This window comes from Carassius gibelio, chromosome A7 (assembly GCF_023724105.1).
Source record: "Carassius gibelio isolate Cgi1373 ecotype wild population from Czech Republic chromosome A7, carGib1.2-hapl.c, whole genome shotgun sequence".
In the NCBI taxonomy this organism is placed as follows: domain Eukaryota; kingdom Metazoa; phylum Chordata; class Actinopteri; order Cypriniformes; family Cyprinidae; genus Carassius; species Carassius gibelio.
Window position 1 is genome coordinate 39,247,561 of NC_068377.1, and position 238,570 is coordinate 39,486,130.

General features: G+C 37.8%; 12 protein-coding genes and 1 long non-coding RNA gene across 22 annotated transcripts; 8 read left to right on the forward strand and 5 right to left on the reverse strand.

The window, feature by feature from the left end:
- Nucleotides 1–18,524: 18,524 nt before the first annotated feature.
- On the reverse strand, nucleotides 18,525–31,001 carry LOC128017787 (serine/threonine-protein kinase par-1). 2 transcript variants are annotated; one of them, XM_052603319.1, is made up of 11 exons: nucleotides 29,753–29,861; nucleotides 23,998–24,270; nucleotides 23,746–23,883; nucleotides 23,585–23,654; nucleotides 23,350–23,453; nucleotides 22,891–22,974; nucleotides 21,390–21,451; nucleotides 21,200–21,286; nucleotides 21,056–21,110; nucleotides 20,561–20,749; nucleotides 18,525–20,461 (listed from the first exon to the last, which is right to left on the reverse strand). In XM_052603319.1, exons 3-11 carry the CDS (start codon nucleotides 23,869–23,871, stop codon nucleotides 19,571–19,573), a joined length of 1,668 nt encoding a protein of 555 aa, XP_052459279.1. In that variant the 5' UTR covers nucleotides 23,872–23,883; nucleotides 23,998–24,270; nucleotides 29,753–29,861; the 3' UTR covers nucleotides 18,525–19,570. The 2 variants fall into 2 exon arrangements, with proteins under 2 accessions (XP_052459279.1, XP_052459278.1); XM_052603318.1 differs by lacking the exon at nucleotides 23,998–24,270 and having other exon boundaries at nucleotides 29,753–31,001.
- A 4,959-nt stretch (nucleotides 31,002–35,960) lies between these two features.
- LOC128017791 (uncharacterized) lies at nucleotides 35,961–39,056 on the reverse strand. Its single transcript, XM_052603326.1, has 3 exons — nucleotides 38,826–39,056; nucleotides 38,120–38,281; nucleotides 35,961–37,835 (listed from the first exon to the last, which is right to left on the reverse strand). The coding sequence occupies exons 2-3, from the start codon at nucleotides 38,182–38,184 to the stop codon at nucleotides 36,245–36,247; spliced, it is 1,656 nt and encodes a 551-aa protein (XP_052459286.1). The 5' UTR covers nucleotides 38,185–38,281; nucleotides 38,826–39,056; the 3' UTR covers nucleotides 35,961–36,244.
- Nucleotides 39,057–46,335: 7,279 nt separating this feature from the next.
- LOC128017793 (uncharacterized) lies at nucleotides 46,336–56,726 on the reverse strand. Its single transcript, XM_052603334.1, has 2 exons — nucleotides 56,551–56,726; nucleotides 46,336–48,819 (listed from the first exon to the last, which is right to left on the reverse strand). Exons 1-2 carry the CDS (start codon nucleotides 56,559–56,561, stop codon nucleotides 47,229–47,231), a joined length of 1,602 nt encoding a protein of 533 aa, XP_052459294.1. The 5' UTR covers nucleotides 56,562–56,726; the 3' UTR covers nucleotides 46,336–47,228.
- Nucleotides 56,727–58,107: 1,381 nt separating this feature from the next.
- LOC128017549 (uncharacterized) lies at nucleotides 58,108–68,638 on the reverse strand. The gene is made up of 4 exons (XM_052602952.1): nucleotides 68,297–68,638; nucleotides 67,965–68,156; nucleotides 67,262–67,394; nucleotides 58,108–59,863 (listed from the first exon to the last, which is right to left on the reverse strand). Exons 1-4 carry the CDS (start codon nucleotides 68,636–68,638, stop codon nucleotides 58,248–58,250), a joined length of 2,283 nt encoding a protein of 760 aa, XP_052458912.1. The 3' UTR covers nucleotides 58,108–58,247.
- A 1,479-nt stretch (nucleotides 68,639–70,117) lies between these two features.
- Nucleotides 70,118–72,369, forward strand: LOC128017550 (macrophage mannose receptor 1-like). The gene is made up of 3 exons (XM_052602953.1): nucleotides 70,118–70,184; nucleotides 70,734–71,096; nucleotides 71,993–72,369. The coding sequence occupies exons 1-3, from the start codon at nucleotides 70,118–70,120 to the stop codon at nucleotides 72,367–72,369; spliced, it is 807 nt and encodes a 268-aa protein (XP_052458913.1).
- A 3,669-nt stretch (nucleotides 72,370–76,038) lies between these two features.
- On the forward strand, nucleotides 76,039–99,897 carry LOC128017776 (uncharacterized). Its single transcript, XM_052603295.1, has 33 exons — nucleotides 76,039–76,195; nucleotides 77,950–77,991; nucleotides 78,247–78,294; nucleotides 78,446–78,505; nucleotides 78,627–79,487; nucleotides 80,534–80,614; nucleotides 80,760–80,822; nucleotides 82,148–82,207; nucleotides 82,366–82,401; nucleotides 82,796–82,852; nucleotides 82,938–82,988; nucleotides 83,774–83,839; nucleotides 83,955–84,011; nucleotides 84,090–84,137; nucleotides 88,647–88,676; nucleotides 88,757–88,837; nucleotides 88,908–88,955; nucleotides 90,011–90,073; nucleotides 90,150–90,344; nucleotides 92,732–92,791; nucleotides 92,870–92,920; nucleotides 92,999–93,055; nucleotides 93,151–93,195; nucleotides 93,286–93,324; nucleotides 93,398–93,448; nucleotides 93,851–93,892; nucleotides 94,406–94,444; nucleotides 94,524–94,715; nucleotides 95,140–95,226; nucleotides 95,347–95,386; nucleotides 95,462–95,516; nucleotides 97,401–97,734; nucleotides 98,333–99,897. Exons 1-33 carry the CDS (start codon nucleotides 76,193–76,195, stop codon nucleotides 98,744–98,746), a joined length of 3,456 nt encoding a protein of 1,151 aa, XP_052459255.1. The 5' UTR covers nucleotides 76,039–76,192; the 3' UTR covers nucleotides 98,747–99,897.
- Nucleotides 99,898–100,087: 190 nt separating this feature from the next.
- Nucleotides 100,088–133,678, forward strand: apold1b (apolipoprotein L domain containing 1b). Of its 9 annotated transcripts, none has more exons than XM_052603338.1 (14): nucleotides 100,088–100,295; nucleotides 123,105–123,166; nucleotides 124,536–124,597; nucleotides 124,950–124,994; nucleotides 125,118–125,189; nucleotides 125,617–125,676; nucleotides 126,549–126,599; nucleotides 126,696–126,737; nucleotides 127,754–127,819; nucleotides 128,026–128,091; nucleotides 128,200–128,239; nucleotides 128,326–128,377; nucleotides 129,503–129,917; nucleotides 130,797–133,678. In XM_052603338.1, the coding sequence occupies exons 3-14, from the start codon at nucleotides 124,562–124,564 to the stop codon at nucleotides 131,307–131,309; spliced, it is 1,458 nt and encodes a 485-aa protein (XP_052459298.1). In that variant the 5' UTR covers nucleotides 100,088–100,295; nucleotides 123,105–123,166; nucleotides 124,536–124,561; the 3' UTR covers nucleotides 131,310–133,678. The 9 variants fall into 9 exon arrangements, with proteins under 9 accessions (XP_052459298.1, XP_052459301.1, XP_052459304.1 ...); XM_052603341.1 differs by having other exon boundaries at nucleotides 124,539–124,597; XM_052603344.1 differs by having other exon boundaries at nucleotides 100,094–100,182; nucleotides 123,125–123,166; nucleotides 124,539–124,597.
- Nucleotides 103,364–122,724, forward strand: LOC128017779 (uncharacterized). Its single transcript, XM_052603299.1, has 37 exons — nucleotides 103,364–103,551; nucleotides 104,494–104,535; nucleotides 104,787–104,846; nucleotides 105,173–105,232; nucleotides 105,357–106,163; nucleotides 107,186–107,254; nucleotides 107,598–107,660; nucleotides 108,217–108,276; nucleotides 108,458–108,493; nucleotides 109,974–110,030; nucleotides 110,116–110,166; nucleotides 112,448–112,513; nucleotides 112,608–112,676; nucleotides 112,756–112,803; nucleotides 114,049–114,078; nucleotides 114,159–114,239; nucleotides 114,340–114,387; nucleotides 114,606–114,689; nucleotides 115,560–115,622; nucleotides 115,698–115,766; nucleotides 115,845–115,889; nucleotides 116,049–116,108; nucleotides 116,187–116,237; nucleotides 116,316–116,357; nucleotides 116,439–116,483; nucleotides 116,564–116,635; nucleotides 116,718–116,759; nucleotides 116,992–117,033; nucleotides 117,692–117,730; nucleotides 117,812–117,868; nucleotides 117,945–117,998; nucleotides 118,077–118,112; nucleotides 118,354–118,440; nucleotides 118,523–118,562; nucleotides 118,648–118,702; nucleotides 119,428–119,761; nucleotides 120,792–122,724. The coding sequence occupies exons 1-37, from the start codon at nucleotides 103,549–103,551 to the stop codon at nucleotides 121,203–121,205; spliced, it is 3,381 nt and encodes a 1,126-aa protein (XP_052459259.1). The 5' UTR covers nucleotides 103,364–103,548; the 3' UTR covers nucleotides 121,206–122,724.
- Nucleotides 133,679–139,114: 5,436 nt separating the features above from the next.
- On the forward strand, nucleotides 139,115–158,069 carry LOC128017551 (mucin-5AC-like). The gene is made up of 17 exons (XM_052602954.1): nucleotides 139,115–139,139; nucleotides 143,433–145,708; nucleotides 145,781–145,957; nucleotides 150,373–150,567; nucleotides 150,695–150,793; nucleotides 150,993–151,131; nucleotides 151,222–152,024; nucleotides 152,061–152,633; nucleotides 152,725–152,919; nucleotides 153,043–153,141; nucleotides 153,390–153,528; nucleotides 153,617–155,472; nucleotides 155,689–155,886; nucleotides 156,020–156,118; nucleotides 156,418–156,556; nucleotides 156,634–156,843; nucleotides 157,157–158,069. The coding sequence occupies exons 2-17, from the start codon at nucleotides 143,483–143,485 to the stop codon at nucleotides 157,201–157,203; spliced, it is 7,194 nt and encodes a 2,397-aa protein (XP_052458914.1). The 5' UTR covers nucleotides 139,115–139,139; nucleotides 143,433–143,482; the 3' UTR covers nucleotides 157,204–158,069.
- Nucleotides 158,070–170,785: 12,716 nt separating this feature from the next.
- Nucleotides 170,786–172,348, forward strand: LOC128017819 (fucolectin-5-like). Its single transcript, XM_052603396.1, has 5 exons — nucleotides 170,786–170,848; nucleotides 170,996–171,034; nucleotides 171,321–171,621; nucleotides 171,715–171,854; nucleotides 172,167–172,348. Exons 1-5 carry the CDS (start codon nucleotides 170,815–170,817, stop codon nucleotides 172,187–172,189), a joined length of 537 nt encoding a protein of 178 aa, XP_052459356.1. The 5' UTR covers nucleotides 170,786–170,814; the 3' UTR covers nucleotides 172,190–172,348.
- Nucleotides 172,349–193,039: 20,691 nt separating this feature from the next.
- Nucleotides 193,040–207,772, forward strand: LOC128017800 (uncharacterized). Its single transcript, XM_052603360.1, has 8 exons — nucleotides 193,040–193,063; nucleotides 193,203–193,464; nucleotides 197,566–197,711; nucleotides 202,356–202,635; nucleotides 202,733–202,872; nucleotides 203,197–203,288; nucleotides 203,357–203,450; nucleotides 207,096–207,772. Exons 1-8 carry the CDS (start codon nucleotides 193,048–193,050, stop codon nucleotides 207,122–207,124), a joined length of 1,059 nt encoding a protein of 352 aa, XP_052459320.1. The 5' UTR covers nucleotides 193,040–193,047; the 3' UTR covers nucleotides 207,125–207,772.
- Nucleotides 207,773–209,226: 1,454 nt separating this feature from the next.
- LOC128017844 (uncharacterized) lies at nucleotides 209,227–209,885 on the reverse strand. Its single transcript, XR_008184544.1, has 3 exons — nucleotides 209,759–209,885; nucleotides 209,368–209,456; nucleotides 209,227–209,281 (listed from the first exon to the last, which is right to left on the reverse strand). It is a non-coding gene; the product is annotated as an uncharacterized LOC128017844 (long non-coding RNA).
- Nucleotides 209,886–228,172: 18,287 nt separating this feature from the next.
- Nucleotides 228,173–230,483, forward strand: LOC128017552 (pentraxin fusion protein-like). The gene is made up of 5 exons (XM_052602955.1): nucleotides 228,173–228,288; nucleotides 229,500–229,639; nucleotides 229,975–230,066; nucleotides 230,137–230,230; nucleotides 230,336–230,483. Exons 1-5 carry the CDS (start codon nucleotides 228,173–228,175, stop codon nucleotides 230,362–230,364), a joined length of 471 nt encoding a protein of 156 aa, XP_052458915.1. The 3' UTR covers nucleotides 230,365–230,483.
- The last annotated feature ends 8,087 nt before the right edge of the window (nucleotides 230,484–238,570 follow it).

Below are 238,570 nucleotides of genomic sequence, written 5' to 3' on the forward strand. Positions count from 1 at the left end.
TGGATCAACATTATTGTCCAAAAATATAGTCTTTACACAATCCCTACCCCTAAACCTAACCATACCCATATTTTATTCCTAAAACCAGTGGGAAATGATAGCTGATTAACAAGGTCGTAGAAGCACCTAACTCTGATTGTATGCCAAAAACATATATCTACTGAAAAGTTATATCTCAATTCTGATTGGTTGATTGGAATGTTGTTCCAGGATCAACAAGGATGTTGATCCAGGAACATGTTGTACTTGGTGAAATCATGCTCACCTTCTGAGAGCTCAGGTGCATATTTTGATATTTTCAGTGCACAAAGGTCTCTCTTTCCCTCTCTCACACACAGACACACACACACTTCTGGACCCTTTGCAATGGCATAACGTGTCATCCCAAGTGAGTTGTCTCCACATTGGTAGAAAGGCACACTTTACCGTTTCTCCCAATCCACCCTGATACAGGATCCTCTGAATCCTCCTCGCCTTCAGTGCAAGCTTGAGAGGATGATGAGGATGACACAACAATATCAGGATCTGACTTTCCTGAGCCTATGGTGTCAGAGGGAGAAGACAATACATCCTGCAGCTCGCTGGAGGGGTCAAGCTGCACAATAATTTCTAAAACTTCGGTACAAGTTAAACCCTTTCTCATTTTGCTTGCTGCTCTTCTCACCATCAAATGACACGCAGGATGGTTTAAATCCACTTGTTTTTGTTTGGTCTGTACTTTTCACCATCAAAAGGCAGCAGGTGCATAAACGCACTTCTTTTTTTTTATATTGTTTACTCCATGTAGTTCTGAGAACTGATGTGCATGTTTAGATTTTTACATCAAGGTAAGTGCACAAAGGTCTCTCTCACACCATCTCTTTCTCTCTCTCTCTCTCTCTCTCACTCACAAACACACACACACTATAATTTGCTGTTATACTCCATATAACTCCATATGCAAGCCAGAAACTATGCTTTCCTTCTTTTTTTTTAATGCACAGGCCTATCTAAAGGGTTAATGGTCCCACTTATCAACTGTAATATATATATATATATATATATATATATATATATATATATATATATATATATATATATATATATATAATCATGCACAAGAATGCATGATTATGGTGTCATGGCTTTGCAATCAAAAAATGTTGTTATAATGGGTCAATGGGGCAAAGACAACAAATGAGGGAGAAAAATTAAAATCTAATGCTGCACAAAAACTAACAATGCATCAAAGCCAATGTTGTTACTAATCTTTGACATGGACAAGACTATGAAAAAAAGTAAAAAAAAAAATAAAAATCCAGTCCACAATCACTTTTTATATTGTAATAGAACGTAATGTGATTTTAGCTCCAAGATGGAGATTTAATAAACTAGGAAGCATTTACAGATCTAAGTGAGGTAGAACTAACAGCAGTAGAAAGTATTGTATGATGTTACTAAGAATATTATAGGCAAAAACAGGACAATGTAAAAAGAGGAAAGCAGCTACTTAGAGGACAGAACAATTTAGTAATATTACATAAATAGGAATAAAGCATTCAGAAAAATAAAAAAGACTAATTTATTTAAAGATTTTATTAAATATATGAAAGCACAAAAATTAAAAATTTATGTCAATAATGATGATAAGCTCTGGACATTTTTACCCGATATTGATTGATCCAAGAGCCAATCACACAGCAGAAAGATGCCACAACAGCCAATCAGCATGCAAGTACATGTCACAGTACAAAGTGAATTTCCTACCCCACTTTGCTAAGCTAACTCAACATGATGACGGAGAAAAAAAAAGAAAAATGAGTGGAAGCGGCGACTAAAGTGAAACTAACCTATAGTTATTATTCAAAGATGATGAAATTGTGAACAAAAAAGGTAGCACGAATTCAGGTATATGGAAGTGGTTTAGCTATCTGAAAAGTGACGATCTATAAAATATGTCGTCAGTTTGTGAAAACCAAGACTGCTGACACAACCAACCTATTCCATCACCTTAAGAAGTATCACCTGAATGATCACACCGAGAGCATGCAAATGTGGGTCAATGCTACTCCGTCAACAAGCAGTGCTAGCAGTGGGGCTGTACTGAAGCAAAAATGTATCGTGTCATCCCTCGTGGCTATTATGCCCTATGAAAAGAGTTCCAGAAGAAGCAAGGACATAACCAGGGCCATTTTTTACTTTCTAGCAAAGGAAATGATGCCCCTAAGCACAGTGGAACAAGACTGGTTTAGGAAATTAGTTAAAGTGATTGACTCCTGGTACGAACACCATGGCAGAAAATACTATTCCAAAACTGCACTGCCTCAGCTATATGAAGAGTGCCGCAAAAAGCTGAAAAATAAACTAAGGAACGTGAGGTTTCTTGCCACTACCACAGACCTATGATTGTGCTGTACATCTGAGCCATTTAAGAGCCTCACCATTTATAACATTGACGAATATTGGGCTGTACAAATCAAGATGCTTGCAAACTGCAGATTTTCCAGATGACCGTACTGTGGAAATACTTTCTGCATTACTGGAGGATGCACTCACAACTTGCGGCTTTTGCGAGGACTGCCAGGTGTGCATTACAACAGACAATGGCACAAACATTGTCAAGGCTGTCTCACTTAAATACTGGATTCGTCTGCAGTGTTTTGGATCTACGCTACATCAAAGATGACAAAGCTGTGAAATCTTTTTTGGAATTCTTGACCATACCATCCCCCCTGAATAAATAAATATATTTATTTATTTTTTTCACAGGGGGGATGGTATGGTCAAGTATTTCTGTAAGTCCTGTAGCTTACTTTACACAGTGACTTCAAAAATTGTCTAATTTTTAAATACATTTTAAAAGTTAGAATAATTTCTTAAATCAATTATTATGGTGCCTGAAATGGGAGATGTTTTGTCATAGTAAAACAATACTGCTAAATGCATTTTTGTTCTGGCACCTTGACTGATTTAGACCTGTCAATATGATGCTAAAATCACCAGTAGGTGGGAGCAAGTCCCTGCTTTAATAAATGATTCAATAAAATTATTGTTTAACTCATCTTAAATGCTGAAGAATCTTTTCTAAGGATCTTGACCAAGTGTCTTTATTTTAATAGTATATTTTTTTTTATTAGTATTATTTGATTAGCTGATGTTTTGGTGATTTTTAGCAAATGTCTAAACTCAAGTTCACAGGTCTAGAGAAATCAAATTAGCTACAGATATTATCCAAAAACTGACCACACACAAACATTACAATACTAGCTGTCTTCATTTTCAACACTATGAAAAATTATTACATGTAGAAAAAAATTGTCTGCTTCAAATACTGTGTTGCACGGAACAAGCTTTAATTATAATAAATAAATAAACCTTCAACTATGGACAATTGTACATTAACAACAAACAAGATTCAATAATGTATCCATACACTGCAGATCGCTTAACGGTGTTTTTAAAGAGGTTCAGTCATTTATACAGTATAAAGTTTTACCTTTCTGCTGTTCTTGAGCTTGTTTGAAAGAGTTCCTTTGGGTCTGAGCTGAAATTCAGGAAATGGCAAAATTACCTAAGATGCTTATATTTATTCGTTTCAAAAGGGGCGGGAGTGAGAAAGAGCCTTGTTTTTTGAAATGCACCACAAACACTTATGTAAGTATATATATATACACACACACACACACACACACACACACACACACATATATATATATATATATATATATATATATATATATATATATATATATATATAAATTCAGTTCATCTGTTTGATCTACAGAAATGTATTGTAGTGGTAATATCCAAATGCATGTGCTTTTTTCCTGTTTACACTTTTATAGAACAGATCCGATCTGTGTCACATATGAGCAAAAAATCTGAATTGGGTTACATTTGACTATCAGTGTAAACAAGGCCTTATTCATATTTTTTTGAATTACAGAATGGCACACCTGCACAAAAACTACTATTTTGAAAATGAGTAAAGGCTCAGCTATTCAAATTGAGATTGTGAGGTCAGTCCACCAGTTGGGCAAAGTCCAGGAAAAGGTCAGTGAGAGTGATATTGAACCTCTTTGGGATGGCACCACAAGACCTTGTTCCCTTGCGTCGCAAGCTTATGGATGGCACATAAGATTGAACTAGTCAGTTTGGGTTTGTTGGTGCCGTACAAGTGGTCATCTTGTAGGCAAGCATCAGTACCTTGAATTTCATGCGAGCGGCTACTGGTAGCCAGTGTAAACCAATGAAGAGAGGAGTAACATGAGCTTTGTTTGGCTCATTGAAGACAACCTTCGCTGCTGCATTCTTGATCAGTTGTAGAGGCTTGATGGTACATGCAGGAAGGCCCGCCAGGAGAGCATTTCAATAGTCAAGTCTGGAGAGAACAAGAGCTTGGACAATAAATTGGGTGGCTTGCTCTGACAGGAAGGGTCTAATCTTCCTAATGTTGTATAAGGCAAACCTGCAAGACCGGGTCGTTGTAGCAATGTGGTCTGTGAAGCTTAACTGATGATCCATCACAACTCCTAGGTTTCTTGCTGTCCTGGAAGGAGTTATGGTTGACGAACTCAGCTGTATAGAGAAGTTGTGATGAAGCAATAGGTTAGCTGGAATCACCAGGAGTTCTGTCTTCGTTAAGGTTAAGATGAAGTTGATGGTCATTTATCCAGCTAGAAATGTCACTCAGACAGGCTGAAATGAGAGCAGCTACCATCGGGTCATCTGGTTGGAATGAGAAGTAGAGTTGAGTGTCATCAGCATAGCAGTGATTGGAAAAGCCATGCTTCTGAATGACAGATCCTAATGATGCCATGTAGATGGAAGTGAAGAGTTGTCCAAGTACTGTGCCTTGAGGAACCCCAGTAGCAAAGAGTTGTGACTTAGAAACTTCACCCCTCCAAGACACCCTGAAGGAATTATCTGAGAGATAGGACTTAAACCATAGGAGTGCGGTTCCAGAGATGCCTATCTTTCTGAGCATTAACAGTGTCGAAAGCAGCAGACAGGTCCAGTAAGCTGCTCTTGCCAGTCCGGGGCTTCAGTAACCGAGAGCAGAGCAGTCTCAGTTGAGTGGCTACGTTTGAAGCCAGATTGGTTGCTGTCCAGGAGGTTGATCTGTACAAGGAACATAGAGAGCTGGTTGAATACAACTCGCTTAAGAGTCTTTGCAATGAAAGAAGGGATGATACTGGTCTGTAGTTTTCTAAAAGTGCTATATTTAGAGATGTTTTCTTAACCTTCTGGAGTCAATTACTGTGTATACATGTTTGGAGCCACTTATTTTATTCACTTATTATCTTCTCCTGATATTTTCCTGATATCAAAAAAACTTCCAGTTATCACCACTCAGCCACACAATTATTTGTTATATTTAACAAATTATATCTAATGTCCCCTCACCTAACCAAAGGACCAACTATCAGGGTCTATGGACCCTTCCCCGAAATACAACTAACACCTCAAAAGGGTAGAAGAAGAGCCCTCTGATTCCATGGCAACCAAAGACAAACCATCTGATAACACTGGTTATATTGCTCAAAGGAAAGTAGGTAGAGAAACTCTTTCTCAAGTCTCTCTTCTACAGACACATACGGCCCATAAAAAAAATTATCTAATTATTTCATAGGAAAACCTTTCCTTGAATGAATACACATATAATTCAGGTCATGTTGTATGTTGTTCCAGTCCTTGTATATTGCATTGTATTGTAGCTTTTATATTGTATACTGTTTTATGCATGTTTATGCAATCTTACCAATAGGTAATCTTACCATGTTTAGTATCTATGAATTTGTCTTCTGATCTAAATGAGATTCTATATTATATGTTGGTACATAGGCAATGTATTCATGTTCTAAGAATCCTTAGTAATTTTGCATCAACACCAAATCAAATTACATATGCAAGATACCATGCTCTAAGACAAAGAGTTGTAAACTTTCTCTCCAAAAGTGGAAGTCACGATTCGATCTGTGACAACCCAGAGGTGTGAGCTCAAAATGAAATAAAGCTCTCACATCAGTGACCCATCTCTGTCATTCTGCAGTTCTGTTATATTCTGAGAAGATAAGAATGTGAGCTATAACACTTCTGCAACCCTTAAGTCTACACGAGGCTTCAGCATTATCTTTACATACAAAAACAATCCTTGGATCTCAGCTGACGTCTCTGTTAGCGCTTCAACATCTCCATCTGGGAGAAAACTCTCCCGACCACCACAGAGTCAGAATATACAGTATTAGGCTATTGTAAGAAAGTTGTTTTCTGTGGCCCCAAAAATATCCTTTCCTAGAGTTTTTATGAAATTACACTGCTTGTTCACTGGAAGAACAGGTTAGTGGATGGCAATTTAATTCTGCTACAGTTACAACTGGCAGCTCATTTATTGTACTGGTATAATAATTAATTGTAATAATTTATATAAATTTAAGTCTGAGAATTTGGTATCAGACAAAATGACTGGGGACTAAGATTGATCATACCTCTACGTTTCTTTTGGAGCTTGAAGGTTTGGTTCCCACTGGTCTTCCATTTCATAGGCAAACAGACATAATTTCTCCATGACAATATCTTAAACGGGTCATATGATGCAATTTTTATGATTATTATTTTGTGTAACAGAATATGTTTTTGTCATGCTTAAATGTTAAAAAACACATTCTTTTTCATATAATGTACATTATTGTAGTTCCTCTATGAACCGCCTCTTTCAAACAGTAATTTTCTAAGGGGCCCCTTCTTCCGGCAAGCGCAGTCTGCTCTGATTTTCCAGCTCACCCAGTGCATTCTGATTGGCCGAAAACCTAAAGCACGTATTTGAAATGTAACAACCTTTCCATAATCGCATGCTTCAGCATTCATCATGAATGTAAAGACAGTAAATAATGTCCTTAGTTTCACCATCAGTTCAAGCCTGAAAGAGGAACAGAGTTTTGTGACACAGTAATGACGCTTGTATGTGTTTGTAGTACACAAGCTACAAACAGTTAATACAGCTGACTCCACTGTGTGATCATCTCTCTCTCTCTCTCTCTTTCTCTCTCTTGTACACACACTATGCGCAAAATAGCAACTAATAACAAAACATACTTACAGTAACTGACTCAGAAGCGCCAGATCGTTGTAGCAAAGTCAGAATTACCTCCTCTCTTCAGTTCACGAAATGGTCGTCCATAAAATGCGTTGCTGTTCTGATGTTGCTGTTAAGATTCCTAAAAGCATCTACTTTTGGAAGGCCAAAGTAAAGTGCATTTGCTGTTGCCTAAATACACACAGAATCTCCCTCATGTGGCTGCTTCAGCACTAACTGTGGTTAATGAAACCACACTTTCTTTCTTTGCCAGAACATTTGGGTGGCATTATGCAAATATTCCACATAATGTTGTAGAGATGTGGGGGACTGTTTAAACAAACCATGTTTGGGGTAATAAAGAATATCTCTTTGGATCTGAGACATTAGTCTTCGCAACTTTACCGATCTTGTAACACTCCGAAGAGAAAGTAAAAAATTAAATCTCATCATATGACCCCTTTTAATCGGTTGTTTTTCATCAACTAGCTTGTCATATGTGTTACTGCATGTTAGGGCTGGGGGATATGGCATCTTGTTCCAATGATATAAAGTGTGAATAGTTCAGCGAAGTGAGAATTTAACTTTTACTACATTGGTTACATAGAAAAAGGCCAATCGGGGTGAGCAAATATATCCATGGACAAATGGTTGAATAATAGAGTGTGGTGTGCTTGGTCCAATTGCACTTCTTCTTATAAGAGCTCAAGCTCATTCTCACACATTGACAGGCAGTTTTTGTGTGCGTGTGATCTGAGATGGAGTGGAACTCTGACAAGTAGGCCTACACTTTTGACTTACAGGACATGGCACGGAGTCAAATCACGGCGCAACTTCAGCTATCTCTCGTGGTGGAAATAGTTTGTGCAGGTGAAGCCTTGTTTGTACTTTTGTCTGCCTCTACACCACAAACCAACTGACTCTGAGCACTCCTGCATAAAAGTTTGCAGCTTTTTTGACACTTGCTTGACACGTTTCACACTTGCTCGCCTTTGTGAAATGACTCGGAGTAATTATTCTCAGAATCATCAGAAAGCAGCGGTAAGAGGAAGTAGTTTGTCAGACAATAATTTAGTGAGAAGTTTATGAATACATGGATTTCTTCATAAACTTATAAGGTTGTGGGTCATTTTGTTGGGCACATGTGAAAGCACACTACATAAACCCACACAAAAGCATCAAATTGTGTATAACCCAGTAAATTTGAGATTATTACTTGTTACATTAGAACAAAACTTACTGTAAGATATCATTACATATGTATAACACTGAATTAAACAATATTGATTAAACAACTCTGATTATTGATTACAGAACTGATATAAACACTGATGAGTGGTAAAATCACAAAATAACCCTTTTTGTCAGCTTTTGTTTTTGTTGTTTATAAAAAAGAAACCTGTAATAGTGTTAAATGATTTTTAAATTCACTATATTGAATACAGTACTATTAATTAAAAGTATAATTAAAAAATACATTACATATTAATATATTCTTTTAAACAAGCTTCACTCCGTTCAATAATTACCTGGCGCTAGGGTGCTAAATATCCCAGAAATGGCCGTTTTTTTATCCCTGCATTTTTAGAGCATCTAAACTAGGTCTTTTGGCAGCCATTTCTGACAGTCAGTGACCCCCTTTTTTTCTTTTTCTTCTTTTTTGTTTTAGTTTTATACAGTTGTAACGAAGAGGCTGAGGCAGAATGTGAATCCATTTGCAGGAGTTTATTAAGGGAAGATCTTACAATCAGAGTCGTGTAACCAGGCAAAGTGTCAGTACCGTAATGGCAGTCTGATCTTTCAACATACACAGGGGTAATCCAGTAGGCAGAGACGAGTAGGCAGGCAGACAGGTCAAACACAAACATCAGTTCAATCGAGCAGTAAATCCAATGGGGCAATCCAAGAGACGTGAACGAGGAAACAGGCAGAATCGTAAACAAACAGGCAGTCAGAATACTCACAAGGAAAACACTCGGCAAGGCAGGTAAACTGGCAATACTTCGCAGTGAAGTAACATGCTGACTCATGTTAAATAGTCCCAAACAGGAAATGACTGTAGAAGCAGAGGGAGTGGTGAACAGTCAATACTCCACTGAGAGCTCCCTCTGCTGGCATGGCGTTACATAATCCCCCTCCCTGTGAGGGCCTCCTGGCACTCAGGGTGGACGTCCCCATGGTCGTGGCACTGGTCGATCGGGTCTGGTTCGATGGAAGTCCTCCATGAGAGACGGATCCAGAATGTCGCTGGCGGCTACCCATGACCTCTCCTCAGGTCCATAGCCCTCCCAGTCCACAAAATATTGGAGATGACCCCCTCTCCTTCTCGAGTCCAGTTAATTCCTTGACCTTGTAGGCCAGTGCTCCATCAATGTCCAGTGGCAGCGGTGGCTCTTGAGCCTCATGATTTGGGTCAGCATCCGTGTGGACCGGTTTCAGCAGTTAGACATGGACGGAGGGAGAGATACGGTAATTAGCAGGAAGCTCTAATTGGTACGTTACTTCATTGATTCTTCGTAGAATTTTGAAATGGCCAACGTACCTTGAGCTGAGCTTCCTGCTTGGTAGCCGCAACTTGAGATCCCATATAGAGAGCCAGACCCATTGTCCTGGTTGGTAGGGAGGATGTGGCTGACATCGCTTGTTAGCCTGTGTGTTCCTGTACTCTGACAGCTCGTTGGAGGCGGAAGTGGGCACTGTCCCACACCCTCTCGCTCCGACGAATCCAGTCATCCACATCGGGGACTGATGATGGTTCGCCAGACCACAGGAACATAGGGGGTTGGTATCCGAGGACACACTGGAAAGGGGTCAGACCTGTTGATGAATGAGTCAGTGAGTTCTGTGCATACTCTGCCCATGGGAGGAATTCTGACCATCGATGCCGTTTTCTGCTGCAATAGGACCTTTCCACCTGACCATTGGCTTGTGGATGATAACCAGAGGTGAGACTGTTCCAGACCTTGTGGAACATAATGGAGGTTAGGGGGCAGTTGGTAGGAGCTGGATCTTGGATCTGTTCCCGTTGGATCTCCTCCATGATATCCCAAGTAATGAGGTTGTATGCACTTCGTAGGTCTAGTTTGGTGTAAATCCTCGCTTCACGGAGCTGTTCCAGAGCTGAAGGGACCAATGGCAAAGGATAGCAGAATTTTATTGTGACATAGTTTAATCCTCGATAATCAATACAGGGCCTGAGTCCTCCATCCTTTTTCTCCACAAAGAAGAACCCTGCTGCAGCTGAAGAAGTGGAAGGTCGGATGAGCCCTGAACTCAGGGCCTCCTCAATATAATCCTCAATGGCTTGGGATTCTGTTCGAGATAAGGGATAAACACGACTCTTGGGAGGCATGGCATTGGGGAGTAAATCAATACTACAGTCCCAGGGACGATGAGGTGGTAGTTGTGTTGCCTTAGTTTTGCTAAAGACCTCTTCTAGGTCATCATAACAGGGGGGGAATGTTGACAGTCTTGGTACTCGAGGGACTTTCAACACTAGTGATACAGCAACGCTGGGGAACTGACGAGAAACAGTGACTTTCACAAAAGGCTGACCACTTGGTCAACTCACCCAGAGACTGTCTCATCAAATTATCAATCTTGATTGCAAGCGTGATGAAGTCAGTAAGTGATGAATTTTCTCCTTTACATACCAGCTCTGCCTGAAGTAACATACAGACAGGTATGGTGACCTCAGAATTTATGCTCTGCATTTAACCCATCCAAAGTGTGTACACACACACAGCAGTGAACACACACCCAGAGCAGTGGGCAGCCATTTATGCTGCGGCGACCGGGGAGCAGTTGGGGGTTCAGTGCCTTGCTCAAGGGCACCTAAGTCGTGGAATTGACGGCCCAAGACTCAAACCCACAACCTTAGGATTAGAAGACACTCTCTAACCACTAGGTCACAGCTTCCCCAATTTAGTGATTAGTGGCAACCCCCAGATTAGTGGCATTAGTCAAATATGAAATGAACAGTAATTATTCAAATTAAATTGTAAAAATCAATAACTAGACACATTTTTATAAATTAATAATTACAAACACATTTTTTAATTTAATATGCAGCTATGACACAAAAAAATGCATTTCTTAAAGCTCTATTATACATTGTAATGTTCTTGTAGTTAAAAATAAATTATTTAAAACATTCTAGTAATGTTTCATGTAGACAACAATCTGTAAGATTAAGCTCTCATTCCAACTCTATTTTCTTTTTAATTTTCTGACTCGTTAAAGGGTTAATTAATCCAAAAATCAAAATTATGTCATTAATAACTCACCCTTATGTCGTTCCAAACCCGTAAGACTTCCGTTCATCTTCGGAACACAGTTTAATATAGTTTAGATTCAGTCCAAAAACTCTGTCCCTCCATTGAAACTGTGTGTACGGTATAATGTCCATTAGAGCTGTAGTCAAGTCCAGCTATGTCGAGTCCAAGTCAAGTCCAAGTCCAGGACTAGTCGAGTCAAGACTGAGTCCAAAGAGGTTCGAGTCCAAGTCAAGTCCAAAAGTATCGAGTCCAAGTCAAGACCGAGTCCAAATGAGAGAAAAAAGGGTCCTCTTCAAGACCACATACTTAACTACTGATAATGTATGTGATGCGAGAGACAGCATATCTCCTATTCTAAGAAAATAATTTTACATTATTATTTGTAATGATCAAAAAGCACGTGTAAAGTAACAACTCTGTAGGACAGGGGTCTCCAAACTAGATCCTGGATGGCCAATGTCCTGAAAAGTTTAGCTCCAACTGGCCTTAACACACCTATCTGGAATATTCTAGTGTGTCTAGTAAGAGCTTGATTAGATAGTTCAAGTGTGTATAATTAGGGTTGAAGCTAACAGGGGCGTTACACAAGATCCCGGGTCCTATGCATAGGCAGTCCTGATGGGCCCCCAGGCCCCCACCCATGAAAATATCCAGGTAAACTAAAATATATTTCAGCTTCATACTTTTCAAGGGCCCTCTCTTCCTTTGGGGCCCTGGTAATGAGTACTGGTTTTACCCCCAGTCCGACCCTGGGAGCTAAACTATAAAGGACACTGGCCCTCTAGAACAAAGTTTGGAGCTGTAAGGTCAAATTATTTTTATGTACTTTATTTTCATTTTATTTACTTAATACGTGAATTTTAGGATTACAATATTGCGTGGAGCTGCTACTTTGTATGACCAGTTTCTATGTTGCATGTAAAAAATAAAATATGTAATGTAATAATTAGGGCTGTGCCTGAAGCCCAATACCTTATTAAAAAATGAATAACGGAGAACTAATAATTCTGCCTGAATACTCGGCTGAAGCTGACACAGTCTGTTGTTTGCTAGATAACAGGTGAGCCAGAGGATCAGTGCCAGAAGTGAATGAATGTAAACTTTATGAGTGAAAAGAGCGCAAATCAAACACCGCATTGTTGTCGCCTCTCTGTGCGTCTCTCAGAAATCAGAGCATTGCAAGAGTAATTTTACCTATAATAATACATCATACAGGTTATAGTATTTGTATATATTTAAAAGGCAAATATTTAAAGCTTAGGCTACGATATGATATGAATGAATGGAATAAACACAGCACGCTCACCAATCAAACAGCCGCGCTGCGCATCTCAGTCTCTCAAAAACCAGATCAGTTCTCTCTCAAGAGTAGGCTAGTCAGCTTAGATACGGATACATTGTCTACTTGTCTACATGTCTACATGTTTGCATCTTTATTTTTTGCTGGTTTGCGCGGCACACACACATCTGTTTAGTGAAGTTCACTTAACATTAAGACTCGCTTAAAGGTGCCATCTGTAATGTTTGGCAAAAAAAATCAAGTCATACTCCACATTCCATACCAGATGGGGGCAGTATGCCTCAATAAAGTGAATTGGTCTACTCTAGAGTAACAAACGAGAAACGGCATAGTCTCTATGCTCTGCCCCTACTTTCACAACAACACTACAGCCATAGCCGAAGCCTAACTGTGCGTTCACACCGCCGGCGTCGAGAGCGTCAAAAATCGCTCTTGCCGCTCTGCTCACGATGCTGCAGAAAGATTTGTGAGCGCTCAGATGCTCTAACGTAGATCGAATGCTTATTTTGTATATAAAGCGGCTGCAAAGCAAACAAGCTTGTTGATCTCGTGCAGACTAACCACAAGGAGTTATAACCTCATTAAATATTGTTGTGGACGAAATATTAGGATCCTTTACTTAAAATGAACAATCTCAGACACCTTGGTCCATGTATCACTTTTAATTTATTTTTTTATGTCCCTGTACGCAAACAGGGACACATCATAGATTAATACAAACGCTAAACAGCAATAATCAACCTGTCCTTTATTCTGCTTGAGAACTAATGTGCCAACTCTCAAGCATTCACCGTGAGACACACGCAATTGACTCTTTTCACACGCTTTCACGCCACACATCAATTTTTTCACGCACAGAAAAACCACGAAGCAAAGAGGACACGGAGACCAACAGACTAGACAGAGCAGGTTAGTTATGATATATAGGGCTGTGCAAAAAATCGAATGCGATTTTAATAACTAATAAAAGTTGTATTTTGTTACACACATTGCACATGAACGTCAGAACCTGGGGCTTCACAAACGACCTGCGTTTGGTTCTACGACGACGCAGCCCTGCTTCTTCACTCCTCAACTTGGTAGAAGAACACATTGTAAAATGTATTGTGAAAAAAAAACGATGAGAAAAAAAGATGGGAATAGTAAATACAATTTTATTGGACATAAAGAATGAATGAAACGTTAACAGTTGTGGTGTGCGTAACTAGGCAACCAGGTTGTCGTTCACGTTGCAAGACGTCATCGAAGTATGTCACAGAGCGTGCATACTCTTTTGCTACACACTCAAAAGTATGTACTTTTTCCTCACAAAAAAAAAGTACATACTTTTACGTCGTAGTATAAGTAGGCGAATTGGGACTCAGCGTACAACTTTATTCAGCTTTGTATTCTCTTCCGGGTCTGTTGCCAATCACCAAAAGAATCAGTTCGGTTCGGTTCAGATGGTCTGTGTGTCGGTCTGCTTCACACTGAATCACACATGCGCAGTATCAACAGCTCCTCGATTCTCGAATTGGACGCGTCCGGCAGAAACGGTTCTTGACTCGAGAAAGAGTCATTATCTGGCTCGGCTCAGTGTTCATCTTCAGTTCTCTCTTCACAGCAGTTCAGTCAGAGTACTGTTTGAGTGCATGAATTACTCCGGGATATTGGTTACTTTGAACTCAGAGGGAGTGTCAGCCACATTAAAAAGGTTAACAGCTCAAGTAATTTGTGGATTAATGCATATTGGAGACACAAACTGTTTCAAACGACAGTTCGATTTGGTGAACTGGTACAACCGATTCACTAAGAAGAACTGGTTAAATCGAATGATTCGCGAATCAGACATCACTACACTGCAGTGTTGTGAACGTGCTCACAACAGACCCGAAAGAGAAGACAATGCTGAATAAAGTCATATTTTTTTGTTATTTTTGGACCAAAATGTATTTTCGATGCTTCAACAAATTGTAACTGACCCTCTGATGTCACATGGACTACTTTGACGATGTTTTTATTAACTTTCTGGACTATGGACATTCAATTTCAATGGAGGGACTGAGAGCTCTTGGACTAAATCTAAAATATCTTATCTTTAATTTTTTTTGGGTGAACTTTAATAGGTTAATAAAACGTTTTTTTTTTGTTTTGTTTTTTTGCATGGTTTTAGCATGGATAACAATCAATAAACTAGACATGATGTAGACCATGTTTATCTTACTTGAATAAATGACAAATATTATTTACCTAGCAAAGTAAACAATGACAAACACAGACAGTCGTTTAGTTGTTAAATGTGACTAGGAGTATGGAGTATTAACAACTGCAGTTGCATGTCTGCAAGTATTGTATTGCAGCGAGGTGGACTTGTAAAAAAAAACAAAAAAAACAAAATCAGATATAAGCATATATCCTGTTTACATGAAACGTTTCCTGTGTTTAAAGATCGATTACAGATAAAATTGTTTCAGTCTCACCTGCAAAAATATTGCACGCAATGATTTGCACACAAAACTGTTTGGCTGGTTCTATGCAGCTTCTGGAAGTGAAATCCCAGTCTCATGTATTAGATTTAGTCCAAAATCTAACATATATCTTATGTATTTAACATAATCATTGTGAACTAAATTAGTTTGTGTATTACACTTACTATTTTAAGTTATAATAAATTATGATTCTTCAGGATTGGAACTTGGTTCTATAAATGTATTATTTTCTACATGTACTACTTCTTTGGGTAACACTTTAGAATACTGTTTCTTACTTACTACATAACTTGTAAAGAATTATTGAAGAACTAACAGGTGATTATTCATTAACACTTAACTCACTCCTGTTAACTACTAAGGAAAATGTGTTAATTAATCAGTATGTAATATAATGTTATGATTATGTTAAGTAACAGTTAGCTAATCAATAACTAATGTATTCTGTCATGCCTCCTGAAGAACTACTATTGATTATCTACTAGTTAGGGTTCAAGGTACAGAAGAACTAAGTATACTAATTTTTCATAAGAGTAGCAATGGATGGTGTTTACTTATTGAATGCAATAATAAATATACTTGCTAATAATACTTACAAGAATACTTACTGGCCGCTGTTATTCACCTACTTAAAAAAGCACTCATGCTTTTGCATCCTGCTCCTGTCTTCGTTACAGAATGAATCAACTTTTTGAATGAATCGGTTGCATAAATTATTCAGTGATTCACTCATTATTACAGCCAAATGCTTTGTTTCTTAATGAATCAGCCATTTGAATGAATTGCTTGAATCTCAATGACTCACTTGTTAACATACACTTGCTGTCACCTACTGGCAGTTTTAATTTCACAATTCAACCTTTTGTTCATGTTTAAAATTATTTCAAATTTCACATTTAATTTTAACGTAAAATGGAAGAAATTGTTGAAATTGAATACAATCTTGCTACACAAGCTGTGTATGAATATATATATATTGTGGCGGGGTGAAGTAGGACATGTCTCGAGGATGAAGATAAGTTCCCCGAAGGTGGATTTTATTAAGGAAAACTGTGGTGAAATGTCGTTGTCGTGAGACGGCTTGGTCCTCGGTGCTCTGCTTCCTTGTTATGGGTGCGCTGGTGCAGTGTGGGTCTGTGCTCTGCCGTGGGCGTTGGGGCTGGCGGTCACACGCTGCTCTCTGCAGGCACAACAAAAGAAAGGGTTAGCCGAATCTTGCGAAGAAATCTCTCACCTCTGTGTCCGCTCTCTCCCCTACCTCCCGGTGTGGGTGGCCTCCGCCAGCTATATGGCCTCGACCAGTTCGTCCATGTTGGCCGGGTTCCGCATACCGGCTGCCTGACGTAGCGGGTGGGGAAGGGCGCGCAGGAGGCGGTCAACCACAACGCGCTCCGCTACCTGGTGCAAGGTGGGACCCCCAGCAAGCAACCAGTGTTTGGCCAGACGGGAGAGGCTTGTAGCTTGAGCCCGGGCCGGCTGCCACTGGTCAAGTAAGTGAAGGTATGACTGAAGAAGAGATCACTTGAAGGAGGTAAGTGGGGATTGGATCAAGTGCGCAAGTAGCAGGATGATTTTACAGTAACAGTTTGGAAACTTCATTCATCTAACTCCTTTTGCCTGAATTACTGCAGCAATGTGGCGTGGCATGGAATCAATCAGTCTGTGGCACTGCTCAGGTGTTATGAGAGAACAGGTTGCTCTGATAGTGGCCTTCAGCTCTTCTGCATTCTTGGGTCTGGCATATTGCATCTTCCTCTTCCCAATACCCCATAGATTTTCTAATTTAAGGTCAGGCAAGTTTGCTGGCCAATTAACAACAGGGATACCATGGTCCTTAAACCAGGTACTGGTAGCTTTGGCACTGTGTGCAGGTGCCAAGTACTGTTGGAAAATTAAATGTGCATCTCCATAAAGTTGGTCAGCTGCAGGCAGCATGACGTGCTCTAAAACTTGCTGATATACGGCTGCGTTGAACTTGGACCCTCAGAAAACACAGTGGACCAACACCAGCAGATGACGTGGCACCTCAAACCATCACTGACTGTGAAAACTTTACACTGGACCTCAAGCAATGTGGATTGAGTGCCTCTTCTCTCTTCCTCCAGACTCTGGGACCCTGATTTCCAAAGGAAATGCAAAATTTACTTTCATCAGAGAACATAACTTTGGACTACTCAGCAGCAGTCCAGTTCTTTTTGTCTGAGAGATGCTTCTGACACTGTCGGTTATTCAAGAGTGGCTTGACACAATGAATGCGACAGCTAAAACCCATGGCATGCATAAGTCTGTGTGTAGTGGTTCTTGAAGCACTGACTCCAGCAGCAGCCCCCTCTTTGTGAATATCCCCCACATTTTTTAATGGGTTTTGTTTCACAATCCTCTCCAGGGTGTGGTTATCCCTATTGCTTGTACACTTTTTTATACCACATCTTTTCCTTTACCTTACTATTAATGTGCTTGGACACAGAGCTCTGTGAACAGCCAGCCTTTTTTGCAATGACCTTTTGTGTCTATGGTCATCTTTTGGACAATTATCAAGTCAGCAGTCTTCCCCATGATTGTGTAGCCTACAGAACTAGACTGAGAGAACATTTAAAGGCTTGTGCATGTGTTTCGAGTTCATTAGCTGATTAGAGTGTGGCACCAGGTGTATTCAATATTGAACCTTTTCACAATATTTGAATTTTCTGAGATACTGAATTTGGGATTTTCCTTGGTTGTCATTTATAATAATCATAATTAAAAGAAATAAACATTTGAAATATATCAATCTGTGTGTAATGAATGAATATACAATTTTTTTTTTTTTTTTTTATGGAATTAGTTAAACAAATCAACTTTTTGATGATATTCTAATTATATGACCAGCACCTGTACACAACCACTTATTAAACTTATCCCTCACCTTGAACTACATCTCCTTGCAACACGGTAGCCTGATTAGCCTCAGTAATTGTGTGAGTTGAGCTGCATGGTGTAATATTGGCATTGACAAATGTATCCAGTGATTCTCTCAATGACTTCTTAAATTCTTCTTTCTTTTTAATTATTTTCCTTTTCTCACCACCGACTCATATTTACAAAATTGCGTCGTGTTCTCATGCAAGGCACAGCACCTGACATTTTTTTTTCCTCAAAGAGTGAGCAGCTAGCTAGAGTAAACACTAATTGGCACGAGTACGCAGAATTGTGGTGCGGAATATTGAAATTAAAATTATTATTTTAAGATTTTATTTTTACATTTGCCCTTGATTATGCATATTTGATCGACAGCTAGCATTTTTTTTAATCAATGTTGGGTGGAAAAACAGTTCTAAAAATTTGACAACATAAAATGCAGACCAGGAGCGAGGCCCTCTAGAAGCGCGAGGCACAGCCCTTGCTTCAAAATACCAAAAGAATAAATAGGAGCAAGAAACAAAAAATAGAGAGTAGGCAATTTATTGAAAACTGCATATAAACTCAAACAGGCTGTTCATCAGAGATTCAGACTTGTAATCCAAAGGTTGTGAATTTGAGTCTCAGGTCGGCACGGATTATGGTGATCATGATTTCTTTAAAATAACATGTTCCTGAATCAACTTCCTTGTTTATCCTGGAAAAATATTATCAATTTTTCAGGAAATATCTGTTTTAGGCTTACAATCAGGGTTAGGTGCTTCTTCACCCTTGTTAATCAGATATCATTTCCCACTGATTTGGGGAATAAATTATGGGCAGGTTTAGGTTTAGGGATTGTGTCAAATTTATATTTTTGGACAGTAAAAAATGTTTGTGACAAGTAGGGCAGGGACAAGAGCCTTGGGAACGGGTTGAGGCCGTTGGAGTAATTGGAAATCAGCAACACCTGCGCCACTCACCGGTCTCGAGTATTAAATAGAAAATATTTCATTCAACGTTTAAGTGAATAAAATAGCAGAACGCCTTACTGGAGTTCCACAATTATTGATTGTTTTGTGTTTATTTGATTAATAAAGTTTCGTTTAATGTCCACCAATTCCCGCCTCCTCCTTCCCCTGACTACGAACGTAGGAATTATAGGTGGGGGGAGTGATTGGACAGCACTCTCTCTACCTTGAATTCCACGAACGAGGTGCCTTTGAGCAAGGCACCGAACCCCTAACTGCTCCCTGGGCACATCAGCATAAATGACAGCCCACTGCTCCGGGTGTGTGTGTTCACAGTGTGTGCTCAGTGCTGTGTGTATCCACTTTGGATGGGTTGAATGCAGAGCACAAATTCCAAGTATGGGCTATATGTCACTTCATTTTCACTTTTTAGTTTCTGTTGTGTGTGCGCATCACTGGACCTAGAAATAAATGGAATATATTATGAAATAGATAGTCCATATTATGTTAATCATATGAACTAGATGCATTATTTATTGCATTGTAATATTGTACTACAACAGCTTCTACTACTACATAAAAAATAAACAAAAATCATGTATTTATGATTAAATAACAAATTCTCAATTTTCTGTGTTTGCTGTCTCAGAGTTTGGGTTCAATGCGTCTCGTAGCGTATCCAGAATCGTCTGAAGCTCCTCTGTAGTCTCTTTTATTTTTGTCACAAATTTCATGGTCTCAGACTTCAGCTCTTCTGCTTGATAAGTGTTTGAAGGCAGCAGGTTTGTTGTGTCGCTGTTATTCGGTGTCCGGTCATTTAACACAGTGGTTTGGTTGCTGGTGGATTCTTGTCGACTCAGTTGTAAAGCACAATCTCTGCGGATATTGTGGATTTCTCTGGAGTCAAGAAAAATGAAGAAGACGTCAACAGCTATGAAAAGTGCAGATAAAACCCCTGTAACTGCTTCAGCCGCACGAACTGCTCTTGCAGCCTGAGCTGCAATCTTCCCCACATTTATGACTTGAGTTAAACGAAGAAGCTCCGGGATTCCTCCCAGGCCTCGTCCAAGTCGAGCTCCTACTCTCATCCCGGATTGTGGATTGGAAAGTGACCCACTGCTTGTTGAAAACTCATTTTGTAGCGTTTCCACTGCTGTTGAGATATTTTCTATGCAGCATATAATGGAGGTCATTTTCTCCTGGAACTCTGTTAAGATCATTTTTATCTTTTGTCTGTTTGTTTGCTGGTTAACCATGTTTGTAATGTTGCTGGCTCCAGCTGTTATTCCACCAGCGACTGCCGTACCAATTCCCACACCTGTCACTATCAGAGAGGCTCCGAGAGTGAATGGCGTGAGAATAAGTCCAATTATAGATGTGATTCCTCCAGCCAGACCTACTACTCCTCCTGTGAGACTGCTGACAGTTGTGTTGAAGTGGACCGTCTCCAAACCATCGGCCAGGTTTCTCATTACATCTAGAGACTTATAAAGCTCATCAATAGTTTGCATGATCTGAAAAGTTATCACATGGTTAATATCAATGCCCATGTCTTGAAAACTGACTTTCTCATTTCGTAAAAGTAAAATGTAAACATCAGTAAAATAACTTACCATTGTATGAAGGTGTTCGATAATAAAAGGCCTCTTCAGGATCTCATTGACAGATGGCCGTTGCTCTGGATCCTTCTGAAGTGTGTCTTTCACAAGCTGATGAAGATCCTCAGAAAAGGTGTTGGGAAGAGCTTCATAGCAGCAGGTGAGTATCTTTGTTACAATCTCAACTGGGTTTCTTGCTTTAAACTAAGAGGAATAACTATATGAGTTAACCAGTTGGTGGGATCTTAAAATAATGCATAAAAAACACCCATCCAAACACTTGAAAATATAATGTGGTGATGTATACATTATTGGCATTATACAGTATTTGTGTGTGTGTGTGTGTGTGTGTGTGTGTGTAAATATTGTACAATAATAAAACTTTAGATAAAAGCTAGATAACGTATGAATGATTTCAAATTGTACAGTCTTGGCCTTTCTGAAAGCTTTACCTTTCTGCAATATATTACAAACTCAATGCATTTAGTTATACAAAGGACTAAATCTCACCGCACTCTTCAGCTTGCACAGCTCATAGATGACACATCCCAACCTCCAAATTTCACTGAAATAGAAAGTGAATATTAGAAAGGGTTTTAAATACTTTGATTTGGAAAATCATAAAGCAAGAAAATGTTGCAGTTCTTGTATTACGTTTTCTCATCATACGGTCTGCCACTCAAATTCTCAGGTGCAACATATACAAGAGCTTCAGTGTCTGTTGTGTGTGCAGCAGTGGACCTAGAAATAAATGGTTCATATTATGTTCATCATATGAACTACATGCATTATTTATTGCTGAAGGGTGTGCAATGCATTGTTTTGAAGTACAGCTGCTCAATACCGTTCATAACTGTTTCCAAACTGTCCCAGACGAATGATACCACATGCAGTGAAAAATAAGCTCTGTCAAAAGAAAACATGTTTTATAAATGTGTGGCTACTGGGAACAAGTGGATTGCAATATGAGTAAGTAACATCAGCCACAGTCAAACTATTCATACAGTCTCCAACTTTTACAAAATTGTTTGATTGCATATACTTTTTTTCTAAGACACTTCAGGCTCTCATGTTTGTGTTTGAAACAGAAAAATACAAGTAATTTGCAAAGGAACAATTAAAGGGGGGGTGAAATGCTATTTCAAGCATACTGAGTTTTTTACACTGTTAAAGAGTTGGATTCCCATGCTAAACATGGACAAAGTTTCAAAAATTAAGTTGTACGTTTGAAGGAGTATTTTTGTTCCCGGTTTGTCACAAGTTTCGGAAAGTATGAGAGTATGGCTCTGTGTGACGTTAGATGGAGCGGAATTTCCTTATATGGGTCCTGAGGGCACTCCTGTATAGCAGACCACTACAGACAATCACTGATCAGAGCGAGAGCGTCGCGAAATGTCACAAAAGAAGTGTGTTTTTGCACAGATTACCAAAGGAAAAACAGCATTAAGGGACCAGTGGATGGAGTTTATTTTTACAGAGCATCAACGGAGTTGTGCAAGTGTTTGTTCCCTGCATTTCGAAGATGCTTGTTTTACAAACAAGGCCCAGTATGACGACGGATTTGCGTATCGTTTATTTCTTAAGGATGATGCAATCCCAACGAAAAAGGGTCACGATCATGTGTTGGAACCACAGGCGGTGATTAAAACTGCTTCAAATATCTCTGCCTCCTTGTTAGTGCGTCCGCCTCCCATCGGAGACCCGGGTTCGAGCCCCGCTCGGAGCGAGTCGTTGCTGATGCTGCTCTCGATCAGTTTCAGCCTCTGGATCTGATTCTGGATCATAAATAAACGGCTGAATCTGACTGTTAGCCATGGTTTGTTTTGGTTGGTTTTGTCCTCACGGTAATGTCACAGCTTCCAAACGCTCTCAATGCAAAAGCCTACTCGCGCTCGTGATTCTTTAGCTCCGCCCACACGTCACGCCTCCAGCCGGTCGTGTTTTTCCAGGAAAAATCGGTACAGACTATCTTTCTCTTATGAATATAATAAAACTAAAGACTTCTTGGAGTTATGAAGGATGCAGTACTACTCTATAGGTACTCAAGATTAACAGGATATTGAGTGAAAACGAGCATTACACCCCCCCTTTAAATGTTTAAATAAATTATGCCTCAACACTGATCACTGATAATAGCAAATCAGTACTTTTGTAGGCTTATCGGGGTAAGAAAATTGAACAATGGGATTTTTTATCCATTTACTATTCTTACACACACACACACACACACACACACTCACAAATCAGAGTTTATCAGCTCCATTTTACTGGTATTTTTATTTAATTTATTTTCCTGCACTGTCAAACATAGCTTTCAGACTCAATGGATTGCGTTACATTTATACCTTGGGCTGCAGGTTTTCATGGAGGATCTGTCGATCGTGCAGGTGCTTTAATGCCATACAGATCTTCACAGTCCAGTCCAGAATCTGTAAGTCAATAAAATATGAATTTACAAATCAGAAAGGTTTGCAACACTTTTTTAATGTTTAATTAATGTTTAATTAATGTTATTTTTTTTTATTTTTTTATGATTAGTTTGAATAGAATAAGCACCCAACATCCTATTAAATATTATCTGCATGAAGAGACTTATCACCAATGGTTTACTGATTTTATTGCAGTCGTAATTTCCTAACTGCTGCTTTTCTGACCTGGCATGATAACCATGTTTCGATATTCAGCGTGCTGTGAGATTAAGCCGTGGATAAGTAATGAGTTTTACATGCAGTTAATCACATCATTATAGTATTAAACAGTGATGTTTTAAATTTGACTATATTTAAATCTGAAACATACTGTACCTCATTCTCAGAAAATGTATCTGCTGCCTGTGATTTGTGTTTGATTTTCTGAACAAGATCTCCACCCTCACAGAGCTCCAGTACAAGATACAGACAGTCAGGACCTGAAAGCAGATTCACTCAGTACAGTATTTTATATCATTTTATATCAGTGATCAAACTACTGTACGTGAGAATAAATATAATCCTATAACTTTATATGTGTTAACAGAATTAATTTAGAGTTTCTTTCAACCTGTGATGACTTCCTTGTGATGGACGATGTGTGGATGATTGAGTTGTAAGAGAAAGTTTAAATCATTTTCCTAAAAATAGACATAGACGTATATCATAATTCCTCTCTTTGTAGTAAAGCTTAACATATATATCATTTCAAAGTTTACCTTTTCATCTTACCTGTCCTGTGTTGAACTTTTCAATGACAAACTGATCGCCACCTTCATTTTTCACCAGGATCATCTGCTCATCTTCACTCACTAATGTGTAGCCTGGATATTTTATAGCTGACTGTGAGTTGCCCATCTCTGAATATTTCTACATAGCAATATTTGAGAAGAGAAGGTTATTTCTGCATGTCTTTTTGTAAACATTCCCTAAATAGAGATCAAATTATGAAATTAATGACTGGGTTGAGTTTGAGGCCTTTACCTTCCTTAAACAAAAAGTTCTAGTAATGGTTCCCGTCCAAAAAGGGTCAAAAAAAAAAATATCCAAATGCTAAAATGTGTAGGGGCAAATCCAGTTGGAGTAAACAGCCTCAGGTTGACTTCATATGAACAGCATCAGTATCACAGATTCTGATGTGTGCAGACGAAATAGTTCCTCAAAGAAAAACCACAGCATGATCTCACCGTCTACCTGTCTCTTCCTTGTCTTTTATACCTGGAGTCATACTCTCTCTCTACCTGAAGAGACTGACCCCTACAGATTGGGAAGAGAATTACCAGGACGTGATCTGTTATGGCTCTAATGAATTAAAATAATAATAATAATAATAATAATAATAATAATAATTATGATATCAAAACAACCAAAGAGAGCATTTAGCAAGTCAAGCAGCTACAATCCTCAATCGTTCTTTTGTGTGATTGATTTTCAAAGTACTCTATATGATATCCATATTAAAACAAGAGGCAAATAACTTGCCCTGTTACTTTAAATCATTAAATTATTTGAAATGGACCCTTTTTTACATTTACGGTTACAGTTTCTCAGCAGTGAAAGTCATCATAGTTGGGTTAACTTGAAGAGCAGTGAATGGGAGAATACCAAAAAAAAAAAAAAGGGGGAAGAAGTGCATTCCCATTTGCTCTAATAGCAAAAGAAAACCTCCTCAATAGTGTTTTTGTGACTTTCAATAATAGGTAAATATTTAAAAAGACTGATAAAGGCAGACAGAGGAGAGAAATTATTTAATTTTGCCATCCCTGCAATAGATGCTGCATTAGAAACACCCTCCCATTAGCCTTTTTTTTTTTTTTTTTTGATGCAAAGGTGATATAATACAAAAGTATAATGTTATAAATGTACATACAATAAAATAAATTAATAAAATAAATAAAAATACAAATATGAAAAATACAAATATGTGATAAGGTTCAATGGTTTAAATGGTTTATTACATTTTTAACTCTAAAAAAAGTTTGCAATGATGCACAAGAAAAAAATATTGAAAGTCATGACATTTGCCAAGTGTGGTATCCCATACTCTGAATTGATGCTCTGCATTTAACCCATCCAAGTGCACACACACAGCAGTGAACACACACACACACACACACACACACTGTGAACACATAGCAGTGGGCATCATTTAACCTCTTAAGCACAAATTCTATTTTGGGGATTTCCGTTTTTCATTTTCCTATCTAATTTTGAATGCCTGCCTATACTAATGCTACAGTGTAAGCTCAGAAAGTTTGGTATAATTTCAAAGGAAACCCTTTGAAATTACATAAAACACTGTTGAAATTAATAAAAATGACAATATATGCTGTCTGTGTTATAATAAATAGGGAAAAAAACAAGGCGCTTTTTTATTTTATTTGTGTAAACTGAAGTTTGAAATGGTATAACTCAGGCATTGAAGGGGCTGGCAACTTCAGACCAATGTCTTGTGCTTGTTCCACTTGTCAGCTATTAGAGGAAAACAGAAATTTCTTTCTATCCTAATCTATGCAAAAGTTATTCTATTCCAACTGAAGGAAGGAATAATACCATTTTTGTATAAAATTTTTGTCTAAATAAGTATGAAGTCATCTTTTGCACACTTGCAGTATGGAATAATGTGATCTCTGTATATTATTTTACAGAAAACACTCAGAAGTTACATAAAAAGCTGCTGTTTGTGACAAATAGTATTATTTATGTTGTTTCACATATGATGAACCATCTCAATACAATGTGCTTTTTTTATGTGTGGGTTTTCTGAACAGTCTTTGAAAGAGAATAAGTCAAATTACACAATAGCAACATGCATAAAATTATAAAAATATCTGGTCTATCAAAATCTAAAATAGAATCCACAATCTCCAGCTTCATATCGTTTCATTTATGTCTATTCTGCATCGTGTAAAGATTGGGAGACCTCGCCTGTCTCTTTCATATTTCATATTTTGATTTTTTATCAGCGTGTATGTTGGTTTCGGTTCTGATTCAGCGCTAACATGCTCCCCGAAGCTTTTGCGCGAACTTCGGGGGGTGAACAAACTAATTTATGTTTATTCCCCCAGTACTGTACGGATTACTGTACATTCACTGAGATGCGGTCGAACACTGCACAGTTATGAAAATAAACATATTAGCTTATTGCTAGCGAAGCTTCCAAGCCTCAGAATAAAGAATCATATGTATAAAAGGCAAGTAGCACGCGTATAGGCTTACCAGATGCGCGTCCTGACCTCTCCACGGCGAAGTTGGCCACCCATAACTTGTTTTATGAATATTATGCATTATAAATCCGGAGATTCGGCCATTTGTAGTTTCGCCTCGCGTGGCCTTTGTTTAGAAGCAGCAAAAAACTCCGTTTCCCAGAGACCAGTGCGTCACACGAGCGGAAAGGAGTGGGCAGTCGCTGTCCAGTTCCAGCACCCCCGCGGAATACACATTCTTATGAAAACGTATTCGCAATCGTTAGATGGAAATTTATGGGGGGGGGGATATATTTCTTAGCTTAATTTGACTACTTTATGTATCATAAAACCCCAATTAATGGTATTCTTTGTAAAGAAAACACTCTAAGCTTTCAAATGAACCCATTTTTGGGCAAATACCATATAAGGAAGGATATGCAAATGAGACACAAACATCTGGCATGCTATTTTCGGACCCGGTACCGGGTCTGCAGAGTTTAAGTTAAGTTTAAAATGGTGGCAACGTTTTCTATGGTTTCCGGGTTGAACGTCATGTTTCCTGGAAACGGCGTGCACCGGGGTTGGAGATGCGTTTTCACTTGTTTGGTGGTTGTGTCTGAACTGCAGTCCAATCAGCAGCAACATGTATATAAAGCATGCGGTATTAAAGTGAACTCGCACAATGGCTTCAAGGAAAATAATGTACAAATGTGTTCGTTGCAGCTCGCTATACTTAACAACTGAGGATATTTGAAGACATTGTCGTAAGTTTTATTGTAAAAATATAGGATATCCACATAATGATGTAGTTGTTTATATTTTTAGCTTCATTGCAAGTGTATGACATTTGGTATAGAAATAAACAATGGTAATTAAGTTCTTTTCCTAAAAATGAGAAAGAAAATACAGGCTATTAAAACCGTATGAACTACAAATAAAGTCAGTAACATCGGCATATTTTGTAGCATTAAACGCATATTTATACCGACTTCATCAGGCTCCGAATATTCTTCACAAAGAACACAAAATGGCCTTCTCAGCTGACATAGTTGCAACTCAGCTGCCATAGTTGTGCAATGTTTTGTAGTGGCTGAACGCAGCCCAGCTGTTACTACAAAGAGCCGTTGTTAACTGAGAAGATGCACAAATCCACGTTCATTTCCAGCATTTATTTGTGCAATCTTGTGACTGGCTAAAACAAGGGAGATATCTGATTGGTTGCTGATCATTCCCCAAAAAATGCATTGAAGAATGCAGTGAAGTTCACAGACCGCAAGCAGTTTGTAAATCAAGGTATATTTGTGTGTCCATCAGAAATACATTTCTGAATCTTTTCCTGTGCATTTCTGAATCTTGAGTGCATTTGTAAATGTTGTTTGCATTTCTGAATTGTGTGTGTATTTATGAATTTTGTAAGCATTTGTGAATCTTCTGTGCTTTTTACTTATTATGTGAGCATTTGTGTATCATGTTTGTGTATTTATGAATCACGTGTGTGCATGTATGCCTCTTGTGTGTGCATATGTGAATGTAGTGTGCAGTGTTGGGCAGTAGCGTCGCTACAAGCAGCAAAGCTACTAGTTTAACTACATTTCTCAGTAGCTTGGTCGTAGCTTCACTGCTTTCTGAATCAAATAGCTTTTCAGTAGCGAAGCTCTTTTTTTACCAAGTAGTGCGGTAGCTTTCACACAAGCTACATTTTCGCAAGCATTTCTGAAGCTCAAACTCAAATCGGGAAATACAACTGCTAAGATCGCTGATCCTGGATCAGTAGTGACGCGACGGCGCTACTTCATTTTGTTCGTGTTTACGGTGGATAGCAACCAACCCTATTTATGATGCATTACCGCCACCTTCTGCTCCGGATGGTACCACTCCTTGGCCAGTCACGCAAACAATTATTTGATGAAATGATGGCATAGGATGAGGTCGGAGAACAGTTAATCCCGAGGAGTGAGTCGCCGTAGCCGTACCTCGACAAGTACATGACACTGACCGAGATAACAGAGAGAAAATATGTTTTCAGATGCTGCTTGTAAAAATTATCAGGGTCCAGCCTGGCCATTTTTTTTGAACTGTTTGGAAAGTCTTGCATTTTGTTCTGCAAAGGCCTAAAGTATATTAAGCATACCCATGCAACAGGTGCATAAACGTACTTGTGCGCACATTGTTAATTAAATGTATTTTGATTGTTTTTGTTGCCCAATTGATAAGGAACACAAAAAACTCTTAAACTAAACAATTACATCTGCCTATCTGATTGACTGACAGTTTTAAGCACTGAGATAGCATTGACTTGTAATAAAGCGTGTTCAACATAAAAATTTAATTTTAAAGGAGCTTAGATGTAGCAAGCTACTGTTGACGTAGCTTAGCTTGCTACATTTCCCAGGGGGGTAGCTTCAGTGTAGTGAAGCTTCATTTACTGTAGAGTAACTGGGAGCTTAGCTCACTACATTTTCCAAGTAGCTTGCCCAACACTGGTAGTGTGTGCATTTATCTTTTTTGACACTCGTTTAACTCCATAGGTCAGAGAGTGTTACTGCATTGAGGTTAACAAATTAGAAATGAGCTATGGAGTGAAATACTATATAAACATAAATTAAATCGTACATAAGTCCATTCAATAACATAAGCTACATTATGTGTCCTCTGGTGCTGTGCAAGAAAAATTATAAAATGATAAATATGAATTGTACATCTCCCTTTTCCCTCATTTAAGGAACACCACCCATCTTTAACTGGAGTAATTATGGACAAGTTGTGTTGAATCATTGTCTTTTGAAATCATGCCCTTTCAGCACAGAAAGCTTGAGTAGCCTATCAGATTTATATTGTTGTAAAATGACCAGCAGCCAGCGGACCAATCAAATATCCCTCTTGAAACGTGTCTGTAATATCTGGCAGACCTAGACAAAAACAGCTTCTGCTAACCAGAAGCAACAGACAAATAATATCTTAACCGATTAATGTTTCTTTACTAGCTACAACTTAGTAAAATCTGACCACACGAAAGATTTAGCAAGTGTCTAGACAGGCTACAGCGATCATTCTCACTCAACATTCATTGTTCGAATTGCCAGATGAAACTGACAGAGTTTAAAAACTGGCCTACTGTATGACATGAGAGTAAAAAAAAAATAATAATAATAATAATTCGGGTCTTTTAAAGCCACGCTTCTCCACAAAGAACTCGTCATTGTCGCGGGGCCTTTAGCTTCAATACAGCTAACATGACCTTTTTCTAACTTTAATTATATTAATATGAAATATCAAAATTGAAGACACAATGTAAATAAAAGTATCAGAGCACATACATCCGGTTTTATGCTTCACGCGTCCCCTTAATAAAATAAATACATTTATTACATCCATATGAATAATTAAATCAGGCGATAGATCAATCAATCACGGTGGCGACTTAGAAAAATATTATAATATTTAGAATCTGGGTCGTTTTTCCAAATACAGCTTTTGTTTTTGTTTTTTGTTTTAGTTTCGATTTCGTTTTGTACGTTAATACTGTTACATTATTAGCATCATACGTCTACCTTGTTGTAGTCCTGATCGAACCTCTTGTGTGGTGTTCTTGTGTCCTGTGTTGCGGTGAAACAGGTGAAGTTTGAGCACGCGCCCAAACAAGGAAACGTTTTGCCTTTACAGCTCGACGATAAAAACGAAAGTACACTTGATGTGTACATGACCGAGCCATCCTCTAGTTTTAAAGCACGTGTGTGCACCTGTGTGTCTAATCACATAACTTACTTTTCAATGTCCTGCCAAAGTCCGCTTATTATATAGGCTACTCGACATTACATTCTATTTTTCCTATTTCTTTAGTCGCTTTAGATTTGGGCAGCAAAACACTGACACATTGAGGTTTATTTAATTATATGTTTATTTATTTTTCTACAAAGCTTTCACTCCTCTGTCTAGCACTATAGCTACGGTGTCGCTTGCCCAGCTTTCTGCAGAAATCACGTGATTTTAGGCAGTGGTCTCTCATCCCGATGCGTCGGGCACGCTTATGGGAAACTCCTGTTTACTCTGATACTGAATCAGTGAATGGGGCCCAAACATTTGATCAACTGTGATGCTCTTCGCTGCTCAATGGTTCCTGATAGCTGTGCCCACTGTTCTCTACATGTTATGATGGCTCACTTTCATTTTGTAGACCACGAAATAGCAAAATACAGTTGAAACACAGGTATTCACAAAAACAAAATAAATAATAAAATGATAAACCACACAATTGAGCCTTTTAACCTTAAAAGAAGGATAAGTCAGAAGTATAAATTATTACATTAAGAATGCATTTCCTTGACTATGTTTTTCTAAATCTTATCAGATAGACAAGTCAAATCAAATCAAATAGAAATCAAACTGAATGTGAAGGTCTCACATTAGAAATCTACTGCTTGGTTTCACTTTCATCCTCTGGGTCTATTTGCATAAAAAATCATACAAAGATAATTCGGGTACTCAAACCCCTCCACCACGATAAGGTTACAGTTCAAGGAGAAGATCCCCATAAACACAGAAAATAAGTAATTATTTTCCCATTTTCCCACTAATGGGACCACGGATTATTTAATTTCCCACTCAGGAGTAAGGTCAGGAGTGCATGCACACTGATTTATTGGTTTATTAAAACCCAAAATTCCATGCATTATAAATTGAAGACGGTAAAATGGATGGTGTTTTTACTTATTGAATGAATCAGCCTTTTGAATGAATCATTTGCAAGTTTTCTTTGCTTACAAAATGTGTTCCCATTGCTACATATAACCCAGATTGCATGTCTGAGGGCAGATGGAGTATTCTGACAATTACGTTTTATACCTTTTCTGGACCTTGATAATCTATGGAACAGTCTCAAGGCTCCAGATTTTCATCGAAAATATCTGAAATTGAATCAGTCTGAAAAAAAAACATTTAACATTTAAGTCACATAGAGTATTCTTAACCTTTGACCTTATGCTTGAAACACCAAATTACAAATAATAATAGTAATGTAGTAATGGAAACTCTTCTCGATTTAAAAATGAAATAAATAAAATTAAACTTTTAATCTCACAGCTCTGACTTTTTTTTTTTCTGTGTTGGGTGGGGGAGGGGGGATCAGAATTGAGAGATATAAACTCAGATTTCTGACTTAGCGTATTTTCCGGACTATAAGTCACATTTTTTCTTCGTAGTTTGGCTGGTCCTGCGACTTATATACTCAGGTGCAACTTATTTATCAAAATTAATTTGACATGAACCGAGAGAAATGAACCAATAGAAAACATTACCGTCTCCAGCCACCAGAGGGAGGATTAAATGCGATTTATAGTCCAGTGTGACTTATATATGTTTTTTTCCTCATCATTACATATTTTTGGACTGATGCAACTTATACTCAGGTGCGACTTATAGTCCGAAAAAAAAACAACAACGATATTTTCTCAAGAATTGTATTGTCTTCAGCTATAAACTCACAATTGACAGTCATAAAGTCAAAATTATGCGACAAATTGTTTATCTATTTATTTATTGCTGAAAAGTTATAGTTGCATATGAAATTATTCATAACTAAAAAACTAAAATATCAAAGCATTTTTTTCCTATTCTGGGCAAAGACCATTCAATCCTTTAGATGGCGCCACAAAACACTTTACAGATAGTTAAATGATGCTCCTTTATTGAATTTTTCTTATAAACCACCTTTCTTGGAGCATCCTTCTATCATATTTCTCTTTTATGCCATATAATGATATTGATTGTAAAAAATAACTAAGAGAAATATGCGGTTCTAAATCCAACATCTGTTTTTTTATAAAACCTGTATTTATAAAATATTTTCGCAGTATTAGGGAAAATATAACAATTTTAACTATTACTTTCAGTTTGATTTTAAATAGTAATGGTTTCCTCCTACAGAAAGGAACTTGAATTTCAACTCACCTGATACTAATGGTGGTCACTTGACTAAATTTGTTCTTGCATTTACATTACATTTACATTGAATCATTTAGCAGACGCTTTTATCCAAAGCGACTAACAAATGAGAACAATAGAAGGAATCAGACCAACTAGAGAACAACAACAGTATACAAGTGCCATGACAAGTCTCAGTTAGTCTAGCAAATGAAATAGAATATCAACTTGAAGACTGGTAATGGTAATGCTGAATATGCCTTCACTTTTATGTTTTGAGGTCTGTAATTCGGAACTTGACAATCATGTTCACTTTCATTGTTGTTGTGTGGAGAAGAGATGCATGAGAATGGTTACTCCATCTCCTGCTGTTATTTATTTTTTTAAATGTCCCTGGATGTGCAAAAACCTGATCATTTGTTTTATAAAGTTGCCAAGACCTTCAGATAAAATAAAACTTAAGCTTCCTAAGCAGTATTTAGCAGCATTATTATTCTAACTAATAAATAATTGGGTTTATCAGGATTTTCTGACTGTAACTGTGAGTAATATTTGTTGTGCAACAACTTTGAATGTTTTCTTTCTATATTTGGAAGCTGAAAAAATGCTACTGGAGTTACAGGAAACACTTTACTGTCCTACAAGGAAACAAACTCATATTTGATGTTCTGATCTTTGCGCAAGTATTTGTTTTGTTATGTTCTCAATGTTTGTACGTAGGTACATATTCTATAACAGGAACAAAACCATTTTTGTTTAACAATCGAAATGAAACATACAGGCAACAATATGGACATAGTGACAAGATCTAAAAGATAAACATTATTCACAGACAAGAAAACTTAGTGAGTGAGTGAAGTGACATTCAGCCAAGTATGGTGACCCATACTTAGAATTTGTGCTCTGCATTTAACCCATCCGAAATGGGTTAAACACAGAGCAGTGAACACACACACACACACACACACACACACACACACACACACACACACACACACACACACACACACACACACACACACCCGGAGCAGTGGGCAGCCATTTATGCTGCGGCGCCCGGGGAGCAGTTGGGGGTTCGATGCCTTGCTCAAGGGCACCTAAGTCGTGGTTTTGAAGGTGGAGAGAGAACTGTACATGCACTCCCCCCACCCACAATTCCATCCGGCCCGAGACTAGAACTCACAACCCTTCGATTGGGAGTCCAACCCTCTAACCATTAGGCCATGACTTCCCCCCACGACTTAGATAATCTTTTATATCATCTTTTACCATTTATATATAAATTTTACATCTCTTAAAACTCAAACATAAATAATATTAAAAAAACATAAAGTAAATAAATATATCAACCTACAATGACAATTATAGTAAAAAACATATATATAAATATTTTGTATTTTAAGGGTATTATACATTACTAATATTTAGTCCTCATTAGCCTCAATGGCGGGGCAGCTAAGGGTTGTGTTGACATTCCCCAGGTGGAGAGAGTGGTGCCCCCAAAACACTGCCACTTGGAGGAATCATTCGCATCTCCTGTCCAAAGCCCGTAGGCTGTCAGCAACTGCTGTCGGCCAAGCCCGCTCTGCCCTGCATTCCATGGATATCCTGCAAGTTCACCAAGCCAAGGCCCTAAAACAAATGCACAAGCGTAGCACCAACCCGAGGTTGATGCAGGAGCTGTACAAGGCGACTCCCTCTGGGTGATGGAAATCATGACGCAGTCCCTCGGGAACGTGTTGTTCACTCCGGTGGTCCAGGAGTGCCATGTCTGGCTCAACCTGGTCAAAATGAGATACTGTACACTGACAAAGTGCACTTTCTTGATGCTCCCATCTCCCAGGCTTGCCTGTTTGGTGACACTGTCGAGGATTGGCCCAGCAGTTCATCAGCAGACTGAGGCCACACAGCACATCTTCCCCCGATGTGATCCTCCAGCTGCCACCGTTCCATCGAGGGCTGAGTCTCAGCCTGCTTGTCGCCGCGGGGGCCCCCCTTTGTCCTCCTCACCTGCTTCAGCCCACGCTGGGACATAATCAAGGCTGAACGGTGCCCCTTTTGTCACATGGAGCCGCTAAAGTAAAAGGAAGATGAAGCATGCCTGACACGGGCAACCCAGAGATTTGGGAGACTGCTCTTCAGGAGGTGGCGAGGACAGCGCTGCTCCTGTGTCCAAACAGAGTTTGGCCCACTGGATAGTAGATGCCCTCGCCTTGGCGTAACAATCCCATGGCAAGCTGTGCCCCCTTGGAGTGAGAGCTCACTCCACTCAGAATGTTGCCTCCTCCTGGGTGTTGTCACATGGCACCTGTGTCGAGCATTTTTCCCATGTGTTGAGTAACAGGAAATTAGTGAGTAGAACTAGTGTCATGCTTGCTGAACCATTCCTCATCAGACAGGGATGTGAGACTTTCTTCTCACAGTTGAGTTCCCTGGTTGGCACATCCTGGTCGAGTATCCTTCAGCACCCAGACTTGGCGGATCAGTCTGACGCCAGTCCCAGTACTGGGGATAACATTCCCAGAGTCCTGGTCATCCACTGTACTGGACTAGGTGTCCATGTGGCTTGATTCTCTGTTGGTAATCCAATGTGTTTTCTTTCATGGTAAGTTTTCCTATTTGGTAAACCCGTGTCTTCCCTTGACAGACCCAATCTGTCAGTCTCTTCGGGCAATTGTTCCATAACTACTTAAAGAGACCTATTCTGTATGTAAAAAAAAAAAACTGCAAAGCCCAAATCAATGGCAATGATTTTTTTTACATCTCTATGAATGAACACATATTCATCACCAAGGACAGCTGCCGCCTCTACATTCTGAATACTACGCTCTGTTATGAAAACAGCCACATTTTCAGGTAAAATGTTTTTAAACTGTTCCAACAATAACAATCCATGCAGTGAATCAAAATCATCTGCTTGTGAAACGGAGCACCAACGATCAAACTGAATCCTTAACTCTCTTGCAAACTTTGTGAAAGACTGCTGCCTAGCTTTTCGTAAAGTCTGAAACCGCTTCCCGTAAGTTTCCGGAACTAACTCGTATGCCTTCAGCACCACGCCTTTTACTCTACTATAAACTTGACTGTCGCGAACACTAAGCGTTGAGTAGGCTTTTTGAGCTTTACCACAAAACACACACTGTAAAAGTAATGTTCTCTCACAATCTTCCCATCCCATAAGATCAGCCAACCATTCAAACAGAGTAAAGAAAGTATCTAAATCGTCCGCATCAAGTTTGGCATGAGGTTAAGAGAACGAGAAACAACAAAAGCTTTTGGAGCTGGACTAACTATTGTGGCCTGCAAATTCCCTGAATGACATCCCGGACGAGCCCCCAATTTGTTACGGCCAGCTCGTAACCGCAACAAAGATGAGACAGCCACACAACTGAATTAATATAATAATTAATATTTATTACAAAATCTAGAGGTTTACACAAAACAAAATGCAGACAATGATCGATCCTATAGCGAGGCAACCCGAGGCCAGCCGGAGATGTCAACTCTCCCCTGCCTCCCTCATTGCCTGAAACCACGACATATATCTCCACCTCCTAATAGGAGTCAGGTGTCCTGCATCTCTGTGGCCACCTACAAAACAAGGAAAAAAAAAACAACAACAAATACCAAGAAAGATAAACACACCCATAACAATACCATTGTGGGTTCTAACAGTGGGTCCTCAGTGAGCTTCCCTGTGACTAAATATTCTCTGTATATATCTGTTGTTCATTTCTGATTAAACTTCTCATGACCTTTTTTTACAGTTTGCACACACTGAAAGAGTATGAGGAAATATAACAATTAAAGTAAATGAGACAATTAAAGGACAGAGTTGTTCACTCTTTTTTTTATTCTCATATGAATCTAACATAGTACACAACAATATAAACATTATACATATTATAGCAAAATCTGATGGTGCAGTTATATATATATATATATTTTCTATGCGACTTTAATGTGGCAAAATTAAAATAGCTGAAATCTGTTTAGTGTAATGAAAAGAATCTTCTGGGTTATCAATATTCTGTAGATACACCTGTGCACAGTCAGTCGACAGCACTGATTTATCATTGTAACAAGCATGCCTCTACTTCCATTGTTCAATGTACTGGATTCAGTCATTGCTGAGACAGGAACATTTTTGCCAGACCAGCTTTCAGATAACTCAGAGCATCTTTATTTGCTTCTTCAGTTACAGCTTTTCTCCTCATTTCCTCCAACTCTCTCACCCAGTCTTCTTTCCCAGCCTCCCTCACTCTGGGGATGAAGAAGTCCAGATGCTGAAGAGTGAAGGCAGAGTCTGGTTTCAATGCGATCTGAGACAGGTGCTTGATGGTCTGGTAAGCTTCGGACAGAAGAATTGACTTTTGGTGTTCAATCTCCTTCAAATCTTTGTCAATATGTTGCATCAAAAACAAAAACATTTTGGTTTGTTCTTGAGCCTTTTCATAGTCCATTTTTATAGAGTCAAATTCTATTGTAGTGCTTGAGGTTCTGATGATGTATTTCCTGTCTTCTTTGACGTGTTTGCTGTGATGACACCTCCCTGTGCACACAGTGCAGAAACCGTCTTTCATGACTTCACATTTGCTGGGATTAGAAACCCACCAGCAGTCAAACTCATGACAGTTTTCTTCACAGACGGTGCAGGTTGTCGCCTTTCTGTGTTTCCATGACCTGCTCTCGATGGGCACCTTCTCTTTGACAATCTTTTTTACTTTAATGGTGAAGTTTTGACACTCCTCAATCTTTTCCTTGTTTTGCTTCATTGCCTCCTGGATCTGATGTTTTTCAGCTATTTTCAGCTCCTTCTCTTGAACCCGCAGCGTTAAATTGCAGATGGATGCTTCAAACTGAATGCGCTCCATCAGTACATCTGAAGTTAACTCTAAACTTCTTCTGTTCCTTGCAGTCAGAGACTGAAGGAATTGCTTCATGCCTTCCACACTGTCTTCCCAGGCATCTCTTTGAGCGCGAACGTGACGCTCTTTAGTGCGACGTGCATCAGCCTGCCGGTTGTTGAATAAGAAATAAACAGGTTGCCCACTTTTGTCTCGTCTGCAGGGGATTCTAGCTTTATTAATGGCACCAATGACATTTGTGGGTGGCAGACCATCAGAGTGTGTGATTAAAAATACAATGTTGTTCACAATGTCTTTACCAAACAAAGACAGAATTGAACTGATAATGTAATGCTGTCTGTCTGAGAGACGATTCTTAGATGCTTGCGTCACAAAACACACAGCATCGACTTCACAAACTCCATCATTGTTCTGAAACAGAGTGGCTAAATTTTCAGCAACTTCCAGATCTTTGTCCAGTCCTCTAGTGTCTCCGTAGCCTGGAGTATCAATGATGGTCAGTGATATGGGACCCCTTATAGGAAAGACCTCATACATGGTGATTTCAGAGGTTTGTGATTCTGACTGATCTCCGGCTGCTTCTTCTGTTATTTCATACCATATTTTATCCTCAAACTTCACTCCCAGTAAGTAGTTGACCATGCTGTTTATGAGGGTGGTCTTGCCCACACCGGTCTCTCCCACCAGCAAAATGATTTTGTTTGGTTTACTGGTGTCTTTTTTCCCAAAAGTCCATTTTCTTACTTTTCCATTATCATCAAGAACTTTCCTGTCTGTATGTAGACGGAATCGTTTTGGAGGACCTTGATGAATCGAAACTAGTCTACGTGGTGGAAGGTCCGGCCTTCTGTAAAACGCAGATGGAGGACAATCAGAACGTTTGTGTAATAAGAACTTAAATTCCTATTAACCATTCTGTGGTTATGTAAAATCAAAAAAAAACTTTAATTCATACTTTTTATCATGAATATAATCTAATTCTGAAACAATGTTTTAGACTGGGAAGTATTTCTGATAGATAGTATAAAAAAGATCAACATGTAACTCCAGACAAACCAGCCTTAATACAGCAATCAAAGTTTTGTTTAAACACCCATATATTTCAATAATCCATAAAAAACATTCTCTTACTGCATATTTGAATGTGCAGTCACACTACTGCCGCTGCGTTGACAGAGGTTACGGGGAAATTCCATTTTTGCTGGGGTTAAAGGGACAGGCCACCAAAAATTAAAATGCTGTCTTCATGTAATATCTCTCATATCATTCCAAACCTGTATGACTTAATTTAATCTGTGGAACACATAAAATAAATAAATAAATAAATAAATACATACATACAAATGCAAATACAATGGAAACCTAACAAAATTGGGCCCCATTGACAATTATCACCAATATATATATATATATATATATATATATATATATATATATATATATATTAGATTGTCTTCCTTTGAGCATAATTCTGAAGATCTTTCTCAAATAATATATATATATATATATATATAGATGTGTGTGTGTGTGTGTGTGTGTGTGTGTGTGATACTCCATTTATTGGTTAAATCTTTCATTTAAGATCCATTGATCAAAATCAAAAGTTTCATAATAGAACATTTTATAATGTTGCTGATTTAGTCTGAATATACAGTAACTAGCATAGTAATATTTTGACCTTTTTTGAACAAAAACAATTCACAAACAAATATATCATGAAATCTACAACATTAGATAATTTACATAATAAATAATAAATAATGCACATGCTTGTTTAAAAAGTGTTCTTAAAGTATTTTTCAAACTTTTTTCGAGAGAGCATTTATTCAATACTTACACCATATCATTGTAGAGTTGTTGCAGCAATGCTCTTGAGTCATTTGTGAAATGTCTCAGGGAAGAGGAGAAGAAAAAGAAAATCGTTCCTGCTCTAAAACTGTGGAATTCCACACGCACGCACGTGCACATTGACGTACTGTATCTCTCGCAGGCTTCGATCAGGGGAAGGGCGTGGCCTTGAAATTAAAGGTGAATGACGCAGTGGAATGACAGCAGAGGGCAACCATACTTCATAAACTAGTATTATTGCTATATCCATCTATTGTTGATTAAACATGGCTATTGATCCAGTCGGCATCGGGATCTGAACTTTATGGTTAGAAATGCAAATAGAAAATAGTGTGCTTGCCCAACGATGCTATGAACTTTGGCTCTTTCTTTCTATGAATGCAAATAGACCCACTGGATTTTTTGCTTGAATCTTTTCATTTGAACACTGATTTGATCATTTAATCCATCTGATTGTAATGGTTAATCAGTGAAGCATTAGGCATTTCTACAGTCCCTCTGTCTTGTCCTTTAATTAGTTTACAGTAATTTAACTGATAATTATTCTGCTTCCACATGTAAACACAGAATCATGCACTAGGTTCCTCTATTACTTGTTGAAGCATCTTCATTATCTGTAGTATTTCTGTAGTTGTTCATGTCAAACATTGAGAGGATAAACAAGCCAATTCAAGGACAACTTTGTTCACTTTTTTTCTTTTATTTTCTTTTAATGTGTAAAACATTATACAACAATATAAAAATAATTATACCCATTATATGCAATAGTACAAAATGAGGTTTCAACATTTAATAGTGCAATGTCATGTTTTAAGAAAAATACATTTGTATGTGTACTTCATATTACAGAAAAGAAAATAGCTGAAATCTCTAGGATGTAGTTTTCCTTGCAGACAGTGCAGGTCTTGGTGATTTCAGTGGTTTGGGAATCTGATTGATCTCTTGCTGCTCATTCTGTGATTTCACACCATATTTCATCCTCAAACTTCACTCCCAGTATGTTGACCATGCTGTTGATGAGAGTCGTCAATTTTCTCACTTTTCCTTCTTCATCAAGAACTTTCTTCACTGTATGTATAGACAGTATCATTTTTGAGAACCTCTTTAAATCGGAGATAGCATGTGTGGGAGAAGTTTTGGCTTTCTGGAGAATTCAGAGTTTATTAGAATTATCAGAGTGTTTGTGTAACAAGAAATTAAGACTAAATAGTCAACAAGCATTTTTGATTATGTCAAATGTAAAGATTTAATGGTGCTGTATGTTGGATTGACACCAAGTGGTCCAAATTGAAAATATTGAAGAGAGTTTGACGCAGACTTGACACATACACAGGTTGCCAGATTGATGACACCAACAGAAACGATCACACTTCACAATGAATAATATGAAATATGCTTTGTTTTTTTCAAACTTTTTTGTTTATTTATTTATTAATTTATTTTTCTGAGAGAGCGTGATAGTACTTATGATACTTCAACCATTCGAGACCATAAAGATATGGAGCTCCCACAGCAAAGCTCTTGAGTCATTTCTGAAATGTCTCAAGGTAGAGGATAATAATAGAAATGTGTTTCCTGCTCTCTGTCTCTCTCTCTCTTTTTAAAGAAATACCAGTTTAGTCTGTCACATGATTGATAGAAATATGAGCAGGCTGGTTTTATTTAGACTCTCCATGAAACACAAGTTCAAGAATTAGGCTTGTTGATGTATGAATATATGAACATACACCACCAAACGTTTGTATTATATTATATCTGCACCTCGGAAACTGTGTACTTCCCCAAGTGGGTGCGCGGCCATCAATGTATCTCCCGCAGGCTTCAATTAGAGAAGGTCGTGACCTCAAAAGAACCCCAGCTTTATTTAAAACAGTTTGATTGCTGAAATACAAAATACAAAGAACAGTTTTGTTTTAGTTTTCTAATAAATTGCATTACATTTGTCTCAGATTATTCTTAATGTACATGATGACTTCCTAGGCTGGAAGATTGTGAATTGTGCATTTTTCATGCAGCATTTCACCGTCTTGTTTAATAAAGTCCAGCTATGAGTAATGCAATCACTTCGCAAAATGTTGCAAAACAAGTAATACTGGAACTAAAGTACACACTTTAGAAGAAAAAGCGAGGAAATTGTCTTGTGGATTCAGTAAAAGTGTGCAGCAATGTCGAGAGTGGGTCCTCATCAAAGATGAATAAATTGTACAATTAACAGTTAGTGGTACAATAGTGCCATTTAAATTGGACACAGGTGCCCAAGTCAAGGCACCGAACTCCCAGATACTCCCCGGGCACTGAATCTATGGCTGCCCACTGCTCTGGGTGTATGTTCATGGTGTGTTCACTTCTCACTGATGTGTACTTGGATGGGTCACTTTTTTTCTCAATGAACCTAGAGACACTTTTGAGGGGCTGGGATGCCTCCCAGGGGAACATTCCATTCACATTGACCATAAAGTGACACCATTCATTCATGCATATCAAAAGGTTACCTTTGCTTTAAGAGGAAAGCTTAAAGAAGAAAAACTTTGCATGGAAAAACTGGGAGTGACAGCAGAGCCCACAGATTGGGTAAGATCATTACATATAGTGGAAAAGAAAAACCATCCCCCACAATCTGTCTGGATCCAAGAAATCTAAATAAGGCCATGAAGAGAGAGCACTTTAAGTTACCCACTCGAGAGGGAATCATGTCACAATTTGGCAGGGGAAAATGGTTCAGCAAGTTGGATTCTACAGGATTCTGGCAGATGAAGCTGGATGAGGCACTTATATATCATTGCTCTTTTTGTTGTTTTTGATTGCTTCCACTGTTCTCATTTGTAAGTCGCTTTGGATAAAAGCATCTGCTAAATGAATATATGTAAATGTAAATGTAAAATTCATTTGTGGCGAAGTCGATGAAAGATTGTCCACCAAGAATAAGGAGAATGCTCATCAGGCTACAAAAATATGATGCAATTTTAATTTACACACCGGACAAGTATGTGTTCGCAGCGGACACACTGTCTCATGCTGTAGACATACAAGAGGAAACAGAAACCTGTGTTACAGAGATCAAAGCTTACGAGGACATGGTTGTATCCTCGCTCCCAATGTCTGCAGACAGGACTCACCAGATCAAACAGGAAACGGAGGAAGATGAAACAATGAAAGAACTGAAGGTGGCTATCCACGAAGGATGTCCGGAAGAAAAAAATAGACTGTCCTGTTAGAATTAGGGATTTCTAGTCCTGCAGATCAGAGTTTACGGTTGTAGAGATGTATAATCTTCAAAGGCTGTAAATTTGTCATTTTTTCTCATCTTTCTAAGGAAAGAAATGCAAAAAAAAATCCATGAAGGGCAATTCTGAGAAGAAAAGGGAAGTGATGTCTTGGCCCAGGATTAATCTAGACACTTCACAGTAGACAGCTACATGCAAGCTTTGTTTAACCTTCAGGCCCAGACAGCAGGCAGAACCTCTTCTTCCACATCTTGAAACAAGTAGGCCTTACTACAAGGTTGAAGCAGATTTATTTGACTGGGATGGGAAGAGTCACATTGGAGTAACTGGCTACTACTCTAATTATCCAGAGGTGGTCACACCGCAGTCTACTGTCATTGACTTTATGAAGTCCACGTTTGCTCGCCATGGTGTCCCCTGTGTAGTGTTTACAGACTTTGGACCTCAGTTTTCTAGTATTGAATTTAAGAAGTTTTCTGAGGGGTTTTTGCCATACATCCAGTCCAAATTACACTAGATCAAATGAACTATGATTTTAGTTTTTCTCTCTTTAGGTGAGAGATGTGTTGTTATGCATGGGTGCTTTAAAGTGTGTCCAGAGGCAAAAAGTTTTTAAAAATAAAGATATCGACACGGCTAAATAATTATTGTGTTCGGGACTGTCTGTAAAGTATAAGCAAAACAGAGTTAATATAATTTCTCAGTTTTTTTTTTTTTTTTTTTTTTTACCTTTTTCTATTTAGCAGATGCTGTGATTACCCAACTTCCAAGCAATGACTGAGTTGGAGTTAAAACCAACAATTAATAATTTCCTTAAAGTTCACTGTTGATAGATTTTTTGTTAAATACATAAACCATTGAAAGGGTTTTGTCAGGGATCTTGAAGGAGGACCCATTTGCAGTGTGAGTAATGGGGGTTTATTGACAAATCAGACTGATATATTTACATTTAATCATTTAGCAGACGCTTTTATCCAAAGCGACTTATAAATGAGAACAATAGAAGCAGTCAGGTCAACAAGAGAACAACAGTATACAAATGCCATTACAAGTCTCAGTTAGTCTAGTATAGAACGCATAGTCAGGTTTTTTTTGTTTTTTTTTTTTAATGAAAAGACAAGATACAAGATGATACAAAAGGGTAGTGAGGTGCATAAGTGAAACCACAACAGGAACACATTAAACAGAGACAGCTAGGGAAGGCCACTCAAGCCACTTAGACATCAACTGTCAGAATACTGTAGCAGCATAGAGCTGGGCTCAGAAACGTGTTAACCGAAAACTCTTAAGCACCTCAGATGCCAAGCAAGGGAAGCAGTTGGCAGGAGCAGGTCAGGACAAGAACTCTAACAACACAAGACAGAACAAAGCTCAGCGGGAACACAAATTAATCCAAGGCAGGCAAAATAATAAACAAAACAAAAGGTCTAAAAGGTCAAATAAATAGCAAATAACGATTACATTTAACCAACATAAATAACTTAAAATATGAACCAAAAAAAAAAAATGCAAACAACGAGATTCAGGACTAAGATAACTAAATGAAAAAATAAAATAAAAGCAAGAAGACAAAACATACCAAATCCAAAAACAAGGAGCAAGTCAAGAGCAGAGAATTACAAGAGAAAAGACTAGGGCAAGACTAGAGCACAAGATCAAACAGGCAAAAACAAAATGACAAGGAGAACGTCTTGGTTTCGTATGTAACCCTCATTCTTTGAAGACCTCACGGAGACGTCATATCAGTGACTGATGAATTGGAATCTCGCTTAGAGAGACCAATCTACCTTGAGTGTAAACTAAATGCAACTAAAAGCAAATGCACATTGTCATGCAATTATTGTATCCAGCTGCCGCTGATCACAACATGAGCATAAAAAAGCAGCAAGTCCAGTACATAGCAGATTTTTGCTGAGGAGCCAAGCTCATGACCCGGCCAATCAGTGGTGGTACAGCAGCCATCAGAGAATAGGGGAACTTGATGTGGTCTACAGTACAGACACTCTGGAGCAGTTTTAGCAAGCCAACACTAAACAGGGGCCTCTCAGTGCCTCTACCCGTTTGAGGTGAGAACAGAGGTGGATCCTGGCACCACACAAATGCTATAAAATCTAGTGAATGTTTTGGGGGTTGCTCAGCCCACAGCTCTACAAATATCTGGCAACAAGGTATCATAAGCCAGCACCCAGGAGGATGCAACATTTGTAGTAGAGTGAGCTCGTAATCAGAGCAGGCAGGGCCTACCCTGTGCCTGATAAGCCAGGGTGATGGCATCCACTATCCAGAGGTCCATTCTCTTCTTTGAGATGTCATTCTCCTTCTGCCAGCCTCCGTTACAGACAAAGAGTTGGTCTGAAGTCCTAAAGCTGTATTTCTGGTCTGCGTAGCTTCTCAAGGCTCCCCTGAAGGGAGTAGTGGGAACCTTGGTTACATAGCCCGGCCGTGTGCCTCAGGATTATTTGGGAGTCAGCCAACCCCAATTTTTAGGCATGAATCTTCGACAGAAAATGTGTTCAGGTCCCCTAACCTCTTTATGGAGGCCAGTGCAAACAGGAGCAGAGTTTTCATTGAAATAAACTTTAGCTGAACTGACTACACAGTCTCAAATGGGTCCTGTTGTAGTGTTTTAAGCACTAGAGACAAGTCTAGTGCTCAAACAGACGAGCATTAGTTCTGGGTAGCAGGTCTGAATGGGCCAATACAGTGCCACAAGCAGGACCTGCTCCTCATCCTCCCTGACCTTGCACAGCGTCTCTGCGAGAAGGCTTGCTGGGGAAAATACATACTTGCACAGGCCCCACTACCAGCTGTGTGCCAGTGTGTCCATTTATGTCTAAACATTTAGAAAAAGTTGTGTCTGCTCAATTGGGCTCCTTCCTGCAAAAAAAATGATCTTAATGAAGAATTTCAGTCAGGTTTCAGGCCCCACCATAGCATAGAAACTGCACTTGTTAAAATTACAAATGACTTGTTTTTTTGTGTCAGACCAAGCCTGAATCACATTCCAAGTTTTATTTGATCTTAGTGCTGCATTTGACACTATATATCATGACATACTCATAGATTAATTACAAAACTATACAGGTATTCATGGGCAGGCTTTAAAATGGTTTAGATCCTACTTGTCTGATCGCTACTACTTTGTTAATTTACATGGGGAGTCACAAGGAGCTGTCCTAGGTGCTCTGCAATTTTCAATATAAATGATGGCCCTTGGTAATTATATTAGAACATACAGGATTAGTTTCCACAGTTATGCTGATACTAATCAACTATATCTCAACAAGACCAGATGAAACTTATAAAAAATGTAAAAAAAAAATGATGACCAATATTTTTTTCCTATAAAATTTTGATAAGACAGAGATAGTACTGTACTTATTGGACCAAAAAAACAGTAAACAGAATGTCTTGGATTCCAATTTGCAACTAGGCAGATGTAATGTTACTTAATCTAAATAAAAAAAATCTGGTTGTTATATTAGACAGAAACTTGTCTTTTGAAAATCATATTTCCCATGTTTAAAAAGCAGCATTCATCTTAGAGACATTGGCAAGCTACAAAACATGTTACCTGTTCCTGATGAAAAAAAGCTAGTTCATGCATTCATGGCCTCTGGACTGGACTATTGTAATGCACTTCTAGGTGGTTGTCCTGCATCTTGAATAAACAAGCTACAGGTAGTTCAGAATGCCTTACCATAACAGTCAATAAAATATGATCATATTACCCTAATTTTACAGTCTCTGCACTTGCTAACTATTAAGTTCTGTATAAGTTACAAAATTTTATTACTTACCTAAAATTGTATATGACATATATAAACACTTATTATGTGTATATTTATGATTAAAGGGGTGGTTCACATAATTTACCTTTATTCCACACCACTCTGTGCCTTCTCTGAGAAATGCTCTGAACATTTCCTGCTTTTATGAAGCCCTTCCGTTAGAAATAGGCAATGGGCTCTGATTGGTTAGCTAGCCCATGTGTAGTGATTTGCTAAACTTCCTCTAAAATAAAGAATATGCTATTTTCACTTAGTGTAAATAGAATCCATTGCTACTTGCACTTAGTGTTTTGATAATATTGCATCTTTAAAAATGTTTCATTTAATGTGTTATTTATTTAGTTGTAGAGCTACAATTGTAATCTGTAAATAATACCATTTAATCACAATGCACTTTTTTATTTACTTTTATGTTTGATTAAAGTTCTATTTTGATTTGATTTGATTTTTTTTTTTTTTTTTTTTTTACTTCCATAATATTTGGGGAGGGGCAAAATTATCCTTCCTTGATTATGTTGACAATGGGCATGTTCTTGTTAGTGACTAATATGTTGTAGTTTTAATATGCATGTCTTCCACTGTGTACTACAGTTTATTGTTCAATAGGATCAACAAAAACTTTGAAATTACCTGAATATTGAGTCTGTGTCTAGTGCCCACTCACTTTTGCCCAGGCCTGACCAAAAATACCATTCTGCCCACACCACTGAGTCTGTCTGTCTGTCTGTCCTTCCTTTAATTAGTTTACAGTAATTTAAATTATAAATATTCAGCTTCAACCCCTTAACAGTACAGGACCATACATAGGTTGCTCCATCACTTTATAAAGCATCTTCATATTCTCTGTAGTATGTTACGTTCCCCACTTTATGATCTATGGGCCGGAAAGAAGCATAATAAAGAGTGGGGAGAGAGTGAGAGAACTCCTGTCTCCAGGTCCCAGGACAAACACAAATCGTCACACCAGTTTTAAATAAACCAACATACAATGTTCATTTTAAACCTATCAGTGGGATACAAACATAAGGCTTCAGGAGGGAGAAAAGCCAAAATAACAAACAAAAGGAACTCTAGCTGAGGGTTTGTAAATAATACCTTACCTAGCATTAAAAGAAAAATGAAACGAAAGACAGACACTTCCCTTAATCCCTCTCTAGTCAAACACAGGATAAAACATAGATTCTCAAAATAAAGGGCATCCTCCTCCCTGCAAAGATCTCACAATAAAAATAGAACAAAGTTGGCAAACATAATCTTGATGGTAAATCTGGCCACACGGGCCAACACAGCACAACTGCATACAACTAGGGGTTTACTGTGACAGTCCAACTACTGATTTTTCTTTTCTACTTTGATTGTTCACTGTACTGGATTTAATCATTTCCCATTCATGAAAAGTTTTGCCAGACCAGCTTTCAGATAACTCAGAGCGTTTTTATTGGCTTCATCATCTACAGCTTTTCTCCTCATTTCCTCCAACTCTCTCACCCAGTCTTCTTTCCCAGCCTCCCTCACTCTGGGGATGAAGAAGTCCAGATGCTGAAGAGTGAAGGCAGAGTCTGGTTTTAATGCGATCTGAGACAGATTTTTGATGGTCCTGTAAGCTTCGGACAGTAGATTTGACTTTTGGTCTTCAATATCCTTCAGATCTTTGTCAAGACGTTGCATTAAAAATGAATATATTTTGGACTCTTCTTGGGCTTTTTCATATTCCTTTTTTATGGAGTCAAACTCCATCATGACATTTGAAATTCTGAAGATGTATTTCTTGTTTTCTTTGACGTGTTTGCTGTGATGACACTTCCCTGTGCACACGGTGCAGTAGCCTTTTTTCATGACTTCACATTTGCTGGGATCAGAAACCCACCAGCAGTCAAACTCATGACAGTTTTCTAAACAGACGGTGCAGGTTGTCGCTTTCCTGTTCTTCCATGACCTGCTCTCGATGGGCACCTTCTCTTTTACAGTCTTTTTGACTTGAATCGTGAAGTTTTTACACTCCTCAATCTTTTCCTTGTTTTGCACCATTGCCTCCTGGATCTGACGTTTTTCATCTATTTTCAGCTCCTTCTCTTGAATTCGCAGCTGCAAGTTGCAGATGGATGCTTCAAACTGAATTCGTTCCATCAGTACATCTGAAGTTAACTTTAAACTTTTTCTGTTCATTTCATTCAGAGTCTGAAAGAATTGCTTCATGCCTTCCACACTGTCTTCCCAGGCGTCTCTTTGAGCACGAACATGACGATCTTTAGTGTGACGACCTTCAGTCTGTCTGTTGTTAAATAAGAAATGAACAGGTTGGCCACTTTTGTCTCGTCTGCAGGGGATTCTAGCTTTATTGATGCCAGAAAGGACATTATGGGGTGGCAGACCATCAGAGTGTGTGATTAAAAACACAATGTTGTTCACAATGTCTTTACCAAACAAAGACAGAATTGAACTGATAATGTAATGCTGTCTGTCTGAGAGACGATTCTTAGACGCTTGAATCACAAAACACACAGCATCAACTTCACAAACTCCATCATTTCTTTGGAAAAGTGCAGATAAATTCTCAGCAACTTCCAGATCTTTGTCCAGTCCTCTAGTGTCTCCGTAGCCTGGAGTATCAATGATGGTGAGAGATATGGGACTTTTAATAGAAAAGACTTCATACATGGTGATTTCAGAAGTTTGTGATTCTGATTGATCTCCGGCTTCTTCTTCTGTAATTTCATACCACTTTTCTTCCTTGAACGTCACTTCCAGTAAGTAGTTGACCATGGTGTTGATGAGAGTCGTCTTACCAGCACCAGTCTCTCCCACCAGAAGAACAATTTTGTTTGGTTTACTGTCATCTTTGTTTCCATAAGTCCATTTTCTGACTTTTCCATTTTCATCAAGATTTGTCCTTTCTGTATGTAGAAGGGATCGTTTTGGAGGACCTTCATGAATCAGAGTTGCTCTTCGTGGTGGAAGCTTCGGCTTTCTGTAAAAAGCAGATGGAGACAAATATTTCTCAAAATGTTTGTGTAGCAATAATTTAAGACTAAATTATTATTAGAAAACAGACATTTTGAGTGAGGTTATGGGTAGTGTAAACAATTAATTCATGCTTTTTAATGTAAACAATATATTCCCTGGAAACAATATCTTAAACAGACGAGGCCCCTCACATTATGCTGCCATTACAAGATGAGATTTCCATCAAGTTGTGTTTGCAAAATGGCTCATTTACCTTGTTTTCCCCCACTCAATGCATATTCTTTCATTCATGTAATTCCATTGAAAAAGTGAAACTTGTATATTATATTCATTCGTTACACACGGACTGATATATTTCAAATGTTTATTTATTTTAATTTTGATGATTATAACTTACAACTAAGGAAAATCCCAAATTCAGTATCTGAGAAAATTAGAATATTGTGAAAAGGTTCAATATTGAAGACACCTGGTGCCACACTCACACCTGCAAAGGCTTTTAAATGGTCTCTCAGGTGGCTTTAACACTGGCAGTTTAGTGCGGAATGGGGCATGTTTCATCGGACCCTGGTGCGCACTGGGGTACATTACATTTAATCATTTAGCAGACGCTTTTATCCAAAGCTTCTTACAAATGAGAACAATAGAAGCAGTCAGGTCAACAATAGAACAACAACAGTATACAAGTGCCATGACAAGTCTCAGTTAGTCTAGTATAGAACGCATAGCCAGGTTTTTTAGCCAGGAGTAACATTAGCTTTTTTTGGCTCATTGAAGACAACCCTCGCTGCTGCATTCTGGATCAATTGTAGAGGCTTGACAGTGCATGCCGGAAGGCCTGCCAGGAGAGCATTACAATAGTCCAGTCTGGAGAGAACAAGAGCTTGGACAAGAAGTTGGGAGGCTTGCTCTGACAGGAAGGGTCTAATCTTCCTAATGTTGTATAAGGCAAACCTGCAGGACCGGGTCGTTGTAGCAATGTGGTCTGTGAAGCTTAACTGATGATCCATCACAACTCCTAGGTTTCCGGCTGTCCTCGAAGGAGTAATGGTTGATGAGCCCAGCTGTATAGAGAAGTTGTGATGAATCAATGGGTTAGCTGGAATCACCAGGAGTTCTGTCTTCGTAAGGTTGAGGTGAAGGTGAGTCATTCATCCAGCTAGAAATGTCATTCAGACAGGCTGAAATGCGAGCAGCTACTGTTGGGTCATCTGGCTGGAATGAGAAGTAGAGGTGGGTGTCATCAGCGTAGCAGTGATAAGAAAAGCCATGCTTCTGAATGACAGATCCTAATGATGTCATGTAGATGGAGAAGAGAAGTGGTCCAAGTACTGAGCCTTGAGGAACCCCAGTAGCAAGGTGTTGTGATTTAGAAACATCACCCCTCCAAGACACCCTGAAGGATATGTCAGAGAGGTAGGACTTAACCCACAGGAGAGCAGTTCCAGAGATGCCCATCTTTCTGAGGGTGGACAGGAGAATCTGGTGATTAACAGTGTCAAAAGCAGCAGACAGGTCCAGTAAGATGAGTACTGAGGATTTTGAAGCTGCTCTTGCTAGTCGCAGGGCTTCAGTAACCGAGAGCAGAGCAGTCTCAGTTGAGTGGCCACTTTTGAAGCCAGATTATTTGCTGTCCAGGAGGTTGTTCTGTACAAAGAACATAGAAAGCTGGTTGAACACTGCCCGCTCAAGTGTCTTTGCAATGAATGGAAGAAGGGATACCGGTCTGGGGATCGGATCAAGTGAACAAGTACAAGGATGATTGGAAAGGAGAAGTCTGAAGACGTCCATCTCTGAGAGTGGGGAGAAGGAGGAGAAAGAGTGTGCGTCGGTCATTGTGAAGTTGTTCTCAGTCTGCGGTGGGGAGAATTGGTCACTGATGGTTCTTGTCTTATTTGTGAAGAAAACAGCAAAGTTGTCCGCTGTAAGAGTCGATGGAGGAGGTTAGCGGTGGATTAAGAAGAGAAGAGAAAGTCTTGAAGAGTTTCCGAAATTAACAGCTGTTAATTTTGTAGTGGTAGTAGGATGTTTTAGCCGTGAAGACATTTGCAGAGAAGGAAGAGAGGAGAGACTGATACACACTGAGGTTGGTAGAGTTTCTTGTTTTCTGCAATTTCTTCTCTGCAGCCCTGAGTTTAGAGCAATGTTCAAGGGAGAACCTCGGACAGCCAGGGGGCAGATGGGGTGGTGCATGCTGGTCTCGAACAACAGTGGGCAAAAGTTGTCCAAGCAAGATGTTAAAGTGGAGCAGAAGATAGGCGAGATGGAGGGAGTGAGCGTAGGTTCCATCGAAACCTGCGTTGGAGTGTGAGGCACTTCAGGAGTAAGTGATAGGTTAGCAGTAATGAGGAAGTGGTCTGAGGTGTGAAGTTGTGTAACTGAAGAGTCCACAGAGCAACCGCGCGTGTAGATGAGGTCCAGTTGGTTGCCTGATTTGTGAGTCGCTGTAGTAGACACTAGCTTGAGATCAAATGAGGCAAGCAGAGTTTTGAAGTCAGCAGCCTGGGGTTTATCTAAGTGGATGTTGAAGTCACCAAGCAGTACCATAGGAGTACCATCTTCAGGAAAGTTTGATAGCAGTACAGCCAACTCCTCCAAGAAGTTTCCCAATTGACCTGGGGGACGATAAATGACACAAAGTGGATTTTAACAGGGTGGGTTACAGTAATGGCATGTAATTCAAATGAACCAGTACCTGTAGGTGATGGCTGAAGATCAAATTTCCATTCTTTTGATATAAGGAGACCTGTACCTCCACCCCTCCCAGTGGTACTTGGAGTGTGGGAACAAGTGAAATTAGTGGAGAGGGCTGCGGGGGTGGCAGTATCTTCAGGTTTGATCCAAGTCTCAGTCAGTGCCATGAGGTTGAGACCGGAATGAGTAGCAATAGAAGAAATTAAGAACCAGTACCGAACCAGAGACTACCTGGAGAAGGTGGTCTGAGTTAAGTTGCTCCCGAGCTGTGGCGCGGTTCGCGTGAATGTCCAGGCAACACTGACTTGGGTGTGCACTTGTTCAGGAAGTAAAATATCCTGTGCATGAGTAACACTGTTGGTATCATTGTTTCCTCAACACACAAGAAAGCCAAGGTTGATTCCACACACTCCGACTAAGTATTGAGTGCTGTACATGCTCATACTGTTCATGTTCATACTTCTCAGTTGGCCAAGATTTCCAAAAATCCTTTCTTTGAATTGGTCTTAAGTAATATTCAGATTTTCTTTAGTTGTCAGTTATAATCATCAAAATTAAAAGAAATAAACATTTGAAATATATCAGTCTGTGAGTACTAAATGAGTATAATATACAAGTTTCACTTTTTGAATTTAATTAGTGAAATAAAATAACATTTTCATGATATTTTTTTGACTTTCTAATTATATGACCAGCACCTGTATATTAGGGCTGTAATGATTCACAAAATTCACAGTTCTGTGTGATACAGCAAATCATTTTTCCATCTTAAAAATGTATCTAAATTACGGCCTATGCTTCCAATGTCAAATGCAGAAATGTTAATCCATGCATTTATGACCTCAAGGTTAGATTATTGTAATGCTTTATTGGTTGGTTGTTCTCAGGGTTCTAAATTAACTTTTTTGATCACCAGCCAAAACTTTCTAAAGTTACCAGCCAATCAGAATTTCCACTAGCCATTTTTTTCCGGTAAAAATAACAAATTATGAGTGCCACTGAATGCATTTGATCATTTTATTAACATTGTTGGCATGAAAAACTTCCGTTTATAAACCGTAGCTACTCACGAATTCATAAACTGTTACCTTGGTTTAACAAATCGTGCCCACGAATTTCCAATCCGTGCGCTCAGTTTTTGTAAACCGTACCCTCGGTTTTTGAATCCGTACCCACAAATTCATAATCCGTGCGCACACTTTCGCAATCCGTTCCCACGGATCTGTAAAGCGTACTCACGGATTCATGCAGCAAGCTCCTGTTAACATACAGTTTTATTGACTATTATTATGTGGAATAGGCTTAATAATAATAAAGGAATAATCTTATAGTAGCAACTGATTATTATTGTACAATAAACCTGGCATTGTGACTAACTCTGGAGCAATTTTTTCCTCTGTTGTAAATTGTTTTGGATAAAAGATTCTTATGCATACCTCTATAATAATATATAATAATATAAAAGTTATTTTTATCATTTTAATTTGTAGGCTAAATAAATGAGTACAAGAAATTAATTCATGAATTGCTTTATTTTTAAATAAACTTTGACTGTTTTGTAAATGCTTGTCTACAATTCTTTCTTAACATGCATTAAGACTTATTTTTCTGATTTTATTATACTAAGCTCCATCCACCCCACCTGCCGGAGTTAGATGCATGTTTCACTGTTAATGTTATTAATAAATAATGAGGCCGAAAATAACATTGCATTCAGTTAGAGAGAAAAGGAATACCGGCATATTATTTGTTTTGTATTGCTTTTTACCCTTATTTTCTTTTTCTTTTTAGCGTTTTTTTTTTTTTTTTCATAAAATACAGGCGGCTGTGTCTTATCCTATTGGTGATTAATGTAATAATCACTATTAAAATAAACGCTAAAAAGAAGACTATTTGTGAATGCTGATCGTGAAACTATGAAAAATAATGTTTAATAAACAGAAATGAATCTGCCGGTGGGGGCGGAGCTACAAATGCGTGTCAGTTTACAAATACAAATACGAGGGAACGGATTGTGAAAGTGTGCGCACGGATTATGAATTCGTGGGTACAGATTCAAAAACCGAGGGTACGGTTTACAAAATCTGTGTCACTTTGTACAGCATTGGTCTGCTCACTGCCTCATTCACCATGGAAATGACGTCACTCTACTACCTCATCAGTCAGTTAAATAAAATAACTGCTCTTTAGCCCTTGTCATTTTAATCAGACAGAATAAGCTTTTTTTGCACTAAAAATCATAAAGCCGGTTCTGTAAAATGAAAATGAAATGGAGCAGCATTTACTACACAGAGCCGTAGTTTACTGACCAGCTATGCAAAAAAAAAAATCACAGATAATTGTATTGTGCGATTATGAAATCAAAGAAATCATTCATGATAATGAAAGCTGTTTGCATTACTCCAAACTCACTTCATAATGTCAGTCGAGTGTTTCAGATAAATTCTTCTGTGAGGTGATGTGGCTTCTTACACAGAATAAAGCACGGAACTTATTACATAATATTCTAAGCAGTGATAAAGGCATTGCATTATAAATGTTAGGGATGTGAATCTTTGATTCACGATTCATAGGTTTTCAATTCGATTCAAAAATGATTTTTCCCAATTCAGAATGATTCAATTTGATTAGATTCACAATTAGATTCAATTTGATTTATGATTTTATTCTGCATTCTTTATGTGCATTCATAGGATTATTTAAATGCTTCCTCTAAATTCTTTAAATACTTAGTAAGGAGGCAAATTGCACAGGAACCTTTATGGTTAGAGAACCATAGGTTACAAGAGAAAAAATACAAATAAAACTTTTGTCCTTTCTTGGATGATGGTTTAATGATGTTATGGCATGACATGCATATGTAGAAATTAATGTAAGCCAATATTTTAAAAAGCTTTAAAAGTAGTTATGTATATAGGCTTACATTTTGTCACACCATGGGCATAGCTATAATTTCAGAAGTGACAAATATAAAATACAATAATTTTATGCATATATGTATTATTATTATTATTATTATTATTATTATTATTATCTTGTTTTAGGGTCTGTGTCAGTGAGACGAACAGAGAGCGAGCACAATCCTGTAACAGTCACAGGTGGTAAATAGTGGAGCGCATGAGAAGGAGAAATGCGAGGCAAAACATTGTTCAAGGTCTCCATTAATTCCTGCTTGTACTACTTAAATGTGAATATATTTTGAAAGCATTCGATCACTATGATAAAATTGTCATTCATTTGATTCTTAGCATTTAAAAATTACTGTCCGAAATCCAAAATTCACATTAAAAAAACCATGTTTCAAGATTGATGGATTGTATCATCAGGATTTGTAGACGATGCATCGAGAAAATTTGTGAATCGTTACACCCCTGATAAATTCTTATAGTTTAATGAAAATTATAATAAATATAGCTGCAAGCAGCGATACAGGGGCCAAGCCCTGAAGGGCTGTAGCTGAGAACAGAGAAGGAAGAAGAAAAATGGCAGAAATGGAACATCAATATCAAAAATATCTCAACCCTCATGGGTGGCGCTGTTCCCAACTTTGGCATGGACCCACAGATCATGATGTTTATGAAGTGTACCAAGTTTTGTGTCGATTGATAACAGTTTGTCTGAGATACAGCCTCTGAACCAATTTCAGTTCGTCCACTGTTAACTTCAGAGCCTCAAAACTTCTTGGCCCGAAGATTATGTGAACAAATTTTGGGAAGAATTAGGCCCAAAAAAAACCTGAAAACTGTACTTTTCTAAATGGCTTCTATTTTAATGGGCCGAGACTTAATGTAAGGTATTGAATGTAATCTCCATAAAGAGAGTGATCAGGTAAGTTTTATTTTTGTAGAATTAGGGGTTCAAGAGTTATAACAATTTAAATGTTTAATTTTTGAACTGCTGGTGGTGCTATAGAGTTTGCTCTAGAGACCCCAAAGTAATTTAACATAATTTTGCTATGTTCCCTTCATAGGACTGTCATAGACTCCCATTGGTGAAGAAGAAGAAGAAATCCTACAGAAACAATATAGCCCTTTCGTGCTTGGCCCTAATAATTACTCCGATAAACCATATATTGTCATAATTGTGTGTTTATTAGTCACACTGAATCAATAAAAACAGTTAAATCTTCTGTTTATCCAGCTACTACAATTGGCATTTCCTGGGTTCCAAATTGGGGAAAATACATTACAGAGAATTACCAAATATCATTAAAATATGCAAACAGTCACTGTCAAAACGTCAATAAAAACCTTTGAAAAAAAAACATGCATCACTCAAAAAGTGCACAATAACTGTAGGTGATAGGAAAGAGCAAGGTAATTAAGTATTTCACACACACACACACACACACACACACACACACACACACACATACACACACGTTTGTTTGTGTGAAAAGTGTGTTCATCCCCTAGGCATAGTGGTTTTTATAATGTAGAAACTGTATATTCTATGGCCCTTCACCAACCCTACACCTAACCCTAACTCTCACAGGAAACTTTGTGCATTTTTACTTTCTCAAAAAAAAACTCATTCTGTATGATTTATAAGTGTTTTGAAAAATGGGGACATGGGTTATGTTCTCATAAGTCACCCTCTCCTTGTAATACCTGTGTCATACACATTTCATTATACAGAGTTGTGTCCTGAAATGTCAAAAAAAAAAAAAACAAGAGCACACACACACACAAAACGTCTCTAGTTTGAAATAAACCAAATGTGCTGTTTTTAACACACACAAATACACATTAAATTATTACTCACAGTCTTTGAATTTTTAAGAATGACACAATAATTAGCTGCATGAGAAAATAAGTTTATATTAATATCAACGCATTTTTCTATTTTGTGACCAAAGACCATTGAGTCCATCAGATGGCGCCATAAAACAATACAGTATGGAATGGAATGACGCTCATTCAGTTTCTTTCTGACTAGTTTTGGCTTTGTAAAGAGAAATCAACAGATCAGTATTGTTAATCAATTAACAATTGATTACCTATAAAATGTAAAACAGGCAAGCATGTGAATGTTAACTCACGTCTTACTCATGATGATCACTGGACTTAATGCGTTCCTCTCAGAAGAGCTTTTCCTTCACCTCCAACGTCTGCTAACAGCTGCTAACTGCAAGAAGTTTTTTTTTTAATGCTTAGTATATAAACTATTACATTTAATTATTAACAAACAAAAAAAATCAATTTCTTGTCAGAACGGTTTGAGACATTTAGCCTCTGCATCGAGTGTCTGGATGAAGTGTCAGCTTCGAGAGAAATACTGGTTAATTTAACAAGTCTGACTGGCTGAAGTCCCTCCCAATTATGTGTGCATTCTAGTATCTGAATAGATTATGAATAAAATGTTTGGGACAACATATGGTTGCGTGCTGGTAGAAATTATTACTGCTGTTAATGAATTGCGGTAACTAATATGAGTTCAAGCACTGACCATATATTTTGTATCATGCATTTAGATATTTTTGCATTTTTTTTTAGGTAATTTTTGTATTAGGTATGATAAAATAGCTGGTACTTAAAATAAAATGTTATCAGATGTATTTATATATGTTAATATTATCATACAACTCCATCTTCAACAGAGTTGTTACTGATGTAATCTCCAGAAAGACTGTTAGTATGTCACGGCTATTTTAGGTGTCTGTAAATAGTAAACACAAGTGATCACTTTCTGCTTTTATCACAAACCTTGTTTATAAGAAGCACTGCAATAGTTACATTATATCTGAATTTAGCATTTTATGATTGTTTTGTGTGCTTTTGTAATGAATTTCAAGTGAAAGATTAGGGTAGTTTGAACAATATGATGGTGAATAATTGTTGTGTCGTCTTCATGCTGGGGGAACATACAACTTCTTTTTTGTGTAAAAAGGAATGCATGTCACCGGATATACAAAAATCAGATCAAGGGTGAATGATTCATTTTATAAAGTTTGTCAAGAACTTCAGATGAAATAAACGTGTTAAGTAGCATGCTGCAGTTTAATATAGGCTACTAATGTTATTAAATCCGGGACTTTCTGACTCTTGGTTAATGGAACAAATAGTAAAAAGAAATATGCTACAACTTTGATTGTTTTCTCTTTAGTTGAAAGCTGAAAATGCAACTGGACAAGTGACATATCTTACATAACTTACAGTAAAAACTCTCTGTGCTTATGAGGAAACAAACTTCATATCTTTGATAACTGTTCTTTGAATCTTAAAGGTGCACAAGACTATTTTTTTCTACATTGAAAAAAAAACTAACAAACAAAAAAAATAATGTACAATGAAAGAAATACAAAGTAATCTGTTCAATAATTATGATTATGATCACATGAGATTCAGTAGTGTTCAGAAAGCAGCTTTATTCTTAAAAACTACAAATCTTCAAATAATGTAAAACACATTTTTGCAAATATTTATTTTAATTTTTAGTTAATAATTCAGTCTGGTGTTGTTGTTTGCACATATGTGTTAGTATTTAACATTTAGCAGTACAAAACATACATTCTTGTAAGTTTAGACGCTTGAATGTAGTTGTACTTTCTGACAACATCTACAATGTAAACTTTATTACATATTTAAAGCTACAGAAATGTCAAATATCTACAAGTCTGTTATTTCATGAAGATATTTGCAAAGTTGTTGTATTTTCCAGTTCAAGTAATTTATCAAAACTATTTCTTACAAATCTGAACAGTATAAAGAAAAACATAAGAAGTGTAATCACAAATGTTCATTGTCTACCAAGGAAAATTTTTGCTAGACCAGCTTTCAGATAACTCAGAGCGTCTTTATTGGCTTCATCATCTACAGCTTTTCTCCTCATTTCTTCAAGCTCCCTGACCCAGTCTTCTTTCTTAGCCTCCCTCACTCTGGGGATGAAGAAGTCCAGATGCTGAAGAGTGAAGGCAGAGTCTGGTTTCAATGCGATCTGAGACAGGTGCTTGATGGTCCTGTATGCATTGAACAGAAGAATTGACTTTTGGGTTTCAATATCCTGGAGATCTTTGTCAACATTGTTCATTACAATCAAAAACCTCTTGGTTTGCTCTTGGGCTTTTTCATATTTCCTTTTTATAGAGTCATATTGTACCATCGTGCTTGAGGTTCTGATGACGTATTTCTTGTTTTCTTTGACGTGTTTGCTGTGATGACACTTCCCTGTGCACACAGTGCAGAAACCGTCTTTCATGACTTCACATTTGCTGGGATTTGAACCCCACCAGCAGTCAAACTCATGACAGTTTTCTTCACAGACTGTGCAGGTTGTCGCTTTCCTGTTCTTCCATGACCTGCTCTCGATGGGCACCTTCTCTTTGACAGTCTTATCGATTTTAATGCTAAAGTTGTTGCACCCTTCGATATTTTCCTTGTTTTGTCTCAATGCCTTTTGAATCTGAAGTTTTTCCGCCTTTTTTGATTCTTTCTCTTGAACTCGCAGCTGTAAGTTGCAGATGGATGCTTCAAATCGAATTCGCTCAATCAGAACATTTGAAGTCAACTCTAAGCTTCTTCGGTTCTTTTCATCGAGAGACTGAAGGAATTGCTTCATGCCATCCACACTGTCTTCCCAGGCATCTCTTTGAGCGCGAACGTGACGTTCTTTAGTGTGACGGCCTTCAGCCTGCCGGTTGTTGAATAAGAAATTAACAGGTTGCCCACTTTTGTCTCGTCTGCAGGGGATTCTAGCTTTATTAATGGCACCAATGACATTTGTGGGTGGCAGACCATCAGAGTGTGTGATTAAAAACACAATGTTGTTCACAATGTCTTTACCAAACAAAGACAGAATTGAACTGATAATGTAATGCTGTCTGTCTGAGAGACGATTCTTAGACGCTTGAATCACAAAACACACAGCATCTACTTCACAAACTCCATCATTGCTTTGAAACAGAGTGGCTAAATTCTCAGCAACTTCCAGATCTTTGTCCAGTCCTCTAGTGTCTCCGTAGCCTGGAGTATCAATGATGGTGAGAGATATGGGACTCTCTTCAGGAAAGACCTCATACATGGTGATTTCAGAGGTTTGTGATTCTGATTGATCTCCAGATGCTTCTTCTGTAATTTCATACCACTTTTCTTCCTCAAACTTCACTCCCAGTAAGTAGTTGACCATGGTGTTGATGAGAGTCGTCTTGCCGACTCCGGTCTCTCCCACCAGAAGAACAATTTTGTTTGGTTTACTATCATCTTTTTTCCCAAAAGTCCATTTTCGGACTTTTCCGTCATCATCCAAAACTTTTTTATCTGTGTTTAGGCTAAATCGTTTTGGAGGACCCTGATCAATCAGAGTTGATCTGGATGGTTGAAGACTTGGCTGTCTGTAAGAAATAGAGGGAAATTTGTCTCAGAATAAATGTAAAGCAGGAATGTATGACAAGAAATGCTATTCAATAAACAGACATCACATAAGAATTTATTTATTCCCTGTCAGCTGTCTTTGGCAACATAATAAATATAAAGAAATGTTTTGCAGTGTAATGTCTGCTCACCAACAAATAGATAGTCAGGCTTTTCCAACCACTACTTCCTCGTTCCTAAGAAAGACTGTGGGCTCAGGCCCATCCTTGATCTCAGAGATCTGAACTGTGCCCTAATGAGACGCCTGTTCACTTTTAGAGAGATCCTTGTGCAAATATGCCCAGGGGAATTGATTTTATCAGTGGATCTGAAAGATGCTTACTTTCACATCCAGATAGTCCCAGACTGTTCTTGATATTTGGCTTACCAGTGGCTTAGCAGCTGTAGCCCCTTGGAAAGCCTGTATCAGGCGTTTCATTGGGACAGATCTCAGAAAGTAGTCATGGAAAATAGTCACAACAGATGCTTCCAACTCAGGTTGAGGAGTGCTGTACGACACCAGAATGGCATTCAGCTCCTAGTCCACCCTGGTCTAGCATTATGGCGATTTTTCTGGCCCTAAAAACCTTCCTCCAGCATTGAAGGGACACAACACCCTTGTCCATTCGAACAACAAGACAGTGGCAGCCTTTTCACATCATCAAGGCAGCTTAGATCACACTTGCTCTACAGGATGGTGAGACACCTCCTTCTATGGGCAAATGGCAATCTGTGTTCACTCTGCATTTCACGTGCTGAGCAGACTGAACCCTGGAGTGGCCATGCTGTCCAGGGGCAATGTATCTCTGGGAGAATGGAGATTACACCCCAATGATTAAGATGATTTGGGCAAACTTCGAGAGGCCTGAGTTGGACATTTTTGGCTCAGAAGACAACACTCATAAGATCACTCATATTTTTCAAATGAGTAGGATGCTCTGGATTGGCCTAGTGTCCACCTTCCCTCCAGTTGACCTGCTCCCTCAGGTCATAAGTTGAGTCAGGAAAAACAGGTGGCCTAAGCTGATTTAGCTACTGTTGGAAGCCCCTTGGCCTATTCCACAGAGCAAGGACCTTCTCTCTCAAACTAGAGGCATGATCTGGCATCTCTGTCTTATGACCACTGTTGCTTAAGTCTGCCCTCCTTTTGACTCTAGAGTGAGTGTGCAATCTATGAGCACTTTCAGTCTGCCTTCCTGAGTTTGAGCCCTAAAGACTTTAAAGTCGTCCTCAAACCAAAAGATTGCTACATGCCCAAGGTGCTCTCCATTCAGAGCTTAAGTCATCCTCTTTCTAGCCAATCCTAACTCAGAAGATGAGCAGGGTCCCAAATCACTCTGCCCCGTTTGGTCTCTCCAGTGTATGTTGAGAACTCTGGCTCATTTCGGCACCCAGAGCAGCTCTTTCTATGCTTCGGAGGCCACTCTCAAGGGCTGCCAGTCACAAAACAGAAATGCTGAATAGTGGTTGCTAAACAGCGGGGAAAATATTTATTTGGTCCCCTGCTGATTTTGTAAGTTTGCCAATTTACAAAGAAATTAAGGGTCTGTCTGTTTTATAGTAGGCTTATTTTAACAGATAAAGACAGACTATCAGCGAAAAAAACTCATTATATACAGGTTAGAAATTGATTTGTATTCTAGTGAGTCAAATAAGTATTTGATCCTTCTACCAACCAGCAAGAACTCTGGCCCCAACAGATTGGTTATGCCCATGTGGAACACAGATTAGTCCTGCCATCCGCTCCATGCAAGATCTCCCCTCATGAGGTAAGGATGATCATGATAAAGGTAAGAGATCAGCCCTGAACTACACAGGAGGAGCTTGTTAATGATATTAAGGCAGTTGGGACCACAGTCACCAAACAAAACATTGGTAACATACTACACCAGAATGGACTGAAATCCTGCAGTGCCCACAAGGTCCCCCTGCTCAAGAAGGCACATCTACAGGCAAAGTTTTCTAATGGACATCTAAGTCTTTCAGAGAAGGCTTGGGACAATGTGCTGTGGTCATATGAGAACAAAATGTAATTCTTTGGGATTAACTCGACTCTCGCCTTCCCTACTGTAAAGCATGGAGTTGGAAACATAATGCTTTGGGACTGTTTTTTTTCTGCTAAGGGTATAGGACGACTTCACCGCATTGAGGGGCAAATGTAGGAGGCTATGTACTGTAAAATTTTGGATGAGAACCTTTTCCCTAAGCCAGAAAACTGAAGATGGATCATGGATAGGTCTTTCGGGATGACAATGAACCAAAACAGACCGCAATGGAGTGGCTAAAGAAGAAGCACATTAAGATCATGGAGTTGCCTTGCCAGTTTCCAGACCTCAATCCAATTGAAAATCTGTGGAGGGAGCTGAAACCTTGAGTTGCCAAATGACAGCCAAGAAACCTTAAGGATTTAAAGAGGAGTGGACCAAAATCCCCCCTGAGATGTGTACAAACCTGGTGACCAACTACAAAAAAAAAAAAAAGAGTCTTACGAGAGAGACAGATTTTGAAAGGGAATGCTGATATTATAAAATTTTAACCCTGTGACTCATTTTAATATACTTTAATGCATTTATTTTTATTTTGGGACAGTGGGAAATAAATAATTTATACAGTTTAGATTATTTAATTTGACTAACAACAGTGGTAACCTTAGAATTCGCTTTTTATTTAATGAGTGATAATCAGTGGCACGAGAGTAGTATTACACCGCTTATTTGTCAAAGCATGTGTTTCTATTTATCGCAGTGAATAAAATAATATTCCTTCAGTTGATCTTTGTCAAGTTTGCCTTTAACAGAGCACCTGACAGTTTCTGTATCTGACACACAGCATTTTAGATCACATGTTATGTTTTATTTACCCTCCTGTTGAAAGCACATCAATTTCATCTTACCTGGAACTCATGATGATCGTTGGACTAAATGTTTTCACCTCACAGGGATTCACTCTGCAGGCTGCGTACAGCAAAACAATTCACTACTTTCTTCAGTAATACAATGTTTTGAAATTGGAAAATTACTTTATTATGTATTACAATATTGGAATGTTAAAGCTTTCACTTGAGTTATATTATTCCATCAAAAAAATGAGAGACACACAATTGTACTATTAAACATCAATATAAACAAATATTTTCTTACACGCCAGCCTCTGCATCAGACGTCTTGATCAAATGTCAGCATTAGTGGAAATACTGGTTCACTTAACAAGCCGAACTATCTGAAGTCCCTCCCAAACAAACTGTGCATCCATCCTTTTTTTTTTATGTTTGGCAACTGAACTTGTCATTGCATTAAAGCAAGAAATATAATACATGTATAATTTGAAATCTATATAGTGGCTGTAGTTTATATTTGTTATCAGATTTCTGTTTTTAAATAGTGGACTCTTGACAGACATGCTCACTCTGAACTGTCATTGAAGAGCTATGCTTTTTTTAAGTGTTTTTTTTTTTTTTTTTACAATGCGAGTATCCAGGTTTGGAGCAACACAAGGGTAAATAATAGTTAGTTGTCTTTATGATAGCAGTTATACATTCATCTGTGAACGTCATGATGATGCCAGATATTTTTAGTTGAATAGGACTTCATCGGAGTGTATGTCACCATATGTACAAAAAAATTAAATAAAAAAATCAGGTCAAGAACCTGTAACTTTCTGACTCTGAAATAACTAGTTGTGTAATAACCTTCTAGATGGAAGCTGAAAAATGCAACTGGACGGGTGACATTAAATCTCTGTGAGTTAAAGTAAACACTTAGTTGAATAGGACTTCCTTTGAGTGTATGTCACCAAATGTAAAAAAAATAAAATAAAATACAGAGAGAAATATCAGGTCAAGAATGAATGATAATTTTGCAAAGCTGTCAAGACCTTCAGGTGAAACGAGTTGTGTGCAGCATGCAGCATGTTTATTCTAAATAAAGACATCTTGTTGGGGGTACCGGTGACTTTCTGACTCTGAAATAACTACTTTCTAGATTGAAGATGAAAAAATTCAACTGGACGAGTGACATCAAACTGAGTTACAGTAAACACTGTGCTGCTTACAAGAAAACATTCTGACTCTCAATTCTTTTTCTTCTGTTTTTTTTTTTTTTTTTTTTTGCTGTCTGTCCATGTTACGTGTACGTTCCACTTTGACAAAGATCTCCTCCTGAAAGACCCTGAGGCTTTAGCACAAATAATGCCATTATATATTTATTTTAGCTGATATTCTTTTAAAATATGTGACCTGCCTGTTTTTTGCTAACGCCTGGAGGAACATGGATACTGGGTCCAGGAAGTAAACCTAGTTAGATATCTTTAGAGTAAACTAGTTACACAAGATTCTTTCAGAAAACCCCAATGTGTCATCAGTGAAGACATGCACTGGTTGTTAGAGTAGCCCAACTCAAATATTCAAGAGGAAATAAGTCTGTGTATATGATGTTTATGAATGTTTGCCTGCAGCGAAGTACGTACAACCATCTGAACTATGCTGGAAAAATGTTGCTCTTTTTTTTTTCTTTCTTTTTTTTATTTTGTTTGTTATAAAACAGACTACTGAAATACAGTCCATTTTACAAGAAAATGCTATTTCAGTCGTTCTAATTAATTTCATGTTTACTTCAATGTATTGCTTGTCATTTCTTTGTAATTTGCAATTTACTTGCAAACTTTGAGTAAAAAAAAAATATTCTACACCAAATATATAATTATTTTTATGCTAAATGTAATAGGAAATCTGATAATTACAAAATAAATACTTTCAAGTAATTTCTTGCTTCATAGCTCCATCTGCTGAACGTGAGATTGAAATGTTTCCCAAGCTATTAAATAGACTGTGGAGTTTATCTCATACAGTGTTCATTTAAAAACTCATTTAAAACTATACATTTAAATGATTGCCTAAACATTTAGAAATCACAAATGTTTGTAGATTTCGAATCATAGGACGACAGGTTTGGACAGTCGATGTGATTTAGAACTTCAAATACATATCGGTTTGCTTTTACAGGTGCAATTCTGCCAATGATGAATGAATAAATACTCATGATTGTTACTTAGATAGGAGTTTTAATGGGAATGAAAAGGTGTGATGTTGATAGAATCAGATGCATTAATAACTAAACTACTGCATTTGAATGGTTATATGATATGGACTGTCTTTTTTAGTCCCCAATCTGAATACTTTTGCTCTGAGCTAGTGAAGCTTAATGACTCAATTTACCCAAATCATCATCTCTGAATCATCTCTGTTAAACAGTTTTAGTAAGATAATTCTGTTTTCACATTGACTTTTATATTCCTTGCAGGCTTTAAAAATATAAAAAATTAACGTATAGTGTCCTGACACTATATATGCACTGCTGTTTTGTTTCTGTGTTTCTTCCACTCTTTTTGAGGTCCATGTTCATTCCTCAGCTGAAGGAATTGATCCGGATTCATGCAAATCATCGTGTTATTCTCAGGATGCAAATCTCTGAGTATGGGCACACTGAAACTCTGGACCCTTCATGCAAACGACAGATCGGAGCATGAAAATGAGCTCATCCAGATGGTGATTGTGATGTTCTCCGGTATTAGGCAACATATTAGACAGTTCTTATACAGACAGCCATCATCCCTCGCGGGCTTACTGCTAACATTCTGTTGTTTTTACAACGTAAGACGGCCTGAGTACCACTGTGCGTCAATGACATAAAACATCACTGTCGTTAACTTCATACTGCGTATCCTGAACACTTCAGTGATAACAAACATGCATGGAACCTGTGCTAGAACAAGCACATTCAGGTAACCTATCAAGTGTGCTTGCAATGAACAGCATCAAAGTGCAACAGTACTTCATAGTCACTGAAATACATTCTTATGCATTGTGCAAATGGTTTTGAAAAAAAAGAAAAGATGAAGAACAGTCATTCAGGAACCTTTAGACTAATCTATTGCTGGATTCAGTGTAAACATTCTTCACACAAGCTCATAGTCATTGACAGGGTTGCCAACTCTCAGGCATCTGGCGTGACACTCACGCTTTAAGCATCAATCTCACGCTGAAGTCCAATCGTGAGTGTCACGCCAGATGCCTGAGAGTTGGCAACCCTGCATTGAGGTATGATGGACGCTGGCGGTTAACTCGAAAAGTTTTACAGCAACACTGTCCTCATTAACAACACTTCTCTCATCCTCCTCATCCAGAAATGTGGGCGCATCTGTTGTAGGGTGACCCATATGCGTCCCAGCCAGGATTTTAATATTGCCTAAAATATCCAGGTTTTGGCTATTTGCACTGTGCAGGTTGATCATTGTGTAACAAGTCAATCGAACGAACAAACACGTGCGCATACTTGCATCGCTTTGATCGTTCCTTCTAGATCTCACCTTCTCACACGCAGACCCACGATTGGTCGATTATGTACAATACCTGCATGTCATTGGTCAAACTGCTCTGGATGTTTTAGGCATTATTAATACACATATGGGACGTGTCCCGTATGAACAGCGGATACGGTCACCCTCCTCTGTTGTCTTGGAGATTATCTTTTTAAAGAAGGATGAATTCCTTGTTATGGAATGTCCATCTCTGGTTGCTGTGACCATGGAGTCGTTGACCTTGATGTTGATGGCTTGATGTTGTATGGGGTAGTGAGTTTGTTGTGCTTGGGTTGTTGGTAGAGTACCTTTTCACCAGGGGTGAGTGTGATTGGCCTAGCACGACGGCATGCGTCTGAGTTGGATTTCATCTTTGCTTTTGCATTCGTGTCCCGCTCTCTGATGATGCGATCAGTGTCACCTCCTCAGGTTGTGGTGATTACAGGGATCTTTGTGTGGATCTTGCGCTGAAACAACAGTTCAGCAGGCGACGCTTCTGTGGTGCTGTATGGTGTGGCACGATACTCACGAAGAAAGGTGTTGAGTCTCTGTTTCCACAGGTGTTCTGCGTCTTTGCCACGTTGATTGCTTTTCCAAGTGTGCGCATGAAACGTTCTGCTGTTGCATTTGCTTGAGGCCAGACAGGTGTTAATTTCTGATGGTGAAAACCTAGATGGCCTGCAAACTTGGAAAACTGTTCACTGTTAAAAGGGGGCCCGTTGTCCATTTTTAGAACTCTGGGAATTCCACACATTGAGAACACTTTGTAGATTATTGGAAGGACTGTGTTGGCTGAAACCGATCTTACAATTTCAACAACTGGGTAGCGAGAGTATTCATCAAGATAACTAGTAGATATTCTCCAGTTGTAAACGCACCGTAGAAATCGAGGGATGCAGGGATAACAATTTCTGTAGCTCGCAGGATGATATCGTCAGTGTGGGACACAGTGAGCTCCCCAATAATATCTCTGTACTTTTTCAGTGTTTCAGCATGTTGTGTGTCGCCTGTGATTTTGTTCCAGGTGTTGTCTCTGATGTGGGTACTAACCTTTTGCAGGATTGGGTCTTTTAGCATTTTTGTCTTTTATCTCATGGAGAGTCATGTCATTGGGTGTAGCATGCTCAGACACAAAGTTGACATACTCCTCTGCCACTTTCATCGCTCTTGTGCTTTCACTCATCTGCATCGGGATGGGGTGACGGGAGATGTAATCGGCAGGGTTGTCTGCACCTTTTCTGTATTCTACCCTGAAGTTGTAGGGCTGTAGTCTTAGTCCCCATCTCTCAATCCTTGCAGGTGATTTTGAACGAGGGCTTTGTGGACCGTGACAAGTATGAACGGGTTGCCATACAGTTATAGGTCAAAGTGTTTACAACTCCACACAATGGCCAATGCTTCTTTTACCGTTAGTGAGTAATGTCTTTCTACATCACTGAGAGCACGGCTAGCCTATGCTGTGGTGTGCCTCTCTCCCTTTCCATCCTTTTGGTAGAGAACGGCGCCTAGACCGACTGGACTCGCATTTACCACAAGCTCTGTGTCTTTGGCTGGATCGAAGGATGATTATTATCCAAAGCGACTTACAATAGCTATATATGTCAGAGGTCGCACGCTTCTGGAGCAACTAGGGGTTAAGTGTCTTGCTCAGGGACACATTAGTGTCTCACAGTGGATTCGAACCCGGGTCTCTAACACCAAAGGCATGTGTCTTATCCACTGCGCCAACACCACCCTTCTGTAGTGCTCTGACGTGCAGTGGTGCAGAGATGGAAGCAAAGTCTTTGATAAAACGAGCGCTGTAGTTGACCATGCCCATCAGACTCCTGACTTCAGTCTGGTCTTGTGGATCTTTACTTTTGTTGAATTCACATTTCTTTTTATTGAGCGTGAGCCTTTCTTTCAGTCTCTGGAACACAACTTTGAGACTGTCATCATGGTCTTTCTGCGTTTTACCACTGACAATGATGTCATCACTCAGATTCTTTACTCCTTCGAGGCCTTGCAGCGTCAGGCAGATTGCATTCTGGAACACCTCTGCTGCTGAAGATATCCCTAAATTCAGGCGCTTGTAGCGTCTCAAACCAAGGTGGGTGGTAAAATCGTGATGTACCTGCTGTCAGGGTGGAGTTCTAGCTGATGGTAACCGGCAGTCAGGTCGAGTTTGGAGAAGACTGTAGCTCCATTCAACTCGTGGATTATATCATCCATGGTTGGAGTGATGTGGCATTCACGTTGAATGGCGGTGTTGGCCTGTCTCATGTTGACACAAATTCTAACCTTGTCCGGATCCTTGGGTGGCGTCAGGATGGGGGAGACCCATGGCGTAAGGCCTGCGACTGTCTCGATGACGTCATCATCCTCGAGCCGTTTCAGCTCCTCTTCGACCTTCTGTCGGTTTAGTGATAACAACCATGCATTTTGCATTTTTCTGTAACACTTTATAATAAACTGTATTTCTAAATCATAAAGAATAGAGATCATAAGTTAATAAAGCTAGAAACATGAGATCATGTGCTAGTTGATGTTTACTAATTAAACTCATTAAACATTACCTAATGATTAATATAAATACATGAAATAAGTGCTTCAAATTACTAATTAATCCAATTTGTCCACAATATTTTTAGATATTAAAAAAAAAAGAGTTGTAAGTGTAATGACGTCTGTTAGCATTCAAACGTACATTAACAAATAAGCTTTAAAACTTTGTACAATTTTGGGAATATGATTTTAAAAAGTGCATGATCATATTGAATTGAAAGTGTTCACATTAACTAATGATCTGTTAAGCATTATATAATATTTGTTATTGTTTTATTCGTTACAATCTGTCAAAATCATTTGAAGATTTTTATGAAGAGGGTAACAATTTAAATTAAGGTTCATTAGTTAATATGAACTAAGCATGAACAATACTTCTACAGCATTTATTAATCTTAGATAATGTTCATTTGAAGATTTCCATTATGAATTATTAATGCATTATTCAAATCAAAAGTTGTGCTTGCCAATGAATGACTGTATTTTCACTAACTGGCATGAACAAAGATAATAAACACAGTAATAAATGTATTGTTCATTGTTTGTTCATGTTAGTTCATAGATTCATGAACTAATGGGACCTTATTGTAAATTGTTTCCAAAAAGTGCTTGATTATATGAATTAAAAATGTATTGAAGTTTGTAAGCATTTCAATTCACATTAAATAATGATCTGATCATCATTAGGTAATGTGTAATAAGTACACTACTAAACATGGACAAGAACATCATCTCATATTTCTAGCTGTGTCATTATATATTTGCTAATGATATGAAAAAATGGTTTATGTGTGTTTTTAAAGTCATCTTCAGGTAATAAATAAACAAAGTATTTGAGTTTGCCGTGCTTATTGACAGTTTATGACATTGCAAAAATGATAAAATATATTTTCTTATTTTGTGATTTAGAAAAAAATCATAGTATGCTTAGTAGTATACAAACCAATCAAAAAATATATAATTAGGAGAATAGAGGCAACATATTAAATAATAAAATTTATTGGGTATTGTCTTGCAATGTATTTGATTCATTAGTGAATTAAAACTAAGAGACAAGACAAGAAATGTTTAGACAGACAAAAAAAATCCATTTATCATTTCTGTATATATATAAAAAATGTACTAGCAATTTTACTAGCAAGTGAAAAGTCAATCCCACACCATCGTTCCTCCATAGTTAGAAGTGTGAAAATAGTAGCCAAAATAAAAATACAAAATTCAAAAAAGAATGCACTAACAACCAGGCTTGTGCTTTAGAGTTTTATTCTGTGGTATTTGCAAAGAAAACTATAGGAAAATGTAAAAATGCTCTATTTTCATACTGGCCGTTTGCATGCGCTGTCATCTGAATAAGGATCAGCGATGTCCGAAGGGAAATCAGTCGTGCTGTCTTCTCATCTTCTGCTCCGCGGGACGCTCTCCATCAAAGGTAACCATCAGTTCACATTAATATCAGGAATGACACAAGTTCAGAGAATGTTGGGAGTAAATCTTTGCAAGAACACAGATCCTTTAATATTAATGCAGATAAACACACCACGTCTTTAACAATAAACTGTTTTAATACATTTTAACAATATATTCATCGTATTACTGCTTATATCTTTAAGGCTTTTACTTGTACATTAACATTTACACATTTGTGAAATTTGAAATCTAAATACAAATGAACATTCTTTTTCTTCTATTCCAATCAAACCTGTTATTGTGTAATCTTTTTTATTTCTATGTTTATATGCATCATGTTTTGTTGATTTCAGTGAACAAGTCTGTGAGCATCAGAGATGATCCAGAAAATCTCTCTTCTACTTTGTTTACTAGGTGAGAATGTGAATCTAACTAGTTCATGGTAGTTTTTGTTTATCCTCCCATTATATTTGTGCTGATTTAAGATCAGATGACCTTTGCATCAGGACTGACCATCACTAGAATCACAGATCAGAAACTAAAGCTTATTTTAATGCTGTGCTGTGGACAGGACTTTTCTCGAAGACTTTCTGCTACTTTACTCTGATCCAAGAGCGGAAGACCTGGAGCGAAGCACGATCGTACTGCAAGAGCTATCACACAGATCTGGCCACCATTCAGAGCGATGAAGACCGCTATAAGATACAGGAGATCGCAAACGCCATCAGCTTTTCACACAGGGCCTGGATGGGTCTGTATGATGGAGTACTGGCTTGGCGCTGGTCGTATCGAGATCTGAACATAGACTATATGAACTGGGCGTCAGGAGAAGACACGAGCTCCAGGACTCAGAGGAAGTGTGGCGTGATCACAGTCACTGGAAGCTGGCACGTCGCATCTTGTGAAGAACAGAAACCCTCTTTTTGCTACAATGGTAAGACTTCAGAACTCAATTTTTTAAGCTGATTTGTATTTGTAAGCATCGCTCACGTTCATGCGTTTGACAAATACTCTTCTCCAGAGTGAGAAGGTGACTATTTGATCAGTTTGTGCATCATTCTCTACAGTTTGAGTCTGTGCATATGATTGAACTCAAACTTCACTGAATTAATGGCTAAATTGATGACTTTGACTCAGAATTGCAAGAAAAAAGTGAGAACTATGACTATATATATATATATATATATATATATATATATATATATATAAAACTCTGAATTTTAAGATAATTGCTGGACCAAAAGTCTGATATATGCTATAAATTGAGAATTCTGAGGATTTTTTATATATATATTCTAAGCAATAAACTTGAATTCTGGGAGAAAAACAAAACTCAGAAATCTGAGATATGAACTCAAAATTCAGAGAAGTCAGAATTCTGAAAATTAAACTAGAATTGCAAGACAAAAATTTGAATTCTGAGATACAAATTGAGAACTCCAACAAAAAAAAAAAAAAAAAATTATATTCTGAGAAATAAATTTGAATTTTGAGAGAGAAAAATAACTCAGATTTCAGAAAAAAAAGAATTCTGAGATATGATATAAATTGAGAATTCTGAGAAAAAAAGCTAAATTTTTGATATATAAACTAGAATTCTGAGGTTTAAAAAAAATCACAACTACATTTTTATTTGTCATCTCATGGCAGCAACAATCTTTCAGGCAAAAAAAAAAAAAAAAAAGTAAAATAAACCTTTAATCATATTTTTCTGTGAAAAAAAAAAACAAACAAAAAAAAAAAAAAACCCTTTTTGGTGCATTTGATAAGAAACTGACTGTCATGTCCTGACTGTATGAGCAGCTCACACACAACACTGAATCGTTCCAGGAAAGAGTCTTGAGGGCTCTTTTGTGTTCATCGACGCGCTCCTGACGTGGCGTGATGCTCAGCTGTACTGCAGGAGGAAGCACGTGGATCTGGCCATCATTAGTGACGCCTCTGAGAACAGCGCTCTGCTTCAGCTCTTTCCTCCCAAACCCTCTCAGCCCGAGGCCTGGATCGGCTTGTCCAAAAACCTGTGGCTGTGGTCGGACCAGAGCAAAGTCTCCTGGACGTCTTTCAAATGGGCCGAAGGAGAGCCGGATAATGCTAAAGGCAACGAAAAGTGCGGCTTTGTCCGTCAGACTGGACTGATCGGAGACGAAGACTGCTCACATCAGTTACCTTTCTACTGCAGTGAGTTTAACTTCTGCTTTAACTCTTAAAAAAGTCGTTTTCAGTCATAACACAACTAATTATTGTAAAAAGTATAATAATTAATAGTGAGTTTAATCTTAAATTTAATCTTTAAAAAAACAGATCAGATAGGTAAACAAACAGGATTTCAATTTCAATTATCAATTACTGTAAAAAATATAGATTATATCTATAAATATAGGCAGCATTTTAAACAGAAATTTATTTTAGTAATTTCTCTGTTGATATTTTTACTATAAAGCCATCATTTTAAAGTCAGTAAATTACTATTAAAAGCATGACAATTCAAGGCCAAAAACATACACTTTTTTTTTACAGTGTAAGTTAGTATGATAAATCAGCTGTTCTAGTTGTAGTTGTAAGAGTGTGTTTTCTGGTGTGTCTGAAGCCAAACGAGTGAACATCCAGCTGCTGAGACTGGCACTGAGATCAGCTGGACGTCTGGATGAATCTGCAGTGAAGCAGGCCATCAAGGAGAAGGTGAGATGAACATTTAACTGCTGCATGTACAGTATCTGACCGACGACAGATGGATCACAGATGAATTCTGCTCTCCAGATGGACCAGATCCTCTCAGATCAGCAGACCAGCGAGACACGGAGAGTCCAGATCTTCATGCAGCGGCGGGAACCCAACGCACCAAACACAACCTCATGTGGACACTGATGACCTGCTCTGATGCTTTTATTAGCCTAAAGAGTCTTTAGAGTTATTTTTAAGAATGAGCATTTCTAGTCATGCTATACTATAAATAAAAAAGTAAATAAATGGTTAGTCATTTTAAATTTAAGATCTGATTTAAAAATACAAGAATGAAACGTGTGAAATGTTCTAATTTGAGCTATTTGCTTTTACAATAGCACTGCATTCCTCAAATTTTTCCCAGACATGAAAATATCCAAATGATGTGTCATTAGTAACCCTTTGAAATAATCAATAATTATTATTTTTTTTAATTATTTTGTAAAAGTGTGTGAAATGATGTGTTTTATGTTCGGTCACAGTTGTGATAATGTGTGTACTGAAATAACATATTTCTGCAGTCATAAAAATGGTCAGATATCTTAACCCAGCTATTTTAAACTGTTTGATAACTATAAAAACCTATGCAACATTGATAGTAATGATTTTTTTCAAAATGTTTACTATTCTTGTAAAATATAACATATTATTTTATATTAATGCTTAGAGTATTACAACATCATTATTGTAATTTTTTTTGACACATTTGATTTTTTCATTTAATGCAATTTTTTGTCACGGAAACATTTTATTGAAAACTTTTTTTTAGGTACTGCTTGGCTAGACACTGTTCAAGTAGAGTAATACTGCTGGAACTTCATGTGATTATGTTATGGAATTACTTATTATTTCACATTTATTTTATTATTTTGTCATAATTCAACCTTTTTCAAATTTAGAATAATGATAATATCTAGAATATTATTAATGGCATAATAAGCCTGTGTAATGTAGGTTCATGTATTTCAAAGACCTTTTCACTCTACATTCCTGTAGATAAAGTTCCTTCATGTGTTTTGTTTCTCTCCCTTTTGATCATTTCATATACAGTACAGGGGAAACCTAATAATCATACGCTTTAAGAAATACTTGATTCACATTAAACTAAAACGAAAGGAAATGAACTGCATGATGTCCTTTATGACTGCGGTACAATATTGAGCAAGTATATTATGTAATAATGTTCTCAATATTAAAATATCTGCAAACCCACACCTAATTGACTGCACTTTTCACATCAGGTTAAGACCAAAACTTTGCTTTTTTTTAAGCTTGTCTATTCTTTACAGATATTATATTCTTTCTCTTACTTTCTTTGTATTAGTTCTAAATCTTTTTTTTTTTTTTTTTTTTTTTTAAGAAATGTCTTTTGGAAAGCAGCGTCAGAATCTGTCAGGACAGCACGAGCTCATCTGAAGAGTCTTGATAACCATCAGAAGTGTTTAGACAGTAGTTTAGACAGTAGAAGTGATTGATCACTGCCCTCCTATGGTTAGACACAGAACATGGCTAAAGCATGTTGGTTAAAACTAAACAAAGAAAGAAAATCTGCATTAGAAATATGAAGAAGCAAATCCCCCGCGCCCCACGCGATTCTGAGTCAATGAGTTTTGAGAGAGTTAATTACTGCTGAGATCAGATGACATTAAATAATAACTTTCTGATGTGTGTGTGGCTCGTGATGTTGAATATAGAACATCATGTGTTTATTCCCAAATTGTGACTGTCAAACTGAAATCTCCTATTCAGACTGTAGATTCTGGTATAATAAAGAGAAGATTATATTTGGTTTGTCTGATGGGTAAAGGTGCTTTACCTTCAAACCCAGTCCGAGGAGGCTTGCTCTGGTTTTAGACAGGAGCCTGTTCTTCTTATGTCACCTGTTGTTGACGAGTAGTTGAGTTAGGAGAGAATTGCGTGTTTTAAAAGGGGTTATGTATAGATGCACGGGAACTGGCTCGACGGAAAGACAGCACAATGACATCATGTTATTAAAAGACACCTGACGAAAAACCTGACATATTTCTGCACTTTGATAAAGAAACAGCCAAGAGAACAAAACCACATAAATGTTAGAACAGATTTTTTTTTTTAGCTACATTTTTATTCCAAAGTGGTAATTAGCATATTTACAATTAAATGTTATATTTCAACAGATTTGTTACGTGACATTATTCTCTGCATCTCCTGCGCTCCGTCAAGCCACGCCCACAACAGACGTCACCACACGACTATACACTATCTACATTATATGCTAAGTTCTTTATACACAAACAGAAATTTAATAAGTCTTCCTTATGTTTTAAACATTATATTTTGGAACTAAATATGCTTCTTAAATCACACAAGCTTGTAAAGAAGAAGAAGAATGGAAAACTTTGTATTTAGTATGACCTATTTCCCGAATCCTCTTGATAATCTTATTTTTCCACCTCTATTTAGTATGTATGTATGTATGTTTTTTTTTTTTTTTTTTTGTCTCTGGTATGGTATGTCTGTATAAATGTTTGTTTGTATATTGATGGTTTTACACGTTTGTACCCAATGTTACCTTCAATAAAATATAAAATAATAATAATAATATTTATCTGTGGCCCTGGCATCAGTTGTTTCACTTTACATATTCTTATGAATGTTTATTTGTTGTTATACTGGTTGCTGGCTGTATATGACTGTACAAAGCTTGTAATAATTTCTGCATTAAAAAAAGATGAATAAATCTTTGAGTAAAACTGTCTGTGTCCATAGTGTGAAAGACTACACAAAATTATTATATTATCTTTAAATTCATTTTTAATAACGATTATTATTTTAAATTACTGTCCCTGGATAAGTAGGATACTCTAGTAATAAAGTAGTGGTGGTAGCAGACCGATTTTAAATATCAATTATATGCGCAAAAAGATGCGATCTAATTCTGTTTACATGAAATAAACCTGCTCCCGAGTTTACGGACCTGATGCTATGACAGCATCTCCAAGATCAAGCCAGCAATCACATCCAGATGAGCGAGTTAGAGTTGTTGCATTAGTTGAGCATCTTTATGGAGTATTAATGTCGGGATCGGGTCTGTCAGGATGACACGTGACGCACCTGAGCTCGACAGGTAGGTTCACATAGTTTGGCTCGAGAGAGTGTTGAAAGAGGCTCGATCGAGACGCACTGTTCCACTGATACTGCTGCGCGACTGCAGACGGGTCGATGCGCTTATTTAGCGACCTTTTTATTTGTCTGAAATAACAAGACTGGTGAGTGCTTTATTTCTTCCACACGTTTCCTGTAAGCCTCTCTGGGAACTCCATAGCCGAAATGGTAAGTTTGATTTATTTAATATGCTTTCAACAGGCGATAATGAATTAAATAGTGAGCTGCGCAATAAAGTGTTACTGCTGAACAGAACAACCGCGCGCGTTTCTTTTATTCACCAGACACTGCTGCAGATGCTGAAGATGATGTCAATACTGGGATGATGCTGTTTAATGATTCAATTCAAGCTTGCTTTACATGATACGAGTCGTTGCAAAACAACTTCACAGAAAACGATGTTTCTTTACAATATGAATTAATGCATCTGAGTATTTTTTTTTTTTTTTTCACGCGCTCGAATGCCATTTAAATAATTCTCGGATGTTATCGAGGCTAAATGTAGCTACACATCATGTATGGTGTCTCGTGCACATGTGTGGGCTTGTGTATGTCATCGGTGACTTCACGCTTTTTGACTCTCTATGCGTCGTCATGCTCGGATTGCTGAAACACGACTGCTTTTGCAACCTTTGATGAGCAAGTGATTAGCACCATTTAAAGTCCAGACACCACCCTAACTCTCCCAGATGAATAGAGTAACACAGGCTGAACTATAGATATCACTCACCAGTTCACTGACTGCTTTAAAATGCATTGTAGTCGTGTTTTTAGGAATACAATATAGGGATGCAATGACACCACTTTTTTCAGAACTGATCCGATACTGAAAATTCGGAGTGTATGCCGATACCGATCCAATCCGATACCAGCAGTTTTATTATTATTTTTTTTTAATCAATGTAGAATTGTTCTACTTCTCTGTGTTGCCCTGATCAGCACTCTTTTGTGTTAATCAAAATCTACTACTTTTACACAACTTCATTTTAATGAAAAATAAGAAATAATATATATATATATAATCTATGACAAAAATACTTTTATAAACTAGGTTTGTGGATTATTCAGCAGCAAAATATACTCTAGATTCTAGAGTGCAAAATCATTTTATAAAATCTTGTAAAAAAAAAACAAGTATACATCTGTGTAGAAACTGAATAGATGTTTCCTCTAAATGTGTTGCACAGTAATAAAGGCATCAACATGTGACAGACAGGACAGACCTAGAAAGAACTATTAATACTCTTTGATTGCGCAGAAAAGTATTATGATACTACTGTTTCAGTAAATTAATTACTCAGAGATATTGGTTTATTTTGACTCAGAGAGTGTTGGCCATGTTAAAAAAATAAATAATTTGTGTATTAATGGAGACACGAACTGGTTCAAACGATTCAGCACTATTTGGTGAACTGGTTCAACCGGTTCACTAAGAAGAACCGGTTTAATCAAGCGATTCATTTGTGAACCAGACATCACTAGTGCAAAGTGAAGAAATATTGATGCGTATTGTATTAAATCTGTTTACACACAGTTTGGAGGATGACAGACAGCCGCAGGAGAGAGAAGAGTTTAAGTGAGCTTGAGATGTAATGTTTGTGTGCCTTTCGTGGGACTCAACAATAACAGAGAATAGTATACACACAATATCAGATTTGCCCAAACACACAAAAAATGGCAGCATCTGAGCCGATACCGACTGGATCGATGCATCTCTTCATATCTATAATCAGGCTGAATGATATATGAACAAACCCTTCTATAAAAATCATTCAAACCTGTTCCTTTGTTCATGTAAATGCTGACCAAGCAGAGAAAGAAACGGCCTTAGATGCATTGCAATTGAAATGTGAATAGATAAAGCGCAATCAAATCTGTTGTGTAATGTTCTGGCCATTACTGAACCGTATGTGTTTTCACAGGATGGAGATTCGCTGTTTGGTGTCTCAGGTCTGATCATGGAGGTGAGGCTCTGATTAACTCGATCTGGATTATGTGATTCTTATTAATTTCACTCCAACTGAATATCATGTCCAGCCTTTCCAGCTTTCCTTCTTTAGATGAGGATCATTACAGAACGTAACACTGGAGGGACGGAGATGCAAGAAAGAAAGACATGATATGGAAATAATCACTAAAGTGTAGAAAGAGGAATCTGTGTATGTGTCTTTGCTCTTATGATCCAGTCTAAACTGTTTAATCTTGATCTTCTGCTCTAGAATGGCATCAGCAGCGTCTCCTGGAACCCTTTCTCTTCAGATCCACAGGTATGCATTAATGACCAGAAACACTGTAACAAATGAATACTTTTATTAATAAAAGATGCATTCACTTGATCAAAAGTGACAGTACAGACGTTTATAATGTTACAGAAGATTTAAAAACGCTGTTCTTTTATTAAAATACTTTGATTCTCAGAGTCCAGTGAATGGAGATCGAGGTGCTGTCCACACAGTCGGAGAGAATCATTCTGATCAGGTGAGCTGGAATAAAACCGGATGAAGCTTTACATAGCATCTAACAGTTCAGTTTAACTTCACTGGAAGCTCAGTCAGCGCTGAGATCTTTACCGCTCTGGTGAATCTGCTTGTGTTTGCAGGACTGTGATGTGAAAACGGAGAACAGTGTGTTACCAAACACGAGTTTATCCAAAAGTGACAGCGTTCATCAGACGGCAGAGTTTTCAGATGATCCTTTTCCAGCTCCAGACTGGGTTTCGTTTCCTCCGCCTGATTTTTACAAAGACGACACAGCGGCAGGCAAACGGAGTGAAGAAGTAGACATTTTCAACCCTTTCAAAGAGAAGGTAGACACTGATGTCAATCAGAACGCAGAATCCTGGCCTTCGTCCAATCAGAACGCAGAATCCTGGCCTGCGTCCAATCAGAACGCAGAATCCTGGCCTGCGTCCAATCAGAACGCAGAATCATGGCCCTCGTCCAATCAGAACGCAGAATCATGGCCCTCGTCCAATCAGAACGCAGAATCCTGTCCTGCGTCCAATCAGAACGCAGAATCCTGGCCTTCGTCCAATCAGAATGCAGAATCATGGCCCTCATCCAATCAGAACGCAGAATCCTGGCCCTCGTCCAATCAGAAGGATCCTCTCCTGGAATACATCCTCTCCAGAGGGAAGACCTTCCCGGCTCCAGCGTCTGAACCCCCCAGTGTTAATCAAGAAGCCTCCTCTAAAGCGGACGGGTTCCTCAAGGCTCCTTCAGCGTCCTCCTCGCCGTTCGTTTCTGACACCAACGATATCTTCAAGAGATCTGAAGTCTCTGACATCCAGGCGTTGGATCCTCTGTTTGCCCCTCAGACTGAAGTCCGTTCCTCTCAGAAGAGCGAGGAGGATCTGCTGTTGTCCCGTCAGGATGAGGCTCATGATGTTTCGACAGACAGAGTCCTTCAGGAGACGCCAGCTTTAGCATCATCTTCCACAAACCTCTCAAATGGAGATCTGGTGAGAAACAGATGAGTAGAACATCAGAGTTGTGTGGCTTCTTCTCAATATCTGTTCATTTTAAGCCCAGCTGGATTCTAGTGGGACTCTAAAAGCTTTTATGCTCAGATCAGTATTATTTTAGTATATTTGAGAAACCATTAGAGTGAATTTAGGTATAATTGTTTTTAACATTGAATTGAGTAGGATAAAATTGTACTCAATTAACCCTATTATTTCATCGATTTTTTTTACTATTGTTTAAGTTAAAATATTACAACTTGTATTCTATGTTACTGTAATTCAAATCATTATTACTATTATTTAAATATGCCTCTAAAGGTGTTTATTTTATTTTTTAGTTAAGTGATACAAGACTATCTAAATGAAGATGAGAAATGTTTGCTTTGGCAACTAGCTGAAATAAAATAAAACCTTTATCTCAGTTATCGTTTATTGTTATTATATAGTTTTAGTTAACTATAATAACCCAGATATACTCATGTAAAATATACCGTTTATTTATGTATATATAACAGTTTTGCTTTCTAGAAACGCATTTCAGCCGGAAATACACTTACAGTCAAAAGGTTTTAAAAGTCTGTTCTGCTCAGCGTTTATTTGATCATAAAAACAGCAAAAGCAGTAACATTGTGAAATACTTTACTGTTTAAAAGAACTATAGTTCTATTTGAATATATTATAAATATATTTTAAATAAAGCATAATTTCTGTAATACGCTGATTTGCTGCTCAAGAAACATGTTTTATTATTACGTTGAAAAAAGGGGAGTAGAATTTGATTTGAAGAATAGAGAGTTTATATGAATAATAAATGATGGGGAAAATACAGAAATAAATGACACTTTAACAGAGATTCACACAGAACACAGATGTTTTACACAGTATAAATATTTCACAATATTACTGTTTTTGCTGTATTTTAGATCAAATAAACTTAATTCATTAAAAAAAAACAGTAAACGTCTTTGGCTAGAAGATGTTCAGAAGATCCTCAGGTGTTTTCTGTCCGTCTGATCTGACTGTGGACTCTGTTCTTCTTGTAGATGTTCAGGAGGCGTCTGTCCAGAGCTGCTCCCCGCAGTAAAGCCCCGAGGCGCCTGCATCCGCCCCCTGCTCTCTCTCAGGTACTGTAGCTCTCTGTTTTTGCGGGAGAGGAGCTCAAGCTCAGGTTATCGTCTGATGGTAATCTTCAGTTGTGTGCTGCCACTCGTTCTTCACGTCGTCTATTCTGACACAAATGTTCTCTGTGCTGTTGTTATGATCTGTCAGATCACGCCGGCTGCTGTGGAGAGAGATCCGCTGGTGTACGAAGACGTTCTGCTCATCGGTCAGGTGTGTGTGCTGCATTACAGCCTGCTTTTGTCATGTTCCCCTCACTCGTCATTTTACAATCTCAAATTTAAATGCTTTAGTTCTTTTCTTTTTTTGGGGGGGGGGGGGGGTTATACAATAAACAATAATATATAAAACATAAAATAAAATATAAATTTAATTCAAATATGTATTTGTTTAATTAATTTTTAAATAATACATTATATTTATATACAAATAATGATATAACCATATGGTTTCCTTAGAATTTGTTTACATTTTGCATAATTTGACAATTTTTTAAATAAGCATGAAATAATGTTTAATTGATTAATGAAAAATAAATAAACTAAATTATATATTATTAATTCATACCAATATTTATGTTTATGAATACATTTTATTTAAATTAAAATAATGTTAGAAACATTCAGATTCTTTAATTTTCTTTTTATTTATACATTTTCCATAATTTGACAATTCTGTAAATAAGACATTTATTAAAATATATAATTAATGTTAAAAACATACAATAAAATTATATATGAATAATGTATTACAAACATTTGTTTATTTATTTCATTAAAAAAAATTATAAGGTTTATTTTGTATAAAATATTTATAAACATTTGAAGAATTTGGTTTCCTTGGCATTTGTATACATTTTGCATAATTTGACAAATCTGTAAATAAAATATATATTTATTTTACAAAAATTATAAAATGTAATTTAATTTAATTTAATTTAATTTAATTTAATTTAATTTAATTTAATTTAATTTAATAATAAAGCAAAGCAAAGCTTGTTGAATAGTCTCCGGGGTGGGTTTTAAGGGGAAGTCGTGGCCTAATGGTTAGAGGGTTGGACTCCCAATCGAAGGGTTGTGAGTTCTAGTGTCGGGCCGGACGGAATTGTGGGTGGGGGGAGTGCATGAACAGCTCTCTCTCCACCTTCAATACCATGACTTAGGTGCCCTTGAGCAAGGCATCGAACCCCCAACTGCTCCCCGGGCGCCGCAGCATAAATGGCTGCCCACTGCTCCGGGTGTGTGTTCACAGTGTGTGTGTGTGTGTGTGTGTGTGTTCACTGCTTTGTGTGTGTGTGCATTTCGGATGGGTTAAATGCAGAGCACAAATTCTGAGTATGGGTCACCATACTTGGCTGAATGTCACGTCACTTTCCTTCACTTTCACTTTCACTTTCAACTAGACCTTCATGTAGCAAGGAAAAACATATATTCATTTTCTTCATATTTCATACTTATTTTTTTTTATGTATTCATATTTAATTGTTGTGCATGCTTTATAAAACACATACACCTACATATTTCCACCATGATTTACAGGAGAACTGTGTGGAGGACTGGCCTGAACACAGTCCTGAGCTCTCTCCAGACTGGAAACCAGTGAGTTACCATCATCTGAACTACAGTAGAGATACAGTCGAGATGCTCAAACACACTGACACTCTCTCTCTATCTCTCACACTCTCTCTCTCTCTCTCTCTCTCTCTCTCTCTCACACTCTCTCACACTCTCTCTCTCTCTCTCTCTCTCTGTTGCAGGCCGGCAGGCTCACGCTTCGGAGAGACTCTGTCCGGGTGAGTCCTTCCTTCAGATCAGCGGGAAGACAAACTGAAATCACTCAGAAGGAACTCTTACTCAAGTATTGGGTGGAGCGGTTATAACTCAATATCACTCAAACGGAGACCCAAATCATTAAACCAAAATAAACGAATAAAGCATGTAAAATCAAACATTACATTTTATTATAGTAAAAAATACTTAAAAAACATCCATCTCTGCATGCAGTAATACAGCTCACATATGTATCCTGGGCACAGTCTAGATTAATTCCCGTGGTCTGTGTGTTCTTGTGTCTTTTGTGGTTGTGAAATCCTCTGAATACGTGAACAAACACATAGATATGTGCTGGCAGCGGGCCAGAACACCAGTCACGTTATTACAGCTCTGTCACAACACTGTTGTTTTCAGATTCCAGCCGCGTCTGCTGGAGGCGGAGAGGAGGATCTGAAGAAGAGCGGGAGGCAGGTAGGATGTGCAGCAGTCGTCTCACGGGACTCTGAGTCTGAGTGTGTGTTCGTCCTCCTCATCTGTGTTTGTGCTGGTCTTTCAGAGTCTGGGGAGGAGACTGAGACACTCGCTGCTCATCAGGAGGAGCTCCAAGGTTAGCTCCTTTATATCTAAGAAATTCTGGAAAGAAAAGAAGAAATAAACTCAATTACAGCTACAGTCATCATACAAGTACAACAATTGTAAAGAATTAAAAATAAAATAATTTATTATAAATAAGATATATATTTTTATTATTTTAAATGATTGAATTGAAATAAAACATGTATAGTATATAATATTTTGATAATTTATAATAATTTTATATATGATGTATTTATTGTAATTTCTATATTATTTATGTTATAATTTATAATGTATTATATACAGTGCAATATTTTCCAGCTATTTCATTTTAATTTAATTTATCCAGGGTGAGGGTTTTGTTTTATTAATTAATTTTAATTATTTATATTACAATCCTCTTTAACCCTGAGACAAAAGGCTGCTAATTTCAACATTTTGAAACACTTTTCAAATCGTGATTATGAGAACCCTGTTTATTACTTACAATAAATTAAGTCAGAATTGCAGGAAATGAGAAAGCGAAAAATTACAGATTTATATTACACGGTTTATAATATGAAATAAAGGAAAAAAAGAAGAAAAAAAAAAAAAGAAAATTATAGGTTTACGATGCCTAATTAAAAATAAATGTAAAACAACGGTGAAAAATCAGTATGGAAAATTCCTTTATATGGACATTGACATTGTGCCGTACACTTTTAAACGCCGTATAGAGTCGAACTTCGTTTTTTTACATGTTAACCTGGGGGGAAAAAATTATAATACCATTAAAGAAATGACATGCAAAAAAAAACTCAAAGTCTGCGTTTTCAGGATAAAAGTGGAGATGAAATGAAGAGCTCCGAGACGAACACAAACTCACTGAATCGACACTCAAAGGTGCATTTCTTCACATATGATAGAGCTCAGATCACAAGAGGAGTCTCAGTCTTTGTTTCATAGATCTGCAGATCATATTGATTCGTTCTGTGATGATTTCTGTGTTGTGTTAAAGCTCATTAACAGCACGGATGAAGAAGAAGAGCAGAATGAAGCTGCTGAGTATAAACCGGTACGAAGCTCGTTATTTCTGAATCATCATAGTTTCAGATTGATGTATTTCATAACCGATTGTTTTTTTCTCTTATAGAAGAAAACATCAAAACCCAAGATTATTATACACCGCAGAGGCTCTAAGGTAAAATATGATCTCTATGGATCAATATCAGTTTGTATGTTATTTTTATTTGGAGAAAAAACAATAAAAGATTACAACAATATTTACTTCATAAAATTCTGAGTGGTGCAGGAGAAAAATACTGACATTTTGGAATTCAGACCGCAATAAAATCAGACTAACCCCTGTAAATGTTGAAAATTACACACAGACATATGTAACTCGGCACACTTATAGATCTCATCAACTTTCGTCCTGCATGTCATAGGCTCCGCCCAACAGGAAGTTGGCTATTTAGAGTTATGTAAAAAGTGCATGCTCTGGAATTTTATATACTTGTCATAAGTTTTTTAGCGAATTGCCACCAAACTCAGTCAATATGATCTCAAGACATTGGGGATGAAAAATTGCCAGGGGATTTTTGATATCTCGAACGGTTTGCTCGTGGCAAGGCTTTGAAATTAGGGCAAGAAATGAGAAACAGGAAGTGTCTAATACCATCCACATACATTTCCTGATTTTAATCAAACTTCATCAGATTATACGATCGCATATATGTGACTATTAGGAGTCAAAGTTATAGCGCCACCCTCTGGCAGCAGGAAGTGTGTCATTATGGGGAAGTCGTGGCCTAATGGTTAGAGGGTAGGACTCCCAATCGAAGGGTTGTGGGTTCTAGTCTCGGGCCGGCAGGAATTGTGGGTGGGGGTAGTGCATGAACAGCTCTCTCTCCACCTTCAATACCACGACTTAGGTGCCCTTGAGCAAGGCATCGAACCCCCAACTGCTCCCCGGGCGCCGCAGCATAAATGATGCCCACTGCTCCAGGTGTGTGCTCACAGTGTGTGTGTGTGTGTGTGTGTTTGTGTGTGTTCACTGCTCTGTGTGTGTGCATTTCGGATGGGTTAAATGCAGAGCACAAATTCTGAGTATGGGTCACCATACTTGGCTGAATGTCACTTCACTTTCATTTTCAAAATGCTTTGAATTCAGCATCTTATTTTTACTCGATTTGCTTCAAACTTCATCAGAATAAAATCAAAACATGGCCAATAAATCTGTTGTGGGAATATTGATATCTAAAATATTGTTGCCATGGCAACATGTCAAACTGGAATAGTTTTACGGTGTTTTTGAGGTAGATAACTTGCTTTGAATTTCATGAAACTCAAAACACATTCATATTAATGACACCTGCAAAAGCTAATAAAAGGGCGTGGAGGAGGCACTATAGCGCCACCTTTTGCCAAAAGTGGGGGGGGTTAGTTTTAGCTACAGACACCAAACTCGGTACATAAATTGATCTTATCAAGATGGACAACTTTCTAATTCACAGTCAATAGCTATGACAACAAGAAGTTGGCTATCTTGATTTGAATACGAATTTTTGAAATATGTCCAAAATGTTTGTGTGTGTATAGCCCCTTTCACACTGCACGTCGGACCCGGCATATTGCCGAAACATTGCCGGGTCGCCTTCTGTGTGAAACACGTCCCGGGATTGATTCTGGCATTGAACCTTGGTCGGGGACCTAGTAACATTGGCGGGTTCGACCCGGGACGAGCGCTGTGTGAACAAAAGCCAGATCTAATGCCGTGTTGAAGTGATGACTCTTTTACCGGCTGTTTTATAGGGAGATCAACGTTCGCGATGGAAAAATATGTGCAAACTGTAATGAAGCAGAGATCAGTTAGTTCCTCACTTTCCGCGCTGACGCAGAGATCGTTTGCTTGCTTCAGTGAAAGTATAACGTTCCAAGCGTTGTCGACTCGTACATTACACGTCACGCGCTGATGTCACATGTCGTTACGGGATCTTCAAGGGTTGTGTGTGAAAGCACGCACATATCCCAGGTCATCACTGGCAGTGTGAAAGTGCCAAATCTAGCGACCCGGGAACAATTGCCGGAACACTTTACCCCTGTATTTGCTGGAATGGCAGTGTGAAAGGGGCTAATGTGTTTAGTCAGGGGGGGTGGTGAATGTGTGCGTGTGTGTGTGTGAGTTTAGTGAGGGGGGTTGGTGAATGTGTGTGTGTGTGTTTAGTGAGGGGGGTTGGTGAATGTGTGTGTGTGTTTGGGTTTAGTCGGGGGGGGGGGGGGGGGGTGAATGTGTGTGTTTGTGTGTGTGTGTGTTTAGTCAGAGTCACAACACAGAGGGATTGATACAGAAGTACAGTTTCATTATTTGCAATTTAAAAAAAAATCTGTGTTGTGTTTAACTTTTCTGTTTGAAATATAACTGATCCTTTAAATCTCCTTTGTAAATGCTTTGCAAGGTATAAATTATCCTCACTTTAGATGAGCTCACAAAAATAGATGTCTGGCAAATACTAAATATTCTATAACCTGACTAAATCATGAATCACAGCTGGAATATGTATCAATAAAGCAGTTATTAACAAACTGAACAACTGTTATCGCATGTCTAAATAATAAGTTTTATAAATTTACATTTAAATAGTTTATTAATCATTTACTTAAACTTTCTTAAAGATCTTATGCACCACTGACAACTCCTAAATAACTGAAACTTGATGAAACTTTAAACTTGATGGTTTGGATTAACCCTTTAATTGCGAAACACCTTTGAACTAGCCTGCCAGAGGATTACTGTAAATGCATGTGCTCACTTGCTGCTATATTTCACTTTTAAAGTCATTCCCTCACTGCCATCTACTGGTGAACTGCGTAACCTTTACTGGAGTCCTGACAAATGTTAGGCATTTGTTAATGTCCCCAATATTTAAAGTTGACATCATTGCAAAGCCTACTTTGCACGTGCTTCATTTTATTTTTGCCATTTTATTTTATTTGTATGTTTTTATTTGTCTATTAATCTTTTTTTGAATTTGAAAGATAAGATATTGTTTGAAAACAAAAAGTGTTGCTTCAAACGTCGTTGAAAGTCCTTCAATTTCATTGTACGAAGCCTGTTATTATAATAATTTAATTTACATTTAATCATTTAGCAGACGCTTTTATCCAAAGCAACTTACAAATGAGGTGAACAATAGAAGTAATCAGATGAACTAGAGAACAACAACAGTAAACAAGTCTCATTTAGTCTAGCACAGACAGTAGCTAGTTTTTACCACAAGGTGTCGTTCACTTGCAGAACGCAAGCTTCTGGAGGGTGCATAAGTCTGACCTAATGAGTCTAGGTATGTTAGTGCCGTGCCAGTGGTCGTCTTGTAGGCAAACAACAGTGCCTTTTTATTTGATGCGAGCCGCTACTAGTAGCCAGTGTAACCTGATGAAGAGAGCTTTTTCTGCTCGTTCAAGACCACTCTCGCTGCTGCATTCTGGATCAGTTGTAGAGGCTTGATGGTACATGCAGGACGGCCTGCCAGGAGAGCATTACAATAGTCAAGTCTGGAGAGAACAAGAGCTTGGACAAGAAGTTTGGTTGCTTGCTCTGACAGGAAGGGTCTAATCTTCCTAATGTTGTATAAGGCAAACCTGCAGGACCGGGTCGTTGTAGCAATGTGGTCAGTGAAGCTTAATTGATGATCCATCACAACTCCTAGGTTTCTGGCTGTCCTTGAAGGAGTTATGGTTGATGAACCCAGCTGTATAGAGAAGTTGTGATGAAGCAATGGGTTAGCTGGAATCACCAGGAGTTCTGTCTTCATTAAGGCTAAGCTGAAGGTGATGGTCATTCATCCAGCTAGAAATGTCTCTCAGACAAGCTGAAATGCGAGCAGCTACCGTCGGGTCATCTGGCTGGAATGAGAAGTAGAGTTGAATGTCCTCAGCGTAGCAGTGATAAGAAAAGCCATTCTTCTGAATGACAGATCCTAATGACGTCATGTAGATGGAGAAGAGAAGTGGTCCAAGTACTGAGCCTTGAGGAACCCCAGTAGCAAGGTGTTGTGACTTAGAAACATCACCCCTCCAAGACACACTGAAGGATCTGTCAGAGAGGTAGGACTTAACCCACAGGAGAGCAGTTCCAGGGATGCCCATCTTTCTGAGGGTGGACAGGAGAATCTGGTGATTAACAGTGTCAAAAGCAGCAGACAGGTCTAGTAAGATAAGTACAGAGGATTTTGAAGCTGCTCTTGCTAGTCGCAGGGCTTCAGTAACCGAGAGCAGAGCAGTCTCAGTTGAGTGGCCACTTTTGAAGCCAGATTGGTTGCTGTCCAGGAGTTTGTTCTGTACAAGGAACATAGAGAGCTGGTTGAACACAGCTCGCTCAAGTGTCTTTGCAATGAACGGAAGAAGTGGTCTCTAATTTTCTAAAAGTGCTGGATTAAACACTTTCATTGATCTTTTCTGGTATTTAAAATGCAATACATTACTTCAGATAGATTATTACCACAGTAAACCACAGTACAACTCTCAAAGACGTGAGATTTTTAAATGTCAATAAAAGTAAGATGCTTTGACATTTTGTTCTATAGCACATATTGTATATTTATTGGCTGATGGGAAAACTATCTGCCAGTAATTCATGTGTCATTATTTAGTCAAGCCAACTTTAACATTTGATATTGTTCATGATTATGATATTAATTTACATCTTCAGGTGAAATCTGCTGAAGCTCCACACTATAAGGTTTGTTATTTTCAGTAATAATTTTAATAATGTTAGAGATGAGCAACATATGAACTGACCGCATTTAATTGTCGTATTAGGATGATTTACCCTCCTCATGGAAGCATGCTGATCTCAACGCTTTGAGAGAGAAAAAATCAGAAGTTGTGGACTGCAAACCGGTACAAACACACGATATTTCACTTTGCTGTTAATGTGTGCTGTGATTTGAACTATTAATTTTTGTTACAGAAGCAGTCACATAAATTCATGCCTACTGTGCCTCACCGATCATCGAAGGTAATATATTCTGTGTTTGCAAGTTTACGAGAAATATAAAGTGTGCTTTAATTTAAAGCCTATATTTTAAAAACATTCAGGACCTAAAATTAATCAAGTATTACATGGTTTGATCCGCATTTTTTAATCTTTAAATATAAATAAATAATTATATATATATATATATATATATATATATATATATATATATATATATATATATATATATATATATATATTTAATAAACAGACAAAAACATTACTAAAACTTGCTTACTAAAATAAAAAACAGAAGATATTAATATAAATTATATTTATAAAAACTATGAACGTATAACTGCTCTGCTGATTTCTTTAGGATAGCTTTGCAGTTGGTCTGAAGTCAATGAATGGTCCTCCACTGATGGAATCAGTGTAAACATAGTTTTCATTATATTTTTCATAATTTTACATTACATTACATTTGGTCTATAGGAGATTAATCTGAATAACAAATAGCTACAGTCTACAATCTACAGGAGATCTGGAATCGGAAAGAACAATCAAATGAAAAGAAAGCACAATTAAATTAATTTAAATTAAATAATATATCTGACTTACAGGAGATGAATCTGGGGATAAAAAAAGTTCTTCAGGATATTCAATTAAAAATTAAAAATTTTAACCTATCATGTGTTCACGGGGAATCGAACCCCCAGCCTTGTGCTTGATATCACAATGATCTACCAACTGAGCTACAGGAACACTATATGAATCTGATATCAAAATAATGAAATTAAATTAATAAATCTTTCTTACAGGAGATGAATCTGTGAATCTTTGAGTATGAATGCAAACTTTAAAAACAGGGGAAAATAAATACATTATAAGAGAAATTCAGAGAAGAAATGCAAAAGATTGGCAAGTTTCTGAGCTGTGTTTGAGGATGTTGTAGGTGTGTGTGTGGACATCAACAGACGACCTCGGTGTGTGACGACTGAAGAAACACTGACTCAATCAAAGCAGAGGATTCAGTTCTTGAACTGAGTTCAGCTGAAACCAAAGCCTCTGAGTAACACGGGTGTTTTCTGTTGTAGAGCCCAGAGATGGACACACATCTGGATGATGAAGAATCAAACACAGAGGAGACGGATGGACAGGTAGAGATCCCGGTCCTCCTGTTTGCCTTTTATATTCATCTGTCATTCATGCTCGGTACTACTATAATATGTTTAGCAGAAATTGAAAAAGAAAGTGCAAGTTAAGTTTGTTCCACGCAGAGGGTTTGTCATCGCTCGGTCCAGGGTGAGTGCTGACACCTCTCTGTTTCTTCAGTTTGAGCACTTCTCTGGTGTGAACACACTCTTCTGTGTCTGCTCACAGCATGACAAGACTAATAACCAAACCCAGGAGGAAACACCACATCTGGAGGTACAACCCTTTTCAGAAGAGAAAATCATAATGTACTATTTACTGGATGCAGTAATGTACAGTATTTATGCATTTAATGCATTATACTAGGGCTGTAGTACTCGAGTCAGGACTTGGACTTGCATTTGCACTCGGACTTGTCTCTGTCTTCTAGTTGGTCTCGGCCGATGTCTTCTTCAAAACAAAACCAGATTTGCATGATGTCGCGACTGAAAACGTGTGGAAACGCTAGGCGCGCCGCTCTCCTTATTTCCAAAGCACTCTGTAGCCTGCGCTTGCGCTCCAGTGGCGTCTGCTGTTGCTGGGCAACCATGACCCGCTCTTCATGATGACGCAGAAGTTTCAGCAAAGAATAAATGGATTTCCAGCACTAAACATCCCTTTTAGTAGCTCTGCTAATAGATTCATTTTAAAATGGCTATCCTTGTATGTGGTATGTGGTGTTAAACTAAAATAATTATTCATTTCTAAAATAATATTTATCATGCCAGCAGAGAGATGTCATGACAAATGTTTAGTGATTATTTTAACATGACTGAATCCATTCAATGCACACATTTTCATTACGCAGAACACTTTGAGCGAGTCTTAATGTTAATGAACTTCACTAAACAGATGTGTGTGTTCCGCGCAAACCAGCAAAAGGTAAAGATGCAAACATGTAGGACAAGTAGACAATGTATCCGTATCGAAGCTGATTATTAGCCTACTCTTGAGAGAGAACTGATCTGGTTTTTGAGAGACTGAGACGCGCAGCGCGGCTGTTTGATTGGTGAGCGCGCTGTGTTTATTCCATTCATTCGTATCATATCGTAGCCTAAGCTTTAAATCATTGCCTTTTAAATATATACAAATACTATAACGTGTATGATGTATGTTGTGGGTGGGGGGAGTGCATGTACAGTTCTCTCTCCACCTTCAATACCACGACTTAGGTGCCCTTGAGCAAGGCACTGAACCCCCACCTGCTCCCCGGGCGCCGCAGCATAAATGCTCACAGTGTGTGTGTGTGTGTGTGTGTTCACTGCTCTGTGTGTGTGCATTTCGGATGGGTTAAATGCAGAGCACAAATTCTGAGTATGGGTCACCATACTTGGCTGAATGTCACTTCACTTTCACTTATACCGTATATTTCGGACTATAAGTCACACCTGAGTATAAGTCGCATCAGTCCAAAAACATATATAAGTCGCATTTATTTAGAACCAAGAGAAAACATTACCGTCTCCAGCCGGTTACATTACATACATCCGGTAATGTTTTCTCTTGGTTCATTTCTCTTGCAGAGCTCTAATTTCTGAGAGATGCAGGGAGAGGCAACAGCACTGCTGTGTTTGATTTGATCTCTTTTCACTCATAAAGTTTACATTCATTCACTTCACACTCATGACTTTAGAGGTCTGTGTATAATATTGCGCTGATCCCCTGACTCAACTGTTATCTAGCAAACACCAGAGTGTGTCAGCTTCAGCCGAGTATTCAGACAGAATTATTCCTTGTCCGTTATTCGTTTTTTAAGCCATTATCCGAGCCATTCCGAATAGGTATTTGGCTTCAGGCACAACCCTAATTATTACATTACATATTTTATTTTTACATGCAACATAGATAAGGTCATAGACAGTAACAGCTCCACGCAATATATTATTTTATTCTAAAATCCACGTCGTACTTGCAAACATTTTGTATGCATTATGGTCAATGCATACTGGAGTAGTCTATCAGACATAATGTCAGCAAAAGCAGCATTATAAAGTAAATAAAATGAAAATAAAGTACATAAAAATAATTTGACCTTACAGCTCCAAACTTTGTTCTAGAGGGCCAGTGTCCTTTATAGTTTAGCTCCCAGGGTCGGACTGGGGGTAAAACCAGTACTGATTACCAGGGCCCCAAAGGAAGAGAGGGCCCTTGAAAAGTATGAAATATATTCTATTTTACCTGGATATTTTCATGGTTGGGGGGCATGGGGGCCCATTCTTAGAATAGGAGATATGCTGTCTCTCGCATCACATACATTATCAGTAGCTAAGTATGTGGTCTTGAAGAGGACCCTTTTTTCTCTCATTTGGACTTGGACTTGACTTGGACTCGAACCTCTTTGGACTCGGTCTTGACTCGGCCTCGACTAGTCCTGGACTTGGACTCGACAAAGCTGGACTTGACTACAGCTCTACATTATACATGTTGCATTATTGTCAGTTTGACAGTTTCATCTTATTTTTAAATCCAATATACTGTAAAATTGTATTTTCTACTATCAGATATAATATAGCTTTTATCAGTATTTTTTATATTTAATTTTTTTTTTTTTTTTTTATTGAATGAATGTTTGGTGATATCTGTGCCAGCATCAGATGTGTGTTAACACTGGATCTGTTTGACAGGACGGAGCTGACGCTGAGCTGAAGGGGGCTTGTGGCTTCACTCCTCATCCTCCGACGAAGGTCTGTCTGAGTCACATGACACTGATGATCCTCTGCGCTCGCTCTTGTGTCTGAACACTGTTAAACCTGTGCTTTCAGGACGGCGAGCGGTTCGATGACCTGAAGGGAGCGTTCGGTCACGAGTTGAAGGTAGAGCAGACGTCCAGACGAGCGCAGGGGTTCAGGATCTCTGTCTGTTCACTCATATCTCTCATATCTCTGTTTCAGACAGACACGCTCCTGAAGTCTGAAGCTGGACGCAGTTACTCACCCAACCGTGTTCAGGTACAGACGCTTTATTCCCAGAAAATCTGATGTTCTGCTCACTTCTGCTCGCATTATTGCTCATGTTACTCCTGTTTTTTTTTTTTTCTTCCCAGAGTCCACATTCTAATGGCTTTACGAGTCCAGCGTGGGATTCAAAGGTAAGAAGCAGCACTAATTATTAAACATTCTGCCATTCCGCGATTCAGACACCCGGAGGTTTCTGATGCAGAGGGTTTTGGTTTATTCAGGCAGATCTCACACAGTCAGACGCCAGCAAGAAACATCAGGTGAGATTTAAGAAAGCTCTTGTGACTTTATTGCATTTTTAGCTTCTTTTTTTCACTCCACTTTTTTGTACAGAAGAAACCACCAATGTTTACATTCCCTCACCTGCATCGCAGACAGTCAAAGGTAAAGCATCAAACTCAGAGCGGAGAAGTCTTCCGTTGTTTTATTATCATTAATATAATTTGAAATATTTTCTTAATATTTTTAATATCTAAAATGTTAACGTTTTAGTCATTTTTATTTATTTATTATCATTTATTATTTATATTCGTTTTTTTTATATAATAGTTTATGCTAATAGCTTGAGTTCATTATATCTAAAAAATTTTATTTACATTTTAAACTTTAGTGATTTTGTTGTTATTTAGTAATTTAGTTATTTTATTAGTAGTTTTTTTAGTATATAAAATTTATATGAATTATCATTAAAATATATAACAATATTTTATAATACTATAAAGCTATATAGTTTCATTAATTCTATATTTCAGTTTAAGTTATTTCCCTGATGTTCGTGTTTTCTAGAGTTTTGAAGAAGCTGAGATCAAGCAGAGCAGAGATTCACAGGTGAACAAACCCGTCTTCTCACTTCCTCACAGTTATTTATGTTTTAATTTTATTTCTGAATCATTTTCTTTTTCAGTTATTGTATTTCCCGTTAAGTTTTGTTTCTTTAATTCCCAAATATTGTGTTTTATGTTTACTGTCTGCACTGAAAAAAAGTGCAAAAATGATTTTCATTCCGTATTTATTTATTTTATTTGTTTGTTGTTTCCAAATTGTGTGTATTATATTTAATGTTTACCGTCTGCAGAGGGAAAAAAAATAATAATAATGGTGTAAAAACAATTTTCACTCAGAGATTGCAAGTACGTTTCACAAATAATTACAAATTAAAAGTGAAATTTGAAAGGACTGAACTCGATAATAAAATAATAATAATATATTCTGTAACTGGCTGGCCTGATGTACTTCTGCTATAAGTGTTTTACTGTCCATTGTTTTAATGATAATAATCATTTTAAATGTGGTAAAGTTATGCCACAGACGCAGCTGATGGAGTTTAAAACTGTTTTGCAGATGAAGAAGCCTCCTCTTCGGTCGCATCGAGACTCAAAGGTGAGAGACTGACTTTCCTCCGAGCTCATCTGTTCATCTTTCAGATCTGGATGAAGTTGTTGATGTCTGATATCTCCAGAGCTCTGAAGATGGCGAGCTCCCTCAGAAGGGTGCAGATCTGTTCAAAGCAGGAGACGTGGAGCTGGCGGAGGAATATACGCCGGTAACTTCATCATTTCATCAGACTAAAGACATAAAGGAGTTTTCTGAAGACTTCCTGGAGCCTCCAGGAGCCGTGTCTGGAGATTTTCACTTGTCTGATGCTGCTAAGGTAGATTTAATGTTCATTTTTACACCGTTTTATTTATACACTACCAGTAAAAATTGTGAAATATTATTACAATTTAACCAGCTGTGAATCTGTGTTAAAGTGTAATGTATTTCTGTGATGCTCCGCTGTATTTTCAGCATCATTCCTCCAGTCTCCAGTGTCACATGATCTTCAGAAATCAGAATAATATGATGATTTACTGCTCAAGAAACAGTTCTGATTATTATCAGTGTTGAACACAGTTGTGCTGCTTCATTTATTTCTGTGGAAACCGTGATGCATTTGATTTTTCAGGATTCACAGATGAACAGAAAGTTCAGAAGGACAGCATTTATTTGAAATCGAAATCATTTCTAACATGATAAACATCTTTACTGTCACTTTTGATCAATTTAAAGGTTTTAACTTCTTGAAAATCTTCCAGGCCGAGTGGCTGTCGGCTCAGATGGACATGAGACGACTGAAAGCTCAAGAGGAAGAACAGAAGCGCGAGGAAAAGGATGATGAAGGGGTCAGTCCATGTTTACTTCATTATGTCTCTAGATTCTGTTCATACAGGTCCTTGTGCAGCCTGTATCCCTGGACTGAAGCTGATGTGATCCTGATTGATCAGTGTGTGTTGTGTTGGCAGGACACTGACAGTCTGATGGAGTGGTGGAACACAGTGGAGTGTGAGTTCATTCATTCACTCGTTCACCTCACACACATCAGATCCGACTCGTTTAACATTCAGTCTGTGTTTTCAGCTTGGGATGAAATACCTCCTGATGAGGCCATCAGCACTAAAGAAGAAGAGACCATGTAAGAACTCATTTTTATTTGTTATGTATTTTCTTGTATAAGAGTTGGGGTGGGGGTGGGGGGGTGGCATTGGGGTCAAAAGAAAGGCAAAACAAGATTATGTTTCTGACCCAGTTAGCAGCTGTTTCTTCTTGTTTCAAGCCAAAACTCTAAAAAAAAATTGTTCATCCTTAAGTTTGTTTTTTTTAATTTTCTCATTTATTTATTTATGGATTCTTAATTTTTAACAAAATAATTTGATTTCTGATTTTCAAAAACATTGCATTGAAAAAAGCAGCAAATTTGATGCCGGTTTTCCCCACAGACATGTACAGAAATAAAGTACGTTTATGCTTAAAATTAGCAAAAAATACAAATTATGTATGTGTATGTATACATACACATCTATATCTATCTATCTATCTATCTATCTATCTATCTATCTATCTATCTATCTATCTATCTATCTATCTATCTATCTATCTATATATTCTGAACCCAGTGTTGTGCCAGTTCATACTTAAAAAGAACTAGCTCAATGTTCAGTTCACACAGATGATAATGAACTAGTTCATGTTCATAGTTCTTTTTTTTTTTTTTTAAATGAACTTAGTTCACATATCTAAAAACGAACTAGTTCACGTTCATTTGTTAAATTATTTAAAGATAGGCCACTATCTTACTCAATAGAACCTCTTTACCATCCATTACCAGCTGCAAATCACTGCCACTCCAAAACTAATTAAAATTAAGATACAATTTATACAAAACGAAATTCACTTTAAAGAAAGGCTTTCTATAACAACTTCAACTTCAACGGTCAAAATCATGTCTGACTTGCTCCACGTCTCATATTGCGCATCCTATCTTACTCGGTCGTGCTGTCCACTTTTCATAAATCAGCATAAATGGAAAAAAAAATTATAATATTTTAACAAATATGAAACGGTTTTTTTTTTTTTTATGGCTACAACAGTATAGTATGCCCACATAGCCTATACTCTCTATTTGTACAAATATCTGCACATTAATTTAATTCTGAATTTTGCACACACAGGTTGAAAGGCATTTGTTCAAATCAAGTTCACGGATAATTGTGCGTGCATTTATTAGCTTAATCATTATGATACTAAAATCCTAACAAATAGGCTATGCTATGTACAAAAAATCAGATGAGCCCATAATATGAACGGTTAAGCATTTTCCTCCCATAGAAAACCATTATAAGAACGCTTAATGTGGCTTAATGCAGATTAGAATGTCCCTTTATTATGTCGAAATAACGAGATATCAATACTAGGCTACTCTGTCCACCGTGGTCTCCTTTTTGATCAGCGGAAACGATTTTTGCTTGTTTGGGATCTGACTGTCCATTGTATTTGAAAAAGTTAAGCAAACTTTCCTGTGTCGTAGGTGACGGCACATGTTCCGGCTCAAATTAAGCCCTGGTAAAACCTGACTTTTCAAATGAGCGTGAACGTGAACTGCGCGTGCTGTTCATTCCTGCCAGAGTGAGCGCCGCTCTCGTTCATTGTATGAAAAGTGATTCGTTAAGTTCAGCGTTCGGCGAAAATATGAACGCGTTCAGTGAACAACACTGTCTGAACCCATTGGTAGATATTTGCTCTTGTTTTAAGCATAACAAGATGCCCCCCCCCCCCCCCAACCAACAAAAAAAAAGTAATGTAGTCATTTTGCATCTTAAATAAATGTACTTTTACATTCTTAAATGAAGATAAATTTACTTGAAGTAAACAAACTTTTTCTCTGGAAAAGTAATAATGATAATAATACAAATTAAGTGAGATTGAGTTAGGTTGGTTTGGTTTTGTCATCATCATTCAGAACTCCAAAGCCCTGTTTTTTGTTTGTTTGTTTTAACCGTTCTCTGTGTCTCTGTGTCAGATCGTTTAAAGCGGTCGCTGATAGGGTCCACCGCGGCCTCCGCGTGTATCTGAAGCTCTTCATGGAGCGCGCCGAGCTGCTCTACCAGCACGTGCTGATCTTATACGGTATCGCCGACGACCTCAGCAACTTCCACCACAACGCTAAAATCGCCAACATCACGGGAGGAACCACCACCGCTGTGGGGGGAGCCGCGGCCATCGTGGGGCTGGCTCTGATCCCCGTCACGTTCGGAGCGTCCATCATCATCACGGCCATCGGAGTGGGCGTGGCTACAGCGGGGGGCATCACGGCCGCCTCCGCCTCCCTCTCAGACACCATCAACAACATGCACGTGCGTATGTCCAGCGCTGAATGGCATGTTTACATTTTCTTTTTCACCATTTATTTAGGCAGAATTAATTATGCCAGTCCCTCCCCTCACAAAAAATGTAATCAATTAATCTCCATACCAAGCCTTCCAAATATAAATAATTGGATTTTTGATTTTCAAAAACATTGCATTGAAAAACTTCAGCAAATCTGATACCCATTTTATTATAGCTATTACTGTTTAACCATAGTTAACAGATGCAACTACAGTTTCATAGTAAATAAATACATTTACATGTACATTGTGTTTTTTAACAAATAAAAGCACTTTATTAGTTCATGCATTACCAGGGAGTCGAAACCATGTGGAGTAAATGTAAATATTATGTAATGTGAATGCTAACTTTACAATAAATTTATATTTGCTAACATTAGTAAACATGAACTAACAATGAATCTAGTGCATTTATCACTCCAGCTAATTCTAAGTGAAAAATTCTAAAAATCGAAAACGTTATATATATTTATTTATTTAATAAACCTCAAATGAACTAATTATGAGCTGTTTTTAATAACTAACGCCAACAACATCTAACGCGGTCTCTCGTGTTTTAATGCAGGACCGTAAGAAGATTGAGCTAATCATCATGGACTACGAGGCCCAGCTGGTGGAAATGCAGCACTGTTTGCGATTCGTCATTGAAGGTCTCTGTCGACTGCAATCTCATCCGCTGCTGCGACGAAACAACTACTACACGGGCGACTGGGAGGTGCGACGCGCACTCCAGACCATTAGCTTAGCTAGCGACCCGGTAGAGCGAGCGGAAGAACTCATTCAATGCACGCTGGCCAAGTTAGCCAGTCTGCAGAAAGGAATAGACAAGTACTTCACCAAAGACTTGAAGGAGGTGAAGAAGGGCTGCAAGAAGGAGGTGACGGCCGAAGTGCGGAGTCTGGCCAAACAGCTGCATGAAGGTTTAGCGGCGTTCAGCTCCATCAGAGAACAGCTGCTCGACGCCGGCGGATACATCTAGCAGTCATCTCAGATAAGCTTTGGTGTCAGATCTCTGCGCTCCCATTGGTTGTCACTGCTCATTTGCATAAAATGGAATGGTGATTTTCAGCAAGTTCTGACTCTCACTGAGATGAAGTGAAGTCAAGCTGCTTTGTTGCTGTGAATCGCTGTCTGTATGCGAACACTTTCGATGACATCTCTAGATGATGCATTTAAGAAATCCATTCTGCACGCCAACGATTTCAAGATTCCTCCACATATTTAAGAGACTTAAATATGTGGCAAACTGGTATTTCCTGTTATATTTTAATTGACTATCGTGTTCATAAAACACACTGGTTTGTAGCACAAATACTTCCTCACATTCTTACTCAGATAGCAGATGTATATCTGCAAGATCTCTTGATCTGGAAAGCATCTGCTGTGTACAAACATCTGATGTCAGTTTTACATGTATTCGAAATCATAAACATCTTACAGACATCTTCTAAACGTCTGTTTGACATCTGATTGGAAACGTCCTGTAGATGTATTGCAGATGAGCAACACTCTAAAAAATATGTCTTGCAGACGTCAAATAGACGTCTTTGTGATGTACGTGTGCTATGAGCGTATTCTTGTAGTTATTTCCCTGATACGATGTCATTAAGATGTTCATGATTTTGAATGCATGTAAAACTGACATCTTTGAGATGTCTATCAGATGTTTGTACACAGCAGATGCTTTCCAGATCATGAGATCTTTAACAGACATCTTGTAGACGTTGCTATATGGTTTAGTGATAGAGGAAGCCTCGCACATTCACAGGAAATACTTCAGCTTTACAAAATGAGGATATGTAGTCACAGATGATATTACATTGCATCTGTATTGTACAACTGCTGTGCTGCGGTCACAGTTTGTGGTTAAAAACCAGTTCTTGTTCACAATCTGGTTCTGCTTTTGGTGAGAAAGAAGCCGCAGACAAGAATCACTTTTATCTATTTAAAAATAAAAAGGCTTTAGGCTTTAGATAAACTGAATTTTTATGTAAATCTTTCATATGCTTTTGCACAGATTGTATTATTAACAACCCTAAAGCTGTTACACACACACACACACACACAAAGTTATTTCATGTCTTGACATGATGTTGTGCAATACTGGAATGAAGGTTACTTTCATTAAGATCTTTTAATACATTTTTATAAAATATGTATACTTTGTTGTCTGTGTGATTCAAAAACAAACCAAAAAACATCTCAGATCACATGAAAGACTAAATTTAAGACTAAAGCATGCAGTGAGGAACATCAGAGCTGGAGTTTGAGTGGAAATAAGTTTTGTTCAAACACGCCCCGCGATCATGTGCCTTTCGAGGAAGAGTGTGTGGATTTACAGTGAAAGAGGGCTCTGTTCACCTCTGGACTGAACACACTGTTTGATTGAGGTCATGTTTTGTGTTCACTTCTAAGGTAAGGAGACCTGGTTTGCAGTCGAACGCCAGTGAATCGAACGGCTTCTTTAAATAGTCTCAGAACACTGGAAACCGCAGCGTTCTGTTTGTTTTGGTTTGATTGTTTCCGTTTTTTCTTTTGGAAGAGGATTTAAAGGCATTGTAAAGGTAAGCGTTGTTTGTTTGCGGTTTTTTGGTGTGTTTTGTGTCATGAAACTTGAAACTTTAAGGGGAAGTCTAAAGAAGAAAAACAGCAGTGAGAGTATTGTGAGTAAGACTCGGTATTTTAATACGGTGTCGTGTGGTTCGCAAATGAAGAGAGATTTCCTTTCAAAACACGTGCGTGTGCGCCAGTAAAAGTTTATGTAAACTCCGTCGCCTGAAGCGAAAGAAAGAAAAGGGTAGACTCTCAGCTCCTGATTATTAATCAGATGACGATGACGTTCCTCTTCCGGTCAGTCTAAATCCTAATTAATATTCATGAGCCGAAAGGCGTTCACTCGTGACGTGTTTTCGCTTTGCGTTTGTAATTAATAGTGAGTTTAATCTTAAATTTAATCTTTAAAGAACCAGATCAGATAGGTAAACAGAATTTCAATCAATTACTGAAAAAAATATAGATCATCTCCATAAATATAGGCAGCATTTTAAAACGCAGAACAGTAATTTCTTTTAGTAAAATACTGTGTTGATATTTTTACTATAAAGCCATCATTTTAAAGTCAGTAAATTACTATTAAAAGCATGACAATTCAAGGTCAAGAACATACACTTGTGAGTGTGTTTTCTGGTGTTTCTGAAGCCAAACGAGTGAACATCCAGCTGCTGAGACTGGCACTGAGATCAGCTGGACGTCTGGATGAATCTGCAGTGAAGCAGGCCATCAAGGAGAAGGTGAGATGAACATTTAACTGCTGCATGTACAGTATCTGACCAACGACAGATGGATCACAGATGAATTCTGCTCTTCAGATGGACCAGATCCTCTCAGATCAGCAGACCAGCGAGACACGGAGAGTCCAGATCTTCATGCAGCGGCGGGAACCCAACGCACCAAACACAACCTCATGTGGACACTGATGACCTGCTCTGATGCTTTTATTAGCCTAAAGAGTCTTCATAAGAATGAGCATTTCTAGTCATGCCATACTATAAATAAATACAAATAAATGGTTAGTCATTTTAAATTTAAGATCTGATTTAAAAATACAAGAATGAAACATGTGAAATATACTGATTGCACTCGTCTGAAATGTTCTAATTTTAGCTATTTGCTTTAGCATTGCATTCTCATTAGCTTACTACTCATCTTATGAATAATGCACATTTTTATCGCTTCACTTTTCTGATTCTGAAAGTAGTTGAGTAATTAATTACTGCTTGGCTAGAAAGACACTGTTAGTACAGTACAAGTACAGTAATACTGCTGGAACTTCATTTAATATACTGGGGAAACTTATTAATCGTATACCTTTTTACTTGATTATTATTAAACTAAAACAAAAGGAAATGATCTGCATGATGTCATTTATGACTTCGGTACAATATTGCACAAGTAAACTATGTAAATAATGTTCTCAATATAAAAATATCTGCAAATTCACACCGAATTGACTGCACTTTTCACATCAGGTTAAAACCAAAAAGTGGAATACATATATATATATATTTTAAGCTTGTGTAGTATTTACACACGTGCAGTGTCAGAATCTGGCCGGACAGCACGAGCTCATCTGAAGAGTCTTGATAACCATCAGAAGTGTTTAGACAGTAGTTTAGACAGTACAAAGTGATTGATTACTGCCCTCCTATGGTTAGACACAGAACATGACTAAATCATGTTGGTTAAAAACAAACACTACATTAGAAATAGGGACATGCAAATAAATCTCACTGCACCGAATTCTTCACTATTGAATAACCAAAGCCAATGAGTTTGGAGGAGAGTGAATTAATGAATTAACATTAAATAACTTTCTGATGTGGCTCGTGAGGCTGAATATAGACATTTCAGAGAAGGTTCATAAAAATTGAGATCTCCTATTCAGACTGAAGATTCGAGAAGAATAAAAATAAGCTTATATTTAGTTTGTTTGATGGGTAAACATCATCAGGCAAGGTGCTTTACACTAAAACCCAGTCTGAGAGGAGGTTTGCTGTGGTTTAAACAGGGACCCGTTCCTCACACATCGCTTATCACATCCGAGATTAAATCATCGCGCTAATAGGATCTGGATAACTCGGTTCTTCAAACACACCTGTTGTTGATGACTGGATTGAGTTATCTGAAATAATTACGCGTTCATGGGTTGGTTTAAAAGGGGTTATGTATTAGATGCATGGAAACCACGATCAGCAGTGCAGTGATTCGCTGGACGGAGAGACAGCAACGTATTGACATTAAAAAAAAAAAAAAAAGACACCCGAGGAAAAACTTGACACATTTCTGGACTTTTATAAAGAAACAGCAAGGAGAACATAACTGCATCAATTTTATAACAGAACAATAAAATATGCGTTTTTTAATGTGGTAATTAGCAATTAATATTTCACATTAAATATTATATTTGAACAGATTTGTTACGTGACAAAGCATTTAAGTGTATTAAGGGTCAAGAGATCATCTCCTGCGCTCCATCAAGCCACGCCCACAACTGACGTCACCAGACACTCTACAATATCTACATTATCTGTGGCCCCAGCATCAATTTTTTCACTTTACATATTATTATGAATGCTTATTTGTTTTTATACTTGTTGCAAGTTGTATATGCTTGTACAAAGCTTTGAATATTTTTTGCATACTAATTAAAATATATTTGATGAATACATCTTTAAGTGAGTAAAACTGTCTGCGTCTACAGTGTGAAAGACTGCACAAAATTATTATATTATCTTTAAATTATCCTTTTAAATGACCGTCCCTGGATCAGTAGGATGCTCTATTTTAGTGGTGGTATCGGACAGATTTTAAATATCAAATCTGTTTAAAGCGATGCGATCTAATCCTGTTTACATGAAATAAATAAACCTCCAGAGCAGGTTTCAGCTTCCAGACCTATTGCGATGACAGCAACTCATCTGTCTCATGATCCAAGATCAAACATCAATTCAGATTGAGTTAGCGAGGAATGAAGAACGAGCCTAGGTCTCTTCTGTTGCATTAGTTTGATATCTTCATCGAGTCTGGTTCGGGTTTAGTTGAGTTTGTCGGGGTGACACGTGACCCTGAGCTCGACAGGACAGGTAGGTTCACATAGTTTCGCTCGAGTGACTTGAGTGTTGATCGTTACATCTCTCTATTGGTTTGAAGTAACAAGTTTGGTGACTGCTTTATTTCGTCCACACGCTTCCAGTAAGCCTCTCTGGGAGCCTCGCAGCCGACATGGTAAGTTTGGTTCATTTAATATATATATATATATATATATATATATATATATATATATATATATATATATATATATATAGCCTATATATATAATTTACATAGTAATATACTAATATACATTAACAGGCGATAATGAATTAAATAGTGAGCTGCACAATAACGCGTTACTGCTGAACAGAGCAACCGCGCACGTTTCTTTTAGCCTAATCAGAAATTATATTCCTACCAACAACAACATCACCGAAATTGTGCTGTTTTTTATTTTTATTTTTTATTAAAATATTTAAATGGTTTCTACCAAACAGCGGATGTTGATCTTACACAGAGCATATCTTCATCTGATTCTGCTGCAGATGCTGAAGACTGTATACTGTAAGATCTGATGCTGTTTCATGATTCACTTCAGGCTGGCTTTTCAATATACACGAATCGTTGAAAGAATCTTCACAGAAAACTAAGTTTCTATACAGTACGAGTCAGTGCATCTGAGTGAATATGATTCTTTAGACTCGTGCAGATGTGTGGGCTTGTGCATGTCATCGGTGACTTCACGCTTTTGACTCTCAATGCATCGTCATCCTCGCATTGCTGAAAGACGACTGCTTTTGCAACTCTCGACGAGCAAGTGATTAGCACCATTTCAAGTCCAGACCCACCCTGATCCTCCCACATGAATAGAGACACAGATTGAGCTCAAGATATCACTCAGCTGTCTTCATGATCTTAGGAAGAAGATGTTTTATATCTCTAATCAGACTGAATGATATATGAACAAACCGTCTATAACAATAATTCAAACTTAAGTTTGGTTTATGTAAGTGCTGCTCAAGCAGAGAAAGAAACGGCCTTAGATGCATTGCAATTGAAATGTGAATAGATAAAGTGCAATCAAATCTGTTGTGTAATGTTCTGGCCATTACTGAACCGTATGTGTTTTCACAGGATGGAGATTCACTGTTTGGTGTCTCAGCTCTGATTATGGAGGTGATTATGTGATTCATTCTTCTTAATTTCATAAGAAGTAACTTCACTCAAACTGAATATCATGTCCAGCCGGTCCAGCTTCCCTTCTTTAGTTGAGGATCATTACAGAACGTAACACTGGAGGGACGGAGATGCAAGAAAGAAAGACATGATATGGAAATAATCACTAACGTGTAGAAAGAGGAACCTGTGTGTGTGTTTCTGCTCTTTTGATCCAGTCTAAACTCTTTAATCTTGATCTTCTGCTCTAGAATGGCATCAGAAGCGTCTCCTGGAACCCTTTCTGTTCAGATGACCAGAAACACTGGACCGTCAGTAACTAATGAATACTTTTATTAATAAAAGATGCATTCACGTGGTCAAAGGTGACCGTACAGACGTTTATGATGTTACAGAAGATTTCAGTTTCAAATAAATGCTTACGATTCATCTGTGAATCCTGGAAAACCAAATGAATCATGGTTTGCACAGAAACATGTTTGATAACAGTCAGAAATGTTTCTTGATCATCATATTATTCTGATTTCTGAAGAGTCGATCACAGAAATGAATGACAGTTTAACAGATGTTTTAAGTGATTACTGATATTTTAGATGCTCTTGCTTCTGTGCATTTAATCAAATACTTTGATTCTCAGAGTCCAGCGAATGGAGATCGAGGTGCTGTCGACACAGTCAGAGAAAATCATTCTGATCAGGTGAGCTGGAAATAAAACCGGATGAAGCCTTACATTGCATCTAACAGTTCAGATTTATTTCAGATCTGTCAGCAAGTCAGCGCTGAGATCTTTACCGCTCTGGTGAATCTGCTTGTGTTTGCAGGACTGTGATGTGAAAACGGAGAACACGACGAGTTTAGCCAAAAGTGACAGCGTTCATCAGACGGCAGAGTTTTCAGATGATCCTTTTCCAGCTCCAGACTGGGTTTCGTTTCCTCCGCCTGATTCTTTTAAAGACCACACAGCAAATGGCTTCCGAAGCACGTCAGACACACGGAGTGAAGAAATAGACATTTTCCAGCCTTATAAAGAGAAGGCAGACACCGATTTCAATCAGAACGCAGAATCATGGCCTTCGTCCAATCAGAACGCAGAATCATGGCCTTCGTCCAATCAGAATGCAGAATCATGGCCTTCGTCCAATCAGAACGCAGAATCATGGCCTTCGTCCAATCAGAACGCAGAATCATGGCCTTTGTCCAATCAGAACGCAGAATCATGGCCCTCATCCAATCAGAACGCAGAATCATGGCCTTCGTCCCATCAGAAGGATCCTCTCCTGGAATACATCCTCTCCAGAGGGAAGACCTTCCCGGCTCCAGCGTCTGAAACCCCCAGTGTTAATCAAGAAGCCTCCTCTGAAGCGGACGGGTTCCTCAAGGCTCCTTCAGCGTCCTCCTCGCCGTTCGTTTCTGACACCAGCGATATCTTCAAGAGATCTGAAGTCTCTGACATCCAGGCGTTGGATCCTCTGTTTGCCCCTCAGACTGAAGTCCGTTCCTCTCAGAAGAGCGAGGAGGATCTGCTGTTGTCCCGTCAGGATGAGGCTCATGATGTTTCGACAGACAGAGTCCTTCAGGAGACGCCAGCTTTAGCATCATCTTCCACAAACCTCTCAAATGGAGATCTGGTGAGAAACAGATGAGTAGAACATCAGAGTTTTGAGGCTTTTAGTCCATATCTGTTCATTTGAAGCCCAGCTGGAATCTCTTGACCCGATGAGTGTTTCTGCTCAGATCAGTGTTAGAGAAATGTTGCTTTGGCAACTAGCTGAAATAAAATAAAAGCTCAGTTATCATTATAGAATAGTTTTAGTGAACTATAATAACCCAGACTCATATATACTCAGGTTAAATATACAGTTTTCTCTTCCAAACCAAAATATTGATTACATGTGTAGATATTTGACCAATAAACTGCTTCTAGAAATGAGTTTCAGCAGGAAATACACTCAATAAGATTTTTAATGTTTTTTTAAGTCTCTTCTGCTCATCAGGCCTGAGTTTATCTGATCAAAAATACAGCAAAATCAGTAATATTGTGAAATATTTTTTTACTATTTAAAATAAGTAGAATTCTATTAGAATATATTTTAAAATGTACTTCTGTGAATTGTCATTCCTATAATTTGCTGCTCAAGAAACATTTGTTATTATTATGTTGAAAACAGCTGAGTATAATTTTTCTGGTTTGTTTGAAGAACAGAAAGTTTATCTGAAATAGAAATCTTTCGTAACATTTCTAAATGCATTCATCTTCACTTTTGATCAGTTTAAAGCTTCCTTGCAAAATAAGTATTCATTTCTATCACCAGCCCAAAACAAACCTGACACTGACTGCAAGCTTTTTGAATGCTTAAAAGAGCTTTTTATTCCAGATAAAGAATCATGATTTTTATTAATAACATTGATTATAATCAGAGATGATTCTTGGGCAGTGAATCATCATATTTTCATGATTTGTGAAGATCATGTGACACTGAAAACTGGAGGAATGATGCTGGAAATACATCACAGAAATACATTACACTTTAACACAGATTCACACGGACAAATTCTTTAACAAACAGTCAGAGTGTTGCTGTAGATGTAGGAGATGTTGATCAGATTCCTGTATCTCTGCGTCTGATCTGACCGGACTCTCTTCTTGTAGATGTTCAGGAGGCGTCCGCCCAGAGCTGCTCCCCGCAGTAAAGCCCCCAAGCCCCCTGCTCTCCCTCAGGTACTGTAGCTCATGTTTATCTCTGAGGATCTGATGATAATCTTCAGTTCTGTGCTTCCACTCGTTCTTCAGATCAGATCCAGACTAGTTCATTATTACGTCCTTCCCTCTCTTCTGAGCTTTGTCTTACTGCTACAGTAACATGACGTGTAAACACAGAAACAGAAACACATCTAGACGTAGAGTTAGGAACAGGACAATGTTCCTCTGATGAACACGTATGCTGTGTGTTTGTTCTCATGGCGTGTCTGGACTCAGATCTGTCATCACGTGAGCTCTGGGTGTGTGTGAAATGTTCTGTGTTCTGGAGAGTGTGATGACAGCTGTTGTTATGATCTGTCAGATCACGTCGACTGAGATGGAGAGAGATCCGCTGGTGTACGAGGATGTTTTGCTCATCGGTCAGGTGTGTGTGTGTGTGTGTGAGGTGTGAGTGTGTGTGTGTTTCAACAACTGCAGCCGGGTTTTTTTCTCTTTCTCTTCTCAATAATTTTACAATCGCAAATGTACATGTTTAGGTTGGTTTGGGAAAAAAAAAATCAAATAAATAAAAAAAAAATAATAAAAAATAATAAAAATAATAATAATAATAATAATATATATATATATATATTTAATACAAATATTTAATTAATTTTTAAATTATACATTCTATTTATATAAGAATAATGTTATAACTATTTGCAGAATATGGTTTCCTTAGAATGTGTATACATTAAGCATAAATTGAAAATTATGTAAATAAAAAGGGTTTTTTATTTTTTTTATAATGAATGAATTAAAATAATATTAATAAAAAAAAAATTATTTACAGAATTTTAAATTCTGGGGGACAACATTTTCTTTTCTTTCTTCTTTTTTTATCCCTGTAGTGTAAGAAACACATCATGTGTATTCATATTTAATTGTTATGCATGGTTTATAAAACTCATACACCTTCATACCTGCACCATGATTTACAGGAGAACTGTGTGGAGGACTGGCCTGAACACAGTCCAGAGCTCTCTCCAGACTGGAAACCAGTGAGTTATCATCATCTGAACTATCTGAACTACAGTAGAGATACAGTCGAGATGCTCCAACACACTGACACTCTCTCTCTCTCTCTCTCTCTCTCTCTCTCTCTCTCTCTCTCTCTCTCTCTCTCTCTCTCTCTCTCTCTCTCTCTCTCTCTCTCTCTCTCTCTCTCTCTGTCTGTTGCAGGCTGGAAGGCTCCGGCTTCGGAGAGACTCTGTCCGGGTGAGTCCTTTCTTCAGATCAGATCAGTGTGAAGAGAAACTGATCTTAACTCAAGTATTAATTCGAGCGCTTATTCCCAGGCAACTTTTCTCATGTTTGCTTTGGTAAAGTTGAAGCACTGGAAATACATTAAAACTAGAATTTAAACTAAACAATAGAACTATAGTCAATATTTTAAAGGGTTAGTTCACCCAAAAATCAAAATTATGTCATTAATATCTCACCCTCATGTCGTTCCAAACCCGTGAGACCTCCGTTTATCTTCTGAACACAGTGTAAGATATTTTAGATTTAGTCCGAGAGCTCTCAGTCCCTCCATTGAAACTGTGTATGGTATATGGTCCATGTCCAGAAAGGTAAAGCATCGAAAATACATTTTAGTCCAAAAACTATGACTTTATTCAGCATTGTCTTCTCTTCCGTGTCTGTTGTGAGAGAGTTCAAGTCAAAGCAGTTTGTGATATCCGGTTTGTGAACGAATCATTCAGTTCACCAAATTGAACTGAATCGTTTTAAACGGTTCGCATCTCTAATACGCATTAATCCACAAATGACTTAAGCTGTTCACTTTTTTAATGTGGCTGAAACTCCCTCTGAGTTCAAACAAACCAATATCCCGGAGTAATTCATGTACTCAAACAGTACACTGACTGAACTGCTGTGAAGATGAACACCGAGCCGAGCCAGATAACGAACAATAGACTGACTCGTTCACGAGTGAAGAACCGGTTGCATTGGTGTTCGGATCACCAGTAGTTCTTTCGGACAGTTCGATTCAATAAACCGAGGAAGAAAACGGTTCACCTGTTCTTTTGCGCTTGACGTAATGGCGTCATTGGCGATGATTGCCCTTGATTCAAGCCTTCGGTTTACCCGCGCTCATAACACTAGCACAGAATCAGTTCAGAATCAATCACCAAAAGAATCAGTTCGGTTCAGACGCTCTGTGTGTCGGTTTGCTTCACACTGAATCGCGCATGCGCAGTATCATCAGCTCCTCGGTTCTCGAATCAGACGCGTCTGACAGAAACGGTTCTTCACTCGTGAATGAGTGAACAATTTGAAAACCGATGGTAAACTGAAAGCTGAAAATATAAAAAGTAGAATCTAATGCATAAAATAACAATAAAAAATATGTTAGTATATAAATAATACTAAAATAGTTCCAAACTTCTCAAATGGAGACCTGAATCAATAAATGAAAATGAAAGAAAGAAAGCATGTAAAATCAAGCATGACATTTTATTACAGTAAATAAAATAAATACTTAAAATAGTATCCATCTCTGCAGGCAATAATAAACCTCAGACAGTATTGTATTTGTCATATTTATCATAGTCATAGTTTAAGTCATGTAGTCTGTGTTTTCTTGTGTCTTTTGTTGTTTGTGGAATGCTCTCTGAATACATGAGCAAACACATAGATATGTCCTGGCATCTGTCCAAAGGCGAGTCATAACTCTGTTGACTTCTGGCTCTAGATTCCAGCCGCGTCTGCTGGAGGCGGAGAGGAGGGTCTGAAGAAGAGCGGGAGGCAGGTAGGATGTGCAGCAGTCGTCTCACGGGACTCTGAGTCTGAGTGTGTGTTCGTCCTCCTCATCTGTGTTTGTGCTCCTCTTTCAGAGTCTGGGGAGGAGACTGAGACACTCGCTGCTCATCAGGAGGAGCTCAAAGGTACATGAACACACATAATGAGGAGCGACACATCACAAAAAACTGAACAATTCAATTCAAAATCTGTTCCAATTAAAAAGAAGCTGGAAATCGTCTGTCAGGACATTATCTGTTAAGTTTAAAAACTATTCCTTCAACCCTAAAACACAACAGAATCTATGGAAACATATTTCTGTCACATAGTAAACATGGAAAACGCTCATTATGACTTTATATCTCACACTTCTGAAAAAAAAAATTATAAATATATATATATATATATATATATATACAGTATTGTTCAAAATAATAGCAGTACAATGTGACTAACCAGAATAATCAAGGTTTTTAGTATATTTTTTATTGCTACGTGGCAAACAAGTTACCAGTAGGTTCAGTAGATTGTCAGAAAACAAACAAGACCCAGCATTCATGATATGCATGCTCTTAAGGCTGTGCAATTGGGCAATTAGTTGAAAGGGGTGTGTTCAAAAAAATAGCAGTGTCTACCTTTGACTGTACAAACTCAAAACTATTTTGTACAAACATTTTTTTTTTCTGGGATTTAGCAATCCTGTGAATCACTAAACTAATATTTAGTTGTATGACCACAGTTTTTTAAAACTGCTTGACATCTGTGTGGCATGGAGTCAAACAACTTGTGGCACCTCTCAGCTGTTATTCCACTCCATGATTCTTTAACAACATTCCACAATTCATTCACATTTCTTGGTTTTGCTTCAGAAACAGCATTTTTGATATCACCCCACAAGTTCTCAATTGGATTAAGGTCTGGAGATTGGGCTGGCCACTCCATAACATTAATTTTGTTGGTTTGGAACCAAGACTTTGCCCGTTTACTAATGTGTTTTGGGTCATTGTCTTGTTGAAACAACCATTTCAAGGGCATGTCCTTTTCAGCATAGGGCAACATGACCTCTTCAAGTATTTTAACATATGCAAACTGATCCATGATCCCTGGTATGCGATAAATAGGCCCAACACCATAGTAGGAGAAACATGCCCATATCATGATGCTTGCACCTCCATGCTTCACTGTCTTCACTGTGTACTGTGGCTTGAATTCAGAGTTTGGGGGTCGTCTCACAAACTGCCTGTGGCCCTTGGACCCAAAAAGAACAATTTTACTCTCATCAGTCCACAAAATGTTCCTCCATTTCTCTTTAGGCCAGTTGATGTGTTCTTTGGCAAATTGTAACCTCTTCTGCACATGCCTTTTTTTTAACAGAGGGACTTTGCGGGGGATTCTTGAAAATAGATTAGCTTCACACAGACGTCTTCTAACTGTCACAGTACTTACAGGTAACTCCAGACTGTCTTTGATCATCCTGGAGGTGATCATTGGCTGAGCCTTTGCCATTCTGGTTATTCTTCTATCCATTTTGATGGTTGTCTTCCGTTTTCTTCCACGTCTCTCTGGTTTTGCTCTCCATTTTAAGGCATTGGAGATCATTTTAGCTGAACAGCCTATCATTTTTTGCACCTCTTTATAGGTTTTCCCCTCTCTAATCAACTTTTTAATCAAAGTACGCTGTTCTTCTGAACAATGTCTTGAACGACCCATTTTCCTCAGCTTTCAAATGCATGTTCAACAAGTGTTGGCTTCATCCTTAAATAGGGGCCACCTGATTCACACCTGTTTCTTCACAAAATTGATGACCTCAGTGATTGAATGCCACACTGCTATTTTTTTGAACACACCCCTTTCAACTAATTCAACTAATTGCCCAATTGCACAGCCTTAAGAGCGTGCATATCATGAATGCTGGGTCTCATTTGTTTTCTGACAATCTACTGAACCTACTGGTAACTTGTTTGCCACGTAGCAATAAAAAAATATACGAAAAACCTTGATTATTCTGGTTAGTCACATTGTACTGCTATTATTTTGAACAATACTGTATATATATATATATAATATAAATAATATATTATATACATTTAAATATTTTCCAGCTATTTAGTGTAATTTAATTTAACCAATGTTAAGGTTTTAGTTTTATTTTCTTATTCAATTTCCAGATTCATCTCGTGTACACAACTTTTCTTATATTCTTTCCAATACTTTGTCCAATGCTCACAAAACAAAAAAAAATGCAAGACAAAAGACATTTGAAATTTTTTTACACCGTTTTCAAATTATGATTATAATTACCCTGTTTATTATTTACAATAAATAAACTCAGAATTGCATTAAAGTCGTAAAATTTGTATTTTAGGTTGTTTTTTGCATGTTAACCTGGGAATGACAGACATAAAAACTGAAAGTCTGTAATTTCAGGATAAAAGTGGAGATGAAGTGAAGAGCCCTGAGACGAACTCAGTCTCTCTGAATCCAGGCTCAAAGGTGAATATCTTCACCAGATCAGTCTCTGTGTTTGTTCTGTAGATCTGCAGATCATATTGATTCTTTCTGTGATGATTTCTGTGTTGTGTTAAAGCTCATTAACGGCACGGAGGAGTTTTTCGCTCAAGATGAAGAGCAGAATGAAGCTTCTGAGTATAAATCGGTATGAAGCTCGTTATTTCTGAATTATCATAGTTTCAGATTTATGTATTTCATACATGATTGTTTTTTTCTCTTAACAGAAGAAACCATCCAAACCCAAGATTATTACACTTCGCAGAGGCTCGAAGGTAAAAGATGATTTGTATGGATCAGTTTGTTTGAAGAAAAATGCGTTGATCTCTTTGGTCTGAATCTGCTCTGCATGTCAGGGCTGTTCAGAGAAGTTTCTTGATTAGAAACATTGCTTTATCTCAGTATGAGCACTATTCACTGTTAAAGTCTTTCCCCTGCTGCCATCTACTGGTGTAACTCTAACCTTCACTGAAGCCTTGAGTCATGTTCACAATATGTAAAGTTGACATCATTGCATAGTCTACTTTACATGTGCTTCACTTAAATTTTGTCATTTTATTTTATTTGCATATTTTTATTTATCTATTTAGCTGTTTTAGAATTTGAATCGTTTTAAAACCAAAACCAATTGGTGCTTGAACATTTGTTTAATTTCATTGAACAGTATCTGTACGATCCCTGTTATTATAATCAGCCTGTCAATATTTTCCTTTACATTTACATCTAATCAACAGACACTTTTATCCAAAGTGACTTACAAATGAGGAGAACGATAGAAGGAATCAAACGAACGAGAGAGCAACTGTGCTGTCACAAGTCTCAGTTAGTCTAGGTTTGTTTGTAGAATGGAAAAGAAAAGTGCTAGTATTAGTTCGTCAGGTGATGGCAAAAAAGGTTTTAGTTAGGTTGAGCTGAAGGTGATGGTGTCATCCAGCTAGAAATGTCACTCAGACTAAAATGCGAGCAGCTACCGTCGGGTCATCTGGTTGGGATGAGAAGTAGAGTTGGGTGTCATCAGCGTAGCAGTGAAATGACGTCATGTAAATGGAGAAGAGAAGTGGTCCAAGTACTGAGCCTTGAGGAACCCCAGTAGCAAGGTGTTGTGACTTAGAAACATCACCACTCCAAGACACACTGAAGGATCTGTCAGAGAGGTAGGACTTAACCCACAGGTTCTGTTGTTCTGTCCAAGGAACATAGAAAGCTGGTTGAACACAGCTCGCTCAAGTGTCTTTGCAATGAATGGAAGAAGGGATGATTCATTGATCTTGTCTGGTATTTAAAATGCAATACATTACTAACCACAGTAAACTACAGCACAATTCTCATCTGAGAATTAAAAGACGTGAGGCTTTTACATTTGAAAATACTGAAAGATCCTTTGATATTTTGTTCCACAGCAAATCTGGTATTTTTATTGGCTGGTGGGAAAACTATCTGCCAGTGATTTATAATATTTTGTCAAGCCAGCTTTAACACGTGATATCGTTCATGATTATGATATTACTTTCCATCTTCAGGTGAAGTCAGCTGAAGCTCCAGACTATAAGGTTTGTTCCTTACAGTAATCAGTTTCCTGATGTTAGAGATGAGAAACAGTTGAACTGAACACATTTAATTGTGATATTAGGATGATTTAACCTCCTCATGGAAACACGATGATCTCGAGCGTTTGAGAGAGAAGAAAGCAGAAGATGTGGACTGCAAACCGGTACAAACACACAATATTTCACTTTGAGTTGTTGTATGCTGTGATATGAACTCTGTGTCTGCTCTCTAAAATGAATATTATTTTATTTTATTTGTAACAGAAGCAGCCACATAAATTCAACCCTCCTGTGCCACACCGACCATCAAAGGTGATATATTCTGTGTGTTTGCATGTTTATGAGAAATATAATGTGTGCTTTAGTTTAAAGCCTAGATTTTAAATTCATAAGCCAACCGGAAGCTGTTCTTAACACATTGAGGACTAACATGAATCAAAGCTTTGGGCTCATTTTTGAATGGTTTGATCCACATCATGCTCATATTCACCTGATATTATTATCTGAAAGCATGTCTCTGCTGTTTGCAGTCCTTCTCCAAAGATCGCTCTCTGGAGGAAGATCTGGATCCTGGTGCTTCAGTCCGTGACAGTCATCAGGTCAAACTGGTTTTGGTTTGTTTCTCTCTGATCGTAGGCTCTATACTGACACCAAACTCCACCTCGGATAGATCAGAGTGTCACACACACACACACACACACACACACACACACACACACACACACTCACACACACTCACATTTTCTGACAGGAGAGAGTGTCTGATAAGAGTTACTGATATTGATCAGTGTTTATCTGATCTCAAAGTCAAAACATTCATATCAAACGTATCAAAGTCAACAGACCGGACAAAATGCTGTGAGTTTTCATTAAATTACATTACATTACGCTACATTTGGTCTATAGGAGATTAATCTGAAAAAAAATAAAATAAAGGAGATCAGAAATCAAAATAAAATTAAATGAAATAAAATGAAAAAACAAAAAAACTCAATTAAATGAATTTAAATGAAATAATATATCTGACTGACAGGAGCTGAATCTGGGGATAAAATAATAAAAAATAAAATCGTTCTTCAGGAGATGAAATGAAATCAATCTGGTCTACAAGAAATGAATCTGGATTACTAATTGTATAGAAATAATAACAAATAAATCACACCAATAACTCGCACTTCTTTTCCCAAAGCAGCATAGTCTAGTGGTGCAAGTCCTTTCCCTAAAATTATGACCGTATATATTACATTTATTTGTTGTGAGTACACAAATAAACCATATATATATATATATTGTCTGAGTATGAATGCAAACTTCAAAAACAAAAAGGAGAATAAATCCATTATCAGAGAAGAGATGCAGAAGATTGTCAGATTCTGATCTGTGTTTGAGGATGTAGACGGTGTGTGTCCAGCAGATGACCTCGGTGTGTTAGCTCCACTGAGTTGAGCCGAGACTCTGAGTAACACAGATGTTTTCTGTTGTAGAGCCCAGAGATGGACACACATCTGGATGATGAAGAGCCAAACACAGAGGAGACTGATGGACAGGTAGAGATCCTGATCCTCCTGTCTGTCTTCTGTTTCATCTTTCCTTCACTCTCAGTACTATTATCATGTGTTTAGCAGAAGTGGAGAAAGAAAGTGCGAGTCCAGTTTGTTCCACGCAGAGGGTTCGTCATCGCTCGGTCCAGGGTGAGTGCTGACACCTCTCTGTTTCTTCAGTTTGAGCACTTCTCTGGTGTGAACACACTCTTCTGTGTCTGCTCACAGCGTGACAGGACGAACCAAACCCAGGAGGAAACACCTCATCTGAAGGTACAACCGCTTTCACAAGAGAAAATCAGAATTCACTATTCACTGGAAGCAGTATTACTGTATTTATGAAAAACATGTGCTGCATTATTGTCAGTTTGACAGTTTCATCTTATTTTTAACCCAATGTACTGTAAAACATGGACTGGATCTGTTTGACAGGACGGAGCTGATGCTGAGCTGAAGGGAGCTTGTGGCTTCACTCCTCATCCTCCGACGAAGGTCTGTCTGAGTCACATGACACTGATGATCCTCTGCGCTCGCTCTTGTGTCTGAACACTGTTAAACCTGTGCTTTCAGGACGCCGAGCGGTTCGATGACCTGAAGGGAGCGTTCGATCACGAGTTGAAGGTAGAGCAGACGTCCAGACGAGCGCAGGGGTTCAGGATCTCTGTCTGTTCACTCATATCTCTCATATCTCTGTTTCAGACAGACACGCTCCTGAAGTCTGAAGCTGGACGCAGTGCTCAGGTTCAGACGCTTTATCCTCACAGAATCTGATGTTCTTCTGCTCACACTATTGCTCATGTCACTCCTGGTGTTTTTCCTCAGAGATCATACTCTAACGGCGTTACGAGTCCAGCGTGGGACTCAAAGGTGAGGAGCAGCACTAATTATACCAGTAAACATGATTCAGGACCCGGAGGTTTCTGATGGAGAGGGTTTGTTGTGTTCAGGCAGATCTGGAGACAGACGTCTGTGGATCCTCGGCTGTCTTCACACCGTCAGACGCCAGTGAGAGGCATCAGGTGAGGATTCAGAAAGATCTCGGCATCACTGTGACATTATTACATCTTTAACTTCTTCTTCTTTCCTCCACTGTCTGTACAGAAGAGAGTAAAGTTCCCTCGCCTGCATCGCAGACAGTCCAAGGTGAAGCATCCAGCGCAGAAGTCCTGCCTTATTTTATTACCATTAACATACTTTTAAACATTTGATTCATATTTTTTAAGTTTTAGTGATTTTGTTGTAATTTAGTTGTTATATTTGTTTTTTAATAGAAAATTAATAAGAATTACCATTAAATATATATAATAGTATTTCATAATTTTTTAATTAATTTCATAAAATAGTTTGTTATTTCTCTGATGTTTGTGTCTTCTAGAGTTTTGAAGAAGCTGAGATGAACGAGGGCAGAGATTCACAGGTGAACAAACCCGTCTTCTCACTTCCTCACGGTTATTTGTCTTTTATTTTATTTTTGAATCCTTTTTTTTTTCATTTTAGGTTTTGTTTCTTTAATTTTCAAATAATATATGTAATCTTTATTGACTGCACACACACACAAAAAATGAAAATAAACAATTTTCACTCAAGATTTATGTATTTATACTATTTTTTATATCTTCAATTTCCATATTGTGTGTATATTTAATGTTTACTGTCTGCACTGAAATAAATGGTGTATAAATAACTTTTATTCAGTATTTATGTATTGCTTTGTTTATAATTTTATCTTTTTTTTTTCAATTATTTTATTTCCCTTAAGGTTTTGTTTCTTTAATTCCAAAATATTGTTAAATGTTTACTGTTTGCGCTGAAAAAAAGAGCAAAAACAATTATTATAATTATAATTATATTATTATATTATATTTAATGTTTACTGTCTGCAAGTGTCACGAAGAAATGGAAAGTACCACACTGAATTAAATGTGAAATTCTAAACGACTGAACTCAATTAAAAATATTTCTATCTATTTTTTGTAACTGTCTGGCTTCGTGCACTTCTACTGTAAGTGTTACTGTATGCTGTTTAATTGTAAATGTGGTGAGTCATGGCTGATGGAGTTAACACTGTTTTGCAGATGAAGAAGCCTCCTCTTCTGTCACATCGAGACTCAAAGGTGAGAGACTGACTTTCCTCCGAGCTCACCTGATAAACGTTCAGATGTGGATCAAACTGATGTCTGGTATCTCCTCCTCAGAAGGGAGCAGATCTGTTTAAAGCAGGAGACGTGGAGCCGGCGGAGGAATATTCACCGGTAACTTCATCACTTCATCGTCATGCGTCTGATCCGTTCACTCACACACTTTAACACTGATTATCCTCTCACACAGGACAATAAACCACAGAAACACACAGAGACTGAGGCGCTCCACAGAGGGTCAAAGGTAACACTGCGTTCCTCTCAATCCACTCTTTCACTACGGTACGTCTTCATCTGCTGTAATCAGTTCTGCTTCTCTCAGTGTCCTCCAGACCTTCACCTGTCTGATGCTGCTAAGGTACAGTTAATGGTCATTCTTACACGACCTGGAAATATGGTGAAATATTATTACAATTACATTTCTGATTATTATCAACGTTGAAAACCGCTGCGCTGCACAATATTTTTGGAAACTGTGATATATTTTCTTTTTCAGGATTCACAGATGAATAGAAAGTACAGAAGAACATATTTTATTTGACACATAAATCTTTTCTGACATTTTAAACATCTTGAATTCATTTCTTGAAATCTTCCAGGCCGAGTGGCTGTCGGCTCAGATGGACATGAGACGGCTGAAAGATGAAGAGGAAGAGCAGAAGCTGGAGGAGGAGGAGGATGAAGGGGTCAGTGCTCGTTCCTTGTCATGTTAACTTCATGTTTCCTTGTGTTGTGATCCTGATTGATCAGTGTGTGTTGTGTTGGCAGGACACTGACAGTCTGATGGAGTGGTGGAACACAGTGGAGTGTGAGTTCATTCATTCACTCGTTCATTCGTTCACCTCACACACATCACATCCGACTCGTTTAACATTCAGTCTGTGTGTTTGCAGCTTGGGATGAAATACGTCCTGATGAGGCCATCAGCACTAAAGAAGAAGAGACCATGTAAGACTCCATTTTTTGGGGTGGGGGGTGCCATTGGGGTCAGAAAAATGGCAAAACAAGATTATGTTTCTGACCCAATAAGCTGCTATTTATTCTTGTTTCAAGCAAAAACTCATTCTTAAGTAAAAAAAAAAAAAGATTACTGAGAAGTCTCGTTTTCTGAGAACTTTACCAAAATAAAGTGAATTTATGCTTAAAATTTTTTCAGCTTTTTTCAGTTATTTATTTTTGTATTACAAATAATTAATTTTTTTATTTTTTAAAAACATTGCATTGAATAAAAAAACAAAAACGCAAATTTGATGCCTGTTTTCCCCACAGAAATGTACAGAAATCAAGTAAGTTTATGCTTAAATTTAGCACAAAAAAGTAAGTGTGTGTGTGTGTGTGTACAGCATGTATATATATATATATATTCCAAACCCATTGGCAGATATTTTTTTCCTTGTTTCAACAAAAACTCACTTTATTTTGGTCAATTTCTCCAAAAAACGAACAAAAGAAAATTTTGTCATGTTGCATCTTAAATGTATTTTTAACATTCTTAAATGGAGATAAATTTACTTGAGAAGTAAAGAGACTCTTTTTCTGGAATAATAATAATGATAATAATAAAAATGAAGTGAGATTGAGTTGGGTTGTGTTGGTTTAGTCTCATCTTTTAAGTGTCACTCATAACTCTGTGTGTTTGTTTGTTTTAACCATTCTCTGTGTCTCTGTGTCAGATCGTTTAAAGCGGTCGCTGATAGAGTCCACCGCGGCCTCCGTGTGTATCTGAAGCTCTTTATGGAGCGAGCCGAGCTGCTCTACCAGCACGTGCTGATCTTATACAGCATCGCCGAAGACCTCAGCAACTTCCACCACAACGCTAAAATCGCCAACATCACAGGAGGAACCACCACCGCTGTGGGGGGAGCCGCGGCCATCGTGGGGCTCGCTCTGATCCCCGTCACGTTCGGAGCGTCCATCATCATCTCGGCCGTCGGTCTGGGCGTGGCTACAGCGGGGGGCATCACGGCCGCCTCCGCCTCCCTCTCAGACACCATCAACAACATGCACGTACGTATGTCCAGCGCTGAACGGCATGCTCGGTTACTACACTTTCAACGTCAACCGTATGTAGTTTTCACCATTTGTTTATGCAGTATCAATTCCAAAAAAAATTGGATCAACTAATCTTCATACCAAGCCATGCAAATATAAATACCGTATTTTTCGGACTATAAGTCGCACCTAAGTATAAGTCGCATCAGTCCAAAAATACGTCATGATGAGGAAAAAAACATATATATATATATATAAGTCGCACTGGATTATAAGTCACAGAACCATGAACCAAAAGAAAACATTACCATCTACAGCCACCAGAGGGCGCACCCTCTGGAGGCTGTAGACGGTAATGATTTCTCTTGGTTCATTTATCTCGGTTCATGACAAATTAATTTTGATAAATAAGTCGCACCTGACCAGCCAAACTATGAAAAAAGTGCGACTTATAGTCCGGAAAATACGGTAATTGGATTGCATTGTAAAACTTCACAAAAATTTGATGCCCATTTAATGATAGCTATTATTTTTTAACCGTATTAATAGATGCAACTAAAGTTTCTTAGTTAGGCAATATAGTACATTATGCATTTTATAAAATAAAAGCACTTTATTAGTCCATGCATTGCCGGAGAGTCGAACCCTTGGTGTTACTAGCACCATGCTTTCCTTAATGTGGCGTGAATGTAAAAATTATGTAAAGTGAATGGTAACTTCACAATAAGATTCTATTGGCTAACATTAGTTCACATGAACTAACAATTCATCTAATGCATTTATTACTCTAACTAATTCTAAGCAAATAATTTCTTTAAAAAAGTGTTTTATTTGTGTTTTTATATTTAATATACCTCACATGAACTAATAAGCATTTATTTTAATAACTAACGCCAACAAAAAATACATAAATGCTACCACAAGTGTATTGCTCATTAATAATTAATGCATCAAATAACCTATGTTACTATAAGTACATTTTAAATATACTTTATAAATCTTTTCTGATATTTGAAATGTCACGGTCTCTCGTGTTTTAATGCAGGACCGTAAGAAGATTGAAATAATCATCATGGACTACGAGGCCCAGCTGGTGGAAATGCAGCACTGTTTGCGATTCGTCATTGAAGGTCTCTGTCGACTGCGATCTCATCCGCTGCTGCGACGAAACAACTACTACACGGGCGACTGGGATGTGCGACGCGCACTCCAGACCATTAGCTTAGCTAGCGACCCGGTAGAGCGAGCGGAAGAACTCATTCAACGCACGCTGGCCAAGTTAGCCAGTCTGCAGAAAGGAATAGACAAGTACTTCACCAAAGACTTGAAGGAGGTGAAGAAGGGCTGCAAGAAGGAGGTGACGGCCGAAGTGCGAACCCTGGCCAAACAGCTGCATGAAGGTTTAGCGGAGCTCAACTCCATCAGAGAACAGCTGCTCGACGCCGGCGGATACATCTAGCAGTCATCTCAGATAAGCTTTGGGTGTCAGATCTCCGCGCTCCCATTGGTTGTTGCTGCTCATTTGCATAAAATGGAATGGTGATTTTAAGCAAGTTTGGACTCTCATTGAGATGAAGTCCTGCTGCTTTGTTGCTGCAAATCTACTGCATACAATGAAACAAGAAATCCATTCAGCACGCCAAAGATTACAAGATTCCTACACATAAATATTTAAGAGACTTGTTGAACATTCACATCAGGATTGGTGTACTTCCTAAGAACATTCCTTAAATTATTTCTATCAGACATTTGTAATTTGAATGGGCGTGGCTTCTGAAGTCGATTATGTTTAACTGTATCCTACTAACAACTTGTTATGCTGCTTGATATCGCAAACTGGTATTTCCTGTTATATTTTAATTGACTATCGTTTTCATAAACACATTGTTTTGTAGCACAAATACTTCCTCACTTCCTTACCCAGATAGCACACGCATGTCTGCAAGACGTCTCTTAAAGATCACTTCATCTGGAAAGCATCTGCTGTCTACAAACGTCTGACAGACGTCTTACATTCATTCCAAATCATAAACATCTTATAGACATCTATTTGACATCTAAAAGGAAGCGTCCTATAGACGTATTGCAGATGAGCAAACAACCTAAAAAACAGGTATTGCAGATGTAAATGCACACCTCAAATAGACGTCTCTGAGATGTAAATTGTGCTATTAGAGGTTGATCTGGAAAGCATCTGCTGTGTGCAAACATCTGATGGACATCTCAAAGATGTCAGTTTTACATGCATTCGAAATCATAAACATCTTACAGACATCTTCTAAACGTCTGTGTGACATCTGATTGGAAACGTCCTGTAGATGTATTGCAGATGAGCAACACTCTAAAAAACACGTCTTGCAGACGTCAAACAGACGTCTCTGTGATGTACGTGTGCTATGAGCGTATTATTGTAGTTATTTCCCTGATAATATGTCTATAAGATGTTTATGATTTTGAATGCATGTAAAACTGACATCTTAAAGATGTCTATCAGATGTTTGTACACAGCAGATGCTTTCCAGATCATGAGATCTTTAACAGACATCTTGTAGACGTTGCTATATGGTTTAGTGATAGAGGAAGCCTCGCACATTCACAGGAAATACTTCAGCTTTACAAAATGAGGATATGTAGTAACAGATGATATTACATTGCATCTGTATTGTACAACTGCTGTGCTGCGGTCACAGTTTGTGGTTAAAGCCCAGTTCTTGTTCACAATCTGGTTCTGCTTTTGGTGAGAATGAAGCCGCAGACAAGAATCACTTTTATCTATTTAAAAAAAAAAAGGCTTTAGGCTTTAGATAAACTGAATTTTTATGTAAATCTTTCATATGCTTTTGCACAGATTGTATTATTAACAACCCTAAAGCTGTTACACACACACACACACACACACAAAGTTTTCATGTCTTGACATGATGTTGTGCAATACTGGAATGAAGGTTACTTTCATGAAGATATTTTAATAAAATTAAATAAAATACTTTGTTGTCTGTGTGATTCAGAAACAAACCAAAAAACATGAGAGACTAAATTTACTAAAGACTAAAAGAGACTAAAGCATGCAGTGAGGAACATCAGAGCTGGAGTTTGAGTGGAAATAAAAGTTTTGTTCAAACACGCCCCGCGATCATGTGCCTTTCGAGGAAGAGTGTGTGGATTTTACAGTGAAAGAGGGCTCTGTTCACCTCTGGACTGAACACACTGTTTGATTGAGGTCATGTTTTGTGTTCACTTCTAAGGTAAGGAGCTGGTTTGCAGTCGAACGCCAGTGAATCGAACGGCTTCTTTAAATAGTCTCAGAACACTGGAAACCGCAGCGTTCTGTTTGTTTTGGTTTGATTGTTCCCGTTCCTTTTCTTTTTCTTTTGGAAGAGGATTTAAAGAAAAGACATTCACGATCAGGGCATTGTAAAGGTAAGCATTGTTTGTTTGCGGTTAACTTTTGGTGTGTTTTGTGTCATGAAACTTGAAACTTTAAGGGGAAGTCGAAAGAAGAAAAACAGCAGTGAGAGTATTGTCAGTATTATAAGACTCGGTATTTTAATACGGTGTCGTGTGGTTCGCAAATGAAGAGAGATTTCCTTTCAAAACACGTGCGCGTGTGCCAGTAAAAGTTTATGTAAACTCCGTCGCCTGAAGCGAAAGAACAGGGTAGACTCTCAGCTCCTGATTATTAATCAGATGACGATGACGTTCCTCTTCCGGTCAGCCTTAATCCTAATTAATATTCATGAGCCGAAAGGCGTTCACTCGTGACGTGTTGTTGCTTTGCGTTTGTAAGGCGTGTCACCCTAAAAGCAGGATAAATTCCTATTTCTATTATCATATCCTGTCTTTTGTTACGTAGTGCAGCACACGTAGGACTACATCACGGAGACGACTATTTGACGTCTGCATTTACATCTGCAACACTTATTATGATCAATTCTCAAAAGGCAGCTCAATTATGTATTTATTTTTGTGTATAAAGGCCCATTAATGTGATATTTGTGGGTGTCACGGAAAAAATAAATAAATGAGGAACAATTCAATGATAAGTTAACTGTGTTTTCGGTATAAATATTGTTCCAGAGCTGTTTTATAGAAGTTTGTGCTTTAAACGAAAACTGAATGTTTATTCATGTATAAATTCAGGTGATATGAACAATAAGTACATATTGATTTTGCATCTATTTTTGTCTATGAAACTAGGACTGGCAACAGAATTGAAAATTGAATATGAAGCCATAAGAATATTAAATCTGGCAAATGTTAACTTCTTTTTAAGCCATTTTATACACTTCTTTTTTCCTCTGAATTTAGTGAATCCCAGTTTTAAAACTCCTGTCCTACATGATGACCTTAAGTTACATAACTGATATTCAGGATCCATTACTTACACATGCATCATACGAGTTAAATCTAGTTCTCAGTGCAGCGGGGTCAGTGTTGAGGTGTTTACAGTAGCAGCTTCAGCTCGTCCGTCATCAGTGTTGTGACATTACCCTAAGTGTGTTTAGGTCTGATTGCCTCGTTTGAGTTTGAGCCGGTTTAACCACTTTACCATAGTGTTACCTACTGGTGTCTACTAATTACTTTAATAAAGACCTTTGGTTAAATGAATTCAATAGTGCAATAAAACACCCATAGCCTATAAAGAGAGCATCCACACGTCTGCCTCCCTCCCGAGCAGACCGTCCGGTCCGGTCCAGCCAGTCAGTGTTTAATGAGCTCTTCTTTGATTGAAGAGCTTTATTGTTGGTGTCATTACTCTTTTGTGAAGCTGCTTAAGTGTTGTGTTCAGCAGGAAGGACTGACGCGATTGCTGTGATGCAGAAGCTTTATCCCTTTAAGTCCTCGTCACAGGTAACAGTTCATATGAAGGATTGTGTTTGGCCTCAGTGACCTCAGTTAAGGGACACTGGACTGCTGAATGATCTAATAAAGGAATCATCCTCTTATTAAAACCCAGATCAAATGAGTTTTCAGTCACTTGACATGCATCTGTCCATAAATAATAATTCATAAAATACTCCCAGTTGTAAATCATAATGTACAGTAGCTCGGCGTTCTTGATTTTGGCCTTGTTTTCTTTTGTTAAACGTAAACAATAATAATAAAAAATATGTGCATTTATTTTAAAAATGACTTTGAGGTTTGGAATATGACCTAATAAAATCTAAATCTTATTATTGATATCGCTCTTTTCTAATGGCAGAGCTCAGCTGTAACCAAAGCTTCAGTGAATAATGATGGCAAACAGGTGAGGGTTATTGTTTCTCATTATTATCTGTTATTTTAGGCTATGCGGTACTGACATCATACTCTCTTTCTTTTATTCATTCACATTTCCCACATTTTGATATATTGTGTGTTTCTGCTGTAGGACACACCTGTATGCAGTTCTTCTTCCTGGACAGGAGAGGCAGCAGAGAGCAGAGAGACCCAACACAAACAGGTCAGTATTCATCAGCTTGAAGGAATGTTGTTCTGAAAACACTCAGGAACGGGTTCAGAGGAATGTGTTGAAGCAGGAAAACCTATCAGCAGGTGATGAGTAAAGAGAGGAAAGACAACTCAGGAGAAAAAAAACAGTTTTTCATGCTCTGGTGAAGATTAGATAATAACAGAAAAGGGTTTTTGTCAAGGTCTTTTTTCATATGTCATTCACCTGATATGCATTTAAGATGTTATTTCTTGAAACATGGTTAAAAATAAAATAAAACTTAAGAAATGTTGCAGATAAAGTTTTCATTTCATTTTGTTTATTTTTTTCCAAGTAGCAATTTTATTAATGGCTTTAGTTTTTAGTTAAAGATAATAACCCTGGAAATGTGATGATGGCCATGGTTGGTTTATTTATTTATGTATTTATTTATTTTCAGGATCCCGGAATAATTATGGGAATGATTCAAAAACTAAATCCATTCAGGTTTTCCTCACAGGTACACACACGCGTGCACACACACACATGTTTGTTTTTGTGTAAAGTGTGTTCATCCCATAGGTGTAATGGTTTTTATTCTGTACAAACTGTATATTCTATCTCCCTTCACCAACCCTACACCTAACCCTAACCCTCACAGGAAACTTTGTGCATTTTTACTTTCTCAAAAAAACTCATTCTTTATGATTTATAAGTGTTTTGAAAAATGGGGACATGGGTTATGTCTTCATAAGTCACCCTCTCCTTGTAATACCTGTGTCATACCCATGTCATTATACAGAGTTGTGTCCTGATATGTCACAAAAACATGCCCACACACACACACACACACAGACAGACACACACACACACACACAGACAGACACACACACACACACAAGCTCACACACACACACACACAGACAGACAGACAGACACACACACACACACACAGACAGACAGACAGACACACACACACACAAGCTCACACACACACACACACAGACAGACAGACACACACACAGACACACACACAGACAGACAGACAGACAGACAGACAGACACACACACACACACACACACACACACACAGACACACACACACACACAAGCTCACACACACACACTCACGCATGCACACACACACGCACACTTGCACACACACATGCACACTCACACTCACACACACACACACACTCGCGCGCTCACACACACACACACAGACAGACAGACAGACACACACATACAAACACACAAGCTCACACACACACACACACACACACTCACAGTCTCTTTAAGGAATCAGCACAATCTGATGTTTCTGGAGCTCAGCAGTAATGTTGGTCTGTTTCAGCATCTCTCTCTCTCTCTCTCTCTCATGTGTCTCTGTAGAACAAGATCAGCGAGGCTCTGACTGTCTCTGCAGCAGATGAGCAAACGCAGGTAACACTCATCAACTCCTCAACATCTCTGTCTCAAGAAGCAGCAGGACTGTGTGAGTGTTGTCTGACTTCTGTTAGTGTGTGTCTCGTGTTTCAGGATCACGGCGGGATGCGAGACCATCTGAAATCCACGGCTCAGGTACGAGAGCACGTCGTCTTGAACTATTCCAGTGTGGGGCGTTATCTACGAACACTTGAACAATATACAATAGGCATACTGTAAGAGATGTGATTTCCTGATTAGTTTCTGGAAAACCGGTCTGACGAGCTGTGTTTGTGATATAGAGCTGATAGATATCTATACTGAATACTGCAGAAGTGCTTTGATTTCATCAGTCATCTGTTGTCTGTGCTGAAGTTTACAGAGGACAGGAACATGGTACACTCTGACTGCATGCTTGGGTTTAATGACATGCAATTTGAAATAAAAGATATTGCACATTAAATATACAGTGTAGACACAAGTCTGGATGAGTGTGTGTGTGTGTGTGTGTGTGTGGTAACAGCACCGAGCATTGGTTTGAAGTGCAAACGTGGACTTGTTTATAATGCATGTTCACTGTCAGCACATAACCGTCCATGCATTTGATTGGCTGTGTTTGAACTAAGATATAATAAAAATGCAAAATAACTAAATACAGTACATATAAAATGACTAAAAACTCTATAAAAAAATAAAAGGTACACATCTAAGTCTTTGTTTTTAGAAAAGTAAAGTTTCTTCTGTGTTACGTTACTTTGGCAGAGACATTGGTTAATAAAATGGGATTAAATGCATGAAGCATATCTTACTGTGATTTAATAATTGCAGATTAACTAAAAAGTTACTTGAAAAAAGCAATCCGATTACGTAACTCACGTTACCCTAACAAACAAATACAAAGCACGCTTCTATTCAAGATATTGTTAATGAAAACAAGTTGTAAAATCTACTTAATGTGTTTATTATCTGCTATTTTGCAGTATAAAGCTCTATTTCAGTGATCACTTTTCACTCTGATTGCTGGTATTAGGTGATGAAATAACTAAAAATAACAGTTACAGAGCAAGTTACAACACTTAAGTTTACAGAGAAGTGTGGTATTTTTTCTGATGTTTAAAAGCATCAAAAGACGCTCTGTTGAAGACCGCTCGTAACGTGGAGTCTGGTTGCAGGTGTCTGATGAAGCAGAGGGACAGAACGCCTCGTCTGCGATCGATGACACATGTCTGACAGCACAGGTGTGTTTGTGAGTGTGTGTGAACTGCTTTATTCACATTACATCTATGACTCCAAGTCAAAAGTCTTTGATTTTGAAACTCTTGAGAAAATGCACAACTTCCTTACTTTCTTGCAAAAGAGCCGTGACCCTGTGCTGCTGTGCACTGAGGATAGTTTTCTGAGACTGAGACTGGTTTATTGCAGTGAGTTTTGATTTAATTTACAGATCGATCAAGCTGCAGAAACAGATGTCCCCGTCTCCAGTGAAGGAAACCCTCTGGACAATGAAGACGTGTGTTAACATCTCACTTCAGTGCTTGATCGCTAGTAATTCCCACATTTCTTTACATGCACACAGTCTGTTTGGTGTCAGAACCTGAGCGGTGTCTTACGTTCACAGGATGAAGACGGTCTGCTGGCCTGGTGGAGAACCGTGGAAGGTATTTCTGGAGTCTTGTGATCTCAAATGTGCTTTTCTATTTCAGTTTGCATATACTAGTTTTATTTAATGATTTTTTTTTCTCAGGTTGGAGTGAATGGAACGAGTCAAAGCAATTTAATGAAAAAGATGGAGAACAGTGAGAAAGATTTACATTTTCCTATAAAAAAAAGCCCTTCTTGAAGTATTAGTTCGATATACTTTATTTAAATCAGTGGTAAAAACTGGTTTAAACTATTTACTTATTTATATTTCAAGGTCAAAAATGACCACGTTGGAAATGAACTGGAAATGCATTTCACCTAATGGAAACTTTTGGCACCTAAGCAAAAAAAAAAAAAAAAAAAGAAAAGCTACATTTTTGAAATATCAACTTCAAATTTGGAACAGAACTTCTTTAGATTGATGGCTTTGATGTTCAAAGAGTTTTACGGTAAAACATATTTTGATATATATATATATATATGTATATATATATATATATATATATATATATATATATATATATATAAACTGTACATCATACAAAATTCGAAAATTTAATTTTTTCACATTTTTCATAACAGTAAACTTACACTTCTATATTTTTCATATCATGTTTTTGAAACTTATTTCACTTAAGCAATAATCTGCCAAAGATGTCTTTAAACAGGGACCACACTTTAATGTACAGTCACCCAAAAATGAAAATATTGTCATCATTCACTCACCCCCATGTCATTCCAAACCTGTATGAGTTTTTTCTTATGTTGAACAGAAAATTATATATTTAAGAATTCAGAAAAATCAAACACTTATGAAATACTACAGAAAGAAAGACTATGGACTTCAGTGGGGACCATCAACTGTTTGATTACCAGCATTTTTCAAATTAAAATATCATTTTTTATGATAAAAAAAGACATTTTTGGTTGAACTGTCCCTGTATATGTGCTCCAAAGCATTCAAGATTTACTGCAAAAATAAAATGTAGTACCATAAAATCCCCTGAATACTATTTCAGTGGATTTTATTGTACTTAATTATATGTAGAAAAATAACTAAAATAACCAAACTATATCTGGAAAAAGTATTAAAAAATCGTTAAGTGCAATTAAAATGTTATAAGACAAAAACTAATTAAAATAGTATTCACAATATTAATAATTTGCTGGTGAAGTTTCTGCGATATTTGTATAAGGCTGCATTGACTCTACACAAACTTTACTTTTGTATTGCAGCATATCTGCAGTCAGTGTGACGTAAGATAACTTCTCGTTCTCAGAGCGATCGAATCCGCCGCTAACCGGGTCTTCATGTCCGCCAAGTTGTTCGTGCACCTGCTGAGTCAGCGCGAGCCGTCGCTGCAGCGGCGCATACACGAGCTGCTGACGCTAGCGGACGCCGCAGACAGCTTCCACTGGAAGACGGTGACCGCGAGCGTGGGAGGGGGCGTGGCCAGCGTCGCCGGCAGCATCACCACCATCACCGGCCTGGTCCTGGCGCCCTTCACCTTCGGGACGTCCCTCATCGTGACCGCGGTGGGCATCGGGGTCGCGACCGCCGGCGGAGTGACGTCAGCGTCGGCAAACATCACCGACACGGTTCACTCCAACACGGACCGGAAGAAGGTGGAGAAGATGATCCAAGACTATCAGCAGGAAGTTAAAGATATCAAAGAATGCCTGGACTTCCTCCAGGTGAGGCTGGTCGATTGATGGATTGAATGATTGATCAAGCCTTTCTATAATCTTTTTTTTTTTTTTTTACCGTCATTAATTTACTTTTATAGTTTTCATCTATCTAATTTATACTACTTTATTTTAATGTTTTGTTTTTAATTAAACTTTTTAGAAAGTTAGTTTAAAGTTGTTTTGTCATTTATTATTTATTTAGTTATTAAGTAATATTATTTTATTTTATATATATATATATATATATATATATATATATATATATATATATATATATATATATATATTATTTTAGTTGTGTGTTTGCCATTTTTGTTTGTTCTTGTTTCTTTTTCATATGCTTTATATATATATATATATATATATATATATATATATATATATATATATATATATATATACATTTACTATTATAAAATATATATTGTATTTTTAACAATTTATTGGTAAATTAATTATAAATAGTATATTTTATAATAATTGATGCAATGTAATAGTTGTTATTGTTTTTTATATAATTATCATTTTATTTATTTTTCTTTATATTTTAAGGTGTTTTTGTTGCTTGGTTGTCTCTCTCTTTTTAGCTTTTATTTATTTTGATAATATATATATATATATATATATATATATATTTATATTTTTTTTAATCTTTATATTTCTAAGATGGAGCAGTTAAAATGACATTACACCTACAAACCGCTTAGATATATAGAAATATTTCCATAGTTTGAGAGCATATGGGGAGATGTACTGTACTTCAGGAGTTATTTTGGCCCAGTTTGCTTTGCAGTCTCTGATTGGTGGAGGTTTGTTTGCAGAATCATGGGTAATAGGGTTGGTCACTATCTAACTGTCTGTCCTCCTCTAATGGTCTCGCTGCAGGCCGGGATGGAGACTCTGCAGGAGTGGCACTTCGAGCAGTACGTGGACAGCATCACCAGACGGGCTCTGAACCAGAACGTCAAGCACGTGTTGAAGGAGGGCGGCCGCGCCGGGAAAGCTCTGCTGGTGAACACCGACAGCCTCATCAACACCGTCCAGGTGCTCAGTGTGGCCGGAGGAGCCGCCAAAGCCGCGCAGGTCATCAGCATCACCACCGGCGTCATGTCCGGCCTCTTCCTCGCCCTCGACGTCTTCTTCCTCGCCAAGGGCTCGCTGGAGCTGCGCAAGGGCGCCAAGACCGAGTTCGCTGCCAAGATCAGAGAGGTCTGCAAGGAGCTGCAGAACGGACTGCAGGAGCTGAAGAGAATCCAGCTACAGCTGCAGAAAACCATGGACGGGGTGGAGATGATGGAGGAGGAGGAGGAGGAGGACGAGGAAGAGGAGGAGGAGGAGGAGGAGGAGGAGGAGGAGGAGGCAGAAAATCATTCAGAACCCAAAAAATACTCCAGCTAGAAGAATACGTATTGATGATCATCCTGAGCAACACGTAAATTATATATATACATACATACAATACCGTTCAAAAGATCTGAACCATTTGTAATGTACTGTACAGGAGTGTCTTCTGCTCTTCAAACCTGCATTCATTTGATCAAAAATACAGGAAAAACATTTTATATTGTGAAATATTATTATTAAAAGTTTTTTCTATTTTTCTATTTCTAAGTGTAATGTATTTCTGTGATGCTTCATTCCTCCAGTCTTCAGTGTCACATGATCTTCAGAAATCCTGATAATATGATGATTTATTATCAGTGATGTTCAAACTGTTCTGCTGCTTCAGGATGTTTTGGAACCTGTGTTTTTATTTATTTATTTATGTATTTTTGGATTATTTGATGAATAAAATGTTCGAAAGAAGAGCATTTATTTAAAACAGAAATCTTTTCTAACGATATACATTACTGTTCAAACCTTTGGGGTCCGTACATTTGTATTATTATTATTTTTAGTTTGATTTTTTTAAAGGAATTAAAACTTTTATTCTGCAAGGATGTGTTAAATTGTTAAGAAGTGATAGCAAAAAGAACAAGATTTATATTTTGAATAAATGCTGATTAAACTTTTTATTCATCAAAGGATCCTGAAAAAAGTATCACAGTTTCCCCAAAAAATTAAAAAAATAATACTAATAATATTTGGCGGCACAACGATTGATAAATCTAATAATAAATCAGCATATTATTATGATTTCTGAAGATCATGTGACACTTTACACTGGAGTAATGGCTGAGGGAAATTCAGCATTGCATCACAGAAATACATTATATTGTAAAAGGATATTAAAATAGAAACCATAATTTAACATTTTATTCTGTATTTTTGATCAAATAAATGCAGCCTTGACGAGCAGAAGACAGTTGTTACAAGTCTTACCAACTCAAATTTGAAAGGCATTGTATGTGTGTATATATATGTGTGAGTGTGTATAATACATATTATAAATTTAAATATTTCCTCTTTTTGCCAAAGGTCATAATGCATTTATTATTCTTTACAAATAATTGTAAAAGTTTAACTTGTTTAAAAAGTCACTTTAGTTAAAAGCATCTGCTAAATGCTTAATGCATACATCTAATAATAGCTTTATTATAATGTATAAATATAAATATTTCTTTCATTTGCCAGAAGTAATTAAATGCTAGACGGCAATAAAAAAACATATATTTTAATAATAATAATAATAATAATAAAATATATATATATATATAATTTTGTACTTTAAATCAGTTTGTAAGTCGCTTTGGATAAATGTGCCTACTAAATACATAAATGCAAATTAATATGAAATAACGATCCAATAAAATGAAATATGTATTTATAATGTACAAATAGAAACATTCCTGCTGTTTGCCAAAGGTCATTAGACTGTAGTTTAGTGCAATGCTAGTGAAATGATTATTATATGATCAAACATTTCTGCTAAATACAAGACTTCTTGTTTTTATATCTATGCAATGAATATCATAGAGCCATTTTATTTGATGAGTATTACATTTCCATATGATTTGAATCACTTTTTCATAGCCTGGACCGTAACAGAATTCTTCTTTCTCTTATTTATTATCCCCTTGCCTTTAAATCTCTTAATTATTCAGGTATTACGGGTCTGTGTTGCATTTCATTGCATTTCTTTCTGTCACCATTAGAGGACTTCAACATCAGGTGTATGTGGTCAGAGGATTATTAACCCAAAAAGATATTAATATATACAGTATATATCCTCAGAAAGCAATAACTGTACAAGATGAAGAAGTCACCGACACAACGCATGCCTTAAAGTCATCATACCAACTAGACACAACGCAACTTCAAGTCATTTATCATCAATAAACAGCACAATGACAGTATTAATGTTATGAAACAGATTCCTCAGAAGCCGAGCGTGTCTTCATTCAGTTCAGTTTTACTCTGTTAGTTCAGTCTCATGGATGATAGTGTGTTTTAATCCTGTTTGCACTCGTCACTGATCATCAATCTACATTTAGGATCCTTCACAAAGGTCATGTCTCTGTGCTTCGTGTGGAGACTGACGTTTGTTGCCTTTGTTTCGCTGTTTTTCAGCATTTTTTAAGACACTGTGGCAAGTTAAAAATAGTTGGCATTGAATAGTTCTCATCTGTTTTTACACGAGAGAACTGCTCCGTCCACTAATTCAGCTGTACCAGTATTTCCAGCTGTTGAATCTGCTATTGTGTGAAATCATGACGGAGGAAACTAATGAGTCCTTCTGAAACCAGATCTGATTTGTTCGTGCATGATGATGGTTGTATTGTACTTTCAAGTGTTTCTGAGTATAAACATTTCAACGACCAATTACATTTGCTCTGTTATTGTCAGATTATTTATGTTATTAATAATACATGGGTGTTGGCTCAGACTGAAGATAGCTTTTGATTTGATTTCAACAGCACTTTTCTTAAATCAACTTAGAAGCAATTTATCTAATGAGCAATAAACATTTAGAAGAAGAAGGTGAGATGTTCCCTGACATTCATATTGATCAGACTGGCATTTCAAGAAGCATGCTCACGCTTTCGTTTCTTCTTCTTCTTCTTCTTCTTCATGTTTAAAGGTGTGGTTTTTAAGGCGCTTTGTGCATTATTTGTCAGTCAACCATAAAAGATTTAATGCACACAAAACATGTTTTCTGCATTCTTGCAAACAGAACTGTGTAGAAAAAAATGTATGACATCCGACACACCAAAGTTTCTGAACTCTTTTTAATGTAGGCTACGATCTAAATGTAGATTTGAGAGGAATAAGCATTGATGATCATTTCAGTACCTTCACTCTCACGTCTTCAGTGTCTGACAGCGCAATGATTTTACAAGCAATAAAACTGCACATTTATGTCTTGGAAATGTTCTGACCCAGTTAAGAGACGAGTCACTGAAATTAGTAAAGACTACTGTGTACTGAAAATAATTATTGATTTAACCTAATAAATGAGTTCCCTTACATTATACATAATAACTGTACTCCATATAAAACGTGTAATAAGTGCTGAAGCGAGTATCTTTCTGAGTGTTGTCTTGAAACAGGTGACGATGACTTTCTTTCCTTCTCAATGAGCTTCACCAGTGCAGGTGAGGAGGAAGTATGTGACTCGAGGTTTCGCTGTGTTAATCCAAGCTTTACCATCACTATTCAGAAGACGTTCCACCAGTGCTTCAGGAAACGTCATGAAGAATAATCAAGCATGAAGTGAAGAAGCCAGTCAAACCCATCTGTAGCTCTCAGAAGGACGTGTGTGTGACCTGAAATGAGATTTAGTGACGGAGGCATCTGTTCAGTTCGTCAAGGGTGTTTTATGTTCAGTGTGCGTCACTGTGCCTTCCGTATGTTTTATATCAGTTTGTGGTGAGCTTTGATTTATCACGTGTCCACCTGTTTTTGCATTGCCACAAAAGAGATATTAGTATCTGTACATTTCACAGAATTATTATAGTATACTTTATTGTATTGTGTGTGTATATATACTAGTCCTCCACTAATATTTCCTCTCTTGGTAAATAAGAACAAAGGCGGCTGTGAAAATAAATGTTCATTGTTTAACCTTTCGATCTTTAATGAAAAAATCTAGTTTTCATTGAAGTAAAACAATTGACATTGGGGGGAAATCTCATTGTGAAATAAATGTTTTCTCTAGTTCAAGTTGGACACAATTAGAACCCCATCATTGCAACGTCTTGTCCCCAAGATGACAGCTCTGAGTTTTCTCCTTTACTGCCTGAAGAGTTTGGAGATCAGAGGTCATTCCTTCATGCACGATCTCTCCAGATCCTTCAGTTTCTCAGCTCCCTGTTGGTGTGTCTTCTCTTCAGTTCACCTCACTGGACTGGGGCAGCCGTGGCAGACCATCTTTGGTTGTTTTTTAAGGTTTGTTTTGCATCGTTGTCCTGATGGAAGATCTAACCACGGCCCATTTTAAGATTTCTTACAGAGGCAGTCAGGTTTTTTATTTTATTTTATCTTTTGGTATCTGATTGAATACATTATGCCATGGATCTGTACATGACGTCCTGGACCTTGGTAGTAAAACAGGCCCAAAACACTAAAGATCCTGCAGTATATTTAACCCTTTTATTCCTGTTTGTACTAAACCCATCTGGTGCGTTTGCTTCCAAAAAAGCTTTTTTCTTTTAGTTTCATCTGACCACAGAAGCCTGACAACTGAAAATGTTTGTTTGTTTTTGGATGAGCAAGGAGATATTTTATTGAAACCCTCCTAAACATCATGTGGTGATGTACGGGATCTTTAGTCATTTTTTATGCTTTCTGACCCCAAGTCTCAACTTAACTCTCCGTGCATTAGGACGATATAGTTGATTGGAATCACTTAATTATTGCCCTGATGGTGGAAATGGGGATTTTCAAAGCTTCAAAATAAGAACAATAAAAAACTGGCTCTATCTTTTTTGTGAAGCTCAACAATCTTGTTGTGAACATCAGAACTATATTCGTTGACTCCTTGTGATGGATGATTAAGAGGTATCTGGCCTATGTGTTCCTCATAGTTATAGTCCTGTGGAACAGGAAGCAATGGCTGGACAATTTCACGCTCCTCGTCACCCTGGTGTGCTACAACTTATCAATGCTAATATACTTCAGAGATATTTTACTCAAAACAAGTTCAAGGGGTGCCAATAATTGTGACCAACATGCATTGGAGAGGAACAATTATTTCATCAAGAGATTTTCTCCCTACTTTCAATTGTTTTACTTTAACGATACGTTAGAATTGTGTGTATCATTTGAATGAAAGATCAAAAGGATAAACAATGCAGATTTATATTCACAGCTTCCTTTGCTCATATTTACCAATGGTCCCAACAATAGTGGAGTGTGCCTTTGTTACGCCCCGTCTAGGGGTAGAGCGTAACATGGGAAAAAACAAGCGTGAACCATCAACATCTTTTGAATTTTATTTGGGAGTCCACTTTCAGGAGCTGACAGTGCCAAAATAATAAACAAAATGTGCTAATTATTAAACCCTCTAAATTACCTATCCAAAATAAAAAAGCAATCAAAAATACAATTCTCTTAACCTAACTACCTAATTCAAAAACAGAGACCCAAACGTTACAAAAACAAAAGGTGGTGTCTAACTCCCTACTTTCCCAAAACTATATACAATATTCAAAATAAAGATTTACAAAGAAACATCAAGTTCAGAGAAATATCCAACATCAAAATCATACGACAGAAAGACGTTGCAATATATATATATAGAATATAGACTCACCGGCCACTTGTTCACCTGTTCAATAGCTTGGTAACACAAATTGCTAATCAGCTAATCACATGGCAGCAATTCAGTGGATTTACTGTAGGCATCTAAATGTGGTGAAAACGAAGTTTGCTGAAGTTCAAACTGAGCTTCAGAATTGGGAAGAAAGGGAATTGAAGTGACTTTGAATGTGGAATGGTTGTAGTTGCCAGACGGGCTGGTCGGAGTATTTCAGAAACTGCTGATCTACTGGGACTTTCACGCACAACCATCTCTAGGGTTTTCATGCATTAATCAAACAAAACATGTGCCTAAACAAGACAAATAAACAGTTTATGAACCATTCCAACATATAGATTTTTCACTGGTGTTTTAGCATTATTAGCTACATGAAATTAGGCTACCGTGAAAACTGATAATGGCCTGGCAGAAAATGCAGATGGATTTTTTCCTTACAGTGAAGACTTATATTATCTTAACGTTTCTCAGTTTTGAGAGTGAGGAGATAATATATTTATAGTCTGGAGATAAACAAGTGAAATGAAGATGCCTGGCTAAAGTTTGACATAATTCCTGGCGATGTCAGAGTATTTGCGCTATTGTTTTCTGACAGGCCCGAGCAGTTTCAGACTCGTGAGCACGCTGCTAACATAAGTGTGTGTTTTCTTGGCTCAGTGGCTCTATTCTTCTCTGGGATGCGTCTTCTTTTGTCTCTCAGAGGAGAGAAGAACTTGTTGTACCAGTGTTATTCCCACAAGTCTTCTCACTTGCTGCTAACAAGGAATGTTCTCGGAACGTGGACCGATGTTCTGGCAAGGTTCCATCAAAGCCATGGACAAACGTTCTGCCAGTAACTTTAATGGACTGTTCGTTCAAAGTGAACTGTCTTTAATAACGTTCTCAAAATGTAAGTGCAAACACATCATTCACAGAACGTTTTTCTTAAATGTTTAAGATGGATGCTCGTCCAATGTTACTGTAATGTTTTGTGTAACGAGGGAAAAAATACGTTTTAAAACACTTGAACATTCAGAGAAAATGAGAATACAGTTTTAATAACTTGGCGTGGCTGCTGTCTGACTCTGAGCTCAAATATAACACTGAACACTCCAGTGAAACGCATTGGTTTTGTGTTGGAAACCATCAGCCGTAGTGTGATGGATGCTGTTGGACCTGAGCAGAGATGGTTTGATCTTTGAATCAAATAGTAAAGTGTGAATACGTCACATCTAATACAACTACGGCCAAGAGCTGTAGCGTGATGCTCTTGTTACAGTGTTTGAGGTAATATACAATATCTGTATCTCCGGTATTTACAGTACAAAGGAAAGAAAACTGTAGTCGAGAAAATACTTCACGTCAAGCTTTTCAAGCTTTGTCATTTGAGTTCCCAGTCTGATGATAAATGACAAAAGGTGTGTAGAAGAATCCACATTTTATGTACGTATTTCACATATTTGTCCTCTGTCTGGGTGTGAAACGCAGTCGCTTCATTGTGAGAGATCCTGGTAAACAGCTCAAACAATAACTTCATCTATGCTGTAAGATCTTACATAAAGTAATAGCTAACACTCAGGACAATGTTGAGTACAGTTACCTAAAATAGGAGTCACAGTGCCGAAAAGGACAAAATAAAGGAATCGTGATTGTTTCTACAAATACCAAGATAGATGCTGAAATTCTTGTACTCTCATTCCTTTTTTGAGACTTGCAGAGTCTTGCTTTATAGTGTATGTTTTATCATAAGTTTATCTAGTTTGTCTTAAAATGACTAGACTATGAAAAACTGAATGCATGACATGTTGCTCTGACATTTAATTGGCAACAACTGGAAACAACAATGTAATTGTCTAAACCTCACCCTGAGTAAATATTTGGAGAAGAGTTTGCAGATACTATTGAACAAAGGCTGAAGGAGGCAGTGATACACGGCATCAGACTGCAATAACCCCATTGAAATATAACCAACATTTACGCCAAAATACCAATTACTACTATAAGAACATGATACACTATTAAAACGTCTGAAAATGAGTTTTTTGGCTTTAATTATTTATTTATTTAATTGTAAACATTTTGTGTTTTTGCTTATATTATGTAAGTTTAGTTATAGTACTTTGGCTAAATTTTGTATTAAGGAGGAGATACATTCACCTTATACTTTTTCTATTTCTCTACCCTATTTCAGACATGAAAATGTCAGACATTTCATAACATCTAAATATTATTTAATTATATTAATCTATATCAAATTGGTTTCAAATGAACAACTACATTTATTCACTTACATAGGGGCATTAAACAAGAAAATGACCAGTGTTTGTCAGACTCTGATGAAGAAAACCTGTCAATCAAGCCATAATAATGTATATTCATTTTGCTTTCATGTTTGATGCTAATGACGAAGTCTGAAGTAAAAAAAGAAAAAAAAGAATTAAAGTTAAAACCAGTGTGTCCAACCCTCCCGGTCCCGCCCTGAGTTATTAAAGCCAGAGAAGCTCTGACACCTCCACCATTTATCCTAAACTCCTAGAACATCTCACACACCGGTAAGAAACGCTTTACACTTTCTTTACAAGCGGTTGTTAATCTTCTGAGTGAATTTGCATGAATCCACAGACAGATACGTTTAATGACATTGCATTATAAAAAGATTTATCAGATGAGATAAATTTAAATGATTAGAAATGGCTGATATGTATCATGATTTTTAATATCTAGCTGTCATTGCATCAAAAAAAAAAAAAAGTGTTTGTGTAATAATTCATTAAAACAAAAAGCTTTTGTATGGCTATTTTTGTTTTAGAATTCAAATACATTGATACATTTTTGTTCAACTAAAGTGAATGTGTAAAATTTGAGTTACTGTTTTTTTTATTACCTGTGTGTTCAAATACCAATTTATTATTGTTATTATTATTATTATTATTATTATTATTTTAAATCTGAGTTTTTTATCTGAGTTTGATCTCAAATTAAAAATCGTATTATGCATTGTATTGAATGAATATTAGATAGCCTATCAATTTAATATATTTTATCTTTGGAGTATAATTCAAATTATTTATGAAAATATAAATCAATTAAAGGGGTTACACAAACAGACCTAAGCGAAAACCATTCTATGACTTTTTATTTATTTAACTGACGATGAGGCATTTATAATTGGCTCAAATAAAATATAAAAACCAAGAAATTACATGACTGTGCTTAACAAAACTTAAAATCCATAATGCAATATGCCTCTACATAGTATGAACCAACCAACTTAAAGGGATAGTTCACCCAAAAATGAAAATTTTGTCATCATTTACTCACCCTCATGTCGTTCCAAACCTGTATGAGTGGCTTTCTTATGTTGAACATAAAATATAATATTATGAAGATTGCCGGTAATCAAACAGTTGCTGGTTCCCATTGACTTCCATAATAGGAAAATAAAAACTATCCCTTTTAGTACATTATGAATTAAAACAAATACCTGCAGAGGGCGACAATGGCCTGGTGATGTTTCCTTTTACAGCGTTATTAATATTTAAATCCATTAAATGTAAATATTTGACCGCAATTTTATTTTGAAATCATGATGTACAATACATGACTTATTTAGACATAGGTTAAAGTATTCTCCTTTGTTGGAAAAGGTTTTTAATAATTTTACGTTACAAATCTAGTGCGATACACTGTTTTTTCCAGATGAATGTTTTTTGAACGCAATTAAAATTTCACACATACAGTCGTTACTGGAAAATTACCGTCAAGCTACCATAGATCTTGTGTGAACAGGACCTTTTAAAAATCCCTGTAAATATCCCTTACCAGAAAGTAATATACTTCGAGTTTATTTTATTCAGTATACTTAAGTAAAGTTCAAGTATATTTTTTTAAGTATACTTCATGTAGCAAGTATACAAAAATCAGTGTTCCAGTAGTATACTTGTAAGTGTAATGTTTCAGTACTCTTTGGGACTAAATTGGCCCACTTAGTATATACAAGCATAATTTTAAGTATACTTTAAGTATAACAGTAGCAAACTTTGAGTACACAACAAGTTTACCTATGTTTGTAGTTTGTACTGGAATTATATTAAAAGTGAACTTATATGTATACTGATAGTTTACTAATTAAATACTTTGTACACTTTGAAGTATAGTCTCAGTAAACTACTAGTTTAGTAGTTTTATACTGCAAGCATACTCATAAGTGAACTTTACATCATACTTTAAGTATACTACTAGGTCCTTATTTAGGTTTTAATTTGTATATATTTTGTTACATGAATATCTAAGCATACACAACATACAAAGAAAGAACAGGGTATATGCTTGTAAACAAAAACATTTTATTCTAGCTTTATGCATTCTTTTTTTAAACACTTCAATGTGGGTATTTTACAAAAAATATATAAGTAAAGAAATAACACTGAATAAAATGTTGAAAAAAGAATATGAATTGGATTCATAATGATAATCAAAATGTAGATGGAGTTGGTCAACAGTAGGGTCTCGTTAAGGTTTTAACGGTATTACTACTCTTACCGATACTGCTTAACGGTACGGTACTTTAACGGTATTCTTATCGGTACTTTGTGTTGTGTTAGGCAGTCGAAAACTTTGCATTTCTCTGTCTGCACATAATGCACTTATGAAAGATGCTTTGACAGACTGCTTGTGCTTCCGCCCTTACATGCAAAATGTTGTTGCACTCTAATGAAGAATAACCACACTTTGGAACGTGTTGATCTCTCCGCCATCATCACTCTTTGTATTAAGCAGGAGTTTTCGTACTGTAAGGGGCCGTTCACATATCGCGTCTAAAACCGCGTGGAAAACTCTAGGCACACCACTTTCAGATTTTTTCCCCCAAAGCCTTCGGGTACTTGCGCTCCTGCTAAGCAACCATGACCTGCTTTCTCCATGAAGAGGCAGGAATTTCAGCAATGGATGAATGGATTTGCAGCACTAAAAACTGCTTGCAGTAGCACTGCTACTAAATTAATTTAAAAATCCACATACAGCTATCAGCTGTGCGCGTCGCTTCGCTTCCATTATGAGCGCGCATACCGCACGCCTACATTTGAAATAATGAACTTGAGCGCGCAAACTACATGATATGTGAACGGCCCCTGTCTGTGTGTGCGCCGCGCTCGTTCTTGGTGTGTGTGTGTGTGTGTGTGAATGACAGCCTCCGCGCCGCGCATGAGAGATCTCGCAGATCTCACAGACAAACGTCTTAATAATATCGCAATTTAGAAATGTTTGCTAAGATAAAATGTGCACTATAACATTATAAAGCAAATCTCTTCGCCATCGTCACTCTTAATTAAGCGGGAGTTTTCATATCTGTGCAGGCGCCGGGCTCGTTGTGGTGTGTGTGTGTGTGTGTGTGTGTTTGTGTGTGTGTGTGTGTGAGACTGACAGCCTCCGCGGCGCGCATGAGAGACCTCGCAGATCTCACAGACAAACGTCTTAATGTGATCGCACATTAGAAATGTTTCATAAGATAAAATGTGCACGATAACATTATTAAGCAAAAATACATAGTACATAATTTTTCCCCACCTCCAGTACCAGTTCTTACTGATACTACGGTCTTTCATAATTTAGCCCCGGGGCCATTTTAATACCGGGTTTCGGTACCCATCCCTAGTCAACACCTCAAATCTTGACTGGAATAATTATCTCTTCAGCAGTCGATATTTTATTCCATAACGTTACAGTTTTGATGCTATTTAATATCAGATGATTGTGTTAGATTACCTGTGTTAGTATCTGGTGTTTCTTTTTCTTCTTCACTTGTTTTTTTTTTTTTTTTTTAATTCTGTACAGAAGATGCATACTAGCGCCCTCTACCGTATAATCCTGAAAGCACATAGGAGTATAGCTCAAATATATTTAGACTTTTTGTAAGTATAAATCAAGTATACTTAAATGTCATTTTAAGTATATTTCTGAGAAGTGCATAAAACCCATTACTGAGAATACAAATAAAGTAAACTAAAAGCATATTTTCCTATTTTTCCTAGTATACTAAGAGCACACTTGAATAAACTTCTTTTTTGTAAGGGATATTCTGGCAATCATATTGTTTTTATTACTCTGAGCTCTTTACAAAGCTCTGCTGCTTTATAATTGGATTTTCTTTGTAAATATGTGCTAGATCGACATCTTTGACCATTGCTCTTCTCCATTCATTAGGGCTGCGACTCTGCAATTGGATACTATTATGCATGTTTCATGTTTATAAGAGCAAAACATTCTGATGGGGTAGTAATGTTAGTTTGGTTGAGTGTGAAAGCTGCTCCTCTCATTCCATTTGTAGTCGAACTCATGAACTTTTACATTTTATCTTTAAAATTTTGATTTAGTTGCATTTTTTATGCTCACTTAGTTTTGAGGATGGAATTTTTTTTAGGATTTTTATCAAATTATGCAGTTTTACATTTTACCATACTAAGAAGGTTAAATGGTTGCACTGTGTAGTATATACTGTGGTGTAACATTAGTGTGAACATAAGAATTGCTCTAAGATTGCATAGACAGTGTATTAGTTCCATCAAACAAACAACCACTGCTGAGATAAAGAAATGAAAAGTCATTAAACAAAACTCATGTTAGTGTTAAGGTTAAACTGTTAAAATTCCATAATATTTATCAATAGTACATTACTAAATAAGATATGTTAAATAAACTAAGATGATGATGAATTTAGGATCCATGTTCATGTTTGTTTGTGTCTGCGAAAGATTGATGAAAGATAATGAAAGACAAAGTCTTTCAGATAAAGTCAGCCTTTTATTAATGGCTTTTGACATCACATATAAATTGCTTTTTTATTATAGATAACACAAACTGCAAGATTAACAGATATATAAGCACACCAAGATCACGGATGAGGAGTAAATGGATCTATGTGGCTATCCTGGGGATAGCATGCATGATGCTTGGTGTCAATGGGAGCAATACAACAAGCAGTAGCAACACTACAGACAGCTGGATATCTTCTAACATGACCACCAGCCTGACCCAGATGCTACCAACCAACATGACCACCAACCTGACCCAGACGCTACCACCCAACATTACCACCATCCTGACCCAGACGCAACCACCCAACATTACCACCAACCTGACCCAGACAGACATACCCAGCATGACTACCAACCCAAACCAGGTTGGTCCCGTCAACATAACAACGAACTTGACTCAAACAGGACCTACCAACATAAGCCCAAACCTTACCCAAATGATTCCTCTCAACATGACCAACCCCGTTACAAACACATACCCTCTTAATATAACTACAAACCCATCCCAAATGGGCCCTTTCAACATGACCACAAACTCAAATCAGATGAGCCCTTTTAACATGACCACAAACCCAACCCAGATGGGCCCTTTCAATATGACCACAAACCAAATGAGTCCTTTTAACATAACCACAAACCCAACCCAGATGGGCCCTCTCAACATGACCACAAACTCGAACCAGATGAGCCCTTTTAACATGACACCAAACCAGACGGACCCTATCAACATGACCACAAACCAAATTAGTCCTTTTAACATAACCACTAACCCAACCCAGATGGGCCCTCTCAATATGACCACAAACCTGAACCAAATGAGCTCTTTTAACATAACCACAAACCCAACCCAGGTGGGCCCTCTCAACATGACTACCAGCCTAACCCAGACAGGCCTTCTTAATATAACCACAAACCCCTCCCTGATGGGGCCTCTCAACATAACCACAATCCCAAACCAGATGAGCCCTTTTAACATGACTACAAACCCAACCCAGGTGGGCCCTTACAACATGACCACAACCATTAACCAAATGAGTCCTTTTAACATAACCACAAACCCAAACCAAGTGGGTGTTAACATGACTACAAACCCAACCCTGATGGGCCCTTTCAACATGACCACAAACACAAACCAAATGAGTCCTTTTAACATAACCACAAACCCAACCCAAATGGATCCTCTCAACATGACCACAAACACAAACCAAATAAGTCTTCTAAATATAACTACAAACCCATCCCTGATGGGGTCTCTCAACATAACCACAAACCCGAACCAAACGAGCCCTTTTAACTTGACCATGAACCCAACCCAGATGGGCCCTCTCAATATGACCACAAACCCGAACCAAATGAGCCCTTTCAACATGACCACAAACCAAATGAGTCCTTTTAATATGACCACAAACCCAACCCAGATGGGCCCTCTCAACATTACGACAAACCAGAACGAGATGGGCCCTCTCAACTTGACCACCAATCTGACTCAAACGGGCCCCTTCAACACGACTGCGAGCTTGATCCAGACATACCCTGCCAACATGACTGCCAACCTGACCCAGACACACCCTCCTAATATAACCACCAACCAGACTCAAACACTCCCTCCCAACATAACCACCAACCTGACCGAGACACCACCTCTCAACATAACTGCCAGTCTGACCCAGACACCCCCTCCTAACATAGCCATCAACCTGACTCAAACACTCCCTCCTAACATAACCACCAGCCTGAACCAGACACCCCCTCCCAACATAACTGCCAACCTGACCCAGACACTCCCTCCTATCATAACCACCAACCAGACTCAAACACTCCCTCCCAACATAACCACCAACCTGACCCAAACACACCCTCCCAACATAACTGCCAGTCTGACCCAGACACCCCCTCCAAACATAACCATCAACCAGACTCAAACATTCCCTCCTAACATAACCACCAACCTGACCCAGACACCCCCTCCAAACACAACTGCCAACCTGACCCAGACACTCCCTCCTATCATAACCACCAACCAGACTCAAACACTCCCTCCAAACATCACCACCAACTTGACCCAGACACTCCCTCCCAACATAACTGCCAACCTGACCCAGACCCTCCCTCCCAACATAACCACCAACCTGACCCAGACACCCCCTCCCAACATAACTGCCAACCTGACCCAGACATACCCTCCTTACATAACCACCAACCAGACTCAAACACTCCCTCACAACATAACTACCAACCTGGCCCAGACACTCCTTCCCAACATTACTGCCAACCTGACCCAGACACTCCCTCCCAATATAACTGCCACCCTGACCCAGACACTCCCTCTCAACATAACCACCAACCTGACCCAGACACCCCCTCCCAACATAACTGCCAACCTGACCCAGACACTCCCTCTCAACATAACCACCAACCTGGCCCAGACAATCCCTCCCAACATAAGTACCAACCTGACCCAGACACTGCCTCCCAATATTACCACAAACCCGACCCAGGCAGGCCCCCTCACTGTAACAAACATTATAACAACATCAGACTCTAATACTCAGTCACCAGTAAGTCATTTGTTTTTCTCCTGTTAAAAATAGCAGTAACCATCTGGACTGTTAAAGTATTTTTTTCATATTGCAGGACATCACTGGCAGGGATAACTGCAGGAAGGATAGGGCATGTTTTTCTGCTCCACCTTCCTGTAATCCAGGTGTAGAAGGTTCCTGCTATTTTCTCTCCACAAGAGGAGTGAGCGGAAATACAGATAATTTTACTTTTGAGCTCAGCGGTGAGACAGATGGTTACATTGGAGCTGGCCTATCTCGAGACAACAGTGTAAGCTTTTCAATCCTGTTACTTTTTTATCTGATATTTATTTTAGAAATTAAGATTAAAATGCTTAAATATTAAACATTACATTCAATTAGATGAAATAATGGTATCTGGTTGTTGGACTAATCTATTTTGACTCTACTTTCCTTGTCCATAGGGTCAGGGTGCCACAGTTTATTCTTGCGCCAAATTGAATGGTGCACTGAGGTTAATTCGTTCCACACTGAACAATCAAATACTGACACAGGATAATACAGTAAGGCCCTCTTTCAGAGACCATTAATGCATGAAATCTAATTAAAATATAATAGCTTTGACTGCCAAATCCTCTTGCTAGTAACCTATAATACCAAACAATAACACAAGCAAATGCCTGTAGTTATTTAATTCTGTAGAAGAATTGTGGCCCAGTCAAGCTTTTGTTCTGTGATATTTGGAGGCTTTTAAGCATGAACTGTGCATTTTAATGTCAGAATATTTAAATAGTGTTTAAGTACTGTACTGCATTGACTAGCCAAAACTTTTTATTTATTTTTTATTTTTTGTGTTTTTTTTCAGCCATTCTGATTTAATTTTGCTTGTATGGTTTAGATAATTTTTGTGTCATCAATAGCAAAGATTTTCCCATAGCACTGTATATGCATTCTCAGAAGTAGTTTTATGTCCCATCTTAGCAGTGTCATATTAAGTAATATCCCTTCTGTTGTGCTGCAGTTTATCCCTGGAAGCTTCAAAGGCTCAGTCATCGGTAGAAAGATTCAATGCATTTTCAATGCTGCAGGTCTTAGCAGCACCACCCGTTCTGCAACTACAGACACTTTTGTCTTCCTTGTAACAGGAAGCATATCAAATGGTAAGTGCAACACTTTGATCAAGTAAGGGACATATATTTTGTTTTGAAACAAAAAAATATTACATTTACTTCCTCTATTCTTTTTTCCAGGTTCTCTGGATTCTCCAGTCAGTAGACTGGCCACAAATGGTTCAGTGGACTTAAGCAACCCTAACAGTACGGATATTTCAGTGATAACACCCAGTACAAATGCAACTGCATCTAATACCACAGCAACATCAATCACCACTGTGGCATCTACAAACTTGACCCAGACGGTCCCTCCAAACATGACCACCAACCTGAGTCCAACGGGCCCCCTCAACACGACTGTGAACTTGACCCAGACATACACTCCCAACATGACTGCTAACCTGACCCAGACACCCCCTCCTAACATAACCTCTGACCAGACTCAAACACTCCCTCCCAACATAACCACCAACCTGAACCAGACACTCCCTCCCAACATAACTGACAACCTGAACCGAACACTCCCTCCTAACATAACCACCAACCAAACTCAGACACCCCCTCCAAACATAACCACCAACCTGTCCCAGACACTCACTCCCAACATAACCACCAACCTGACCCAAACACTCACTCCTATCATAACCACCAATGAGACTCAAACACTCCCTCCTAACATAACCACCAACCAGACTCAAACACTCCCTCCAAACATAACCACCAACCAAACTCAAACACACCTTCCCAACATAACCACCAACCTGAGTCAGACACCCCCTCTCAACATAACCACCAACCTGACTCAAACACTCCCTCCCAACATAACCACCAACTTGACCCAGACACCCCCTCCAAACATAACTGCCAGTCTGACCCAGACACACCCTCCAAACATAACTGCCAACCTGACCCAGACACTCACTCCCAACATAACCACCAACCTGACCCAGACACAGAGTCCCAACATAACTGCAAACCTGACCCAGACACTCCCTCCAAACATAACCACCAACCAGACCCAAACAAGCCCTCCCAACATAACCACCAACTTGATCCAGACACTCCCTCCCAACATTACTGCCAACCTGACCCAGACACTGCCTCCCAATATTACCACAAACCCGACCCAGACACGGCCCCTCACTGTAACAAACATTATAACAACATCAGGCTCTAATACACAGTCACCAGTAAGTCCATTTTTGTTGTTCTGTTAAAAGTGGCAGTAACCATCCTGACTGTTAAAGCGCAAGTAATGTTTTTTTTTTTTTTTTTTTATTGCAGGACATCACTGGCAGGGATAACTGCAGGAGGGATAGGGCATGTTTCTCCGCTCCACCTTCCTGTAATCCAGGTGCAGAAGGTTCCTGCTATTTTCTCTCCACAAGAGGAGTGAGCGGAAATACAGATAATTTTACTTTTGAGCTCAGTGGCGAGACAGATGGTTACATTGGAGCAGGCCTCTCTCGTGACAACACTGTAAGAGATCAAATACATTTATTTTCAACTATGTTTCTTTTAATAGAATCTAACATTAAAGCACTGTAATTATGGTTTGTATGTAAATATGGTTCCCTGACTAATTTACTCTTTTCAAATTCTCAGGGTCAAGGAGCCACTGTCTATTCTTGTGCCAACATCAATGGTGCACTGAAGTTCTTCCGTTCCACACTGAACAATCAAAGACTGGCTCAGGATAACTCAGTAAGGCCCTTTTCCAGAGAGACTTCTGTATAAATGATAGTATGACAATTTTTAGCATTTTAGTATGTTCTTTACAGTAAACAATACAGCATCAATAGCAAATATTTTGCCATAGCACTGTATATGCATTCTCAGAAGTAGTTTTATGCCCCATCCTAGCAGTGTCATATTAACTTATATTCCTTCTGTTGTGCTGCAGTTCATCCCTGGAAGCTTCAAAGGCTCAGTCATCGGTAGAAAGATTCAATGCATTTTCAATGCTGCAGGTCTAAGTAGCACCACCCGTTCTGCAACTACAGACACTTTTGTCTTCCTTGTAACAGGGAGCATATCAAATGGTAAGCACAACACTTTGATCATGTAAGGGACATAAATTTTGTTTTGAAACAAAAAATATTACATTTTCTTCCCTCTACTCCTTTTCCAGGTTCTCTGGATTCTCCAGTCAGTAGACTGGCCACAAATGGTTCAGTGGACTTAAGCAACCCTAACAGTACGGATATTTCCGTAATAACACCCAGTACAAATGCCACTGCATCTAATACCACAGCAACATCAACCACCACTGTGGCATCTATAAACTTGACCCAGACGGTCCCTCCAAACATTACCACCAACCTGACTCCAACGGGCCCCCTCAACACGACTGTGAACTTGACCCAGACATACACTCCCAACATGACTGCTAACCTGACCCAGACACCCCCTCCTAACATAACCTCTGACCAGACTCAAACACTCCCTCCCAACATAACCACCAACCTGAACCAGACACTCCCTCCCAACATAACTGACAACCTGAACCGAACACTCCCTCCTAACATAACCACCAACCAAACTCAGACACCCCCTCCAAACATAACCACCAACCTGTCCCAGACACTCACTCCCAACATAACCACCAACCTGACCGAGACACTCACTCCCAACATAACCACCAACCTGACCCAAACACTCCCTCCTATCATAACCACCAACCAGACTCAAACACTACCTCCCAACATAACCACCAACCAAACTCAAACACACCCTCCCAACATAACCACCAACCTGACCCAAACACTCCCTCCTATCATAACCACCAACCAGACTCAAACACTCCCTGCTAACATAACCACCAACCAGACTCAAACACTCCCTGCTAACATAACCACCAACCAGACTCAAACACTCCCTCCTAACATAACCACCAACCAAACTCAAACACACCCTCCCAACATAACCACCAACCAAACTCAAACACTCCCTCCCAACATAACCACCAACTTGACCCAGACACCCCCTCCAAACATAACTGCCAGTCTGACCCAGACACACCCTCCAAACATAACTGCCAACCTGACCCAGACACTCACTCCCAACATAACTACCAACCTGACCCAGACAAGCCCTCCCAACATAACCACCAACTTGATCCAGACACTCCCTCCCAACATTACTGCCAACCTGACCCAGACACTGCCTACCAATATTACCACAAACCCGACCCAGACACGGCCCCTCACTGTAACAAACATTATAACAACATCAGGCTCTAATACACAGTCTCCAGTAAGTCCATTTTTGTTGTTCTGTTAAAAGTGGCAGTAACCATCCTGACTGTTAAAGCGCAAGTAATGTTTTATTTTTTTATTGCAGGACATCACTGGCAGGGATAACTGCAGGAGGGATAGGGCATGTTTCTCCGCTCCACCTGCCTGTAATCCAGGTGCAGAAGGTTCTTGCTATTTTCTCTCCACAAGAGGAGTGAGCGGAAATACAGATAATTTTACTTTTGAGCTCAGTGGCGAGACAGATGGTTACATTGGAGCAGGCCTCTCTCGTGACAACACTGTAAGAGATCAAATACATTTATTTTCAACTATGTTTCTTTTAATAGAATCTAACATTTGAAGCACTGTAATTATGGTTTGTAAGTAAATATGGTTCCCTGTCTAATTTACTCTTTTCAAATTCTCAGGGTCAAGGAGCCACTGTCTATTCTTGCGCCAACATCAATGGTGCACTGAAGTTCTTCCGTTCCACACTGAACAATCAAAGACTGGCTCAGGATAACACAGTAAGGCCCCTTTCCAGAGAGACTTCTGTATAAATGATACTATGACAATTTTTAGCATTTTAGGATGTTCTTTACAGTAAACAATACAGCATCAATAGCAAATATTTTGCCATAGCACTGTATATGTATTCTCAGAAGTAGTTTTATGCCCCATCCTAGCAGTGTCATATTAACTTATATTCCTTCTGTTGTGCTGCAGTTCATCCCTGGAAGCTTCAAAGGCTCAGTCATCGGTAGAAAGATTCAATGCATTTTCAATGCTGCAGGTCTTAGTAGCACCACCCGTTCTGCAACTACAGACACTTTTGTCTTCCTTGTAACAGGGAGCATATCAAATGGTAAGTGCAACACTTTTATCAAGTAAGGGACATATATTTTGTTTTGAAACAAAAAAATATTACATTTTCTTCCCTCTACTCCTTTTCCAGGTTCTCTGGATTCTCCAGTCAGTAGACTGGCCACAAATGGTTCAGTGGACTTAAGCAACCCTAACAGTACGGATATTTCCATAATAACACCCAGTACAAATGCCACTGCATCTAATACCACAGCAACATCAACCACCGCTGTGGCATCTATAAACTTGACCCAGACGATCCCTCCAAACATTACCACCAACCTGACTCCAACGGGCCCCCTCAACACGACTGTGAACTTGACCCAGACATACCCTCCCAACATGACTGCTAACCTGACCCAGACACCCCCTCCTAACATAACCACTGACCAGACTCAAACCTTCCCTCCCAACATAACCACCAACCTGAACCAGACACTCCCTCCCAACATAACTGACAACTTGAACTGGACACTCCCTCCTAACATAACCACCAACCAGACTCAGACACCCCCTCCCAACATAACCACCAACCTGACCCAGACACTCGCTCCCAACATAACCACCAACCTGACCCAAACACTCCCTCCTATCATAACCACCAACCAGACTCAAACACTCCCTCCCAACATAACCACCAACATGACCCAGACACCCCCTCTCAACATAACCGCCAACCTGACTCAAACAATACCTCCCAACATAACCACCAACTTGACCCAGACACCCCCTCCAAACATAACTGCCAGTCTGACCCAGACATCCCCTCCAAACATAACCACCAATCTGACCCAGACACCCCCTCTCAACATAACCACCAACCTGACTCAAACAATCCCTCCTAACATAACCACCAACTTGACCCAGACACTCCCTCCAAACATAACTGCCAATCTGACCCAGACATACCCTCCATACATAACTGCCAACCTGACCCAGACACTCACTCCTAACATAACCACCAACCAAACTCAAACTCACCCTCCCAACATAACCACCAACCTGACCCAGACTCCCCCTCTCAACATAACCACCAACCTGACTCAAACACTCCCTCCCAACATAACCACCAATTTTACCCAGACACCCCCTCCAAACATAACTGCCATTCTGACCCAGACACCCCCCCCAAACATAACCACCAACCTGACTCAAACACTCCCTCCCAACATAACCACCAACCTGACCCAGACACTCCCTCCAAACATAACTGCCAACCTTACCCAGACACTCCCTCCCAACATAAGCACCAACCTGACCCAGACACACCCTCCAAACATAACTGCAAACCTGACCCAGACACTCCCTCCCAACATAACCACCAACCAGACCCAAACAAGCCCTCCCAACATAACCACCAACTTGATCCAGACACTCCCTCCCAACATTACTGCCAACCTGACCCAGACACGGCCTCCCAATATTACCACAAACCCAACCCAGACACGCCCCTTCACTGTAACCAACATTATAACAACATCAGGCTCTAATACACAGTCACCAGTAAGTCCATTTTTGTTGTCCTGTTAAAAATGACAGTAACCATCCTGACTGTTAAAGCACAAGTAATGTTTTTTTATTATTATTATTACAGGACATCACTGGCAGGGATAACTGCAGGAGGGATAGGGCATGTTTCTCCGCTCCACCTTCCTGTAATCCAGGTGCAGAAGGTTCCTGCTATTTTCTCTCCACAAGAGGAGTGAGCGGAAATACAGATAATTTTACTTTTGAGCTCAGTGGCGAGACAGATGGTTACATTGGAGCAGGCCTCTCTCGTGACAACAGTGTAAGATATCAAATCAATTTGTTTCAACCGTGTTTCTTTTAATAGAATCTAACATTTAAGCACTGTAATTATGGTTTGTAAGTAAATATGGTTTCCTGACTAATTTACTCTTCAAATTCTCAGGGTCAAGGAGCCACTGTCTATTCTTGCGCCAATATCAATGGTGCACTGAAGTTCTTCCGTTCCACACTGAACAATCAAAGACTGGCTCAGGATAACACAGTAAGGCCCTTTTCCAGAGAGATTTCTGTATAAATGATACTATGCCAATTTTTTGCATTTTAGGATGTTATTTACAGTAAACAATACAGTATTATATGAAAACAGAAAATAGTACTATCCACACAGGTCTCAAAGGTTGCTTTTAAAATATGTGTAAATGTGCAATAATGATTAAAGGCCATTCAAATATACTGTAACATACTAAAATTGACTTTCTCAGTAATAATAATATCTCTGTGTTGCTGCAGTTCATCCCTGGAAGTTTCCGTGGTGCAGTGAATAGAGGAAAGATTCAGTGCATTTTCAATGCTGCAGGTCTCAGCAGCCTCACTCGTGCGGCAACCACAGACACTTATGTCTTCTTTGTAACAGGCAGTGTCTCAAATGGTGAGTGCAAAACTGATCATGTGGCATATCTTTTGTAAATATTCTTTGTAGATGTAAATATTTCTCCTCCATTTATTCCCCTTTCCAGGTTCTCTGGATTCTCCAGTCACTAGACTGTCTACAAATGGTTCAGTGGACTTAAGCAACCCTAACAGCACAGATGTTTCAGTAATAACACCCACTACAGATTCCACCACTACAGCCCCAAACACCACCGCACCTTATTCATCTGTAGCATTAAACACCACTACAGCCCCGAACACCACAGCACCTAATTCGTCTGTAGCATTAAACACCACTACAGCCCCGAACACCACAGTACCTAATTCGTCTGTAGCATTAAACACCACTACAGCCCCGAACACCACCGTACATAATTCCTCTGTAGCATTAAACACAACATCAGCCCCGAACACCACATCAAATACCACTGTAGCATTAAACATCACTACCGCTCCGAACACCACCCCAGCTAATTCCTCTGTAGCATTAAACATCACTACATCCCCGAACACCACCGCACCTAATTCCTCTGTAGCATTAAACACCACTACAGCCCCGAACACCACCACATATAATTCCTCTGTTGCATTAAACACCACTACAGCCCCGAACATCACCGTACCTAATTCCTCTGTAGCATTAAACACGACCTCAGCCCTGAATACCACATCATCTAATTCCACTGTAGCATTAAACACCACTACAGCCCTGAACACCACCGCACCTAATTCCTCTGTAACATTAAACACCACTTCAGCCCCGAATACCACATCATCTAATTCCACTGTAGCACTGAACACCACTACAGCCCCAAACACCACCACATCTAATTCCTCTCTAGCATTAAACACCACTAAACCCCCGAACACCACATCATCTAACTCCACTGTAGCATTAAACACCACTACAGTCCCGAACACCACCACATCTAATTCCTCTGTAGCATTAAACACCACTTCAGCCCCGAATACCACATCATTTAATTCCACTGTAGCATTAAACACCACTACAGTACCGAACACCACCACATCTAATTCATCCGTAGCATTAAACACCACTAAAGCCCCAAATACCACATCATCTAATTCCACTGTAGCATTAAACACCACTACAGCCCCAAACACCACCACATCTAATTCCTTTGTAGCAATAAACACCACTAATGCCCCGAATACCACATCATCTAATTCCACTGTAGCATTAAACACCACTACAGCCCCAAACACCACCACATCTAATTCTTCTGTAGCATTAAATACCACTACAGCCCCGAACACCACCACATCTAATTCTTCTGTAGCATTAAACATCACTAAAGCCCCGAACACCACCGCATACAATTCCTCTATAGCCTTTAACACCACTAAAGCCCCAAATACCACCACATTTAATTCCACTGTAGCCTTAAACACCACTACAGCCCCGAACACCACCGCATCTAATTCCACTGTAGCATTAAACACCACTACAGCTCCGAACACCACCGCACCTAATCTCTCTGTAGCATTTAACACCACTAAAGCCCCAAATACCACCACATCTAATTCCACTGTAGCATTAAACACCACTACAGCCCCGAACACCACCGTACCTAATTCCTCTGTAGCATTTAACACCACTAAAGCCCCAAATACCACCACATCTAATTCCACTGTAGCATTCAACACCACTTCAGCCCCGAACACCACCACATCTAATTCCACTGTAGCATTAAACACCACTAAACCCCCAAATACCACAACATCGAATTCCTCTGTAGCATTAAACACCACTACAGCCCCAAACACCACTGCATCTAATTCCTCTGTAGCATTAAACACCACTAAAGCCCCGAACACCACCGCACCTAATTCCACTGCAACATCAAATTCCACTGCATCCTCAAATCCCACTGCATCTACTGCCTCTGGAGTATCTACAGCTAATAGTGGTACAACAAATGTAAGTGAGAACAGACTGGCGAGCCAGTTTTTTGTTCGTGTATATGATTGTGTTGCCTGTTGTGGTGAAGGTGAAGTAAATCCAATGTTGTCAAAAGCTATTGTCTTGTGTTGGATGACAAATTGCTGTGACCTGATGAGTTCACTTAAGATTTTATACATTTCATAAATATTAATTTCATTACATTTCATGGTTAATGTGAATGTAACATTGCAGGAGAAAGTCACCAAGGACAACTGTAAGAAGGACAGGGCATGTTTCTCTACTCCAGCCAACTGTGATCCATCGAGCTCAAGTGGCTGCATTTTCGCCTCCACAAGAGTGGTGAATGGAAACTCAGATAACCTCACTTTTGAGCTCAGTGGGGAATCAAACGGTTACATCGCAGTTGGCCTGTCTCCAGACAAGAAGGAGGTCTGAAAAAGATCACATTTATTTCTCATATATGTCTCATATATGTAAAAAAAAAAAAAAAAAAAGAAGTAAATTCCCTTCGTAAAGAATGTGATTTTGGATTCTTAGACTTATTAACCTTTCCTTCTCATAGGGTGATGATGACACCGTCTACTCTTGTGCCAATGACAATGGTGTGGCGAAGTTCATTCGTGCCAGACTGAACAACTCCATTCTGACTCCAGATAAGACTGTAAGACTCTCTTTTTACAGAGGATGTTTCATTACCAAGCTTTGCACAAAATATTCTGGACTACAGTGTGGCAATGGACAGCAACAGGGATGGCTTTAACATACAAAGTGTTTTGATACAACTATACAGTAGAACAGTAACAATGAAAAACAGTACCAATGCAATTTTATTCTACAGCAGTGAGTGAAAGAAAGTGAAACAGAGTAGAGCTAAAGGGTTTATAGAATGTGTGGAGGAAAACTTCACTTACTCTGACCTCTACTTTGCAGCAATAAATCTGTACTGGTTTTATCTTGCAGTTTAACCCTGGATCCTTCCGTGGCTCTGTGAACGGCACCAGGATTCAGTGCATTTTTGTAGCTGCAGGTCTCAGCACTAACACCCGTGCGGCAAACACAAATACTTTCCTCTTTTTCTTTACTGGCAACTTTACAAATGGTGAGAGCAACATTATGAACAAAGACTTAAAAGAGATTTCAGTTAGTAGCAAAATGTTAATATTTTCATTTCCACAGGCACTCTGGGGTCTCCAGTCACACGAATGTCTACAAATTCATCGGTTGATCTAACCAACACTAACAGCTCAGACGTTGCCATATTAACACCTAATACAAACACAGATAATACTGCCACTACTACCGTTTCTACTACTGTGACAACTACTACTAAAGCAAAACCTGCTACTACAGCTGGGAGCAATGCACTGCATCATGCTGCATCTCAGGGTAAGAACTCATCAGAGTAAAGACTTATAGCCTGACGAAATCTGCATTTTGAGAGAAAATCTCTAGTTTGTTAAAAAAAAAGAGTGAAACAAATGACTACTCTTTAGTTGCTAAATGCTCTTATTTGAAATGTATTGGTGCATAGTATTTGAACAACAGACTGAACAAGTGTACAATACAGGAAAGTTTCTGACCTCTATAGCTTATAGAAGTTGTATCGTTTTCAAGAGGCAGTTAGCTGAGCAAAAAGTTTATGATAAAACAATTAAAGTTCTTTTATAAATAGCTAAATTATTATTGAATTTTTTTTCAGCTGCTCTGGTAATTCTCTCAGGGATCCTTGCAGTGCTCCTGTTGTAAGGATGCTGCCGAGCACATTTGCTTTCTGAAACTGGTCGATGAGCACTGAACGCTTGATGAACCCAACACCAAAGTATATGTTATTCTGCATATTTATAACTGTGCAATAGTGCAACTCTGGGTACAATGAAGAAAGGAGCTAAAAATACGGGGAGAGGGGCATTACATCATTTATTTAATCTGAGTGTTTGTGTGAGAGAGATTGTGTTTATGAATGTTTTTTGCGAGTGTTAGTGTTTGTATTCTGATAATGTGATAACTTTTTGTCTGAGCCATCATGTGGCTAAAATTATCTAAGAGAATTATTTTCAAATGTCTTAATTTATTTTTACTGTTGTCTCGATCTATTGATTGCCTGTAAGTTCTAAATGAAGACCTTTTTTTTTTTTTATGCATAATAAAATGTTCAAGTACAAAGAAAACAAACAAAAAAAACTGGTAGATCAGTGTTTGGACTAAGGGTTAAAGTGAGAAAGAACAAAGCTAAATCCACCAGCATGCATAGTCAGGATAGTAAATTAGTGAAAGACTTCCCATATTGTTGGTCAAAGGCTGAACGTGTAATCAAGCACTATGGTTTTTCAGAAGAAATTTATGACACTAGATAGAAGTTGAATTAGACACAACATGGACAGGTTGTGACATTCTCTCATGCTCAAAAACTATTAACACAACCACAAATCGATCAAATGTGTAGGGTAGAAGTTTGTAAATCACCATTTAGAAATTTACTTGATTAAAAGTCTCAAAGTATGTGATATTTATTGTACAAAAGTTATTTTTTTCTTCATCTTACACACTTAAGTATTTCCTTCATTCTATATGCACTTAAGTATAGATAGTAAAAGTACAAGGAAATGGAAAATAAGCACATAAATATAAATAAAAATGTTCATACACAGCTTGAGTAGCAAAGTTTTGTTCAGTTTTAACTCTTTTTATCCATTTTGTATTTTGGATAAGAATAAGAAGCACTTCATCTGTAATTAGTGTCTTTCATTCCAACATATGAAAACATTCTTGGAATCTTCAGAAAAAGCATTTAGATGTATTTACACAGTTTAACGTATCGCAGAGGAGACATGGATGCATTTAATCTGCAGGTACAGATTGATAAATAATGTTTTGTTTTTAAAATAAAACGTTGACTACTGATATTTGAAATGATTTAAAACATGAACAAAATAGTCTATATGTGAAATTAAAACCGCCCGTAGGTGGCAACAAGAGACCGTTAATGAGTAAGTCATTGAACTTCAACTGATTAATTCAGGAACAAAGCATTTTCAAAAAAAAAGGTATTTAATTATTATTATTATTATTTATTTTTTTTTTTACCGAAATATATTCCTTTTATGAACACGCAACAGCATTAATGACATATTTAACTTCCTGAAAAATAAAAATATATTTTCCCACCTCATACATTAAATCCCTATAATTATATTATTTTTATTAAAGTTCCTGTGGCTCAGTGGTAGAGCATTGTGTTAGAAGTGCAAAAAGTTGTGGGTTCAGTTCCCAGAGAACATATGTACTGGTAAAAATAATAATAAAAAAAAATAGCCTGGATGCAGTGTAAGTTGCTTTGGATAAAAGCATCTGCTATAATGGATAAATGTAAATTATTGGTCATTATTTTAAGATATGGGCATTATTAATCCTCTTATGGACACTATGGGAGCTCTCTGAATATGATCATAAAATGTATTTGTGATGAAATCCACATTCTCCTATTAATCAGATGACCCTCATACTAATTCAGTATTTGCAAATATAAAAATTACATAAAATCTCACACTTTTGCTATACTAAAGCATGAAATTGATGGCATTTTTTTTGTGACAACAACCTCATCATTTTTGATCAAACAAGTGGCATAACTTCAGAATTTTAACTAAAATCAGTTTTCTTGATTGCTCTGAACATTTCAGACTGAGTTCAACAAACATAAAATTACTTATTCATAAACTTAAAAAAAATATAATAATTAAATTGTAGGCGTGACGGGGTAGAGACGAGGGTAATGGGGTTAAAGGTGGTAAAGGGAATGAAGAAACAAATACAGCTTAACATATAAATAGTTGTTGTTGTTGTTGTTTTTTTTTTACTCAAATTCGCTGTAAGATTTTCTAAGATGTTCTATAAACACTGTTTTTCATTATATGACCAAGAAAGACAACAGATATAAATTGCAATTGAACTTTTATTAACCCAACTGCAGGGAAAACAACATTATCATAGTATACTTTAGAAGATTATAAACTGACTGAATAGGTCATCAAAATGAAACATATAGCTTGTGTGTAATTCAATATCTGGCCCACACCTCTTTTAAGATCTCCACATGGAGAAACACATGAAGCACACAGGCTCTGGTTTTCCACCAACACACAACACCCCTGTACAGAGCATCCAGAAAGTATTCACAGCGCTTCACTTTCCCCATAATTTGTTGTTACAATCTTGTTCCAAAATGGATTCAATTATTCTCCACAAAATTCTGAAAACAATACCCCATATAGATAATACATAAGTATTCACATCCTTTGCCATGGCACTCAAGATTGAGCTCAGATGTATCCTGTTTCTACTGATCATCCTTGAGATGAGATGAGTCCTTCTGTGGTAAATTGAGTTGATTGGACATGATTTGGAAAGGCAAGCACCTGTCTATATGAGGTCTAACAGTGCATGTCAGAGCAAAAACCAAGCCATGAAGTCCTAGGAATTGTCTGTAGACCTCCGAGACAGGATTGTATTGAGGCACAGATCTGGAGAAGGGTACAGGAAAGTTTCTGCAGCATGGAAGGTTGACAGAAGCCTGTAGTCTCTGTTACCCTTAATGGGAGAAGTTTGAAACATTAGGACTCCTCCTAGAGCTGGCCTCCTGGCCAAACTGAGCAGCTGATGGAGAAGGGCTTTAATTAGACTGGTGACCAAGTCTAATCATGTCACAATACACCCCATAGAGTCTGTGTAGTTGGTGTTGATCTGCTTTGAACACTACACACACACACACACACACACACACATATATATATATATATATATATATATATATACACAGTACAGACCAAAAGTTTGGACACACCTTCTCATTCAAAGAATTTCCTTCATTTTCATGACTATGAAAATCGTAGAGTCACAATGAAGGCATCAAATCTATGAATTAACACATGTGGAATTATATATGGAATTGTATACATAACAAAAAAAGTGTGAAACAACTGAAAATATGTCATATTGTAGGTTCTTCAAAGTAGCCACCTTTTGCTTTGATTACTGCTTTGCACACATTCTCTTGATGAGCTTCAAGAGCTAGTCACCTGAAATGGTCTTCCAACAGTCTTGAAGGAGTTCCCCGAAAGATGCTTAGCACTTGTTGGCCCTTCTGCCTTCTTTCTGCGGTCATATATATATATATATATATATATATATATATATATATATATATATATATATATATATATATATAGCATTAGCCTACAAAATATCTTTTGCATGGCAATCCTTTAATGTTTAATATTTGGCGTGTTTGTGTGCTGCTGTGCATTCCTGTGTTTAATAAGTAGCGTGTACGCTCTTTAAATGACAAAAAAACATTGCGCCAGACTTTAGACCGGGTTTGAGTTGGTCTATGGCGCAGTCTATTCTAAGCTTCTTAAAATAGAACAAACCTATTTTTTACACCAGCATGACCATGGGCACTAAAATGGGTGCAACATTCACAAATTAAATGAAGTGGCGCTGGACGGGAAAATGCGAGAAGCGGTGGACTGAAACTAGCAAACATTGCGTCGCATTGCGCCTGGAGATATATAGGGCCCATAGTGTGCTTCCTCACATGCTCCTGCTCTTCTGAGTCAGCAATTTGAGAATATTTACATTTAGGGTGAATACTGGTAAAGTGGGACAATGGGTAAAGTGGGACAGTTAAGCTTAATAATTTATATCTTTACATGGATATGTTTCTTTTACTACACTGAGCTCATCAGTAGCAAGTATGTGATAAAAAAAAAAAAAAAAAAAAAAAAAAAAAATTCTATGGCTATGACATCACTTCCGGGGTGTGACACATCATTTTTAACAACCTTGCAGTGAACTGTGATGGTAAGTAAAATGACATAGCATTCTGGGGTAAATAATGTTAAGGTTATAAAAATAAAACAACTCATGGATCATTTGTAATTGTTACATATTTTGTTATAGGATGTAATGGTGAATCAGAATTTTTTTAAAATCACATTCATATTAATCTTCTTGTGGTTTTTTTATGCGATTTTGACACTGTCCCAGTTTGCCAATAGCATATTGTTAAATTGGGACAGGGTATTACTGGCAAACTGGGACAGCCATTCAAGTCATTCTAATGGAGGAATTGAGTTACCTTTTTATATGTCCCTCATACATTTAGTTAGTTAGCTAGATATTTCAACAAAGACTGATTTAAACTACGCCAGCTCTCACGCATTCACCGTGAGATACACGCAATTAACACTTTTCAAAAATAAAACAAAGCCTACTAAAAAAAAAAAAAAAAAAAAAAAAAAGAAAAAAAAAACAAGAAAGATGGAGGGTACAAGCTCGGATGGCCAGGACATTTGCAATGTTTGTAAAGCCGAATTTGGTGATGCAAATGATCCAAAGAAGACAGAGGACTGGATCATGTGCATTATTTGCGAGGACTGGTTCCATGAGACGTGTGGCGAGGAGAATGGCCTCATTAAAGACGGGGAGGCGTTCACTTGCACTGGATGTATAGACGTGTAGATTAACCTACAATGCAGAAATTAAATTAAGTCTATGTGCAATCAATTAATTCCTACAAGAAGAGATGTGAATGAAGGTTATTATTTTTTTATTATTATTTGTATGAAATAAATTTAACCCAATAAAAAAAAAAATTGTGGGCAGGCGAGGGAGGGGGTGGGTTGAATTTGCTGTACCTGCACCCCTTCTTAAAAAAAGTGATGTTTATATTATTGTTGTTGTTGTTTATATTGTAGTTTATATTGTTATTGTGTATTTAATTTATAAGGCCTACACTTGAATAACAACTGAATGTGTTTTAAGTGTCCCAGTTTTCCAATAAAGGTGTCCCAGTTTGACAGTAGCGCCTTGGGGTCATTGTGTGTTTAAGGAAGAGTCATCCATCCTGTGTTTAAAGTTTCTTTCTTTTTTTATTGTCTATAGTATAGTAGAGCTCCTAAGCTATTTAGAATAGTATCATATGAGCGGCTAAGACATTTGGATCATAATAAAAAAAGTATGCAGAATATAAATTATCAGAAAGTGTCCCACTTTACCAGTATTCACCCTACATTTACATTCACATTCATAGTTTTTGGAACAGGGATTCTAGGCAAATAACTCAAAGAAAACTCAGAGAATAAGAAAAACATCTAAGAAGTGAACAGCAGTAGATGTAGAGGCAAATGGCAAAGAGGGGCAAATATTTACTACATTGCTATAAATGCTTTCATGCATAAAAAAACAAAATGCAAATGACTGTTGATCTTGAGATGTCCATAAGAAGGGAAAGAAAAGACAAACCGAAACATGGCAGGTGCAGCAACATGCAGTATGACAGATCTAGACTGGAGAAATGGTCATAGGTCAGATTTAAGTAAAAATGTGGTACACATTTTAAGTAAACACAATTTAAGTAAAAATGTGGTACCACTGAATTTGAATACAAAAATAAATACAAATGTATTTCAGGAAGATTGTCCCTCAGATTTCTCTCAGGAGAGGACAGCTGACAAACTGTTTGGTGGATTTTACTATTGCTGTTTACACGTAATATTCAATGTTAGCATGTCAACATGGACTTCATCCTTTGACTTGCTTCAGATGAAAGTGACCACCACAATTTCAATAGTATTAATATTTTTATATCATTCATCAATAAAAATTGAAGATCCAAGTTATTGTTATTTTTAGTGAAAATGTGTTAACTTGTTTGTTTGTTTTTGCTAGAAGATGCAAAATACTGTGTGTGTGTGTGTGTGTGTTTGCTCTTGTTTTTGTGTCATATCAGGACACAACTCTGTATAATGACATGGGTATGACACAGGTATTACAAGGAGAGGGTGACGTATGAGAACATAACCCATGTCCCCATTTTTCAAAACGCTTATAAATCATACAGAATGTTTTTTTTTTTTTTTGGATAAAGTAAAAATGCACAAAGTTTCCTGTGAGAGTTAGGGTTAGGTGTAGGGCCATAGAATATACAGTTTGTACAGTATAACAACCATTAAGCCTATGGGATGAACACACTTTTCACACAAACAAACCTGTGTGTGTGTAAACATTTTTCCAGCACCAGTCAAAGTGAAAAGTGGGAGGGGAGACAGTATCATACGACTCTGATGTAAAATTAAACTAATGTGTTTATCTCAGGGAAAACATTCATTCAAACTTCCTCAAATGAAAGCAGAAAGAATCACAAACCACCTGAAATGAACATGAGGGATTTCTACAAGAGTCTGTGTTTTTTACTGGGTAAGTAAAACACAATCTGTTTAATATCTTAATAACCTTCAGTCTGCTTTCACCTTCATCTTTCAGACAGAGAAACACTTAACAAAAGACCCTCAATTAAAACTGAATGTGTTGTTCTTTTTTCATGTTATATAAATACCCTTAAACAATACACTTTTTATTGAGAAGCTAATTACATAAAACATTAATACATTATTTTAGAAGTCATACAGAATTTTACTCAACTGGCAAATATTTGAAAAGTATATATCTGTTTAATTTACAAAATACTAAGCATTATACTGTGTTTCTCATTTTAAGGCTTTTTCTCAGTTCAAACGAAGGCAGAAAAAGAAGGTGAGATTTTGTGAATTAAGCACTATTTCTTCTTTTGTTAGTGAGTTTATATCCAAACACATGGTGAAAACCCATGGACTTAAGTAGCTCAGCAGGGCTATAAATAATTGTATCAGTTTTTCATTTGAACACATTCCAGTGAATGTAGCAACATGGGGAACCACTGTTCAGTCGACAACATATGACCAATACTGGTATGTTCAATACGCTTTGGATGGTTTGAGCAATATCTCTAGTTGAAAAATTAAGAGATTAATGTTTCCAGCAACCCAGTGTGAGTCTCTCTGATATATATATCCCAACCAACATGACATCGCATCCACATGCAGCGGCTTCTCTCTGTCCCGACAGAACAGTGTTTTCTTGTTTTTTGTCTTGTGAGTCGCAGTGTTTTAGTAAGCTCACATACAGTCACGATTTTCTGCTCTATGTTGGCAGAACTGCATTTTTTACAGATAAACTCCACGCACATGGAACAGCTGCGGGATCTTGGCCTGCTACGAAGGCCTACACCATCACCGACCCCCATGACTGCATCTCGCCCACAGCAGAGGTGCCACAAGCGGTGTGAGAGGAAGCAGAAGAGGGGTAAGCACGGAGGTATCTGGACTAGGCTAACGGCTAAGCCACACAAGCCATCTATCCCCAGCAATCGGATGTAGTCCAGTTTACTGTCCAACGAGCGTACGAGCCAGTACGGCTAACGTACGCTCGTTGGACAATAAACTGGACTACATCCGATTACTACGTTCAACTCAGAGGACCGTAGGAGACCGTTGTGTTTTTGTGCTCACAGAAACATGGCTCAGCAACAGTGTTCCAGACAGCGCTATTCAGCTCAACCAGCTGACGTGCTATCGAGCGGACAGAGCTCCTGTCGCGGGAGTAAAAACCAGTGGTGGCTCACCCCTGGTGGAGTTTATGATTATTAACCCTCCTGTTACCCTCAAATCTGATAAAATTTGTTACCCACTGGGGTCAGTAATTTAAACCTCCAGAATGTGATAGTTTTTTTTTTTTTTTTTTACAAAGGTTTGTGTCTCAGGTAATTTATGTCTTTGTTGACTACTTAAATAGGCTTTTAAGTTGACATCCACATCCTAGTGTGTATACAAGGAACACAATTAAGGCAAGAGAAAGAAGAGCCGTGAGTGGCTTGCAAATCTAAACCATAAAATCTGATGAATGTGAGGGCCATAGACCGTCCAGCTGCTTTGCAGATGTCCTGTATGGACACATTTGACAAAGAAGCCTTGGAGGCTGCCATACTTTGGTTCGAGTGAGCCTTGACTCCCAGTGGTGAGGGAAGATCAGAGGACTCAAGGTTTTAGGATAGCATCCTGATCAACCACTTCTTCTGGCCGGAGGCCTCAGCCTCAGTGCACTGCAGAGGAAACATGTAACCAGAGGGTGTCTGCCCACTGAATGGCCACCAAGAGGGGCACGGTAGACTGTAATGGCTGCCACGTAGACCCTCAGGGTAGAGTGGGTCAAACGGCTTGAAGTTTTTTTTTTATAAAATATTATATATGTAAAATTATAATGAACATTATATAATTATTACAAGTTATAGTGATTTAAAAAAAAAAAATCTGTGTTAAATTTTTATATTTCTTAAGTTTTATACAGTTAAAAGAGCCTGGAGTCAAATTGACCCCAAAGAACACCGATGCTACAAAATGTGTAAAGGACATTGAAAAATTATCAGCAGTTTAAGTTTATGTTTACAGAGGTGTCCCCATTAAATTAATTAAATCTGAAGATTTTTTTTTATAATGTATTTACAGACGTTAAATATTGAATGGGGTCAAATAGGAGGGTTAAGTGCTGGCCGTTCTATCTGCGAGGGAATATACTGCCATACTGGTCATCTCAGTTTACATTCCCCCGAACAACTTTAACAGCAACAGGAATGACCCACTAAAAGAACTGTCCCAGCACATCAGTGAGCAGCAGACAGCACACCCTGATGCTTTTCTCATCATAGCTGGGGATTTCAACCATGCAGATTTAAAGAATTTGTTTCCAAAAATACACCAACAGATTAACTTTCCAACACGAGGTAATAACATTTTGGACTTTGTTTACACCACACAGAGAGGAGCTTACAAAGCCCTCCCCCTCCCCCAGCTCAGAGCCTCAGAACACATCACTGCTAATCCTTGCACACAGACTGATCATTAAAGTCACCAAACCAGTTTACAAACAGATTAAAGTGTGGCCAGAATGATCATCAGAGGTTCTTCAAGACTGCTTCAACACAACTGACTGGGACATGTTTAAACAGGCTGCCACATGCAATAACACCACTGACATCCAGGAGTACTCAGAGACTGTCACTGCCTACATCAACAAGTGTATTGATGATGTAACAGTCACATAAATCATCACTGTCCGGGCCAACCATAAGCCATGGATGACAGGGGAGGCCTACAGACTCCTGAACACACGGAACGCTTCTTTCAGAGCTGGAGATGAGGTGGGCCTGAGAACAGCTAGGGCCAACCTGTCCCGTGGCATCAGAGACGCTAAGAGACAGCACTCCAGGAGGAGAACCCATCAATTCAGTAACAGCAGAGACACAAGCAGCCTGTGGCAGGGAATACAGACCATAACGGACTACAAGCCCCCACAACGGACCTGTGACAAAAACATCTCTCTGCTGAACGAGCTGAACACCTTCTTTGCACGCTTTGAGCAACAAAACAGCACCACTGAACTGAAGACTTCACCTCCTCCTGGCAACCAGATGATGATGCTGACCCCAGACAGCGTGAGATACTTCAACAGGATCAATGCATGCAAAGCTCTGTGTCCTAACAACATCCCTGGGCATGTACTGAAAGACTGTGCAGCAGAACTCACTGATGTCTTCACAGACATTTTCAACATTTCACTTAGTCAGGCTGTTGTTCCCACATGTTTTAAAACTACCACCATCATTCCAGTTCCGAAGAAGCCATCTCCATCTTGCTTCAATGACTACCGTCCTGTTGCACTTACCCCCATCCTCATGAAGTGGTTTGAACGGCTAGTCATGCAACACATTATGTCTGCCCCCCCCAAATCCCTGGACCTCTTCCAGTTTGCATATTGGTCCAACTGGTCGACCGATGATGCCATCGCCCCTGACGTCCACTCAGCACTCACACATCTGGACGAAAGGACTCGTACGTTAGAATGCTGTTCATAGACTTCAGTTCAGCATTCAACACAATCATCCCTCAACAGCTCATCTACAAACTGATCCAGCTGGGGCTCAACCCTTCACTGTGCAACTGGCTGGACTTTCTGACTGGAAGACCTCAGGCAGTACGGGTCGGCACCAACACATCAAGCACCACCCAGCATCATCACACTGAACACTGGGGCCCCCAAAGGATGTGTGTTGAGCCCCTTCTCTTCACTCTGCTGACCCATGACTGCACACCATCACACAAATCCAACTGTGGAGAGAGTGAGCAGCACCAAGTTCCTGGGTGTGCACATCCCAGAGGACCTCTCCTGGACTGAAAACACTGCAGCCCTGGCCAAAAAAATCACAGCAGCGTCTTTACTTACTCCGCATACTGAGGAGAGCCAGAGCCCCACCCCCCATCATGTAGACCTTCTACAGAGGCACTATCGAGAGCATCCTGTCGAGCTGAATCACTGTGTGGTATGGCGCCTGCAACATGTCCTGCCGAAAGACTCAGCAACGCACAGTGAGAGCAGCTGAGAAGATCTTTGGTGTCTTTCTCCGCTCCCTGCAGGATATTTATGGAACCTGTCTGCTGTCATCAGGGAGGAGAATGCAGAGTCTCCAGGCCAGGACCAGCAGACTGAAGGACAGCTTCATCCAGCAGGCTTTCCAGCCTTGCCTCCCCGTTTGCCCCAGGCACAACTGAACTATGACCCCCCCCCCCCCACACACACACACACACAGATCCCACATCCACAGGACCTAACCACCCCCCTCTCCCCACTAATACACGATGACATGCACCAGTCACTTTGTGCAGCATTGGTCTGTTCACACCCTCATTCACCATGGAACTGGCGTCATTCTACCACCTCATCAGTCAGTTAAATAAAATAACTGCTCTTGAGCCCTTTGTCAATTTAATCGAACTGAATAAGCTTTTTTTTGCACTAAAAATCTTTTATCTGCACTGTTTTTTCACTTCACTTATATGCACTCTATCTGCCATGTGCCTTGCGCTGCTTTATTTAACTTGATTTTATATTTTATTATACGTTATTTTTACATTCCCTTATTGTATAGTTGTATCTACATTTTATATTTGATCTAGATTTTTAGGTTCTACTGTTAATGTTATCTGTATGCACTTGGGGTCTGAGAGTAACGCATGTACTGTATGTATGTATGTATGTACTGTACATATGGAAGAATTGGCAATAAAGGAGTCTTGACTTGACTTGACTTGATATATTCTTATATTCAGATTCTGGTCAGTAGCTTCATCCACATACAGGGGATTTGTTATGTGGGGAGCAGGGGGGCTCTGTATTTCAGGCTTTCGAGGGTAGAGCTGAAGATCTTTGCCCGAACCCGATGGGACCCGATGAGACCCTATGTGTTCGGTCGGGTTCGGGCTTAATTTATATCATCTTACACGAGCTCGGGCTTGCGCTCTGGTTTGCTCGGTAAACGAGTGGTCATGTGATTTGTTTTGATTAGTGTGAGAAAGATGCGAAAATGGATGCTGAGTAGGTGAAACAGAGGCTTGCGATTACGTTTTGGTTGCACCAGCAACTAAAGCAAAGTCTGAGGTGTGGAAAAGTTTGACCATGTTTACAATGAGAATAATGAGTGAATAATGAGGCACCATCAGGGAGCGCAGGAATGCACTGAAGACATCTAAAGTGGACTCAATCATTTTCCTCTAAAAAAAAATGTAAGCTTAGCCTAATCTCTGTGAGTAAAGGACTTTTAATGCCCAATTATGGCAAAGTCACCTAACAGCAAGTGAGAGAAAAGCCCTATTCGGACGGGACTAGTTTTACAGGGGGTCGTTAGAGAAATCTGCGTTTCACAGACGTACTTGGTGATTTTAATCCCGTCCGAATCTGCTACGTCTGTGTTTTTCTCACACAACCTCTGTGATAATTCCAGAGCAAATTACCTACCGTTTTTCAGCAAACTCAGTGATCCTCTGAGAAAACTAATCCCGTCCGAATGCGAATGTCTGTGATTGCCGGTGATATTTTATTTCACACCGCTTTCCTTGTGTGTTTTGGCCAACGTGAATTACCGTAGATGCTCTTACCGCGCGGATGTTTGATATATTTGCTTAGCGACAAATAAATAATAAAAAAATAATACAAATAATAAAATCAAGAGCAAGATCGTGTAAACTGTTAATACCGGCTATTGTAATATCAGCATCAGGTAAGATTACTCACGTTCATTTATGTACTCAGTTACATAATGTTTTAATTACATTTAATAAAAAAAAGGAAAACAAGTTAAACTAAAGGAATCACACGGTAACATGGTTTTGTTATACTAGCCATTTAGTATTTATTGTGTAATAATACTAAGGCAATCATTCTGAATGAATTAAATGCACGCATACAGAGCGCATGATCTCTGTGACGCCCAGATGCACAAAACAAACTCCCTCCCACCTCTGTAAAAAACACGGAGATGTTAGTCCCGTCCAAATTGGTACATGAAAATCATAGACGTCAGGTGGTAAGAATCGAAACTCAAACGTAGTTCAGTAAACTAGTCCCGTCCGAATAGTGCTAAAGACAAAGATAGACACAGAAAAATCCAATGTATCAGATGGAAATTCTTGTAACAACTATTCAAATCACCAAGAACATAGTATAGACAGCTGTAGTAAGATGCTTTTTTTTTTTGTCCAATGATGAATTATATTGTGTTTCATAATATATTCTGTAAATTGACTCAATGTATGTTAACTATAGAAGCTCCAGATGAACCCAAAGACCTTTAGTCCATGATTTCCACTCCATCAGTCTGGCCGCTGATCATTTTCAAGTTGTTTTGTGTGTATTCAAATGATCTCAGGCAGGATGTAAATCGGGAGCTCCACACACAATAAATTTGCCTGAGTAAAATTTATTTAAATTGAAGAAAATGTTAATCTATACCAGATAACATTTGGTCCCTCTCTAAAAATAATAAGTTACTCTTATATTTGTTATATTTGACTCTATCTTTTTTTTTCATTAATTACACAAGTAATGTTCTATATTGATTTTATTATACTTTACCATAATACTTTTTCTCATTCAGTATAAACTACTTGAATGATTACAGAAAAGTGCCTCGTACAAGAAAACACAACATTACAAACGTCATTGTTATGTTGATTCAACATTTATTTAGATTATTCCTTTTAGGAGATAATGTTAATTTGAATTAAAAAAAAAAAAAAAAAACGCAACTCATGGATGGATGCTGACACGCATGTAAAAAAAAAAAAAAACCTTAATAATAATTATAATTCTGAAATACTAGTCTTATCTACCCAAGTTTTTTGTGCTAATGGAAAACAACAAACCAGAAAAAAAAAGTATTTACATTTCACCAGATTTGTTTAGTAAATCAGCCTTGACCTATGATGTGTGAAATATATTCAGTGAGCATCCAGTCAGAATGTCCTAAAGGTGGAGACTCAACAGAAACACAAATAAAAAGAGGGATGAAGAAGAGAGAGCAGAAGGGGAAAATCACACCCTTGTCATATCTGACCATCACAGATATCTGGTCATTGGTCTTTAGAAAACAAGATGGAGGGACTCTCTTATCTGTTCTTACTTTTGGGTGAGTAAAAATGACACGCATCAATCAAATGATGTACAATTATAGATGCTGTTTAACTATTTGTTTATGGAAATATTTTAATAATCAAATGCAAAATAATATTGATTTATCCCAGAAAGCAATATAAATATTTTGTTTTTGTAACAGGTGTCTTTTCCATTCAGGGGAGTTCAGAAAACTTGGAAGGTAAAAAAGTAGTAACTAAAGTCCCATTAGTTAACATGCATTAACATTAACCAAAAAACAACTTATAGTATTTATTAATCTCTGTTAATGTTGGTAATAAAATACAACTGCTTATAGTTAGTTTGTGTAAGTGTAGATCCATTACAAATATTACCTTTAGATTTTAATGTAGGAGGAAATAGAAATTGAGTGTTTTCATTTGGAATTTAACATTTAAAAGCAAATGGAATGTACAGAAACTTCACACATTTGAGTCTTGACCCTCAGTTTTTCTAAATGTTTTTAGAGAATTTGGCATTGAAAGGAACGGCTGTACAGTCGAGCACATTTTACACTTCTGGAGCTGCACAGGCCATCGACGGCATCAAATACTCTCCTTCAGGTACACCCTATCCAGACGAAACCCATGCATACTGCTCCATCACATCAAACGAGCTCAACCCGTGGTGGAGGCTGGACCTGCTGGATTCTTACAACATTTCCAATGTGACTGTCACCAACAGAGGTGACGGCTGGCCGGAGCAAACGACTGGAGTAGAGATCCGCATCGGAAACTCTCTGGAAAACAACGGCAACAACAATCCCAGGTGAAGTTATGAAAACAGTTATGAACGTGTCAGGAGAACTGGATTTGATCAGGTCAGCTGATTGTGTCGTGGTTTCTCTCTTTCTCTCTGTAGATGTGGTGTCACTTCACTTGTCCCAGCAGGCAGTTCTGTCAGTTTCTCTTGTGGGGGAATGGAAGGTCGTTATGTGAACATGTACCTCCCTAACATCCAGATGTGGCTCACGCTGTGTGAGGTGGAGGTTTATGGAACAGGTAAAATAGGTTAGAAAATAGGTCCATTGTTCATTGTCAATAACAGAGAGATGTATAAAGCACAGCTCACAACGAGGTCACTTTCAAGCCCAGCATCTTTCTGTTGGTTGAATTTGCATGATCAACTTTAACATGCAGTGAAATCCGAGATTAGAGCGAAATAAGAGATATTGTAAGAGCGAAAAAGTGCTTTCAACATGAAATCCAATTACATTATACATAAATTATTGAACGTGTCATCCTTTGAGTGCAGTAATTAAAAAAATAATAATTATTATATATGTATATATATAATTTTTTTTTTTAATCTAGACTCTTGTGAAGACTTCATATGACCCAGCACCTGTGAGTAGACGATGCCTACCCTGCAAGGACTCCAGATACAAAATGATGACATTTTCAATGGGTTGAAATGCACACAGAGTTTGCTTGAATGCATATCTGGTATTTGTAAATATTATAATGTGAATTAGATTTCAACTGTTACAAGCTCCTATAAAGACTATAAAGGTTTTGTTACAGAAAAAAAAACATGCATTTTCTGTAAACCTGCTTTTAAACAATATGTGTTGTGAAATGTGTTATACAAATAAATGTGAATTAAACTGAATGAGCCATTGTTGTCTCCAAGGGACTGTTAAAAGTTTCATAGGGGGCTTATACACAGTGTGCTTGTTCATAACAAAATAAATGAAGTATAGCCTACGTTTACAGTAATATATATGATGTACAGTTTACAGTACCATTTCAAGACACAGGCACACAGCACAGTCACAATGACAACACAAAATCTACTGTCAACATTAGATTGACACCATTACCAAAATGTAGCGTGTATACTTTGCTGATCACTGATTGGACGGAGAGATTTGTGACTACCTGCATCACTGAACTTGTGACACAAACACAACAGAACAAAAAGTGTCTGTTTCATTCTCTGTTGAGGAAGTACAGATGTTCCTCTCGTTGATAACAGGAGCGGATCCAGCGAGAGCTTGATGGGGCCACGCAGAAGGAAAATGTTTTTCAGGAGTTTCGGCAATAGAAAGACATTTGAATAATCCCACCCACTCTAAAGCGATACTACGCTGCAGTGGAAAAACAAACCGAGCCAAGCCGTACAGTGAAGTAGTGAACCATGCTGAGGTGAGTCATACCATGCAGTGGAAAAGCACCATAAATTATGTTGTAATGTCATTGGGCGATGATGTCATTATGTGATGCAAAATTGCGTCATTGTGTAGAATTCACAATGAGATTATTCAAATTCCAAAATGACGACAACATATTATTTGAAATATGATAATTTTAGATATGTTTTGAAAAATAATGTAAACATTTAAATATATTTGTAAATGTACTATAAATACAAAAATAATTATAATGATATTTTTATATTTAAATTCAACATATTCAACATATTTTTTTACATATATTGTATGTAGTAAAACGACACATTCTGAACAGTCTAGTAATAGTTTTAAGCATTAGTTTGTTTGTTGTTGTATGTCACACTCGAAGAAAAGTCCATAAAAATTGTCAAAATGTACTGTGCTAATATGAAATAATTTTCTTTATTGATTTTTCACAGGCATTTTAGCTGTATTTTAAATAATGCTTTTCATTTTGTGTAGGGTAAAAGGACATTTCTGTATACTTCACAAATGTTGTCTTGGCAGAAAATTTGCTTAGTTTTTCCATTTTTCTACAGATCTTTCCTAAATGAACAACAATTATTTGTACACACTGCCAGGCAGATTCCAGTCATTATAATTCAATTCAATTTAATTCAAGCTTATTTGCATAGTGCTTTTTTCGATACAAATCATGCAAAGCAACTTTACAGAAAATGAAGTTTCAACAATATTTAGTTGTAGCTTAACAGTGGTGACTGTCAGTTTACATTTTCGGAAAAAATCAGTTAAAGACGTAGTCAACCAGACAATAAACACTATTAACAGCAATTATTATATGATGCAATCAAACTTTTAGCAATATTTATTAGTTCTGTATGTTGTTTCAGGGTTAGCATCATCTGAGGTCCTCTGAGTGGTTGGCATCATCTCTTCTCAGGTGTTCTGGATCCAGACTGGAGCTTGTGGCAAAACAGAGAAACACAGGAGCTAAAACATTTAGGGCCTTATAGGTAAGTAATGATAATTTGTAATTGATACAAAACTTAATAGGTAGCCAGTGCAGAGACTGTAAAATTGGGGTAAAATTATCATATTTTCTTGAACTAGTAAGGGCTGTAGCCACTGCATTTAGGACTACCTGTAGCTTGTTTATTGACGAAGCAGGACAACCACCTAGAAGTGCATTACAATAGTATACTGAAAATAGCAGAGGACCTAGGACAGATCCTTGTGGCACTCCATATTTTACTGGTGATAAAGATGTCTCCCAATTTAGACAGATAGGATCTAAACCATCTTAAAGACTTCCCTTGAATACCATTTTTACATTTTTGTAATCGATCTACAAGTATGTCATGATCTATGGTGTCAAACGCAGCAATATGATCAAATAAAACTAGCAGCAGACTTGATTTGAGGCAATAAGCAAGTCATTTGTAATTTAAAGTGCCATTTTTGTGCTATGGTGGGGCCTGAAACCTAATTTTAACAAGTACCATTTCTTGGCTATGGTGTGGCCTGAAACCTGACTGAATTTCTTCAAACAGATCATTTTTTTTGCAGGAAAGCGTGGTGTTGGTGCATTGGATAAGACACATGCCTTTGGTTTGAGAGACCAGGGTTCGAATCCATTGTGAGACACAAATGTGTCCCTGAACAAGACACTTAACCCCTAGTTGTTCCAGAGGAGTGCGACCTCTGACATATATAGCAATTGTAAGTCACTTTGGATAAAAGCGTCAGCTAAATGTTTATTAAGTGTTTTTTGTTCTATCGCTGTCATTCTGTTGCACTGCGGAAGCTTCTGTCACAAAAACAAATTCAACGTATGCGTAAACATACCTGGCAATAAAGGTCATTCTGATTCAGATATTTCCAAACATGTTAACTAGTGAGCTGCAAATATGGCTTGACCCCAAAAAAATTCTTACAAAAGGTTTCTCAGTGGTTTACAGTAGTATCAGATGTACTTAAAAACATACTAAAAGTTTACCAACGTTTGACTCCAAGAAATGCCCCATTTTCAAAATGGCGGCCGTCAGGTCCTTAAAATTACCATTACTCCTTTGTATTCCTCCTAGATCAGGAATACTGGTACCTGATACAGGTTTTGGCCATGTAATATTATAATTAGCATATTTGCATGATAGATAATTGATTACAAGTATATATCAAAGCAATTTAATTATATTTCTCCATTATCATATAATTTTTTGCCTAGTGCTGGTGGTTTCTGTGGTTCATAACTATTCTTTTGATTCCAATAAAGAACAAATTCATTAGAACTGGGTGATACTGTAAAATTAACCACTTTTATGTAAAATGATTGTTAAAATGAGAGACCATTGTAGAGGGTTTACACACAGGCCTCTGTTCGGGCTAATTCAGATTTGTTTAAGATCAGAGTTATACAACTCCAATTTAAGTACATTTTGGGTGCAATAACTTTTACATTAAATGTCAAGTTTGTGTTTTAACTAAAAAAAAAAAAAAATTGTCAGTCTCTCAACTGGCAAAAAGAGTACGAGTGTTATTTAAGTTACTGTTTCAGGTTTGAGAAGAAATTCTGTCTAGCTGTGGCTAGTTTCACATTAAAAGCATGAAGGCTGTCTTTATAGATGCTATAGTGAATTTCAAGTTTCATCTTCCTCCACATCCGCTCTGCTTTTCTGCATTGTCTTTTCATAGTCTGAACTGCAGTTGATCTTCTCCAAACTGATTTCTGTCTGTTTGTTTTCTTACTGACTATTAATGGAGCAATATCATCAATAACATTCTTAACTTTTGAGTTGAAGGAATCGAGGAGAATATCAACAGAGTCTGCAGAAATGCTTGGTGTTAAAGATATAGCCTCCATAAATAGTACACTTGTGTTCTCGTTTATGCATCTCCTTCTGACAGAGACAGATCTAGATTCAGTGGTAGCAGAGATCAATATATCAAAGAAAATACAAAAGTGATCAGATAGTGCTACGTCCTTAATAACAATGGATGAAATGTTTAGACCCCTACTGATGATTAGATCCAGAGTGTGTCCACCTTTGTGTGTGGGTCCATGCACATGCTGAGTCAAGTCAAAAGTGTTTAGAACCGTTATCATTTCTTGTGTAGTTTTGTTTTCTGCATTATCTATGTGAATATTAATATCCCCTGCAATAGCAGGTCAGTAAAGTGTCAACGTGGGAACCACACTGCAGCTTGTATCTAGATGGCCTTTCCATAGTGTTCAACATGCCCACAAGTGAGTAAACAGCTGCTGAAAAGTCCTCAAATCCCTGTGCATCACCTGGTCGAATAGCTGGAGCATTAAGGATTGCTCTAAGCTCGCTCTGAATTAACTGTCTTTGTTGACCGTATCTCTGTTCAAGAGCCTGCATGGCACTGGTGAAAGGGGCTGTTGACATACCTCTTAGCTACCTGGTAAGCAGCAGGCAGATGTAGGTGATCCAAATGTTAAATGTCTGTGTGGGCCAAGGACGCTGTCCACCCCTTTCTTGAGCATCAGGAAATCACTTTCTTTCACTGAGGAAAATACTGCCAGCCTTGGTTTTGTAATGCCATATCTGAGGATGGGCAGGCTGAGCAGCTGTAGGGGGCCATGAGTCTGCCCGTCGGAGTTCAGAAAGCAGTCTTTGAGGTTTCGGCCCTGGCAGAGAAGCTACACGAGCTATATTACTTGGCTGCATGCTTGATTGTGGGCGCTGCTGCATAGGGGGCTCATGATAGAGTGTTTCCTCATAGTGTGGAGATGATGCTACAGTCATGGAAGGCTGTAATCCCATGTTACTGAGTTCAGTCTGAGGAATGCTCTTATAATGTGCATAAACAGGAGATCTAGATGTGAAGGATGCTTGTCTAGCACTGTCCATTCTGATCTGAAGCTCTCTCATCTCCCTGCTTAAATCTGCCCACCGTGCCTCCAAGTGGTGCAGGTTTCCACCTTCAAAGTCTCTGTCCAAGGGAGGAGGAGTAATTTAGCCCTTATAAGGGTCCTGGCTTACATTAGGTATTCCTTGAGTGCCATCTGCTGGTGATGGATGAGCATGCATCAGAGATGGATAATCAAGCACATAATCCTCCAAGTAGGTGGGTACCCGCCGGGTACAACTTAGACCAGGATCTGGTACTTGTTCTCCCTCATAGTACTCTCTGGATGTAGCCATAGCGCAGCTGATGTCCCGATCCGGCTCGAAGGACCAATTTGTGGGATATTCTGTGTGCAGTTGGGTGGTTGGAACTCAGCTGGCCTATTTCTCCGGTTAGAAAGAACTGCAGCTACTCCAGAGTGAACATGTCAAGTCTGAATGTTTATTTGTGTGAATATGCACAAAATGTGGTTTCTGTCAGAGAACAAATGAAGATGATAAATATACATGTTATAATATGAAATGAGAAATGACAGATGCAAAGATAAAACAATATACTGTATGCTATAGGAACTCTATATAGAACTAATTGTCTGATGCAATAGTAAACAAAATAAACAAGAGTTTATTTTCACATATGAACAGTAAATGCAGCTTTATTAGCAGACCGGGACTGCTGCTGCTTACAAGTAGTGTCAAATTACACTGTGTGCGCGCGCTGTTGTGCTCATTGTAATAATTATTAAAATGCTGGTCAGAGACTAAAAACATATTTACATTGACACTCATGACAAGCAATGCTCTTATACAAATAATTAAGCATCTTTGATTGCAAATAAACAAATAAATTTGTTATATATGTGAGGATTACAGCTATGGTACTTATATCGATGCAATAATAATAATAATATTGAGGTAAAATAAACTGAATTACGCTATAACACACTCTGAAACACATCTACTATGATAATAAATATTATTACTTACGGAGTTATAAACGCACAGCAATACCACACAAAAAAAAGTTTCTTTACACTATGACATCGTCCAGGTAATTTGGCAACAGAAAGAAACGTCACACAATCATCAACCAATGGCATCTTGATCTCTGAACAGGCCATTGATTTCAATCCAGGATTCACACAACCATGGTCAGCATGTTTCTCAACCAATGTTCAGACTAACCCATGGTGGAGGGTGGATCTGCGTTATATTTACAGAATAAGTATAGTCGTAATCACAAACAGACTAGACTGCTGTCCTGAACGAATAAATGGAGCGGAGATTCGAATTGGAAACTCTTTGGAGAACAACGGCAACAACAATCCCATGTGAGTTTATCTTTTAGTGGCTTAAAATCCTTAAAAATCCCTGAAAACACACATAAAGAAAGACTAGAAGTCTTAATAATGTTTTCTTTGATTCTCTTTAGATGCACTGTGATTTCTAGCATTCCAGCTGGTGTTTCCTCCACCTACATTTGTAACGATAATGAGGGTCAATACGTGAATCTGATCATTCCTGGAGATTCAAGGTTTCTTACCCTGTGTGAGCTACTTTTTTACTTTTTAAGATATTCTCATTTTATTAAAGTGGTTTTTAATATAGTTCCAAATAAATGAGCCAGCTGCTGGTTGGTAAAGTCATCATCACGTCACTGCAGCTGTCTTTACTCCTGAGACAGAATACACATTCACATTGACTGGACCAGCCTGAATTAAAAGATTTTATGATGTTATTTGAGCATATCACAACATTTATGGGACAGTTTATGTGTACTGTCTACTGTCCATGTCCAGAAAGATAAGAAAAACATCATCAAAGTAGTCCGTGTGACAGATAGAATATTCTGAAGCATCGAAAATACATTTTGGTCCAAAAATAGCAAAAACTACGACTTTATTCAGCATTGTCTTCTTTTCTGGATGGACTGCTTTGATGATGTTTTTCTTCCCTTTCTAGACATGGACAGTAGACCGTACACAGCTTCAATGGAGGGACTGAGAGCTCTCAGACTAAATCTAAATCTAAAATATCTTAAACTGTCTCACGGGTTTGGAACGACATGAGGGTGAGATATTAATGACATAATTTTCCCTTTTTGATGAACTAACCCCTTAACTGTTCTGCCTGAACAAGGTACATTATTGGAATGTTACTCTTTAAATTGTCTGAATATGAGAGAGTAATTACTGACTTTATTCCAAAAGCTTGTCACTGAATCTTTCCTGCGATGTACGTTTTTAAGAGTCGGCTGCTGAATAAATCCTGAAAAGTTTGGTTTGGAAAGTTACCATTATATGTGTATTCATTATATTCTTTACTTTTTAAATTCGTAAAAATGTATTTACAGGGTCAAATTAGATTTTTTAATCAAGATTATGAGACTTTTGGGTTCCAGTGTATATTTGTTTTTATATAATCATTTGAATAAAGTAACATTCTAGCCCACATGCAAAATAACACTACCAACAAATTATACAAACACTAAAAATCCTCAGAAAAAGGTCAAAACATTAAAACAACACCAACAGAACATAATATAACCATGGAACTTTATAAAAAAAAAATCTCTATTTGTCATTCATAATAACATATATATTAAATTTTTTGCATTTGGCAGATGCTTTTTACCCAAAGTGCATTTAAGAGATTTGATAAGTTCTTGCTTTACCTGATTGAAGGATAGTGACGATTATTTCAAAACAACCTGTTCAAAGGATGTGATCACATCAAACTGTTATTTACAATCATTTCCCAACAGGTGGGACGGTCACATCATTTTCATTTTTCCAAGTAAAACTAGTTATACACAGCACAAAATAAAAGTTTGAGAGAGAGACCAACAGTGTCTTTGAGAGAGAGAAAGGGCGCTATAATTAATGTTATTATTAAACACACATTCCCAACATGAACACAAACCCGAATCAGATGGGCCCTCTCAACTTGGCACAAACACTCCCATCCAACATCAGCACAAACCAGACCGAGACAAGCCCCCTCACTATAACTCATCATAACAACGTCAGGCTCGAATACTCAACCAGTGAGTAAGCCAATCTCTTTTTCCTGTCTTGACTGTAAAATCACAAGTTATTTTTTATTATTGGGAAAACTGTTTCTCCAATCCACCTGCATGTACTCCAGGTGAACAGGGTTCCCCATATTTCATCTCCACAAGAGCAGTAAGCAGAAGTTCAAGCATTTTTGTATGTTTATATGTGGACATTTTTCAGCAAAATGTATCTTATCTTTAACTGGAAAACATTCTTCAACTTATCTTTGTGAAATAATGAATCTCTTTTTAAATCAGCCAACTGCAACTTTCACAAGTTCACACCTACACATAATTAGCTGAAGTATGATAATGCATATTTGGCATGCTGTCCAGGAAAAAGGACTCTGAGCTAACCATCATTAGCATGGAACATGTTTCAACCATAGACAAAGCACAGACTGAACTTGACAAACATCCAAAAACAGTAACATGTTTAACGCACAACATTTACATTTCCCATTAAGCCAACACATCAAGAATGCATTCTACATTTACATGCATTTCATATCTGATGGGGAGATGGGAAAGTTAAAGGGGAAAATAACATTATTTCATGTATTTGGTGGAATGCAATGTGTTTATGCAGTTTAAGGTCCAAAAAGAACATTGTTTTCCATATAATGAACATTATTGTTTCTCCTCCATGCCCACCTTCTGAAACGATTTTTACAAGGTTCATCGGTTTGAAAAAGTGAGATGTGCTCTATCCAGTGCGTTGTGATTGGTCGAATGCCTCAAGCGTGTGACGGAAATGTTATGCCCCTTACCATTAGATAGCAAGAGATGGAACAAAACATTAAAAAGAAGGGTTACGATAAGGAAAGAGGTAAGACCTGCATAAATATTGGAGAAGCTTTCCAGCAGAGGACATATTATACGTTTTGTTTTGTTTCATCTTTTCTTTTTTATATTCCATATTCATTATAATGCCTTACAAATACACTTATAATGTATTATAGATAAAGGCTTCATAGAAAGTGTTACCTTTTGACACTAGATTAAATATCAATGTGTAAAATAAAAATACTTATATTTTAGATGACAGGATCTTTCACAAATAAATAAATATTTAACAAAAATATAATTAAAAGGAAGTAAACACTGTAACCAACAATCATATTTAAAAAACATACAGCATACAGAGGAAATGGCATGAATATGACAGTGGACAAATGCATAAAGCACAGTATAATTTGAAATCACATGTTTATAGTTTAGAGCATTTAATGAACATGGAACCGACCATCACACAGAGAACATGCGATCATGAAAAATGCACACTCCACAAGATCTCACTGCTGGATTCTACTAAGTTTGTAAGGTTTGTGAAATGTAATGTTCATTAGTCATTCAGAGATTTGTTTAAATTGTATAAATGTATATTTGCTTAATACTGAAGGCAAACAAGAAAGTATTATAATGTTTGCCTTTCTATTACTAATAAGTGACGTGACATAGAGCCAAGTATGGTGACCTATACTCATAAATAAATAAAAATAAAACACAGTGGGCCAATGAAACCAGTATTCAACATAAACGTTTATCATCCAAAAGTTGTTTTTGGTCTGATTGCAAACACTCATTGTTCCTTTCTGATACATCAGCATTCACATCTCATTCATCTCAAACAAGTGTCATATTCATAGCTTCTTTCCACAAAAAAAATATGGTCTCCACATTGGTATTTACATGTAGGCAAAAGAATTGTACGCCTAGTCAAACGAACTGCACAAACAAGTGCATCAGGGCCAAGAAAAACACTGAGCAGACATTTTCAGAAAGAATCAAGTAAGAATTGTGGCAGATTAATGTTGGTGGAGCTTAAACATGAAAAATGTAAAACACATGATGAGCTGTTGTTTTAAAGCTCAAGACACTAGTACAGATGCAATCATAGTCTGCATTCAAATATGTTCGAGTTCTTCTGAGTCAGCAATTTGAGAACATTTACATTTACTTTCATGGTTTTTGGAAGAGACTTTCAAAGCAAACAACTCGAAGAAAGCTCAGTTCATAAGCAAATAAAGTGACATTCTAAGAAGTGAACAGCAGTAGATGTAGAGGCAAGTGGAAAAAAAGGGGCAAATATTTTCTACATTGCTATATGAACAATTTAAGATTAAAGATCATCAGAAACATCAGATGTTCTCCTCATCTCAGACCAGTTGCAGGAAAGTGTTTGTATGCTTTCAGGTAGTTTTGACAGGCAGCTTTCATGCATACAAACAAAATGCAAATGATTGTTAATCTTGAGATGTTCATAAGAAGGGAACGAAAAAACAAACTGAAACATGGCAGGTGCAACCAGATGCGGACAAATCTAGACTGGAGAAACTGTCATATGAACCTGTTATTATTTTTTTATTATATATATATATATATATATATATATATATATATATATATATATATATAGGAGCTTGACAGCTTCGGTTCTCATTCACTCAAAACCTCATGTTTCACTGAAAGAATGTCATACAAGTTAGAACGATATGGAATAACAACACAGTTTAAGTAAATGTTTGGTACCACTTAATTTGAATACAAAAATAAACTCTAATGTATTTCAGGAAGATTGTCCCTCAATTTTCTCTCAGGAGTATTGTTATTTTGTGTATCCATTTTCCAACGCCTATTCTCTTGTACGCCTAGTCAAACGAACTGCACAAACAAGTGCACCGGGCACAGAAAAACAATGAGTACACATTTTTTGAAATAAGCAAATGAGAATTGTAGCAGATTAGTTTTAGTGTAGTTTAACCATGAAAAATGTAAAACACATGATGAGCTTCTGCTTTCAGAGCTCAAGATATGAGCTACTTAGAAACTTAAAAAATATATATATAAATAAATAAATAAATTGGAAATTCTCGGAATATTGACTTAGTTTCTCAAAATAATTAGAAAATTTCTCTAAATAGTGAGGAACATTTGCGTAATAATGACTTAGATTCTCTAAAAAATGAGTAACTTTCTTGAAATAATGAGAAACTTTCCTGTAATGAGAAATATATAAGGTTACTTATGTAACCATGGTTTCCTAAGAAGGGAACGAGACAATGCATTCTCTGGAGGGAGGACTTTTTAATGCATGTGCAAAGCAGTGGATCAGAATTAGAGATGTTCCGATACCCTTTTTCTCTTCCCGATACCGATTCCGATACCTGGGCTCAGGGTATCGGCCGATACCGAGTACTGATCCGATACCTGGGTGTATATCTGTATATACAGCTGTATATACTACTAGCCCTGTGTAAATTGCTAGAATTTTTTTATGGTGTGCTTCAGACAGATCCCTCAATAAAACATGAACAAATACATGGTGAACTACTGTATTTATTACAGTATTTTTATTATCTAACATGAATTTGACAGTATTATTTATTTTCTTATGCAAAAAAGAACTTCAAATGCAGCCAAAAATCTAACCCCCGCAAACTAAAAAAGGTATTTAAGTTTTACAATATAACTGTATAAAAAAAACTGCAACAAAAAAGATCTATTAATCAGATAATCTCTTTACAACAAAACAAGTAAAAAACAAGCAACCATCTAGGCATAATTATTATTATTATAGAGATGTATTATTATTACTGTAGGCTACAACAGTAGCTTTATATATTGTCAATTTACTCATGTAAACCAAACATTTATTTTAATGGGCTGCCATGAAGATCTTTGAGTGTCTGTGTTTATGATATGACAGTATTCTCAAATGAAACTGTAAATTCTCATGAAGTGACGGTTTATGCGTTCGTGTCCTCATGACACACAGCAGAGACTACAAAACAGCGAGCTCTCGCGCATCTGTGCCAGTCACCCACAGAGATGTAGATTTTGCGGGAGTAATATTTAAATAGTATTTTGCAGTTTAATATTCACAGACACTAGTATATATTCGGCTACTGTCTGGAGCCCTGCGCTTTGACTTACACGGAAGCGACTGAACGCAGCTGCCGGTACTGAATATACTCGAGAGTCTGTAACTACCGGTACTACAGTGACATACTGCTAACCACTGATCTATAATATAGTAGCGGCTTCACTGTGTTTTGGCAGTTTAGAATGTGATGAGTGATCCAGTCATATATAGATAAGGGCTGCTAACGCGTTTTCATCTCTTCTTCGCTGCTCTAAACAGGGGTTGCTTGTGGCAACACAGCACAACTTCCTGTGTTTTCAATGCATTTTGAGCAGCGAAGAAGAACCGTGCAGCGGTTAGGCAAAGCTTGCGGTCATAACTAGGTCTTTTTTAAGAAAATGGTATCGGATCGGTATATGGGTTCATGTACTCGCCGATGCCGATGCCAGAATTTGTTGTGGTATCGGAGATATTTCCGATACTAGTATCGGAATCGGAACAACTCTAATCAGAATGTAAGTATCGGTGTACCACAGGGATCGGTCCTTGGGCCATTATTAGTTATTTTATATTAACTAATAATAGTTTATTATTAATGATATTAGGAATTAACTTGCACATTCAAGTTTTCATTTATATGATGATGAAATGGTAAATTAGTCCTCGGCATCAACATTGGATCAAGCTCGGAGTCATCTTAAATCTGATTTTGATGCAGTTCAGAAAACATTGAGTGATTTAAAACTTATTTTAAATGCAGAGAAATCTAAACTTATGATGTTTACAAAAAGAAACTACAAGACAACATCCCATCACCACTGAGGCAAATTAATGACTTTCTAATGACCTGAATGATTTTTATTGTAGATTTAAATCCCCCCACACCCATTCTGACCATCTCCCTACACAACCATTAACATCTCATGGATACTTAACAACCTGGAGCTCAACACACTCAAAACAGTGGAGATGATAGTGGACTTCAGGAGAAACCCCCCTGCTTGGTTTATTAGTAATTTAAATAGTAATTTAGTAATATAAATACAGTGCACTATAAATTTGATCAACAGATTATTTTTCAAGTAGTCTACAGCATGACTTCCAGCCCATCTACTGACACATTATTACAGTTCTTTATAATTTCAACATGTTTCTTTGGAATTACATTCATTGTGAAAAGTGCTTTATAGATACATCTGAATTTAATGTTTTTGTGTGTGTGTTTTTTTTTTTTTTTTTCAGCATGCAGGCAGGGCTGGACTGGGGTTCAGCCCACGTGTTCCCCCGTGAAGGTTCTGCTGGGTTATAGGGCCTTCAATTGGAGTAAATACATTAATAAATAAAACAGGACAGAAACAAATAATGATATATATTACTGAAATTCAAAGCAAATGCATTTTTGTTAAATAGAAATGCACTTGGCACTAAAGCAATAATTTTGAGCTAGAATGGCAAAAAAAATTGGCCGCCTTCTGATGTCATCCTTTCCATACCCTCAAGTGACTGCAAACCTGTATGACTTACTTACTTCTGTGGAACACAACATAAGATATTTAGCTTTTGCTTATACCTTTGATTTCTACTGTATGGACAAAAAATATCTTGAATATCTCAAATTATCTTCTTTTTTCATGTTTCACAGTAGAAAGAAATCAACACGTTTAGAATGACAGGATGTTGAGTAAATGTTGAGAAAAAGTAAAATAAGAACTTTATTACTTGTAAATAATACACACAAAATTTAGGAAAGACACTGATATTTATATTTAATCGTTCTCTTACAGAATTAACATTTTACTTCTAATAAAATGAATGAAAACTATGCATCTAAGTTTTTGCTTATACTGTAATTAGTAGGCCTATTAGTAAGATGGTGGTCACTAGAAGTAAAACCATGGTAAATTACTATGCTGCTGAACTGACTAGCCTATGAAGGCCTGTTGCCGTTTTCCAGTTTACCTTTTCACACAGTTTATATTATCATGGCTGTTATCAGCCAGCATCACTACATGACCTTTAATGTTCTCATATATCACACGACACAACTATAACAATAATTCTGTATTAACTAAATTAATTCAATTAAAACAATAACTTCGTTTGGATGGATGAAGCGACCTGTGCTGTTCTTCACTTTACATTGTTGCGCAAACGCAGCTCTGTGTGGGACACTCTGCTCTTGCGCACGACTGGCCGATGCATGGGGTATCGCCGCTTCACAATTTTTGCAGTATTTGCTTTTTGCAGTTTGGTGTAATTTAAAAACAGTGTCTAATGTGGAGGAGTTCTCCCTCATTTTGGCGATCGGATCTCAACTCGAGCGGTCCAGCTGTCCAGAAATGTCCTGGTGGTCCCAATAGCATTTGAGCGGAGCGCTCTCGCTGCACTGGACACACACATTCAGTAGATGATAGGTAGAATGACAGAAGTGATAATGCGCCAATTACAGCAAAGAATCATAAGTTCACACAAAAAAACGGAAGCTATAGCTTACATGATAGTAGATTACAGACTTGCAAAGCAACAAAACAAGTGGGTATACCAAGGATATACGCAGATATTGATCCATAGAAGTCATAATATGCAAATGGACCTGTGGAAAAAGTAAGCATACCTGTACGGCGTATACTTACATATGGCCCCGACTGTACACCACTGATCTGGATTTTGTTAGCTCATCGAAGACCCACACTTGCTCTAGGATTATTCTTGTGTCTTGCCCTCTATACCTGTTTGCCAGTGTTTGACCCAGTGTTTGACCCAGACCTGTTATGACCACGTCTATGTCTAATCTTTAAACTTTTGCCATCTGGCCGGCTCTTTAGAGCCACAAAAACCAGGACAGTCAGGCACAAGAACAGTTTCTTCCCCCAGGCAATCTACCTGAACAGTTAAATGTTCCCCACTTATGCAATAAAAATATGCAATATCCTTATATTTATTTGTTGCCACTCCTTCCTAGTTCAACCCTGCATCATACTCAATTCTGTTCCATTATCATCTATAGCACAACTGTGTATACAATATATCTGTTTGCAAATATACAGTGTATATATATATATATATATATATATATATATAGAGAGAGAGAGAGAGAGAGAGAGAGAGAGAAACAACTACAAAACAAAGAAAAAAGAAAAAAAGGGAAAACAAATATATACACACATTTTTCCTTTTTTCTGTGTGTAGTAGGTGTCTCTGAGCACTGGAGGCTTATGTCACTAAAACAAATTCTTTGTATGAGCAAGCATACTTGGCAATAAAGCTCTTTCTGATTCTGATTTCTGATTCTGAAAGTCTGCACTTTCAAACTCATGCTCAATTATTACTCTTCAGGGTTAGAAGATTAAAGTAGTATCCAAGTATAAAAAGAGTCAAGTATTATCTTTATTTTGCAGCCAGGAAGAGATTGGTAGCAGCTACATTTTTGTCAGTTTTAGATCATTGTGATATTATGTATATGCAGGCACCTAAGCATTGTTTGCAGGTGTTGCATTCAGTTTATCATAGAGCATTAAGATTAGTGATGTGTCTTGAACGATTCGTTCATTTTGAACGAATCTTTAATGTGACTCGGAAAGAACGAGTCGTCTCGGGGAGTGATTCGTTCAGTCGCGCATGCGCATTATTCTATGGGTTCTGTTCTAGTAGTAGTAATTCAGCTGTTAGTCAATGCAGTCTTGAGCCGGAAAGAGAATTGATTAGTTCATAGTTCGGGTCTATCGGGTTTTTGACTCGTTCCTCAATCACGTGACAGCCCAATACGCTAAACCCAATGCAGCATGAGCCGGAAAGAGAATTGATTAGTTCATAGTTCGAGTCTATCGGGTTTTTGACTCGTTCCTCAATCACGTGACAGCCCAATACGCTAAACCCAATGCAGCATGAGCCGGAAAGAGAATTGATTAGTTCATCTCATGAGTCTTCGGGTCGAGTCATTCCTTAATCACGTGACAGACCCATTAGTTAATTTACAACTTTCCTTACAAAATGGGTGCCTAGTACTTATTTATTATTAGTATTATTTACTCTTACAGTAACGTGATGCATTTATGGTTTCAAATTGTTTCTTTTAAATTCTGTCATGGTGGTACTTTTCCATAACACTGATTGCTGAAATTAGTTGGTTATGCTTAAAATGTTGATCTTTTTTTCTGTTTGTTTGTTTTTGTTTAGTTGTGCAGTTATTAAATCAGATTGTCTGTGTAAGCCATACTTCTGTAACATATGACACTTTATAAACATTAAAAACACTGTACATACTTTTGAACTGTTGTTTATTGTTTATTACAGAAAATCTTTGTAACAAAGAGGACAACTATTCCAAAATAAATTAAAATAATACAAATGTAAATAATTAAAAATGAAATTAAAATTAAAAGATAATAAAGCCACAGGGTCTAATAACCTTAACAAATGAACTTTAAAAGTACAATATATAAAAAAAAAGAAAAACTAAATATTGCACAAGCTTTGCTTTTTTTACATAATAATTTTAAATGAATGCGTTTTAAAATGAATAACACTTTTGTGCCAAAATAAAAACTTTATATCAAAGAGGATAACCATTCCCAAAATAATTTTAAAACATTTGAATAAAAAAATAAATGAAAATTAAGAGATACTAAAGCTACGGAGCCTTATAACAATAACAAATTACCTTTAAAATCACAACAACAAAAATATTGCACAACAAGCTAGTCTTTTTCTAAATAAATAAAAATAAATAAGCTTTAAAATAAATAACACAGTGTGGCTATATTTTTAGGACTTGCTTTAAGGCATGTTTGCATTATAAAAAAAAAACAAGCTCCCTGACCTTGGATGGGCTGAGTCTGTGAGTTCTTCTATCTGAGTTAATCTGCCCAGTTTTAGAAAAAAAAAAATCAGATGGCACGGATGTGGCCACAATGCAAAGTCTTGTCTGTGTGACTTCAGAAAGGCTTTTGTATACTGGTGAACATCTCCTCCACCAGGCCAGAGGGTCTGATGTGCGGGGTAAGAGTGGCTCTGCAAGGTTGGCCCGCATCTCCATCATAGCATCTGAGATGTGTCGTACTAGATGTGTTGGGGAGGTAGCACTTAATATTTTACATTTTGCTAAAATGAACGAAATGACTCGAAAAAAGATTCGTTCATTTTGCTGAACGAAACTCAACAGTCCGAGTCGGTAAAATGATCCGAACTTCCCATCACTAATTAAGATTCATCACAAATTCAAAAGCCCTTACTCCTCATTATTTATTGTACTCTCGGGTTGGATGCTCGGTGTTGTCATCCTCTAGACTTAAGCATTGGTACTTATTTATATATATTTTAGGTTTACTTCCTTCATACTCACAGCATAATATTTTTCAAAAAAGTGTGAAGAATGATGGGCTTCACTGATTTTAAATGTATTTTAAAGGATCTATTTGAAGAGTTACCTGTAAGTAAATGTTTTGAGTGATTTGTATGTTCCTGTGTTTGTAAATGAATGTATTTTGCTTTATGTGTAACTTAATGTGCTGTGTATCTTGTAAATAATATTTTAAATCTCAAGAGTTTTTAATTTCCTGGTTAAATAAAGGTAAACTTAACGAAAACAGTCTTATGAAGCCCGTATTTATAATACATTATAAGGGTATTTTTAAAGCATTATAATGAATGCATAATGCATTATAAAAAATATGTTGTATCATCTCATGAATATTCATAAGAGCAGTTTTAATATATTATAATATGTACTTATTTGTGGTTTAACTTTTAAGAGTTTGATGATTTATGAACAAAGTTTTAATTAGAGACAGAAACTAAACAAACTGGAACACAAACAACGCTGGGAAGAAGACACAGTCCAAGATGGTGGAAGGTGGTGAGGAAATCAGGTGGTGGTGGTGAGTTGGCAGCAGGAGAGGGTGGCACAGGAACTGCGGGAATCAAGCTGAAGGTAAGTAGTGATGCTTGTGATGGTTGCGATGCTTGCGAGGTTCCGGGGGAAGACACGGACATCCAAACGCAGAACAACACAGAAAGCAAAGCACAGTTAACCAACATGAAACAGAAGGTAAGGACTCCATAAAGACAAACAGGAAAAGACGGGTAAATATAGGGAGGCTAATGATTAATAAGTGAAGGTAACTGGTGCAATTAACAGGAGTACAATTACTGTGATGAAGGGACAAGGCTAGTGGGAATTGTAGTGCCTACGGTGAGGTGCCTATGGGTAAGTGAGACCACTAGTGGACACCCAGGGAAACAGAGACTAGACAGCGTGACATGTAGTCCTTTCTAGTTCCGAATCTGTTAAAGAACTTCACCTGCTGTGTGCGAGCATCTAGCTACTATATATAGCTAGACATCTTTTCAAGTGACTTGTAGTCACGAGTTAATATGTAGTGGCCATGATGAAACTAAGTGAATGGAACATGTGCTCTCCTGGGCACCGTAGTAAGTGGTCAAAATGCTTAATTCGACTTTTCAGAGATTATCCACTCTTCCCTGTTGATGATCTTTTACCTAGTTTCTGTGCGATCTGAATTTATACGTTTTGAAATTTAGATGACTTAATTTGATGTTCTGAATTTCTTCTTCATCTTGAAAACTTAAAGCTGTATTTTTAAATACTGGATATTTGCAGTCTACGGAAATGTTTACATTTCAAGCAAATAAACTATGTTAAATGCCATATAATATTCAGTTTCCTTTCAGTTAGTCACAACTTGAGTTAGACACTCAGGTGGTCCAGCGACCGTGGCAAAGGGATGTGACTTCTAAATGAGGGTTACATATGCAACCGAGACCTTTTTGTTGAATTACACTTGTCAATAATTCAAATTTACACAATTTTTGTCATATTTTAAGCTTCATTGAAAGTCACATGAGAGGAATCAATGCCTCTATCCTGATATGATTGGATATATGACTAGTTATGTTTGGTTGTGATTGGTTCTTGCTATAAATCCCCCATGTTTGTGTGCATTCTAATCTACATTCGCTAATCAATCTTAGTAATGAATTTAGGAAGACTCACTTTAAAAAGTAAGTAAACAACTTTGTTGTCAAAATGAAGACTTGCAAAATGGCCTGAAAACATTAAATGTGTTAGTTTTTAGTGAGGAATCAGCTTGGTGAAATTTAAAGAAAATCTCAGTGTCTTTGACCAGTATTTACCAAGCTTTGATTGTGATCAGAAAAATACAAAAATAGTTAGAAGTTAACAATAAAAAGGAATAGCTGAATATTACTTCACAAATAAAATATATTGTGTAAGTTGTTACTGCCTTTAGTTATTATTTTGGAATAAATGTATAATGCTTAAAAAACTAACTTGATGAGATTAATACTTGTGTAGTAAGGAAGAGATAGGAGGTAATCAGGGAGACCGGTTAGTGGATCTTTTTAGACTTCTCGTCCCCACGTACTGAGTGGCAGCAATGCACAGAGCACAGCTCAGGGAGATCGTAGACAGCGGGAGGGCTGGACACAGAGTAGAAAACAGGTTAATAGACAGTGATATGGTTTAGCTGACCTGAACCAGACTGTTGACAGGACTGTGACACCACAAGACAAGACGGATACAGCAGGGTTCGTAAATAGCCACCAGCATCATATATATATATATTGCATTAGCCTACAAAATATCTTATGCATGGTAATCCTTTAATGTTTAATATTTGGCATGTTTGTGTGCTGCTGTGCATTCCTGTGTTTAATAAGTAGCGTGTACGCTCTTTAAATGACAAAAAACATTGCGCCAGACTTTAGACCGGGTTTGAGTAGGTCTATGGCGCAGTCTATTCTAAGCTTCTTGAAATAGAAAAAAAATATTTTTTACACCAGCATGACCATGGGCACTAAAATGGGTGCAAATGCATTTGCAAATTAAACGACGTTGCACTGGACGGGAAAATGCGAAAAGCTCCGGACTGAAACTGGCAAACACACTTGCGCTGCTCCTTGGGTCGCATTGCGCCTGGAGATATATAGGGCCCATAGTGTGCTTCCTCACATGCTCCTGCTCTTCTGAGTCAGTAATTTGAGAATATTTACATTTACATTTACATTCATAGTTTTTGGAACAGGGTTTCTAGGCAAATAACTCAAAGAAAACTCAGAGAATAAGAAAAACATCTAAGAAGTGAACAAAAGTAGATTTTGAGGCAAATGGCAAAAGGGACAAAGATTTACTACATTGCTATATGAACAACTAAGGTGAATATTAACATTTTAAAGATGATCAGAGACAGATCTTCTGCTCATGTCAGAACAGATGCAGGACTGTGTTCGTGTGTTTTCAGGTAGTTTTAACAGGAAGCTTTTAATACATAAAAAAAATAAAAAATAAATGCAAATTACTTTTGATCTTGAGATGTTCATAAGAAGAGAAAGAAGAAACAAACTGAAACATGGCAGGTGCAGCAACATGCAGTATGACAGATCTAGACTGGAGAAATGGTCATATGAACCACTTCTGTGGCACTGTTAGAATTATTTTTTTGTAATTTCGGAGCTTGACAGTTTCAGTTCTCATTAACTTCAAAAACCTCATCCATGGTGTTTCACTGAAAGAATGTCATACAAGTAAGAATGATATGTAATAACATTAACACAGTTAAAGTAAAAATGTAGTACAGCTGAATTTAAATACAAAAATAAATACAAATGTAGTTCAGGAAGACTGTCCCTCAGTTTTCTCTCAGGAGAGGACAGCTGACAAACTGTTTGGTGGATTTTGCTATTGCTGTTTACACGTAATATTCAATGTTAGCATGTCAACATGAACTTCATCCTTTGACTTGCTTCAGATAAAAGTGACCACCACAATTTCAACACTGACATTTTAATATCATTAATCACTAAACGTTGAGGTTCCAAGTTATTGTTTTTTTTTTGTGAAAATGTGTTCACTTGTTTTTTTTTTTGCTAAAAGATGCAAATTACTTATTTGTGTGTGTTTGTGTGTGTAGACATTTTTCCAGCACCAGTCAAAGTGAAAAGTGGGAGGGGAGACAGTATCATGTGACTCTGATGTAAAATTAAACTAATGTGTTTATCTCAGGGAAAACATTCATTCAAACTTCCTCAAATGAAAGCAGAAAGAATCACAAACCACCTAAAATGAACATGAGGGATTTCTACAAGAGTCTGTGTTTTTTACTGGGTAAGTAAAACACAATCTGTTTAATATCTTAATAACCTTCAGTCTGCTTTCACCTTCATCTTTCAGACAGAGAAACACTTAATAATCATTCTGAGTTTCTCATTTTAAGGCTTTTTCTCAGTTCAAACGATGGCAGAAAAAGAAGGTGAGATTTTGTGAATTATACTCTATTTATTTTTTTGTTAGTGAGTTTATATCCAAACATATGGTGAAAACCCATGGGCTTAAATAGTCCAGCAGGGCTTTAAATAATTGTATAAGTTTTTCATTTGAACACATTCCAGTGAATGTAGCAACATGGGGAACCGCTGTTCAGTCGACAACATATGACCAATACTGGTATGTCCAATACGCTCTGGATGGGTTGAGCAACATCTGTAGTTGTACTGCATGGCAAACTGACCCGTGGTGGAGACTTGATCTGATGAAGACGTACAGTGTGAACAGAGTAACCATCACTAACAGAGGCGACTGCTGTGAAAGCAGGATAAACGGAGCAGAGATTCGGATTGGGAATGTTTCTTCAAATGTTTCCAGCAACCCAGTGTGAGTCTCTCTGATTTATTCTTATATTGTGATTTTGGTCAGTCGGTCAGTAGCTTCATAAACGTACAGGGGATCTGTTATGTGGGTTGGGTTCTGTGTTCTCTGTGCTTTCAGGCTTTCAAGGGGCACACATGTATCTGCAAATCCTACAAAATCTTATATAAATTGACAAACTGTAAAATATAACACGCTGAGAGAGCCCTCCGTTATGAACACTAAAAAGACTGTGCGCCAGAGCTCAATCAGTTAAACGGTTTAAAAAGTCATTTATTTATTTATTTTCAGTAATTTATCAAAATATTAGGTTTGCTGCATTGTTAAAATAAGCTACTTGTATAAATAAATTGTTTTAAACACTGTAAACATAGCTATGATATTTTAGTTCCCCTCACACTACAACAAATCCTTTCAATTAACAGTAGTCTATTTAAAAAAAGAACAATAATAAAAAATAGCCTATAAGAAGTTTTAGCAACATAAACGAAAAGCCAAAACAAATTCTGAAACCAACGTAAATGAAACCAACGTTGGGTCTCTCATTCGACACAAAATCAAATGTTTTCGTATTTGCAATGTATTGATATTTGATTATTATTTATTATAAAATAGCAAAGCTTAACTTTGTGCATGCATGCAGCGCCAGTGTAATCACTTTGATTTTTTTATATCTAACATTGGAAGTAACTTCTCCTTTTACCCATAAGGATAATCGGAATTGTAAATGCTTTGCCTTTATTTGGGTAGATTCACAATAAAAACAAATCTTAGGATGCCGCTTTCAGCTGTCTGGTTTCCTTTCATGGTAGCACAAGTAAAAATATATTTCTCGTATAGGCCTATTTATTTGCTATAAATAACCTAGCTTTGTTATGTTGGAGAAGCGCTGCGGGTGTGTGATCTGATATGAAGACCATGTGAATCTTCATGTTCTGTTGATTGCTGTTTTTTGCGCATGTAAACTTAATCCCTGGGAAACAAATGTTAGTATTTTTAACGGGTCAGAGACACTTATTCTATTTTATTTCAATTCCAATTTAAAATAATCTTGTTGGTTAATAGTTAATAATCGTTTAACGAGCGTCGGTTGTCTGTTAGGAAAAATAACTGAAATGAACATCCCTAATGCGGTACCTGTCAAGCAGGCAACCTTCTTTACAGTCTGACTACGCCACCCCCTGATGATGGCATCCCCAAACAAACAAACCACCAAAACAATGAAGAAATGCGTATTAATTACAAGGAAACAATGGCTGGCTTGGTCCCTTTTGTGTTCAATCATGTTAGTTGCCAGCCTCATTAAACAGCATAGCATAATCAACTCAAACATAGCTAGAAAATATAGAGTATGCTCAACTATCCCACAGCTCATTGACATATAAAGACAAAAGGTAAACATTCCGTTGCTAAGGACAGAAAAAGTATTTTAAAACATGTTCCAATACAGATATGAAACACTCAATGGAAAATGTGCATATGTACACTCTTTGGACAATAAACTGCACTACATCCGATTACTATGCTCAACTCAGAGGACTGTAAGAGACTGTAGTGTTTTTGTGTTCACGGAAACATGGCTTATCAACAGCGTTCCAGACTGCGCTATTCAGCTCAACCAGCTGACGTGCTATCGAGCGGACAGAGCTCTCGTCGGGGGAGGAAAAACCCACGGTGGCGGGCTTTGTTTTTACATCAATGACGCGTGGTGCCGCAATGCTGTTGTCATCTGAAAACACTGCTCACCCCTGGTGGAGTTTATGATTATTAAGTGCCGGCTGTTCTATCTACCGAGGGATTATACAGCCATATTGCTCGTTGCTGTTTACATTCCTCCAAACTCCAAAAACAGCAACGATGCACTAAATGAATTGTACCAGCACATTACTCCCATCCCACCCCCATGCCCGAGAGGTCGTAACCGGATGACGCACGCGCCGCGCCGGGGACGAGGGGCCCCGTCCCTCCCCCGTGGGGGGGAGAGAAGGCGCGAGGACACTGCCCACGGCCCCGGGGGTAAGCGGCAAAGTCGGGGCGTGGGGGAGTCAGGCAGCTGTTCCCACATGTTTTAAAACTACCACCATCATTCCAGTCCCGAATAAGTCATCTCCATCCTGCTTCAATGACTACCATCCTGTTGCACTTACTCCCATCCTCATGAAGTGCTTTGAACAGCTAGTCATATGGTATCAAGTCTGCCCTCACCCCTCCTTTGACCCCTTCCAGTTTACATATCGGTCCTCTCGCATACAGACAAAAAGGACTCATATGTCAGAATGCTGTTCATACACTTCAGTTCAGCATTCAACACAATCATACCTCAACAGCTCATTTACAAACTGGTCCAGCTGGGACTCAACTGTCCAAATCGTACTGATTTGCCGCTAGTTCACCAAATCGTACTGAATCATTTGAACGCGCTCACAACAGACACGGAACAGAAGACAGGAGAGCGCACATTCAGCATGTTCCTGTGGAGAGAGTGAGCAGCACCAAGTTCCTGGGTATGCACATCACAGAGGACCTCTCCTGGACCGACAACACAGCAGCACTGGCCAAGAAATCACAGCAATGTCTTTACTTCCTCCGCAAACTGAGGAGAGCCAGAGCCCCACCCCCCATCATGTACACCTTCTACAGAGGCACTATCGAGAGCATCCTGTCGAGCTGAATCACTGTGTGGTATGGCGCCTGCAATGCGTCATGCCTGAAGACTCTACAACCGCATAGTGAGAGCAGCTGAGAAAGATCATTGGTGTCTCTCTCCACTCCCTCCAGGACATTTATGGAACCCATCTCACCAGTAAAGCCCACTCCATCACAGCTGATCCCACACACCCGTCACACAGCTTCTTCAGTCTGCTGCCATCAGGGAGGAGACTGCGGAGTCTTCAGGCCAGGACCAGCAGACTGAAGGACAGCTTCATCCATCAGGCAGGAAGCTGAACTCGCTCCTGAACTTGTAACTCTTAACCCTAAACAAACTATAATAGCTGGCAGAAATCAAACAATCAAATACTATTGAATTCTAGGGCTGTCAAAATGGCTGAAAATCTAAATTTGAATTTATTTCTGAAATATTAGCAAAATTCTAATTGTGAGCTCAATAATAAATTATAAACAAAATCAAAGTGACAGTGAACGTGAAAGTGGCATGGCATACAGCCAAGTGTGGTGACCCATACTCAGAATTTGTGCCCTGCATTTAACCCAAAGTGCACACACAGCAGTGAACACACACACCTTGGACACTCACCCGGAGCAGTGGGCATATTTTATTGAAATTAAATACCATTCTATTAATATCATAACTTTTCAAACAATTGTTCTTAAATAAAATAGCATTTCCTTAATGTGCATAAGTGCATTAAAACTGTGTATTGACTGTGTATTGTGTAGGTGCATCAGTAACATGAGGAAACCTGCATCAGCAGATAATGTGTAATGTGTAATGTTTGTACTACATAAAAATAAAATAGCAAACTGCCATTCAGAAACACCTATTCATCCCTCGTCATAAGACTTGCCCGTTTATGGGCACTGTTTATTCACATTAAACATTTAAAGTAAACATTTTCAAACTTACGTTGCACACTACAGTCTCCATGCTCACAGCGTCCCAAACTCAAATAATTTTTTATATTTATTTAGATTTAGATTTTCATTGTCTGACTCTCTGGGATTTCAGTATGGAGTTAAAGGTTAGGATTAGAAATACGGTAGAATTATATCACATTGTGAGTATAAATTAGCACCTTTTTGTTTTCTTGTGGTATGTGATAGAGCGTTTGGACACGGAAGCGATGACACGCCATTTCTCTCTGAACCGTCACACAGTCTAAACTTTAAGAAAAAAAAGAAGAAGATACAAGTAGAAAAACTTTATTTATTATAATAAATAATAGTAATAATAATGCTTCATTGTAATGACAAATAATTTCACATTTGCTTAGCTGCAAAATAATACTACTAATACTGCTAATAATGAATAAAAATAATGCAAATCATCATGTATGGCACATAAGTTGGACGAAATATTGAATTATATAAAGTATTTATTCTGTTATAAAAGAAAGAGTTAATCATCACTCTTTCGTCTTTCTCCAGATGTGCTGTAGTTTCTACTATCCCAGCAGGAGCTACTTACAGCTACTCGTGTCATGGAATGGAGGGACGTTATGTTTTTGTCAGTATTCCTGGAACTTCAAGGATTCTTACTCTCTGTGAAGTTGGAGTCTATGTGATTTTTCCAGGTAAAAAAAAATTCAGAGCTATTAACAATCTGGTCTAAACACTTTCCATGCAAATTTGACTTTTTAAAGGTCCCGTTTTTCGTGCTTTTTTGAAGCTTTGATTGTGCTTAGAGTGTGCAATATAATATGTGTTCATGTTTCGCGTGTAAAAAAACAGTATTTTTCACACATTTCACCTATCTATATACCGCTGTTTTCACTGTCATAAAAAACGGGCTGATGACTTCCTTGTTCTATAAAGTCCCTCCTTCAGAAACACGTAACGAGTTCTGATTGTGCCAGTGGTGATTTGACAGCAGCTTAGAGCATGCTGCCCTCCTGGAGACGCGATTGGGCTAGTTTTGAGAAACAAGTGGGCAGGATTTGTTTTGAAAACCTGGCAATCATGATCTGAACCATAGACAGTAAAAGAATGCACGTGCTGGAGATGTACTTACTCTATAATCACAGGAGCGTTTTTACTGACGAGATGCGCATAAAAATCGCATTCGATTTTGTTGCACAGCCCTAACATCTAGTTAACAAAGCTAAACAGCGTTGCCCTTTGTGTAATAAGTTACAGAAACTGTTAAACGCACCAACTTAAATAATAAAATACACTTACCGGTTGTGGTCCATAAATAACGCCTTCTCCAGACAAAGAGGGAACTGCTCCATCTTTAAAGAATAATCTTTGTGCGAACCCGGCAATAAACTGATTGAGATTGAGGAAGCTCGCTGTCCTCAGCAAAATGTGCTGCGAATAGATTTACATGTGGATTATAATTTTGGGAACCGAGTAAAACATAAATTTTAACCATTGATCTCTAAGTACAGCATCCCTAGGAAGCCCAAACAAATGTGATTGGAAATGAAAATGAAATGAAAAAATAACAGCGTTTTGACGACATGGCGACACAAACGCACCCGTTCCTCTTCTCCGTTGGAGTGCAACAAGACCACTCCCCCTTTTTGTGTATTCCTGTTGGTAGAGGTTAGTCAAAAAACTGTTTTAGTGACATCATTACTGCAGGAACTAGAGGGATCTAGTCTAAATGGGTCGTTTTTTGTAGGCGAATTCTGTTAAATAAAATATCTCGCTTGGCATTGAGCTTTGAACTGTAGAATTTTACATATATTATTTATACTCTAACAACAACATTATACACTAACTAAAGTTTAAAACATGGGATTCATGAAGAATGGGACCTTTAAGATATTCTTATTTCATTAAAGTGGTTTTTAATATAGTTCCAAATAAATGAGTCAGTCCCAGCTGGTAAAGTCATCATCACGTCACTGCAGCTGTCGTTACTCCTGAGACAGGATACACATTCACATTGACTGGACCTGCTTGGAATAAAAGCTTTTATAATGTTATTTGAGCATATCACAACATTTATGGGTCAGTTCATGTCAGATTTTGTTGCTAATTTTAAATGTTATTTAAATGCATGTGTGGCAGGCAGTTTTTGAGTTTTCAGAATCAGAATCAGAATGAGCTTTATTGCCAGGTATGTTTACACATACAAGGAATATGTTTTCATGATAGAAGCTCTGCAGTACAACAGAATGACAGCGACAGAACAAAAAACACATAATAAAATAATAAAAAATACAAAAAGTAGGCAAGGAATGACAATATACAAATTGACAATTGTATGCAGCTATATTACACAAAGCAGTCATGTATGTACAGGTACATTATGTGCAAAATTTAAGTGTACACTAAGGATGTGTGATAGATAAATAACTGTATGTGTATATAAATTTAAAGTGTAGTGTGTTCCACAGTTATTATCAGTTGTTCATTAGATATCAGTTGTTCATTAGATGTACTGCCTGAAGGAAGAAACTGGTCCTGTGTCTGGTCGTTCTAGTGCTCAGTGCTCTGTAGCGTCGACCAGGTGGCAACAGTTCAAAGAGGGAGTGTGCTGGATGTGAGGGGTCCAGAGTGATTTTGACAGCCCTTTTGCTCACACTGGATAAGTACAGTTCTTGAATAGAAGGGAGGGTTGTACCGATGATTCGCTCAGCAGTCCGGACTACCCTCTGTAGTCTTCTGAGGTCAGATTTAGAAGCTGAGCTGAACCAGACAGTTACTGAAGTGCAGAGGATGGATTCAATGATGGTGGAGTAGAACTGTTTCAGCAGCTCCTGTGTCAGGTTAAACTTCCTCAGCTGGTGAAGGAAGTACAACCTCTGCTGGGCCTTTTTCAATGTGAATGTCCCACTTCAGGTCCTGAGAGATAGTGGTGCCCAGGAACCTGAATGACTCCACTGCAGTCACAGTGCTGTTCATGATGGTGAGTGGGGGGAGAGCAGGGGGGTTTCTCGTGAAGTCCACCATCATCTCCACTGTTTTGAGCGTGTTAGGAGGAGCAGTGGGGAGAGTACACAGCCCTGGGGAGCTCCGGTGCTGATTGTACGAGTGCTGGATGTGTATTTTCCCAGCCTCACTAGCTGCTGCCTGTCTGTCAGGAAGCTGTTGATCCACTGACAGACGGAGGTGGGCACGGAGAGCTGATATAGTTTGGGCAGGAGGAGGTTTGGGATGATCGTGTTGAAGGCCGAGCTGAAGTCCACAAACAGGATCCTCACATAAGTCCCCAGTGTATCTAGGTTTTGAAGAACATAATGCAGTCCAATGTTTACTGCATCGTCCACGGACCTGTTTGCTCTGTAGGCAAACTGAAGAGGATCCAGCAAGAGTCCAGTGATGTCCTTCAGGTTGGCCAGCACCAGTTTTTCAGTTGGCTTCATGACTACAGACGTTAGAGCCACAGGCCTGTAGTCATTTAGTCCTGTAATTTTGGGTTTCTTTGGGATGGGGATGACGGTGGAGCATTTGAAGCATAAAGGGACTTCGCACAGCTTCAGTGATCTGTTAAAGATCTTTGTGAAGATGGGGGCCAGCTGTTCAGCACAGGATATCAGACAGGCTGGTGTAACACAATCTGGGCCTGGTGCTTTTTTCCTTTTCTGCTTACGGAAGACCTGGCGCACCGCATCCTCGCTGATCTGAATTGCAGGTGTGGGGGAGAGGGGGGATGCAGGAGGTGAGAATGGTGAGAGTGCTTGATTGGAGAGGTGTTCAGGATGGGTTGCAGGAGCTGTTAATGGTGTGAACGGTAGTTTGGAGAGGCATTCAGGGCTGGTTGCAGGAGTTGTGAAGGGTGTGAATGGTTGTGTGGGGAGGCGTTCAGGGCAAGTGATGGGTGTTCTTCTTTCAAACCTGCAGTAAAACTCGTTCAGATCGTCTGCCAGTCGTTGATTCTCCACAGTACTGGGGGTGGTGTCTAGTAGTTAGTAATCTCTTTCAGACTTTTCCACACTGATGCTGAGTTGTTGGAAGTGAACTGAGTCCTAATTTTTCCAGAATATTTCCTCTTTGCCACTCTGATCTCCTTTTCCAGTGTGTATTTAACCTGTCTATCTAAGACATTGTCCCCCTTCCTGTAAGCATCTTCTTTGGCCTGACAGAGCTGTCTGAGTTTTGCAGTGAACCATGGTGTGTCATTATTGTAAGTAAGATCAGACCTAGTAGGAATACACATATCCTCACAGAAACTAAAATAAAATGTTACAATCTCTGTGAGTTCATCCAGATCGGTGGCAGCAGCTTCAAAAACACTCCAATCAGTGAGGTCAAAACAAGATTGTAAATCCTGCTCTGCTGCATTAGTCCATCGTTTTACAGTCCTTAATACAGGTTTAGCTGATTTTTAGTTTATGCCTGTAGGTCGGTAAAAGATGAACCAGAAGGTCATCAGAATTTATTGTGGTGTAACATTGATCCAATATATTACTGTCTCGTGTGGGACAAGTAACATGCTGTCTATATTTTGGCAGTTCACGGGAGAGATTGGCTTTATTAAAGCCCCCGAGAATTATTAAAACAGAGTCCAGGTGTTGTTGTTCTGTCTCTGTGATCTGATCAACGAGTTTCTGTAAAGCCAGGCTTACGTGTGCTTGTGGAGGAATGTAAACACTGACCAGAATGAACGAGTGAAACTCCCGAGGCGGTGACAAACAGAATCCCGCCGCCACGCGATTTCCCCATTGATTCTGCTTCACGGTCCACTCTGAACAGCTGAAAGTCCGGCAGATGGAGCACGCTGTCTGGTAGGGCGTCATTCAGCCAAGTTTCCATGAAACACAGAGCAGCAGAGTGTGAGAAATCCTTATTTGTCCGAGAGAGCAGAAGTCTGACGAGCGCTCCCACTTGCTCCCCCCATCTGCGCGTCCTGAAATGTTTGATCAGCGCCGCTGCTCCTCTGATAACAACATTCAGTAAAATGTCTGAATAATTGAAATCCGGAAAAATATCTTGTGATGTGTTCTGCCGAACGTTCAGCAGTTCATCCCTGGTGAAACTGATTGCAAGATTATAACTAAAGACAGGACAAACTAACAAAAACACAAAAACATATGCAGAGCTCGTCACGTAGGCAGCCATCCTGTATCAGCACCAGAGGAGTATCTTCAAAAGATCTTCATCAGTATGACCTTTTACAGGTTAATTGTTTTCAGGATTTCTCCATTCAGGTGTATAGGACATTAAATCAGTCTAAGATGCCTGATTAAAGAAAATCTCCCCTCATAAAAGTTAGAGTATAAAATATGTCGACTAAAACCATTTCTTTACACTATGACATCGTCCAGGTAATTTGGCAACAGGAAAAAACGTCACACAGTCGTCAACCTTTGGCAGCTGGATCACTGAACAGGCCATTGATTTCAATCCAGGATTCACACAACCGTCATCAGCATGTTCTTCAACCAATGTTCAGACTAACCCCTGGTGGAGGGTGGATCTGAGTTCTGTGTACAGAGTAAGTAGCGTCGTAATCACAAACAGACTAGACTGCTGTCCTGAACGAATAAATGGAGCGGAGATTCGCATCGAAAACTCTCTGGAGAACAACGGCAACAACAATCCCATGTGAGATCCTCTTTCAGTGGCTTAATATCCATAAAAATCCCTGAAAACACACATAAAGACTAGAAGTCTAAATAATGTTTTCTTTGATTCTCTTTAGATGCACTGTGATTTCTAGCATTCCAGCTGGTGTTTCCTCCACCTACATTTGTAACGATATGGAGGGTCGATACGTGAATCTGATCATTCCTGGAGATTCAAGGATTCTTACTCTGTGTGAGGTGGAGGTCTATGGAGAAGGTGTGATCAAACAGATTTAATGTTTTGGGAAACTATTAACAGCTTCATTTAAAAAAAAAATGCAATTTATTAGTTGAAAATGTGAAACTAAAACAGTTGCATGCTCTCAGCTTTAAGTGATTCACTACATGAAACTCATTTGTATTTGTCACTAAACCATGTCTTATTGTATTTAATTTAATTTAATTTAATTTAATAGTCTTTTTGTTGTTATTGTTTTGCATTATGTATTTTTATTCAAGATTTTTGGGGATCACAATACAATCTCCAATAACACCGAATTCCATTCATTCTCTGTATGTTCACTCTCATGTGCCCTTTCAGGTCCTTTACTGAAGAGAACTTTCCTGAAGATGAAACTGAAGTCCAGTTGGAGTCTGTCTGATCCTGCGGTGAGAGTCCAGCTCCTGTCACAGGTGAGAGAGCTCAGGAAACAGATATCTGAGCTCACTGAGAGCACTTTTAAGAGATCTGCTCATTTCAGCTCCAGTCTGTTTTGGTGGAACGAGGGTTTTCTGACGTGAAGCTGCAATGGACTCAACCGCCAGAACAGGAAGTGATGCGGAAGGAAGCTGCAGGTGAGTACAAACACTGGGAAACTGAAAAGGAATGTTGATTTTGAATTCAAATGAAAATGCATATATTACAAATGAACTGGAAAGTGATTTTTATGATGTTAATTAACTGTTTTATCGGCAGCTCAATGTGCTGTAAAAAAGAGATGATGATGATGATGATGATGATGATGATGATGATGGGGAAAACTAAACTCTCTTCGGATCAGCTTTGATGTTTCTTTATTTACAAACTCAAATATTCTCCAATCCTCAATGTTGATTACAATAAAGTTGTACATGAAAACTGAAACAAACTTATTTCTAGAAAGCTGTGTTGATCAACAACAACATTTGCTTTTATGACAGTTTTGTTATTAATGATAATATATTACATGGTTCACAGCATGGGTGTAGAATACGATCTGAAGAAATCTTTTTTGATCTGGCCTGCAGGATTTCATCTGAGGTTACACACAGACTATTGTTTTGGTCAAAAACTGTGCTTAAATGTTCAATTCAATTAAATATCTTGAGTATGTAACTATTACACATTTCTTTAAGACTGTTACAACCTTCTTGTCAAGGACAACACAATAAAGTTACAGTAACTTATTTCCATTGTGGTCCTTCCTTTAAAAAAGAGAGAAGAAAATAGTCAAAAATCTGCTCACTCCCTTAAAATAACAAACAGATCAACAATTCCTTATACATTTTAAGACATCCTATCTAAGAATAGTCTCTTCACCCTTATTTCTAAAAAAAAACCTAAACATTAGTTGAAGTCCAATTTTACTTCTGTATTTTGACGTACTTCCTAGGAAAACTGAATACTGAATGAGGCAAGCAGAGGGCTTGGTTTGTTTGATTTATTTCCTCCACGCGCTGTCAATGCTGACGGGGCACTGACAGTTGGAGGGGTGTGTTTAGGCTCATGCCTTAGGGTCAGTCTCAAAAGGTCCAAAAGCTCAATCATCTCAAAAGGTCCAACATTTTAGAGTATTTCATATATTTTTTTTTTTATGTATACTTTAATTCCTTAATATCTAAAGGCAGCATATTCCATTCTTTTGCACCTAAATATTTAAACGACCTTTGACCATACAGTGTCCTGTATCTCGATAAATTAATATCCATAATGCACTGTCTGGTAAAATGATCATGTCTTACATTAATAATAGTCCACATCCAATAATAGTTAGTTTCAAAACAAACAGACAGAAATCAGTTCATCAGGTTTTCAGATCAACAGCAGTTCAGACTTTGAAAAGACAATGAAGAAAAGCCGAGCGGATATGGTGGAAGAAGAAACTTAAAATTCGCTATAGCTTCTAAAAATCAGAATCAGAATAAGTTTTATTGCCAGGTATGTTCACACATGCAAGGAATTTGTTTTCGTGACAGAAGCTCCGCAGTGCAAAATAATGACAGCAACAGAAAAACAAAACACAATAAGGAATAAAAAAAAATAAAAAAAATACAAATTGCATTTGCTGTCTGAAAGCATTTCACTGGGAATCTGACTGGGGGGACAGTCTTCATGTTTTTAATGTGAAACTAGCCACAGGTAGAAAGAAATCAATATCAGGAAGGCGATTAGCACATCCTCAAGCAATGCAGAGGTCAGACAGATTCGGCCACAATATCAAAAAGATACTATGTCTACTTTTGAAGCAATTGATAGCAAAATTTTGGAAGAAATAGTGCAGCAACTAAAATCATCAACCTGTTGTCTTAACACACTTGCCACATCTTTTTTCAAAAGTGTTCTTAACTGTTTAGAAGCAGATCTTTTAGAAGTGGTGAACGCCTCACTTCTTTCTGGGACATTTCCAAACTCCCTAAAAACTGCAGTTGTAAAGCCCCTCCTGAAAAAGACCTATCTTGATAACACAATTTTGAGCAATGTTAGACCAATATCTAATCTTATTTTTATAGGCAAAATTAGAGAAAAGGTTGTTTTTAATCAGCTGAACAAATACTTAATCTCAAATGGATACCTGGACAATTTTCAATCTGGTTTCCGACCACATCACAGCACAGAGACAGCACTCATTAAGATAATAAATGATATTCGCTTAAATTGTGACTCAGGCAAAATATCGGTGCTGGTATTGCTAGATCTCAGTGCTGCGTTTGACATAGGGCTGTGCAAAAAATCGAATGTGATTTTCACTCGCATCTCATCAGTAAAGATGCTCCTGTAATTAGAAGTATATCTCCAGCATATGCGTTCAGATCAGGGTTGCCAGGTTTTCAAAACAAATCCTGCCCATTTGCATCTCAAAACTAGTCCAAAACTAGCCCAATCGCATTTCCAGGAGGTTCCCTGATAAAAATAGCCTAGTTTGACACTGTCGATCATAACATACTACTAGAGAGACTGGAAAACTGGGTCGGGCTTTCTGGGATGGTACTCAAATGGTTCAGATCATACTTAGAAGGGAGAGGCTATTATGTGAGTCTAGGAGAGCATAAGTCTAAGTGGACTTCCATGTCATGCAGAGTCCCACAAGGGTAAATTATTGCACCGCTCTTGTTTAGCCTGTATATGCTCCCACTAAGTCAAATAATGAGAAAGAACCAAATTGCTATGCTGATGATACCCAGATTAACCTAGCCTTATCTCCAAATGACTACAGCCCCATTGACTCCTTCTGACAATGCATTGATTAAATTAGTAGTTGGAGGTGCCAGAACTTTTTTCAGTTAAACAAGGAAAAAACTGAAGTCATTGCATTTGGAAACAAAAATGAAGTTTTTAGTATGAATGCATACTTTGACTAGTGGTCAAACAACTAAAAAACAACTAAAAGTCAGGAATCTTGGTGTGATTCTGGAGACAGACCTCAGTAATCATGTCAAAGCAGTAACTAAATCAGCATACTATCATCTAAAAAACATTGCAAGAATTAGATGTTTTATTTCCAGTCAAGACTTGGAGAAACTTGTTCATGCCTTTATCACCAGCAGGGTGGACTATTGTAATGGACTCCTCACTGGCCTTCCCAAAAAACCATTAGACAGCTGCAGCTTATCCAGAACATCTGAGCATATCACACCAGTCCTCAGGTCCTTACACTGGCTTCCAGTTACATTTAGGATTGATTTTAAAGTACTTTTACTCGTATATAAATCACTCAAAGACCTAGGGCCAAAATATATTGCAGATATACTCACTGAATATAAACCTAACAGAGCACCCAGATCATTAGGATCGAGTCAGTTAGAAATACCAAGGGTTCACACAAAACACAGTGAGTCCTCCTTTAGTAAAACCAAGATGGCAGCATGTCTACGTTTGTGTGTGGCACGTTTTAGCTTGTCTTAAATTTATGTCAAAGATAATTTTTACTTGTTTTATGTTTCTACTTTTTACCTATGGAGTTCGCCGTCTTATGTTAAGACAAACCGGGGATTGTTTGTTGATCGCGTGTGGTTTTATATCTCCACCAACGGAAGAGATTGTTGATCGTGCTGGGATATCTTTATCTTTACTAACGAAGGGAAGACGCCGACCCACTGGATTAAATGTATTAGGCTCTACTTCGCTAAGGAAAGTGCTTATTTCATCAACGCTTGTGGCCTCGTGAATAAACTAGCGTTTTTGAAAAATCGGTCGCTGTTTGTTGTTCTGGCACTGATCCTTTTCTGTTTGTTTTTGTTTAGATTTTCTTTCTGTGCGGGACGCAGTTTGACGTCAGCGTGGATCCCTCTTTTTTGCATCATGGAGTCGGGCAGCGCTCTGTGAAAAGATTTGGAGTACCACAAGACTACACGTCAGCAAAGAAACCTTCATATTTTTATTTTGGTTGTCGGCTCAGTTGGACTTTGAAAGGACAATGCGGTTCGTTTCATCTAATTGCGCGGCTCTGGTGGCATTTCTGGTTGTGATACTCTACCAGGGAAACAGCGGCGACAGGTATGACTCAGATTTTTCGTCATATAACAATATTTTTTTAACTTTAAAATGGACAAACTGGACAGGGATTGGTACATAGCAAAAAGTCCAGTGTTAAATTAACTCTCACAGAGTTGATTTCAACACTTTCTTCAGAGTTTATATAGCTCCACACTCTCCGGAGTTAAAATAACACTTTCAAAATAGTTAAATATTTAACACAATGCCGGAGTTCCTAATTTGACTCCAAAAAAAGTGTTAAAATAACATTAAAAGGGATACAGAAAAACAACACTGTTCAGAGTTGCATGTTTTAGGTAGTTAAATCTGCACAGTCTCCAAAGATCTACAAAATAGTGTTAAATAAACAACAGCACACAAAATATTTGACAATGACTTGTTTATTTGTAATTCTCACCTCTTAAATATGAAATCAACTGTTGACTGTCTGGGTGCTCTTTTTATCAAATAAATTTGCATTCTGTCATCATCATACTGCTCTCAAATCTCTAACCCTGGGAGACTCCATTTTACTTTCATCAATGTTATACACTGTTGTCTGCAGGAATGTGTAAAAAAGTTCAGAAATGCACCATCATAGGACAAATTTAAAACAAAATGTGCCTTGAAAAGTTCATCAAATGCGCCAAGGGAGCGGTTTGCCTGGCATGGGATGAGATGCTTATCCAAGATGATGTAGAAGCACTCAGTCTTGCTTTTCTGGCGTCCGACAGCAAGGAGGTAGGGATGCTGATGCTGGATGTTGTTGAGGGGCTCCTCCAAACTGCAGCATGACTAAAATTAAAAATGAACATTGAATATTAGACACAAACATAATGTCCAGTTAGAAAAAACAACAGTATAAAAGTGACTGTTCAAAGAAACTCAACGGCTGAATGATTTTAAATCTCCATGTTAGAGCAAACCAAAACACAATATTAAAATGTCAATACCTTATGAAAGATTACAAGTCTTTCAGCAGCATCACATGGACTGTTTTTGGAGACTTCAATCCTCCTGGTGATGGTGGAAGGAGATGTATCAGTTAAAGAAGGGATGCCATTTCCCGGTCGTAAACTAGAGACGAAATTCACATGAAGAAAAAACAAAACAAAAAAAACAACAACACATGAATTATTCTAAACCTTCTAATTAAATATTTTAAGTTGAAGAATAGAAAGCATTTTAAACATTCACCTGGTTAATGTAGTGTTTTTAAAGATTTTATGTAGTGCAAGTTATTTATTTGTTAATCCGGAAAACATCCAATCTCATAGGTTCTGAAGTTCCTAATTTTTTTTTTTTTTTTTCATCAAAACAAAATATATTGTAACTGTAACTGCAAATATAGCAGATGTGTAAAAACAAGCAAATCAAATACGACTTACTTGTCTCATGAAGTTCACTTCCTTCAGGACATTCTGCTGAGAGCAAAAACTGACTAATCTGTGCTGTTGAAGGAAGATGCTTGGTGTCTTTATTGACATTTGGCCTGAAGAATGTGTCCCTCTTCTGAAGCAGCCTGGAGGATGTCTGGGTGTCAAACAGGAGAGTGAAGTCTTGACCAACCTTTAAGAAGATATTAAACTATAAACAATATTCTCAAATTGCATTCTTGTGAAAACATGTTATTCCAAACTTACCAGGCCTTTTGTATCTATGAATCATGGGAAGGTGGAGAGGATATCAACACTAGAGCCTGGATCTTTAATAAGCTCATGGTGATGCTGAAAGGTCTCTCTCATCTTTTGGAATATTAGGGAATTCTCTGTGGTTTGGCTGAGCAAAGAAATGGCCTCTCTGCAAGAACTCCCATCAAGTTGCCCTTCAATATTAGTAGCGTTTTGGCATGAGGGCTGTCTAGTGGCAAAGATCCTCGTCTAATCTAACTGTGGACTGTTTTCATATGCCAAGCAATGTATCCTATGTTGCTTGCAGCATCATAAAAGTGTTCCTTAAAAGAATCACATTTCTATGTCAGATATCGATATCATAACATTGCAATTATAACATGAAAGGGTCATGCAGACGATGACTTACGTAGCCTTTCTTGGAATATGGATCTTTGAGGGAACACTATCACTATGCCAAGAGCATACTGTTCTCTGATAGCTTAAGTAGGGAGTTGCCTAAGAGAAGATATCAAATTGGTCTTAAATTATACAATGGTCATGCAGCTAATTTATATATATATATATATATATATATATATATATATATATATATATATATATATATATATATATATATATATATATATATAAAGTTAATAATAATAAATTAAAATAAAAAATGACCTTGGTGATTCATGAATTAACACAGACTCAAAGGGGTTAATTTTTTTTTTTTATATATATATTTTGGATAATTTTCATTTCTGGGTGAACAGAACCTTTAGGACACAAAATGACATAAAAAGCTTTGTTCTAACCTGTTTTGCAGACAGTGCAGATGTGTCCTCTTTTCTTTGTTTCTTGTTAGGGAACTCATGAAAGATTACAGTCGATGCACTTGAACTGTTGCTTTTTTCAGACTTCTCATATATAGAAGACAAAGAGTCTTAAAATTCTAAATAAAGTATTAAAATATTACAAATATTGTGATGACCAGCACAAGAATCAGAAATAGCCAATTTATCATATTTATCCAGAGTTGCTTGATAACACAACATAAACATTCAATAAAGCTCACCATCATTTGAGAAAACAGTCAGCACCACATTGCCTTGTCCAATGAGGTCGCTGAATATTTCTGCATCGACTTCTGTCCCTGTTGCATCCTTGTATTTAACTTTTGCATTAGGTGGCACGCAAAATTTCTCAATGACTGAAAAAAGAAAAAAATATTTAAGTTGACGCCCTTTCTTGCTTCACAACAAATGTCTGATCCGAAAACATGTTTTTTTTATGATGCAAGCAAAATGTAAATATGATTTTTATTTTTATTTTATTAATACATACCCTTCTACAGAAAATTATGTGATAAAGGCAAATACAGAAATGAGGCAACAACACAATACACAGAATTTATCAGATTTTAATCAAATTCTTAGTTATTTTAAAGGAGTAAGAAAAAAAAAAACAACCTTTGACGTGAAATTGCATAAAGTTAAACCTCTCTTAAATGCAGTCCCGCTTCACATACTTCTGCTGTTCGTGCTGTTCGTACAGTAACTTAGCTAGCTAACGAAGCTAATCACGTTGACGATGGCAATAAACGAGGCTTTGTAAAAGATCGCTCGTTCTATTAATTCGGTAAAGCATATTAATTAGAGACCAAGCTTGAGCGTAAACCGCTGCCACGATGTACGTTAACTTGAAATGTGGAAGCGAACGCACACACAGCCTAATATACGTTTATGCACAGTGCTCCATAGCACGTTATGCTGTACATTCTCTACTGAATAAGCACCTATCATAAATGTAAAAGTACAATTAAATTTATCTTACCTTTCAAAGCCACACGAGGATAATGGCGACGTCTTCATGGATTTCACCAGCGATGATTGGAAATGCGTGGACGGAGTCTAATTACGTCTCTGTGGAGTTTGTTTAACACTGATGATCAACTCTGTGAAATAACTCCAACACCAAACACCATTTTACTCTGAATGTGTTAAAATTACTCTTTGGGTGTTGAAATCAACTCGGAAATGTTTAACAGAAAATTCAACTCTCCAATTTTTGCTGTGTATATATACAAACTTTAACGTTCTCTCGGACTGCCGTTTGAAGTCACTGCTTTCAAACTTGGTGTACGAGGACTCTATAGTTTCTGTTCAAACACATAAGGAGCCCAGTATCTTTAACTGTTCCACTTGTTTGAATTTTTCTGTTGGAAATGCAAGTGAAACAGTAAGGCGTCGGAGTTTTATAGTTCTCATGTTACTGATATCAGGAAATGTATTACCAAATCCTGGTCCTTTTAATGACACTTCCCTAACGTTCAAAGTTCCTGCTGATTTTAAATCTAGATCAGGACTAGGTTTTATTCATATGAATGTGAGAAGCCTACTTCCTAAGTTGGTGCTTGGTGCTGACTTGGTGCGTATCTGGGCAAAAAATACCAGTGCTGATATTATAGTAATATCCAAAACATGGCTAAAAAAAAAAACAGTTTCATATAATGCCATAGATATTGATGGTTATACTGTTTATAGGACTGATAGACCAAAAAGGGGAGGGGGGGTAGCAATTTATGTTAAGGACAGTTTCGAAGTTACTGTGTTGCTCTCTGAGTCAGTAGTTAAAAAGTATGAATTTGTTAGCTTTAAATCTTATTGTTTCCAAGACTTTACATCTTACTGTAGTTGGTTGCTACAGACCCCCATCAGCTAGTACTGATGCCATTTCCTCTCTGATGCACTATATAAATATAAAATGTCCAGCAGTGAAGTGCTGTTCTGCAGTGTTGCCAAGCCGTGGTTTTCCTGCGGAATTGGGCTGACTTCTCTGAACTACAAGGAGCTTGTTCTTCTGGGTGATTTTAATGTGAACTGGCTACAGTCAGTATCTGATTGTTTCAAAGCAATTTGTGACTCTTTAAATCTCTTTCAGCTAGGTGAGACACCAACTAGACCTAACTTGTAGGATTACAAAAAGTCCACATTAATTGATCTTATTTTAGCAATTTGCCTCATAAGTACTCTTTGGCCTCTGTATATGCTAATGATGTTAGTGATCACTGCGTCATAGCCATAGTCAGAGATACCAAGTTACCTAAGCATAAAACACGTATTATCACTAGACGATGTACACGACACTTTAATGAGCAAGCCTTTCTTTTTGATGTAGCATGCTATGATTGGGACAGGATTTTTCTTATTCCCGATGTTGAGTCTGCCTGGAAATACTTTTACGATGGATTCCTATAAATCATCAACAGGCATGCACCTTTTAAAAAATTCAGTGTTAAAGGTAGGGATAATCCCTGGTTTTCTGAAGCCCTTTCTGTCCAAATTGGTGAGCGGGATGTTGCTTGGGCAAAAGCTAGACAATCTGATGTTGGCTCCGATTGGATCCATTTTAGGCAGCTCCGGAATAAATGCACGGTTGCTATTAGAAAAGCAAAGGCTGATTATTTTATTGAAAATACTACTATTAACTCAAATAATCCCAAGAAATTTTGGCAGAATATAAAACTGATATCAGGTAGTAAAAACAAGTCTAGCTTTCCTTCATGTATAAAAATGGATTCCATTAGCATATCATCTAAAGAACATATGCTCAATTGCTTTAATAAGCATTTTGTTGCCTCTGGGTTTCTATTTGAATCTCAAAATTTTACAGGCTCTGACTCTGATTTTATTAATGCAGAAAGTCATCTAGAAAAGGAAGAGTTTAGATTTAAACAAATTAAGAGCACTGACGTTTATAAAGCACTCTGTTTGCTTGACATAAACAAATCCTCTGGTCCTGATTGTGTGGATCCTGTGTATCTGAAACTAGAAGCAGATTATATTATATCTGCTTTAACTTATATTTTTTATATTTCTTTAAATACTGGTGTTATCCCAGAAATTTGGAAATCAGCATTTGTTGTTCCTTTATTAAAAGGGGGGGATCCCACTATAATGAATAATTACAGACCAATTTCAAAGCTCTGCGTTTTATCATAGGTATTAGAAAGCCTTATTAGTGAACAGTTGACATGCTATTTGAATGCAAACAGAGTGTTGTCTATTAATCAATCCAGGTTTCGCAAAATACACAGTACTACAACGGCTATTTTGAAAGTTTTAAATGATATTGTAGGGTCAATGGATAATGGTGAATTTTGTGCCTCGCTTTTTATTGATTTATCAAAGGCTTTCGATACAGTGGATCACGTAATATTGCTGCACAGATTGAAGGTTGTTGGTTTATCAAGTCACGTTATTCCTTTGTTTATAAACTATCTGAGTGGAAGAACCCAGTGTGTTCAAGCCGAAGGTAAACAATCTGATTCATTAGAGATCTCCAAAGGTGTTCCCCACGGATCGGTGCTGGGGCCCCTTTTATTCACCATTTATATAAATAGCCTTGATTATGACATTCAGGATGCCAACTTTCATTTTTATGCCGATGATTCTGTCGTGTATAGCAGCGCTTCCTCTGGACAGCAAGCCTTGTTTAAGCTTCAGTCAGCCTTTAACATCATTCAGTTAAGGCTTCACAGTTTAAAACTTGTTCTGAATACTGATAAAACCAAGTATATGTTATTTTCCAATTCAAAAAAACATGAAAATAATTTAGTATCTCTTCAGACCTTTCAAGGTACAGTGATTGAATTAGTAAAAGAGTACAAATATCTAGGCATCATAGTTGATGATGCCCTATCTTTTAGCTCTCATATCACTCAACTGAAGAATAAACTGAAAATCACACTTGGGTTTTATTTCAGGAACAAGTTTTGCTTTTCTTTTAATGTAAAAAAGAAACTAGTCTCTGCTACTTTTCTCCCTGTCCTTGATTACGGTGATGTTGTATATCAGTTTGCACCTTCTTATCTTCTCTCTTCCTTTGATGCCGTTTATCATGGTGCTCTAAGGTTTATATCAAATTGTAAATCCTCAACTCATCATTGCACCTTGTATCACAGAGTAGGTTGGCCTTCTCTGTATACCAGAAGAAAAATGCACTGGTACTTAATTATTTACAAAGCCATCTTGGGATTGTTGCCTTCTTATCTTTGTTGTCTTATGCAACAGAAAATTATCAATAGTTATTTTCTTCGTTCACAAAACTTTTATACTCTTTCTGTTCCTTTCACCCGAACTGAGCTAGGTAAGAGGCCTTTTATGTATGCAGCGCCGTTTGATTGGAATTTCCTCCAATCTAAATTAAAATTAGAAAATCTGCTGACTCTAGACCACTTCAAATCAGTTATCCAACAAATGGAAGTTGATCTAACTATATGCAACTGCTTTTAAGTGTTTTTAATCTGTTTGTGTGATGTTTATCTGTGATGGAATTGATTGTACTGCTGCACATTTTGGCCAGGACACTCCTGTGAAAGAGATTTTTAATCTCAGAGAGCTTTTTCTGGTTAAATAAAGGTTAAATAAAAAAAAAAAGTTAGTATGCTGCCCGCAGTTGGAATCAGTTCCAGAAGAGATCAGATGTGCTAAAACACTAGTCACATTTAAATCTAGACTCAAAACTCATCTGTTTAGCTGTGCATTTATTGAATGAGCACTGTGCGGTATCCAAACTGATTGCACTGTTAACTGTTTTAAAGTCATTTTAAATAAGTAAATTTTTTAATCATTTCCAGAGTTTTAAAATTGCTTGTTTTTATTTTTGTGATTTATTTTTCTTCATGATTACTTTACTTTCTTTTATGTAAAGCACTTTGAATTACCATTCTGTACAAAATGTGCTATATAAATAAACGTGCCTTGCCTTACCTTACATTAACCTGAGAAAAATAAGAATTAAAATGTACTGGAGCCCTATCATTAATGATTTTATGTACCATTTTTAATTTCCCTAATTCTAATCTTTCATTCAATTGGTAACCAATCAAGCTGTTGAAAGTGCGTATTATCCACATGACTAAAACAATGTAATCCTAAAGATAATCTTATCAATCTATTTTCACGCCCCTGGACTCATTATGTTGTGGTTTCTTTCCTCATGTTTTCTGTGTGACCTAGTTTCTGTCTCATGTTAATTGTGTTTTTATGTTCAGGTGTGTTATGTCAATTACCCTCCTTAACATTCCCCTTAAACCCTATTCGCACGGGATTAGTATTATCTGGGGACCTTGTGTGAATTTAAAATCACCCCCCACCCCCATTCTGAATTTATTGTGGTGCATTCGCATGGGATAAATGAAGCCTGTGATTTTACTTGAATTTATTGACTTATCTTCCAGAGAGTCCCGTTCTATGATCCAGATGGATTTAAAAATATAACTATAAAAATATATTTTCTTGCGCTGTGTCATTTACATTTCACCAGTTTAAAATAACATCTCAAGCTTTCTGCTTGATTTATTTGTAACACTTTAACCTCAAAACCTTTTTAGCTTTTTCTTTCTAAAAACTGTATGGTGTAGCGATATAACAGCACCCAAAATACTATCAAACACTATAATGCAGATCATAGGCAACTTCCGCAATTATTGTAGATGACTGGAGGTCACCAGGTAATAATAATCCTGTGCAAATAGAGTTGTATAAGTTACATTCTGTTCAGTGTTTGGTTGTCCAGTCTCTTCACTTTATGAGTTACCCCATGTGGATTATTAAAGACTTTGTATCTTCCTTTGCCTCATTTACGTGCTTCTCTCCTGCACCACACCGACAGAAGACTGAACCTTTGAAAAAGTAAAACGGCATGTTTCCCTGTGTTTTGTTTTTCCTTTTGTCAGTTTTTATTTTATTTTATTGATGATCCTGCTGTCTTCCCCCTCCTTCTGGAGCAGAGGAGCCTTCCCTTGAGGAACATATAAGACTATTTGTGGAAATCACCAACCATACCCACTACTCAAACTACTGCCTCTGCACTTTCTTTAAGACCAGCCTGAATGACGAGTTCAGAGTGCAGTGGAAATTCACCACCTTTGTGGAGTGGGTGCTTGTACATCGCGTCTGACTGTGCACATTGCGGACGACTCCAGCCCCACTCCAGACCCAGAGCCCAGCTCACCAGCCCACCGATGACAGACAGCCAGAGCCTCTTCATTTTCACATTTTAATGCACATGACTGACACAAGCAATCTTTATCAACATTATTACCAAGCATTACTGTCTGAACCACTGACATGGAGGCCCCTGGTGGCCATGGGGTTCTATGCAACTGGTTATATCACTTATTAGGTCAGGCACTGGTATAACAACATAACAAAAAACGTTTTGCCTTAACTAAGCCATCTCTAATTGATGTAATACTGAAATCAAATTTCTCTTCAAGCCTACTAGACCCTGCACCTACTTTTCCTCTGAAACCCTGTATCCCTGTTATCTCACACCTAATCAACATGTCTTTCAAATGACGGAGGCCTCACGGGTTTGGAACGTCATGAGGGTGAGTCATTAATGACATCATTTTCCCTTTTTGATGAACTAACCCTTTAACTGTTCTGCCTGAACAAGGTACATTATTGGAATGTTACTCTTTAAATTGTCTGAATATGAGAGAGTCATTACTGACTTTATTCCAAAAGCTTGTCACTGAATCTTTGCTGTGATGTAAGTTTTTATGAGTCAGCTGCTAAATAAATCGTGAAAAGTTTGGTTTGAAAAGTTGCCAGCATATGTGTATGTGTTTCTTTACTTTTTTAAATTCGTAAAAATGTGTTTACAGGGTTAAATTCGATTTGTAAATCAATATTATGAGACTTTTGGGTTCCAGTATATATATAACACCAACAGAACATAATATGACAGTGAAACTTTATTAAAAAATCTCTATTTGTCATTCATAATAACATAGAATATATATTTACATTTTTGCATTTGGCAGATGCTTTTTACCCAAAGTGCATTTAGGAGATTTTATAAGTTCTTGCTTTACCTGATTGAAGGATAGTGACGATTATTTCAAAACAACCTGTTCAAAGGATGTGATCACATCAAACTGTTATTTACAATCATTTCCCAACAGTGGGACGGTCACATCATTTTCATTTTTCCAAGTAAAACTAGTTATACACAGCACAAAATAAAAGTTTGAGAGAGAGACCAACAGTGTCTTTGAGAGAGAGAGAGGGCGCTATCATTAATGTTATTATTAAACACACAATCCCAACATGACCACAAACCCGAATCAGATGGGCCCTCTCAACTTGGCACAAACACTCCCATCCAACATCAGCACAAACCAGACCGAGACAAGCCCCCTCACTATAACACATCATAACAACGTCAGGCTCGAATACTCAACCACTGAGTAAGCCAATCTCTTTTTCCTGTCTTGACTGTAAAATCACAAAACTGTTTCTCCAATCCACCTGCATGTACTCCAGGTGAACAGGGTTCCCCATATTTCATCTCCACAAGAGCAGTAAGCAGAAGTTCAAGCATTTTTGTATGTTTATATGTGGACATTTTTCAGCAAAATGTATCTTATCTTTAACTGGAAAACATTCTTCAACTTATCTTTGTGAAATAATGAATCTCTTTTTAAATCAGCCAACTGCAACTTTCACAAGTTCACACCTACACATAATTAGCTGAAGTATGATAATGCATATTTGGCATGCTGTCCAGGAAAGGACTCTGAGCTAACCATCATTAGCATGGAACATGTTTCAACCATAGACAAAGCACAGACTGAACTTGACAAACATCCAAAAACAGTAACATGTTTAACGCACAACATTTACATTTCCCATTAAGCCAACACATCAAGAATGCATTCTACATTTACATGCATTTCATATCTGATGGGGAGATGGGAAAGTTAAAGGGGAAAATAACATTATTTCATGTATTTGGTGGAATGCAATGTGTTTATGCGGTTTAAGGTCCAAAAAGAACATTGTTTTCCATATAATGAACATTATTGTTTCTCCTCCATGCCCACCTTCTGAAACTATATGAACTAAGGTTCATCGGTTTGAAAAAGTGAGATGTGCTCTATCCAGTGCGTTGTGATTGGTCGAATGCCTCAAGCGTGTGAAGGAAATGTTATGCCCCTTACCATTAGATAGCAGGAGATGGAACAAAACATTAAAAAGAAGGGTTACGATAAGGAAAGAGGTAAGACCTTCATAAATATTGGAGAAGCTTTCCAGCAGAGGACATATTATACGTTTTGTTTTGTTTCATCTTTTATGTTTAAAGATTTGTTATTTTTAAAGATTTGTTTAAATTTTATAAATGTGTATTTGCTTAATACTGAAGGCAAACAAGAAAGTATTATAATGTTTGCCTTTCTATTACTAATAAGTGACGTGACATAGAGCCAAGTATGGTGACCCATACTCAGAGATAAAATAAATGAATACATCAATAAATAAAAATAAAACACAGTGGGCCAATGAAACCAGTATTCAACTTAAACATTTATCATCCAAAAGTTGTTTTTGGTCTGATTGCAAACACTCATTGTTCCTTTCTGATACATCAGCATTCACATCTCATTCATCTCAAACAAGTGTCATATTCATAGCTTCTTTCCACAAAAAAAATATGGTCTCCACATTGGTATTTACATGTAGGCAAAAGAATTGTACGCCTAGTCAAACGAACTGCACAAACAAGTGCATCAGGGCCAAGAAAAACACTGAGCAGACATTTTCAGAAAGAATCAAGTAAGAATTGTGCCAGATTAATGTTGGTGGAGCTTAAACATGAAAAATGAAAAACACATGATGAGCTGTTGTTTCTAAGCTCAAGACACTAGTACAGATGCAATCATCGTCTGCATTCAAATATGTTCGAGTTCTTCTGAGTCAGCAATTTGAGAACATTTACATTTACTTTCATGGTTTTTGGAAGAGACTTTCAAAGCACACAACTCGAAGAAAGCTCAGTTCATAAGCAAATAAAGTGACATTCTAAGAAGTGAACAGCAGTAGATGTAGAGGCAAGTGGAAAAAAAGGGGCAAATATTTTCTACATTGCTATATGAACAATTTAAAGAGCCAGTAAGATGGAAATTCTAAGCTTCCTATCACTGTTTATAAGTCCTGTACATTAGGTTTAAATCCATCCAAGGTTAAAAAACATTGTCATTTTGTCAAAATATCATTTTAAAATTACCTCAATTCTCAGAGATCCCCAAACGGTTCAGGGGCAGGTCAAGACGGTAGGCGGAGATTATTATGCAAAGTGTTCTAGTGACGTACATAGAGATGAGCAAAAGATTTGAAATCTATAACGACTCGTTTCAGCGATTCAGAGTCGACTCCTTACTTTAGAAGCCAATAACTTTATAAATCGTGTACTTTTTGGTTTAATTACTTTGCACATTGTTTACACTGATGGACAGCTACATCATACACTGTAATACAGTTAATTTTTGATTTCCCATCTGTGTGGCTCTTTAAAATTAAAGATCATCAGAACCAGATGTCTTTATGCTTTCAGGTAGTTTTTACCGGCAGCTTTCATGCATACAAACAAAATGAAAATGACTGTTGATCTTGAGACGTTCATAAGAAGGGAACGAAAAGACAAACTGAAACATGGCAGGTGCAACAAAATGCGGACAAATCTAGACTGTTATGATTTTTTTATTTATATATATATATATATATATATATAGGAGCTTGACAACCTCAGTTCTCATTCACTCAAAACCTCATGTTTCACTGAAAGAATGTCATACAAGTTAGAACGATATGGAATAACGACACAGTTTAAGTAAATATTTGGTGCCACTGAATTTGAATACAAAAATAAACTCTAATGTATTTCAGGAAGATTGTCCCTCAATTTTCTCTCAGGAGAGGACAGCTGACAAACTGTTTGGTGGAATTTGCTTTTGCTGTTTAGACGTACTATTCAATGTAAAGTGTGAAGTGACTTGCTTCAGATAAAAGTGACCACCACAATTTCAATAGCATTGATATTTTGATAACATTATCTCTAAAAGCTGAAGTTGCAAGTTATCATTATTTTCAGTGAAAATGTGTTCACTTTTTTTTGTAGCTAAAAGATGCAAAATATTGTTGTTTTGTGTATCCATTTTCCCATGCCTAGTCTCTTGTAAGCCTAGTCAAACGAACTGCACAAACAAGTGCACCGGGCACAGAAAAACAATGAACAGACATTTTTAGAAAAAAGCAAATAGGAATTGTAGCAGATTAGTTTTGGTGTAGTTTAAACATGAAAACACATGATGAGCTGCTGCTTTCAGAGTTCAGGACATGAGCTACTGAGAAACTTTCTGAAAAAAATAAAAAAATAAATTGGAAACAATCTCGGAATATTGACTTAGTTTCTCAAAATAATTAGAAACTTTCTCTAAATAGTGAGGAACATTCACGTAATAATAACTTAAATTCTCAAAATAATGAGAAACTTTCTTGAAATAAAGAGAAACTTTCCTGTAATGACAAATATCTCAAGTTACTTATGTAACCATGGTTTCCTAAGAAGGGAACGGGACACTGCATTCTGTAGAGGGAGGACTTTTTTTATGCATGTGCAAAGCAGTGGATCAGAAGGAGCTAAGCGATACCGGCTGGTTAAATTGTGTAATGTGAGAGTACAACCCGATCTTCAAGTTTTTCAGTTTATCAGTGAATACAGTTGGATGGTTTATCAATTACTTATTGAATAGATCTCGATGTGTAAATATAGAGGCACTCGCTTTTAGTACTCTAAACGTAAGTATCGGTGTACCACAAGGATCTGTCCTTGGGCCATTATTAGTTATTTTATATATTACTGATATTGGGAATTAACTTGCACATTCAAGTTTTCATTTATATGATGATGAAATGGTAAATTAGTCCTCAGCATCAACATTGGATCAAGCTCGGAGTCATCTTAAATCTGATTTTGATGCAGTTCAGAAAACATTGAGTGATTTAAAACTTATTTTTTAAATGCAGAGAAATCTTAAACTTATGATGTTTACAAAAAGAAACTACAAGACAACATCCCATCACCACTGAGGCAAATTAATGACTTGCTAATGACCTGAATGATTTTTTTTGTAGATTTAAAACCCCCTACACCCATTCTGACCATCTCCCTACACAACCATTAACATCTCCTGGATACTTAACAACCTGGAGCTCAACACACTCAAAACAGTGGAGATGATAGTGGACTTCAGGAGAAACCCCCCTGCTTGGTTTATTAGTAATTTAAATAGTAATTTAGTAATATAAATACAGTGCACTATAAATTTGATCAACAGATTATTTTTCAAGTAGTCTACAGCATGACTTCCAGCCCATCTACTGACACATTATTACAGTTCTTTATAATTTCAACACGTTTCTTTGGAATTACATCCATTGTGAAAAGTGCTTTATATATACATCTGAATTTAATGTTTTTTTTTGTGTGTGTGTGTGTGTTTTTTTTTTTTTTTTTTTTTTGCAAGGGGATTTTTCAGCATGTAGGCAGGGCTGGACTAGGGTTCAGCCCACGTGTTCCCCCGTGAAGGTTCTGCTGGGTTATAGTAAACCTTCGGTTGGAGTAAATAAATTTATAAATAAAACAGGACAGAAACAAATAATGATATATATATCTGAAATTCAAAGCAAATGCATTTTTGTTAAATAGAATTGCACATGACACTAAAGCAATAATTTTGATTCTGTCATCCTTTCCATACCCTCAAGTGACTGCAAACCTGTATGGCTTACTTTCTTCTGTGAAACACAAAATAAGATATTTAGCTTTTGCTTATACCTTTGATTTCTACTGTATGGACAAAAAATATCTTGAATATCTCAAATTATCTTCTTTTTTCATGTTTCACAGTAGAAAGAAATCAACACGTTTAGAATGACAGGATGTTGAATAAATGTTGAGTAAAAGTAAAATAAGAACTGTATTACTTAATACACACAAATAATACACACAAAATTTAGGAAAGACACTGATATTTATATTTATATATCGGTCTCTTACAGAATTAACATTTTACTTCTAATAAAATCAATGAAAACTATTCTTTCTTCTTGCTTATACTGTAATTAGTAGGCCTATTAGTAAGATGGTGGTCACTAGAAGTAAAACCATGGTAAATTACTATGCTGCTGAACTGACTAGCCTATGAAGGCCTGTTGCCGTTTTCCAGTTTACCTTTTCACACAGTTTATATTATCATGGCTGTTATCAGCCAGCATCACTACATGACCTTTAATGTTCTCATATATCACACGACACAACTATAACAATAATTCTGTATTAATTCAATTAATTCAATTAAAACAATAACTCCATTTGGATGGATGAAGCGACCTGTGCAATTAACAGGAGTGCAATTACTGTGATGAAGGGACAAGGCTAGTGGGAATTGTAGTGCCTACGGTGAGGTGCCTATGGGTAAGTGAGCCCACTAGTGGACACCCAGGGAAACAGAGACTAGACAGCGTGACATGTAGTCCTTTCTAGTTCCGAATCTGTTAAAGAACTTCACCTGCTGTGTGCGAGCATCTAGCTACTATATATAGCTAGACATCTTTTCAAGTGACTTGTAGTCACGAGTTAATATGTAGTGGCCATGATGAAACTAAGTGAATGGAACATGTGCTCTCCTGGGCACCGTAGTAAGTGGTCAAAATGCTTAATTCGACTTATAAAAGATTATCTACTCTTCCCTGTTGATGATCTTTTACCTAGTTTCTGTGCGATCTGAATTTATACGTTTTGAAATTTAGATGACTTAATTTGATGTTCTGAATTTCTTCTTCATCTTGAAAACTTAAAGCTGTATTTTTAAATACTGGATATTTGCAGTCTACGGAAATGTTTACATTTCAAGCAAATAAACTATGTTAAATGCCATATAATATTCAGTTTCCTTTCAGTTAGTCACAACTTGAGTTAGACACTCAGGTGGTCCAGCGACCGTGGCAAAGCGATGTGACTTCTAAATGAGGGTTACATATGCAACCGAGACCTTTTTGTTGAATTACACTTGTCAATAATTCAAATTTACACAATTTTTGTCATATTTTAAGCTTCATTGAAAGTCACATGAGAGGAATCAATGCCTCTATCCTGATATGATTGGATATATGACTAGTTATGTTTGGTTGTGATTGGTTCTTGCAATAAATCCCCCATGTTTGTGTGCATTCTAATCTACATTCGCTAATCAATCTTAGTAATGACTTTAGGAAGACTCACTTTAAAAAGTAAATAAACAGCTTTGTTGTCAAAATGAAGACTTGCAAAATGGCCTGAAAACATTAAATGTGTTAGTTTTTAGTGAGAAATCAGCTTGGTGAAATTTAAAGAAAATCTCAGTGTCTGTGACCAGTATTTACCAAGCTTTGATTGTGATCAGAAAAATACAAAAATAGTTAGAAGTTAACTATTATAAGGAATAGCTGAATATTAGTTAACAAAGAAAATATGTTGTGTAAGTTGTTACTGCCTTGAGTTATTATTTTGGAATAAATGTATAATGCTAGAAACACTAACTTGATGAGATTCATACATGGCTTAAATAAATAGAATATTTACATTGTTAATGTAAAAATATACAATATAACCTTTTTTCCTTCTTCCTGTATGAGTAATGTTCATTTAACCAAGACAATGTAACAGGGACACAGGTTTACATAAGATTAAGGAAGAAAAAACCTTCGCTGCACACTAGGGCTGTGAATCTTTGGGTAGACAGTGATTTGATTAACCATTCATAGGTTTTCAAACGATTAATTTTGTTTCAATTCACAATTAAATTCGATCCAATTTTATTATAATATTTCAATTCTGCATTCTTTAAGTGCACAGAATTATTTAAATGCTTACCCTAAATTCTTTAAATGCTCAGAAAAAAAAAAAATATATATATATTTTTTTTTTTTTTAGATGCTAGTCTAAATTAAAAAAGAGCTTTAAAGGTATTATGCATAAGTTAACATTTTGTCACACCAGGGGCAAGTGACAGAAATTTCAAATACAATATTTATTTGTTTGGATGGTATGTATTATCATAATTATTATTATTATTATTATTATTATTATTATTTTCACAGGGAATTATTTCCTTATCTATTATTTTGAATATGCTAAAAGAAATGAAATAAATTGCTGAACAATAATCATTTGTAATCTATTAATGGAATATGGATATTGAATGGAACTACTGAATGGAAACATTCACTTAACTTGTTTTGTTCCAGCAACATGTCACATTTCATTAATCTCCATCAACATTCATTTTCTTAAGCTTTTTCCAAGAAAAAAAATGCCATCAACATTATTTACAACATTATTTACATATTTACATAGTCAAACAAACTGCACAGCCAAGTGCATCTGGGACAAGCAGACAATTTCAGAAATAAGCAAATACGATTTGTGCCAGATTATCATTGTAGGTGTACCATGAAAATGCAAATCACAAAATGACAACCTGGTCGTTTTTAAAGCCCAATAATATAGGGATGGAGAGAGTCATATAGTGTGCTTCCTCACATGTTAAAGCCATGTCCAAAATGGTTTCAAACACAAATTGACAATTCGATCATCCTGATAAAGTGATTTAAGTGCATTATAATATGCATTTAATCAATAGCTTAAAATGGTGATGTAGGAGCTGTTAAAATGACCAACATTTAAAATTTGACATTAATATCAAACATGCATGATACTGTATAAACAAATTAACATGAATACATAACATGTTCATATGAGATTTATAAAAACACGGGAAAAGAGAATAAGAAAAACAATGATGGTTTTGGAAGTGATGCAAATGAAAACACATAATCCTAATATTCATATTTTAAAGAGTTTTATGTATAATAGTCTTGTAGAAACAGATCTCCTCCTCATGTCAGAGCAGATCTAGGACAATGTTTGTGTGCTTTCAGGTGGTTTTGAGAGGAGCCTTCAAGTATAAAACAACAAAATGCAAAAGTCTTGTGAAGTCTGTAAAAACAACAGGTGCTAGTAGACTCACAAGAGCAGTATAACAGATATAGACTGTGGAAGCTGTCATATGAACCACTAGAATACAAAAAGGAATACAAACCTTAATGTAGGTTTTTTTTTTTTCTCTAGGTCCAGGCAGGGACAAAAGTGGGAGGAGAAAGAGTGTCATGTGACTTTAATGTAAAATTAAACTTATGTGTTTCTCCCAGGAACATTCAAACTTACTCAAATGAAAGATAATAGATACGCACTTGAAATGAAGATGAGGGCTTTTTACAAGAGTCTGTCACTTTTACTGGGTAAGTAAAATATAGAGTGTGTTTAATATCTATAAGGTCTGTTTCTAGCTTCATCTTTTAAACAACAATAAACACTGAAGAACCTAAAGCATAATTGACTGTGTTGATTCTGGATAATGTTATCTAAACTCGCTTAAACAATACACTTTTTACCAGAGGAGCTAAACTGTGTAAATATTATTACATGATTCTAGAGATCATACAGAATTTTATTTTATACAGTACATACAGATGCAAAATACTAAGCATCGTCATGTGTTTTCCATTTCAAGGGTTTTTCTCCGTTCAAACGAAGGCAGGAAAACAAGGTGAGATTTCATGCATTAATCTTACATCTTTTGTTAGAGAGTTTGTGCTGCTGTGAAACATTTTCAGAAATGGTGACAACAACTTGATGAAAGACAGATTGCAGACGAATGCCCTTTTATGAGTATCCTCATGCACTGGTCTTAAAAAAGGTCTTAACTGAATTAAAATAAAGTTTGAAATGAACGTTTTAGTGGTTTGCGTTTGAGGCATGTGGGGGTTATACGGTAGCCTATATATCTTGGTCTTTTGTACCTAAAGGTTAGAGTGTTTGACTCCAAAACCCTAAGCTTGTGGGTTTGAGTCTTGTGCTGGCAATAACATGACTGAGGTGACCATGAGCCAGGCACTGACCACCCAACTTCTCCCTGGGTGCCGCAGCATAAATGATGTCCACTGCTCCGGGTGTGTGTGTGTGTTCATTGCTCTGTGTGTGTGCACTTTGGATGGGTTAAATGCAGAATGAATTCTGAGTATGAGTCACCATACTTGGCTGAATGTCAAGTCACTTTCATATTAACTTGGAATGTTTACATTACATTTAAGGAGGTGAGCATTAGCGGTTGCCATAAAAAAAAAAATATATAAAACGACTGAAAATTATGCTTATTGATAAGTGTTATAGGCTTGTAAGCCTTGTTCTAACACATATTTTGCACATACATTAATGCCACAAGTTCTGAAAGGCTTGAAACTTAAATTTAATAATTTGCTGATATATTTTAGCAGGTCATATCTGGCCTTTTTTAATACATTTATTCCTGTTTACAGAGCCCATGCCATGCCGAAAATTATGTCTCTGAATTAAGACATTGATCACTTTTTATGGTTCCTTTGTATTAATTAAAACATGTTTAAAAATAAATAAATAAATAAAATTATACTGATAATAATATGATTTAGCATACAGAGTTTTGGCGTGCAAGAGATTGGTGGAATCTGCAAAATATACAAAATTAATAAATTACACAACAAAATACAACTTAAAGGGGTCATATGAAGCTATTTAAATGGTTCCTATCTCTTTGGATTATCACAAGCTCTTGGTGCATAAAGAAGCTCTGTGAAGTTGCAAAGACTAAAGTTTCAAATCCAAAGAGATATTCTTTATAAAAGCTAAGACTCGTCCACACCCCCACATCTCTACATCAATGTGGGCATATTTGCATAACACTGCCCAGATGTTCATGCAAAGAAAGAAGGTGTACCTTTTATTCTTGTTGTGTTAATGTTGCTGCTGCCACCGCCATGCCATATAGATGCTGTGTGTTTCACTGTGAAAGCGAAACTACTTTGTTTTGCCTTCCAAAAGAGGATGATATCCGCTTCGTCATGCCTAGAGCTGAACTATTAAATACATCAACTTGTACACTGTGGATGAAGTGGAGTCCAGCCCGGGGTCGTTACATGTGGTTTCCGCAAGCCCAAGGGACGCTCCTTCGTAGAAACCACCACAGCGCCATTCTCAAGTCCTGCCCACCTCTGCTCACTCAAGCCGGCTGTAACTCGCCCTCACGGCAAGAAACCATGTTTATATCACTTTTATAATAGGTTTTATGTTTAAGTCTCGTTGCTCCGGCCGGACACGGCATCACAATATGCTAAACAGGGTAACATTTCTGTCACATGAATGAGGTATTTGAAGCAATGTACTGGAAGCTGGCCAATCAAAGCACCCCTCACTTTTCAGACCAATGAGCCTTGTAAAAATTGATGCGTTTCAGAAGGCGGGGCATAGATGAGAAACAATAATGTACAGTATGTGGAAAATAATGTGTTTTTAGAACCATAAACGACATTTCATTTCATTACACCAAATAATATTATTTTTAGCAGCATCATATGACCCCTTTAAGAATGTTCTCAATTAACTGGAAAACAAACCCTGATTCACAACATTCATTTCCAAATGCATAAATCTTGTATAGACCTGCACAGGCCTCAAACCTAGGCCCTATAGAAGCTCAGGCCGACAGTTTACTAGTATCTCCGGCCGAGTCCGACTGGAGCCTGTTGCTGTGTTTGAAACGCCATACTTTCATACTACTATTACTACAGTAGATAGACAACCAGAATGAGTAATAGGCCTATAAAGCCTATATATATATATATATATATATATATATATATAGAGAGAGAGAGAGAGAGAGAGAGAGAGAGAGAGAGAGAGAGAGAGAGAGAGAGAGAGAGATCGTGTGGCACTAAAGACTGTGATGATGCAGAAAGTACAGGTTTGCATCAGAAGACTAAATTGTTTTACATTATAAGATAAAACATTTTATTATTTCAAAATATTACTTTTTTTTCTGAATTTTTATTCAAATAAATGCAGTCAAGTTATAATAACAATACATAACAATCTTCTTCCAAAAACACAAAATAAAATCTTACTGAGCCCAAACCTTTAAAAGGTGATGCAGATGAGACATGGAGAGAAGAGGGGAACATTTACTGTAGATTTAAACATACATTTGTTTATAATATATTGCATGACAAATCCCAATCAGAATCAACATATTGTTAATAACTGTAATGTTAAGTTTAAGGTTTTTTTTTCTTTTTTTTTTCTTTTTCATTAAACATATTCCAGTGAACATAGCAAAATGGGGAACAGCCTTTCAGTCGACAGACTCTGAGGGCTGGTATGCTCAAAACGCTCTGGATGGGTTGAGCTACACCTGTACTCACACTGCAACACAAACTGACCCGTGGTGGAGACTTGATCTGATGAAGATGTACCGTGTGTACAGAGTGGCCATCACTAACAGAGCCGTCTGCTGTGAAAGCAGGATAAACGGAGCAGAGATTCGGATTGGGAACAATTCCTCAGATGTTTTCAGCAACCCAGTGTGAGTCTCTCTGGCATTATATATGTTAGGGATGCACCAAAATGAAAATTCTTTGCCAAAGCCGAACATGGTTTTTAAAGTTTTTTTTCCACATGTATTTTGCATTTTGTTTTCTCATATTGCATAAATGTGCTCGTGACGAGTGGGGTGGGGCTGAGAGCCGTGGGAACGGAGCGAGTCCGGTGGAGTGATTGGGAAATGAGCGGCACCTGCTCCACTCACCGGTCTCGAGTCCCACGGAGGAGATCAGAAGGATACAAAAGAGGAGCGACGAGTGGTTTCCGTGAGGGTCGTCCGTGAGGGGCTGTCACGCTGTTTTGGGTTTATTTTATTATTAAAGATTTATTTGAATGTCTGCCTGTTCCTGCCTACTTCTTCCTAAATTTACAGTGAGTTAATTTCAAAATGTGGGATAGTCTTAGGCTACAGTCTACGCATCAAAAATTAAAAGAAAGACCTTTATTAAAAGGCTCTTATGCATGCTATTGTTATTAAACAGTCATTAATAAGCATATACATACTGTATAGTCTATGACTAATGAGTTCTTGTTTTTTCTCAACTTCTATTTTTGTGGAATCGCACAGGAAGGCTTCTTTTTTGTTTACAATAGCACATTTCTTGTAAATAAGTCTCATGACAAATACGTTGTATGTATCGCATTGTCACATGCCTTGTAAAAACTCATAAAAATGTGACTGAGCAACTGACGGGCACAAGATTTTACTTGCACTTTGGACTTTGAACCCTGCTTAAAGTTTAAAGAGCCTTTTTTGCTATTTGTTTTATTTATTTATTTTTATTTTTTATTTTTGGTGAGCAGTCACAAATAGTACATAGCCATATATTTACTATTTGTAGGTCTTTATACTATGTTAATATTGGTATAAGACCACAAAATAAAATCAGTTGCCTTAAGGAATTTACCCTTTTAGCCTATAAATTATTTAATTGTATACATGCATCCCCGATAGTACTGTTAACTTGTACGTGTAATAATAACTTATATATAACGTAATAATTTCACATTTGCTTAGCTGAAAAAAAAAGTGTATTTTACATAACTTGGGGAAAATATCAAATTATAAATGACATAACACACTGCAAAACAAAGAACTTATAATACAAATAGGCTAAACTCAGGGATAAGAGAAGAAAATATTAATGTCATACTAATAATGAGCATCAAAAGCTTTCTTTCATCTTTCTCCAGATGTGCTGTGGTTTCTACTATTCCAGCAGGAGCTACCTACAGCTACTCGTGTGATGGGATGGAGGGACGTTATGTTACTGTGAATATTCCTGGAGATTTAAGGACTCTTACTCTGTGTGAGGTGGAGGTCTATGGAGAAGGTGTGATCAAACAAGAAGATTTGATGTTTCAGGAATCTAAATAATGGCTTCTTTTATCTTTTAAATGCAATTTATAAGTTGAAAATGTAAAACTACAACAGTTGCATGCTCTCAACTTTCAGTAATTCACTACATTTTTTTTTTTTTTTTTGAGAATAAACTATGTCTTATTGCAAGTGAACCTGTAATTAATTTAATCTAGGTCTAGGTCTTTTTTGTTGTTATTGTTTTAGATTGAGTACTTTTGTTCAAGATTTTTGGGGATCACTACACAACCTCTAATTACATCGAATTCCCTTCATTCTCTGTATGTTCACTCTCATGTGCCCTTTCAGGTCCTTTACTGAAGAGAACTTTCCTGAAGATGAAACTGAAGTCCAGTTGGAGTCTGTCTGATCCTGCGGTGAGAGTCCAGCTCCTGTCACAGGTGAGAGAGCTCAGGAAACACAGATATCTGAGCTCACTGAGAGCACTTTTAAGAGATCTGCTCATTTCAGCTCCAGTCTGTTTTGGTGGAACGAGGGTTTTCTGACGTGACGCTGCAATGGACTCAACCGCCAGAACAGGAAGTGATGCGGAAGGAAGCTGCAGGTGAGTGTGTTCATACAAACACTGGAAAACTGTAAAGGAAATGTATATATTATAAATTAACTGGAAAGTGATGTTTTATAATTTAATGAACTGTTTTATTTGCAGCTAAATGTGCTGTTAGAAAGAGACGATGATGATCATGGTGATGATGATGATGATGATGATGATGATGATTGGGAAACCTAAACTCTCTTCAGTTCAGCTTTGATGTTTCTTTATTTACAAGCTTGAATGTTCTCCCGTCCTCAATGTTGATCACAATAAAGGTGTACATAAAAACTGATACAAACTGATTTCTGCAAAGCTGTGTTTTAACAGTTTATTAATGATAAAATATTACTTGGTTTACAGCATGGTCTTAGAATAAGTTGCCTAGAATATAGAATATGAATAGTACTGTATATGCATGATCTGGCATGGGTGACTGCAGGACTTCATCTGAAGCTATGCACAGACTTCTTTTTTTTCTTTTTTGTCAAATACAATGCTTACTTTAAACGTTCAATTCAATTCAGTATCTTGAGAGTGTAAAGATTACACATGTCTTTAAGACTTGAGGACCAAATGATCAGAGACGGCAAAACTGAGCAGAATGAAGGTGTCATGCACTTTAACCCTTTAAGCCCGAGGTGGGACACCACCACCACAAATAAATTCAAAATCAAATTACTAAGAAAGGACCTGAATGGAATAACACAACATAGGTATAATTTTAAAGCTTAGAATCTCAGCTTTTTAATGAATCTAATTGTTTGATCAAATCTTAATGAGGGCTAAGTAGACCCTCTATTGAATTTAAAACACACATAAAACTGGACAGGCAGTATGTAGTTTAGCCCAAAAAAATCAAAGGTAGCTGTCATGTGGCAATTTCGCTCATCATTTCATTAAACATGAATATATCATAGAAAACGTCAATATTTGTAGAAAATTAGCCAGGTTAAAAAGAGGCCAAACTCACCATAAAATTTAGATCTAAAGGTATCTCTCAGAAAGCTATAACACGTAAAGGGCCCTATAACACACCCGGCGCAATGTGACACAATGCTCAGCACAAGTGTGTTTGCTAGTTTCAGTCCGGCGCCGTTCACATTTTCCTGTCCCGCGCCACGTTGTGTAATTAGCAAATGTATTTGCACCCATTTTAGCGCCCATGGTCGTGCTGGTTTAAATAAGAGGTGTGTTCAGGTGTTTTGCTAGCGCAATGCTATTTTAAGTAGCTGCAAATAGACTGCGCCATAGACCAACTCAAACCTGGTTTAAAGACTGGCACAATGTTTTTCTTTGTTAATTAAATAGCATGTTAGTATAGGTTGGTCTGCAATGCGCATACATGCTGCTTATTAAACACAGAGACGCACAGCAGCACAACATGCCAAATATAAAAATAAATAAATAAAGGATTTCATAAGATAAAAATAAAATTTTTAATAAAAAAAAAAAAAAAACAGCTGAGTTTTATTTTGGCGACGCATTCTGTCTTTGAGCTTACCAAAAGATGAGAGTTTGATTGGTTTATTGCACGTTACACCCAAAAACCACCCATAACTCATTGAGAGAATGGGGACAAACCATTAAGACCATTAAGACTCCAATCGTTTTTCCTTCCTTAAAATAGCAAAAGTGGATTTGGACACATCCTGAGTGCACCTGCGCAATGTGCTTTACACTTTGTGTTTTGATCGTTAAAATAGGGCCCAAAGAAATAGGTCATACAGCTTCACAAAAAAATCTGAGGTTACAGTCCTGTCGTGTTTAAGCTCGTGACTTCATCAAACATGCATGTATCTTGAAAAACTTTCAGAAAATGCCCAAACTTTCCATAATACAACTATTAGATCTAAAAAATTTATTTATAGAGCTGTAACACATGAAAGATGACAGGTGTGCTTGAGGCGCAGCAAAGAAAAACGGCTCTGGAACTACATTGCTACATATAAGCAGGGTTGTGATAAAGAGTGACATGGTCACCCTGAAATATGACTGCCAGCCCCACTGGATCCCCCAAGAGAGTTGTCAATCGCTGCCTGATTGTCGAGTGAAGGTTGCAGTTGGAGCACTTATCAGTGCCATTAGATCAATGGGCTCTCTCAGTGCTTTGGCAAGACAAAGTTTTTTTTTTTTTTTTTATGCCATGCAATAAAGTTCAAATGCCAATTTAAAACATTGGTACAGTAAATAAAGTGCAGAAGAATCAGTACTTTGTTTAAGCAGTATTTGTGGCAGTTGATAAATCATGTTGCGAAGTTTGTCCAGAAGGTGTGCATTTTTACATAAATGCTCTGTTAAAGGATTAGTGTATCATGTAATTTTCCCATTTAAATTTTAACAGGCAATTTAAAAAATGTTGGTATAGTAAAATTTGCTTATTCACGAGATTTATACATTCTTTATTAAACCACTTTGTTGAGTTTGATGCGTTCTTACAGAGGTGTCGAAATGCTGAATCAATTAAATCACTTCTAACAGCATGTAATGGGAACAGCATAACTCATAGAGGGCAGAATGCCACATTATTTAAAGGGCAAGTGTTAATGAGTAGCAAAGGATTAAGTAGCTGCTTTGATTACTTTTATGCCACTGGTTAGACTTTTATGTAGTTTGGGGCAACAAAGGGTTTTATAGGGTTGACTGAAACAATAATGCAATAACTGACACTTTAAAACAATGTTTCAAGCAACAACAACAACAAACAACAACAACAACAACAAAAACTGAAAAAAAAACCCCCAGATAAATAAATGCTTGTTTTGTTTACTGGGGGAGACGTGCTGATATCACATTTGGTCCCATTCTGCAGCGTACAGCAGTGGTTTTCAACCTGTGGTCAACCTGTGGTATTGCAGGTGGGCCGCTAATTACTATTAAAATAAATAATATTGTTAATATATGTAAAAATGTCTAAGTCATAACATAACATCATTTCATATATATAATTAAATAACAAAAAAGAAATATTAAACTGTTACTATGCTTCCACTATTTGAGCTCGCTGATTGGTGGTTTATTCGCTTTAGAATAAACCACCAAATTATCTTAGATATTATTGCTGCATATGCTACAGAACAACAAATTCAAACATGCATAAATGGCTGTTGTGTTTCCTCCTGACTGCTTGCTCCGCTGACTGTCTACCCGCTGCCGAGCTTTGCCTGGATCTGGTTTTCCCGTTTTGCTGAGCGGTGCCAGTCTGAGTTATTTTCTGTTCATTTACAGTCCATTCTAGTGCTGTGTGATTAATCGAAATTGTCATAAAATCACGATTTGAGTGTGCACGATTTCTAAATCACTTCCTAGCACGATTTTCCACGGCCCTGACCTCCCGTAGTATGCTTGTTTGCTATCCGATCCAATTATAATGCATTGTGCCTAGCTCGAGAACAGAACAGAACAGACTGGGCATATGCCTAACTCCAGGTTCACATACTGTCTGTGATGCGCCTTTTTTTCTGAGCCAATGTTAACGGATCAGAGTGTTCACACTGCACGCGGTAAAAGGCTAGAAATAAAAACGTGCGACAATAATTAATATAACACATGAGCATAGAGAGAGTTGTGAGCGCACAGGAAGCAGTTTAAGTGAGAGGAGACACGTTTTAAGTACGCACACTCTCTCCGCGCAGAGCAGCTCGTATCTGAGCAATTACGTCTGGTTTTGTGACAGCTCAAAGGAAATCCTGACTTATTTTGACTTATGTCTGTTCTAGAGACGTTACAACTTTTTGATAAAGCTCTAATTGGTTTTCTTTTGGAAATATGTTTTAAATCATCCCTGAATGCATTTATGACTGTAAAATGTGTGTGTCAAAAACATATCGGTGTGTGTCAAAAATGTTGTGTGTTTAAAAATTCTCGCAATCTGATATCAAAGTGCTTTCTGTGCAAAGGCTTAGCGCGTTCATCAGTGGTGAGTTTAACAACACTCAACTGCAGGTAAAACAGCATTCAGTGGTGAGTTTGACCAAAGCAACGCTCAACTGCAGGGAAAACGCCATTAAAAGGTGAGTTTAAAAACGCTCAAAGGCACGTGCAAGTAAGCAGTTTAGCCGTTTTCTTACAACCCATTCTCACTTATCGCTTATTCATAGTTTATCAATATGAAATCACGTTCAAGAAGTCTCATTCAGCACACATCGCAATACTTGCCATCAGTTTACATGTGCCACAGGTTCGGTGAGTAGGCTAAATGTAAATACGCTCTTTGAATACCTGTTATAAAATTTATTCTGTCTTCTTTATTAATCAGATTAGCCCCGCATTGTTTACTCGCTGTATTATATCAGTCATCCGAGGCTGTCTTTGAGTTTCATTGCGTTTAACTAAATGAACACACCTGCTAACTAGTGTGATTAAACTCTGTCGGTCACGTGACGTGCCATAGACTTTCAATATATTAATTTCAGGTTCAAAGATGTAAATTTGTAGTAAAATCATGGTAACCACGACACGTACAATAGTAACAAATTTAATTTGAAGTTAAAACCCAGGAACGGGACATTTACCATGTTTTTACCACAGTAAATGTAGTTTTACTATGGTATATTAATAACCAATACAGCAATACAATAATCATCAAACTAACTATGGTTGTACAATTGTAATGGTCGTTTTTGATGTCCTTTTATTAGGGATGCACCGAATCCAGATTTTTGGGGTTCAACCGAATACCGAATCCACTGTTTAAGATTCGGCCGAATCCGAAACCAAAAACCAAATCCTAGTCGCATCCTTATTGCATTAACACAGTAAAACACATTAATGAAGTAAACAATGTCCACAGCAATGTATTTTTCATTTTATTTTATTTTATTTTATTTAAATGTAAAAAAAAAAAAAATGCAGCAATGCAAAGAAAAGTGTTTTTCTTTTCTTTTTAAAAATCAGAATATGTTTGGTGACTTAACTGAAATTAATGTAATTGAACATTAACTCAATAAACATGGATAGTAGGCTAGTTTAGTTTTCGTTCATAACAGTAGGATAGGCTATGATTAGAACAGTAGCCAAATACTACAAAAAATATTACGGAAGATCACTGCTGCTGGTTTGTCTTCCACCACTGAAGAGGATCCTCTCTTAGAGGAATCAAAGGCTCACCGAAAAAAACGCTTAGCTCCACGTCAGCACCCGATGTGACTGGCCGGCTCTGTATTGCTACGGTATAAAAATTGTCTCAAGATTCCTGACAGTTTAGTTTAGAGCGAACTGTCGGGCCGTGTTCCTCCTCATATAAACACCTTCACACAATCAACGGCCACGTGACGTCGACCAGCGTAACGCAAGCCTAGGCTTCGGTTCGGTGAAAAAAAAACCTAAGGTTCGGCCGAAACCAAACCCCATCAAAAAGCCCAGTATTTGGCCGAATCCGAATCTGAATCCTGGATTCCAAAAAAAAGCAGCAATCCAAAAAAGTTAATAAATAAAAGGACACATTTTTCCCCTCTTGCAGTTCATTCATATCAGTTTATATTTTAAATATTTTGCTCACAAAACATTATTAAAATTCTGTTTATAATTACATTTTATTCTAACCCCCCCCCCTTCTTATTTTGATTATTATTATTATTCATTTTTTTTTTAGCTGAAAAGATGTAAAGGAAGCTGTCATCCCTGTGGTGTTTCTGGAGAGGTATTCCTTCAGAAATGGAGAATTTGATTATGTACATTTAATATAAACCTCTGATTAGTTAATATAACTAAGGAAGGACTAGAACTAGAAAAATCTTACAGTATGTAGGGGCAGACCATTTTTTTTGTCTATTACCAAAACAACAGTCCTATATAAACCAGTTAAGCAAGTGAAAGCCTCATAAGACACTGTCCATATGAAAGAGCAATTCACACCTTTATCTCGACCCCCACAAGTCATTCATAACTATCCCCAAAAACCAAACCCCCTCCAGCTGAACTGAATTCGGTCTGTGTTTTGGCTCTGAGGAACGGTGTGTTACTGGGCTGAAACATGCCTGCACTCAGCAGCACTACTCTTTGTATTCATTATATTCTCGCAGCACATATTATTATTTTCACAAGACCGTAATTATAATAACAAATCATCAATTAATAATTAATCATTATTTTATGAAAATCATTGTTATTTGTGATTGTGGATGTTTGTGGAAGGCTTTTAGGCCAAGCAGAATCCTCTGTTCCCGCCTCACAGCGCACGGGACTCACCCTCAGTGATGCAGCTTCACTGTCTGCGGTTTGACTTTACTGAATGAGATTGAGGCGAATACAACTTATTGATCACGAGCCCAAAATTTAGCAAGGCAGGAAAACATTCATTCTAACGGAAGGAAGAAATATTTCATTGAGCTAATGCTGTTAAATAGAGAGAGAGAGAGAGAAAGAGAGACTAGTCCGGGGCTATTCTTAAACTTGGAGCTCATTATTTCGAAGTAGAAATCCAAACACCAGAAACGTTATGGATTTTTTTGAATAATGAAATGTTATGAAAACTACGCATTTTATTTATTCACATGTTGTATGGTTCCGTTGTTTAAAAAACATGTTTTATTGGCTAATGTTTCATAAACATTCAGTTGTTATACGCTCTAAAATCCATGCCATGTGTAATTTCACAGTATTTTCACCTCCTAAATCACTAACCTTTAAAGTCACAATTCTATAATGCTCAAAATTACTCAGGCCCAGGGCCGTCGCTAATGGGGTGAAAGGTTGTGACGAATAAAGGGGCCTACGGCTGAGGGGGAACCCCCAACGATCTTGCTGAGGCCAGCCTAAAAAGATACTCAGTACAGCTGACGGGCCACTGTCTAATTGGGCATTACCGCCGTGCGTACTGCCTAATTCAGTCGTGTGTTAAAATCATTCGCGAAACTACAGCCAGGTGGCGCAAAGGGACGGATTGCAAAATGAATGTAATTCTAAAATGACATAAAAGAAGGAAGTAAAACAACAATAATATTATGATATAACATTGTAACATTTTAAAAATATATATATTCATTTCAGTGTTGCAGTCCATGATACGCAGCTCTCTCTCTCGTGCATACCGAATACAGTGTGCGAGTAACCAGCTAACATTACTCTGTTCAGCTTTTCCGCGTCTTGTTTTTGAATGCTTTAATATTTAAATCGACAATCGGTAAGGCTTAAAAACATGTGAAAGAGATAAGCTTTCATGATGCAACAGTGGCCCGTCAGCTCTCCTGAGTATCTTTTTAGGCTGGCCTCAGCCAGTCGGTTGAGATTGTTTATTAATTAAATCTGTGATCTCACTTCCCTTCCATTGACAAGTCTCAGCAGCATCGTCATCCATGGTTGTTGTTTATCTTCTCGTTCCCGCCTACTTCAACGCAGAATTATGACATTTGTAGTGTATCAATGACGTGCGGGTCAGATACATGTGGCCTGGCTGTTCAGACGGAGTTCGCATTTCAAAAGATCGGATACGGATCGGATTCAGGACCACATATCCAAGTGGCCTGGGTCACATTTGAAAAGATCGGATCTGTGTCGTTCAGGCTGTCATGAAAAGATCAGATACAGGTCGCATAGGGGCAAAAAAATCGGAATTGGGTCATTTCAGCCTGCAGTGTGAACGTAGCCTAAGGTAGATGTTGAACTTTACCAATAGCACCTCTTACAGGTCATAGTAAACTTCTGCTTGGTCCTCATCAATGGCCAGGTAGGCTTCCAGCGCTTGCCCAGACTGCAGTGGAACCAGCTGATAACTCCACTTGTCTTCTGGTCACCCTTGAGTTTCTGGTGAGATGCTCGAAACGGAAAACTCCATCCGTGGACTTTTGGTCACACTCGACACCTCAGCTGGCTAAACAGCTTGCAGAATCGACTCCCCGCAGACTCCGTAGCTCCATTACACACCATTGCTCTCTCTGCTCCTGTGTGCTCAAGAAGTCGCATCATCACTGCAAACATCCCACCACTACATGTTGAAGTAGAAGTGACAGACTCTTGAGGTGATGTGGACTTTGGACGAACTGGTGGGGGATTTTCCTCTCTCTCCTCCTCTGTAGACTCAGCAGTTTCACAGGCCACATCCAACTCTGTGATACAGTAGCTTTGGTCTGGGACTGAAGCCCCACCCTAGGCTTCTTGCCTCTCTGTGCTGTTTTACGAATAGCCATCCCACTTTTGACACCAAATGTGAGACAATGTGGGTCTCCACAGGCCTGCTGTCAGGCGAAACCGGATATGCCCACTTTGAAAAAACAAACAGAAAAAAAAAAAAAAAAAACTCTGGGCCATTGAAACCAATCCTTCAGTGGATCAACTTAAAAGTTTATCATCCAAAAATAGTTTTTGGTCTGATTGCAAACACTCACTGCTCCTTTTTGATCCATCAGAATATCA

Excerpts from the sequence above, each read along its gene's own strand:
- LOC128017787 (XM_052603318.1), bottom strand. The coding sequence starts at position 29,902 with ATGTACACATCAAGTGTACTTTCGTTTTTATCGTCGAGCTGTAAAGGC. Across the intron at positions 23,884-29,752 it reads TCGATCAGGACTACAACAAG|AAATATTCAGAGATGGGCAA; the intron begins GTAGACGTATGA and ends ATTGCTATGTAG. Across the intron at positions 20,462-20,560 it reads TCGAACACCTTCATACAATG|ATCATGCAAACTATTGATGA; the intron begins GTAAGTTATTTT and ends ATAACTTTTCAG.
- LOC128017791 (XM_052603326.1), bottom strand. The coding sequence starts at position 38,184 with ATGGAATTTCCCCGTAACCTCTGTCAACGCAGCGGCAGTAGTGTGACT. Across the intron at positions 37,836-38,119 it reads ACTGCACATTCAAATATGCA|AAGGCCGGACCTTCCACCAC; the intron begins GTAAGAGAATGT and ends TGCGTTTTACAG.
- LOC128017549 (XM_052602952.1), bottom strand. The coding sequence starts at position 68,638 with ATGCAAAATGCATGGTTGTTATCACTAAACCGACAGAAGGTCGAAGAG. Across the intron at positions 68,157-68,296 it reads CGATTTTACCACCCACCTTG|AAAGACCATGATGACAGTCT; the intron begins GTTTGAGACGCT and ends GGTAAAACGCAG. Across the intron at positions 59,864-67,261 it reads AAGACCCAATCCTGCAAAAG|ACAAATTTCCCTCTATTTCT; the intron begins GTTAGTACCCAC and ends ATTTATTCTGAG.
- LOC128017550 (XM_052602953.1), top strand. The coding sequence starts at position 70,118 with ATGTCCGAAGGGAAATCAGTCGTGCTGTCTTCTCATCTTCTGCTCCGC. Across the intron at positions 70,185-70,733 it reads CGGGACGCTCTCCATCAAAG|GACTTTTCTCGAAGACTTTC; the intron begins GTAACCATCAGT and ends TGCTGTGGACAG. Across the intron at positions 71,097-71,992 it reads ACCCTCTTTTTGCTACAATG|GAAAGAGTCTTGAGGGCTCT; the intron begins GTAAGACTTCAG and ends GAATCGTTCCAG.
- LOC128017776 (XM_052603295.1), top strand. Across the intron at positions 84,012-84,089 it reads AAGCTGCTGAGTATAAACCG|AAGAAAACATCAAAACCCAA; the intron begins GTACGAAGCTCG and ends TTTCTCTTATAG. Across the intron at positions 90,074-90,149 it reads CAGAGGAGACGGATGGACAG|CAGAAATTGAAAAAGAAAGT; the intron begins GTAGAGATCCCG and ends TAATATGTTTAG.
- LOC128017779 (XM_052603299.1), top strand. Across the intron at positions 104,847-105,172 it reads ATGACCAGAAACACTGGACC|AGTCCAGCGAATGGAGATCG; the intron begins GTCAGTAACTAA and ends TTTGATTCTCAG. Across the intron at positions 106,164-107,185 it reads ACCTCTCAAATGGAGATCTG|ATGTTCAGGAGGCGTCCGCC; the intron begins GTGAGAAACAGA and ends CTCTTCTTGTAG.
- apold1b (XM_052603338.1), top strand. The coding sequence starts at position 124,562 with ATGCAGAAGCTTTATCCCTTTAAGTCCTCGTCACAG. Across the intron at positions 124,598-124,949 it reads CCTTTAAGTCCTCGTCACAG|AGCTCAGCTGTAACCAAAGC; the intron begins GTAACAGTTCAT and ends TTCTAATGGCAG. Across the intron at positions 128,240-128,325 it reads CTGGTGGAGAACCGTGGAAG|GTTGGAGTGAATGGAACGAG; the intron begins GTATTTCTGGAG and ends TTTTTTTCTCAG.
- LOC128017551 (XM_052602954.1), top strand. The coding sequence starts at position 143,483 with ATGAGGAGTAAATGGATCTATGTGGCTATCCTGGGGATAGCATGCATG. Across the intron at positions 152,025-152,060 it reads CTCCAAACATAACTGCCAAT|CTGACCCAGACACTCACTCC; the intron begins CTGACCCAGACA and ends ATAACTGCCAAC. Across the intron at positions 156,844-157,156 it reads GCATCATGCTGCATCTCAGG|CTGCTCTGGTAATTCTCTCA; the intron begins GTAAGAACTCAT and ends ATTTTTTTTCAG.
- LOC128017819 (XM_052603396.1), top strand. The coding sequence starts at position 170,815 with ATGGAGGGACTCTCTTATCTGTTCTTACTTTTGG. Across the intron at positions 170,849-170,995 it reads TTATCTGTTCTTACTTTTGG|GTGTCTTTTCCATTCAGGGG; the intron begins GTGAGTAAAAAT and ends TTTTTGTAACAG. Across the intron at positions 171,855-172,166 it reads GGTGGAGGTTTATGGAACAG|ACTCTTGTGAAGACTTCATA; the intron begins GTAAAATAGGTT and ends TTTTTAATCTAG.
- LOC128017800 (XM_052603360.1), top strand. Across the intron at positions 193,465-197,565 it reads AATGTTTCCAGCAACCCAGT|ATGTGCTGTAGTTTCTACTA; the intron begins GTGAGTCTCTCT and ends GTCTTTCTCCAG. Across the intron at positions 203,289-203,356 it reads GAGTCCAGCTCCTGTCACAG|CTCCAGTCTGTTTTGGTGGA; the intron begins GTGAGAGAGCTC and ends TGCTCATTTCAG.
- LOC128017552 (XM_052602955.1), top strand. The coding sequence starts at position 228,173 with ATGTACCGTGTGTACAGAGTGGCCATCACTAACAGAGCCGTCTGCTGT. Across the intron at positions 228,289-229,499 it reads GATGTTTTCAGCAACCCAGT|ATGTGCTGTGGTTTCTACTA; the intron begins GTGAGTCTCTCT and ends ATCTTTCTCCAG. Across the intron at positions 230,067-230,136 it reads GAGTCCAGCTCCTGTCACAG|CTCCAGTCTGTTTTGGTGGA; the intron begins GTGAGAGAGCTC and ends TGCTCATTTCAG.